This window comes from Geotrypetes seraphini, chromosome 1 (assembly GCF_902459505.1).
Source record: "Geotrypetes seraphini chromosome 1, aGeoSer1.1, whole genome shotgun sequence".
In the NCBI taxonomy this organism is placed as follows: domain Eukaryota; kingdom Metazoa; phylum Chordata; class Amphibia; order Gymnophiona; family Dermophiidae; genus Geotrypetes; species Geotrypetes seraphini.
Window position 1 is genome coordinate 308,547,477 of NC_047084.1, and position 283,914 is coordinate 308,831,390.

Sequence of the window (283,914 nt, forward strand, 5' to 3'; positions counted from 1 at the left end):
GAGTGTCGGGAGAAGCATGGACCATTCAGCGAGGCTCTCTGCGCTAAAATCAGCTAGCGCAGTTTGATGGAAGAGGCCCTAAGTTTATTATGACAATCACTAACCCCTATCCCTTTTAAAGCACCCTCCTTGGCTTTCCCACTGTTAAAGGGGAAATTTTTGTCGATCATTTTCTCTTTTATTTGTAAAAGTTTGGAATGACCTTCCTTCTATAATTAAAGTTCTCTCTCATCTACCCACTTTCGTAAATCTGGCCTTAAAGACCTTGTTTCTGTTCTAATTTTATTAATATTTTGTTAACTGAGTTGAGCCCTCCTGTTGGGATGAATCGATATGGAAAAACAAAGATTAGATTAGATTAGATCCCCTATGAAGCATCCTGCTAAAGGCTTCCCTCATAGGCCACCTCAGGTATACTTGAACAAATTCCTGGTGGTCCAGTGGAATAGGTAGGAGAAATGTCCAGTGGTTTGTACCCCTTGTGGCTCTGGGACCATACTTTCGAATAAAGACTGTATTTAGCTGAAAAGATGTCTCCCTTGCCTTTCTGTTGTACTGTCATTATGATATTTATATATATATTTTTTATATACATTTTATATTTTTACATGTTTTTTACTGTTGTTTTGTATGTCTATTTAGGGCTCCTTTTACGAAGGCGCGTTAGGGCCTTAATGCGTGGAATAACACGCGCTAAAATGCCCCACGCGCTAGCCGCTACCGCCTCCTCTTGATCAGGCAGTAGTTTTTCAGCTAGCCCGCACTGCAGTTCGTGCGCTAAAAATGCTAGCGCACCTTCGTAAAAGGAGTCCTTAGTGTCCCCTGAGAAAGGCGTTTACATGCCGAAACTAGGATCCTTGTTGGGACCATACTTTGGATAAAGACTGGGGTTTTTTGGCTGAAAAGACACATCCCTTGCCTTTCTGTTGTACTGTACTAACACTAGTGTCAGGCAGCTGTATAAGGGTGTATTAGAATCTATATGTGCACTTTGTAAATCTACCTCTGCTCTACCCAGATCCTTTCCCCAAACATGCCTACATCTTGATTGTATACAAATACCTACCTGTCGTAGCATGTACTGAACCTGAGGATAATTTTATAAGAGGTACTGTATGTTACATGACATTTTGGCATATATGCATGAAACATTCTTTACAAAATTGCCCTATAAATGTATAAATTAGGATATCATTTGTAACTTGGCCTTCAGGTAGCTATACTCCATTCATTTCTAATATGCATTTAAGTGTTCTTCCAAAACCTGTGACAGTCACATAAAATGCATGATTTATCATTTCATGGAGAATAAAATCAAATTATTTTAGTCTGGAGAACAAAGTTGTCAATCTAAATTTACAGCAGGATCTGTTTGTGGTGTGTAGTGTACTCGCTGCAAAACTTTGTAAACATTGCCATCTAAAGGCAACACAGACACATTGCAGGCACTTTTACTAAACATTTTCTCCCTTTGTAAGAGCAATTCTATAACTAGAATTTATGAGTGCATTACACATGTTAATGTTTTAAATGCTAATATTTAGGCACATATGTGCGCACTTATACCTAAAAATTCTAGCATGGTGCCTAAATGCTTATTCTGCAAATACCTGCTTAACTAACAAAGCAAGTATTTGCAAGAGATGGCATGCACGGGGCAAATCAGAAATACAACATAAGAATTGCCATACTGGGACAGACCAAAGGTCCATTCTAGAACAGAACCTAGGTACCTAAGTTCCATTATAGAATAGGTTCATACCATGCATCCTCTGGGTGCTTAACCAGAAACACCCAGCTATAGAATCACTCCATTTGTGTCTATGGGAAAAATGCTTAGGAAATAGAGCTTATTCAGGCTATAAAGCAATTGGCTTTTTTTTTTTTTTTTTTAATAAAACTACCCTTGAAGTTTTATATACCAGTTTCATTGGTCTCATCATTCAGTAAGGGATCTATGTAATACAGGGTCTCTCCATGTCAGGCATTTATTTTAAATATATATTCATGTAACAATTATTTAAAATATATTCAATATTTTTGTTTTTAGTGTAGGATTCTTTCCCTGCGCCTTGATGTATGTAAGAATCAGTTACATGTATAGAGCAGTGGTAAGCATTAAGAAAAATCTGTGTTAAGCTGTTTGAAAACAATGAATGACAATCATATGTTTCAAAACAGGTATTATAAAATGCTGCAGCATTACAGCTTCCTTCCTGTTGTACTTCTTGGAAACATCCTCTTAGGCAGTAAACGCTGCACCATGCTTAGCACCTGGTCTGGTTTGAATAGAGACCTCTATAACTGGACTTTTTGTTACATCTACTCCGGATTAGGGTTACCAGACGTCCGGGAAATCCTGGACATGTCCTCTTTATACAGGACTGTTCAGGTACCCGGAGGGATTTCCAAAACCCAGCAGTTTGTCTGAGTTTTGGAAGTTCCGGAGGACCTCTGGCATAAATGTAGACACCCACTTATAGAATTGCACTTCGCATGCCTAATGAATTTTCAACAGAATAATTACTCTTTTTTGAGCCTATCCAATAATAAATTTTTGTTGGAAAAGAAAGTATGAATTAACTGTATGTATTTTTGTTCTTTTTTTTCCCATTGTGTAAAGTGGGGGTGGATTTCTTGGACCCAGTATATAATTAGATACAATGAGTATTCTCTTCCCTATTTATGTATGCTTGTAGCTGGCATTTTTTGGCCCACACCCTTCATTTATTTAGATTTGCAATGATATTTATTGTTTTGTACCTATTTTTTATTTTATATATCTGGAATGTAAAATTTCAAAACTTCGATTTAGAAAAAGGGGATGAAAATGTCAAAATAAGTTTAAGGAATAGGATAGTTCAGATCTTGCTGCTTTTAATAAAGTTCATTGACACCCAAACATGGAAGTTCTAATGAGAGTTAGAGATCTCCTAAGAATGGTCATTGATTTCTAGTATCATAACCCCCCACCCCCTATCTCATAAAATGAAGAACAGTTCCAGTTCTTTTTCAGTGCATTTTTCCTCTTTATATTAGGGTATTTTATTTGATGCTGTTGCTGTTAACTTACTGTCCCATAGGGCCCTTACACTCCACAGTGGGATCAAGTCCCAGGTGTGGGTGCTTAAGGAGAGCCTGTAACGAGCTAGGAAATGTCCAGGGTGGCACTGTCAGTTCTATAAATTGATACCATAAAGTAGGTACCACAATAAAGTCATGCTTAGGGTGCCTAAGCCGTTGGAGGTGTAAGGTGGCATTGACACATCAAAAGCAAAAGAGAACTGTTGAAACAGGGATCTCAATAACCAGGTTTATTGCTCAAAATAAAAGTATTCGCATGTAAAGGTGATGCATAAACTTGATACATCCATCAGGTACACAGTAAATAGTATGTGGCATGGACCCGACACCCGACTCTGTGTTTCGATATTTGACAACCTTCTTCCGGGGTCCGTCTGGTTTAAGCCACAACAGGTAAAATTGCATCGGGGAGGGGCCTGAGGCTCGATTGGCCCAGGTTCTTTAAGGCCCCTCCTATGGGAAGGGGCTTATGCATCTGGGACAATCAGAACCTTAGGCCCCTCCCCAGATACACCTGGTTATTTAGATCCCTGTTTCCACAGTTCTCTTTTGCTTTTAGTAAGAGGCCATACAATGATGTTAAGAGGTGATAGGCTCAGAAGTAATCTAAGGAAATACTTTTTTACAGAAAAGGTGGTAGATGCGTGGAACAGTCTCCCGGAAGAGGTGGTGGAAAAAGAGACTGTGTCTGAATTCAAAAAGCATGGGATAGGTATGTGGGATCTCTTAGAGAGAGCAAGATAGAATAGTTACTGCAGATGAGCAGACTAGATGGGCCATTTGGCCTTTATCTGCCATGATGTTTCTATGTAACTGAATATAATTACGTCTCACAACAAATCCTATTAATTGATATAGAACTGGAGCCCAAATACCTTTTCAACAGAGTTAAAGATAGAGGCTATTAAATTATTGTATATATTTTTCATATATATTTTTGTAATTTTTGTATGGACCTTCAGAATGCTACCAGTTGCTACCATCTTCATCGGGCTAAGTTTTATTAATTTTTATTTCTTCATGTATTATTTTCACTTTTAATATAAAAGGTTGACACTTTTAATATAAAAGGTTGCAAGGCTGACATTAGCTCCCACAAATGTTTCCCCTCAACCCTGAAGAAAAGTTTCATTTGAAACATGCATGTTGGGAGAGGTGATGTAAATGACGAGTGATAGTCCACTATAAAGCTAAGTGGCACTCTTGACATCGAGCAGCGAGAGTTTGTCGGCCCCGCGGGGAAGAAAAGCAGGGAGGGAGAACTCAGCGCCGGCCTGTTCCCGATGGCGGCAGTGGCAGCCTTTCCCCAGCGGCGGTGGCAGCAGCATGTTTCCCAATGGCGGTTGCATGGGGGAGGGCAGGGAGAAAGAAAGAAAGGGGGCAGGGTGAAACAAAGAAAGAAAAAAATGGGGCACGGAGAGAGAGAGAAAGACAGACATACAGAAAGGGGGCATGGAGAGAGAAAGAAGGGGGCAGGGTGAAAGAAATGGGGCACAGAGAGAAAGACAGAGAAAGAAAGGGGGCATGGAGAAAGAAAGAAAGAAGGGGGCAGGGTGAAACAAAGAAAGAAAGAAAGAAATGGGGCACGGAGAGAGAGCGAGAGAGAGAAAGACAGACATAGAGAAGAAAGGGGGCATGGAGAGAGAAAGAAAGAAGGGGGCAGGGTAAAAGAAAGAAAAAAATGTGGCATGGAGAGAGAGAGAGAGAAAGACAGACATACAGAAAGAAAGGGGGCATGGAGAGAGAAAGAAAGAAAGGAGCATGGTGAAAGAAAGAAAGAAAGAAATGGGGCACGGAGAGAGAAAGAAAGAAGGGGGCATGGTGAAAGAAAGAAAGAAATGGGGCATGAAGAGAAAGAGAGAGAAAGACAGACAGACAGAAAGAAAGGGGGCATGGAGAGAGAAAGAAGGGGGCAGGATGAAACAAAGAAAAAGTTGGGGGAGGGAATGAGGTCTGGAGGAGAGGAAGCTACAGGAAGCTAAAAGAAGGGAAGAAATATTGGATGCACAGTCAGAAGAATAAAGTGCAACCAGAGACTGATGAAATTACCAAACAAACATAGGAAAAATGATTTTATTTTCAATTTAGTGATCAAAATGTGTCCATTTTGAGAATTTATATATGCTGTCTATATTTTGCACTATGGCCCCCTTTTACTAAACCGCAACAGTGGGTTTTTAGCGCAGGGAGCCTATGAGCGTCGAGAGCAGCATGGGGCATTCAGTGCAACTCCCTGCGCTAAAAAACGCTATCACGGTTTAGTAAAAAGGGAGGGGGTATATTTGTCTATTTTTGTATAGTTGTTACTGAGGTGACATTGCATAAAGTCATCTGCCTTGACCTCTTTGAAAACCCGCAGAATATAAATGATAATTAACATTTTCTCTGCGTACAGTGTGCTTTGTGTTTTTAAAATTTTATTCTTGGTAGATCATTTTGACTTGGCCACGAAGGTAAGGAGGAGGGAGGGAGGGGAGCTGCTGTAAGACATCTAGTAATCCTTGCAGGCTTGACTGTGCAGGGAATTATTTTTGTAAAATCATGTTTTGTTATGTGGCTGGCATTATTTAGACTTTAATTTCTATGAATGAATAGAATGAAAATTATATAAAATTACTTGCTTGTTTTTATGTGCATGCGCTGAAGGAAAGTGGAGAGAGAGTGGGCTGAGGACGCTGAAGGGAAATGGGGAAGAGTGAGTGGGGAGAAGACGCTGATTTATAAATTGACAATTGTACAGAATATTGTTTCTTTTTATACTTTAATATAATAAGTTCAATATAAAACAATTCAAGGCTTGTGTGGATGGAATCAGGTGGTTTGCGGGGATGGGGACCGAGCTTACGGGGCTTAATCCAATAAAATGGTATTTTCTTATTATTTGTTTTATTTTTATTTGTTAATTTGTAAAGTGGTGATTGTTATGTATCAGTTTTTTAAAATTTACATCTATTAGAGCAGTGATTCCCAACCCTATCCTGGAGGAACACCAGGCCAATCGGGTTTTCAGGCTAGCCCTAATGAATATGCATGAGAGAGATTTGCATATGATGGAAGTGATAGGCATGCAAATTTGCTTCATGCATATTCATTAGGGCTAGCCTGAAAACCCAATTGGCCTGGTGTTCCTCCAGGACAGGGTTGGGAACCACTGTATTAGAGGACATGTATTACTGTTTTTGTGATGTTAAATTGTATGCAGAGTCTGGTTTCTTGGTGGTTAAGTTTAACTTTTGTCTACATATTTCTATTTTTAGTTTGTGATTATTCCATATTGGGCGAGGGTGTATCTGTGTGTATGAAAGGGACATGGCTTTCTGATAGCATCGACTGTACAGGATCAATTGACTGTGCAGGATCTGGCTTGTTTAGTTTTACAATGTATGTGTTGGTATTCTAGTGCTCACTGCAGTGTTTAAGATGCTGCCTTTTCCTAGGTACACTCTTGTGCGATATGTGGATTGTTACTAAAAATCATATTTTTCATATAGATGGGGGGGTGTCAAAAAATGATGGGCCCCGGGTGTCACATTTGCTAGGTACGCCACTGGCATTGTTCAGCCTCCTGTCAATCCCGCCTGACCTGAGCACATATAAACCATGCCCACGTTTTAAAAGGGAAATGAGACACCCTTTACTTCAGAGCTAACCCTGGCTCTACTCGAAGTGAATCCTTTTACTGATGGTGCAGATTGCTTGAGGTTGTTAAGAACTAAAATTTTAAGAAAATCATATTGCCACTGCTGTATCCAAGGGCATTTCTAATGAAGGGGAGGGAGGTAGAGTGAGCTCAATTTCTCAAACTCAATTAAGTATACATTCTTACAGTACATGTGCAGCTAATCTGCTTTTAATTGAGCTCCCTTTATCTTCAGCATTCTGTAAACAGACGTGCAAAGATAGAAAACCTGCTGCCTGTTTGCAGCACAAACAATGAACAGCTTTCAGGAGCAGTTAAAGGGCCCTCATAGGCATTGCTCTGAAAGTTAGCAAGTGCTTAGAAAGATTTCTTAATGTATGCGTTCTGCGGATTCCCACCTTTTTGTTTTGTTTTATTAACTTTTCCCCACTGATTTCACGCACAGCTGTTTGTTCTGTACGATTGCAACAGCTGGCTGTAGGTGTGCTCACAGGCTTCTTGCCAAGCCTAGGCTCTCAAGGGCCAGAACTATTTTTCACACTAAATCTAAATGAAGTCCTTTTAGAGTGGGCTGCAAAGAGGCAGATTTATTAGTATTAGGGGAACTCCCTTAGTGCCCTATCAACATATGGCGTTACTCTTTCTCTGTTTTTCCCCTTGATATTAGAAAAAGGACAGTAATTCAGATTTTCTATAGTAACAAAGAAATAAAATTAAAAAAAAAAAAACCCACAAAAGATATGCTGGTTTTGATCAAATTAAGATTTTAAAATGTAACAAACGTAGTATTTGAGAGATACCAGTTAGTACCGTATGTATACCTAGTACCTTATACAGTAAATTAGTTTTGTTAACAAAGCTTACATGTTTTCAGATCTGCTGAGGGAAAAGATTCCCTTTGTGGTTTGTAGTATACTTTGGGCCCAATATTCAAAACATTTGAACCAAGCAGATGTTTCTCCTCGATTAAATTACACAGGCCAGCCCAACTACTAATATTCAATAGCATTGAACTAGATTGTGCCACTATCCATTTGGTTGTAAGATACAATAAACCGCACTCCAGTAAACTGGTATATATGTTAACCACATTGTTGAGTGAGAGTATTTTTCTGCTCCAGAGGATTTTAAGCCCTGAAGGAGTGGCAATACAGCTGCAAAACGATGGCCGCGGTCAAAGTTATTTCAAGTTTTACCGGCAGCTTATGCAGCATAACAATTCAAGCACACAACAAATATGAATACATGTGAGGCAATATAAACCATCTATAACTTCAGTATAAGCTCTTCTGTTAGGTCATCATATGTGCTTTCCGTGTTTTAATCGCTTTAAATCAATGGAAATATGTGCACAGCTTAGGTAACGATTTCACGAATTTAATCATTAATTAGCACTCCTCATTGACCCAATTTTATACGCTTTACTTATGTGTTTTATTCATGCGCTATGCTTATATGTTTTGTATATACGCTTTAATCATATGTTTTCTTATACATTTCATTTAAATACTCAATAGTATCAAAAGTTTCAATTTTTAAATATGCTTAAAAAGCACTTATCTGTGCACTCTGTGCTACTATGTTAGCTGGGGACTATGTTTCGCCCAATGGCTGTTTCAAGTTGTCCCCTGTAAAGTATACAACATATTGTTAAAACTCTTGCCATAGTACATATTATATAACTCCCTTAAAACCTTATCCTATTTCTCTTCTATTTTAATTACACCGCTTACTTATTTAAAACTATTAACCTGTGAACGCCGTTCAGTCCACTTCTCACCGCCTTCAATGCAATTCAAAATGGCCACAGCGGTTTTTTTTACAATAACTTTATAGGAAGAATAGCATAGACAGCCAATACAATTCCTGGCCAGATAACCAATAGCAGTCATGATTAAGTAGTCCCCTTGCTAAGTCTATTGAGAGAAGAGTTGCCCATTCTATCTCCAAATTTAACCCATTAAGAGTCACTGTGTTTAATTCAAATATCCAACGTAGTTCTTTATAATTTAGGGCTCCTTTTATGAAGGTGCGCTAGCGTTTTTAGTGCACCAGATTAGCGTGCGCTAGCTGAAAAACTACCGCCTGCTCAAGAGGAGGCAGTAACGGCTAGCGCGCGTGGCATTTTAGCGTGTACTATTCCACGCATTAAAGCCCTAATGCACCTTCGTAAAAGGAGCCCTTAGTAACTGATCCAGACTACCACCCTTCCACCCGATTATAGATTATAGATCGCTTGATCTATAATTCTCCATTTAATGTCATCAATAGAAGGCCCTTTCTTTTGTCAATAGGGGACCAGCGGTGCCTGCAAATTTCTTGCATTGATTTTAGATTTATGTTCATTCTGTCAAATATTAACAGGTCTACTATTGCGTCCCACATATACTAAATCACAAGGGGAATGTTATAGCATATATTACTTGTTTGCTCTTACATGTAGTATTAGTTCCTGATTTGATTATTCTGTCATTTTAGGAACTACCCAATTTTCTCCTTCTATTCTGTTCTTACACCACTGGCATGACTTACATTTTTAATGTTCAAATTTATCCTGTTCTTTAGGTTATATCTATATCTTGCTATATTTTTATTCCTAGTGAATATTATAGGTAATTCCCTAAACTCACTAGAAGTCAACTTATTACATGCCAGTGTTCTTTGACAGATTTAATCAACATTTACGATATACTGTATATGAGAATGGAAGGATGCATATCATCCTCTGTATCTCCTCCTTATCAGGTTTTTCTTTTATCAATAGTTCTCTTTGGGCATATTTTACTCTTATATATGCCTTATGTATGGATTTAGCCGGATAACCCTATTCTCGAAATTTACTTTTTAGCCCTTTGGCCTTCAACTGAAATACACAACATACCGGATCCCGAAAGGCTATACGCTGGAGGCGAAGACGGGAAACTGACAAGGTTGACGGTCAGTCTAGAAGAAGTATGCAGGCAGATTGATAGGCTTAAGAGTGACAAATCCCCAGGACCGGATGGCATCCATCCGAGGGTCATTAAGGGACTATAGCTGAACTGCTTCAACTAATAGCCAATCTGTCAATTAGATCGGGAAGGATTCCGGAAGACTGGAAGGTGGCAAATGTTACGCCGATCTTCAAAAAAGGTTCGAGGAGATCCGGGAAACTACAGACCAATGAGTCTGACTTCGGTACCGGGAAAGATGGTAGAGGCGCTGATAAAAGACCGCATCATTGATCACCTTGACAGACACAAACTGATGAGGACAAGTCAGCACGGCTTTAGCAAAGGATGATATTGCTTGACGAACTTGCTGCATTTCTTTGAGTGGGTAAACAAGCAGATAGACAAGGGTGACCTGGTCAACATTGTATATCTGTATTTTCAGAAGGCGTTCGACAAGGTCCGCACGAACAACTACTTCGAAAAATTGAGAGCCATGGAATAGAGGGTGAAATACTCACGTGGATTAAAAACTGGCTAGCAGATAGGAAATAGAGAGTGGGGCTAAATGGACAATACTCGGACTGGAAGAATGTCACCAGTGGGGTGCCGCAGGACTCGGTACTTGGACCTGTGCTCTTCAACATATTAATAAACGATCTGGAAATGGGTACGACGAGTGAGGTGATTAAATTTGCAGACGATACGAAGTTATACAGAGTAGTGAAGACGCAGGGGGATTGTGAAGATCTGCAACGTGACATAACCACGCTCGAGAAATGGGCAGCGACATGGCAAATGAGGTTCAACGTGGATAAGTGTAAGGTAATGCATGTTGGTATCAAAAATCCCACACACAAATACAAGATGTCCGGGGCAGTATTAGGAGAGACCCCCCAGGAAAGAGACCTGGGAGTACTGGTCGACAGGTCAATGAAGCCGTCTGCACAATGCGCAGCAGCAGCGAAAAGGGCAAACAGAATGCTGGGAATGATTAAGAAGGGGATCCCGAACAGATCGGAGAGGGTTATCATGCCGCTGTACCGGGCTATGGTACGCTCTCACCTGGAATACTGCGTCCAGCACTGGTCGCCATACATGAAGAAGGACATGGTACTACTCGAAAGGGTCCAGAGAAGAGCAACTGAAATGGTTAAGAGGTTGGAAGAGTTGCCGTACAGTGAGAGATTAGAGAAGCTGGGCCTGTTCTCCCTTGAAACGAGGAGGCTGAGAGGAGACATGATCGAAATATTCAAGATAATGAAGGGAATAGACTTAGTGGATAAAGACAGGTTGTTCACCTTCTCCAAGGTACAGAGAATGAGAGGGCACTCTCTGAAGCTAAAAGGGGATAGATTCCATACCAACGTAAGGAAGTTCTTCTTCACCCAGAGAGTGGTGGAGAACTGAAATGCTCTCCCGGAGTCTGTTATAAGGTAAAACACGCTCCAGGGATTCAAGACAAGGTTGCTGAACCAGAACAAACGCAGGTAAGGCTGGTCTCGGTTAGGGCACAGGTCTTCGACCTGGGGGCCACCGTGTGAGCGGACTGCTGGGCGCGATGGACCACTGGGCTGACCCAGCAGCGGCAATTCTTATGTTCTTATGTTAATTCCTCCATGGAACATATATGTCTTAATCTTAGAAACTGACTTATCAAGAGATTGAACTTTAAGCGATATGGATGAAAGCTGTGGAACTTTAGTAAAGAATTCTTTTCAATTGGTGTTCTATACAAAGTTGTAATTAGTATAGGACCTTGCTTCAATATAGTAACATCCAGGAATTCTATTATATCTCAGATTCTCATCCAGTATGTTCAGCCACTATCCAATACTGTCAATATTATTGAGTATTTAAATGAAATGCTTAAGAAAACGTATATACAGATAAGCATAGCGCATGAATAAAACGCATAAGTAAAGCGTATAAAATTGGGACAATGAGGAGTGCTACGAAACAATTAAAGTAAAAATTAAATTTGTGAAATCACTGCCTAAGCTGTGCACCTATTTCCATTGATTTAAAGCGATTAAAACACAGCAGTCAGTGTTTCGGTGGCAGGAGGGAGTCGTAGCCTTATCTGTTGACACTGCATCTAGAGCCGGAAAAATGTACCGCAGGTAATAGCACAAACAAGCACGAAACCCACAAAACCTCCTTCAAAACCCGACCAAAAATCGACCCTTCTACATTCTGGACCACAGTAGACCCATTAATCGTCTCCATAGACCACGATGTATTCATTCACCAGTGGCGCTCGCTGAGCGAAACAACCTTGAACGGTCTAGCCCCAGAAAAGACAAAACACAAACTCTGCAGATCTTCAGACAAATGGTTCGACACAGAACTTCTTCAACTAAAGAGACACTGCAGACAACTCGAAAGAGCATGGCAAAAAAAGAACCAAGAACCAACCAAAGTAGCTTGGAGAAACCTAATAAAACAATACAAGATCAAACTTAAGGAAAAACGAAGAGCTTATTACTCCAAACTAATAGGCACAGAATCCTTAGACACAAAGAAACTCTTCCAACTTGTGAAGAACCTCACCGACACTCAACCATTCCTAACCACTCAAGGAATCCACCCTCCAACGGCCACCCAACTAGCGGACCATTTCAAGAATAAGATCGCCAATATTAGAGCCTCCTTCAACAACTCACCGTCCCTCCTAGACGAGATCATAATAAACCCTACAACAGATGAAGCCACTGCAGCTGACAGGCACTGGTCCAACTTTACAAAGGTGCAATGGCTGGACATGAACAGACTCTACAGAAAATACAGTCGAGCGTCATGCGACCTGAACAACTGCCCGTCATATCTACTGACAAACGCATCCCCCAAATTTAGAGCTTGCCTCTTGCAATGGATCCAAACAACTCTTACGGAAGGCAAATTCCCACAAGACCTAGGGGAAATCATAATCACCCCAATAATGAAAGATCCCAAAGGACCAATAGACACCCCCTCCAACTACAGACCCATCGCCTCAATTCCATTATATGTTAAACTAATAGAAGGTCTGGTTGCCAAATACCTCACCAACTACCTTGAAGACCACAACCTACTCCACCCAACTCAATCGGGGTTCAGATCTAACCACAGCACCGAGACACTGCTAGCTTCCCTTCTAGATATAGCCAGACAGCACTTTAGCAAAGGAAGAAGGATGCTGATAATTCAACTCGACCTCTCTGCCGCATTCGACCTGGTCGACCACACCATACTTCTTCAGATATTAGAAGCAATAGGGATCTCAGGCGAAGTATACAACTGGTTTCAAGGATTCCTTAAAACAAGAACATACAGAGTAAAAACAAAGGATCTTATATCGGAGCCTTGGACCAACCCCTGCGGAGTACCCCAAGGTTCCCCACTGTCACCCATGCTCTTCAATCTTTACATTTCCTCCCTCGGTACCCTGTTAGACTAACTCAAAGTAACTTCATTCAGCTATGCAGACGATATCACCATACTCCTCCCCTTTGACACACAAGACCCCACCAAATCAGGCACCCTGGAAAAAACTCTAGAAGCAGTGGAAAAATGGATGACAGAACATAAACTGAAGCTCAACCCAGATAAAACTAAATTTCTACTGCTTGAAAAGGACAAAACCCCTTCTATAACTGAGCTAGAAATAAAAACCACCAAATATCCCCTACAACCCACTCTCAAACTCCTTGGAGTAACAGTAGACAGAGGTTGCACTCTTCAGGTGCAAATCAACAAAATCACACAAAAAGCTTTCTTCACCATGCGCAACCTTCGCAAAATCAGAAAATTCTTTGAAAAAGAACAATTCAGACTCATAGTTCAATACCTAGTCCTAAGTCTATTGGATTACTGCAATATCCTCTACCTTTCTTGTCCTACCTACCTAATAAAACAACTACAGACCGTGCAGAACACTGCCCTCAGAATGATCTATTCCCTTGGAAAATTTGACCACATCACCAACGCCTTCCTAGACTCACACTGGCTTCCAATACAAGCCCGCATCCAATTCAAACTATACTGTATGTTATTCAAAACCTTAAACGGAACGGCACCCACCCACCTAAACAACCGTCTAAACAGGAACCTCTCAACCAGACAGAGGAGAACCCAATCCCCTTTCTCCTTCTCCCCTTTTAAAGGAACAAAATGCAAAAAGATGTATGACAACTTACTTGCAACACATGCAGCTAAATTAGACCCCTCCATCACCAACCTACTGACAGCATCAACTGACCTCAAGGCTTTCCGCAAAGAAATCAAGACCCTACTATTCAAGAAATTCACCCAAACGTCCTAATCCCTTCCTTTTCCCCTCTCTCCCCCTCTTAGAATCTACTCATCAAAATTGCTTTAGACCTTACGCCTTAATTGTAATTTGTATTTCTCTTCCTGGAAATGTCCAGTTATCGTTCTGATGTAATCCGCTTAGAACTGAAAGGTACAGGCGGAATATAAGCCAGTAATGTAATGTAATGTAATAGGTATGGGTCAAAGGCATGATGGGTCACATGGGTCATGGGTAACATATGATGACCCACTGTCAGCTCTACTCAGAAGTCCCTGCTACGGACTTTGTAACAGAATGAACCAGCTAAAGCAAGGGTATTGAAAGAACAGTCACCTAATTTAAAAAGCTGATAGAATAACTTAGCTAAACTTGAGTCTAACTTGAAAAATTTTTTTAAAAATTACAGTTTTTCCTCAATTATAAAATATCAACACTTTTTTCCAGTGTTAATACAAGTACTGTAGTTATCAAGCACAAGCTAGTCTTGAAACTTGTACCCTTCAGGTTTGAAGGCAGCCACTTTCCAGGAAGAGCTATTCTTCCTCTTGAAAGTCTGTTGTAACCATTCCATTCCTTGTTGTGTCTTCTATTTCTGATCATTTTAGCTCCTGTCTCCCAATTGGCCCAGCAGGAACCATCTCAGGACAGGCTTTAAACACTTTTTCCTTGCTTCCGGGCTTGTTTTCTGTGTTTTAGTCCAGTTATGTCCTAAAACAAATTAAAAGAACAAAGTAATAAACTAAAATTTATAAAAACAAAATGAATCACCTACAAATGATGCAGGAAACCAAATGAAACATTTTTTTTTGCCAGCACATCTATATTGTAAAATGCCCAGTCCAAACTACATCCCCTTGAAATCTTTGTCCTGGCTATGCACACATATAAATCGATCTTTCTGAAATTCATCATTTCCACATGTAAATGTCACTATTTACATGTGTAAATACTTCTAAAATGATTGCCATCTGTTTTTAGAAACCTATTAAAAGTGAATCAGTTGAAAAAAAATCAAAGAAATCAAAATTGCAAAAGCACATGCAGAAAAAAATGGCTAAAGATGTATGTAAAGTGAAGTGATAAGACTGTTTTCAGTTATATTGGCAAGAGGAAGAAGGCCAGAAATAGGTTTACTAGAGTCAAAGATACTGAGCATAACATATGGAAAGGGATGAGGAAAATGTAGAAATGTCCAACTAAATACTTTTATTAGTATTCACAGAAGAAAAACCTAGAGAAGGTCCACAGATAATACATATGGAGATGATATAGACACCACACTATTCATAGATGAAATTGCTTATGAACAACTTGCAAACTGGAGAAAGCCATGAAACCCAAAGGGATGCATCACAGGATTCTGAAGGATCTCAGAGATATATGAGGAGAGACTGGAGAGACAGTGTTCACAGCAATCATTGTCAGCTTTCATTTTAGTTTTTTCAGTGTTCCTATTGATGATACATTGATATTTTGGATCGATACACCATTGGTTTTATCATTCAACACCAAGACTCCTGAGGCAGGCCCTCTTGGGCTGAAACACGATCATATCGAGTTTGTTTAAAAAATAGGATTGAGAACCATCTGGTCTCCTTCGTTGTTTGTAATATTTTTGTGAGTAATATTGTCAGAGAGTTAGAAGAAAAAATATTATCTATTTCAGATTCTTTAGTTAAGATAGTTATTTTTTTATATCATGGATATCAGTGTTTTGTCTGGAGCTTTTGAGGAAGTGGAATAGATTTTGTGATGAAAAATGAATATCAGCCTTAAAATTCAGAATTTTATTAAATTGAAATTTCAATAAATCTTCTGAAGACACATAAATACCTTCCAGCTGTTTGATATTTCTTTCCAACTATAACATGTCAGCTTTCCTTTGCTCATTAATGTTTGCCGAGTAAGCAATTATTTCACCATGAAGGTATGCTTTATATGCATCCAATAGATTTAACTTGAAAGGGCATATCTTCAGTCAGATTTTGCACAAATTAGTCTGTGGTACATTGTGAGATATCCAATTCCCAAATTCACTGACTTATCTATTATGCAGCATCTGATGGACCATTGGTCTGACCCAATAAGGCTATTCTTTTTTTTTAAATCTTTATTCATTTTCAAACTTACATTAAGTGTGACAATATATTCAAACAAATTAACAATAACTATATCACTTAATATAGGCTGTTCTTATGTTCACAGTAATTAGTTCATTATTAACTCCTAAGACCGGTACCACGTATGGACAGTAACTGTGATATTTAGTTTGAAGACTGTTAAAAAAAAAAAAAAAAAAAAGCCTTGTACGGATAGGACACGCTATGAAAAATAACACAGATCTGGATTGATTACAAAATGGAAGACATTGCGGTGTGCCAAAACAGGGAGCTGATGACAGAATCCAGTTTCCATTTCAAACAAACGAGATAGTGGAACAATCAGAAACCTGCCAAAGAAAATGAATTCAGCATGGATGGAATATCAACAAGAGTGCCGGTTTCTAGACAGACATCAAATAGGTCATACTGTCTTCAGGGAAAGATATAGGCATCCCCTCCTGCATCAGCTTAAAAAACACTCAAAAGGAGTCCAGTCCACACAGTATAAAATAACATGACATATTGCTTTTCATTGATTTAATTACCCTAGACATGTTCTTTACCATAGTAGGAGTTTGAGTAAGAGAAAGAAAAATTTCTAGGAGCAAAAACGAATGACCAACAGAGAACTAGTTACCTGCCTTGAAAGTAATAGCAGGCTTTCTGTAGTCTTATGGTCTCCCTTGTATTTTATTTAACTACCATCTGCAATTTTAGAAATACAGTATACTGTTAAACTTTGTTTGAACTCTTCTTCTGACATATTTGTGTCTGAATTGCATATTCTGTTTCCAGATATGTTAAATGATAAAGTTAAGCTTCTTAGCAGCATTTTGTGAGTGCCCAAATGTAAAGCAACTGAGCAGATCAATTGATAATGGGGCCGGTGCAGGAAAAGTCACGCTGCAAAATGGTTTTAACATGCACATCACAAATGATTTAATGTCGCAAAAGAGTTATGCATTTTAGCATGTGCGCAGTGAAACATAATCCTTACGAGGGGTAATTTTATTAAGCTTTATCTGAATGTAACACCTGTTTTTGAATATAGAAAAGTATTCTAAAATTGTTTGTGTGGGTTTATGCATGTGAAAAGTACATGCACTGAACGATCATGCATACTTTTACATGGAACATGCATAGGAAATGATTTCTAGAAACCATAGAAAAACACCCTTAGAGATCCAATATACTTGTCCCAAGCTTTCTTGAGTTCAAATTCCCTTTTTGTCTCCACAACCTCCACTGGGAAACTGTTCCATGCATTCACCACCCTTTCCATGAAAACGTATTTTCTGAGTTTACTGTATATACTTGAATATAAACTGATCTGAATGTAACCTTTTTTTTCCCCCAAAAAAGGAAAAAAGGTGGACTCGAATATAAATCGAGATTAGAAATTTGGGTATGCGAGTGTCATTTATCAGGGATCATGCCATAAATAATCACAAATTTTTCAGTTGGGACTGTTGCGAGTCAAAAAAGCTGAAGGACAGCTGACAAATATCTTCCTACTTGGGACCATGACACCAACCAAAGTTTCTGGATTTCTATCCCCACCAGAACACCTGGCCTCAGTCACACATGCAGAAAACAGAATAAACCCTTTTCAAATACAAACTAAAAGTATTATTGTATACAAACGAAACCCTAATATGCCAGACTCTGCACACAGTACAGCACAAGAGAAACAGAAAGAAATGCATTTGTTCCTGAACAGTCCAAAACATAAAAACAACGGGATGTAAATTTTCAAAACTGACATATTTCATTTACTAAACTGAAAATAAAAACATTTTTCCTACTTTTGTTATCTGGTGATTTTATTTTTCTCATCATTTTGTTCCATCTGTGCTCTTAAATGTTTCCAAGGTCTCCTAATGCTATTTCTTTCTTCTCCTTCATTTTTTGCACTATATCCATCTTTGGCACTGATTTTCATATTCAGTTTTCTTCCATTTTTCTGCTTCCATCTCAAATTTATATATCTTTCCAACTCTTCCACTTTCCTCCATCCATGTGCAACATCTTTTCCCTCTCTTCTCTCCCACTTCACTCCATCCATTTGCCACAATCTCATTTCCCTCCCCTCCGTCCATGTGTACCATCTCTTCCCTATCTTCCCCTTCCCTCCATCCATTTGCAACATCTCTTCTCTCCTCTCCCACTTCCCTCCATCTATGTTCACCATCTCTTCCCCTTCCCTCCATCCATGTGCATCATCTGTTCCCACTTCTTCCCCTTCCATCTATGTTTACCATTTCTTTCCCTTCCCTCCATCCATGTACATCATCTCTTCCTTCCCCTTCCCTCCATCCATGTGCAGCATCTCTTCCCCTTCATCCATGCGCCCCCGTTCCTTTCCTCTCTGCCCCTCCCATTCATCTATCCCTTCTTCCTCCCTTCCCACCTCCCATTCCACCAAATGTTCTCCCTACCCAGTTTTGAAGCCCCCCTCACCATGAAAACTACAAGGATGTCGCCAGCACAGCAGCGATTTTCTTGCACTGCCCACAGCCTCCTCTGCATGGTTCCTTTGCTGCAGTCCGCCCAAGAAGAAACAGGAAGTTACTTCAGATGGGGGTGGAATGCGGCAAAAGAACAGTAAAATTAATAGGGTGTAAGACTATATTGAATTAGAGATCCCCAAGTCCTAATGAATGACTTTAACCCATTGGACTTTTTAGCAGCGACTCTTTCAAATTTGGCAGTTATACAGACTGTGTTCCACCAGGTAATATACTCGACTGCAGAAGCATCTTTCCAGTGACTTAGGATAAGTTTAATAGCTAGATTTACAAGAATTCATAGGAGTTTGATATTGGCTTCTGTAATTTGGTATTGGAGACCATGAAGTCTCAATATGATCATATTAAAAGACAATGGTTTCAAAATACCAGAAGAGAAAACACACTCATACTTAGGATAGAAAGGTTAAGAAGCAAAAATAATAAAACAGTAAATAACTATCAAAAGTACAGTCAAACCTTGGTTTGCAAGCATAATTCATTCCAGAAGCATGCTTGTAATCCAAAGCACTCATATATCAAAGTGAATTTCCCCATAGGAAATAATGGAAACCCAGACAATTCGTTCCACAACCCAAAAACTTTAATACAAAATACTGTATCTACTCGTATTGCAAGACCTCGCTCATTTAGAACAGTCACTACACTCCTGCAGCGTCAGAGAGAGAAGAAGCATCAGCTCAGTTGTGATGATGTGACACATGTATACTGTATGTACTTGTATTGCAAGATAATGTTTGTATATCAAGTTAAAATGTAATAAAATGTTTTGCTTGTCTTGCAAAACACTTGCAAACCAAATTATAGTAAAACCTTGGATTGCAAGTAACTTGGTTTGCAAGTGTTTTGCTAGACAAGCAAAATATTTTATTACATTTTAACTTGATATACAAGCAATATCTTGCAATACAAGCACATTCAGAATACACACATCACAACTGAGCCGATGGTTCTCTCTCTGACACTGCAAGAGTGTAGTGACTGTTCTAAATGAGCGAGGTCTTGCAATATAAGTACATATAGTATTTTGCATTAAAGTTTTTGGGTTGTGGAACAAATCATCTGAGTTTCCATTATTTCTTATGGGGAAATTTGTTTTGATATACAAGCGCTTTGGATTACAAGCATGCTTCTGGAACAAATTATGCTCGCAAACCAAGGTTTGACTGTACATGCATTTCTGCCCTGTTTGGTATACATCAGTATATCTACCTTCACTGCATACTGCGCCCTTTGGATTTTGGTACTTTAGATACATTATTTAAAATTAACTCTTCCCTGCTAAGAACTTGACCAGTCCTCAGAGTCATATGTAGACTGGATTGCAAGCACCAAGAAGCTGGACTCTGCATACAATGCAACACCACAGAAACAGCAATGCATCTCCCCTAAAGCAAAAATAAATAAATAAATAAATAAATAGAATTTATTATCTACCTTGTCTTCTCTGATTTCTGCTTTCCTCATCTTCTTGTCACTCTCTTCCTTTCATCCACCGTCTACTCTCTCTCTGCCCCTTCTATATGGCATCTTCTCTCCTTCTATTCCCCTTTCAGAAACTTTATGCCTCCCACTTCCATCTCTCTCGATCTGTGCCCTTAGTGAATCTAGCCCTTTGTATTCAGCTCTTCCATTGCACTTATGATTCATAAAATAATAAATATTCTCTCATTTTACTTTGGTGTGTTCATTGGCTCATAGGTAAAGGGGTTGGAAGCACAGATACCCTCAGAAGTCCATCACTATAAAGGCCACACCCTAGAATGGAGCTACAAAAGTATTACCGTATTTTCACGCAAATAACGCGCACCCGTATAAAACGCGCACACGGGTATAGCGCGCAGAAATCACGATGATATGTACAAAAACTTTGGTATACCGCGCTCACGGGTATACCGCGCATGCTGCCCGACGCTCCTTTCGCCCGCCCTGACTTTCCGTGCGCTGTCCCGACTCTCCGTTCACCCCCCCTGACTTCCGTGCACTGTCCCCCCTTGAAGGTCTGTCCCCATCCTGAAAGCCTGATGCCCCCCCCCCCGACGTCCGATACATCCCTCCCCCCCGAAGGACCGCCGACTCCCCAACAATATCGGGCCAGGAGGGAGCCCAAATCCTCCTGGCCACGGCGACCCCCTAACCCCACCCCGCACTACATTACGGGCAGGAGGGATCCCAGGCCCTCCTGCCCTCGACGCAAACCCCCCTCCCCCCAATGACCGCCCCCCCCCAAGAACCTCCGACCGCCCCCCAGCCGACCCGCGATCCCCCTGGCGACCCCCACGACCCCCCACCCCCCTTCCCCGTACCTTTGGTAGTTGGGCCAGAAGGGAGCCCAAACCCTCCTGGCCACGGCGACCCCCTAACCCCACCCCGCACTACATTACGGGCAGGAGGGATCCCAGGCCCTCCTGCCCTCGACGCAAACCCCCCTCCCCCCCAACGACCGCCCCCCCCCAAGAACCTCCGACCGCCCCCCCAGCCGACCCGCGACCCCCCTGGCGACCCCCACGACCCCCCCACCCCCCTTCCCCGTACCTTTGGTAGTTGGCCGGACAGACGGGAGCCAAACCCGCCTGTCCGGCAGGCAGCCAACGAAGGAATGAGGCCGGATTGGCCCATCCATCCTAAAGCTCCGCCTACTGGTGGGGCCTAAGGCGCGTGGGCCAATCAGAATAGGCCCTGGAGCCTTAGGTCCCACCTGGGGGCGCGGCCTGAGGCACATGGTCGGGTTGGGCCCATGTGCCTCAGGCCGCGCCCCCAGGTGGGACCTAAGGCTCCAGGGCCTATTCTGATTGGCCCACGCGCCTTAGGCCCCACCAGTAGGCGGAGCTTTAGGATGGATGGGCCAATCCGGCCTCATTCCTTCGTTGGCTGCCTGCCGGACAGGCGGGTTTGGCTCCCGTCTGTCCGGCCAACTACCAAAGGTACAGGAAGGGGGGTGGGGGGGTCGTGGGGGTCGCCAGGGGGATCGCGGGTCGGCTGGGGGGCGGTCGGAGGTTCTTGGGGGGGGCGGTCGTTGGGGGGGAGGGGGGTTTGCGTCGAGGGCAGGAGGGATCCCTCCTGGGATCCCTCCTGCCCGTAATGTAGAGCGGGGTGGGGTTAGGGGGTCGCCGTGGCCAGGAGGGTTTGGGCTCCCTTCTGGCCCGATATTGTCGGGAAGTCGGCAGTCCTTCGGGGTGGGGGTGCGAGTGGTCCTGCCGGGGGGGGGGGGATGTATCGGACGTCGGGGAGTCGGCCGGGCAAGAGGGCTTGGGCTCCCTCTTGCTCCGATCGTGGATGCGGGTGCGGGTGGGAGCGCGTGCGAGCGGTCGTTCGGGATGGGGGTGCGAGCGGTCCTGCTGGGGGGGTGAATCGGGCATCGGGCGGGGTGGGAACTATGTTTTAAAACTTTTGTATACCGCGCTCACGCATATAACGCGCGAGGGGTATGCGCGGTAGGTAAAAACGCATATAACGCGCGCGTTATATGCGTGAAAATACGGTAATTAAGTTAAGCAGCCTGATCACTACAAAGCACAAAATAGTTACACCTAATTCTTTAAATAGCACTCAGGTGCTCAGACTGTGCTCACAATTTAATTGCTTAATGATACAATTTGCGCCAATAACGGGGCATTAACAATCAAATTATTGGTTCTAATTGGCAGCAATTAGAATTTATGCACACATCTTGCTAAGCACTATTCTATAAAGATGTGCACATAAATTCTTACGCCTGGATCCGAAAAGGAAACGTGACTATGGGAAAGATATGGGGGGGTGGGGTCATGGGCATTCCAAGAAGCTGTGCACACTGTTACAGAATACCCCTGATCTTTGCCTAATTTAGGTGAGAGGCTTTACATCAGGGTTCAGTTAGTATAAAACCCATCTGAAAGCTAGTCATGGATTCTGGCGCTAAACACTATTCTATAAATGGCATCCAATCAGAGCACCATTTATAAAATAGCAGTTAGCACTCATTTTTTGGCACCATTTATAGAATTTGATCTTTAATATGCAAATTAGCATGCACTCTTAGGCCCTGATTCTGAAAAGTGCTGTCCCGATTTTAGGCAGCTGTAGGCGTCCTACAGCTGTCTAATCAACCAATCGGGATGCACGTTTTTTTAAAAAATGCTCCCCAGACAGGCCGCCTATATTGAAGGCGCCTCAGAGAGCCTAGGGAGGCCCGCAAGACGCCTAAGCTCGCCTAAGGGACTTAGGCGAACCTAGGCGGCCCTACGCATCTCCCTCGTAGAGGAAGAGACGCTTAAAATGTAGGCCAGCAAAATGCTGGCCTACATTGTAAGTAGACGCGGCCGCTATACTTATCACGGCAATGGATCTCCCTGCCGCAATAAGTTTAGCAGCCGCGGCCGCCTGTCCGATCACCGGCAGGAGGGTGTCCAACCCCTCCTGCCGGAAGGCCACCCCCCCAAACTCCCAATCACCGGCAGGAGGGTGCCCAACCCCTCCTGCCGGAAAGCCAGACCCCCTCTGGACCCCCCATGCTAAAGACCTCCTCCCCCATGACCCCTAACCTCCCCCCAACTAACCTCCCTTCCCAACTAACTTTTAAATGTTGGCCGGCTGGACGGGTCTTCCTGCCGTCCAGCCGACAGGCCCGCTTCGTCGAAATGAGACGGGTCCGCCCCTTCCCGACCCATCCCCGCTAAGACTAAGGCCTGATTGGCCCAGGCTCTAGAAGCCTGGACTAATCAGGCCTTAGGCATAGCAGGTCTGCCTATCCCCACTAACCCTAAGGTGTGATTGGCCCAGGCTCGTAGGCACCTGGGCCAATCAGGCCTTAGGATTAGTGGGGATGGGCGGACATGCTATGCCTAAGGCCTGATTGGTCCAGGCTTCTAGAGCCTGGGCCAATCAGGTCTTAGACTTAGCGGGGATGGGGCGGGATGGGGCGGGAAGGGGCAGGCCCATCTTATTTCGACGAGGCGGGCCTGTCGGCTGGACAGCAGCAAGACCCATCCAGCCGACCAACATTTAAAGGTTAGTTGGGGGGAGGTTAGGGGAATCATGGGGGGGGGAGGTCGTTAGCATGGGGGGTCCAGAGGGGGTCCGGCTTTCCGGCAGGAGGGGTTGGGCACCCTCCTGCCAGCGATTGGGAGTTTGGGGGGGCGGCTTTCCAGCAGGAGGGGTTTGGCACCCTCCTGCCGGCGATCGGACAGGCGGCCGCTATATTTATCCCTTGCCACGATAAGTGTAGCGGCCGTGTCTAATCTAACCCGATTCTCTAACCGGCGTCTGTAACTTGGACACCGGTTACAGAATCGGGGTTAGTGTAGGCCCGATTCTGTATAGGACACCTCTCCCGGGCGTCCTATACAGAATCAGGGCCTTAGTGCACAAATGTTGTAATTGTAGCCATGCTGACATGATACATGCTAAGTCTGCATTAACTGCAAGGCATGTTAGGGGGCAGAAACTGGGTGGGTTATGAGTGAAGAATGGGCATGGACTGCATATTGCAGTTAGTGCAACATGTGCTGTCAGTGGTCAGTTGTGCGGTTAGCACAGGTGCACTTTCTGCATCCTCAAAAGGGTGTTAAGAATATCCACCCCAATTGTAAATAAATTTAATGCATTGTAAAGACGGTGTAACTGCAGGGAACATGCAGGGCAATTCCCCAGCTCTTACTGAATGTTCATTTTTCTGTTAAAGAACAATAAAGGACCCTTTTACTAAGCTGCATTAAACTTGATTTACTGCAGAATAGACGTTACTGAAAACCTGTGCTAAGAGCTACCATGCATGAAAACTAATCAGCACAGTAAAAATCCAAGCAGTGGCATACCTGGCTTGCTGGTTACCCAAGGCAAAGCACCCCCTTCTCCGAGTGGAGCACCCTCCCCTCCTCCAGACAATAGGGGGATGCGTGGAGCAGTTGTGGGGCCACTGTTTGCATGCTTGCAGCCTCCAGCTCTGCCGCTCCCTCACCCTGGAACAGGAAATTGATATCACAGGGGGCAGGGGCCAGCAGAGCACATACGTGGACCACAGCCTCGTGACCACTTCACATACCCTCCAATTCCCTGCACTGGAGGCGGCTCACCCATTCCCCACCACCGTGTCTTTGATATGCTAGAGAACCCAAGCTAGCTCCTTTCACAAGTATGACTTGGGTTGAGCAGAGGTCAGCTAGCACATGAATCAGTACTGCGTGCTAGATGTCATAACTGCTGATACCATAACAACACTTAATGACACCTCAAGAGGAGGCGTTAAGTGAAGTGGCACTATCAGCACTATGGTAGCAAAGCAACTGTCTTAAGAAGTGCAACAGCAGCACACTCCTTTCCCCCAATAACAGAGTTACCAGATTTTACATATGTAAAATCCAGACCCATAGACCCACCCCCCGGTCCCACCCATTCCCGCCCCATTATACCCACACCATGCCCCAGCCTCGCCCCTAGCCCTGCCCCCTTCAGCCTCCTCATCTCGGTCGGGAGGGCCTCCATACGTGCGCAGATGCCCCTCCCAACGTGATCCGCTTTTCAAAGCCCAGACAAAATGCCGGGATTTGAAAAGCCGTCTAGACACCCTAACACGCCACGGCAAAGTTTGCGATACACTGGTCTAGAGGGAGGGGCTTCGCTCAGAGGAGGGGGGGTGCTCTGCCTTGGAGTAGCCAGCAATCCAGGAATGCCACTGCTTGGGTTTTCACTAAGCAGATTAGTTTTCATGCATGGTAGCTCTTAGCACAGGTTTTCAGTTATGTCCATCCTGCAGTAAAACCGGTTTAATGCAGCTTAGTAAGTCCAAGTGAAGGAGTCTGGGACTGGTTTTCCTAAGTGTTGAACTAAGTTTTCTCTTTAATAAATTGCTGAATTATGTTTAGCTGCAGACCTAACTTATCTCATGTTCTAGCCTGCCTGTACTGGGTGTTAGCTTGGACATTCAAACTTCTTATGGCTATCTCAGCATAAACGACATGTAACAGAAAGACTGCAGGGCTTAGATAAGTGACCTGCTAATGACCTACTAGTGTGAGCTTAGCACCAATGATTGTTAAGAAAAGTAACACGTGAAAAGTTTTCTAGAATTCAGTTGTATAGCCAGAAGAATGTATAAATATCTCTGTAACTTCCTGTTTTCGGGACTTCTGAAGCCAGCTAGGAGCTCAGGAGTCGCATATGTATGCTAATAAACATCTGTGCTTTCTTCAAGTCTCTAAGTTTTGTGGCTGCCCAAAGTGACCTTTCACAAGTGGAAAAAGATAGGCCTGCTTTTTAAGCGAGTCTGTCTGACCACTGAACTTAGCTGGCCAACTGCTGAATATTGGTGGTGACTGCTTATGTCGCATGACATAGCTGGTGACCTGGATATTCAGCAGGAGATAGCCACCTATGTCCCTATGAATATTGACAGATAGTTGTGTGTGTGCTATTTTGCTGGTCAGGTGCCATTCCTGGCCAGCCAAATAGCGCTGAATATTGGCTGGTAGGAATTTACATATCAAACCCATGCATTTTTGTATTATTGATCTCATGAGGTGGAGCATATAAATGAAAAATGGGCAGTTGCAGGAAACAGAGTGAAAGACTGCAAAAACACAGGAATCCATGATTTATATGTTGAAAACTTAAGCTGTGCTTTGAAATCATTTCTGGAAATTATGATCAGGATGTTTTAAAGTATTTGTTTCATGAAAGCTGATCAGTGAAAAATCCACATTTTAGCTGTATACATGGATGTGAAAAAAAAAAAAGATGGAAAATGCCAGAATGTCTGGGATCAAAAACAGGATATCATAGCATGATCAATTTTCAGCATTTGTTTTTCATGAACATGATGAATACATTTGCTTCATATCAGTCTGTTCAAACAGTTGATACTCATTAATCTTTAGATGTCAATGACAAGAAATATGCTCTTTCTTAGTCCTGCCTACTATGAAGGAAAAAAAAAATCTGTGGAAAGTCAATGAAACACACAAAAAAATATAATTTTTAAAAACCCATTAGGATTGTTATTGAAGATCCGTGCTGGTGTCATCCATGTCAAAGAAGTTTGGTACAATTGAGTATTAGAGGAACTGTGGTTAGACCAATTGTCAGGATCCCATGTCAAAGGGCCTGACATCTGAGAATACAGCGGGCTCCATAGTTTAACCCATGGTGATGGTAATTCCATAAAATAGGATCAGCCAATAAAGTTAAGTTCAGTTGTCCCATATCTGAAGGCCCTTGATGCTAACATTTGTGCATCAGTTGTTAGTGTAAATGATTAGAATATTAGCACACACAGTTCCAAAAAATAACAGGACCCCTTACTTAGTTTCAAATAGGTTAGAACTGTGTAAACATTTAGAGCCAGATTCTGTATAGGACGCCCAGTCTCAGCAGCCGCCTAAGCGGCTTTTTGAGAATCGCACATGGGCGGGTGGCCTAAGGGATCTGATCAATCGGAATCTTAGGCTACTCCCAGTGCATCCCAGAATACACTGGGAGAAAGGCTGAAGATTCCGGTTGGCCCAGGAGCCTAAGACCCCTCCATGGTACATCTCACGATGCACTGGGAAGTGGAAGACCCACCATTCTGTGGAGGTGAGCCTGCCGGCCAGAGGGAATAAGCATCCCTCCAGCTAGCCAAAAAAAAATAGGAACTGGTGGAGTCCAGATGAGCCTGGAAGGATCAGGGTAGGGGCATGCCTTCAAGGGGGATTCCGGCAGGAGGGACTGGGCATCCCTTCTACTGATGATTTTAGGGGGGGTGGGAGGGTTCTGGCAGGAGGGATATTCGAGGGATGTCTTGGGGGGGTACCAGCAGGAGGGAGTGGGCATCCCTCCTGCAGGGGGATGTCTCGGGGGAGTGGCAGCAGGAGGGATTGGGCATCCCTCCTGCCGGGGGATATAGCAGGGTGGTGGTGGCAGGAGGGATTCGGCACTCCTCCTGCCATGAACTTTTTTTTTTTTGGGGGGGGAGGGGTGGCACTTCAGGGGTTCTGGCAGGAGGCATTCCTTCTGCCGGTCATCTTCACAGGAAGGGGGGGATGGACGAGTTCCCTGCCACAGTCACTAAACTGATCACGGCAGGGAGATTTCCTTGCTACGATTGGCTCAGCGGCCATGTCTATTTCAAATGTAGACCAGCATTTTGCTGGCCTACATTTCAAGTGCCTATCGCGGCACTAGGAAGACGCTTAGAGCCGCCTAAACTTGCCTAAGGCCATTTTCAGGTGAAACCACGTCCATGCCTAGCCTTGGAAAAGCTTAGGCAGCCCTACATGCCTCCCTAGGCTCACGAAAATGCCTACAGTGCAGGCTGCCTGCCTTAGGGTTTTTTTAAAAACATGTGTCTCAATTGGCTGGTTAGACAGTGGTAGGATGCCTACCACTGCTTACAATTGGGTCGCCGTTTATAGAATTTCCCCCTTAGGGCCCTTTTTACAAAGCAATTCCCGGTGTGGCAAATGTGACGAAGCCCATAGAAATTGAATGGGCTTCGTTTCATTTGCCACACCAGGATTCGCTACTGTGGCTTTATAAAAGGGGACCATAGTATGACCTTGGAAAACATGTTATTTATTGGGATTATTAACCACATTTATGAAAAGATTCATAATAGGTTTTTTTCTTAGTTAATTCATAAGGGAACGTTTGAAAGAAGCGATTTATTTCCCCATAAATACACTATACATACATTGTGCTACTCTGAATCTGCCCTCGATATTGGGCCTTAGGCTCCTCCCCGGTGCATCATGTGATGCACAGGGAGAGGCCTAAGGCCCTGATTGGCTCAGGCACCTCAGGCCCCTCCTAAGGGACGGGGCCTGAGGAGTCTGAGCAAATTAGGGCCTTCCAGATATCCACTTATGTAAAGGGTTCCCATAATCATCATCTAACACTAATCTAACACTTCATAACCCTCAAAAAGACAAAATAGTATTCACATAACTGCTTGACTCTCTTTACTAACTAATTAGCTGCTGTGGATTGTGCAATTGTCGGGGCACATTAGATGGGTCACCTCCCAATAAGTATTGCATTTGTCATGCATGCAATTGTCGAGGCGCATTTGTCCACCTCGACAATTGCATGCATGACTTACTGTTTTAGCTGATTTGCATAGCTTCAGCTGGTTCCTGCCACTCTGATATGCCTGTACTGATCTCCATAGCTTCAGGCTGTGGAAGAGATTCTGACTCTGGACAGAGAGGAAATTCACTTGCCTCCTGCATATCCCAGTCAGCAGGAAAATCTCTGGTAGGGCACTCACGCTGGACTTTAGCAGGGCTTCTGTATTGTCTCTGCCCAGACCAGTTCTCCTTGCCCTGATTCCAGCTGCCTTCCCGGTCTACAGCTTCCTGGTCTATGAGGCTCTGGTAGTTTTGCTCCCTGTGGTCCTGCCTTTCTCCTCTCTCTCTGTAATCTGAGCTGGCTTTTGGGAGCTCTAAACCACACCCCCTAAGCCAGAGTGGGAAATCAGACTCGGGCATTTCCCTGGTAGGTTTCTTTCCCTTGCTTCTAACTGCCCTCTGCTTTAAAGGGACAAGACTCCTATCAGGCGGACTCTGGCTCATCTCAGCCAGGTCCATGCTCTCCCAGATCCAGTCAGTATTACCTGGAGACCCAGCATTCACTTGGTCTACCCTTTTACAACGGGGCTTAGGCAAAACACTGTCTTTCCTTGGGGCAAACCTTGACTTGACCCTAGGTTTGTCACACTCTAAGGCAGGGGTGTCCAACCCGCGGCCCCGTGAAGTATTTTGTGTGCTCTGCTCAAGGACAATGCAGTGTTTTCCTCTGCCGCCCCCGGGTGTTTACCGTCTTGCCAGCTCTCTCCTCCATCTTGCTGCAGCATATACTCAAAGCCGCGGGCAGTGGATCCTATGTGCCTCTTGTGGGTGACCTGGAAGTGTTCCCTCTGACATCGCAACATCAGAGGGAACGCTTCCAGGTCAGCCGCAGGAGGGGCGTGGAAGCCGCTGCCCGCGGCTTTGAGCGAATGCTGCAGCAAGATGAAGGAGGGAGCAGGCAAGACGGTAAACAACCATGGCACAGAAGGGAGGGAGGGAGAAAGGTGTGTTGGGACTTGAGAGGGAGGCGCTGCCTGTGGCTTTCAGCAAAAATGACTAGAAGTGAGGAGGGAGTCGGCCTGAAGGTAAACACCCGGGGCACAGAAGGGAGGGAGGGAGAAGGGCATGTTGGGACTTGAGAGGGAGGTGCTGTCCGCGGCTTTCAGCAGTGAGGAGGGAGTCAGCCTGAAGGTAAACACCCGGGGCACAAAAGGAAGGGAGGGAGACTTGAGAGGACTTGAGAGGGAGGGAGCACAAACTTAGGAAAAATGATGGAAGGATGGAGGGAGGGGCATGAACTTAGGACACGGAATGAAAGGAAAGATAGAGGGGAGCATGAGCCATAAGATGGAAGAATGGAGGGAGTGAGGGAAAGAGATGCAGAGGTGAGGGAGATAATAGAAAGGGAGAATTGGGTGTCTGAGAGAGGGAAAGAGATGGTACAATTGGGGAGATAAAGAAAGAGAACTGTTGGGCAGAGAGAGGAGGGATGGAGACAGAGAGAGAATTATTGGACATGGTGGTGGGAGAGGAGTGAGACAGAGATGCATGGGTGCAGAGAGAAGGAGGGGAGAACATGCTGAGCCGAGGAAGCCTCCTGGACTTTTTTTGAGGGGGGAGGGTATTAAAAGAAGTGCCAGATTGGGCATGGGGGGGGGGGAGTTTTTGGGACCAGAAACAGAGGACAGAGAGATGGTGGGCAATGGTCTGAAGGAAGAAAAGTTGCACCTGGGGTGGTGTGGAGGAAGAGGGAAAGAGATACTTGAAGGAGAACTGTTGGGAAGAGAAATAAATAAATGGTGGACCTGGGGAAGGGAGGCAGGCAGGGGGAGAGATGGGATAGGGGCAGTTGGGAAGAGAAAGGGAGAGAAGTTGGATCTGGGGATGGAAGGGAGGGAGAAATGTTAGGCCTGTGGATGGAAGGCAGAGAGATGCAGCATCTCACTTTTTTCCCCCTCCATTTCATTGTTCAGCATCAAGGGGGGAGGGAAGAAGAAAAACAGAAAAGAGAGGGAGCAAAATGTTGGACCATGGAGATAGAGGAGAGATGGAACCATGGAAGGGCAGGAGGGTAGAGAGCTGGGATAAGATGATGCTAGGGGATGGAAAGAAAGGGACAGGGAGTTATAGCGTGACCAGTGTTGAGAGGGAGGGGGATTCTGAAAGTGGTGAGCCATGTGGATGAGGTCAAAAGGGAGATGACAAGATGAGTGAGAGAGCAGTGAGTACAGTGGTAGAAATGTGGTAATGGGGAGTAGATAGAAGGGAATAGGAGGCTGGGAAAGGAGTGAGATTGGAAATGGGAGAGCTAGAGACTGAGAGAAGATGGAGAATTCAGAGGTAGCTGAACATTTAAAAAGAAGAAGGGTGAGAAAGAAGGCAAGATTTGAGTGGACAGAGGCAGAAAAGAAAAAGTTAAGAAAGCTGAAAGGGAAAAATCAATACGCTGGAGACAGGCAAAAGAAGGAAATGGAACGAGAGAAGAGGAGAAAAAAAATGGACAGTAGACACTGGAAAGAGAATTAGTTGAAGATAGAGAAAAAGCAGAAAGAGAAACTGGGATCAAGATGATGGAAAAATAAAACATCCAGACAACAAGGTAGAAAAAATTGTTTTATTTTGAATTTATTAACTGGAATATGTTAGCTTTGGGATATGTGCATCACAATTATTTTTGTATTCAGTGGCGAAGTCATATACAGCTGATATGGGGGAGGGACTGGAGCCCAAAATTAGTGGATGGGCATCAAAGTTGCTCCCTGCCTGAGTGCAATTTATAAACACTTGAGCTAGTGAGGATTCCTAAGCCCTGTCAACTGAAGACATCTTCCTCCAGTCTGGCAACTCAAAATCACCAAGTTTTGCAGCCAGTGGCAATATCCTCAAGCTGCCCCTGCTTTCATGCATGCATGAAAGCTAAGGGGGGCAGGGAAGAGGGAAAGCAGCAGCTCTGCAATCTTGCTGCCAGCTGCAGAACTTGAAAAGTTGGAGGGGGAGGAGGTGGCTGTCAGTTGGTGAGGCTTGAAGATCCCTACTAGCTACAGCAGGGAAGATATTTATTTTGAGGGAGCCTAAGCTCAAAGTGGGAGGCCCAAAAAAAGCAGTAATATTTACCCTGATTAAACGATCTGCCATGTGTGCTGCTGACAGCTCATTCAGCATCCCCGCTCTGATGAAACTCACCTCTGAAGAGGCTCACCTTAGCTGTAATAGAAGTGAATAAGAGAACCAGGAGTGCGCATCCCTGCTCATCAGAATGGGGATGCGGAAGCCTGTGGCTGCTCCCACTGTCAGCGGTGTACGTGGAGGATCACTCAGTCAGGGTATTACTGCTTTTTTGGGTTCCTCTCCACAGTGTCCTTTTAATGAAGGTTTATTATTAGATATGTACATCTTCTATATTAGTGATTGCAAATTTGGGACCTGCTCAACCTTTTTTTTGCTCATCAGCTAGTGTTAGTGTTTGTGCGGCCCCAGAAAAAATTTTTTCGCCCAATGCAGCCCAGGGAAGCCAAAAGGTTGGACACCCCTGGTCTAAGGCAATATTCAGCCAGGACCCATATAAGTGTCTTATGTGGGTGCCTGGTTGAATATTGGCCGGAACTCATTTAATTACCAGCAGCTGCTTCCTGTCTGGTCAGCCCTAGATATTCAATGGCAGTGTCTATATACAGCCCTACACAGAATATCTGGGTCTAGCTTATATAGCAATGGAAAAGATTAAAATGCCCAGTCAATATTCAGCCAATGGCAGTGAATGTATCTTTTTAAAATTAGGCATGCAAAATACCTGATTATAATTCATATTAATAACACAGCTTACAGTTATCTGGCATCTGCTTTCCTCCCAGAGAGTATTAAGCTACTAATGTGCAGACTGGTGTTCTGAAGGAACCTCTTAAAGGGGCTGCTATCAGTAACATAAAATCCTCACCCTTCCAGTCTCCCACCAGCAAAAAACACAAACCCTCTCATTCACCCAAACCTATCCCTGGCAGATATCAGGGTGGGTTCCCTGGTGGCTAGTGGGCAGGCAAGATTGATTCCAATTCACTTCTACCTCATTAACCCCCCTCTTCTACGAAACTGCGCTAGCAGTCTCTAGCGAGGGAAGCCGCGCTGAATGGCATCAGGAGCAGTGCGGGTCATTCAGCGTAGCTCTCTGTGCTAAAAAATGCTAGCGTGGGTTCGTAGAAGAGGGGGTAAGTGCCTGGTTACAAAATGGCACAAATCAGCCCCACTGATGGTCTTATTATATTATCTCTAGAAATCAAGTTGACTAATACAGGTGTGCAAGTTACAAAAGGTGTACAAGCTACAAAAGTGTTTATTGAAGACTCAACTTTTCCTGCCGTAAAAGTCGAGTCTTCAATGAACACTTTTGTAGCTTGGAACAGTGGACACAAGAGTCTACCCGATGATTATGACCAAGACACTTGAGATACCAGTGATTTCCATGGCAAATATTTCAGTAAAATGTGTTAAATAAGAACATAAGCAATGCCTCTGCTGGGTCGGACGTGAGGTCCATCGTGCCCAGCAGTCCGCTCACGCAGCGGCCCAACAGGTCCAGGACCTGTGCAGTAATCCTCTATCTATACCCCTCTATCTCCTTTTCCAGCAGGAATTTGTCCAATCCTTTCTTCTGCCCTATTACGTTCTCTGGAAGCGCATTCCAGGTGTCCACCACATGTTGGGTAAAGAAGAACTTCCTAGCATTCGTTTTGAATCTGTCCCCTTTCAACTTTTCTGAATGCCCTCTTGTTCTTTTATTATTCGAAAGTTTGAAGAATCTGTCCCTCTCTACTCTCTCTATGCCCTTCATGATCTTGTAAGTCTCTATCATATCCCCTCCAAGTCTCCTCTTCTCCAGGGAAAAGAGACCCAGTTTCTCCAATCTCTCAGCGTATGAAAGGTTTTCCATCCCCTTTATCAGACACGTCGCTCTCCTCTGAACCCTCTCAAGTAACACCATGTCCTTCTTAAGGTACGGCGACCAATATTGGACGCAGTACTCCAGATGTGGACGCACCATCGCCCGATACAATGGCAGGATAACTTCTTTCATTCTGGTTGTAATACCCTTCTTGATTATGCCTAGCATTCTGTTTGCCTTCTTAGCGGCCGCTGTGCACTGTGCCGTCAGCTTCATTGTCATGTCCACCATTACCCCCAAGTCCCTTTCTTGGGTACTCTCATTTAATAACATCCCTTCCATCGTATAGTTGTACCTCGGGTTTCTGTTTCCCACATGTAATACTTGACATTTCTCGACGTTGAACTTCATCTGCCATCTCGTCGCCCATTCCCCTAGTTTGTTCAAGTCCCTTTGCAATTCTTCGCAGTCCTCTTTAGTCCAAGCTCCACTAAATAGTTTGGTGTCGTCTGCAGCTTTATAACTATGCCTGTTAGATGCCTTTGAACATTTTCTTTGCCATATTTGCATGTGGATAACATATGAACGAGAAATATAGAATGGGAATGTTAGATGGCGTGGGATATGCATAAAAGATCCTTAATAGCAATAACTATGGTCTATGGCTCTGCAAAAGGACACAAAGTAGATAAAAAGGGGCCCTACAGTTCTTAGCTGCCTCATTTTCTGTGGATAATATAGCTTGCTGTATTGCTAAGCTGTGTAGCTTCAAAGTAAACGAATGTAGAGAAAGAATTTATATAGAACTTCAGCTGTCTGCATATACACACGTGCGAACAAACTATTGAACAGTTCCAGACAGAAGGTTTATATAGAAGTTACAGTGGAAATTTATCAGGATGTTCCAAATGTGCCATCTGTTTCTGTTGGCTGGTCTTTTATTTAGATTATTTATGACAATAATTTTAGATTTATCAGGTTAACCTTTGGATAGCCTCCTAAAAAAACTATTGACTATTTAAATCCTTAGAGCAATATATTAAGAAGGAAGGATTAACATTACCATTTTCCTGAGAGTGCCTCAAGTCCTTTGTAAGCCCTTTGATGCAATATATCAGTAAAAGTTTAGAAATGTGAATCTGAAAATATATTTAAGGAATAATGTGAATGGAATGACAGGTTGTAGCAAGATAATTGCATCCTGATGTAATTCAAAAAGCCAAGAAAAAGTTAAAGCTTTTGTTGGAAATAAGACACGATCTTCAGTAGCCACTGAGGTGTAGATTCCATGGACAGTTTTGTACTCAGTAATCTAGTCAGCAATTTTCAATGGGTACTTACATAGGTACCCAGTGACATGAATTTTGCATTTCCTTTTTTTTCCGCGAGCAAAAGAGAGAAAAAGTACATCGGTAGCTTCAAAAATTCTATTCTGCATGTATACTGTACTCCATTCTAAACAATGCAGGTGGAACATCCATTTTACATTGATAGAGCTAAAATTTCAATGGGACCAACACAGGGTCACTTATTCTAGGCACAATTCAGCTCCAAAGAGATGAATAGATCCTCCAAAACGTCCTGACAGGGGGTCCCTGTTTCACAAAATGCTGCCTCAGGGAATCTGACATCACCTGGAGATGAGAAATGTTGTGAGGTCCCCTGAGGCAGAATTTTGCGAAACCTGAGCACCTCTCAGGATGTTATTTATTTATTTAATTTTCTATACTGTTCTCCTAGGGGAGCTCAGAACAGTATATTCAGGAACTCAAGCATTTTTCCCTGTCTGCCCCACTGGATTCACAATCTATCTAATGTACCTGGAACAATGGGGGGATTAAGTGACTTGACTAGGGTCACAAGAAGCAGAATGGGTTTCAACCCACAATCCCAGGATGCTGAGGCTGTAGCTTTAACCACTGCACCACACTCTGATTGAGCTAAATCATGCCTAGTATAAGGGAATGTTTTATAATATTTCAAATACCAGATAGTAAACTTATACATAACAAGATTCTATGCTACTTTCACTATTTATGCAGTGTAAGCACTGGGCTTCAGAAGGTGCTTGAATTTATCATAAAAAACTGAGGCCCCGATGATGATGTCAGTTATGATGATGGTTTTACTGGGTGGCAGACACTGGGGGAAGTGGGTAGGGGAATTATTTATGCATAGAAAGCCCTGGTGTCTTTCTACGAGTATATTGTTTATTTAAAAGGGGGAAGTAGTGTGTGAACTGCTAGTGGGTATGATTTATGGACACATTCCTGGATTACGAGGAAAGACTTAAGAGACTGGGGTTGTTCTCCCTTGAGAAAAGGAGACTACGAGGGGATATGATCGAGACATTCAAAATACTGAAAGGAATCGACAAAATAGAGCAGGAAAAAACGTTATTTACAATGTCCAATGTGGCACGGACAAGAGGACATGGGCTGAAGCTAAGGGGGAACAAGTTCAAGACAAATATCAGGAAGTTCTGCTTCACGCAACGAGTGGTGGACACCTGGAATGTTCTCTCAGAAGAGGTAATTGCGGAATCCACCATTCTAGGATTTAAGGGTAAGTTAGATGTACATCTCCTTATGAGTGGCATGAAGTGACATGGGTAGGGGTAGGCTAGATGCACTTCTCTTTACGAGAAGCTTGGAGCGATATGGGGACCAAAACTATGCCAGGGTACACTTGGTGGGGCCTCCGCGTGTGCGGATCGCCGGACTTAATGGACCTAAGGTCTGTTCCGGAGATGGCGCTTCTTATGTTCTTATTGCTTTGGCTGGTACCCTCTTACCCATTTCTAGCCTGCTCTCTTACCCTTGATGTGAAAATGGGCTTCTCTTAGGTAGAACTCTTTCCCAGAACAGATACCAGGCTTATTCAAGTTTCCTAACAGCATGAAAAAGAAATCTACTCAACAAATTGGCAAACAGAAGAGAAAATAAACTATCATGGCTCCGATACACAAAAGGTTTACCATGCCAGCAAGAACATAAGAATAGCCTTACTGGGTCAAACCAAAGGTCCATCAAGCCCATTAGCCCATTCTCATGGTGGCCATACCAGGTCACTAGTACCTGGCCAAAACCCAAAGAATAGCAACATTCCATGCTACTGATCCAGGGCAAGCAGTGGCTTGCCCCATGTCTTTCTCAATAACAGACTATGGACTTTTCTTCCAGGAAATTGTCCAAACCCTTCTTAAAACCAGCTACGCTATCTGATCTTACCACAACCTCTGGCAATGCATTCCACAGTTTAACTATTCTCTGAGTGAAAAAAATTTCCTCCTATGGGTTTAAAAGTATTTCTCTGTAACTTCATCAAGTGTCCCCCTAGTCTTTTGTAATTTTTGATGGGAGTGAAAAATCGATCCACTTGTATCTGTTCTACTCCACTCAGGATTTTGTAGGCTTCAATCATATCTCCCCTCAGCCGTCTCTTTTCCAAGCTGACTAACCTTTTTAGTCTTCCTCATACGAGAGGATTTCCATCCCCTTTATAATCTTGGTTGCTCTTCTTTGAACCTTTTCTAGTTACACTATATCTTTCTTGAGATAAGGAGACCAGAAATGAATGCAATACTCTAGGTGAGGTCGCACCATGGAGCGATACAGAGGCATTATACATTCTTAGTCTTGTTAACCATCCCTTTTAAAATAATTCCTAGCATCTTTTTTGCTTTTTTGGCCACTGCCACACATTAGGCACCTTCAAAAAGGTATAAAAAGGATGTAGTCGGTCCAGAGGAAGGCTACTAAAATGGTGCGTGGTCTTTGTCATAAGGCGTATGGGGACAGACTTAAAGATCTCAATCTGTATACTTTGGAGGAAAGCTGGGAGAGGGGAGATATGATAGTGGCATTTAAATTCCTACGTGGCATAAATGCACATGAGTCGAGTCTCTTTCATTTGAGAAAGGAAACTCTGCAATGAGAGGGCATAGGATGAAATTAAGAGGTGATAGGCTCCGGAATAATCTAAGGAAATCGTTTTTTACAGAAAGGGTGGTAGATGCATGGAACAGTCTCCCGGAAGAGGTGGTGGAGACAGAGACTGTGTCTGAATTCAAGAGAGCCTGGGATAGGCATGTGGGATCTCTCAGAGAGAGAAAGAGATAATGTTTACTGTGGATGGGCAGACTAGATGGCCCATTTGACCTTTATCTGCCATCATGTTTCTATGTTTCTATATAAAGTGCATTACCAAAATCTAGCATACTAATCACCAAACCTGAAAAAGAGTACAAAAGGCCTATGCATCAAAGAAAGGATTTAACTGCTTCATATATACTCATTGCATTGAAGCAGAAATATGGGGCACAAAATAAACTTCCTTAACAGGCTTTACCCCCAAAATACACAAAGAATCTTCAAACAGGATAATAACCCCTGACACTCTTGGTTTCACCACTAGGGGGTTTTAACTACCAAATTTTTAAGGGATAGGGTTATCTATGGCAAGAGTTCTTAACCTTTTATGGTTCCTGCATCTTATTAACTGATCAATTAACCTTTGCATCCCCTTCCTAAACCAATACTTGGGCACAATTCTATAAAGCATGCGTACTTTTTATAGAATCACGCTTAGTAACAATTTTTTGGCTACAGAATTTTGAGCACCATGTATTGAATTCCCATCTAAACCATCATGGATTGGGTATCACAGGGGCTGAAGCTGTGACCAGGCCTTGTGTCTTTTTTAGAAGCAATCCTTGCTAGTGCATAGGGAAATGCAGGACCAGAAGTAAAAATGGTATATAGACCTTTTTGTAAAAACATTCACGTTTGTTTTCACAATTTACATTATTAGCTGCTTTATCTCCATAGTTCATTAATGAATTTAAATAAACTTTCTCATATAGTCCACTATTCATGAACATATTTAATAAAATTGGCAGATTTTAACAAACGTTTTTCTCAAAAATGGCTTTACATGATAAAATATGCAAAACTGCCTAACTTTATATATTTTGTAAGTGTGAGGGTTTTTGTGCATCTTACTGCAACAAGCGCCTTTTGTATAAAGAAATTGTGTACATTAATACACCAGCTAGTGAAGAATACAGAAATTATTGATTTGTTGTCATTTCTTTTGGCACTGGAAGATGTCTGCAGAAGAGAAATGATAAAGTAGAGATCAGTCTTAGTTATAACTTTATTGCATTTTCTTTCTGTTTTCCAAGGAAAGACATGGACATGGCAGAGGCTTGTAATTAGCCAGAGTTTGGGATCTGGAAGCTTCATGGATCTGATGGTAGGAGGATAGTGATGATCAAAGGAAGAAACCAAAGCAGAAATTGAAGAACTGGCAGCAAAATTGGTGTCAAGAGAAGAAAAGACAATGGAGTGGTGTGCCAACTTTGAGTTGTAGTACTAAAACTAGAAGAAATAAATTAAAGAGTATGTTTCTTTAGAAAGAATGATTAATTTTAGAGGAGACACTACATAAATACTACAAAATTTGGTAATCTTATTGAATTAGTTGCAGAGATATCCAGAGTATTTAACAGCACTTGACTAATATTATTCCACACACTAGCAATATATTACCATAATCTGTCATAACATACAGTCATATGGCACACAGCTGCAAACTGTTCTTTACACAAAGCTCTATAATTTGTTGAAAGGAAAACTTATGAGGATTCATTGTATGTTGCAATTATCCTCAGTGGAAGAAATCCATAAGACTGGCATACAAGAGCAAAAGAAAAGAAAGAAAGTGAAAGAATAAAACAGAGATGAAATGAATAGAGCCAAGAAACAGAAAAGATACGCGTTATATTATTTGGCCTATAACTTATGATGATCAGCTATTAAACATTTTATTGCCTTTATCAATTTCAACATATATTGCTCTAAGAATACCCTAAGAATACCAGGAAATGCCCTAAGAATACCAGGAAATGTTTTTTTCCTCAGTCAGATTCAAGAGTATCCAAGGGTACATACATTTTAAAGTCAAAGTTGATTTAAATGAATTAGTAGCTTAGAGTTCACTTATTAAGAGGACATAAGAACATAAGAACATAAGCAGTGCCTCCGCCGGGTCAGACCATAGGTCCATCCTGCCCAGCAGTCCGCTCCCGCGGCGGCCCAAACAGGTCACGACCTGTCTGAATCACCAGAAGGGGCCCCCTTGCCACCTTGGTTTCCCATTGAGTCCTATCTTCCCATCGAAGTCCTAACCCTCTGGTCTTGCACATGCACTACCTGGTTGGGTTTCTATACTTATTACCTGGTTTGCTTTCTATACCTGTGTTACATCCCAGCACCTCTCTCAGTATCCCACGATCCCTTTATCCCTCAGGAATCCGTCCAATCCCTGTTTGAATCCCTGTACCGTACTCTGCCTGATCACTTCCTCCGGTAGCGCATTCCAGGTATCCACGACCCTTTGGGTGAAAAAAAAACTTCCTTGCATTTGTTTTGAACCTATCTCCCTCCAGTTTCTCCGAATGCCCCCTCGTACTTGTTGTCCCCTTCAGCCTGAAGAATCTGTCCCTATCCACCCTCTCTATGCCCCTCATGATCTTGAAGGTCTCTATCATATCTCCCCTGAGCCTCCTTTTTTCCAGAGAGAAGAGCCCCAGCCTATCCAACCTCTCGGCGTACGGGCAGTGTTCCAGCCCCCTTACCAGTTTCGTTGCTCTCCTTTGGACTCTCTCAAGTACCGCCATGTCCTTCTTGAGGTACGGCGACCAATATTGAACGCAGTATTCCAGATGTGGACGCACCATCGCTCGATACAATGGCATGATGACTTCCCGCGTCCTGGTTGTTATGCCCCTCTTTATGATGCCCAGCATCCTGTTGGCTTTTTTCGAGGCTGCTGATTTGACGTCCAAATCTGATTTTAGGCGTTTTGCAAAGAAACATCCAAAAATTCAGTGCCAACATGATCATCAAAGCAGAATAATGTCTTTTTTTTTGTTTGAAAATATCCTATTCTGGATGTTTTCGTGCTCATTGCATCTTTCTTTAAGGTTTATCTTTCTTTAAGGGCCATTTTCAAACAAAAAACATCCAAGGGAAAAACAGCACAGTTACTTACCTGTAGATGTTATCCAGGGACAGCAGGCAGATATACTCACAGATGGGTGACGTCATCTACGGAACCCCAGTACGGACAGTGCAAAAGTGTACTGTCACTTTAACTACTTTAGAAGTCTCGAGACTGCCCGTACCGCGCAGGCGCAAGTGCCTTCCTGTTTGACATCGGCTCACAGAACCATCAGTTCAGTAAAAAAGCTAAGAAGCCAACTAGGGGAGGTGGGAGTGCTGTGAGAATATCTGCCTGCTGTCCCTTCATAACACCTGTTACAATTAAGTAGTACTTGTGCTTTATCCTAGGACAAGCAGGCAACATATTCTCACAGATGGGACTATCTAATTACTATGAAAGGGATGGAGGGAAGTTGGTAACTCAACAAAGAATACATTTTGTAGATCTGCTTAGCCAAACTGACTATCCTATCTGGAATGAGTCTCCAGACAGTAATGGGATATGAAGGTGTTGAGGACCAGGTGGCTGCATTACAAATGTCTTCAATAGGAGTGGAATGGAGAAAAGCTATCGAAGTTGCCATTTTTCTAACTTTATTTGCTGTAACACGACCCTCCAGCGGCAGGCCAGCCCAAACATAGCAGAAGGAGATACAGTCTGCCAACCATTTAGAGATTTTTCTCCTGGTTAAAGGAGCTCCCAGTCTGTTAGGATCAAATGAGAGAAATAACTGAGCTGAAGTTCTATGAGGTTTAGTTTGATCCAGGTAAAAAGCTAAAGCACGTTTACAGTCCAATGTGCAGAGTGCAGTTTCACCAGGGTGGGAATGTGGTCTTAGGAAAAAGACCAGAAGAATTATAGATTGGTTGAGATGGAATTCTGAAACTATTTATGGTAGGAATTTGGGATGAGTACGCAGGACGACTCTATCGTGAAAGAATGTTGCATAAGGCAGATCTGCAAAAAATGCTTGGAGTTCACTGGCTCGATGTGCTGAAGTTATACAGATTAATACCACTTTCCGCGTTAGGCACTTGAGGGATGAAGACGCGAGAGGTTCAAATGGTGGCTTCATTAAAGTGGAAAGTACAATGTTAAGGTCTCAAGCAACTGGTGGAGGTCTTATCGGGGGTTTGGAGTATAGGAGACCTTTCATGAACCTAGAAACTAATGGGTATGTAGCCAGAGGTTTGTTGTTCAGAGGTACATGAAAAGCACTGAAGTGGTCTTTAGGCCAGAGTTGGAGAAATGTAAGAAACAATCCAGAACTGAAGACAGAGGACACTTATCTGGGGGTAAGGTTCATTGGTTACACCAGAGAGTAAACCGGATCAACTTGAAATGATAACAGTGTTGGTTGGACGGTTTTCTTGAAGTGTCTATTATAGCCATTACAGAAGAGATGGAATTGATCTATGCACTGGGAGAGAGGTACCAGGCTGTGAGAGCTAGAGAACTTAGATTGGGGTGGAGGAGGGACCCCTTGTTCTGAGTCAGAAGAGTTGGGAAAATATGCAGTGGAATGAGTTCCTTGACACTGAGTTGTAGTAGTAGCGGGAACCAGAGTTGTATCGGCCACCTTGGAGTTATAAGAATCATTGTGGCTGGCTCCTGTCAGAGTTTGAACAGAGTTTTCCCTATTAGAGGAATTGGAGGAAAGACGTACATAAATCTGTTTGTCCAATCGAGCAGGAATGCATTGGATTCTAGATGATGAGGCGAGTGCAGTCTCAAGCAGGTGTGTGGAAGTTTGTGATTAGTGGGAGACACAAAAAGCATCTGTTTGAGGGGTCCCCCATGCTGAGAAGATTTGACATGCAATCGTTGAGCTGAGTTACCACACGTGAGGTTGAAGAAATCTGCTTAGTCTGTCCACTAGCATGTTGTGCTTACCTGCTAGATAAACAGCTTTGAGAAAAATGTATTGTGGAACAGCCCAATTTCAGATCTTTGTTGCTTCTTTGCAAAGGCAGCAAGAGCCTATGCCTCCATGTTTGTTGATGTAATACATGGTGACTTGATTGTGCGGATTAGTACAATCTGGTTGAGGAAGCGATCTTGAAATTTGTGCAGCACTCTTCAAATCACTCATAGTTCTAGGAGATTGATGTGAAAAGATTTTTCTTGAACAGTCCAAATGCCTTGAGTGTGAAGACCATCTAGGTGAGCTCCCCATCCATATATGGATGCATCTGTGGTTAATACTTTTGATGTGGAGGTACACGGAACAGTAGGCACCTGGATAGGTTTGTAGGGATTGACGAAGGTGACCCTGAATTGATGGTATAGTGGATCTGTGGTCTAAGAGGCAAGAGTCCATCAAGTGCAAATGGGGTAACATGGACTGTTGAGGCCGTGCAACACAAGAGTCGCATCATTTGACGTGCTGTGATGGTTTGGAGAGTAGATACATGCTTGCAGTGGTGAATCAGAATGTCTAGTCTCTGCTGGGGAAGGTAAGCAAGAGACTGAGTCGTATCTAGCAGTGCCCCAACGAATTCCAGATTCCAAAATCTCTAGAAGACATATGGTTGAGTTCATTGCTGATTGAGCTGCTTGTGGTGAGGATAATTTTATCAACCAATCATCCAGATAAGGAAATACATGATATAACCTGTGGCCGAATTTGTCTAGGGTACAGCCTTCTCTTCCTGGTGGAGTGCTAGCGTAGGCCCTAGTGCTGGAGGACTTTTTAAGAGCTGATTCTACCAGTAGGGAGTGAGGCTGTAATTGAAGTTTGTCAAACCCTAGGCATGATTGGACTCTATAAAGGGAGTCTAATTTCCTGGGTGCCACAATGATGAGTAGAGGTGCTTTACAATTTTTAAACATGACTTCCTTCATTAAGTTGTAAAATAGAAATTTTAAACAATCCTTGGGAATTTGCTCAAAGTCTAGGGCATCAAATAGTTCAGCTCTCGGTTCAGATTCCAATTCCATTTTGACCAGCAGAGCTTGTCTCATCTGACGAATGAGTTTAGTAAAAGATAAGCTCTCAGGTGGTGACCTCCTTCTAGGTGGTGGAGGAGAGGGATCCAATGAAATTCCATAAGGCTCTGCAATAGAGAGCTCTGGGTCAGAATAGGACCAATGTGTAAGATCTGAATCAAATTCTTTGATGCCTGGAGATGGGGTATGTCTGGAGCAATGGTCTGTAGAAGCGTGATGTCGCTGAGAGGATCGTCAGTCAGATCAGTCAGGTTGAGTGATGAGAGAAGCTTCTATCCTTACCAAGATGCTGATCTTATGTAGATTTGGAAGAGTACTGGATCCACTAGTATGATGGCGATGAGCTAAGCATGACCTGGTACCTGAAGGTCTCAAAGCAATGCTCAGGCTGGGCTGGTACCAATGAGTCGAAGGAGGAACTTGGGCTACCTGTGACTGTAACATAACTGGCAACTCCCATTGAAGCAGCTCTTTTATTTGGTCCTAGATGCATTGATACCACAGGTATTGTTGGTACAATCGGTGCTGCAGGGCGTCAAGGCGTTGGGGACCTTGATGAAGAGGCACACCTCTGAAGGGACACCAACTGCAGAGATGGAGAGTAAGGCTACTTGTATCTGTGTTTGGCATGCATCAACTGACTCGATGCTTGAGAAGATATCAATGTATTTCTAGCAGGTGAAGCATGAGAATGCTTCATAGCCTTTTTAGGGGGGTGATGAAGTTGGTAGTACCACAGAAGCCAACACTGAGGATACCAACGCCAGTGTTGATGTCGTTGGGAAATGGTGTTTTTCAACTTCCAATGGGGTTGACATCGTTGATGCATCAGGTGCCCCGAATAACTTTTCCTGCCGTAAAAGTCGAGTCTTCAATGAACACTTTTGTAGCTTGGAACAGTGGACACAAGAGTCTACCCGATGATTATGACCAAGACACTGGAGACACCAGTTATGTGAATTGGTGACTGAGGTGGTCCTGTTGCCACTTGAAGGCTTGGACATCGATGGAAAAATAGCTGCAGAGAGTTTGAAGGACTCAATTGTACCAGATGTCAAGTGAGCAAGAGTCCGAAAAAGGCTTGATGCCACCAGCTTAGTGGTGGCCAAAGGCCAAAAAAATGTAAAATTAAAGGAAAAGACAACAGGGAAGAAAAACATGAAGAAAATAAGAAATTTAAATGACAGGAATGCAACAAAAAAAGACAAAGTACACACACTTGGAGAGAATCCCAAAATACAACTTCTTAGGCCAATGGAAAACTAAGAACTGATGGTCCCATGAGCCGATGTTGGGCGGGAAGGCACTTGCGCACGGGCGGTCTCAGGACTTCTAAAGAAGTTAAAGTGACAGTACATTTTTGCACTGTCTGTACCGGGGCTCCGTGGAAGACATTGCCTGTCTGTGAGAATATACTGCCTGCTTGTCCTGATAGAAACACAAATATAAGCCTTTCTTACTAGACTGGCCACAGAGACATTCCAGCAGAGCAGTGGGGCAGCCTAGGAGGCACTGCAGTGAACTTCACATAAAAGATCTCAGGTAACATCAAGGCCCCCTTATATCGTATGGTGATCCCTTCAGGAATAATAAGAAATGTACTATACACTACTAAAATAGGCCTTAAATCTGCAGGTGTCACCTATATGCGGATTCAGTAGGTATTTTGTGGGTTTTAGGGTGATTACGTTCCACCACAAGTGTACCTGGGTCCCTTTCTCTACAGTTCACTGCACCGACTACTAGGCTACTCCAGGAACCTGTTTGCTGCTCTAAGAGGAATGGCTATTATAGCTGCAGCTGTCATAGAGCCTGGTATGTACTGTCACTTTCATCTCTTAGGGGGGTGGGAGGGGTCAGAGACCACTGGGGGATTAAGGGAAGTCATGCCTTTAGCCCTCTAGTGGTCATTTCATCAGTTTGGGCACATATTTGACACTTAATTGTTTTTGAAATAGGTCTAGCTCAAAATGTCCTAATTTTGCCCTGGACTTTTGTACATTGTTCCATTATTGAAGAAAAAGTCCAGATCATAAGCTGCACCTAGTCCTGCCCAAAACATGACCCAACACGTCCTCTTGTGATTTAGATGAACTGTGGAGAAAAACATCTTAAAAATGTGTTTTGAAAACAGCGATTTGGACTTTTTTTGCAAAAAAAACCCACAAAAACAACTATCCACCTGCAATTTTGTGTTGTTTGGGATGTTTTTCTGTTTCAAAAGTGAGCCCCTAAGGGGGGGATTCATCAAATGGCGATAAGCCCCAACTGCAATATTGCATTCAAACCGCTAAAGATGGTCATTATATTCTATGTTTAAAAGTGCTAGCAAATGGCTTTTAACCGAGGAAATATTAGACAGTAGTTAGCAAATGCTAAAATCAAATTGACTGATGAATGTGCCATAATTCAAATGTTCTTTGTATTGATAACATATATGCCATTTTTGCCACTAGATGGCACCAACAATCTACAATTGGTGGCTGTCAATTTTCCTGGATGAATTGCCAAATTGTTAATGTGGACCAAATTACACATTTAGACCAGTGCTTTTAAACCTTTTTTTCAGACAAGAATCATTTAAGCATCAAATTTTCCAGACACCTTGCTATTTTGTTTTACAGCAGCAGCCCTTTCAATTCAAAGTAGCTTACTAATATTATTTATTTTATTTATTACAGGGGCTTAATTGTACGATGTGATTCCCACCAGCAAACCTTCTCAGGAGTATTATAGAAAAGAAGTGGAGGGGCATAATCAAAAGAAACGTCTAAGTCCCCTTTTGGCCTAAGTTCCTAGATGCAGAAAATAGGCAGCAGGAAAATGTCCATTCTCAAAAAAAAGTCCAAAATAAGTTTGGGGTTTTTTTTTTTTTTAGAATGGCCTACCTCTACGTTTAGTAGTTTAATCGCCCAGACCACCACTACGTCTATCCTTAAAACACATTCCCAACCAAAAAAATCGCTCAAGTCCTAAACACCCAAAACATGACCTTTTAGGTGAAGGAGGATTCTCTAACCAGCATCTGTCATAAACAATGCCAGTTACAGAATCCTGGAACTGTGTCCTCCTCCCCCCCCCCATCGCGGCAGGAGAGATGCCCAATCTCTCCTACTGCTACAAACCCCCTGAACCCCAAACCTCCATGATTACCTGCAGAAGGGTGCCCAAGCCGTCCTGCCAACACAAACCCCCTGAAGCCTGAACCCCCGCAATTACCTGCAGGAGGGTACCCAATTCCTCCTGCCGGGCAGAACACCCCTCCACCTCATTGGCAGGAGGGAGCCCAAGCCCTCATGCCAGACAACCACTCCCTCGAACCCCCTTCCCCCCGACCGAGCCCTCTCCCGGACCCCCGCTCCACACTCTGACGGACCTCTCCGCACTAACCTAATCGATGGCCGGCTGGCTAGGACCCCCCTCCGGCAGGCCCATCTTCCTCTGAATGGCAGGCCTGCCCCTTCCCGGTGCATTGTGGGATGCACCAGGAAGGGGCCTAGGGCCTGACCATGTGATGCCTGCCTGCTTCAGCATAGGAATTCAGCTGGAACAAATGGAGAAAAAATATGTCTCACAGATTCACTGGGCAACCTGGTCTTCAGGCTGTTAGTCGGACTGATGTAGGAGTGAGCCGGAAAAGCTCATCACAAGAGGGAGGGGGGAAGGACCACATAGCCGGCCCACTATAAATCCTGGCTGAGCCGAGAAGGAGTCCAACAGCCTGCGCTCAAGCTCCTGAATAAATCAGGGATGCCAGCAGTTATGCAGGGGAAGGCCCCTGAGCTTTAACAAATACAAAAGCAAGCTGGCTACCTAGGTGTCTCCAAGGACTAATCCTGCTAGCAGCAGACTTCAGCAGTGCAAATCTGTGTTTTCTCCCAGGCAGAGATCCCAACAAGTAGGAACCTTTGAACATTGAGCCTCCAATCGAACACTTAGAAAAACACCCCAAAATAATAAAACTGCAAAGCAGAAACACTTTTGAGCAACTTGCTTGCAGAAAACAAACTGAGGATGCAGGAGCAATGCCCTGGGAAGGAGGTGGAGTTGAAAAGATGATTGACAGTTTCCTGCAAGCAATTTACAGGTTCAGATGCAAAACCCTCTGATTCAAGACTACCAGACGCATTGCACTAGATGGCTCATTTTGGAGTTATTAGAATCCAAAGGAATATATGTTTTGCTATCCTGAACATTACCCAGGTTTGAGCAGCCATGTGGAAAAGACTATAGAGGATGATGCTCTGGCCAGGGCAGCACCCAGAACCGAGATCACTAACATGTGACATTTAAAGATTCTGCATGCAATCAAGCCCTGCAAACTCAAAAACAAATCACCTAGACCCCAGACTCCATGCTGTCCTCTAACCACCAACACAGTGATAATCACAATGTACTCTTATTTAGAATAATTATATAAGAGCATAAGAGTTGCCATACTGGGACAGACCAAGGGCCGATCAAGCTCAGTATCTTGTTTCCAACAGTGGCCAATTCAGGTCACAAGTACTTGGCAAGATCCTACAAGAATAAAACAGATTTTATGCTGCTTATCATAAAAATAAGCAGCCCATCTCTGTGTAAATATTGTTTCCCATGTTCAGAATCTCCCTTTTCTATGTCTCCTATATATCCCTTTCTAATATTTCCCCTTTGCCTATCTCCCTGCCTTCATCATTTTATCATTTTATGATCCCCTCCCCCTGCGTACAGTATCACTTCTCTATATCCCTATGCCCCCTGTCAAGCATCTTCCTTTTGCATTCTTATTCTCCCCCATATCTAGCCATCTTCTCTCTATGTCCAAATATCTTCCCATGTCTAGCATTGCCCCTGTGTACATATATCACTCCCATGCAACATTTCTCTTTGTCCCTGTTCTTATTCTCCCATCCATGCCCACCATTTCCCTCCCCTCTTTTTGTATATCTCCCTGTGTCCAGCTTCTCCCCTCTCTTACACCAATGTGTCTTTCACACTCTCTCTTTCCTCCCTCCCTCCGCTATGTTCAATATATCACCCACATATCGGTTCTTAGCATCTTTTAGTTTAGCAATTCCATTTTTCATCATCCTCCTTTCACTGATATATCTGAAAAAAATTTTGTCTCCCTTTTTTACATTGTTAGCCATTTGCTCTTCTGCCTGTGCTTTCGCCAGACTTATCTCCCTCTTGGCTTCTTTCAGTTTCACCCGGTAGTCCTTTCTGTATTCTTCTTCTTGGGGGTTTTTTATATTTCAGGAACACCAATTCTTTTGCCTTTATTTTCTCCGCCACTAGTTTGGAGAATGATGTAGGCCGCTGTCCAGGCCTACCTCGGTAATGAGACCTCGAACGCTATATACTGGTTTCAATAAGTATATATTTATTTATCCAATCAATAACAGCTTACAGGAATAAATCATTTAGTATATAACGTAACAGAAAGTGATACAGGTGATCTCTAGGCCCAGAGGTCCTCTGATGTCTGTTCTGACCTCTCCCTTCTAAAGGCCTGGTTTTTATACATTTCTTAGTGGCCAACACCACGTTGGTCTATATCACATGATACATCCTTATTGGCTATTTACTTATGCATTACTGCCTAACTACATTCATTTATTGGCTATTCTCATCTACGTCATGTTATATGTCCACTCTGTTTTTCCGTAAAACCTACCTTTTCCCCGAAATGCCTGTTTCCCCACCATATTAGTATTTCCGAGCACAAGCCCCCCTCCCAACTTTAAACATCTCTGATACTTTCTATTAGATGATTTTTCTTATGAATTCTTTCTTCTGAGAATTCTGTCTTCTGACCATGGTCTGTTTATCTCTTTATGATATCTGGCTGGGTGGGCCTTGGTGTAAAACCACAGCTAGCCCACAGCCTCAGGACCTGTTGCTTTTTCTCTATTTTTACTTCTACAGTAGCTAATTGAACTCATAAAACAGCGTATTTCTCCATCTTTGCATGCTCTTCAGTTAATGGTGAAATATCTTTCCATAGTTAATCTACTGTTTCTATCATCTGCAGAGATAGATAAGGTAGATGTCAGTTGCATAGGGTGAGGGCAGTTTTTTCTGTAAAGAGAAAAGTGATCTTTGTCCTTATCCCATCCCCCTTCACCTGGCTAATGTCAGGACTTTCCGGGATGTATCCCACTTCACCTGGCTAATGTCAGGACTTACAGGGATGTATCCATGCTTTATTCTCTCTCAAGAACCATGTCGGTTTCCTTTTTCTCTTATTTTTATTTATTTTCTTCACATAAAGTGCTCCTTTTACAAAGGTGTGCTAGCAGTTTTAGTGTGTGCTTAGCGCGCGCTAAAATGCCCCGTGCGCTAGCCACTACCGCCTCCTTTTAAGCAGGCGGTAATTTTTCAGCTAGCACACTTGGTATCTGCAAAGAGGCACACTTTTCTTTATAACCCTTCAGCAAAGTCACTCATAAACATATTGAACAGGATCACCCCAGCACCAAACCCTGAGGGACTCCACTACTCACCTTTCCTTCCTCCGAGCGACTTCCATTAACCACCACCCGCTGGCATCTGTCCGACAGCCAGTTTCTAATCCAGTTCACCACTTTGGGTCCTAACTTCAGTCCTTCAAGTTTGTTCAAGAGCCTCCTATGAGGAACCGTATCAAAGGCTTTGCTGAAATCTAAGTAAATTACATCTAGCATATGTCCTCGATCCAGCTCTCCGGTCATCCAATCAAAAAATTCAATCAGGTTCATTTGGCACGATTTACCTTTTGTAAAGCCATGTTGCCTCGGATCCCGTAACCCATTAGATTCAAGGAAGTACACTATCCTTTCAGCAACACTTCCATTATTTTTCCAACAACCGGCCTGTACTTTCCCGCTTCATCCCTGTGACCACTTTTGTGAATAGGGACCACATCCGCTCTCCCCCGATCCCTGGGAACCACTCCCATCTCCAGGGATTTGTTGAAAAAGTCTTTAATAGGACCCTCCAGAACCTCTCTGAGCTCCCTCAGTATCCTGGGATGGATCCCATCTGGTCCCATCGCTTTGTCCACCTTCAGTTTTTCAAGTTGCTCATAAACACTCTCCTCCGTGAACGGCGCAGAATCTACTCCATTTTCTCATGTAACTTTGCCAGACAATCTCGGTCCTTCTCCAAGATTTTCTTCTGTGAACACAGAACAAAAGTATTTGTTTAGCACATTTGTTTTTCCCTCATCACTCTCCACATATCAGTTCCCAGCATCTTTTAGTTTAGCAATTCCATTTTTCATCTTTCTCCTTTCACTAATATATCTGAAAAAAATTTTGTCTCCCTTTTTTACATTTTTAGCCATTTGTTCTTCCGCCTGTGCTCTTGCCAGACGTATCTCTCTCTTGACTTCTTTCAGTTTCACCCTGTAGTCCTTTCTGCAATCCTCTTCTTGGGTTTTTTTTATATTTCACGAAAGATTGCGTCCCATCCATGGGATTCACTGAACCACGTATCTGGGATAGCAACAATATCCAGCTCTCCATCTAACATAAAGGCTTGCAGATCATGAATGTTATTGCTTAGGCTGCGAGCATTTGTAATCATCGCTTTCCAGCTATTTTTCAGTGGTAATTTTTTTGTTTTATATTTTTTTTGTTTTGTTTCACTTCCCGTTGCAATGCTAAGAAGTAAGTTGCTAATATTGTTTGTGTTGCAATCTTTACTACCATCACATCTTGTCTTTTGCTGGGGTGGTCTCTATAATTGTCCAGCATATATACACCATCCCCACCTTCTAGTTTAAATGCCTAGAAACATGTTGTCTAAATTTCTCCACAAGGATTCTTTTTCCTGCTGTAGTAATATGTAGCCCGTCAGTACAATATAGCTTCTTGTCCTTCCATGTATTTCCCATCCTCCTATGTGTCTTCTTGATGACACCAGGCTTTGAGCCACCTATTGAAGTCCTCTGTGTTTTTAACTCTTTGCTCTCCCTTTCCATATGCTGGCAGTACTTCGTAAAAAGCTACAGTCTTTACAAAAGGTTTCAAGCCCTCACCAAGCTCCCGAAAGGCTTTCTGAGCTGCAAGTGTGGAGTTGTTGGCTAGGTCATTTGTTCCCAGATGGATAACAACATCAGCTTTAGACTTTTTAGTTTCTTCCTTGATTATAGACAGTATTTGTTGGGTACTCCTAGTAGCTGAGGATCACTATTTTAGGCTCCTTGTCTTGTGTTTCAATGTTAATACCTCTGATGATAGAATCCCCTAAAAGTAATAATTTATTGGCTCGGGGTTTCTTACTCTTCCTTTATGAGTGCTTTTCATCATAAGTTACCTTCACTGGTTCCACTTCAATTTCAGTTCTTTCTTGAGCACTGCAATGCAATGCTCTAATGGAGCAAAGGAATTCTGTAGGTGCAATTGTGATGGTGTATGTTTAAACTTAAGCTCAATCTGGATAAAACAAAGTTCTTCTTGGCTAGTACCAATGATAAAATTACTGATAAAATTCTGGTAAAAACTTTCCTCTTGCCACTTCCATTAAATTTTTAGGTGTAACATTAGACCATAGAAACATAGAAGATGATGGCAGAAAAGGGCTACAGCCCATCAAGTCTGCCCACTCTGCTTACCCACCCCCTGTCTATGCCCTAATGACCCAATTTCCTTATCTTGACCCTCGTAGGGATCCCACATGGGTATCCCATTTATTCTTAAAGTCTGGCACGCTGTCCGCCTCGATCACCTGCACTGGAAGCTTGTTTCAATGATCAACCACTCTCTCTGTGAAGAAATACTTTCTGGTGTCGCCATGAAATTTTCTGCCCCTGAGTTTGAGCGGGTGCCCTCTTGTGGCCGAGGGTCCCTTGAGAAAGAAAATATCATCTTCCACTTCGACACGTCCCGTGAGATACTTAAATATTTCGATCATGTCTCCCCTCTCCCTACATTCCTCAAGAGTGTAGAGCTGCAATTTGTTCAATATCTCTTCGTACGAGAGACCCTTGAGCCCCGAGATCATCCTGGTGGCCGTCCGTTGAACCGATTCAATTCTGCGCACATCTTTACTGTAATGTGGCCTCCAAAATTGCACACAGTACTCCAGATGAGGTCTCACCATGGCCCTGTACAACGGCATTATGACTTCAGGCTTTCGGCTGATGAAACTTCTATTGATACAACCCAATATCTGCCTTGTCTTAGATGAAGCCTTCTCCACTTGATTGGCAGTTTTCATGTCTGCACTGATGATTACTCCTAAATCTCGTTCTGCTGAAGTCCTAGTTAAAGTTTCTCCGTTCAAGAAGTACGTCCTGCATGGATTTCCGCTTCCGAGGTGCATGACCTTACATTTCTTAGCATTGAAGCCTAGCTGCCAGGTTGAGGACCAACTTTCCAATGTAAGCAGGTCCTGCGCCATATAATTCTGTAAACTGCATTCACTTACTATATTACATAGTTTGGCGTCATTGGTGAATAGTGTTATTTTACCTTGAAGCCCTTGAGTCAGATCCCCTATGAATATGTTGAAAAGGAGTGGACCCAGGACTGAGCCCTGCGGCACTCCACTGGTCACCTCTGATGTTTTAGAGAGGGTACCATTAACCACCACCCTCTGAAGTCTGCCACTCAGCCAATCATTGACCCATGCAGTTAGTGTCTCTCCTAACCCCATCGATTCCATCTTGCTTAGCAGCCTGCGGTGTGGGACACTGTCAAAAGCTTTACTGAAGTCCAGGTACACGACGTCCAAAGACTCTCCCAAGTCCAACTTTCTTGTTACCCAGTCAAAGAAGCTGATGAGATTGGATTGGCAGGACCTACCCTTGGTGAATCCATGCTGACTGGGATCCCGAAGATTCCCTTCATTCAAGATCGTGTCCAATTTGCTTTTAATTAGTGTTCCATGAGTTTGCAAACTATTGATGTGAGACTCACCGGTCTATAATTCGCAGCCTCTGCCCTGCAACCCTTTTTATGCAGAGGAACGACATTAGCTAATTTCCAGTTCAGGGGAACTTTCCCCTTACTTAGGGAGAGATTGAATAGCTCAGCCAACGGTTTTGCCAGGACATCGCTCAATTCTCTGAGCACTCTTGGGTGCAAATGGTCTGGTCCCATGGCTTTGTTCACCTTGAGTCTTACCAGTTCACTGTAAACTTCACCTGGTGTGAACTCAAAATTCTGAAACGGGTCTTCTGTGCTTTGTGTTGCCTTCAACTGCGGACCGTGTCCCGGTGCCTCACAGGTGAAGACTGAGCAGAAGTATTCATTCAGTAGTTCGGCTTTATCAGAATCTGCTTCCACGTAACTTCCGTCCGGTCTTCTAAGGCGTACTATCCCGCCTGTGTTCCTTTTTCTGTCACTAATATACCTGAAGAAGGATTTGTCCCCCTTTTTAATGTTTTTTGCCAGAATTTCTTCCACTCGAAGTTTTGCCTCCCTAACTGCCATTTTGACCGCTGTAGACCTGGTCCTATATTCTACTTTTGCCTCTCTTTTCTCCGTGCGCTTGTAGGAGAGAAACGCTTTTTTCTTCTCCTTAATGAGGTGCGAGATCTCCGCGATGAACCATTGGGGTTTATTGTTTCTTTGTCGTTTATTTACTGATTTTATGAAGCGGCTAGTTGCTTCATGTATGGTTGATTTCAGTGTTAACCACTTAGCTTCTACATCATCGGTCTCCACTTGGTCCTGCAGCGTCTGATGGACGAAATCTCCCATGCGTGCGAAGTCTGTGCCCCGGAAATTGAGTACCTTTGTTTTCGTGTTTGATCTAGGGAAGCCTTTCCTAAGGTTGAACCATACTATGTTGTGGTCGCTGGAGGCTAGCGTATCTCCTACTGAGACCTCTGAGACGCTTTCCCCGTTGGTGAGTACCAGGTCGAGGATCGCCTGGGCCCTAGTGGGCTCCGTTACCATTTGTTTGAGACGTGCTCCCTTTATGGAGGTTAAGAGCCTCCTGCTACCGCTGGTTGTCGCTGAAAATGAGTTCAAGTCTGCATCAGGTATACTGAAGTCCCCTAGCAGTACAGCTTCTCCTCGTAGAGTGATATTCTCTTCGTAGAAGACCATACTGATTTATTGATCAATCCTTTGGAAACTCCGAACAATCAAAAAATACTTTGATTTAACATCATTTAGATCAGTGGTTCCCAACCCTGTCCTGGAGGACCACCAGGCCAATCGGGTATTCAGGATAGCCATAATGAATATGCATGAAGCAGATTTGAATGCCTCTCACTTCCATTATAGGCAAATCTCTCTCATGAATATTCATTAGGGCAAGCCTGAAAACCCGATTGGCCTGGTGGTCCTCCAGGACAGGGTTGGGAACCACTGATTTAGATTATTAGTTCAGGCTTCCATTTTATCGATTCTTGATTACTGCAGTATAATATATTTAGAGCCTCATAAAAATATTTGCTACAGATTGCATTTAATACAAAATACGCTGGTCCGTTTGATTTTTGGGCTGAAAAAGTTTGACCATGTAAGTCCCTTTTATCAACGGCTGCACTGGCTGCCTTTTGAGGCAAGAATCTTGTTTAAATTTGGTTGTATTTGTTTTAAGGCATTGTTTGGCTTAGCCCCGGAATATCTTTCCTCACAGTTTAAACTATATAATTTCATTAGGAACACTCGAAAGAATAACATGTTCATGTACCCATCTGTAAAATTTGTTAGATACAAGAAATTTCTATGAAAGGACGTTTGCTTTCCAAGCAGGGAAAATGAATTCTTGGTTGAGTTCCCTTATTCCCCAAATTGAATCTTACTATGCTTTTAGAAAGGTGCTAAAGACTAGGGGCTCCTTTTATCAAGATGCGCTAGCGTTAGCGCGTCGGGCATTTCATCACGCGCCAAACCCCTGCGGCGAGCCAAAAAACTGATGTCTCGTCAATGGAGGCGTTAGTGACTAGCGAGGCAGGTGGTTTAACGCGTGGTATTCCGCGCGTTAAACCCCTACCGCAGCTTGATAAAAGGAGCCCTAAATTATTTGAAAAACTATGAAATCCTATGTATTTTTATTTTTATTGATTATATACTTCACTGAATATACAGTCTTCTTCATGGAAACCGCTCAGAACTTATAGCAAGGCAGTATATTAGTTTGATACACTGTAAACCGCTTAGGTCAGTAAAATGCAGGAGCGATATATCAAATCTTAAATAAACATAAACATATTAATAATAATAATAACAACTTTATTTTGTATACTGCCATACCCAGAGAGTTCTAGGCGGTTCACAACAATTAATAAGATTACAAACGAAGATAGCATTGGAATTAACAATTTTTGGAGTGTACAGGTCAATGAAGTTGACAGAATATACAATAGTGCACAATAGGAATATACAGGGAAAAAATACCAGTCAGTGAAGTTAATTGGTTTGGAGGGTACAGTAGGAGGGGAAGGTGGAGGTTCATGTGTATTGAAGAAGCGAGAGGGAGTGTTAGGGGTTCTGTCCGTGGAATAAGTGAGTCTTCTGTAAAGACTCATATTCAGTGAGGAAAAAAGCTTCATGATGAAGGCAAACTTGGGATGCTTGATCTAGCTTTGCTCCTGAGCGTCTGATCAGTAGCTTCTGCTCATGATCAGTAAAATCCTCAGATCTTTTCAATGCTGCCTTATTTGCAATTGAACAAGGAGGCAAAGTTATATCCTCTTCAAAGTCTGACATCTGTAACCTAAAAATCAAAGATTACAATCTGAATCAGATATCTTGGCACAGGTTCAACAATTTTAAAATACCTAAGGCCCCCTTTTACGAAGCCGTGTTAGGCTTTTTATTTATCGCCGTCCACAGCAGTATTAGCTTCGACGCTCATAGGAATTCTCGTAGCAACCAACTGATAAACCCAGCACTGCCTTCACTGGAGAATGAACAGCAAATAAAGCACAAAATATAGTGCCAATCACTAACCACCAATCCTTTTTACAAAAACAGAGCGTGTTTTTTTGCGCCAGTAGCGGCTCCGATGCTCACAGGAATACTATGAGCATCGGAGCTGTTATTGCCACGGCTGGCGCTAAAAACTGCGCTGTGGTTTTGTAAAAGGGGTATAAAACTCCCTCACCACCAGAAAAACACATATTACAACAATACTGTAGAACCTTGAGAAATCTTTGACAAGCATAAAACTGTTAGAAATACAGTGGTATTCAAATTATTGAACATAAATGCAAATATTGCATGTCACACTGCTAAGCATGTCTAACTCTGAGGTGAATTTGAACATTTATGAAAGTGGCATTGGAAAACCAAACTGCATATATCTTATAGAGTAAAATGTTCACTATCAAACGGTGTTGCTTTTAGGAAGATATAGGCCAGGGACAGCTCAATCTGCTGCCTGAGATGAGGGATGAGCTGGTGCCCTCCCCTCCCTGAGCATCCAAAATAGGGGTGGGGCAAGGGCTACCTCAACTATTAGGGAAGACTGGCCAGCTACCGATGACTGCAGCTTCTTAGAGGGTAGTAGCTTCAGTAACACAGTAAATGACAGCAGAGCCTCACGCACCACTTCTTTCAGACTCAGGTCACCCCTGTTTAAAGCAAAATAATAGATACTGCCAGACAAACTCAAAGACCATGTTTCTCACCACACATACTTTAAACTGCTTTTCTGCAAAAACACAAATGAGATATAGGATGCTCAAACAACAAGGAGCAAAAAGAGAAGCTCAGTTTAACACACCATAATAAAATTAGTTATATGGGAGCTGATATTCTACCTCCCCACAAAGTGCAGATCAAAACTAGAACATTTCTCCATGAAATCACCACTAATTAAAAAAAAAAAAAAATCCCGAGTTTCATGTTATCTGAGCAATAGCAACACAAAGCTCTCTACTACCAGGCACACTGTGAAATACAAAACCTGTAAAGGGGTTCCATATTTTGTACTGAATACTGAGTACAGTATAATTCATATTCCCCAAATTCCAAATAAAACACTTTATTCTACCTTTGTTTTCTAAATGGTTTCATGTTCTATTATGTTGATTCCAGTTACCTGTCTGCTTTTCAGTCTTTCTTCTGTTTCCAGTGGCAGTTTTAAAGTCTCCTCTCTCCTCCTGCCTTGTTCCCTCTATACCAGGGGTGTCAAAGTCCCTCCTCGAGGGCCGCAATCCAGTCAGGTTTTCAGGATTTCTCCAATGAATATGCATGAGATATATTATCATACAATGAAAGCAGTGCATGCAAATAGATCTCATGCATATTCATTGGGGAAATCCTGAAAACCCGACTAGATTGCGGCCCTCGAGGAGGGACTTTGACACCCCTGCTCTATAGAGTACCGGTATGTTTCTGACACTAATTTTTCCTTTTTAGCTCTTTCCATCCTTTTTTGTCCATATCCACTCAAATTTCACCCTACTCACTCCTTTCTACTTTTCAACTATCAACTTTCCATCTCCTTATCACCCCCTAGCTCTCTCATTTCCCATCTTGCCCCTTCCCCAGCCTCCTATTTCCATTTATCTTTCACCTATTTCCCATTACCACATTCTGTCCTCTGTACTAGTGCTGCCCGATTCAGGGCAAAAAATTTTGATTCGCTTTCAATGACACAGCTTTTTAAGTTTAAACATTTTATTTAACATTTTATTTAACCAAGGTAATATCCGAATGAAGAAAATAAGAAACATGGTTCATAGACAAAACTGCGGAAGACAAAGGCGCGCGCCGACAACTGAGCGCAAGATGGAGGCGCGTGCTGAAGAAAATGACAGTTTTTAGGGGCTCTGACAGGGGGTTTTGTTGGGGAGTCCCCCCACTTTACTTAATACAGATCGCAGCGGCGTTGTGGGTGGTTTGGGGGGTTGTAACCCCCCTCATTATACTGTAAACTTAACTTTTTCCCTGTTTTTAGGGAAAAAGTGAAGTTTTCAGTAAAATGTGGGGGATTACAACCCCCCAAACCCCCCACAACACCCCCACAACGCGGCGTGATCTGTATAAAGTAAAGTGGGGGGGTTCCCCCCACACACCCCCGTCGGAGCCCCTAAAAACAGTTATTTTCTTCGGCGCGCGCTTCCGCGCTGCACTCAGTTGTCGGTGCGCACCTTTGTCTTCCGCAGTTTTGACCTGACACCAAGAAACACAAGCACTAGCAAGTTAGATGCAAAGTATTCATAAAGGTAAGAAAGAATATGAAGAGAAACTTGCAAAAGAGGCAAAAACTCAATTTTTTTAGGTACATCAGAAGCAGAAAACCTGTGAGGGAATCTGTGGGACCATTGGATGATCGAGGAGCAAAAGGGGTGCTCAGGGAGGATAAGGCCATAGCGGAGAGACTGAATGAATTCTTTGCTTCGGTCTTTACGGAAGAAGATGTAATAGATCTACCTGAACCGGAAATGGTCTTCAAGGGTGATGATGCGGAGGAATTGAAAGAAATCTTGGTGAATCTGGAAGATGTACTAAGCCAACTCGACAAGTTAAAAAGTGATAAATCACCAAGACCAGATGATATACATCCCAGGGTACTAAAAGAACTCAAACATGAAATTGCTGACCTGCTATTAGTGATCTGTAACCTGTCGCTAAAATCGTCTGTAGTACCTGAAGATTGGAGGGTGGCCAATGTTACGTCGATTTTTTAAAAGGGTTCCAGGGGAGATCGGGAAATTACAGACCGGTAAGCCTCATTTCAGTGCCGGACAAAATGGTAGAAACAATTATAAAAAATAAAATTGTGGAACATATAGACAAATATGATTTAATGAGACAGAGTCAGCCGAGGGAGATCTTGCCTCACAAATTTGCTTGACTTCTTTGAAGGTGTGAATAAACATGCTGATAAAGGCGAGTTGGTTGATATAGTTTATCTAGATTTTCAGAAAGCTTTTGATAAAGTTCTTCATGATAGGCTCCTGAGAAAATTAAGGTGTCATGGGATAGATGGCAAGCAGAACTTCCCCCGCACTGGAGAACACTGGTGCAATGAAACCTGCAAAACCAGTGAAAAATACCAAAAATAATAAAGAAATATACAGAGCAGATCAGAAAGACACTGTCTGGCTCATGTACATTAGAAAAAAACTGAAGGGGGCAGCAGAACCTTCTGGAGGAGGAGTTGAAAACATAGAATGGATTCCTTTTGCATGGCTTGTCCAGAATGACACATCTATTGCACTAGAAAACACTTTAGTTAGGCACCTGCAGGCGTGATAACTTTCAACGACCTTTTAGAGAATCCAAGCCTATGGGAGTAATTCTACACTTACGGCCTCTTTTACAAAGCCGTGCTAGCGGCTGCCATGCGCTAACAGCCCCGAAGCCCATAAGCCCAAAGGGCTTCGGGGCTGTTGCCACGCAGCTTTATAAAAGAGGCAGTTAATGCCAAGATGTAGGCACCACAATGGGATGTGCTTAGCACCAATTCTATAACAGCATTTAAGTAATGGTATTATAGAATGCTAGTGCAAAACTGCATTGGCATGCCAAAATGTAGACATTCCCACTCAATGACAGGTGTACATTGCCATGCTTAAGTGTACTATGCAATACGTGCAACTGATAGTATTCTTTAAGTTGCATGTGTTGCTCGGAGACTCACCTACAGCCTGCCCATGCTCATGTTATATGTTCCCCCTTGTAGTTATGTGCTTACCCAAAATTACGCCCAACTTGGAGTGTCATTTATGTATGTCAAATAATATTTTATTGATGACAAATCCAGATCAAACCAACAAATCCATACTACACTGCAGAAATACATACAAAGATAACAAGCAAGGAATAGTATACAACAAAGAGTATACAACAATATCAGCAACTCATTTCTTAGTATTGCAATGGAAAGTGAAACGACACAAAAATCCATACGAAAAAGGAGATTATCGCTGAAAAATAGCTGGAAAGCGATGACCACAAATGCTCGCAGTCTAAGCAACAAAGTTCATGATCTGCAAGCCCTGATATTAGAGGCAGATCTAGATATTGTTGCTATCACAGAGACATGGTTCAGTGAATCACATGGATGGGATGCAAACATACCGGGATATAATCTTTTTAGGAAGGACAGAGATGGTCATAAAGGTGGAGGAGTAGCTCTCTATGTAAAGATCAATATCCAAGCGACCGAAATGCAAGGGACCTGGGGAGAGGAAGAAGCGATATGGATTGCTCTGAAAAGAGAAGATGGAACTTCTATCTACGTGGGTGTAGTCTACAGACCTCCGACTCAATCGCAGCAAATTAATAAGGATCTGATTGTGGATATCCAAAAGTTTGGAAGGAAAGAGGAGGTTCTGCTGTTGGGAGATTTCAACCTGCCGGATGCGGACTGGAATGTTCCGTCTGCGGAATCGGAAAGAAGTAGGGAGATTGTGGATGCCTTTCAAGAGGCTCTGCTCAGACAAATGGTGACGAAACCCACAAGGGAAAAAGCGATATTGGATCTGGTCCTCACAAATGGAGAGAGTATCTCTAATGTTCGAGTGGGTGCTCACCTGGGTAGTAGCGATCATCAAACGGTTTGGTTTGATATAACGGCTAAAGTGGAGAGCGGCCGCACGATACTTAAAGTCCTAGATTTCAAACTTACGGACTTTAATGCAATGGGAAAGTACCTGAAGAAAGAGCTGTTAGGATGGGAGGACATAAGAGAAGTGGAAAGACAGTGGTCTAAGCTGAAAGGAGCGATAAAAATGGCTACGGACCTTTATGTGAAGAAAATCAATAAAAACAAGAGAAAAAGGAAGCCGATATGGTTCTCCAACCTAGTGGCTGAGAAAATAAAGGCGAAAGAGTTGGCGTTCATGAAATATAAAAAAACCCAAGAAGAGGAGAGCAGAAAGGACTACAGGGTAAAACTGAAAGAAGCCAAGAGAGAGATACGTTTGGCGAAGGCACAGGCGGAAGAACAAATGGCTAAAAATGTAAAAAAGGGAGATAAAAATTTTTTCAGATATATTAGTGAAAGGAGGAAGATAAAAAATGGAATTGCTAGGCTAAAAGATGCTGGGAACAAATATGTGGAGAGTGATGAGGAGAAAGCAAATGTGCTAAACAAATACTTCTGTTCTGTGTTCACAGAAGAAAATCCTGGAGAAGGACCGAGATTGTCTGGCAAAGTTACACGAGAAAATGGAGTAGATTCTGCGCCGTTCACGGAGGAAGGTGTTTATGAGCAACTTGAAAAACTGAAGGTGGACAAAGCGATGGGACCAGACGGGATCCATCCCAGGATACTAAGGGAGCTCAGAGAGGTTCTGGCGAGTCCTATTAAAGACTTGTTCAACAAATCTCTGGAGACGGGAGTGATTCCTGGGGATTGGAGGAGAGCGGATGTGGTCCCTATTCATAAAAGTGGTCACAGGGATGAAGCAGGAAACTACAGGCCGGTGAGCCTCACTTCAGTTGTTGGAAAAATAATGGAAGTGTTGCTGAAAGAAAGGATAGTGTATTTCCTTGAATCTAATGGGTTACAGGATCCGAGGCAACATCGCTTTACAAAAGGTAAATCGTGCCAAACGAACCTGATTGAATTTTTTGATTGGGTGACCAGAGAGCTGGATCGAGGACATATGCTAGATGTAATTTACTTGGATTTCAGCAAAGCCTTTGATACAGTTCCTCATAGGAGGCTGTTGAACAAACTTGAAGGGCTGAAGTTAGGACCCAAAGTGGTGAACTGGGTCAGAAACTGGCTGTCGGACAGGCGCCAGAGGGTGGTGGTTAATGGAAGTCGCTCGAAGGAAGGAAAGGTGACTAGTGGAGTCCCTCAGGGTTCGGTGCTGGGGCCAATCCTGTTCAATATGTATGTAAGTGACATTGCTGAAGGGTTAGAAGGAAAAGTGTGCCTTTTTGTAGATGATACCAAGATTTGTAACAGAGTAGACACCGAAGAGGGAGTGGAGAATATGAAAAAGGATCTGCAAAAGTTAGAGGAATGGTCTAATGCCTGGCAATTAAAATTCAATGCAAAGAAATGCAGAGTATTGCATTTGGGGATTAATAATAGGAAGGAACCGTATATGCTGGGAGGAGAGAAGCTGATATGCACGGACGGGGAGAGGGACCTTGGGGTGATAGTGTCCGAAGATCTAAAGGCAAAAAAACAGTGTGACAAGGCAGTGGCTGCTGCCAGAAGGATTCTGGGCTGTATAAAGAGAGGCGTAGTCAGTAGAAGGAAGAAGGTGTTGATGCCCCTGTACAGGTCATTGGTGAGGCCCCACTTGGAGTATTGTGTTCAGTTTTGGAGACCGTATCTGGCGAAAGACGTAAGAAGACTTGAGGCGGTCCAGAGGAGGGCGACGAAAATGATAGGAGGCTTGCGCCAGAAGACGTATGAAGAGAAACTGGAAGCCCTGAATATGTATACCCTAGAGGAAAGGAGAGACAGGGGAGATATGATTCAGACGTTCAAATACTTGAAGGGTATTAACGTAGAACAAAATCTTTGCCAGAGAAAGGAAAATGGTAAAAACCAGAGGACATAATTTGAGGTTGAGGGGAGGTAGATTCAGGGGCAATGTTAGGAAATTCTACTTTACGGAGAGGGTGGTGGATGCCTGGAATGCGCTCCCGAGAGAGGTGGTGGAGAGTAAAACTGTGACTGAGTTCAAAGAAGCGTGGGATGAACACAGAAGATTTAGAATCAGAAAATAAAATTAAATATTGAACTAGGCCAGTTACTGGGCAGACTTGCACGGTCTGTGTCTGTGTATGGCCGTTTGGTGGAGGATGGGCAGGGGAGGGCTTCAATGGCTGGGAGGGTGTAGATGGGCTGGAGTAAGTCTTAACAGAGATTTTGGCAGTTGGAACCCAAGCACAGTACAGGGTAAAGCTTTGGATTCTTGCCCAGAAATAGCTAAGAAGAAAAAAAAAAAAAAAAATTTAAATTGAATCAGGTTGGGCAGACTGGATGGACCATTCGGATCTTTATCTGCCGTCATCTACTATGTTACTATGTTACTAGGTAGTCATCAAGAATTTTCATATGGTGAGTGCCCCCCTCCCCACACCCCCAAACAAAGAGACCCCTCTCCCACCAGCAAACACAAGGCGGTGGAACAGGCCTATAACAATGAGTGTCATTTATGTAATAGAATTCAGTGCACATTTTGGGGGATTCCCAAATTCATTATTTATTCATTCAATTTTCTATACCGCTCAGAACAGTTTACTTCGACATTATAGGGGAAAACACCCTCCAAGGATTCAAGACAAAGTTAGACAAGTTCCTGCTGAACCAGAACGTACACAGGTAAGGCTAGTCTCAGTTAGGGCACTGGTCTTTGACCTAAGGGCTGCCGCGTGAGTGGACTGCTGGGCACGATGGACCACTGGTCTGACCCAGCAGCAGCAATTCTTATGCTCTTATTTACTGAATCTAGTCCTGTGTGACTTTGGCTTATACTTTATAGAATAGAGGCTCAGTGTAAATTTTTTTTGCCACTATTTAGAACCCCCTCCCCCCCCCCCCCCCAGTAACTTTGGTGTGAACTTTATAGAACAGCAACTAGTACTTACATACATAAATGTCAATTATTAGCATCAAATTATAAAATAAAGGGGAATGTTTTATGAAATCATGCAGTTCACTAGCAGAGATGCCAAGTTACCCAGTTCGAGGATGCAGACTTTGAGCAGTCCTGGATTTCTGACCACCCCGTCCTTGTGCATTGTGGGTCTTGCAGCACTGCTTTGAATGGGCAAAATCAGGCACTACCGGGGACTGGCCAATGTTTCCAGCCTGGAACCGGGTAACTTGGCATTTATGCACTCGTCGATTTTAGAAACACTTACTTAGAACATGTAAAGCGCTGCTCTGCATTCTCCCTTATTAAAATTTGCCCTTAAACAGCAAAGACCCTCCTAGAGCTGTCCTAATTTCAAGGCCTCACCCAACACTTCCGCTTTCTTTCGGCTGCCAACCCCTTGCGACGCCAAAAGCGCAGGCAGCGGCCCCTAACCAAACGCACGTGACGTCACAGGCGCTCCTGTGCTGCCGGAGGGGAGGGGGAGGTAGCAGGAGCTAGTCGGCTGAGGGGACCCAGCGAGCGAGTCGCGAGGAAACCGAGTGGCGCGTGCTAGGTTTTGTTGCCGCCTCCAGCCTCAGCCGCTGTTAGCTAAACTAGAGCAGGGCGCGCGGCCGCAGGCTCGTGGGAAGGTAGCAGGAGGAGCGCGAGGTGTGGCGGTGATTAGCGGTACAGGATCCTGTTAACACCAAGAGCGCAGAGATGTGCTCCTCCACGGAAGAGCTGCTGAGGTACCGGAGGGCGTGGGAATCTAGCGGCGGGGAAAAAGAGAAGGACGACGATGACGATAAGGGGAAGTGGCAGCGACTTGAGCCTCTTGGAAACTACGGGAGTGATCCGGAGAGGGAGCAGGTTAGTAAGAAACTCGCGTCTGATTTATTTTAACCACCCCCTCCAATTTCATAAATGTAAAAGCATTCAGACATAAACTGACAATGTGTCTCTTTTAATTCCCTTTTTTTTTTTTTTTTTTTTTTTTAAATAGAGCTGTCACCCACATTGGCCTAATTGAGTTACAGTTATGACGGTGTCCTGTTTTAGTAGAGCAGTTAATAGATACATGTGCATGTTCTAATTACAGTACCTTCATATCGGTCTCTGTTATGGATCAAATGGAATGTTGATAAAGCTATCACTGACAAGAGAACTGTGCTGAAGTTAGCCTTTTTCAATTAATAGTTTACAAACTTTGCTTTTATTAAAATGCTAGCCATTTTCTAAGGCATGGACATTCTTGTTAGCCAATATTATATAGTTTGATAATTCTCTGTAGTCATAGTGCATGTCCTTGCTTTTGACTCGGGCAGCTACCAGTGCAGTCATCTGTCTCGTGAGAGTACTTTTAATTGAATAAACCACCTGCTTCTCTTCCTGAGCAGTTTTGCTGAGGAGCTTAGCTAAATCTTATGTTGAAGGATATCTTCCCACACAAAGTGTGTGAATGCTTCAGAATTCAGCCTGGAAAAATGTAACTGGCTAGTTTTGGGACAGCTTTTGTGTGTTTGGTATTGCCTGCAGCATGTTAGGTGATTACTACAAAAAAATAATATTGGCAGGCAGTCTTAAATCAGGCTCTTTTTTAGATTCGCTAAATTTTGTCACTTTGTAAATTTAGGTGTTAAATAACTAGTCAGAGTGACAACATCTTTTTAAAAGCCGAATTTTAACAGTGACTTTCACACAGTTAATGTATTTTTTGCACTATAAGACACACCTGACCATAAGACGCACCTAGGTTTAGAGGAGGAAAACAAGGAAAAAATATTGTGAGCCAAATGGTGTACTAATCCTCTATAATAAAACCCTAAGCGCACATGCACACTTAGGGTTTTCTGATCACTGCTGCCATGCTGTGAAGCTCCGTGCCGAATTCCATTTTGGAACACGGAGGCAGGGAACACGCCGGCGACTCTCTCCTCCTACCCTCACCAACTGCTGCCAACAGCGCTGCTCCTCTTCAAAGCAGCCTACTGAGGATCGCGGCCGGCTGTAGCGAGCCTCGTAGGCCACTGTGCACCTCGTCAGAGGGAACGTGCTACAGAGGTACAGAGCTGCCTGGGAGGTTCGCTCCAGCCAGCCGCGATCCTCAGTAAGCTACTTTAAAGAAGAAGAGGGCAGACACAAACGACAAGGAAGCCGCATGCTGGACAGGGGGAGCAGATAAGGGGTGCTGCTGGACAGGGGGAGCAGGGAAGAGGTGCTGCTGGACAGGGAGAGCAGGGAAGAAGTGCTGCTGGACAGGGGGAGCAGGGAAGAGGGACAGGGGGAGCAGGTAAGGAGTGCTGCTGGACAGGGGAGCAGGGAAGAGGTGCTGCTGGACAGGGGGAGCATGGAATAGGGACGGGGGAGCAGGGAAGAGGTGCTGCTGGTCAGGAGGAGCAGTGAAGGGGTGCTGCTGGACAGGGGAGACTTAAAACGAAGGGAGAAGGGGCTGCTGCTGGACAGGGGGAGCAGGGAACGGGTGCTGCTGGACATGGGGGAGGTAAAAGGAAGGGAGAAGGGCTACTGCTGGACAGAGGGAGCAGGCAAGGGGTGATGGTGGACAGCCGAGGAAAGAGAGAGACAGAAAGAAAGACAGAAAGCGGCCAAGGAGAAAAAGAGAGAGAGAGAAAGAAATAAAGAGAGATAGACACACACATCTATTCTAGCACCCGTTAATGTAATGGGCTTAAAGACTAGTATAGTTAATAAAATATACCAGGCTCTGTACCTAACCCCACACTCCTTGCCAGGCTCTGAACCCTGTCTCAACACCGTGCCCTGTACCCTGTAGGCCAGGACAGGAGGGATCCATCCTAGCCGACTAACAATTTTTTACACACACACCTGTACCTTTTTTAATTCCCCCCCCCCCCCCATGAAGTGGCTGGAGTGCGAAAAGCTCACTCCTACCTTATGCGCCACTGGCCCTGAGATAGAGGCAGCCATCCAGCGAGGGAGGGGCAGGAGCGCGGAAAGCTCTCTCCTGCCGATACACCGGTGGACCGCCAGGATTTAAGGGGGATTTAAAAAGGTAAGGGGGAGGGGTGTAAAAAATGTTATATTCGTTCCATAAGATGCACAGACATTTCCACCCACTTTTGGGGAAAGGAAAAAAGTGCATCTTATGGAGTGAAAAATACGGTAAATGCCTGGTTACTTACCGTAACAAGTGTTATTCGGGGACAGCGGGCAGATATTCTCACATCCCTCCCACCTTCCTTGGTTGGCTTCTTAGCTTGCTTATGAAACTGAGAGCCAACGTCGAGCAGGAAGGCGCGTGCGCAGTGTGGGTAGCTTCTTAAGAAGTTTAAAGTGATGGTATACTTTTAGCACTGTCCATACCGGGCTCTGTGGATGACGTCACCCACATGTGAGAATATCTGCCTGCTGTCCCCAGATAGCACCTGTTACGTTAAGTAACTGTGCTATATTGGCTGTCTGGTATGACAGCAATATGGAATCTCTCCATCCCCATCTCCACGAGTTCTGTCCCTATCCCTGCAAGCTCTGCCCTCATCTGCACAAGCCTTGAATGCTTGTGTAGATAAGGACAGAGCTAATAGGGATGGGGGAGGTAGGGACTAATTTGTCCTCGTGTTATTCTGTCCTCGTGTCATTCTGTAGAGCAGTGTATCTCAAACTCTGTGCCTCCTGAGATTCCAAGTGTGCCATAGCACACTGAGGAGGAAGAGAGGCCCCTGCCAGCTGACTTACCTACATGGTACAGCACCAGCGCTGTCCGATTCGCCGAAGGCCTGCATGTTGCCCCCTTCTATCTTGCGTCCTCCGGCTTCCCCTCCTGGCCTCCCGGTCTCACCTTTAAAGCTAATTACAGTAGCCTGCATAGGATCGCCGGTAGGTAAAATGATTTTATTTTCAATACAGTGATTGAAATGTGTCAGTTTTGAGCATTTTTATTTGCTATGTATATTGCTGGCACCCCCTACTGACATCTCAGGGCCCATCTGGAGGGCCTCCGCACATGCGCGGATGTTGACGTGATGATGTCATGCATATGCGTGGTGTCATCACGGCAACGTCCGTGCACTTCTGGGTGCCTCAAGCTTTGGCCGCTATCTTTAAGTGTTTCCTGGCTCAAGAAAGTTTGAGAGACACTGCTGTAGAGCATAGCCCTAGATCCTCTTTTGCTCTACACAAAAACTGCTAGTTCATCTCTGTGCAGTCGGTGCTTTTTATCACCATGTGGAAGTAAGCCCATCTATGTACAGTCTCTAGTTGATTGATTGTGGTGCAGTGGTTAGAGCTACAGCCTTGACACCCTGAGGTTGTGGGTTCAAATCCCGCAATGCTCCTTGTGACCCTGGGCAAGTCACTTAATCTCGGTTGCCCCAGGTATGTTAATGTGGGAAAAATTGAGTACATGAATAATTTGTAATCTGCATAGAACTGTAGGATATGCAGAATCTACTATAATAAAACGCTAAGCGCGCATGCGCACTCTTACCTGCATGTTCCCTGATCTGTATGTCTGTGGCAGGTAAGAGTACACATGCGCGCTTAGGGTTCTATTCTAACGACCGGCGGCAGGTAACACGCCGCGACTCCCCTACCCGGCACACCCGAAACCCCCGTAGACCCTCCCATCCGATCCTCCCACCACTAGACGGCCGACAAACCTCCCGGCTCCAGCAGCGTCCGAGGCACAGCAAACACGCTGCTTTGGGTCCTTCTACTGGCCTGATTTCCTCTGCTGCGTCCCTGATGACAGTGGTGTCGGAGTTTCATCTGAACCATTTAATCGTCCTGCCAACATTCTTCCCCAAACCACATGTCCATCCTGGTGAAAGTGCACGTCAAATTTTGGACTGCAAGCAAGCCCTAATCATCTATCTGGAGTGGACTAAAGCCCATCCAGTCTGCCCAGCTTTTTGTTTTTTGATCACAACAGGATGGGCATAGCCATCAGTAAACACACTTTGTCTAATTGGCTGGCAAACTTCATCTCTTTAGCTTATGTCCAAGCTGAGCTGACTGAACGATCATGTCATGGCTCACAATGTCAATCATGGCTGTATTGGTTTCCCATATGAGATCAGCCTCTATCCAAGAGGGATTTTTAAGGCTGTAACATGGTCTTCAGCCTTGAGAAAATTTCCCAATAGAACAGCTGGTTTGGTTAAACAGTACTACAGAATCTTTTTTGGTGTCTAGCATCAACTTCACCTTCCTAGACCTGTTATTTCCATTCCAGGCTGCACATTTAAACCACTTTTTGTTTTTAGGTTGATTGCTTGTTTAGGCCTTGCTGTTACAAGTCTCTGTTGTCCTAGCATTGTTGTTATCAGTGAAGCTGGTAGCTGGAGATTTCCACTTGTGAAAATGATTGGCCTGCTTGGCCTGGAGGAAGGCGAAGTTATCTGTAGCAGGTGTTATCTGAGGGCAGCAGGCCAATCATTCTCATAAAACCTGCCTCCTCCCCTTGGAATTGTCTTTCCAGCCAAGATATTAGACTGCTGATGAAATACTGTCAAAGGCTTCTTACAGAGCACTGGGCAGCATCTGCAGTGGGCTGCATCAGATGACATCACCCAGTTGTGAGAATGATTGACTTGCTGTCCTCGGAGAATATCTGCTACAGGTAAGTAGCTCCATTTTTCTGAAGCTTAGTGCACACTGAGAGGAAGATTATCAAAATTTCACGGTAAAATTTGACTGGCTGACGTAAATATAATGTTTTGCAAAAGACGAGTCATTCTCAAAAACCCACCCGTGCATGTAAATGAGGTTCACTACATTTGCATGTGACAAGTCACTAGTGATGGCAATCAGCACACGCACAAAATACACCTGTGCATTAAAACAAAAATACCCCAAATTAAAGCATGGCAAGAAGGATGCCTACTTCATCCTGCCGCTGGGTTCCCCATCCTCCTGACATCCCTGGCAGGAGGGATGCCCACTCCCTCCCGCCACCAGTGATAACTACCCCCGACAACCCCCCTGGCAGGAGGAATGGCCACTTCCTCCTGCCACCGGAGATGCTCATCCCCCTTCACATACCTCTTAGTCCAAGGCCGGCCAGAGGGATGCCTACTCCTTCCGGCCAGCAGGCCCGCCGCTTCAAAATGTCAGGCCTTCCCCTCCCTGGTGCATCCTGGGATGCGCCAGAGATGGGCCTAAGGCTCTGATTGGCCATAGGAGGGACCTTATATGCCTAGGTCAATCAATCTTGGACCCCTCCCTGGCTAATCCTAGGATACATCGAGGAGGGGAAGGCCTGCTATTTTGAAGAGGCAGGCCTGCTGGCTGGAGGGAGTAGGCATCCCTCCGGCTGGCCTTGGACTGAGAGGAACAGGGTTATCGGAGGGGGGATGGGCATCACTGGCGGCAGGGGGGATGGGACTAAGTTTTCTGGCAGGTCTGAGCTGTCAAAAGCCTTACTTTTCTGTCAATGCCTGTGCCAATTGGCACTCAGGCATTGACCAGAAAGTAAGGCTATGATTGCTCAGATCTGCTGGAAAATTTTTCCGCAAATGTAGGACAATAGTGAATAGCCTCGAATGATTGTTTAAATATTAATGACGTCGTTGTAATACATTTGCATGGCAGAGTCAGAGTCTGCTCAGAAAAAAACACGGTAGATGTGGCCTGTAGAATATAGTGGAACCTTGGTTTGCGAGCATAATTAGTTCCAGAAGCATGCTCGTAAACCAAAGTGCTCATATATCAAAGCGAGTTTCCCCATAGAAAGTAAGGGAAACTCGCATGATTCGTTCCACATCCCAAAACGATCACCCACCCCTGAGGCCACAGTGTGTGCTTCCACCCCTGGTGTACTGCCATGTTCGTTAGGTAGTCAGCACTTCACGGCACACAAATAGATACCCACACACACAAGATAAGGCTAATTATGCTGCTTTATTGGCTACATAAATTGCAGGGCAGTAAAATATCGAGCACAGCTGATATACAGTGGAACCTTGGTTTACGAGCATAATTTGTTCCAGAAGCATGCTCGTAAACCATTTTACTCGTATGTCAAAGCGAGTTTCCCCAAAGGAAGTAAGGGAAACTCGCTTGATTCGTTCCCCCCCTACCTGAGGCCACCGGCGCTGCTCCACCTTACCCCCCACCCCTGAGGCCACCGGTGCTGCTCCCCCCCAACGATCCGGCATCCCCCTGGCTCACGTCGCCCCCCCCCCCCCCTCCGTGATCTGGCATCCCCCACTCACCCACCCACACACAATATCTTACCCCTATCTGGCACCTAACGCACAGGACAGGCCGGTGCCCGAAGATCCTCCCTCTTGCTTGTGCTGGGCCTTGAGCATCTGCGCGCATGCTCAAGGCCTTCTAGTTCTCGCTCTCTCCGAAATTCTCGCAGATGCTCAAAGCCCAGCAGAATCAGCGGCAGGCTCTTTGGGCACGGGCACGTCCTGTGGGTTGGTGCTGCGTGCCGGTGCCCGATCGCGTTAAGGATTTGGGGGGGCGATGCCTTGCATTTCGAGTCAACGCTCAGTTTGCGAGGCAAGATTTGTGAGAATATTTTGCTCGTCTTGCAAACCACGGTTTGACTATACTTCCATGCTAAACTGGCTGGAACCGGTTTAGCAACCATCGTTATAGGTGCGGTGGGTTTTGAGAATCTTCCCCTAAATGTTGTGCATCCTATTTTGTAACTATGGGCCACTTAGCACACACTGTCTGTTAGCACTTGCTGTTTTAGTAAAAGAGCCCCTTAGAGTATAAAAGTGGTGGTTTTTTTTTTATTAAGCCCTTCTTAAACCAGATGTATACTGTATATTGAATATTCATTGTGGTTATACTTGAAACCAGAACTATTTTTGGCCATTGAAATCCAGAGGTCTGCAACCCCGATTGAGGTACCGGTATTTTTCTATTCATCAAATCAGTTGTCAGTTTTCAGTGTAATCAGGTGGTGTATCCGAGAAATAATAGTTATAATATTTTGGCAAGTTATTACAAAAATGATGTATATTCAGATGCATTTGACTGTCTAACACACTAAATCTTTTGGGTTTTTTCTCCAAACAGGTAACTCAAGAGCAAAGTAATGACATCACAGATCAAGTTATAGATGACTATAAAAAACTGGGAACTCTTTTTGGGGAAATAAACAAAATCATGATCAGCGCAGGCTTTGCAAGGATGTACTTTGGTGAACGGACTGTAGAACCTGTGCTTATTTTATTCTTTTGTGTTATGCTGTGGTTCCTTGGTGTGCAAGCTCTTGGACTAGTTGCTGTCTTATGCCTTGTCATTCTCCATATGCAACAATAAACCATGGCCTCGGAGATCAGTTAGTATGGGTCAAAGCCGTCATATATTAAGTAAATAAAAACAGCAGAGATTTTATTAAAAATGGCATTGTGTGACAAAGTGGTTTTGATATGACTTTAGTGTCTTATTTTTAAGTGCAATTACTTTTTTTAAGTAAGGAATTAAGCACATTAAAAAAAAAAGAGAAAAGTCCTAATCTTGTCTTGAGATAAATATTTTTGTAACTGCAAAGCCACAAGTTATTTCATTCATAAGTTTGACTTTGTAAAATGTTGCAAATGCTTCCAAAAACATCCCTTTTACATTGAAATTGACCTTAAAATGATTGTATGTGTACAAAAGAATATTTTTAAAGGTTTATATTTCCTGCATTGATTATGAAATGTTATGCCAAATATTGTAAACTTGTTCTGACTTGAATGATATATATACAATTTCATGTGTTTTATTTAAATAAATTTCCTGTGCCGTGCATTGGAATAAACTATATGGAAGAATTTGCCAAGTAATTAGGCTATTAACATGTTAATAAAAATTTAAATATAATCTGTTTGGGTTTTTCTGTAGTTTATAGCTTTGACATTTACTGAATTAATTGCACTAGAGCTGAGCATCCTGCAATTTTATCTGTGGCAGGAGCAGTGTGGCCCACCTGCCTCTAATGTGACTGCCTTATCTGGAATTCTGTTACATCTCCTCAGGAGTCCGTATGTTAAGTGTGCAAACCAAACCTGCAAATCTGGTCTTGCATTTGTGTGATTCTCGTAGCTTTCAGAACCTTCCTCATTGCCAATGGAGTATAGTGCCCCTTTCAGTTTTTTCCTTCTGCAAGTGAACCATGCAGAGGTGTTTCTGATCTGTTCTGCTTAATTTTTCTTTTTTTCATTGGGAAAGTTTGTTTGGGCTTTTTTCAATGGCTTCAGTGCCTGAGACCCATTACTTAAGTGTTCTCTGCCTGGGAAAGGATGCAGGTTCCACAAGGCTGGACTGCAGCTCTCGGGGCAGTCCTTCGGGTTGAGCCAGCCTGTTGTGTGCTACTTCAGGGCTTGCCTTGTGTGCTTGTCTTCTGAATTTTTCAGAGGCTTAATGCAGTATGCCCTGTGTAAGAACCCTTGGGGTATCAAAGTGCCGGCTGCATATTCCCTGCCCTCATAGTGAATTGAGGTTCTATGGGTGTGGAGGTCTCGGTCAGGGTCAGTCTGACTGGCAGCCCTAAGATTTCAAGATTGGAGTCGTTTGGAGACATTTCTGAGGCAGAAGTTCTTTCCATTCACTTCATCTGCAGGGGAAGCTGATAAGCAGGCACTGCACAGAACTGTAATTTTCCTATGGGAAAATTGAGGGGGTCTGAAAGTAAAAATTTTTTTTTTTTCCAAATTCTTTATTCATTTATTCATCTTACATCAAGTACACAATATAGCACAGTTACTTACCGTAACAGGTGTTATCCAGGGACAGCAGGCATATATTCTCACATGTGGGTGGGTGACGTCATCTACGGAGCCCCAGCGCGGACAGCTTTTCAAGCAAACTTGATTGAAGTTTCAAGTTTGCACTCTGCACCACGCATGTGCATGCCTTCTCGCCCACTAGAGGGCGCATCCCACCTCGTGGTCCTCAGTTCCATAACTAGCAAAGAAGCCATCCCCGGGGAGGCGGGCGGGTTGTGAGAATATATGCCTGCTGTCCCTGGATAACACCTGTTACGGTAAGTAACTGTGCTTTATCCCAGGACAAGCAGGCATGATATTCTCACATGTGGGTGACCTCCAAGCCAACCAAAAAAGGGCAGGTGGGAAGATGGCAATTTAGGAAAATAGATTACGCAATACCGACTGGCCAAACCGGCCGTCGCTTCTGGACAATGTGTCCAGACAGTAGTGGGAAGTGAATGTATGAACCGAAGACCAAGTGGCAGCCTTGCATATGTCCTCCACAGGTGTAGAACGGAGGAAAGCTACAGAGGCTGCCATCGCTCTGACCTTATGCCCCGTGACTCGACCCGGGGGCGGAAGACCAGCCTGAGCATAGCAAAAAGAAATACAAGCAGCCAACCAGTTAGACAGAGTGCGCTTGGAAACAGGATGCCCTAATCGATTAGGATCAAAGGACAAAAACAATTGAGGAACTTTCCTATGAGACCTGGTGCGTTGAAGGTAATATGCTAACGCCCTCTTACAGTCAAGCGTGTGAAGCGCCGTCTCGCCAGGATGGAAGTGGGGTTTCGGAAAGAACACAGGAAGGACAATGGACTGATTGAGGTGAAAATCAGACACCACCTTTGGTAAAAATTTCGGATGTGTGCGGAGAACCACCTTATCATGATGGAACACAGTAAAAGGAGGGTCCGCAACCAAAGCTTGCAACTCCCCAATCCGTCTAGCGGATGTGAGAGCAATCAGAAAAATCACCTTCCAAGTCAGAAATTTCAAAAGAGCCTTGTCGAGTGGCTCAAAAGGAGGTTTCATCAGTTGAGCCAAAACCACATTTAAATCCCACACGACGGGAGGAGGCTTAAGAGGGGGACAAACCCTGAGTAGCCCTTTCATGAAACGCGTCACCAAAGGATGGAGCGAAAGAGCACATCCATCCAGGTGCTGATGGAAAGCCGAAATGGCACTAAGATGAACACGCACAGATGTGGTTTTCAGACCAGAGTGCGACAGGTGCCATAAGTATTCCAGGACTGAGGACACCGGAACCGAAACAGGATCCAGGTGGAAAGAAGAACACCAGGTGGAAAATCTGGTCCATTTTTGTGAATAACAAAGCCTGGTCGAAATCCTGCGGGAGGCTTCCAACACCTCCCTCACAGATTGAGACACACAGGGCGAAGTTAAGGAGCAAGAAACCAAGCTGTCAGGTGTAATGACTGAAGATTGGGATGTAACATTGAACCTTGACTCTGAGACAGCAGAGAAGGAAACACAGGCAGAAGTAGAGGATCCCTGGTACTGAGCTGAAGCAGCAGGGAGAACCAGTGCTGACGCGGCCACCGAGGCGCAATGAGAATCATAGTGGCCGCGGACGATTTGAGACGCACTAACGTTCTCATGATCAGAGGAAAAGGAGGGAACGCATACAGGAACCTCCCTTCCCAATCGAGAAGGAAGGCATCTGCTTCCAGACGGTCCCGGGAGTACATCCGAGAACAATACAGGGGCAGTTTGCGGGTTTCCGGAGAGGCAAACAGATCCACCTGCGGCGTCCCCCAGCGATCGAAAACCTCGCGCAGGACTCCGGTGTTTAGAGACCACTCGTGCGGCTGCAGAAGCCGACTGAGTTTGTCCGCCAGACAGTTCTGTTCTCCCTGGATGTAGACCGCCCGAAGGAAGATGTTCCGGGAGACCGCCCACTCCCAAAGGCGAAGAGCCTCCGACCAGAGGGGCCAAGAACCCGTCCCACCTTGCTTGTTCACATAGTACATCGCCACTTGGTTGTCCGTACGAACGAGGACTACCTGATCTTGCAGTATGTGGTCGAACGCTCGAACCGCCAGAAAGATGGCACGAAGTTCCAGCACGTTGATGTGACAACGACGGTCCTCGGCAGACCATAGGCCCTGCGTCCGAAGACCGTCGAGGTGGGCTCCCCACGCGTACTCCGAGGAGTCTGTGGTCAGAACCTTGCGAAAGGGAGGGGTGAGAAACAGTAAACCCCCTGACAGATTGGAAGAGTTGGTCCACCAACGTAGCGATCTTCGCAAAGGAGGAGTCACCGTAATGAGACGAGACACCGGATCGCGATCCTGACGCCACTGAGAAGCTAGGGTCCACTGAGGAATCCTCAGGTGCAGCCTGGCGAAGGGAGTGACGTGGACCGTCGATGCCATGTGGCCCAGCAGCATCATCATGCGCTGGGCCGACACCACCGATAGTTGAGAGATCAGACGGCCCATCCGCACCAAGGCTTCCAACCGCGGAGGTGGGAGGTACGAGCGCAGGCGCACAGTGTCCAGCACTGCGCCTATAAATTGAAGAGACTGGGCCGGGGATAACTGTGACTTGGGAAAATTTATCTCGAACCCCAGTCTCTGCAGGAAGACGATAGACTGTCGGGTCGCTGAGATAACCCCCTCCCTGGTCGGGGCCTTGATGAGCCAATCGTCCAGGTACGGGAATACATGAAGCCCACGAGATCTCAGAGCTGCTGCGACCACAACCATGCACTTCGTGAAGACTCGAGGGGACGAGGCCAGACCGAAGGGCAGGACCCTGTACTGAAGATGCAGGTCTCCCACCTGGAACCGTAAAAACCTCCGGTAGGCGGGGTGCACCGGAACATGGGTGTACGCTTCCTTCAGATCGAGGTAGCACATCCAGTCCCCTTCCTCTAAAAGAGGATACAAGATCGGGAGAGACAGCATTCGAAACTTCTCCCGGACCAGGAATTTGTTGAGCTTCCTGAGATCCAGAATGGGGCGTAAGTCCCCAGTCTTCTTTGGGACCAAAAAGTAACGGGAGTAAACCCCCTTCCCCAGCTGATCTTTGGGGACCGGTTCCACCGCCCAAAGCTTCAACAGAGCCCTGGCTTCGGCCAGAAGGATGGGAAGTTGTGCTCGGTTGTAAGAGGCAGCCCCCGGGGGTTGATCCGGTGGTGCGGACACAAAGTTGAGCGAGTAGCCCTCGGAGACGGTCCGGAGCACCCAAGCGTCTGATGTGATCTCGGTCCAAGCCACATAGAAGGACCGAAGACGCCCCCCTATGGGAAGGGGTTCCTGTGAGATCGCGGAGGGGAACCCGCCCCTTCCGCTCAGCCCGTCAAAAGGAGGGCGCGGGTTTGGAAGGACCCTGCGCCGGGGCTTGGGATTGTCCCCCTCTGCCTCGCTGAGATGGACGTCTCGGCGGTGGCCTAGAAAAAGCCGGGGTAGACTTCTGAGGGTATCGGCGCGGCGGAGGACGGAAGGGTTTCTGCGGCGGGGGCCTAGGCTTGGGGCGGACCAGGGAGGCTAACGAGCGCTCCTGTTCCGACAACCGTTTGGTCGCCGCATCTAAGGACTCGTCAAATAACTCGGACCCCACACAAGGCAAGTCTGCAAGACGTTCCTGCAGGTTTGGGTCCATATCGAGGGTGCGAAGCCAGGCCAGACGGCGCATGGCCATTGCGAAGGCCGACACCCTCGAAACCAGCTCAAATGCATCGTACACCGCATGGAAGAGGTACAACCGCAATTGAGACAGGTTGGACATAAACTTGTCAAATCCTGCTCTCTGGGAGTCCGGTAGGGAGTCACGATATTGAGGAAGGTCCTTCACCATACCACGCAGATATGAGGAAAAGGTGAAGGCATAATTTAGTACCCTGGTGGCCATCAGGGAATTAGAATAGAGGCGACGGCCAAACTTGTCCAGGGTCCGCCCCTCCCTGCCGGGTGGAACCGCCGCAGAAACCCGAGAGGGGCAGATTTGGAACAACCAGGAGTCACTTGTGGCGGGGGGGAGGGACACCAGAACTAGGAAGGAGTTATGGATGCAGCTACCAAGGTGATGAAAAAAAAGTTAGATGGATTGTGGGGAGGAGGATGGCCAGACAGACAGATGTTGGAACCTGGAAGGAGGAGAGAGAGGGACAGACAGACATTGGAACCTGTGAGGGGGAAGAAAAGGAGATGGGGGAAGACCAGGGCTGGAGAGATACAGTGGTGCCTCACACAACGAACTTAATTGGTTCCAGGAGCAAGTTTGTTATGCGAAAAGTTCGTTATGTGAAACGCGTTTTCCCATAACAATACATGTTAAAAAAAATAATTCGTTCTGTAGCATAAAATATGCTAAGATGACATAAAAAAAGATAAATTTATCTTGTTAGAGCTGGTGTTAGACACAACTGGGGACTGCAAAGTCCAGGCAGAGGCTTACGGCTCTCTTTGACCAGGGGGGACAGTTGCCTTAGTTGCACTACCCTAACCCTATTCCTGCTATGTGTGACTGTGGTATTCTGTTAGCATGATATTTCTGTGTAGCATTCTATAATAATTTGGCTTATTCAATTTTCTTGATAGTAGAGGGGATATATGTTAAGGGGAGGGGAGACAGGGGTTTTGTTGATCCTTGCTGTGTATTATAATCACCCCCCACATACCCCCCTCGGTACCTTTTTTAATTCCTCCCATCTTTCCCAGCCAGTGGCGTACAGGCCAGAAGCGCAGAGATCAGGAGCAATTCCTCTGCACGCCTGTGTGGGCCCATGCCGATCTCCGAATGGCTGCAGTTAGTTCTTGTGAGTCCCGCGAGAGCTGACTGCAGCCATTCAGAGATCAGCGCAGGCCCAGGCAGTAGCACAGAAGGCTTGCTCTTGATCTCTGCGCTTCTGGCTGGGAAATTTGCTAGACCACCAGTTACGAGTGAGCGGGTGAGATTAAAGTTGCAGCAGTGGTGGCTTTTTTAAAAAAATATGTGGCGGCGGGGGGAGGTTTAAAAATATGCGGTGGCGGCAGAGGCTTAAAAATATGCAGCAGCGGCGGCAGGGGGGTTTAAAATATGGGAGCCAGGCGGAGAGAGGGCAGTTAAGCGCAGTGCCTGCGCGGAAGGATGCAGCTCGGGCGACTTCGTTGTGTGAAACGAAGTTCGTTGTGGGAAGCAAGACCTGAAGTTCGTTGTGCGCAGCGTTCGCTGTGCGAGGCGTCCGTTATGCAAGGCACCACTGTACAAGGAAAAGTTACAGAAGGGTGGTGAGGGAGGGAGAGAAATAGACAATGGAACCTGGGAGGAGAAAGAAAAGGGGACATGCTGAAACTGGGAATAGGGGGAGGGGGGAGGAGAAAGAGCAGTGCTGGACCCAGGGATAGAGAAATGCAAGAGGTGTTGCTCTGCTAGATCAGGAGGACAGACAGGAAGTGGTGCTGGATCTAGGAGTTGGAGGGAGATGGATAGATGCTGGATCAGAGGTGAGGTAGAAAGAAGGGAGAGAGACAGACTGGATAAGAGGAAGAGGGGGGTAAGACACTAGACCCAGGAGAGTGGGAAGAACACTGGTCCCAAGAAGAGGTACTAGACTTGGGGAGGGGAGGGGATAATGGCCCAGGGCAGGGGATGTGGGAGGAACAGGGAGACAGAGGGAGCTTAGGGACACAAAAGAGCAACACTGGACAGAGAAGTGACAGGGGCACAAAAAGACAGTGTTGGACAAGGGAGGGGTATGCTGATCACAGGGATATGGACTCAGGGTGAAAATGCAGGACAAGTCAAGAAAGGAACACAGCAGAAATTCTGAATATAGAGGATGATAAGGTCACTGAAGGCAGATGCAGAATGTGGAAGAAGTGAGGGAGGCATAGAGGCAGGGAGATATTTGACAGGACAGATAGGAACGCAGACAAAAGGATGGTGGACATAGGGCAGGGTTATCAGTCCCTCGAGGGCTGCAATCCAGTCGGGTTTTCAGGATTTCCCCAATGAATATGCATGAGACCTATTAGCATACAATGAAAGCAGTGCATGCAAATAGATCTCATGCATATTCATTGGGGAAATCCTGAAACCCCGACTGGATTGTGGCCCTCGAGGAGGGACTTTGACACCCCTGATATAGGGTGAGAAGAAATGCCAAATTGATAGGAAACCCAAGAAGAAGAAAAGCAGAAAATCACAGATAAAGGTTAAATAAATGATTTTATTTCTAGTTTAGTAATTGAAACGTCAAATCTGAGAATTTACATCAGCTTTCTATATTTTACACTACAGGAGAAAATGTGAGGGGGAATTTGATGTGATTAAGAATTGTAATTGATGTATAGCCCTAGTTTTTAGGAGAGTATTTCTTCTGCATTTTCATATTCAATTGCTGGGTTTTGGCTTCTTTTAAAAATAAAAAGGAGTCTATGCAACCTGTAGTGCTGACAGTGAGTAAAAACACACATCTCCACGTCCAAACAACACTGAGGGTGAGGGTGGACATTGGTACCTGATTTCCTGAGCTTTTGTGCATCTAAGGCAGTGGTCTTCAAAACTCGCAGCCCAGGGGCCACATGCGGCCCACCAGGTACTATTTTGAGGCCCTTGGTATGTTTATTATAATCACAAAAGTAAAATAAAAGTTTCTTGATCATATGTCTCTTTAGCTATAAAGTACAATATTATTATTAAGACTTAGCCAAAAGCAAAGATTTGTAAACTATAAAGAGTTTTACCTTATGCAAAATTGTCATTTCTTTAATAAGACATTAACTATTTTTTCTGAGGCCCTCCAAGTACCTACAAATCCAAAATGTGGCCCTGCAAAGAGTTTGAGACCACTGCTCTAAGGGGATTTAAACTGCTTTTGGGTGGGGCACTTATATTTCACAGCACAGGGGAAGGGTACTAATGTTCTTCCGCACTTCTTGTTTTGCCTGGTGCATGTGCACAGTTTTACAGTAAGCAAAGCTCTTGTGTGCATGTGGCAGTCAGGTTCCTCCCCCTTGTTTTACTAGCATACACATCTCATTTGCTTTGGATATTTGGTTTAGGGGAGCTAGTTCACAGTTTTTGCACCAGAATTTTGAGCATGGAGCCCTAGGAGTCCTTTTATGAGAAAGTGGGGGTCAATTTCAAGCCAAGGCTGCAGCTAGTTGTGGGGGAAAGAATTCAATGAGTCATGCTCTCCTACTTATTCTGAAATGACACCTTAGGTAAACTAATACTGAAACTCTTCCCCTCTGATGAGGATTCATCACATGCCAGTTTCTCCCAGCTTCTGCTGCACAACTTATATGCCGTGAAGAATCACCATATAGCACAGTTACTTACCGTAACAGTTGTTATCCAGGGACAGCAGGCAGATATTCCCACACATGGGTGATGTCACCGACGGAGCCCCGCAGCGGACAGCCTCGAAAGCAAACTTGCTTGAAGATCTCGATCTTTCGAGCACTGTACTGCACATGCGTGCGTGCCTTCCCGCCCGAACTAGGGGGCGCATCTCCTGAGAGGATCCTCAGTTCAGATACCTAGCCAAGAAGCCAACCAGGGGAGGTGGGAGGGTTGTGGGAATATCTGCCTGCAGTCCCTGGATAACAACTGTTACGGTAAGTAACTGTGCTTTATCCCAGGACAAGCAGGCAGCATATTCCCACACATGGGTGACCTCCAAGCTAAGTAAAAAGGGATGGAGGGAAGTTGGCAATTTACGAAAAAAGATTTTGCAAAACAGATTGGCCAAAGTGGCCATCCCTCCTGGATAAGGAATCCAGACAATAATGAGAGGTGAAAGTATGAACCGAGGACCAAGTGGCAGCTTTGCAGATTTCCTCAATGGGAGTTGATCGAAGGAAAGCTACAGATGCCGCCATAGCTCTAACTTTGTGGCCCGTCACTCGACCTTGCAGAGGAAGACCAGCCTGAGTGTAGCAGAAAGAAATACAAGCAGCCATCCAGTTGGAGATTGTGCGTTTTGATATAGGACGTCCCAACTTGTTTGGATCAAATGAGATGAAAAGTTGAGGAGATGTTCTGTGAAGTTGAGTGCGTTGGAGGTAGAAAGCCAAAGCACGTTTACAGTCCAAGGTATGAAGAGCGGCTTCTCCAGGATGAGAATGAGGCTTTGGAAAAAACACAGGTAGAACAATAGACTGATTGATGTGAAATTCTGAAACAACTTTAGGTAAGAATTTAGGATGAGTACGGAGGACCACTTTGTCATGGTGAAAAACTGTGAAGGGTGGATCTGCAACTAAAGCTTGTAGCTCACTGACTCTTCGAGCAGAAGTGAGAGCAATCAAAAACACAGCTTTCCAAGTGAGATACTTGAGGTGGGCTTTGTCAAGCGGTTCAAAAGGAGGTTTCATAAGTTGAGCTAAAACAACATTGAGATCCCAAACAACTGGAGGTGGTTTAAGCGGTGGATGGAGATTGAGAAGTCCTTTCATAAAGCGAGAAACGATAGGATGTGCAGAAAGGGGTTTTCCATCCAAAGGCTGATGAAAAGCAGCTATAGCACTAAGATGGACTCGAATAGATGTAGTTTGAAGTCCAGATTGTGATAAATGGAGTAAGTAGTCCAGAACGGATGTCAAGGAGGAAGATCTGGGTGGCAAGTGACGTGTAGAACATCAAGCAGAGAATCTAGTCCACTTCTGGCCATAACATTGTCTAGTTGATGGTTTTCTGGAAGCAAGTAAGATATCTTGAACAGACGGAGAGAATTGAGAAAAGTCTGTTATGCAGAAAGGTACCAAGCTGTTAAATGTAGAGACTGCAGATTGGGATGAAGCAAGGATCCTTGACTCTGCGTGAGTAGAGAGGGAAATACTGGTAGAAGTAGAGGCTCCCTGGTGCTGAGTTGAAGTAGAAGGGAGAACCAAGGTTGTCTGGGCCACCGAGGAGCTATCAGAATCATGGTGGCATGTTCTGACTTCAGTTTGACTAGAGTCTTGAGAATCAGAGGAAACGGAGGAAAAGCATAAAGGAACTGATTCCTCCAGTCCAGTAGAAACGCATCCGCTTCGAGACGTTGAGGGGCATAGATGCGGGAGCAAAATTGAGGCAGTTTGAAGTTGAGAGGTGACGCAAACAGATCTATCTGTGGAGTTCCCCAACGGGCAAAGATTTGGCGAAGAGTAGGAGAATTGAGTGTCCATTCGTGAGGCTGTAGAAGACGACTCAATTTGTCCGCCAAATAATTGTGTTGACCCTGAATATAAACAGCTCTGAGGAAGATGTTGTGAAGAATTGCCCAATGCCACAATTTCAGAGCTTCTTGACAGAGGGAGTGAGAGCCCATCCCTCCCTGTTTGTTGACATAATACATGGCTACCTGTTTGTCGGTACGTACAAGAATCACCATGTCGTGAAGGAGATGTTGAAAAGCTTTGAGAGCATAGAATATCGCTCTGAGTTCCAATAGATTGATATGACACCGACGGTCTGCTTGAGTCCAGAGACCCTGAGTGCGAAGACCGTCCACATGAGCTCCCCATGCGTACATTGATGAGTTGGTTGTGAGGACTTTCTGATGAGGAAGAGGGTGGAACAGCAAGCCTCTGGAAAGATTTAAAGAGAGCATCCACCAACGGAGAGACTTCCGCAATGAAGGAGTTATGGAAATCAGTCGAGTTGGTGGATCCACTGATTGCTGCCATTGGGATGCCAGTGTCCATTGAGGAATACGAAGGTGAAGTCTGGCAAAAGGAATCACATGAACTGTAGAAGCCATGTGACCGAGCAGAACCATCATCTTTCGTGCTGGAACAGTTGAAAGTTGGAAGAGTTGTTGAGAAATCTTAAGTAGGGCGGCCTGACGTGGTTGTGGAAGGTATGCTCTCAGATTGATAGTGTCCAGAGTTGCTCCTATGAATTGGAGAAACTGAGAAGGAGTCAACTGAGATTTGGGAAAGTTGATGTGAAATCCCAAACTTTGTAGAAAAAGAATAGTCTGTTGGGTCGCTGCAATAACCCCTGAAAAAGAGGGAGCCTTGATGAGCCAGTCGTCTAGGTATGGAAATACTTGGAGACCCTGGTTGCGAAGAGCTGCAGCCACGACCACGAGACATTTTGTGAAAACCCTGGGAGAAGAAGCCAATCTGAAGGGGAGAACTCGGTACTGCAGATGAAGGCTTCCTACTTGGAATCTGAGGTACTTGCGAAATGCTGGATGAATAGGGATATGAGTATACGCCTCTTTGAGATCGAGGGAACACATCCAATCCCCTTGGTCCATTAAGGAATATAAAGTTGGCAGTGTGAGCATTCAAAATTTCTCTTTGACTAGATATTTGTTGAGAGCTCTGAGATCCAGGATCGGTCGCAAATCCCCCGTCTTTTTGGGAACTAGAAAATAATGGGAGTAGAATCCCAAGTTCCTTTGGGAAAGAGGAACTTCCTCCACAGCTCTTAGGAGAAGCAGAGCTCGAGCTTCTTGGAGAAGAAGGGGAAGATGCGACTGATTGGAAGGACACTCTCTTGGATGGCGATCTGGAGGCACCTGAAGGAGCCGAAGAGAGTATCCCTCTCGTAGGATGGTAAGCACCCAGAGATCTGATGTAATGAGCTCCCACTGGTGATAAAATGTGGAAAGGCGACCCCCTATGGGGAGGGGAGAATTTGGAAACAGAGAAATTTGAATGCTCATGTCGAGATTGTCAAAAAGACTGAGCAGGCTTGGTGGCAGCAGGAGTCTGAGATTTTTGTTGTCGCTGTTGTTGAGGAGGACGACGAGGAGGAGGTCTTGAAAAAGCAGGAGTCGTTTTCTGAGGATAACGACGTGGAGTCTGTTTGAAACCTCTAGTTGGTGCAAGTTTAGGTTTTGGTCGAATGAGGGAAGCAAAAGAGCGTTCATGTTCTGAAAGACGCTTGGTAGCTGCCTCAATAGAGTCATCAAATAATTCATTTCCCTGACAAGGTAGATTTGCCAATCTATCTTGAAGGTTGGGATCCATGTCAACAATACGTAACCATGCTAAACGACGCATTGCTACAGCAAAGGCCGATACTCGAGACGAGAGTTCAAATGCATCATATGAGGCTTGTAATATGAAGAGTCGTAATTGAGAAAGAGTCTTAAGGATGAGTTTAAATTCTGAAAGACGAGTGGTAGAGATATCCGGGTAAAAAGATGGTAAAATCTTCAGAAAATGGTTTAAGTAGGACGTAAAGATGTAGCTGTAATTAAGAACTCTATTTGCCATCATAGAGTTTTGGTATAAACGGCGACCAAACTTATCCATGGTACGACCTTCTCTACCTGGAGGAACTGAAGCATTGATTTTGGAAGGATGTGCTTTCTTTAAAGAGGATTCTACTACCAGGGATTGATGAGATAGTTGAGACTTTTCATAACCTTTACATGGAACTGTTCGATAACGGGATTCCAATTTAGATGGAATGGCAGTGATGGAATAAGGAGTCTCCATATTACGAACAAAGGTTTGTTTCAGAACAGGACTCTTTCGGTGGATGAGGAAGCTCCATATCTGCTAAATATTCAGGAGTATATTTAGAATCTGAATGAAGATCCAGTTTGAGAGCTTGTCCCATATCAAAAACAAATTTGGCAAAAGAAATGGATTTGGAATCAGACGCTTCCTCAGGAGATACACTGCGAGATTTAGGAAGAGCTGAGTATGAGGGAGAAGCCTCTCTAGAATATGGTGAAAGTGGTTCTGAGTCTAGACGTAGAGTCACAGAAGAAGTTGCACTGTGAGGTGGAGTAAGAGAATGTTTTCTCTTCAGGCTCCTGGATGGAGAAGTACCAGGTGTACGTGGTACAGAATGAGTCGAGGTCTGTGGTGAACTGTCTCGACGGGGTGGCTTCGATGGTGGAGTCTTCGGTCGAGAAGGACTTCGAGTCGATGCGCGATGGTGTCGAGATCTGTGCTTCTTCTTCGAAGAATGAGGCAGAGAAGTCTCGGTATCCAATGCCGAAGACTCCCTCCGAAGCTTGGGAGCAATAGGTCTCGAATGCTTCGACCGGTGCTTCGGAGGAGGCGAGTCTGGAGAAGAATCAGACAAAGAAATTTTCTACGGTGTCCTGGATCGGCCTCGAGATACTGGAAGCTCTGGTTGTGTGACAGGCTGATCAGTCTGAGGCAAGGTAGAGGACGGGACCAATTGAGCCACTAAGGAGGAAATCTGAGTGGTGAGTATAGATTTCAGCATGTCCTCCAGCATCGGCACCGAGACAGAAGATTCTGACCTCGTAGGTGCAGCAGTACGCTCCGAAGAGGGCGACCTCGAAGGTGAGTATTCCCTTATCTTGGAGGTATGCTTGGAAGATGGACATGCAGAGGAGTCTGGTGGCTTCTTGGGTACGGTACCTGAAAGAGAACCCGGAGACTTACCCCCCATAGAAGACTTCGCAGATGGTACCGTCTTCGAGGGAACCGAAGCAGGTAAGGTCGAGGCCTTCGAGACCGAAGCTCCAGCCGGAGCCTGGGTCGAAGCCTTCGAGACCGTAGTCGTCGATGTCGTCGGAGTCGAAGCCTTCGAGACCGGGGCAGCCGCCGAGGTCGAAGCAGAATCCGAAGGTTGCTCCATGTCTCCGAAAAGTTGAAAAAATTGAGCGCACCGGTGTCGAAAAGCCCGTGGAGTAAGAGTGAAACAACGGTGACAATCTTCTGGGGAATGAGTGGGACCCAGGCACTGTAGACAGCGGCAGTGGGGATCGGTGACCGAAATCACACAATTACACTGGCGACAACGTTTGAACCCGGTAAGAGGCCGGGACATGGAAAAAATAAAGTCCGTGTCGAACGAAAGGCGGCTGGACACAAAATCAAAGAAACAATTGAAACTTTTTTATTTTATTTTATTTTTTTTTAAGAAAAGAAAACGAAAAAGAAATAGGAGAGCACAGCGACCAAACTTAACTGAAAGAAAAGAAACAGTCGCGGTGAAGAGAAGGCAATGCTGCAGAGATGTAGAAAAACGTGTCTTCTTGTCTCCGCGGAATTAAACGAACTGAGGATCCTCTCAGGAGATGCGCCCCCTAGTTCGGGCGGGAAGGCACGCGCGCATGCGCGGTACATTGCTCGAAAGATCGAGATCTTCAAGCAAGTTTGCTTTTGAGGCTGTCCGCTGCGGGGCTCCGTCGGTGACGTCACCCATGTGTGGGAATATGCTGCCTGCTTGTCCTGGGATAATCACATTATCCCTCACCCCAAGTCACTTCACTGGCTTCCCATCCAGTTCCAAATACAGTTCAATCTCCTCTTACTGACCTACAAGTTCACTCACTGCAGCCCCTCAATATCTCTCCACACATCTCACTCCTTAAGCTCCCACCTGTGAACTCCGTTCATCGGGCAATTCCCTCCTCCTCCACTACCTACTCCAGACTTGGTCCCATCTTGCTGCACTGTATGCATGAAACAAACTGCCTGAGGTGAAGATCCTCAAAACCTTACGTGCCTTTAATGGAGTTGCTAAACCGCTCCAGCCGGTTTAGCAAGGCAGTATTTTACCAGCTGATTATCAGAATGGCTTACCATGGTCTTTTTTGAGCTTCCTAGCTGTCTCCGACCCTGCTATGCAAATGAAGAACAAGATCATTAATATTAAAATGAGCACTCCAGGTGATTTCCTAACCTCATTGTAGCACATTTTTCCGCTAAACCCCCAGTAGTGGGAGGGATGCCCTCTCCCTCCCACTACTGCCATCACATAACTCCCTGACATTCCCCCTGGCAGTGGGAGGAATGCCCACTCCCTCACACTGTCAGGGGGGAGGGGGAGGTGACAGGAGATTGTGCAATGGCGGAGGTGGGAGGGAGTGGGCATCCCTCCTGCCAATCTTTGATTTGGGGTCCTTTTTTAATTTGTGGGTATATTCTGTGCACGTGATGATCGCTATCACCAGCTACTCATCCCATGCAAATTTAGCGACTCTCCGCAAACCTCATTTGCATGTATGTCTTTTAGAGAATGACTCATCTTTTTCAAATCGTTACATTTACAGCTGCGATAGCAGGCTGTTGAATTTTAACGGGTTAGACAATCTACTCCAGAGCCTTTATGTCAGGCCAGTGACATAGTGAGGGTGAGTGCCAGAGGAAGTCGGGTGCTAGTGCTCCCATCAAGGAGGCGGCTGGGACAGACCATCCCCCAGCACTAGGCCACTGTGTTAAGTGATGTCTCTAGCAGTATTCAAATCCAAGCTAAAAGGCAACTTTTTGATGTGGCTTTCAACCCCTAACATATTCTCCATAAAATTGCCTATATTCTTTCTATCATTCTCTGCAAAAAAACAAACCCCCCCACCCCACCCCACCCCACCCCAACCAATCATATGTCCATCCAAATTATATTGTAAGCTCTTCTGAGAAGGGACCATCTGTTTACATGTTGAACGTACAACGCTATAGAAATGATAAGTAATAGTAGAAGCTAACTGCCCAAAACCACAAGCACTGCACTGGTATCTCAGCAAATCGAGCGGCGTCGGCATCCCTCTCAGCCCAACCACGGTGGGCTGCCTACAACCGCCAGACCTGTCCCGCAGGAAGTGACGTTCTTTATGTCCGCGAGCCAGGAACCTGACATCACCAGCTCATAACACTTGCAGTCTGTGGACGTCGCTCTCCTCCTTCAATCCAATAACCTTAAACCACACCCCTAGCCTGCCTTCCACCTGGGACATTTGTGCGCAGGGCAGGGGGGTGCGGACTGAGCTGTCAGGCGCTAGGAAGCGGAAGGTGTACCTCGGCGCTCATTGGTGGAAAACAGCGGTAGCGGTGATGGAGGTGTACTCGGAGGCATGAGGGGAGAGAGTGCGGGAATAAAGACGGGAGGAGCAGAAGCGGTAGTGGCCTCTGGGCTCTCGCCTGTAGCCGTTGGTCGGGCAGCGCGTGCAGAGCGGCTCGTGACTGTGGCATATTCCCCGAGCGGAACGGGGCTGGCGGCGCTCAGCATGCAATGGGGCTGTGCTGGACTCGATGCTGCGGCCTCTTCGGCAGGCAAGCTGGACGCTTACAGCGCGGTGGAGGGTAAGAGGAAGAAGAGGGGCGTAGGTTAGAGACCATATATTGTGAGGGGGTGGAATCCTGGTTGAGGGGAAATCACGGAGGAGGAGGGGGGGGCGGGAAAGAAGTCCTGCTTTTGTTATTGTTTGCAGTGAAAGCAGTGTGATAGGTGCATGTGCTTCCTCCTTTTTGATGATGCAGCATCTGGTGAGCAGGTGACCTCGGCCTCTTTCTCCTCTGTCGCTTTGCACATGCCTTGGTCTTGCTACTGGTATGGTAGTTGACAACCATTTGAAATCTGTCTGAAATAATTAACATGCCTTCTCTCTACGTTTTCCAGCAAGCTGTCGTGCACAGCTTGGCCCGTATCGAGCAAAAACAGCTTTCGCTGCGCACACGCCTCTTTTGCTGCAGTGGCTGCCTGTGCGTGCGATTTCACTTGTAGGAGTTTGATGAGAAAACTATACTTATTTTTGCTTCTGTATTGTCATGTTGGCGCATCATTATAGTGAATGTGTTGCAGTTTTATCATTTTCCATTAAATAACTCTAATTTTCCTTATTGGCATCAGCAAAAAACCCCAAAACAAACAAACCCAAACAACTCAGAGAAAATGAAAAAAAATTTATATATATTGTGATATACAGAGCTTTGAAGCATCACGGATCCCTCACACAGAGGAAAAGGGGCTTACAAAGCCCTGAAAACTCATATCCGGGAAGGGGTAAAACATGGACCTCGCGGATCTAGAACTGCATGTCCTTAAAAATCTGAGGCCCGTGCACTGACAAGTCCGCCTTTTAGCTTATTCCACCGCTTTCCCTGCACGCTCAGCTCAGGCCCTGGTTATGCCTTCTCTAATGGCTAAGGAGGGAGGAGGCACATGTGGCTTTTGTTAATTAGCCTGATCGTCCCTTCATCCAGATCTCTCCTTCCGTGCTGATTCCGAGAGCCCCCGCGATATGACACTGGATGGCAAATAGCTGGGTTGGGGGGAGGTAAAAAATGTGTGCAAAGGTCTGCAGTGCATCTGACCTCACGGATCTGAGCTGCACATCCTTAAAAATTTGAGGTCTGCGCCACTTTTAGTCTCTGGCTCTGACAGACCTCTATGACATTTTAGCGCTGACGGATCCTAATGCTTTTCCCTCCCTATGCTGAGACTAAAAGTAGCACAGATCTCATGGCAAAAGTTTTGCTGCTAGTCTCAATATAAGGAGGGAAAAGCATTAGTATCCGTCACAGCTAAATTGTCATAGAGGTCTGTCGGAGCCAGAAATTACAAGTGGCATGGACATCAGATTTTTAAGGACATGCGGTTTTAGATTCGCGAGGTCCATGAGGTCCACATTTTACCCCTTCCCCTCATACCCAACAACTAAGCCGGATCATCATAAGAATTGCTGCTGCTGGGTCAGACCACTGGTCCATCAGTGAAAGTTTTTACATAAGTCTATGACCATCTTAGGTGTAAGGCTTGATTCTGGCCTAACAATGAAGTTGCAAGTAACCAAGACCGTACAAGTATGTTTCGCACAAATGCATTTGTTACACCGATTAAAATCAATGTTAGCGCCATAAAATTTTTGTACTGTAGTCCATGCAATGGTTTTGTCGAAACTCGATTACTGCAATGCCCTGTACCTTGGAATAACAAAAGCAAGATGTAGTGCATTGCAGGTTATACAAAGTGCAGCAGCAAGATTGACAATGACTAAATACGATCACATTTCGCCACATCTCAAAAAATTACATTGGTTACAAGTCACCTTCAGAGTACAGTATAAAGCAGTAATGATTTGTCATCAATTCTTGTATGGAAACATTCCAGAATTGTTAATATATTTAGCTATACACCAAAAAGATCATTGCGCTCTGAGAATCTAGCTTTACAGAAGACAACTGTGAATCCAAGGCTTGTTGAGACTGGTAAAATTATTTTTTGTTGTGCAGGAGTTAAGATATGGAACTCCTTGGTGGGTCAGATACGAAATTGCCGTGAAAATGGCATGTTTATAAAATTACTTAAGACGCAGTTATTTGTAGATGCCTTTTTCTAGCCAATAATTTTCCTCTCTGGCAGAGTTGGTGAATTATTCATGATCTTTACTATGCAAGCTATGGTATTTTGTAGATATGATTTCTGGGGATTGTTTGTATGTTTATTTTATCATGTTTTTGTTTTAAAATTATGTATGTAAATTATGTAAACTGTTTAGTTGTAAACGGTATAGAAATTTTTTAAATTTTTTTAAAAAATATTTTGTGGGAGTGTGTGGTGCAGTGGATAAAGCTACAGCCTCAGCACCCTGGGGTTGTGGGTTCAAGCCCACGCTGCTCCTTGTGACCCTGGGCAAATCATTTAATCCCCTCCATTTGCCCAGGTACTTTAGATAGATTGTGAGCCCTCTAGGACAGACAGGGAAAAATGCTTGAGTACCTGAATAAATGTAAACCGTTCTGAGCTTCCTTGGGAGAATGGTATAGAAAATTGAATAAATAAATAAATTGTTTGTGTAATAAGATACCATAGTCTGCAATATCTTGTATGTTATTTTTCAGAGAAAGAATAGCAATTTTGTGGTCATGGTTCCTGTGGCAAGAGAAAGTGAGAGCATAGGCAGCCAGGACCCCTCCTTCCTGCCAATGATTTTCCCTATATTTCATACTTTATAATGAAATTCTCAATGATACTGGGTATTGTTAAAGCTGTGGCCTGAATTTTGCCACACATCTAGCAAAGTAAACATAATATCTGGGCCAGCAGAATTAAAACATTGAAAGTAAATACAGTAACACCAGTCATTGTTATCTCTAGCTCTCTGGGGGCAGAATTCCTGTGGCATATTTAGCCTTGTGGTGTTCTGATGTAATCCAGCCTAATATGACATCTTCTGTCCAGTATGGGGCACTCCTGCTTCATTGGAAATCAGTTTGTAGTCCATAAATACCAAAATACCTAGGCAACGAACAAGGACAATAACCCCCCTCGTAATCACTCCCCAAATCTGTTCTTGTAAACTGATAACCCCAATCACTAACTTCCAACCTTGTGCAAACCGCAAGGTACTTCACGACCCTACAATACATAACTGTTGTTATTATCATTAATGCTGTTACTATCAGATGTACATTGCAATATTCTTTGCTGTAAACCGCCTAGAAGTCGCAAGATTGTTGGCGGTATATAAGAATAAAGTTATTATTATTATTATTAAAGTTCAACCTTCACTTGCCCTCAATTCAGGGTAATTCTGCAAACTTGCCCTGGCCTGAGCTATCCTACAACTAACTGCAGCCTTGACTTTATCATAACATGAACTTCTGGGGCTTTTTGTCCAATATAGGCAACAATGATATACACAAGTGTCTTCCGCCTTTTTACTTTAGTCCAGCATATTTGAGGTCTGCCTAATGGTGCATGATATGTGAGCCACCTAGCCTGCAAGCTCAGACTCTTGTTTACCTTCTTGCTTCTATAGCTTCAGGTGCATGCACTAATGAAAGGATGATGTTAGACCATGCTATGACTTTCTTTGAGGAAGAATGGGATAATGGAGAAATCACGTCTGGCAGCTTTCATAAGCTAGACATGGGACTAGTGGCCCAAGTCATTGTCATCCATCTAGGCAACAATCACACTGAAATGCTCCATCTTATCTCTAAATATTCTGAAGCATGGTATGAGTAGTGGCCATTTCTGTCCATCCAGTAGATTCAGACAGCCAAAGGGGAGAAGCCTAGATGGCTGCCATATGGTCTCACCTCTGCTCGCTTACTGACCTATGACACACATGCACATAAATGTCCAACAATGCACACCAGTCTTTCCCATGGTGCATGTCCTGCAGGAACAGAAAAAAATACAATATCGTTAAGAATTGTAAAGCAGAGTTGAGATGAAGCCTAAAGGTTGGTACAGTGGGCTGAGAACCTGAGGAGCTGGATTTTATTCCCAGTTCAATTCCTTGTGAATCCGAGCAAATCACTATTACTACTACTAATCATTTCTATACCACTACTAGAAATACAAAGCACTGTACATCACTGTACTATAGAGACAGTCCCTGCTCAAAAGAGCTTACAATCTAGACAAGACAGACAAACTGGACAAGAAGGTGCATCAATACACAGTGCTCAGATGAGCAAATTTCAGAGGGAATGATTAGACAGATATTGGTGCTTAGCAAGTGGGTTGGAGTTTGGAATTGAAAGCATCTTCAAAGAAGTGGGTTTGCCAGAGACAGAGCTTGACCTACCGAGTCAGGCATACAGTTTGTTCCAGGCATACAGTGCAGCAAAGTAGAAGGGACAGAGTCTGGAGTTGGCTGTAGAGGAGAAGGGTGCAGAGACTTTTCCGATGAGCGGCATGCCTTGGGGGGGGGGGCGGTAGTGTGGGGACAGATAAGAGAGGAGACATACCGAGGAGCTGCGGAGCCAATATACTGAGGAGTTTGAACTGTATGTGGAAACGAATAGGCAGCCAATGAAGTGACTTGAGAAAGGTAATGTGGGCATAGTGACATTGTCAGAATATGAGGCTTGCAGCAGAGTTCTGAACAGATTGAAAGGGAGAGAGATGGTTTAGCGGAAGGCCAGTAAGAAGCAGGTTGAAATAGTCTAGGCGAGAAGTGATGAGGGTATGATAGAGGGTCTTGGCAGTGCACTCAGGAAGAGTCTGATTTTAGAAATATTGTAAAGAAAGAAACAAAAGGTTTTGGCAGTCTGTTGGATATGCGAAGAGAAGGAGAGAGATGAGTCAAAGATTACCCCAAGGTTACGAGCCGATAAGACATGGAGGATGAAGATATTGCACACAGAAATAGAGAACGGGGAAGAGGAGAGACAGGTTTAGATGGAAAGATATGGAGCTCAGTCTTGACCATCTTTAATTTTAGATGGCAGCGAGACATCCAGGTAGTGATATCAGACAAGCAGGTTGAAACCTGGGACTGAATGTCGAGATTTCAGGTGTAGAGAGATAGATCTGCGAGTTGTTGGCATAGAACTGATACTGAAAGCCAGAGCACCAAGAGAAGAAATGTAGATGGTAAAAAGAAGTGACCCCAGAACAGAGCCCTAAGGTATACTGACCGACAACAGGGTTGTGCTGGAGGAGGTTCCACCACAGCTTACACTAAAGGTGCGATGGGAAAGATAGGAAGAAAGCTATGCAATAACGGAGCCCTGAAATCAAATTGGCAACAGCATATTGATGAGTAGGTGGTGTCAAAGGATAAAGATAGAGTATATGCTTTTGGATTTGGCCAGGAACAGGCAACTGGAGACTTCCATAAGGGCAGTTTCAGTAGAATAAAGAGGGCAAATACTCGATTGAAGCAGGTCAAGGATAGCTTGAGGTGAAAGAAAGTCAAGACAACGGAAGTGAACATGTTAAAGTAGCTTGGATAAGAAGGGGAGGAGAGAGACAGGATGATAGTTGGAAGGGCAGGTAGAGTCCATCAAGGGTTTTTTTTGAGGAGTGGTGTAACATGGCATGTTTGAAGGCATTGGGCGGTTGTGGTGGAGAGTGATAGGTTAAGGATAAAACAGATAGAGGGGATGACAATAGAGATAACGGGTAAGTAGATGAGATCAGAGGTTTGTGATGGTGAGTTTGGAGGAGGAAAGAAAATATGCAGTTTCCTCAGTAATTTCAGGAAAGGAAACAAGATGGCAAGGGACGATGGAGGTTGGTAGAGCGGGCTGAGGGAGGTGGTTCGATTAAGAATTCAGGGTTAATTTAACCCTCTATTGCCCTGGGTACAAAAAGGCTTAAGATTTTGAGCCCACTAGGGACAGTAACTACAGGGGTAAATGGAGGCACCTTCACTGAAAAAACAACCCCATGTAGATTCCAGGTCAAATTGATTTTTATAACATGAATCTTATATTGACTGCTAAGTGCTTCTTATGCTCATAGAATGCTAGTTCACAAGGCGCCAAGTGGTATAAAGAAAATATTTTCTAAGAGTGGTGCAAGTTGGTAATCTAATCATAGTGAAATACCGTATTTTTCATTCCATAAGACGCACCTTAGATTTAGAGGAGGAAAACAAGAAAAAAACCATTCTGAACCAAATTCTCCCTGCCAGGCTCTACACCTAATCCCAAACTCTTTGCCAAGCTCTGCACCCTGTCCCCCCTCTCTTCCAGGCTCTGTACTCTGTCCCCCCTCTGGTGGTGTAGTGGTAGGCCGGGACAGGGCAGGCAAGCCAAGTGGCTGACAGGCAGGTAGGGACAGGGCGGGTAGGTAGGTAGGTAGGCAGGCCTCTCCCCCCCCATCCCCCAAGCAGGCAGCACCAAAGCCCCAGCCTCTCCCTCCCTATTTTTAATTTAGCAGAGCAGGCAGGCAGGCCCCGGCCTCTCACTGCTCCATCCCTATTTTTAATTTGGCAGGGCCTCTCCCTCATCACCCCCCCTCCCCAACAGGCAGCAGGCAGGCCCCAGCCCTCTTCCTCCTCCCCCCCCCCCCCCCCGCGTACCTTTTTTTTTTTTAACTTCTAGCGCCTTCCCTCACTGAGAGCGGTGCACAAAGCTGGCTGGCTGCCTGGTCCCTGCCGCTTCTCCCGAGAACGGCAGATGTGACTCCCTCCTGTTCTCTCGCAACATAGCAGTGCACCAGGTTGCCTGCCTGGTCTCACACCACTTCCCGCGAGAACAGAAGAGGCATCCGCGGCAGCCATCAGTTCTCAGGGGACGCGGCGGGGACCAGACATTCTGCCAGCCTTGTGCACCACCCTCAGGGAGGAAGCCGCGTCCGGCAAGGGAGGTTGGCAGCATTAAAAAAAGGTAACGGGGGGGGGGGCACTTTGGGTATTCACTCCATAAGACACACCCTTATTTCCACCCACTTTTTTGGGGAAAAAAGTGCGCCTAATGGAGCAAAAAATACGGTACTTTTAAATAATTTCCACGCAAATACTAATAGCAAATAAAATTTAAAATAATTACAAGAACTTATAAGGTTCTTTGTAGTGAGGCGTCTGTCGCTATTGTCACCTTGTTGAGGCCCCACCCCCACCCTGAGAACCAGGGTCTTCTGGATGTGCTAACATACTGAGAGGTTCACCTAAGTGATGCTCAACATTATTTTTTCCAGTGGCAGCTCCCTTTTATGGATTTTTTGTTCTTCTTGTTGTTGTTGTTGTTGTTGTTTATAATTTTAACACTTGTTAACCAGTGTGAAGAGTATTTTGAAAATGACTCAAAATGTTTTTATCCTATCACAAGAAATAAGGCACAACCCACATGTAGAAACACAAAGCAAAAAGAGTGGGGAAGGGACACCACACATCAGCCACAGGAACAAATCAATTTATTACAAACATATAAATAAAAGCATATACAAATAAATGGCCAAAAAATAGAAATCATTCAGACTTTTGATCAAAACAGTAAGAGATGTATCATCAAAAATTTAAATCAATTGTAAAAGTGATTTTTGATTATTCATTTGAAAAAAGCAAGCATGTATGTATCGATCAATATTTATAGCCCCTAATGGAATCCTTGGCAAGGTTTAGTAATATATACAATATTAATAATATAGTAGCCTGTCCTAAAATGTTCTGGAAGGCAGTTGCTTGACTTCTGAAAAATAAATGGGTGGATACATGTAACATAGAATGATATCTTTATCTTTGAAACTGCATTGCTCAAACAAGTCAGATGTAGAGCTTGTGCAATAACTGACATGTGAATTGTGTATAATAAAATCATTTTAATTCAAATAGGATTTCAATATGCTTTATAAACAGCCACTGAAATTGTTCTAGCAAGCTTAAAAGAATAGCATTATTCGATGTTAGGTTGTGAAGAGATTTGTTGGGAGAGCTACATAAAAATAACGGCCATAGGTTATTTGGAAGATATTCATATTGCTCAAAAAAGAATATTTGGTATTCTCAGGAGGCAGAACCAGTATAAATGCTTATGAACATAGCCACAAAGGATTATGCACCCACATTCTAGAACTACTTTTAGTCTCCTTTGGAGCTATTCCACCCATATACAAGGGTAAATCAAAAAGTAAAGGCAAAATACATTTAATGGCTTTAATAGAAGTAACTGTGAGAAATTTGAACAGATCACTTTCCCTCATAGTCCCCATGCAAGATGACACATTTGTTGTATTGTTCAACTAGCTTCTGCATTCCTGCAGAGAAGTTTTTCGGCTGCTTCCAAAGCCAGGTGAGCACCGCTTCCTTTATCATGCTTTGTCTTTTGCTGTCCAGGTCGCAATGATGCACCCATGTCTCTGCGCCAGTGACAATTCTCTCCAGAATACTCAGATCTTGTTCATATCATCTCAGGAACTCAGTCACCTCCACACGCTGTTGCTTGTGCAGATCAGTAAGCTGTTTGGGAACCCATCGTACTCAGACTTTCCTGTATCTCAAGTCATTATGCATTATGGTAGATCCATAGTTGCTATCCAAATTTGTAGCCAATTGAGAAGTTATCCGTTAGTCTTCTCTAAAGGCATCCACCCTGTCAATGTGTTCTTGTATATGTAATGTTGAAGGGTGACTTGCTACTCTCAGTCCAACATGGTCTACGTTTCGCGGGATCAAATTACATCCCCGCTGCATCAGGGAAGTCTTTTTAGCAACGCTTATCTGGGCTATAAACAAACTCCTGCCCAGATAAGCGTTGCTAAAAAGACTCTTCCCTGACGCAGCAGGGATGTAATTTGATCCCGCAAAACGTAGACCACGTTGGACTGAGAATAGCAAGCAATGGTCCTGGTTCTTAAAGAGCATAAAAGCACGAGCTAAGTACTTTAAGTTCTAAGAGTTCCAAAAGTTTGAATGGAACCCAAAAAATTTACTGCACAAATGCATTTTTGATACAGCACTTTAAAGCACTAGTATACTTTTTTGCACTAGTGCATTTTCTGTCGGTTCTGAGTTTCTGAAATGAACTGTGAGGTCTAAATAGTTCTAAGTAATAATGAATTATAAAGTTTTTAAGAATTAAGTATTTAAAATCGAGTTTATTATAAAATAAATAGTAACCTAGTTAGGTACGTTTTAGTATAAATTAACTGAAGATTGAAGACTAAAAAGTAATTGAAGAAATAAAGATTAAGTCTAATGTTAGAATTAAGGTAGGGAGGATGGATTCAAGCCAGTGATGTTAATATGAGTAAGAGAAAAGAATTGTCTTTCTCTTTGAAAGAACCCTGAATGGGTGAAAACTCAATAATCTGAGGCTTGTTCCCATTTATATGGTAAAAGAGAAAAAAAGAAAAATAATCACCTTCAGTGTCATTTTGGCTTATATTGGTGGTTCTATATATTGCATTTAATTGATAGGTAACCATCAGGTTCTCTTTATTTTACTGTTGTGATAAAATTAAAAACCACACATGACACCATGTCAATTTTGTCTAAGCCTCAAACCTCTCAGTCATCTTCTTCTAGAATATACTCTGCTCCATTTAGATGTTCATACTAGTACAACATGAAATCTTGTTAATAGCCATCTTCATCATTCTCTAGGCCTGCTGGTCAGCATTCCCCTGCAAAACAACAAAAGATACAAGTCTCAACCTCATTCTCAGTCCAAGCAGCAATCATACTTTTGACACTTTTCTAGAAAGTATTGCCAGTGTTCCCTTCATTCTACCTTCCACTCTCCCTGTTGGAAGCAGATTGCTCTATTTTTGCAATGTTGGACTCTTATCACAACAGATCAGTAGGTATTTTGAGTTCTTACTCAGGTCTATACCCTATATCAAAAAGCCTCCAAACAACCCATCAAAGAGTCTCTTTTCAGCTCCCTCCAGAAGGCCCTCTTTTACCAGAAGCTCTCTGTCCTTCTCCAGCTAAATGCAATAGAACCTGTTTCTCCATAGGAAAGGGGTTGGGGTTCCCTACTCCAAGTATTTTTCTTGATATTAAGACTGGAGGCTTTTTACCCATTCTAGATCTCCAAGGCCTAAACAAATTTTTGCTGCAGAAGTTTCACATGGTCTCTCTGGGAACCCTTTTATCCCTTCTAGAAAAAGAAGATTGGCTTTGCTGTCTAGATCTCAAAGAATATTTAATTAATATACTAGTAGGGAGATAATTAATGTTACTCTGTGATTGTGATCTATAAACTTCCTAATTATCACAGCTCTTGATTATATTATATCTTACTGTGCAATAATAAACCATAAATAATTCTCCATGCATTGTTTTTTATAAAAAATTTTTGTTTTTATGTGAAATGCTCAGACCCTACACCCCGTGATTGGTGATAAACTCCAAACTGGGGTTCATAAGGGGACCATCATGGCAATCACCGTCCCCATACACCTACCGAACCATATAACATCAATTCAGAGTTAACTGCATGGCGTCAAACAAACATAATTATGAAGAATAAATCTTCAAGAACTTATCTGAATATGGAGGTGGTGTTGATTATTATGAGCCCCAGATCACTTTAAAACGATTACTTCATTCATTATCTTCTATAAAAATTGTGCTGATATCCCGTCCCCCCGACTCGAGTTTCACATCTTCATCAGGGAAGGACACTGCCAAATAAAACACAAGTGCCTAACTTGTTAACTGTGACTAATGTTAAAAACTTATTAAAACCTTAAATTGTAGGTGAAGGGTTCTGATATTGGAAATCATAAATGAACCTGCATGCCTACTGATATACACGACCTGAAAAAGGCCACAATACTTAAAGAAACTACTTAAATAATCTATTTCATACCTGAATTAGCTCTCCTAAACGAATGAGCATCTGGAACAAGACAAACTGGAGGATACCCGCTATTCAATTTATTAAGGCTCCCTCACCGGAACAAGCAGAAGCCGAACCGGAAGAGAACACCCGACTAGAGGAACAGAACTATCTATACTAGTAACCATTCGATTTCATGGTTCAGTCCCGAAGGACTCAAGGTGTCCCAATTATATATGAAACGCTGTTCATTGAGAGTTAAGATCTTAGAAAGATCCCCCTCGTAGTTTCTAATATGTGTTAATACTGTATATTTCAGGTCTTCGATGTCATGAGAATGTTCTATCCAATGAGCTGTCAGGGGGGCGGAAATTCTATTATTTCTTATACCACTAAGGTGTTCTGAAATTCTTGCCTTGTTCCAGATGCTCATTCGTTTAGGAGAGCTAATTCAGGTATGAAATAGATTATTTAAGTGGGCTTGATGGATAGCCAGTAAGGCTATTCTTATGTTCTTATGTACCAATAAAGCATTATTTATCTTATCTAAATACAATTTCAAGGCTGTATATGAATTTTATTTATTTATTTAAAATACTTATAGCCTACTTATAACCTGCACTATCTTACCATTCTAAGCAGTGAACAAATAAAGCATATACAATATAAATTACAAATAAAGTCATAAAAACAAGAATAAAACTAAAAGTCAACTGAACCTATTGCAAAAATAATCTAACTAAGATAATAAAGGGCAAATAAAAAGGGTTTCAGTTTCTTTCTGAAATGTATTATTGAACGGTATGTTCCTTGGTTCCAAAAGGTAACTTGTTCCACAAGCAATAGCAGAATGAAATACATCTACTGTAATATGTTTAAATGACTGCATTCAAGAAACCATGGGACAAGTACATAGGATCTCTAAGGAAGAAGAAAAAATAGTGTAAGGCATATGGGCAGAGTGGTCCTTATCAGCCTTCACTTTTCTCTTTCTGTTTCAATTTATCCATTGTCCCAGATAATATGGTTCCTGTATTGTAATATGATCTAAATCCAGACTGTGAATGTTGTATGGTAAAATTTATCCAAGTACTGAAACAAGTGTTTAGCTTTTTTTGCCTTTTCTCCCTCGAACAGAGGAGATTGAGATGGGACATGATCGAAACATTCAAGGTACTGAAGGGAATAGACTTAGTAGATAAGGACAGGTTGTTCACCCTCTCCAAGGTAGGGAGAATGAGAGAGTACCCTTTAAAATTAAAAGGGGATAGATTCCGTATAAATGTAAGGAAGTTCTTCTTCATCCAGAGTGGTAGAAAACTGGAACGCTCTTCTGGGGTCTGTCATAGGGAAAAACACCCTCCAGGGATTCAAGACAAAGTTAGACAAGTTCCTGCTGAATCAGAATGTACACAGGTAGGGCTAGTCTCAGTTAGGGCGCTGGTCTTTGACCAACGGCCGCCGCGTGAGCGGACTGCTGGGCACGATGGACCACTGGACTGACCCAACAGCGGCAATTCTTATGTTCTTATAACTTATAGCCAAAATATCACTACCCTGTAGACTGTCACTGCACACAAACTGGTGGGAAGTTCAGTAAAAAACTCAGACCAAGTCTGAGAAAAACCTAAACCCCACCCGACTGTAGAGCAATTTATATAATTGACAGTGTACAGTCACATGGCAGTGTGCCACAAAGTTAAACAAAAAATGCACACAAAACAAAAGAGTAAAAAACAATAAACTCAAGTACTTAGCTGGGAGAAAAAATAGCAGCAATAATGGTTCATCCAGGCCAATCCAGAAACTGTCTTGATTCCAGTTATACACATTGCGATCTCACAGTGGCTGACTTCACCCAGCAAGCCCACAAGGAGCTAGCCATGTTTTAACTCAGTCCCACACAGAGTTCCAATTTAGTCCAGCTTCATATGTTGTAGTACCTCGGTCCTAGAGGCAAACGATTCTTCAACCATAAACTTTGCCAATAAACTGATGTTTGCAACTGACCTATAATTCCTATATAATGTTAAATCTCCATTTTACTTCTTAAATTAATGACTTTATAATAAATTGCTTCAAAGCTGATGGTAATATGCTCTACTTACCATCCTATCTTGTGGATCATTTCAACTTTTCTTATAGAAAACCAACTTTGTGCAAATTCTATCCATTTTCTTTTCCAGCGGTAAAGGGCTGCATTTATAAACGTTTTTTAATAGAACGTTAGCCTTTCAAGCCGCTATTTGATGACTATAGATATTATTATGAACAAAACAATTCTTAAAGTAGTTACAAAAGTGAAAATTCTAGGAGTTGTGTTAGATCAAAAATTGAATTACCATGAACAAATTAGCACATTAGTAAAAGCCTGTTTCTATAGGCTAAGAATGATTAAATCACTATCGGCTTTTCTTGATGAATCTGCGCTAAATATTTTAATACATTCACTGGTAATATCAAAAATTGAGTACTGCAATGCTCTATATAAAGGAGCTTCTTTAAAAGAAATACTGTACGTAGAATCCAGATCATCCAAAATACCGCAATAAAAATAATTATGAAAAAGAAAAAATTTGATCACATGACACCACTTTTAAAGGAGAAACACTGGCTACCAGTAATTCATAGAATCACCTATAAGATAGCCTTACTTACTCATAAAATACTCATAAATAAAGCCCCGACATTTCTAGAAAGATATTTAATACTTTACTCCCCATTTAAATCTTTAAGATCAGAGGATAAAGCCCTATTAATAGTTCCTTCTTTAAAAGTGATCTACTCCCGAAGAGACATGATTTTTTTCTGTTTCAGCCCCCCAAATCTGGAACTTACTTCCAATTAACCTAAGAGAGGAAAAATTATTGAATAAATTTAAAAGTCTTCTAAAGAGCTGGCTTTTTAAAGATGCTTTTCAATAAACTGGTACTATTATACTTTAGGGTAGGACGTGGAGGTTCACTGAAATATGTGGGTACTTGTTTCCCATCCTTTGTGTATTAAACCTATGCCTGATTTTTTTGCAGTTTTAGTTTTTTAATATTGTATTTTATACTGCCCTTTTCCCTAATGTATTAATGTCTAATGTATTAATGTAACTATGTGATGTATGTGGATTTTATTATTTTATTTTATTTGTTATTTATTGTAAATTGCATTGAAATAAGATTTTGCGATCAAATCAAAGAATCTGTTAAACTTGAAACTTAAACTTGAAACTAAGCTTTGCTCATACCTAACCTTTAAAAGAATGCTGAAAACTCACTTATTTGCTAAATTTTATAGATAAGTATTTTGTAATTTAAGTTTGTAATTCGCTGTGCATGTACAGTATTAGCGTTTGTTAACTGCATAGAACTGAGAGGTTTTGCAGTGTATAAATGGCTTATGTTACTTAATGTTGTTTGGTACTTTTTTGCATGGCTCTGAGAGGACTTGGGGGGGGCTTGCTATTTTTTTTATTCATTCATTTTTATAGCCCGTCCTTCCCAAGGAACCCAGAACGGGTTACAAGGATACATACACAAAGTTTTCAGGAACAGAGATATGTACGTTACAGAGTCAATAACATGCTACAGGATCAAAACACAAAGCTATAGAATCAATAACTTACAACTTATAAAGAATGTGACTAAGAAAATAAATCATAGAGTTACAAATGGGTATTAACATATCTGCAGTGAATGGTAGAAGAACTGGTTAGCAGGTAAGGTCTGTCAAAGTTTGAGACCAGAATTGATCCAGTTCATGAAAAGAAGCGTCTTTACTGCTTTCCGGAAGGTCAGTAGGCTATCAATTGCCCTAATGGCAGGAGGGAGTTGATTCCATAATTTAGGTATGCTATATATGATGCTTTTGGGCTGTCTCCCGGTAGAGGTTGTTTGCTGGAGGGTTGGAAAGTCTGAGTTCCTGTTGCGAATGGAGGGACCGCTGAGAATGGTATATTGGGAGTTTCTTCGCTGCATAGTCAGGTGTCATGTCGTGGAAGCGTTTAAACACTAATACAGTACTAGTTGTTTGAAGATATTGTGTTGTTGTATTGGGAGCCAGTGGACCTGGATCAGTGCTGGGGAGATATGGTCAAAAGGGCCAAGGTTTTTAAGGAGTTACACTACAGCATTTTGAACTCTTTGTAGACAGTCTGCTTTTTGGCCGGTAGACCAGTGTAAAGACCATTGCAATAGTCCAGGCGTGATAGAACAAAGACATAACAATTGGGTGAAGTCAGAATTAGTGAAGTAACGGCGGATGGGCTTTAGTTGTCGTAAGTAGTAGAAGGAGGAGGATACTACCTTGGAGATTTGAAAGAGTCAGCAAGCATCCAGTGTAATGCCCAAGCTGGACACTTGGTCTTGAGATACCAGAGTGGTGTTATCCCAGGAGATACAAGGACAAGAGGCAGAGCACGAATCACAGCAAATCCATAAAAGTTCAGTCTTGGATGGGTTCAGTTGAAGTTTGTTGGTTGTCATCCATGCTTTAATCTCCACTAGGCAGGTTTGTAGGGTCTCTAGTTGTGAGGACCGCACCTTGCCCTGAGGGGTGTAGAGTTGTATATCATCAGTGAAGGAGTGTATGTTGATTCCATGTTTCTTTGCAATATCAAGGGCTGGTCTGATGAAGATGTTGAATAGAAGTGGGGATAAAATTCACCTTGGGGTACTCCGTATTTTGTGGTTCTCGGTTTAGAGAATACCGAGTTCGCTAGGATGTGTAGTTGTCTTTGGTCCAAGAAGGATGAGAACCAGGAAAGTGCTGTATTCTTGATCCCAATATCAAATAATCTAGATAGTAGGATCTCATGGTCAAGCATGTCAAAGGCTGCACTCAAGTCCAGTTGGATGAGAAGTACATCCTGACCTTTGTCCATGTAGCTCCAACAGTCATCTATTAAATCATTAAATCTAGGAGTACTGTTTCGGTGCTGTGATAGCTCCTGAATCTGATTTCCAGAATCCTATTTTTGGTGCTGTTTTACCCCTCTCCATGTGCCTTGGGATCTTCATGCCACTGTTAATGTTTTGAGGTGCTGTTGCCTCTGTGGTAGATGCCTACCAGCAAATTTCAACAAATATGGATGGCAAAGCCCACTGCTCTATTGATTTTAATGGACCCAAATTAAACTTACATATTACCTAAATCGAAATTGAAAGGTTCTGCAGGTGCTTATGAATTTTGTAGCTAGGGTGATTAGTGGGGTAACGAGGACAGCCCATATAGCCCCCACATTGGAAAGCCTGCACTGGCTGCCGATTGAAATACACTAAATCAAAAAATGGATAAAGTCCTTTCCTAAACAAGTAAATGCAAACAAGGACTTTGAAAATGTATCATCAAAATAGATGCGGGTCTCTTAAGCTCTCAGACGCCTGCGTTAGCTTTATCATTGTCTATAAGCCAACAAAGCAGACATGGTGGTATCTTTCATCGAGCTATAAAGAGTTTTAAGCGTACTTGTAAATATTTTACATTTTTTTAAGATTTTTAATATGCAAATAAAATTTCATGCATCGAATTAGAAATGCATTGAGAGGTCAAAACCGGCACTTAGCTTTTAAGTAGTATTCGCCGGTGTAATCCTCTATTAGTCACCCAACGGGCCCCGTTTCACCCAAAATAGGGCTTCATCAGGGGTCGGATTACTATTCGAGCTGTTAAGGCAAACGCCATTTTTTATAAGTTAAAATAACGAGCCTTAACAGCTCGAACAGTAATCCGACCCCTGATGAAGCCCTATTTTGGGTGAAACGGGGCCCGTTGGGTGACTAATAGAGGATTACACCGGCGAATACTACTTAAAAGCTAAGTGCCGGTTTTGACCTCTCAATGCATTTCTAATTCGATGCATGAAATTTTATTTGCATATTAAAAATCTTAAAAAAATGTAAAATATTTACAAGTACGCTTAAAACTCTTTATAGCTCGATGAAAGATACCACCATGTCTGCTTTGTTGGCTTATAGACAATGATAAAGCTAACGCAGGCGTCTGAGAGCTTAAGAGACCCGCATCTATTTTGATGATACATTTTCAAAGTCCTTGTTTGCATTTACTGGCTGCCGATTGAGCAAAAAAATCCAGTTTAAAGTGCTGTCCCTGGTACATTAAATAGTATATTGAACCATGCCACTCTGGTTTCAATCTCTATGGGAGATTTATAAACCTCCAAGGGCACTACGATCTGAGGAGAAAATGAAATTGGTAGCATTGACTGCAGATCACTACAGCTTCAAGAAGATGTTGAAAACCAAACTGTTTGTAGACGCATATTTCTGATCTGTCTTTCCTAAAGTTGTCTGCCATTTTTTATATTCTTTTAAATGTTGTTGAAAGATTTGTAAGTTTGATTTTCATGTGTGTTGATAATGTTTTGAAGAATGTGTTTTTTAAATTGGGTGGTTTTTTTTTTTTTTTTTTCTTGCTTTGTGTATGTTTAATTGGAAACTGCTGTAACTCCAGGCGGTATATTAAGTTTTTAAATTAAAAGCTGAAAACAAATTGCTAGGTTGATTTTGATTTGTACACAAACTAAACTGAATGTACTCAAGACTAATCACATTTCATTCTTTTTATTTTCAGATCAAAGTATTTTAGAACCTGTTCAACAGGAGAACATTTTACTATAGAGGTGAGCATTTGTGTTTGGTAATAGCTTTATAGATGGAAGACTATGATGTAGGAGGCATTATATTTTTGAAATATTGCAGGTTTATGATGATTATATGGAATACAATTTATTATACAAATCTCATTTAGAATTAAAATTCAAAGGAAGGCTCAGTGGCTAAGATATATGTGTAAATCTGTTTTATTCCAAGGTTGAGACTTCTGTTATCCAGGTCGTCAGAGCTGGGAATAGTGCAAATGGCAGGAGAGGGAGTTAAAGAAATTAAGGGCGGTAGAGATTTTTACCTCAGGCCGGCAAGGTAAATACTCTGATGCTCATAGGAATTCTATGAGCTTCAGGGCATTTACCTTACTGGCCCACAGTAGAAACATCTACCACTGTTTAGTAAAACCCAGCATAAGTAAAAATGACTCCTGACATCTGATTAGAGACTCTTGGCTGTTAGGCTGCATGCTATCCAGCTTAGGGTTGATAGTATAATAGCCCTCTGTCTATGTTGGAGGGAGGAGTGCATAAAAGAAAAAAAATCCATGGATAGTGCGAATGTAGGCTCATTGCACCAGGTCTCAGCCTGGCCATGGCTGAATTGGAAAAACTGGAACAGAAAATAATTACTAGGTCAAAACAAAAATCAAATATAATTCTTTGTGTGTTTCCAAAAATTAGGTAAGAATTTATCCAGTTAATCCAATGAAAGCTGTCATTTATATAATTCTTATTTTTATTTAACTGTTATTTTTTTCTGTGTTTAAGTGCACTGTCTTTTGTATTTCTATTGCTCATTTTTGAAGCAGTCAGTTCATATACTTGAAAAAAAACTTGGATGCTTTTAACACATATATATTACATTTTGCAAATTAACATAAAATAGACACACTAACCCCTTCATTCTGTAATAGATCGCCTAAATTTAAGCGCCATTTGAGCACTTAAATTTATAGAATACTGTCATTAATACAGGTAAGCATACACTTACAACACATAAATGGCAGCAGTGCTTCTGTTTTATTGGTGATTATGTATGTATTTTGTGAACCGCTTAGATTTAAGCGGGTTAGAAATTTTTTAAATAAAATTATTCTTATGTGCTAAAGTGGCTTAGCATGGAAGTGTTGAGCATTTATAGGGAAGGGTCATGGGCATGTTCTAGGCGAGGCCAAACAATATAAGTTATGTGTGTAAGTGCCAAATTTAAGTGCTTGCATTTATGCCAGCTATAAATCTGATGTAAGAGCACCAGTGTCGATTTATGCTGGTATTCTGTAAGAATACTTGCATACTTAATTCTTTTAGAATAAGCTCACTTACCACACAAGTATGGTGTCTAAATGTTGGCATCCAGCTACGTCTGATCTGGACTGCATTAGTTGTCATATGGATATTATGCCTATCCTGTCTCCTAACACTGTTTCTATTTTCGATCTTGCTGATACCCATGCTGGTACTGTTTTATATATTTAAAAAATTTATTACCTACCTGTACCTAGGCAGCTAACAAAAATCATAATATTAAAACATACATGCAATCACATAATAATAATTTCTTCCATAAAACAAATACATTCTCTTAGACATCTACATATAATAATGCCAGTATCGTCATGAATTTCCAGTAGTCATTCATTTAAATGCCTCCATAAATAAAGTAGTTTTTAGTTTTTTTAGTTATTTATAAGTTTTAAATTATATATTCAAGATAAACTTGTACAGAAAAAAGATTCAAGACAAAGAAAACAATATTATATACATCAGTCCTTCAAAGCAAATAAGAAATAATTAACTAACATAAATCTTCTCAAGTCCTCAAAAGGATCCAAAATGTGAATTAAGAGCGAGATAGAAAGAAATATTTCTTATAGAAATCAATTAGCTAACAAAGAGTTAGGGTATCTCATTTTTATTAAGCACTGTTCTTCTCAAGACGAGACAGGGACAGGAATGTCATCAATTGGAGAGGCTCGAAAAAGACAAATTTCTGAGTTTTATAGTGAATTACACACTTGCACGGGTGACAAAGAAAAAAGGTAATCCCTAAAGCCAAAACACCAGGTTTTAATAATAGAAATTATCTTCTAAGCCTTTGTGTATCCCTTGCTAGGTCTAGGAACATTTGTATCTTATAACCTAGGAATTATTTTTGCTTATTTTTATAAAACATTCTCAGAAGCCAATTTTTAACAGGAGTCAGAGCTACAGTCAGTAGTAAATTAGCTGAAACAGCCACGTCTCTGTCAGATGTTTACAATAAGGTTGATATATTCATAGATTCCTGATTTGTCCCTTGTTGGTTATTCTGCGTTTTACTTGGAAAATAATAAACTTGTGTAAATGGAGGTAATGAAGCCTCAGGAAGTTCCAAAATTTCCAAGAGGTAACGTTTCGACATTTCTCTAGGAGTTACCGTAGTAACCCTAGGGAAATTAATCAATCTAAGATTATTGTTCTTAAGTGATTCAAGTTTTCTTCTTAAGTTTTTGTATTATCCTTGATTAGCATCTCTTGTAGTTTCTTTGATATTTCTGTATCTTCTTGCAATTTATCTATTGAAGTTTTAAAGGCACCAATCTCTTGTTTTAATTTATTAATGTCATTGTCATACTTCTTTAATTTCCCTTCTATTTGTTGGGACTGAGAATTAGTATTCTTTCCCAGGTTAGTAATCAAATCCCAGAGGGCTTCTAAAGTAACTTCATGGGGTTTTTGAGGTAAAGAAAATTGTAAGTTCAAATCACTCTACTCACCCACTGGCGTTTCTCCCCGTCTCTGCTCATGCTGGGAAGGTCCTGTTCCCGTTGTTATCTGGTCCTCACTATCCATGTTCAGGCTCCCTTGAAGAGACTTGGAGCCAGAACTCCTGCTCTCCGATTCGATCTCTCTAGCCTCCAAGAGAGAGTGCTCTCTGCCTCCCGGAAGCACCCTCTCCCGCAGAGAACTGGTGATATGAGGCTGTGGGGGAGGTGTTCTCATGTTGGGACTCAAGGTTGTTTCCAGCCCCTGGGAGACCGCTTGCATCTCGCCTCTCTGCAGCATCTCCAGCGGGAAGTAGCTGCCGCTGCCGTCATGCCCTGCATACGTCTCAGGAGTTTGTCGATATTGCTGAGGACGACGGACCCAGAGCGCCGTGAGGCACTAGCAGCACTCCTGCCTCTTCTCTTTGGCATGTTTTCCAAGCAGATAATGTCCAGGTAATTTTTAAAGACAGACTCGCAAGGCGTTCCTCTCTGTTAGCCTATGCAGCAGCCATCTTGGATCCGCAATGTCTACATTCAGTAGTTTTAAGTACTGTACTAGTCAGCACAGTATCTCTGACTTTTAAAGTCGGTTTCTGTCCACCATTTTATTGCTGATGCCCTGAAAGAACTTAAATTGGATTCTCAACCTTCTATGTCTCAGTGTTCAGTCATAGACCATTCTAATGTGCTGTCTGCAGCTTATCAGTCTAGTGACAGAACAGTGGGAGACCCCAGAAAGCTCTTTCTGGCTCTCTAAAGCTTTGGCTAGGCTTTATCCACTGGCTCCTGATTTTCAGCAGCTTTTTGAGCAGCCCAAAGTTGATTCCACCAGGAGTACAGCTCTCCTTAACAATGTGGACATTATCTTGAAAAAACTTTTTGAGATGGCTTCTCCGGGTATCAAGGTTGCAGCAGCAGCCTCCTCCTTTGTGGCGCAAAATTGTGTCGGGTACCCTCTGCAGAAGAGAATGCCTGTCCCCAGCTAGTGATGGAAGGTGTGGATTATGTGGCAGGTGCCCTTTATGATCTCATCAGAGTTCTCAGTAAGGTCTTAGCTTAACGCTGTGTTGGCACACCGGCTCAGCACCATGCAACTTCAAATCAGCAAAATGGTTCAGAAGGCATTCGCAACCATGCGCAACTTAAGACAAGTCCAAAAATACTTCAACAACGAACAATTCAAACTCATAGTACAAGCGCTAATCCTAAGACTCCTGGACTACTGTAACATACTTTACCTGTCATGCCCCGCCAATATGCTAAAACAATTACAAACAGTCCAAAATACAGCCCTAAGACTAATATACTCGCTGAAAAAATACGACCACATTACCTCAGCTTTCCAAGACTCACACACTGTCTCCCAGTACAAGCACGTATACAACACAAATTCTACTGCACCCTATTCAAAGCCCTAAATGGAAATGGACCAAGCTCTCTGAACAACCGCCTAATCATGAAAAACACATCCAGACCAAGGAGAACTCAAGCACACTTCACCCATTCCCAATCAAAAGCATGCAAAGCAAAAAAATATATGATGGTCTACTAGCCACCAGAGCAGCAAAAATAGACCACCACCTCTTAAATCTGCTGAGCACGACACCCAACTACAAAACATTCAGGAAAGAATTGAAAACCATACTATTCAAGAAATTTGTCAAATGATGTAACCAAACCGTATCGATCATTCCCAGCTGTCAACCTTGTAATCTCCCTGGGAATGCCCAGGCTAATTTCTTGTTGTAAACCGCCTAGAACTGAAAGGTATTGGTGGGATAGAAGACATCAATGTAATGTAATATCTTGCTGATCATCACCCTTAGTTTCTCCCTGTGAACAAGTGTCGCCGGACTTCGGGAGGGGACCATAGTACTTTTCATCTCTCCCACAGGTTTCATCAGGGATCCTTGGGCTCTTCCACCCAGAGATATTTCCAGGAATACCGACCCTGTTATAGCAATTCCAATTCCAGACATCCTAAGGTGTCTGGGTCCTGTGCCACCTCTCCAGAAAAGCCCCAATGATACAAGAAGTCAGGCGGGGCTTCCTCATATTGTAGGCTGGCGCTCTCAGTTTTACCAGGAGTGGGCTTGAATATCCTTGGATCAATAGGCGTTGGACATCATTCGGGAGGGGCACAAGATAGACTTCTTTTGTCTCCCTCCGGATCTGTTTCTGTACTCTCCAGCAGGTCTGCCAGAGAAGGAGTAAAAAGTCCGAGGAGTAGAGCCCATTCCAGACATTGAATCGGGTTTAGGCAGATACTCTTTATACTTTATCTTGCCAAAGAAAGGCTTGGAGGACTGCAGACCCATTCTGGATCTTAAGTTGGTCAATCGCTATGTAAAAACGGTCAGCAAAAGTCGGAGAAACAAGAGACCCCAGTGGTTCAGTACTGAAATTTCGGACCTCGTTAAGGAGAAGAAAAAAGCATTTATCGCCTACAAACATTTAGGAAAGCAGGAGGCAAAAGAAGACTATCAGGACAGGTCTAAAGCTGTCAAGAAGGCAGTCAGAGAGGCCAAGCTCCGAATAGAGGAGAATCTAGCGCGGAACATTAAGAAAGGGGATAAATCCTTCTTTAGGTATATTAGTGACAGGAAAAGAAACAAAGATGGGATAGAACGACTCAGGAAATCGGACGGGAATTATGCAGAATCGGATTCCACTAAGGCCGAGCTACTAAATGAATACTTCTGCTCGGTTTTCACCTGTGAGGCACCGGGATCCGGTCCACTTTTACAGACAAGGGAAAGCCAGAAAGACCCGTTTCAAGACTTCAAGTTTACGCCAAGTAGCGTCTACTGCAAACTTTCAAGACTCAAAGTGAACAAAGCCATGGGACCAGACAACCTACACCCCAGGGTGCTCAGAGAGTTGAGTGAAGTCCTGGCGGAACCATTGTCTGTGCTCTTCAATCTCTCCCTAAGCACGGGAAGAGTCCCCTTGGACTGGAAAACAGCTAACGTTATTCCACTCCACAAAAAGGGCTGCAGGACAGAGACGGCAAATTACAGACCGGTAAGTCTCACATCCATAGTATGCAAGCTCATGGAAACACTGATCAAACAGAAACTTGATACAATACTGGATGAAGAAAATCTACGTGATCCCCATCAACATGGATTTACCAAGGGCAGGTCCTGCCAATCAAATCTGATTAGCTTCTTCGACTGGGTAACAAGACAACTGGATGCCGGGGAGTCCCTGGACGTAGTGTATTTGGACTTCAGCAAAGCTTTTGATAGCGTCCCACACCGCAGGTTATTGAACAAGTTGAAATCGCTGGGATTAGGGGAAACACTAGCTGCATGGGTTAAAGATTGGCTGAGCGGTAGAATTCAGAGGGTGATGGTAAATGGTACCCCATCCAAAACATCAGATGTGACCAGTGGAGTGCCACAAGGCTCGGTCTTAGGTCCAATCCTATTCAACATATTCATAAGTGATATGACCCAAGGGCTCAGAGGAAAAATATCATTGTTCGCCGATGACGCCAAACTGTGCAACATAGTAGGTAAAAGCACTATGCCTGACAGTATGACGCAGGACCTACTACTATTAGAACAATGTTCATCGACTTGGCAGCTCAACTTCAATGCTAAAAAATGCAAAGTGATGCACCTGGGTAAAAGAAATCTGTGCAGGACTTACACGTTAAATGGTGAGACCTTAGTTAGGACCACGGAAGAACGGGATTTAGGAGTAATCATTAGTGATGACATGAAAACTGCCAATCAAGTGGAAAAGGCTTCCTCCAAGGCAAGGCAAATGATGGGTTGTATCCGTAGAGGTTTTATCAGCAGGATGCCAGAGGTCATAATGCCACTGTACAGGTCCATGGTGAGACCTCATTTGGAATATTGTGTTCAATTCTGGAGACCACATTACCAGAAAGATGTGCTGAGAGTTGAGTCAGTTCAGCGGATGGCCACCAGGATGGTCTTGGGGCTCAAGGATCTTCCGTATGAAGTAAGGCTGAATAAATTGCAGCTGTACTCACTTGAAGAACGAAGAGAGAGAGGAGACATGATTGAGACATTTAAATATATCACGGGTCGTATCGAGGTGGAAGAGGATATCTTTTGTCTTATGGGACCTTCGTCCACCAGAGGGCATCCGCTGAAAATCAGGGGAGGGAAATTTCATGGGGACTCCAGAAAGTATTTCTTCACTGAGAGGGTGGTCGATCATTGGAATGAACTCCCACGGCAGGTGATTGAGGCCAACAGCGTGGCAGATTTCAAAAATAAATGGGATATTCATGTGGGATCTCTAATGAGGTAAGGGCAGGAGGTTGGTGAGCAAACTCATGGGGGAAGGGTCACTGGAGTGGGCAGACTTGATGGGCTTTGGCCCTTTTCTGCCGTCATTTTTCTATGTTTCTATGTTTCTATCGTTTCTTGCGGATTCTTCATTTCCACTTGGAAACCGTGTGCACAGTCATAGCTGCTATCTCTCTCAGGGAGTTTCTAGCATCCTTGGATCTCACGGAGGTGTACCTCCATATTTCGATCTACCCAGAACTTCACGGGCCTTGGTCCCTATTTCTTGCTCTGTGATCAGTACCGCCCCTATGTTTTCCACTCCCCCTATGCCTAGCATTTTCTCTGTTCCCCTTTCCCTCCCCTCTCTCTTCCCTTCTGCCCACATCCCCCACCCTGGAGCTAGTATCTCTCTCTTCCCTGCAGTCCAATGTCTCTTCCCTCTTTCCCACCTGATCCATTCTCTCTCTCTCCCCACTGCCCCTCTTGGTTAATTATCACCTCTCCCTCCCTCTTTCACTTCAGATCCAGCAGCACCTCTTACTCTCCTCTCCAGGTCCAGCAGCATTTTCCTTCTTACCTCCTTCCTGGTCCAGGAGCACCCTTCTCTTTCATCCCCCCCAGTCCATCAACATCCTCTTCCCTCATCCCCCCAGTCTATCAATATCCTCTTCTCTCACCCCTCCCAGGACCTATAGCACCCCTCTCCATGGTCCAGTGGCATTCCTCCTTCTCACCCTTACTTCAGTCCATCAGCACCCTTTCCTCCCCTGTCCCCACGTCCAGCAGCACCTCTCCTTCTTCTGTCCTCACATCCAGCAGCACCTCTCTTTCTCTTGTCCCCATATCCAGCGGTTTCCTTCTTTTTCACCCCTCCTATATCCAGCAGCGCACCTTTCTGTCCCCCAACCCTATGGTCTGTCTTCATCTGGATTGCTGCTGATAGCAGCAATCCAGTGATTCATACTGGCAGCCTTAGGGCCTTTGCTAGGCTCCATTCTGCCCCATCCCACCTCTGAGAAAACAGGAAGCTGCATTGAGGAGGTGGGGTACTACCTAGTAAAAGCCCCAAGGCTCCCAGTATGAATCACTGGGCTGCCACTAATGGATGCAATCCAGGTAAATGAGAATGGGGGAGGACAGAAAGTGAGAGGTGATGGCAGGAGGAAGCAGGGAGGGAGAGATTCAGCACTTGGATCTGATGTGCTGCTTGGCATCACGTATCATGTGTTGGGAATCTCTGCTATAAACCTTAACCACATAACATGTGAAAAAATAAAGCCATAAAGGGGACAGTTGTGGAGTGTATTAAATGGGGAGTATGTGGTGCAGTGGTTAGAGCTACAGCCTCAGCACCCTGAGGTTGTGGGTTCAAATCTCACACTGCTCCTTGTGACCCTGGGCAAGTCACTTAATCCTCCATTGCTCCAGGTACATTAGATAGAGTATGAGCCTGCCAGGACAGATAGGGAAAAATGCTAAAGTACCTGAATGTACACCACTTAGGCTATAAGTGGTATATAAATGCTAAAAATAAATAAATTATAGTGAAACAGGTTTTCTTTCATGATGTTTTGCCTTAACTTGATAGTAACAATCAATTTTTTTTTCAGTTTGAAAATCTAGTTGAAAGCGATGAGGTGAGTACTTGCCTTGTGTTCTTTTAATGCTGTTTTTATGATTGACTTATATTTTCTGGAATTGCCATGCTTGCTTATTCAGTCCTGAAGTGAGGAAGTGAGTTTTAGCCCGTAAAAGCTATCAAAAATGTATTAAATTAGACTAATAAAAAGGGTATCGCCTTATATTCTTTTTCAAAATTTCATTAACATTTCTGTGAAGATAAATTATATAAAACCCTTTAAAAAATCTTAAAATAAGGCCTGCTAAAACCATAGTCTAAATCAGGGGTGCCCACACTTTTTGGGCTTGCGAGCTACTTTTAAAATGATCTACCAACAATAAAATAAAATAAAAAAACACAAAGCACACTGTACACTGAGAAAATGTTAATTATCATTCCTATTCCGGGGTTTTTTCAAAGAAGTCAAGGCAGTAACAACCATACAAAAATAGACAAATATACCCCCCTCCCTTTTTACTAAACCACAATAGCAGTTTTTAGCTCAGGGAGCTGCACTGAATGCCTAGCGCTGCTCTCGACGCTCATAGGCTCCCTGCGCTAAAAACCGCTATTGCGGTTTAGTAAAAGGGGGCCATAGTGCAAAATATAGACAGCAGATATAAATTCAGACACATTTTGATCACTAAATTGAAAATAAAATCATTTTTCCTACCTTGTCTGGTGATTTTATGAGTCTCTGGTTGCACTTTCTTCTTCTGACTGTGCATCCAATCATTCTTCCCTTCTTTCAGCCTGTATGCTTCCTCTCCTCCAGACCTCATTCCCTCCCCCAACTTTTTCTTCCTCAATCCCTTCCCTTTCTTTCTCCCTGCCTCCCTTTCTTTTTTCTCTCTTCATGCCCCCTTTCTTTTTTTCTGTTTCCCTTCTTTGCTTCTGTTTCCCTGCCTGCCCCCTTTCTTTCTTTCTCCCTGCCCTCCCCCCAAACCACTGCCGCTAGGCAGTGACAGGGCACAGGGCAGGCAGGCAGGCCTAGTGACGGGCAGGCTGGCCCCATACCCCTCACATACCCTAAACCATCCCCATACCCCCCAGTACCTTAAATCATCCCCCTACGTATCCCCCAGTACCTTTTTAAATCATACCCCCTGTACTTTTTAAAATCCCTCCTTCCCTCCCTAGATGGCTATCCTGGTATTTTAAACATCCCCTCACCCACCAGTACCTTGATGCAATCCTGGCGGTCCAGCGCTGCATCGGCAGCCTTCCCTGCTGGACAGCCGCCCAAGTCCCCATCTGCTGCGGCAGTAATAGGCAGGTGTGAGCCCCGAGCGTGCCTGCCTGGTCTCGTGCCGCCCGAATTGTGTCAGCTCAGCAGGCCCCCCCATCTGCGCCGGAAGTGAAAGTCAAACGCGAGCCCAGAGCGCGCCTGCCTGGTCCCACGCCGCCGCTTGAATGGTGCCGTCAACTCTCGCGAGAGTTGAACAGCACCATTTGGGCGGCGGCACAGGACCAGGCAGGCACGAGCCCCAAGCACGGACTGGGGGAAAGGAAGGGCAGGAGGACCTGGACCTGGCCGGCTGCGCACCCCTCCAAGCCGTGCACCCAGGGCAGACCACCCCCCACTTGGTACGCCACCGACCTTCACCCCGCCCTGCCAGCACTCTGATTGGCTGGCGTTCTTCAAGAGGCGGGCAAGTCAGGAGGGGAAAAAAGAGAAGGGAAGAAGGGAACCCGCTTTGCGATCGACTGGGATCGCCTGAGTGAGCGACCTGTCGATCGCGATCGACGTATTGGGCACTCCTGGTCTAAATATTACTCCTCCTCCACTAAAAACATTTAAACCTACTTGATCTTGTCCCTGCAGCCTACAAAACAAATCCCTCCACTCAATCATGGAAAAACTATAGTGCCACAGTAGGAAATAATTTTTATAGACCCGTGAAAGAGAAGATAAAAATCAAATAATTTTAAATAACTCCTGCAATACATGTTCAGCAGTCCTACAATACAAAAATCTGCTGCCTACACTTTAAAGCCCATTGGTTATTTCAGCTTTATGAAAATAAATTATCAGTGTAAATTTTGAAGTCCTCCATAATTTTTTCTGAGTTGTCAAATACAAAATAGTCGTACTTCACTAGGTCAAGCTAAGAAAGGGGTTAACCCCCCCCCCCTTTTTGGTTGTACTTTTGGAAGCATGCCCACCTCTTTGAGAATGCATTTAACTCATAACCCCCTCACCCTGAGAAACTCCCTCAGTCCCTACTTGACCTGTTGTCTGTTAATTAGATTGTAAGCTCTACTGAACAGGGATCATCTCTTAAATGGGTTGATGTACAGCGCTGTGTATGTCTACCAGCGCTATAGCTATGTTAATTAGTAGTAGTAGCCCTATACCAGGATGGCTTTTCAAAGAGAACAGCCCAAATGTGTTGCTAAGAAAATAATCTCTGTTGACATCAGTTCTTTTGTTTTTTGGATGTTTTAAAATAATTTTTATTGATAAAGCAGCCAACACCAAAACAGGAAAACAGAATCTACATCGCAAAGAATAGTCAATAACAGAGCAAACATTCCAGGAAGGATAATAGAAAGAGACAACCACATGAGAGCAGAAATAAAATACCAGCAAATGCAGTGCTCACACAATACAGATGTGCATCATCAGAGCTGTTCACAAGCTTTGCAGAGCCCCCGGATAGGGGGACAGAATAGAAGCTCTACTGTTCTGCATAAATGTGTGTTTCTCCTTCCTATCAGCAAGTGGAGATAGAGGAAACTGAAGTCTGCCAGTAACTTTACCAGCATAAGCAAAGGTGCTCCCTGGAACAATCCATTATTATTCTCTACCTTCAGCAGATGGTAGTTAGGTCATGCTGACCCTTTCCCTGGCCTAGTTTCTCACTCTGCTGGCTGAGGCTGCACAATGTGGTCAAGCCTAATGGCCACTCCCAGGCCACAGTCTCAGGGCTGTATCTGATTGAGTGTGATGCTTGACTTAAGCAGCCTCACTTCTTATTGCCACTCTGTGAGACAGTCCCTATCCTTTCACCTGTGATAGTATCCTTGAGGTAGCCAGGGTTCTTGATTGTCTCTGACTTTGCTGATGAGGCAGAGGTCTTCCCGAAGGTGGATGCCTTGTTTACAGCAGTCACAAAGGCAACTGTTGTACCTTTCCAAGGGGGCTTGGCCCTTAGGGAGCTCCATGAAAAGAATGTGGACCAGCAGCTCTGCCTGACATTTTTGGTGTGGACCTCAGCATTCAGGGTGCTATTTGTGGTGGTTACATAGCTCCATTGATTCCAGCAATTGCTGGGGCTCCCAGAGATTTCTCACCTAGTGATATGGCAGCCTTTTTGGGCGGATGTCCTCGACGATCTGGACCGTCTGACTTCCCACTCGATGGCAGTGTCGGGGGTGACCTTCAATTGTGGCTTCGTCACTGGATGCGGATGCAGCTTCCACGAAGCTATTGAGTCAGATGCCCTTTAGTGGGTGTTTGCTCTTTGGTGTTGACTTGGAGAAGTTGTGAAGGATATGGGGGAGGCATGGCTGTTCATCTCCCTGAGCTTTGACAAGGATATGCAGCGATCTTTGGCCTCAAGGGTGTGGACCATTTCAAGTTCATTTGGTGCCCTTTGGCTCAGTTGGGAGGCAGAGAAAGTCTTTCAAGCAAGCTAGGCCCCCAGGTCCCTACAGTGGGACCGCAGCCGCTCAGCCTGCCCAGTGAGGGAGAACTGGGACGCTCATTGTTTCCAGTGAGATTTAGGCTGTCTGTCTTTTGCATCACCTCAGATCAGTGGGTTCTGTAGGTGGTCAAGAAGGGTTACCCCTTGGAGTTCACCTGTCTGGTTCCCTGCAGCTTGGCTCTAAAGGCAGTTTACCTGTCTGGTTCATGATCTTTCCCTACAGCTTGGCTCTAAAGCGCCAGGCTATGTCTCTTCTCCTTTAGCATCTCTGTGATTATAGGAGTGGTGGAACCTGTTCTTTCAGTGGAATACGACCTGGACAGGTGCTCCATCTATTTTATGGTTCCAAAAGGTGATACCTGCCACCCCATCCTGGACCTCAAGGGGGTGGATGCTTGTCTGTGAGTCCAGCACTTCCAGATGGAAACACTTCACTCAGTCATCGCCTCTGTGTGAACATAAGAACATAAGAAATGCCACTTCTGGGTCAGAGCAGTGGTCCATCGTGCCCAGCAATCCGCTCACGCGGCGGCCCTTAGGTCAAAGACCTGTGCCCTATTTGAATCTAGCCTTACATGTGTATGTTCTGGACTAGCAGGAACTTATCTAACCTTTTTTTGAATCCCTGAAGGGTGCTTTCCCCTATAACAGCCTCTGGAAGAGCGTTCCAGATTTCTCACTCTCTGGGTGAAGAAGAACTTCCTTACGTTTGTACGGAATCTATCCTCTTTTAACTTTAGAGAGTGCCATCTCGTTCTCTTCACCTTGGAGAGGGTGAACGATCTCTCTCTACTAAGTCAATTCCCTTCATATCTTGAATGTTTCGATCATGTCCCCTCTCAGTCTCCTCTTTTCAAGGGAGAAGAGGCTCAGTTTCTCTAGCCTCTCATTGTACGGCAACTCCTCTAGTTCCTTAACCATTTTAGTCGCTCTTCTCTGGATCCTTTCGAGTAGTACCATGTCCTTTTTCATGTACGATGACCAGTGTTGGACGCAGTATTCCAGGAGGCCCGGTACAGCGGCATGATAACCTTCTCGGATCTGTTTGTGATTCCCTTCTTAATCATTCCTAGCATTCTGTTTGCCCTTTTCACTGCCGCTGCACATTGCGCAAATGGTTTCATTGATTTGTGTTACAAGTACTCCTAAGTCTCTTTCCTGGGGGTTATCTCAGAGTATAGCACCAGATATCCTGTATTCGTGCATATGATTTTTGTTACCGACATGCATCGCCATTTCACGGCCCATTCCTGGGAGAATTCTTGATCTCATGGAGGTCTTCCTCCACTTCCCATTGTAGATCGTGGTACTTTCAGTTTCAGGCCTAGCCCTTTGATCTCACTATGGTGCCACATATGTTTTCCAAGGTGATGGGGGTAGTGACTGCACAGGTCTGGCATTAGGATATTCAGGTTCATCGCCGACTGGCTGATTTGGTTTCAGAGGCTAGTTTGGCTACCTTGCAGAAATCTCCTGGAATCTCTGTGCCAGGTAGTGAACCAGCCCAAAAATCATCTGACCCTGTCTCAGTCTCTGAAGTATCTCGGGGTCTGCTTCAACATGACCAGAGGGATAGTTTTCCTTCTGGAGGAACGGGAAGAAAAGTTCCAGGTGCAGTTGCATCATTAGTACAATATCTGAGCTCAAAGTTTAGAATTAATTGCAGCTGTTGGGCTCTATGGTTACTATGTTGGAGGTGATTCCTTGGGTGATACTAATTGAAAGGAAGCTCTGAGGGAACATAGGCTGAAGGTGAAAGGGGATAGACTAAGAAGTAATCTTAGAAAATACTTATTCACAGAAAGGGTAGTGAGTGCATGAAATGGTTTCATGGTAGAGATGAAAAATGTATCTGAATGTAAAGAAAACTTGGGATAAGTACATTGGAACTCAAAGGGATAGTAGTTGGCATGGATAGGCAGATTAGATAGGCCATGTGGTCTTTATCTACCTTCATTTTTCTATGATTTGTTCTTGCCATTTTCAGGACATAGACTGTAGAAGTCTGCCCAGCACTGGTTTCTCATTTACTAGCGTTGCTCATATGTGCCCTCTCCTGTGGGCTCTGTTGTCTTTATTAGCATTGTCCTTTGCCACTCTGAGTCCAATTCACATGCTGAGAGGTGTTCCTCTTGATCCTGCGCAGTGGGTTCTGGTCCTCAGTTGGAGAACTTACTGTCTGGGCTCAGAGCACCTGTTCAAGCCAGAAGGCATCTTGGTTCATAAATTGCTTGGAGTCTTGGGCAGTCTGCCTAGTTCTGAAGGCGTTTTGGCCACTTCTCGAGGGTAAAGTGGTCAGAGTGGTGTTGGACACTGCCACAGTGATGTGTACATAAACAATCAGGATGGTTCCAGGAGTCAGGTGGTGGCCCTGGAGGCAGTGTGGTAAGTTGGTAAGTGGAAACTCATCTGCAGGCCCTTTCAGTCATTCATATTGTAGTCAAGGACAAGATACAGGAGGATGTTTTCAGTCATTCCTTCCTGGATCTGGGAGGGTGGGAGCTGGGGCAGCAGGACTCTCAGCTCATTCTGGATCACTGGGGCCCTCCACAATTCAACTTGATGGCATCCAGAGGAAGCTGGCCTCCCAAAGGATAGATACCCTGGTTTAACTATGGCTGCCAGAGGAGACCATCTATATCTTTCTCTGTAGCCTCTGGTATGCTGTCTCTTGTGCAGGATTATGCGTCATCCTTATCTGGTCCTGTTCGTGCCACTGGACTTGCCTTATAGGCTGTGGTGTGCAGTTCTCTGGCACCTCCTTGTTGAGGATACTCTTCCATTGCCCAGGGGTCAGGGTCTGCTCCAGCAAGGACCGGTATACATGAACGATCCAGATTCTTTCTGGCTTACAGTTTGGCCATTAGAAGGAGATGTTTAAAGATGCATAGGTAGTTTCTATGCTGTTTCACTCCAGAAAGGCCCCTAGGTTCCTGGCTTACTTCAGGGTCTGATGAGCTCTTAAATCCTGGTGCAGGGAGCAGTCCCTGTATCCCTGGAGGGCTCAGATTCTCAATATTTTGGGGTTTCTGCAGCTAGGCCTGGATCAGGGGCTGGCTCTGAGCTCCCTGAGGGTCCAGTTGGTGACTCTAGCCAGTTTTCATGGGAAGATAAAGGTCATCTCTCTGGTTCTCCATAGAGAGGTGTCTTGATCCCTGAAGGGGATGACTCATCTGCACCCTCCATTGCGCCCTTCCTTCCTTCCCTTTGTGGGATCTCAATCTGGTGCTCTGGGTTCACTTGGTTTCCATCAAGGACCTTACTATCAGGGCAGTGTTTCTCATAGCTATCATCTCTGCTCAGGGAATCTCCGAGCTGCAAGCATTATTTAGCCAGGACCCGTATCTGTCTCTGTGTATGGTTCCCTCCTTTCTGCCAAAAGTGGTGTCTCCGTTCCAGATTAATCAGGAGGTATGCTTGCCCTTCTTTTTGGCAGAAAGTCCGTCTCCTGGGAATTGGAAGCTACATGAGCTACATGTTCAGAAGAGGGAGATGAATGAATTTCATCTCTGTCCACCTCTTTGTGTTTTGCATGGCCTTTAGAAAGGCCAGGCAGCCTCTAAGTCTCTATTGCAAAGTGTGTCAAGATAGCTATTGAGTCTGCCTACATCAGCAAGAAACATCCAGTGCCTCAAATGCTGATGGCCCACTCTATTAGTGTTCAGGCCAGATGCAGAGGCTCAGGTATTGTCCTCTGAGGACATTGGCAGGGCAGTGACTTTGGTGGTTGTTCTAGTCCTTTGCTAAGCACTACAGGTTGGACGTGTTGGCCAGAGTCCATTTGGACTTTGCAGAGCATCATTCAGGGTGCCTTGTCTTTTCCCACCCAATATACTTCTTTGGTACATTCCATTTGTGCAGAATGGTGGAGCTGATACTAAGAAAGGAGGAATTACAGTATGTCTTACTGAATAATTTTATTTTCTTTAGTTAGCGACAACAACCTTCAATCTTGCCCTTGGAAGACCTTGGCCTGGGTTTCAGTGCATTAAAAAAAAAAATTTGTGATTCACAGCCATATGGGGTTCTCGTGATATTGCTATATCTTGGTATAAGAAGGATAGAGCAGGGTAGTGGTGTTCAAGATTATTATTGCAACAGCAGTAGTTGATAGGTACATTACAAAAGGGATCTTCGGCTACTTGGGCAAATGTATACTGGATGTTCCAGGGAGTACCTCTGTTCATGCTGATAATATCACTATCAGAATTCAATTGTGCCAGTGTGTGGCCTAGTGGTTAGAGCTGCTGCATGATTGTGCGGAATATAAATCCTCTAAATAAATACATTTTTCTCTGCTTCCACCTGCTGGTAGGAAAGGGATAAGGTGCTGACTAAAGAAAATTATCCATTAAGGCATAATTTCTCCATCCTTTATATCACTAATTTGAGTATTTTGTAAAGAGATTATTGGAAATATTTTTTTATTAAAATCCATTGTGATATATAAGTCAAAATGTAGGTTGTGAGATACTTTTGTGACTTAATTTTTTAAATTTATATATTTCTAAAAGGGTGAAAGTCCAGAAAGCAGTCAGAGGTAAGATGTTTAAAATTTGTATCTTTGCTATGTTTGGTTTTTTGGTTTTTTTTTAAAATCTTGTCTCATATGTGGGTTTGTGCAGAAAGAATGAACTATTCCTTGATCTTCATTTGCTTCAACTGTCATTGAAATGCTGATGAAATTGTTAGCAGGAAAAAGACTTCATTTTTATACTATTTTAAAACTACTTTGCTAAGATATGGTTTCTGTAGTAAAATCAGTTGACCAAATGAAAACTTTTTTTTGTTGATACTATGAACTACATGACAACTACTATTATCTGTCCTACTAACCATAAATTGTTCCAACTCTTACTATATGACAATAAGATGCAGTATTTAAAGGAGGACATGGAAACTTCTAGTATGTTAGAGAATGCAAATGTCATTACTTGAAAAAAAAATGAAGGAAAAACTGAGCAACTTATAGAAAAATTTTTGATGACCTGGGATTTTGCTACTTCTCTAATTGTATTTGTCTCTATACTTTGTTGGCAATGTTTTTATTCTTGATTGTGCTGTTACATTGTCATCAATAAAAATTGTTTAAACATAAAATACTGATGGGCCACATGAATTTTATTTGCTGTCATGTTGCTTACCATTTTAAGCACCATAACAGGCTGACTTCAGAATGTGGCAGGTTGTATATTTATTGATAAGCAGTCAAAAATCATTTTTAGTGCATTGTGTCTAGTCGTCCTAAACGCTAGGGTCTTGTATCAGAAAAAAAGCTGGGGTCTTGTATCTGAACTAGCAAGTTGCTTGCAGAAAACTGTCAATTATGTTTTCAACTCCACCTCCTGCCCTGCAAGCTGCAGTTTGTTTTGTGTAAGCAAGTTACTCAGAAGTGTTTTTTGATCTGCTGTGCAGTTTTTATCTTTTTCAGATATTTATATTCTCAGCGTTCTCTGGAGGCTTGGTGCTTGGAGGTTCCCACTAAGTGGAACCTCTGCCTGGGAGAAGACGCAGACTTGCATGGTGGAAGTCTGCTGCTAGCAGGATCAGCACTTGAAGCCACCTAGCTAGCCATCCTGCTTTTATATGTTTTGAATTTAGGGGCCGTCCCCTGCGCAGCTGCTCACAACCCTGCTTTATTCAGAAACTTGAACGCAGGCTGTTTGGTACTTTCCCAGCTCGGCCGGGATTAATTGTGGACCAGCTGCGTGGTCTTCCCTCCGTTGTGGTGCGGTTTTCTGGGGGTTGAAGTTCATTTTGACTGGCAGTGAGCAGACCAGATTTGTTCAGACCTCACAGTACACCGGCTGTTCATGGCGTCTGCTTTCCAGCATTTTTCCACCTCATTTCAAGAGTTAAAACTGGAAGTCCCACCATCTTCCTCTTCTTTGTGCTCAGTTATGAGCAGTTCTGTGGTTCCAACTGTGTTTTTTCCCTTGCATCTGGACATCACTAAGCTGGTTACTGACCACTAGGTGTCACCAGAGGAATCCCTTCTAGTTGCTAAAACTATGGCTAAGCTGTATCCAATGGTGCCAGATTTATAGCAGCTGTTTGTTCAGCCGAAAGTGGATTCAATGGTGGCGCAGGTCAATAAATGAACCTCCCTGCCTAGTAAAGGAGGAGTTATGTTAAAGGATACTCGAGTTTTGACCCTAGGAATTAAGGTAGCAGTTGCCTCTTCCTTTATAACATGTGCTTGTCACATTCACCTGTCTCAATCCTCAGACCCGATAGACGGTGAAGTTCCTCAAATGCTCCTCTCTGGTGTGCACTATATTGTGGGTGCTCTGTATGATCTTATCAGAATTATGAGCAAGGTCTCGCCCTAAGCTATCTCCACCCAATGGATGCTCTGGATTAGACAGTAGGCAGGAGATGCTACCTCTAAAGCAGTGGTCTCAAACTCGTGGCCCGGGGGCCACATGCGGCCCGCCAGGTAATATTTTGAGGTCGTCGGTATGTTTATCATAATCACAAAAGTAAAATAAAACAGTTTCTTGATGATATGTCTCTTTAGCTATAAATGACAATATTATTATTAAGGCTTAGCCAAAAGGAAAGATTATAAACTATAAAGAGTTTTACTTCATGCAAAATTGTCATTTCTTTAATAAGACATTAACTATTTTTTCTGAGGCCCTCCAAGTACCTACAAATTCAAAATGTGGCCCTGCAAAGGGTTTGAGTTTGAGACCACTGCTCTAAAGCTATGTTAAGCAGGCTTCCCTTTCCAGGGGCAGATGCTATTTGGTAAGGACCTAGAAGACCTAATGGCCAGTGTGAAAAACCATCACCCCAAGTCCTAACCGGACAGCAGACCCTGGACGGCTTGGAGTTTGGGATGGGGCAATTTTCCAGGATCCCAAAGATTTTGTATGTATTTGGGAGGCCAAACAATGCAAAGACCCTTTCAGGGATCACTTCATAGATTCAGCGGAGGCAGGAAACAGCAAGCTTTGAGCTTTCACTCCTCATCTGCCACTAAGAAAGCACAATGACACCAGGCCAGTGGCCGAGCTTCCCCAGATAGAGAGCAGACTGTCAGCCTTTTGGTTGGTATGGTTTCTGATTGGTGCAGACCGCTGGGTTCTAGATGTAATCTGGGTGGGGTACAAAATAGAGTTCCGTACTGCTTCCCTCCCTTCCCCCCCCCCCCGGGCCGGATCGCTTTGTAACTTCTCCAGCCGGCCTCAAAGTTCGGCCTACAGTAAAAAGGCTACTGGCTCTTTGGGACATAGAGCTGGTCCCAGATGCAGACTTAGACTTCGGACAGACACTCCATATACTTCATCATGCCAAAGAAAGGCTCAGACCACTGCATACTGAATCTAGACCTCAAGTCATTCAGTGCATCTATGAAGGTACTGCACTTTTGCATACAGACCATTTGGTCGGTTATAGCATCAGTGCCACAAGGGGAATGTCTTGCCTCCCTCAGTCTAATAGTGGTCATAAGAATAGCCTTACTGGGTCAGATCAATGGTCCATCAAGCTCAGTAGCCTGTTCTCATGGTGGCCAGTCCAGGTCACTAGTACCTGGCCAAAACTCAGAGTAGCAACATTCCATGTTACCGATCCAGGGCAAGCAGAGGCTTCCCCTATTTTTTAATAACAGACTATGGACTTTTCCTCCAGGAATTTGTCCAAACCTTTCTTAAAATCAGCTACGCTATCCGCTTTTACCACACCCTCTGGCAATGTGTTCCAAATCTTAACTATTCTCTTGAGTGGAAAAATATTTTCTTCTATTGGTTTTAAAAGTATCTTTCTGCAGTTTCATTGATTGTCCCCTAGTCCGTTATTTTTGATGGAGTGAAAAATTGATCCACTTGTACCTGTTCTACTCCACTCAGGATTTTGTAGATTTCAATCATATCTCCCCTCAGCCTTCTCTTTTCCAAGCTGAAGAACCCTAACCTTTTTAGTCTTTCCTCATATGAGAGGAGTTCCATCCCCTTTATCATATTAGTCACTCTTCTTTGAACCTTTTCTAGCGCCATTATATCTTTCTTGAGATGAGGAGGCCAGAATTGAACGCAATACTCCAGGTGAGGTCGCACTATGGAGCGATACAGAGGCTGAATAATATCTTTAGTCTTGTTAACCATCCCTTTTTAAATAATTCCTAGCATCTTGTTTACTTTTTCGCCGCTGCCGCACATTAGGTGGAAGATTTCATCCTATTGTCTACAATGACACCTAGATCCCTTTCTTGGGTGCTAATCCCCAAGGTGGACCCTAGCATCTGGTAACTGTGATTTGGGTTATTCTTCCCAATATGCATCACTTTGCATATGTCCACATTAAATTTCATCTGTCACTTGGACGCCCAGTCTTCCAATTTCCTAAGGTCTGCCTGCAATGTTTCACAATCTGCATGCATTTTAACAACTTTGAACAGTTTAGTGTCATCTGCAAATTTAATCATCTCACTCGTTGTTCCAATTTCCAGATCATTTAAATATAAGTACAGACCCCTGTGGCACTCCACTGTTTACTCTCCTCCATTAAGAAAAATTCCCATTTAACCCTACCCTCTGTTTTCTATCCGATAACCAATTCCTAATCCACAACTGAACTTTGCTTCTTATCCCATGTTTTTTATTTTCTCAGGAGCCGCTTATGAGGACCTTTGTCAAAAGCTTTCTGAAAATCTAGATACATTATATCAACCGGCTCACCTTTATCCACATGTGTTTTCACACCTGCAAAGAAGTCAAGCAAATTGGTGAGGCAAAATCTCCCTCGGCTGAACCCATGCTGACTCTGTCTCATTAAATCGTTTCAAGTTTTATTAAAATTTGATATACCGCCAAATCAGAATACAAGGCGGTTTACAAAGATAAAATAGGGTAACTTATATTAACATATAATCAAAAAGACAAAAGACAAATAATAAAAGACAATAATAAATCACAAACAGGAGTGAAATGGTAGGAAAAGGGCAGAACTACAATATTTAAAGAGAAAGGAAGGAGCAGGAAGGACAAAGGGAAGGTAATACAAAAACAGCTGATAATAATGCGAGATTAAAATGCCTCTAAAAACCACATTTGAAAGAACACCCTTACAAGGACGATTATAATCCAAAGGCATCTTGCCAAAATGTTTTAAAATTAATCTTGAAGATCTCCCCTGGAACCCTTCACATTTCCATTTTCCCAGCCCACAGGAGGTACTTGAGATTTCATGTACTGGAGCAGCATTTCCAGTTCTCCATGCTCCCCTTCAGCCTGACCACGGCACCTCACATCTTTACCAAGGTGATGGTCGTAGTAGTAGCACACCTTGCAAAGCTGGGATTCAGGTGCATCCATATTTGGATGATTGGCTCATCCAAGGAGGAAGGCAAGTTGACGGTTTCGAGAGTAGTGCAACAGCTCCAGGACTTGGGCTGGATAGTGTGGTATGTAGCCTATGCCTGCTAGGTCTGTCCCCAGAGCAATGCACAGTTCAAGAGCAGACACTACACAAACAGCCCCATTTAAACCCCAAACTGACAGGTTGGATGACTTTCCTTCTTTGACCTATAGAGGGAGCGGGGGAGCAGAGTTGAAGATTGCCCATCCTCCACACAGCCCTAGGTTAGTTCCTAGGAAATCCTTTTCACCTGAGGGTTTGGGGCATGGCTGCAGACTTAACACAGAGAGCTGAGCTGTTAGAGAGACAGAAACAGAAGGAGAAGCAGCAGTTAGAGGACTGACAGCAGCGCTCAGGGTTGAGAGCTCTGAATGGCTGTGAGCATGTGGAAAGCATGGACCTGACTGAGGCTGGGGTGGAACTGCCTCTCTGCATGCCTGAAGATCCTCAGGACATGGAGCTGGAACTAGAGCCATATGCTGAGCTACAGAATGGAGCCCTGCCCATGGAAGTTTGCTGTTTTAGAGGCAAGTAGTTGAAACTACCTAAGTGAGTAACTGGAGCCTTGCTTATCTAAGTTACTTCAAGGTTTGCTTGTTGGTAACCCTGAAGGAGCTGGGGTGTTTGGAGGCACCCGAGGAGAACTGTGAAGGACTCATTTTGAATTTAGAGTTTTTTTCTGTTTCCCCTGGGTGGGGGAAGGGCTATCCAAGTCCCAGGCAATGGGGTTTGCCCCGCGTTTTCTGTGGTGGGATTGAGGGCCTATTATTGGCAGAGTTATTACTAAGCGGAGCACACTACCTGGAGAGCACGTCAGCTGCTGGGAGGGTCAGTGCCGTAGCACTGACTCAGACTGAAGATATCAGCACAAGAGACTGTTTTTGCTTTGAAGCTTTACAAGTTATTGGACTATTAATTGGCTAGAGAGCCAGCCACAGCTTTGGGAAAGATTTGCCTTATGTGTTTGGACTTGTATCTAACTAACGTTCACCCAGAGACTGTTTTTAACTGCATATTTTGAGGGTTTTTGGGACTATTCTTGATAATTGAACATCCTGACAAGTTTGTGTTTTTCTTTTGAAGCTGAGTACTGTGGAAGCAAGCAAAGCTAGCTTGAGTATTTTTCATTTGAAGAATAAACCCAGTTATTTCCTGAAGATTACTTACCTGGTGTGGTGGTGTTCCCTTCTGATGACATTTCTTTTTTTCTTCCTTGTGCTGCCCACAGCGGCTCACAAGAGTTTTCCCTTACCACCGGTGTCCTAGGACCCATTACCCTAAGGCTTCCGGTGACAATAGTCCTACAAGAAGAGTCAGTTGGAACTGATTCAGTGCCTGGATTACCTGGGAGTCATGTTCAACACAGTCTTGGGCCAAGTGTTTCTTCCAGAGCCATGTAGACTAAAGCTCTAGAAGCAGATTTCAGAGCTGCTCCAGAGATCGGCTCCCATGACATGACATTATCTATAGGTCCTGGGATTGATTGGTGGTAACTGTAGAGGTGGTTTCTTGGGCCAGAGAGCACATGAGACCTCTCTAAGACTCTCTCCTCTATCCCTGGACTCCTCAGTTAGACTCGCTATAACAACCACTCCCCTGGCTACCTACAGCGAAGAGCAGCATATGGTGGTGTCTGAGGTCAGCTGCACTTTCCAGGGGCATGCCTCTTCGTATCTCCTCCTGGAAGATACTAATGACCGATGCCAGCCTTTACAGTTGGGGGTCACTGCAACGGACACCCAGTCCAGGGTTGTTGGACTCCAGCTCAGCAGTGGTGGTCCATAAATTGCCTGGAACTCATAGCCATTCATCTAGTACTTCAGGCACTAATGAAGTCTCTGGAAGGCAAGGCAGTTAGTCTTCTCAAACAATGAGACAACAGTAGCATATGTCAACAAGCAAGGAGGCACCAGAAGTGCTCTGTTGCGCCTAGAAGCTCAACTCCTCTTCTGGTGGGCAGAGGTTCACTTGCAAGCTCTCTTGGCTGCGCACATAGCAGGAGTGGAAAACATGCAGGCCAACTTTCTCAGTTGGCAGAGTCTTGGCCAGGGGGAATAGTAACTGCCTCCTCAGGCATTCATCGCCATAGTTCAGTGGTGGGGGGCCTCCACAGATGGATCATGTGGCCTCGGCGGTGAACACCAAGATGACTCATTTTTACAGCCAAAGATCTGAGCTCAGAATCAAAGGGGTTGGACATGGTCCAACCGTGGCTAGAGAATGTTTCGCCCGAGGCCCATGCTCAATCGAGTCATTCCATCCCAGCTTGGTAGTCCCAGTGGCGCCCTGTTTGCCTCACAGACCATGGAATACAGACCTAGTCCGTCTCCAGAGGGACAAAGGCTTCTGTTTGCCAGTCCAAGTGGATCTTCTCATTTAGGAATCAGTTCCTGTCGAGAATCCAGAACACTTTGGATTTATGGCATGGCTCTTGAGCGGGCAGCTCTGACAAGCAAGGGTTATTTAGACGTGTTCATTATCACATTACTCGGAGCTAAGAAGTCGACCATGGTGGCAGCCTATGCTAAGGCCTGGAATTCCTTTCAGTGCTGGTGTGCTGTGAAGGATGTAGAGCTCTGGCAAGCTCTCATTTTGGTGGTCCTGGATTTCTTACAGGAGAGACTTCAGAAGGTGATCTCGATAGGTTCTCTGAAAGTTTCAATAGTAGGCCTTTCCTGTTTCCAAGCTCTGAAGGAAAGAGGTTTCTTGGCCTCTCATCCAGAAGTCGCCTGGTTCATCAAAGGGGCTCTTCAGTTACACCCTCTGGTGTGTTCCCCTTAACATCATGTTGCAAAGTCTCAATACTACTCCATAAGAGCCCTTACAAGAGGCCTCCATTTTGGATCCTACAGTCATCAAGACAGTGTTCCTAGTGGCGATTATGTCGACAAGACAAGTTTTTGAATTACAAGTTCTTTCCTGCAGAGAGGATCACAAAAGCAGGTTCCGTCCTTCTTACTAAAAGTAGTCTTGGCCTTCCATGTCAATCAGGAAGTCCTTTTGCCTGCTTTCCACCCTTTGGGGGTCTGAGAACAAGAATAGAGTGTTGCATTTGCTGGATGTCAAGTGACCAATGAGTTTCGGGTTTCGGATCACCTTTTTGTTCTGACCAGTCATGCCAAGAAAGAGAGGCTGGCATCTAGAGCCTCGATTTCCAAATGGATTAAAACAGCTATTTCTTCCGCATATGTGGGCTGTGGTAAACAGTCAGCAATCTCAGTGGAAGCACACTCCATTTGAGGGAATGCTGCCTCTTCAGTGGAGATTAAAATGCTGTCTCGCCTGATGAGATTTGTAGCGATTTGGTTTATCCTTCATACATTTACCAGGTTTCTATAGGGTGGATGTAGCAGCCAGGAAAGACACTGCTTTCGGGTCCTCCATTTAGAAGACTGGCTCAGCAGGTCTGCCCTAGACTCTGGGAACTGCTTTGGTGCGTCCCTAGTGTTCAGGACTACTAGACACATTGCATTAGAAAGAAAGATTAGGTTCTTATTTCGGAAAGCTTCTTTATTATAGAGATGTCTAGTAGTCCTGAAACCCCACCCGATGTATGGGCTTTGGCTTCCTTCTGCCTTAGGATCGGTCTGGATTTGAAGAATTTTTGGTCTCCCACAGAACTGAGAGGAAAAAAAGATACATAGGAAAATCCTCATAACTATACTGTCTGGCGCAAGTCTCTGCTTGATAGAAGATCATTCGGGCAGTTATGAGCTGTAGACATAATTAGTGCTGATTGCACAAGTTTGGAAGTTATAACTTTATTTACTATGTATGTTACAGAACAAAATTTATAGCGTCGGGGAATTTTCCCCGTTTTTCTTCCTTACAATTATGTCTTTTATTACAGCGCTACTTGATTGCTTTTGTACAAACTGAGGGGGCAGGAGCAGTTCCCTGGGAAGAAGGTGGAGTTGAAAACATGATTGACAGTTTTCTGCAAGCAACTTGCTAGTTCAGATGCAAGACCCTAGCGTTCAATACCACTAGACCACTAGACAAGAAAGATTATCCCAGGACAAGCAGGCAGCATATTCTCACGTGTGGGCAATGGCATAATAAAGGGGGGGGGGTGTTCCTCCTCAGGTGCCATGTTGGTAGGGGCACTAGCACCCCTCCTTCCCTCCACTCTCCTGACTCTTCCCACTCCTCCCCTTGCCATACGCGTGCTCCTCTTCCCTGTACCTCTAGTTGTTCACTGCCACGAGCAACAAGAACTTGATAAGAATAGCCAATGGTCCATCAAGCCCAGTATCCCATTCTCACAGTAGCCAATCCAGGCCACTAGTACTGGCCAAAACCCAAGGAGTAACAATATTCCATACTACCGATCCAGGGCAAGCAATAGCTTCCCCCATGTCTTTCTCAATAAAAGACTATGGACTTTTCCTCCATGAATTTGTCCAAACCTTCCTTAAAACCAGCTACGCTATCCACTCTTACCACAACCTCTGGCAATGCATTTCAGAGCTTAACTATTCTCTGAGTGAAAAAAAATTTCCTCCTATTGGTTTTAAAAGTATTTCCCTGTAACTTCATTGAGTGTCCCCTAGTGTTTGTAAATTTTGACAGAGTGAAAAATCGATCCACTTGTACCCGTTCTACTCCACTCAGGATTTTGTAGACTTCATTCATATCTCCCCTTAGCCGTCTCTTTTCCAAGCTGAAGAGCCGTAACTGTTTAAATCTTTCCTCATATGAGAGGAGTTCCATCCCCTTTATCATCTTGGTCGCTCTTCTTTGAACCTTTTCTAGCGCCACTATATCTTTCTTGAGATAAAGAGACCAGAATTGAATGCAATACTCCAGGTGAGGTCGCACCATGGAGCGATACAGAGGCGTTATAATATCTTTAGTCTTATTAACCATCCCTTTTAAAATAATTCCTAGCATCCTGTTTGATTTTTTTGGCCGCTGCCACACATTTGGTGGAAGGTTTCATCGTATTATCTACGATGACACCCAGATCCTTTTCTTGGGCACTAATCCCCAAGGTAGACCATAGTATCCGGTAACTATGATTCAGGTTATTCTTCCCAATGTGCATCACTTTGCATTTATCCATATTAAATTTCAGTTGCCATTTGGACGCCCAGTCTTCTAATTTCCTAAGTTCTGCCTGCAATTTTTCACAATCCGCATGCATTTTAACAACTTTGAACAGTTTAGTGTCATCTGCAAATTTAATCATCTCACTCGTCGTTCCAATTTCCAGATCATTTAAAAATAAATTAAATAGCACCGGTCCCAGTACAGACCCCTGTGGCACTCCACTGTTTACTCTCTTCCATTAAGAAAAATTCCCATTTAACCCTACCCTCTGTTTTCTATCTGATAACCAATTCCACCTATCCCATGACACTTTAATTTTCTCAAGATCTTCTCGTGAGGAACTTTATCAAAAGCTTTCTGAAAATCCCCACTGCGGACTCGGGTCTCTTTCCAACTATTCTGTAAGCACCTGAAAACCAGTCTTTTCACAAAAACGTAATGCTCTCCTCCCCCCCCCCCTATACTCAATCCACCAAACTCAATATGCTATTCTTTTCCTTTATTAAGCTCTTGTAAACCATGCCGAGCTCTATATTCATGGAGAGGATGCAGTATATAAACTTAAGGTTTAGTTTAGATACACTATATCAACCAGCTCACCTTTATCCACATATGTATTCACACCTTCAAAGAAATCAAACAAATTTGGAAGGCAAGATCTCCCTCAGCTGAACCCATGATGACTTCAGCATGCTCCTCAGGACTGCATCATCTCTCCCACTAACATCATTTCTGGGTGTCACGCATGGGAAGTGACATCGGAGGAAAAGCCGACAGCGTCACGAGGAGCACATTGAAGTTCTTGTTGCTTGCGGCAGTGAATAACTAGAGGTACAGGGGAAGGGAAGGGGGCAATAGTGATAAGGGGGATCAGGGATGGGGCGGGGGGCTGGAGATGAGGGTAGGGTAGGGACGACATCGTTCTGGTGCCTCTCGCCCTCTGTGTGTGGGTGATGTTATCCTGGCATGGAACCTGGCATGGGCCATCTAAAGTGAACTGTCACTTTAAGAAATTAAAAGACCGCCCATACCTCATTTGTGCGGTTGCCTTTCCACCTGCTGCTATTTTGCGGTACAATCAGTTCTTTGCTTTCCGTGGAGCAGAGAAGCCATAATTTAGGTTTCTTTTCACAAACTTTCCATTTAAGCGTGTATTGTATGTGTTTTTAACATACATATTTTACACATGTTTATTTTTTGCATGTATTATTTGCATATGTTCTGTGCCTTCTGGTATTTTATTTACCAACTAGTGTTTAAGCCCGTTAGATTAACGGGTGCTAGAATAGATGTGTGTGTCTATTTTTCTTTCTTTCTCTCTCTCCCCTTGACCGCTGTCTGTCTGTCTATGTTTATTTGTTTTTCTCTCCTTGGACACTGGCTGTCTCTCCTTGGACGCTGGCTGAATGTCTTCCTTTCTGTCTGTCTCACTGGCCCCCTGTGTGTCATTCTTTGTGTATGTGTCCTTGTATCATTGCCCCACCCCCCAGAGCAAAGTTGTCTGCCCCCAGCATACCCCTTCCCCTCCCCCTGACTGTCTCTCCATGGCCCCCTTCTGTCTTCCCCTTCTCCCCCCCCCCCCCCTACGAGCAAAGCTGTCTGGCCCCCAGCAAACCTCTCCAACAAAAGCATCCCCCTGTACCTGCAGCATCGGCACGACACCCTTCAGCCAATCGTGAGTGCTCAGAGCGCGAGAGGGAGCGGGGCCTGCAACTTCTTCAGCGTCGGTGAGGAAGGAGAGGTTGGCCCAACTCAGGGGCTTTGTGGACAGTCTTCTGCGGCTCGAAGCCCTCCTCCCAGCAGCCACTTCCAGCAGCACTCCGTACTGCCGCCCTCCGTACTTCCTCCCGCCGCCCAGAGTAGATGTCTGTATGTTTTTTTGGGTTTTTTTTATTTGTCTCTCTCTCCTTGGACGCTGTCTGTCTGTCATTCTTTGTGTGTCTCCCTGGTCCTCTGTCTGACCATCTTTCTTTCTGTCTGTCTCCCTGGCCCCCCCTGCTTGTCAAAACAGCCCCCTTTCCCTCTCCCCCTGTTCTGCAATGCCTACCTGCTCCGTGGCCCCCTTCTGTTCCTCCCCCACCTGATTGCTGTCTGCCCCCAGCACATCCTTCCCCCCAAAGCAGCCCCTTTCCCTCTCCCCCTATTCTGCAATGCTTACCTGCTCCATGGTCCCTTTCTGTTCCCCCCCCCCCATGATTGCTGTCTGCACTCATCACAACCCTCCCACCAAAACAGCCCCCTTTCCTGTCTGCTCCATGCCCTTCTTTTTCCTCTTCCCCTCCCTGCATTCATGGTTTCTTCCACCGCTGCCACTCCTATTTAAAGCGGCCTGCTGATGTTCGCGGCCGGCTGTAGCGAACCTCGCAGGCCGCTGTCTACCTCAGTAGCATGTTCCCTCTGACGCGATCGCGTCAGAGGGAACGTGCTACCATGTGGAGAGCGGCCTGAGAGGTTCGCTACAGCCGGCCGCGAACCTCAGCAGGCCGCTTTGAACATGAGCGGTAGCGGCTGTTGCGAGAGGATGGGGGGGAGAGTCGTTGACGTGCAGGCCGCTGTGAACAGGAGCGGCGGCAGGACCATGAGGCGGGAGTGAGTTGTTCGGCTTTCCCTATCTGGGGAAACCGCCGTGGTGAGGAGAGCCGGGAGTGAGTTTTTCGACTTCCCCTATTTGTGGAAACCGCCGTGCCGAACTGAGCTGCGCTTCGGGAGTGAGTTGTTAGACTTCCCCTATCTGGGGAAACCGCCGTGACGAACTGAGCTGCGCGTGGGGCCGTAGTAAGCGCGGGGCATGCTGCACTCTTGGCGGCCACGGACATACGGATCATGGAAGCACGCCGATAAGAATGCGCATGCACCGCCTACGGTTTTATTATATAGATATTATGGAAGAGAGTGCTGTTTCCCTTCAGGCCTTGGCCTACTAGTCTTCCCACTCCTTTCTGTGGAATCTCATGTCAGCAGTTTTTATCTTGGGATCATTGACCTCTTGATAAGTTTTAGATTTGTGGGTCGGTTTTGAAACTGCATCAATGATGGCCAATTCTGACGCTGAGGCTCCTCTCCACAGCCCTACACCCAGGGCCATCGACTTTAATGTCCAGCTCTACCTCATCTACTTTGGTGCTGCCGCCATCGGGAGAACTGTGTAAGAAAGCTAAGAAACACAAGCACTGTTCCCCTGCCAGTTCTGCTGCATCACAAGCATCTTCTCCATTGAAAAGATGACAGATGGATACCTCTGTACTTGTGCATTCTGTGCCATCTACTGTACAGGTGCACGTTCCAGTATCTGTGCAGCAATAAGTGCGACATCAAATATGTAATACAGCCAGATTTTAGCAACATGGCAAGTAAGAATAAATCTCCAGTCATCAAATATTTTGAACATTATTATATCCTGACTCACCACCTCCCTCCGCCCCCTTTCAGCCCCTACCCTATATTCTAGCCGAGGAAAGGTAGAAGTCATCTTCATGCCTCCAACAAACAAGTAATCCAGGGACCTGGGTTCATATAGTCCCCAAATCATATATAATATCTGTATGTGTTAAGTAGCAAGAAACTTTTTACCAACAATGCAAAAGCACAATGGTATACAATCAGTACATGAAACCACAAAAAAATTCCCATAACAACCCCCCCACCCCATCCCATGAACCCCCAACAAAACCAGGCACAGAACTCAAAACTGCAGTCAAAATTAAGAACATAAAAAGAAGTGGCCAAAAAAAAAAAATTGCAAATGTAAACTGCAGAAAATATTAGAGAGAGAAGCAAAGGGGAACCAAGCAGAACTCAGGGGATCCCCCCTCCATACAGAAAATTATCTGAAGAACTTATAAAGATCCCACACCACCCACTAACGGGATACCTCCCCCAACCTGTTCAAAACCTTTCTCCGGGATCTAGGTGAAAGTAACTGCAAATTGGGCTCCCAAATTAATTTTTTTTTTAAATTATTTTTATAAGTCATCCGAGTGTCTTGGGCCTCCCAAGTTATCAGTTGAAAAATGCTCACCTGCCAAGCCCAGTAAGAGGGCATATGTGAAATGGTCCAGACTTGTAGTGTAGTTTTTAAGCCCAATAAAGTAAGCTTTCTAACCCAAAGCATGGGCCCTCTCCCCTTAACCACCTGACCCAAACAAATCCAGTAATAACACCTCAGGGAAAAATGTCGCTACCAGGCCCAAGACCCGTCTCATATTTGCACTCTCTTCCAAAAGGAGCATACACTTGAACAAGTCCAGAAAGCATGAACAAAGGTGGCACTTTCCAAAGAGCATTTTAAACACAAAATATTGAACAAGTAGACTGTCAGACTTTAAATTTCTTAAAGTGACAGTTCCCTTTAGATGGTCCATGCCGGGTTCCGTGGATGACATCACCCACACATGAAAATATCTGCCTGCTGTCCTTGGATAACACCTGTTACAGGTAAGTAGCTGTGCTTTATACCGAGGTAAAAATCTAATCTTTCTATTGAATAGATCAACAAGTTAGATTGCACTAGCTTAAAATAACTTTTTTTTTCTGGAGACTGACTGCTGCATGCTAGCCTGCTTGTTTTGACTTTTTGAATAGCCAAAGAAATTGATTAAAGGAATTCAGAAATAAAGTTCTTCAAATAGCTCTCTTAAGCCACCTGTTTTCTACCTTTGAAGTTTTTAGATGTTACAGTATATGTAATCCGCTATGGAATCTACAGTATAAATGATACAAGAATTTCAATTGCATAATCCAGAAAGAAGCTCTGGCTGCTATGGTGTTTATAGTTTAGTTCCAATTTGATGTACTGCTATTAGATATGTCCAGCATCACAGCAGCATCAAATTGTAAGTAAAGAACATAAGAATTGCCGCTGCTGGGTCAGACCCGTGGTCTATCGTGCCCAGCAGTCCGCTCACGTGGCGGCCCTCTGGTCAAAGATCAGTGCCCTAACTGAGACTAGCTCTTCCTGCGTACATTCTGGTTCAGCAGTAACTTGTCTAACTTTTTCTTAAGTCCCTGGAGGGTGTTTTCCCCTATGATAGACTCCGGAAGAGTGTTCCAGTTTTCTACCACTCTCTGAGTGAAGAAGAATTTCCTTATCTTCGTACGGAATCTATTTTACCTTGGAGAGGGTGAACAATTTTCCCTTATCTACTAAGTCTATTCCTTCAGTACCTTGAATGTTTCGATCATGTCCCCTCTCAATCTCCTCTGTTCGAGGGAGAAGAGGCCCAGTTTCTCTAATCTTTCGCTGTACTGCAACTCCTCCAGCCCCTTAACCATCTTAGTCACTCTTCTCTGGACCCTTTCGAGTAGTACCGTGTCCTTCTTCATGTACGGTGACCAGTGCTAGACGCAGTACTCCAGGTGAGGGCACACCATGGCCCGGTACAGCGGCATGATAACCCTCTCCGATCTGTTCGTGATCCCTTTCTTTATCATTCCTAAACTGCAAATACCATAGACACCATAGCAACCAGAGTTTTTTTCTGGATTATGCAAGCAGCAGTAGTTTACATAAAATCTACAAAATAGATAAAGAAGGTGAAAGGTTCATTTTATTTATAGCAGAAATCAAAGTATAGAGCCAAGATTGTTCAAAATAAGCCAGTACCAATTGTCATTCTCCATCCATTTCACTAAACTAAACTAAACCTTAAGTTTATATACCGCATCATCTCCATGGATGTGGAGCTCGGCACGGTTTGCAAGAACTTAAAATAGAGGAAGAGAAGGAAAAAAAAGGTTTACATGAACTTATATATAGAAGAGAAGAGTAAGGGGGGATAGAATTACATTTTAGTGAAAAGCCAGGTTTAGGTTAAAGGCTACCTAATAATAGGTAGGTCTTCAATTTCGTTTTAAACATTGAATAACTTAATTTGGATCATAAATATTGGGGGAATATGGTTCCAAAGTGTAGGACCTACAACACTAAAAATAAAATCATGAATTGGTTGCAGATGTATATAACGAAAAGAAGGTAGAGTAAGTTCTGATATCAAAAGAATTGTCTTGATGTTTTCATACCCATGTACCGTATTTTCACGTAGATAACGCGCACCCGTGTAAAACACGCACACGGGTATAGCGCGCAAAAAAACACAAATTTATGTACAGAAATTTTTATATACCGCGCATACCCGTATACCGCGCATGCTGCCTGACTCTCCTTTCGCCCGCCCCGACTCTCCTCTGGCCACCCCGACTCTCCTCTGGCCACCCCGACTCTCCTTTCGCCCGCCCCGATTCTCCTCTCCCCCTTGAAGTCCTGTCCCCACCCTGAAAGCCTGATGCCCCCCCGACGTCCGATTCACACACCCCCCCCCCCCGCAGGACCGCTCACACCCCCACCCCGAAGGACCGCTCGCACGCACCCGCACCCCCACCCCGAAGGACCGCTCGCACGCACTACCACCCGCACCCCCACCCTGAAGGACCGCTGGAACCCCCACAGCCTCCCGACCCCTCCCATCATGTAGAAGCTCCTACCAGTGTCCTGCTGCTTCCTCTTGGCGGTCCCGACTCCCCGACACGATCGGGGCAAAAGGGAGTTCAAGCCCTCTTGCCCCAGCCAACCGCGGCACCCCCGACACGATCGGGGCAAGAAGGAGCTCAAGCCCTCTTGCCCCCCGACTCCCCGACATGATCGGGGCAAAAGGGAGGCCAAGCCCTCTTGCCCCGCCGACTCCCCGACAATATCGGGCCAGGAGGGAGCCCAAGTCCTCCTGGCCCTGGCAACCCCCCCCCCTCCCGCTAGTTGTTCGGGCCAGGAGGGAGCCCAAACCCTCCTGGCCACGGCGACCCCCTACCCTCACCCCGCACTACATTACGGGCAGGAGGGATCCCAGGCCCTCCTGCCCTTGATGCAACCCCCCCCCCCCCCAACGACCGCCCCCCCCCAAGAACCTCCGACCGCCCCCCCAGCCGACCCGCGACCCCCCTGGCCGACCCTCATGACACCCCCACCCCCCTTCCCCGTACCTTTGTTTAGTTGGCCGGACAGACGGGAGCTAAACCCGCCTGTCCGGCAGGCAGCCAACGATGGAATGAGGCCGGATTGGCCCATCCGTCCCAAAGCCCCGCCTACTGGTGGTGCCTAAGGCGCCTTGGCCAATCAGAATAGGCCCGGGAGCCTTAGGTCCCTCCTGGGGGCGGGGCCTTGGGCACATGGTCGGGATGGGCCTCAGGCCCCGCCCCCAGGTGGGACCTAAGGCTCCCGGGCCTATTCTGATTGGCCCAGGCGCCTTAGGCCCCACCAGTAGGCGGAGCTTTGTGACGGATGGGCCAATCCAGCCTCATTCCGTCGTTGGCTGCCTGCCGGACAGGCGAGTTTGACTCCCGTCTGTCCGGCCAACTACACAAAGGTACGGGGAAGGGGGGTGGGGGTGTCGTGGGGGTTGGCCAGGGGGGTCGCAGGTCGGCTGGGGGGGCGGTCGGAGATTCTTGGAGGGGGCGGTCGTTGCTTCGAGGGCAGGAGGGCCTGGGATCCCTCCTGCCCGTAATGTAGTGCGGGGTGGGGGTAGGGGGTCGCCGTGGCCAGAAGGGTTTGGGCTCCCTCCTGGCCCGAACAACTAGTGGGGGGGGGGTCGCCAGGGCCAGGAGGACTTGGGCTCCCTCCTGGCCCGATATTGTCGGGGAGCTGGGGAGTCGGCGGGGCAAGAGGGCTTGGGCTCCCTTTTGCCCCGATCGTGTCGGGGAGTCGGGGGGGCAAGAGGGCTTGAGCACCCTCTTGCCCCGATCGTGTCGGGGGTGCCGCGGTTGGCTGGGGCAAGAGGGCTTGAGCTCCCTCTTGCCCTGATCGTGTCGGGTGTCGGGACCGCCAAGAGGAAGCAGCAGGACACCGGTAGGAGCTTCTACATGATGGGGGGGTCGGGAGGCTGTGGGAGTGCGAGCAGTCCTTCAGGGTGCGGGTGGGAGTGCGTGCGTGCGGTCTTTCGGGGTGGGGGTGCGGGTGCGTGCGAGCGGTCCTTCGGGGTGGGGGTGCGAGCGGTCCTGCGGGGGGGGGGGGGTGAATCGGACGTCGGGAGGGGAACTATGTAAAAAAAATTTTGTACAACGCGCTCACGCATATAACGCGCAAGGGTATGCGCGGTACGTAAAAACCACGTATAATGCGCGCGTTATATGCGAGAAAATATGGTAATTCTTAGTGTTTTGTACCCCCATCCCTGAATTTCAAATTAACCAGATACAAGGAGTGGGAGTTTGGAGGCATGGGATACAGATTAACTGAATTTCAACACTTTCCAGCTAAACATTATCGTATATTATTCTGCTTATAGCATTCCTAATGTTATGTGGATAACTTCCACTGATTTTTCAGTGTCTGATTTAACCTAACTGCTGCTCAATAGTCAATTATGCAGATAACACTATGTAACTTTTTTTTTTTTGTTCCTGGGTAATAAGTGTTCTTAATTGCCTATGCTACAAAAGTATAGAAAATATCTATTATTCCCCTCAATCTTTGCTTTTTTGACCAGGACATTGAAATTTACCTTTTTTGCATAACATTTCAGATTGGTTTCAAACTTTACCTTTTATTAACATGTAAAAATCCGGCAGATGCATTTTGCTATGTATGCGGCCAATTTATCAAGACAAAAGGGGGAAGGTACTCCATAGAAGCATCTACTAAGATGTGGGATGCCTGCAGGCATATTTTGGCATACATGTGAGCACTGCCAAAAATCTCTGGAAGGTAAGACAATTTTTGATCTCTCACTAGGATGGTGGAATTTTCTGCTATAAAATATTTTAGAACGTTTAATTTTCTAAAATATTTAAATTTAAAAATTGTCAAATGTTATTTAAAAATATATATGAAATATGTTGCAAGAATCTCATACACATTAGTCATAGTCAATTTATTCTTTTTATTTCTGCAATTTCATTTTGTTCTTCTACAGGATGGTACAGAGGGGAAAAGAAAGCCATGAAGTTTGCTATCCCAAGAATTTGGCAGGAACCCCCTGACCATTTAAGCAACTACAATTCCCAGTGCCAAAAGCACGAGTCCTGAACCTGTGGGTAGTGCATCTTCATCTGTGAGGGATGCACAAGGTATCATCTTAATTTAAAACTCTACCTCCTTGCATCACTGGACAACGCCCTCACTCCTCAGTTTTTTCCTGCTGCAAACGAGGAGAAAGTGTCTTTTTATCTGCTCTGCTTAATATTTATTATTTTTGGAATTCATCAAAGTTTTTTCAAGGTTTTGGCTGCTTTAGAGCTCCCTAATAGTCCTAGGTTTGCTCTGCCTGGGAAAAGCTACAGACTTGGGGTTCTGAAGTCTCTCACTGGGCAGGCCACTCTTGCTGCAGGGCACCTTTCTGGCCAGCCTGCTCTAGCACTTGGCCCCTTGGCATCTTTTCACTTGGTTTTGTTCGAAGCACATGAGTGCAGGCTGTGTTCACCTCCACCCCACCCCCAACATACATATAGAAGAAGCGTGGGGAGACTAGAGGGGTAGAGTGTTTCAGGCTGGTTCAGCCTGTGTAAAAGGTAGCCTGAAGAGACAAGCCCCTGGATAAGCTGCTTGCTTGTCTGAGGCAGAAAAAGATTTTCTTTATTCCAGCTACAGCTCGGAGAGCGCGAAAGTCAGAAGGCCTTGAGCATGCGCAGATGCTGAAGGCCCAGGCAACAGGAAGGATCTTCGTGCATCAGCACATCCTGGGGCTGCGTGTCGGTGCCAGATGGGGTAAGGCTTCTGTTTTGGCTGGCAGGGGATGCTGGTGCGAGCGGGGGGGAGGGGGGGAGCAACACTGGTGGCCTCAGGGGGGGACGACGACGAATCAAGTGAGTTTCCCTTACTTCCTATGGGGAAACTCACTTTGATATACAAGCAATTTGGTTTACGAGCATGCTTCTGGAACAAATTATGCTCGTAAACCAAGGTTCCACTGTACTGTCATTTCAAGCAGCTTCTTGGAATACTGATTTTCATCAGTTATTCTTTACATCTACATCATATCAAAATTTTAGGAAACTATTAGACTTATTTATTTAGAAAATTTTTGAAAGATTGAAAATGTATTTTATTCTGTGTTGTAGCACTATTTTACTTTTGTTAAACCACACAGATCTGAAGGGTAATACAGTATACAAATGTTATGTTATACAGGTTTTCTCTTGACAAAGTCAGAGCCGAACAAGTGTTAGCTCTGGTTGTGCTCAGGTAGGTTGGTTGTTTTCGTTCTGCCTTCTTGAAGCTATGTTGCATTTGTTAATGAGCTGTGTTTTATTGCAGAGCATATCAAAAGTACCTGTTTTGAAAGTTTCCCTGTGCCCCTTCTTGTTTTTCTCCCCTTTCAGGGGTTATCTCTGCTTTGATACAAATGGAAGAGAGAGGGGCAATGCCCGGAGATGCAGGGAGGCGGAGTTGAAAATGTAAGATGATACCTTCTGCATCTCTTATGGATGAAGATGCACTACCCACAGGTTCAGGACTCAAGTGCTTTTCTACTGGAAAGAAGATTATCGCGGTAAGAGCCTAATCTTCCGTTCTGCATGGTGGACCCTTCAAAGGTCGAACTGGAAAGCATGCATCTTCAATCACATATTCTTCATCCATTGCCCTGGTGCACATTGCCTGATACCTGAGCTCCCCATACCCACTCCCCCAGAGAGAGAGGGCAGCAGTTTTCAGATGAGAGCAACAAGTCAGAAAGTGAGGGAGACATTGTAGACCAGTTTACAATATCAGTGGAGCAACTGATGAGTGAAATCCATACTATCCAAACCAAAAAGACCTCATTGACTTGATCGGAGATCAGTGCTGAGCTTTGGATACCTAGGCTCAAGCAGTGGAACTTGTTGGATGAAAGTAGTCAAATCACAAATCAGAGGAAACGTCACCAAGCTTTTTCCACTTTCACCCACCAAGATGGGCTCTGCTTCTGCCACAATGTGACCAGTCTGTTTGAGGCAATTAGATTCATCTGTAACTCAAAAACGTAGCATTTCTTCATTTACAGCTCATTCATGAGCATCAAAGCTATGTTGCTCCATAATGGGAACAAGTACCCGTCTCTTCCACTGGCTCACTCAGAGCACCTCAAAAAGGATTACAACAGCATCAAGATCTTACTTGGCACCTTGAATATGATTATGGCTGGGAGGTCATCAGAGACTTCGAAATAGTGACATTCATAATGAATTGCCAAGGAGGTTTTACAAAGTTTCCCTGCTATCTCTGCCTTTTGGGACAACAGGGACACAAAGGCATACTACCAAAGGCGGGATGACCATCAGACTGAGTTCTCTGTGGGGAGAAACAACGTCAAACAGGAACTAGAAGGTGTTGATGCCACCACTGCACAATAAATTGAGCCTAATGAAACAATTTGTCAGAGCTCAAGATAAGGAATCGTCAGCCTTCAAGTACTTTCAAGACATCTTCCCTAATCTGTCTGAGGCAAAGGTCAAAGCTGGTCTTCATCGGACCACAGATAAGAAAATCCCGGGGTGCATGAAATTTCCTAATAAGCTAACTAGGAAGGAGAAAGCAACTTGGAACAGCTTTGTTGCAGTGGTTCGGGTCCTCCTGGGCAATCACAAGGCCGAAAACTATGTGGAGTTGGTTGAGAATCTGGTGAAGAATTACAGTAAAATGGCCTGAAGGATGTCTCTCAAAGTCCATGTCATTGATGCTCTTCTTGAGACATTCAAGGAGAACATGGGAGCATACTCAGAAGAGAAAGGTGAGTGCTTCCACCAGAATATACTAGACTTCGGACACTGCTAACAAGAGCAATATAATGAGAACATAATAGGAGACTACATCTGGGAGCTGATTGATGAAAACGACTTACAATATAATCACAAATCTAAAAAAACTACTCGGCTCTAAATAGTCTGTGGTCATCTTTTGTATAACTTCAATATAAATACATGTTAATTGTGATTCATATGTTTCTTTTTATGACTTTTTAAGAATGAAATTATGAAAATTCAGCATTTTCATGTTTTAAATAAGTAAATTGCAAAATTTGACTATCTTGGTCACAAAAGCAAAGTTTTTTTTAATTTTTTTTTATTCATTGGTTACAAATTATATAACAAACTCAGAAATATCCAATTACAACCATCAACATAAACATTACAAAAAGGAAAAATAAAATCATTCAGCGATCTAGCCCACATTACTGACTACAATTATCTTTTCTTTAGCAGAATAAATGTTGTATAAGGAAAACACATTTTAACTGCTAAGCAGGCAGAATGTGGCATCTATACATTTCTTCAGTTATCTTCCCTAGTAGGAAAATAAACCCCCCCAGTTCTAGACAGTATCCTAGAATTAAAAATATTAATTCTAGGATACTGTCTGAACTGGTTTATTTTTTAGAAAACCTTCTAGCTGGACTGAATCTAAGAAGACATATTTATCACTTACATATGAGATAAGGCATTTACACGGAAATTTTAAGAAGAAGTTGTACCCACCGCTAAGGCCTTAGGGCCTGAGTGGCAGGAGCTCTTCATTTCAGTCTGCTTAGAGACATCAGGAAAAATAAGACTTGGTTGGCCACAAAACAGAGCTTGTTTTTTTGTAAAATATAATTTCAAAATAGTTTTTCTCTAGCTCCGTTTTGAAAACTACCAAACGTGTAGCACGTTTTGTAATTGTGTCTTTAGATGACTCAAGAAACTGAGAGAGATCTAAATTATCTGGGGAAAGTAATTTATCAATTTCCACCTCAACTCCCTCTTCTCTAGAAGCTCTCGGAACATAATAGAGGTTATCAGGTTGAAAAGTATCCACATCAGAGTATTGCAAAATCTCCCTCATATACATTCTTACTAGCTCCAAAGGGGATAGAAAGTGCATGATAGGAAAATTTAAGAAGCGAAGATTCCTAACTCAAATATAGTTCTCCATCCTTTCTATTTTAGCATGAAACAATACACTCTTTAATATTAGATAGAGCCGTACTCTGTAGGTTACCCACAGACTTATCCAATTTATCTAATTTATTTCCTAGCTCTATTATTTGATTTTCATGCTCATTCATTTTAACTGCAGTATCTGAGGCGAACTGACATAATTTCAAAACTGTGTTTTGCAAAGGAGACTCAATTCTATTAACAGGAAGAATATCAAGGGTTGACTCCGTAACCATCTGGACAGGAGTCAGTCCTTTAGTCTTCACCACATTTGTTTGCTCCAAAACATTAAGTCCAGTTGTATCACAAATTTGTGAGGAAGAGGCTACATCCTCAAAGTTGGAGGGTATCTCTCTACTCTTCCAACAGAAATTAACGGCTGGGGAGGTGGTGAAGGGCCTCCTGAGGAAAGGGAAGCTGACTGCATACTTAAGTTACCTGTTTTTCTGTCCTTGGTGAAGAAGAGCCCAAAAGATAGTGATCCAGCAAAGTTTTATGGAAATAGTATAAATATTTTTATACTTTCTAGGCATGAACACTAGGAAATTACATTTACTGCCCAGGAACAAAAATTATGTTTACATAGTGTAATTTTAGTGCTCAGTTGCCTGCTGAATATTGGTTCTGATATAGATATGTTAGTTTACTCAAAGTAGCCTCTACTTTCTCTTCAGTAACATCTGATCGATTGCATATTTTGGGACAGCAAATTCTGTTCTCTTCCCTCTCTGTCCAGACCTCTCAGTGAGGAAGAAATTGCAGCTCTGAATGCAAGACATTACAATTCTATTGCAGAAAAACAGAAAGCTTGTGATGTTAAACTTCAGACTGAGGTAAATGATATTTTCTCAGTTCATTTTATGTGGTTTTCATTGTATATTTTATGTTTATATTTTGAAATAATTTTAGAAATTCTGGGCTCCTTTTACGAAGATGCGCATGGTAGAGGTTTCTACCATGGCCCAGTGAGGTAAAGCTCCAATGATCATAGGAATTCTATGATCGTTGGAACATTTACTGCAGCTTTGTAAAATCCAGCAACTATTTTTAAAAATTCACAGCTGACTTAAACAATTTTTGCTAGCAGTCCTGTATAGTTTTATAATTTAACTCGGTGTTAGTTCAAGTTATCTAGTTTAGGTCTAAGGCAATGTTTTAGCAGAAAGATATATGCAGTTTTCTTAATTGGGTTAATTTAACATTTTACATTGAAATATGCAAGCTTAGATGCCCTTGCTTTGTAAAACCTCCCAACATATTTCCTTTTATTCAGATTTTTAAATCAGCCTCTGCTCTAAACTACTTTAGCAAAATGTCAAAAATGTATGTTCACGCTGCCTTATTTAAATATGTGCAAAGGCAATCTTGTGACCAGACTCCATTCCTTTTATCTTGCTGCACTGTATGCCTGGAATAAACTTCCCAAGTTCCGTTTCTGGCAAAATTCAAATCTAGGCTGAAGGTCAACCTTTTTGAGGCTCCTTTTAACTCTTATTCACTGAGGACTTTCTTAAGAGATCAGACTCCACAGATGACCTTTGAGGGGAGAAATGCTGGCCTAGTGCCTAACCCTCAGTAAGCCTGGTTCCAAGAGAGAAATTGTAGAGGCTCAGCATTAAAGATGGTTTTCACAGCAACCTGTCTGCCACTGCCCACCCACCCCTAGGCTCAAATTACTCTTATACTACTATTAAATTACCCTTCACATTTCTTCAACTGATCTTAACAAGGACAATCTGCACAAACCTGAAACACCTAACCCCCAAACCCTCTCACCAGATCTGGAAACTCACCCTTTTCCCCACACCTGAAGAGGTACTGAGAGAGGATCTGTTCTGCTAAGGAGAAAAAAAAATACATGCATTGGAATATCTTGCTTCTGATATACAAACTTGGGAAAGGTAAACTTGAGATTCAGTAGGTTATATCATTGTAGTTCTCCTTTTTAGCTAAGCAAAATCATTTAGGCAATAGTGTAGCCTCTAGAGTCTCTGTTAGGGATTAGTGTTAAGTTGCATAAGGACCGCATCTCTCCGCTCCCACGGCCTAAAAGTCTTCCCTTACCTGGATGACTGGTTGATCAAGGTTGTATCCTCTCAGGAAGTGGTCGAAGCAACATCTCAGACCATCTCTTTTCTTCAAGTACTAGGATTCGAAGTCAACTTTCCCAAGTCGCATCTCATTCCGACTGAATGTCTTCAATTCATTGGAGCTATCCTAGACACCACTCTCATGAGAGCGTTTCTCCCTCCAGATCGCCTTCAAGCTCTCATCCGTTTTTGTCAGCAACTGCTTCCTCTTCAATCCATCACTGCAAGACACATGATGGTTCTTCTGGGCCACATGGCTTCCATTGTACATGTGACGTCACTCCTAAGTGGACCCTTGCCTCTCAGTGGTCTCAGGCGATGGATCACCTCTTACAGTATATATCTGTAACATCATCTCTTCTACAGTCGCTTCAATGGTGGATGACATCCTCAAATCAATCCAGAGGTCTCCTACTTCATTTACCCCCTCATCACAAGGTCATCACGATGGATGCATCCCCTTATGCTTGGGGGGCACACATAGACAATCCTCAGACTCAGGGTCTTTGGTTTGCCAGGGAGCTGAAATTTCACATCAATTTCCTGGAACTCAGAGCAATGTATTATACCCTCAAAGCCTTTCATCATCTTTTCTGCCCCCCAAGTCCTCCTCCTTTGCATGGACAATCAAGTAGCAATATACTGCATAAACAAGCAAGGAGGTACGGGCTCTCTCTTGTTATGTCAGGAGGCCCAGAAAATCTGGACTTGGGCAACAGCTCGCAACCTGTTCTTGAAGGCTGTCTATATTCAAGGGGAGAAGAATTCCCCAGCAGACAACCTCAGCAGAATTCTTCAAACTCACGGATGGACTCTCAACTCTGCAGCTCTCCAGTCCATCTTTGCTCAATGGGGCATTCTACAAGTGGACTTGTTTGCGGCTCTATACGATCACCAGTTGCCCCAGTTTTCCTCCAGACTTTACTCTCCTCTCCGTCTGGAAGCCGATGCTTTTCTCCTGGATTGGACGGGCCTGTTTCTTTATGCATTCCCTCCAATTCCTCTCATGTTGAGGACTCTGTTCAAACTCATACAAGAACCGGCCACCATGATTCTCATTGCTCCTTGGTGGCCCAGGCAGCATTGGTTCTCCCTTCTACTTCAGTTCAGCTCCAGGGAGCCTATACCTGTTCCAGGTTTTCCTACTCTGCTTACTCAGCATCAGGAATCGCTTCTACATCTCAGCATCAGGAATCACTTCTACATCCCAATCTGCATCGTTTAATCTGACAGCTTGGTTTCTCTCAGGTTGAATCCATCTGACTTACATCTCTCCCAGCCTGTTCGACATATTCTTGATGCCTCCGGGAAACCCAACAATGTTATCAACAAAAGTGGACTAGGTTTTCTTCCTGGTGTTTTCTTCATCATCATGATCCCATTTCCTTGTCAGTGGAATTGGTCTTAGATTATCTACTCCATTTATCTGACTCTAGCCTCAAGTCTACATCTATCAGAGTCCATCTCGGTGCTATTACTGCTTTTCACATGCCAGATGAGGGAAAGCCTCTTACTGCTCATCCTTTGGTCTCCAGATTCATGAAAGGACTTTTCAATGTTAAACCACCTCTCAAGCCTCTGCCTGTCGTCTGGGACCTTAATGTGGTTCTTTCCAGTTTGATGAAGCCTCCATTTGAACCAATGGCCACAGCTCATCTCAAGTTTCTCACCTGGAAAGTGGTCTTTCTTATTGCTCTCACCTCTGCCAGGAGGATCAGTGAATTACAAGCCTTCATAGTTTTTCACCATGATAAAATGGTTCTAAACACGCATCTTAGGTTTCTACCGAAAGTTGTCGCAGAGTTTCATCTCAATCAGTTGATTGTTCTGCCAGTGGTTTTTTTCCTAAGCCTCATTCTCATGCTGGAGAAACCGCTTTGCACACTCTGGACTGTAAACGTGCTTTGGCCTATTACATCAACCGGACAAAGCCTCATAGAACATCTCCCCAACTGTTAATCTCATTTGATCCAAACAAGTTGGGGCATCCTGTTTCCAAGAGAACGATTTCCAACTGACTGGCTTGCCTGTATCTCGCTCTGTTATGCTCAGACTGGATTGGCACTGGAGAGTCGTGTCAACAGCCCACAAAATTAGAGCTATGGCAGCTTCTGTTGCTTTCCTCAGATCTACTCCCATTGAGGAAATCTGTAAAGCTGCCACCTGGTCCTCAGTTCATACATTTACTTCTCACTATTGTCTGGAGTCCTTCTCCAGATGGGATGGGCACTTCGGCCAATCTGTATTACAAAATTTATTTTCCTAAAAGCCAGCACTCCACCATCCCATTCTAGTTAGCTTGGAGATCACCCATCAGTGAAAATATGCTGCCTGCTTGTCCTGGGATAAAGCACAGAACTTTACTTACCGTTACAGGTGTTATCCAGGGACAGCAGGCAGATATTCTCACAACCCACCCACCTCCCTGAGTTGACTTCTTAGCTGGCTTATCTTAACTGAAGGGACCGTGCGCCTATGTTGGGCGGGAAGGCACTCGCATATGCGCAGTGTGGGCTATCGCAAACTTTCTAAAGACTTAAAGTGGTGATGCACTTTAAAGTGGTTCGTACTGGGGCTCCGTCGATGATGTCACCCATCAATAAGAATATCTGCCTGCTGTCCCTGGATAACACCTGTTACGGTAAGTAACTGCTTTTTCAAATTGTTCACCAACAGCATCAGTGCCAGGCTGTTCTACTACTTGAGACACCTGTTTCCAACTTGTCTACCACAGGATGCATTGACAGTAGAATGGATTAGGCCCCTCCTTTTATGACCTGAAAATTGAGCTTCCACAGACAATTCAAGACATTCTGGTGGCAGCAAGGAGACTTTCTACAAGAAAATTCTATGCTTTCAAGTGGGAAGAGGTTTTCAATCTGATGTTTTGCAAAAGAGTTAGATCTTTTTCCATGCCATTCAAGTGTTATCCTATAGTACCTGTACTATATCTATCTTCTGTCAGAATATACCTCAGCACTCTGTTGACCTATCATATCTTGATAGAGTTCTGGCTACCCATTGTCTAGTTGTTTCCCAATTTATGAAGTGTTCATGATGAACCTCTGCTTTGAAAAGCTATTTTCCTACGGGACTTAATACCTTTGTGCTTTCTTCTGTCATGAAAGTCTTTTTGAGTTGATGGATGTGCATCACTGAAACATAGAAACATGATTGCAGATAAAAGCCAAATGGCCCATCCAGTCTGCCCATCTGCAGCATCCACCATCTTCTCCTCTCCCTAAGAGATCCCAAGTGCCTGTCCCATGCTTTCTTGAATTCAGACACAGTCTGTCTTCACCACCTCTACTAGAATAGTATTCCAAGCATCTACCACCCTTTCTGTAAAAAAGGATTTTCTTAGATTACCCCTGATCCTATCACTCCTTAACTTTATCCTATGCCCTCTCATTCCAGAGCTTCCTCTCAAATGAAAGAGAATCGCTTCATGTGTGTTGATGCCACATAGATATTTAAATGTCTCTATCATATCTCCTCTCCAAAGTAAACATATTGAGATCTTTGTCTGTCCCCATACGCCTTATGATGAAGACCCACCGACCATTTTAGTAGCCTTCTTCTGGACCAATTCTATCCTGTTTATCTTTTGTAGGTGCAGTCTGTAGGGAATATACACAGTATTCTAAATGAGGTATCACCAGAGTTATACAAGGGCATCAATACTTCCTTTTTCCTACTGGCCATACTTCTCCGTATGCACCCTAGCATCCTTCTAGCTTTTGCTGTCACTTTGTAACATTTAATTTGGCCAGAAGGGTCAGTGAACTTCCAAGATCCCATCATGTTTAAGCTATACATGCAATATCATCACTATAGGGAGTTGTGCCTTTCTATATAGAGAGTGTTACCTTCTGCCTAAAGCCTCATAATCATGCACATGAGAGCTCTCAACTCCTACTTGAAAGTGTCCTTTTCAAATAGGAGCCCAATTACAGTCCATTGGGAAATCTACACAGTTATTCATTGCATTTAACTATAACAGATTTTGTACTCTAGTGGCAAAGTGTACCCTGACTAATTGGTTAACATCCTATATTCATTTATGTTACAATCAAGTTGGTATTTTCCTGCTCAGTGGAGTCAAATGTCACAAAACTGCCTGGTTTAATCCTTTGTCAAGGACAATGCTTTTGGTTTTTTTAGATTCTTAATGCACTACTTTTCTGTGGCACAACCAAAGTGATTTATGTATTGCATACAGGTGCTTTTATTTTCTCTGTCCCTAGTGGGCTCATAGTCTGTTTTGTACTTGGGGAAATGGAGGGATTGTAGTATTAAGTAATCTGTCCATATGAGCTTTTCCTCAATGGTAGGGCAATTCTTTCAGATATGGAGCAGTCATGAGCTTGGGAGTTAGTTCTGTGCCTGATTCAATCCTGCTCGTTGACAGAGAAAGCAGTGTTGCTTACCTGTAACACATGTTAATTGAATACAATAAAATTAATCAGACACAGTCTTCAACCACTTCCCTAGGAGTTGGTTGAGCTTTAAAGAAACTGAGGGACAGCTGCGCATGGGAATGGCCCAACATTCTCAGACTGTTGCTATGGTTCTTAGCTCTGGGGAAACTGTTCTGTCCCTGCATTGTTAGATGGCATCATCCATTTATGTGCCTGATTATTCCTGCTGTCTGTAGAGAATATGTGCTCTAGGTAAGCAGCTTTGCTTTTTCATGGTTGCTCAGTCTCCTAATACACTTTCTTTGCCTTAGCAGCAGCAGCAGCAGCAGCAGATATTTTCAACCTAGACCTTGGGACTCATCCAGATAATCTGGTTTTCATCTGAATCCTTTTTTTGGCAGGTCTGAACAGCCTGAGGTAGATTCCGCCTTGGCGCAAGTTTTCCAGCGTGCAGCCCTCACTAGTGATGGGAGAGTGAGATTTTAAGGCTGTCAGGATCGCAGGGTAGATGTCATGTTACAAACTTTTTTTTTTTTTTCTAGCATCCTCTGTAGCCGAGTGGCAGTGGCCACTTCCTTTATGGCATGTGTCTGTCATTCCGGCCTGTGCAAAGCATTCTTTGTGAAGGTGCATGCCTCTCTACTGCTGATGCTGGTTGGTGTGGCTGCGGTGCTATGCACCCTTTATCATCTCATTTGAGTTCTTAGTACATTCTCTGCTGGTGCAGTGTCTAAGCACCAAACTCCTTGGATCCGTCTTTGGATGAAGATGCTGTCTCGAGGATCACCTTCAGCAGCCGCCTTTTTGGCCAGATTCTTGTTGGTCTGGCTGACCTCTACTCAGGTGTTGCAAACGCCACCCTAGGTTGCTTCTTTTGATCAACCCGCAGGGGTCGTCAAGGATTCTCAGGTTTTTCCTCTTAGAAACATTCCCAAGGCTACACCCATGTTGTCACAGTTCCAGGTGTCCTCAGATTCCAGTGCAGTGGCTTCGCCTCACAAAAAAAGAGAAGAAAGCACCAGTGTTGCCGGTGATCAGGTGTGGCTTCCTCCCTCGCAGGCTGTCTTCTACTGTTTTGTCAGGAGTGGACTCGACTTTCATCGGACGCTTGTTAGTCCTCCTTTGCCTGCCTCCAGCTTGGTTTCTGGTCTGCAGTAAGTCGACTGCAACAGAGTCCAGGGTCTGCGATATTCTGCAATGTCTCTTAGTCTTTGGGATGCTGGAACTTGTTCCAGACCACAAATGGTAGCTTAGGCGGATACTCTTTATACTTCCTTATGCTAGAAAGGCTCAGAGGATTGGATACATATTCATGGTTGCCATGAGTTCCCGTCATAGTCTCAAAAGACTACAGGTACTCGCGGCAGCCATTTTGGATGAGTGATCTGCATAGGGCAGGAGCGTAGGAAGATCACTCCTGCCCCAAAAGACCGCTAGACCACCAGGTAAGGTCCGGGATGCTGGGGGGAAGGCGTGAGGGAGGCGGGGGTGGGTCAGAGTCAGCCCAAAAGTTATTCACAAATTTTCAATATTCACGGGCCAGCTGTGCCCCTAACCCTCACGAATATTGAGGGAGGAGTGTATAAACCTAATCTCCCACTATGTGACTGCAGTAGAACTTGAAGATTTCTCTTATCCTCAGGCAAGAGCAAATGCATTAGGCTCTAAAGGTCATTAAGGGCAAATTTGAGGCCTTTGTATTTACAGTCGTGAAAAAAATAGGACATCCCATGAACTATTCCGTTATTCCTTAAGAATGTCCACATATCAATGTCAAATCTTTTTTTTATAATTTATCTCTGGAAAAGAAAGTGATGTAATTGCAGATGGACAACAAAAATTTTCCTTGATTTACTCATGAAACAAAATATATCCACAAAAATATGTATCCTCCCTCTTAAAGGCGTACATGCAAAGCTCTGAGTGACAACAGAGCAACTGGCAACAGAACTAATGTGCCTCCACCATTGCTTTATTGTGGTAGTGACTTCAGTTGGGAAAGGAGGAAAGAAAGAGACAATAAACATCTGCTAGTATGAAAAAGTATTATCAAATTATATTATTCTTCAAGCCACATTGGCCCCTGAACCTAGTCATGACTTCTGATGTAACCTCCAAGCCAAAACATTTGTGTGCCACTGGTACAGATATTATAATCAAACTTGGCTATCTTGCAATTATACATCAGACATGATATCATGCTTCCCCAAAGATCTTACAAGAATTTTTTCAGATCTATAAACTGAGAAGAGAGCTTAGAGAAGTAAATGGAATTAAATTAAGTTTGGAGGAGAGAATGTCGACTATGCATGCTAGGATTGGAGCATCAGTGATATCTGTGGCTGGAGTAGAACTAATGAATGCCTTGCCTGGTATCCTGCAGTATGGTGAGGATGAATTTTAAGAAAATGCTGAAAACTCAATTGTTTGCTAATTCCGTCTTATGCTAAGATGTATTTCAGTTGTAAATCGCCTTCTAGAATTTTTCTGACATCGAAGTATGATTTAAAACAGGGGTGTCCAACCTGCGGCCCCATGAAGTATTTTGTGTGGCCCCGGTCGTTTTCCTCTGCTACCTCGGGTGTTTACCGTCTTGCCGGCTCCTTCCTCTGTCTTGCTGCAGCGTTTGCGCGGCCCCAGAAACTTTTTTTTGGCCGATGCAGCCCAGGGAAGCCTAAAGGTTGGACACCCCTGATTTAAAGCTTGTTTGTACTTCTGAACTGATCGAATTTGTGCTCTTTCCCTATTATAACAGGGATGATTAACGATGTCTTGATATGTGACAATCGGCGGTAAACAAGATTCTATGTATGTCATTTGGAAACCACATAGTTGTATGCGGTATATAAATTTTTAAATAAATAAATAGTCCCCAAGTCCTCCTCCTACCAATTTCATTCATTGTGGCCGCAGAAAGACCAAATTATCTCCCTTTGCCTCAAATACCCACCAACCTAGCCAGCAGATTAACCATTCCCCTTAACTGTATCCATGACATCCTGTTTGTTTAGATTGTAAGCTCCTTCGAGCAGGGACTATATTCTTCGCAATTCTGTAAAGCACTTCGTACATCTGGTAGTGCTATAGAAATAATAGTAGTAGTATTTAGATTGTGAGCACTTCAGAGCAGGGTTTTATTAAACCTGAATGTTATTTGTTCTAAGTCACCCTCAGTTTGGGTATCATAAAAATGTGCCATAAGAGATTCCAGAATTTTACTTTATTTTTTTTTTCATTTCCCTTCATAAAATACAGTAGAATAGGTGATATGTATATCGCATATGCAATAATCTGTCAATGTTATGAGCATCTGAGCCCAGATCCAAGATGGCGCGGTTCTGAGCAGAAGCACAAGCTGCTAGTTCCTGAGTCTTGGTTTGGAGTCTGTGGAAGGGGAAAATGAGGGTGAAAGTGCGGAAGCATCCCCTGGCTTCCTCTTCTACTCCTGTGACGAGACAGGCATTGCTCGATGGCTTTCGAACTGCAGCAGGACAGAATCCCTCTCCCTATAGTTGAGCCCGCAATGGCAGTTTCAGACGGCAGTGTAAACAGAGTGTCTTTAAGTCCCATTCAGCATGCGGCTCCCCCCAACCAAGAATCTGCCTGTCTGCCGCTGAGAGTGGACCAGAGGATATTTCCTTGTATGGAGGTCCCGGTGCACAAGGGGGACTGGCAGCGGAATCAATGAGCCTTACTCCAGAGGAAGATCTTACCACCCGAGAAGCCTCTAAAGTTTTGGGGCAAGAAACTGTGAGTAATTTGTTGAGAGCTAAAGGCCAACCAATTCTGGATTTCCAACAGAGGGAAATGGTAAAACCAGCCGTAGTGACATTGGAAACACTGTGGGAGGCCATTAATGATATGCATCACTCGTTATTAAATAACGTGAAACAAAATAGTGGAGATTTGAAAATTATGTCAGAAGGGGTTATTCTCCAGGCACAAGTTTCAGATCAATGTTCTTCTGATTTGGTGAATCTAAAAGAAAAGGTCCAGAAGTTTGAATCAGGATAGGAACTACACATCCAGACACCTGGAATACCTTGAAAATCAAATTAGGAGATATAACTTGAGAATTTTAAATTTGGTATCTGCTGTGGATATGTTCAAATAACAAATGATACTGTGGGGTTGGTCTAAATCACAAAGACGGTCCAACCCACCACAGGAATGGACCTTGGTTCCACAAAAGACCAGGTAACACAGAAGAGAAGAGATGTGGAGCTCCAGCAACCCAAAGCCACACAGCAGAAGGAAGGCAGCATACATCCTATGAAAGCCAGGAAGCAGCAGTTCTCACCATGGCATCAAACTAAGGACTAACTGTTTTTGATTCTTTGTTACTGCATCTCAAGGATCCCTGAGGAAGGCTATATAAAGCCAAAACACGGCCCGTGTAGGGTCTGGTCATCATTTTTGCAGTGTTATAATTATATTTGTCGGAAATAGTTTTTGTGATATTTGTTTTATTCACCAATAAACTTTGTGATTTTAACTCTTGGACATCCAGGGACTGGTTCTACATCTCTTCTCTTCTGTGGATATGTTCAAGAAATTTCTTATTGAAATTTTACAAATTCCTGCCAATTAATTACCCCCTGATAACTAAAGTGGTTTATTTGCAAGGTTTTAAAAGTCCATGTAAAGTTTCTGAGAGTCCTGAGGTGAACGGGTAATATGGACCTGACGATTTTTCTTGAATCTTCTTTGGAAGTGATAATGCAAAGAACAACATTAGTGGTTTCTTTTACCTTTGAGATGGACCAAACTTCGGTTTTGAAACTTTTCTTTAGACATTTGGAAGCAAACTTTTTGGTGGGATCAAAGATAAGGGTTTTTCCTTATCTTGCAAGAGACACTCAGATTAGGCGTAAGGCCTTCTTGGCGTTGCATCCTAGAGTTACAGACATTATTAGCAAATTTTCTGTTTCAATTTCCATGTGTTTGTTGTATTTTATATGAAGGAAAACAATTTCATTTCTGTGATCCTAATCAGCTCGAAAGTTTTCTTGATGCACGGGTAGATGTTAATGTTATAGTGTAATCTCACATGCGCACTGATAAACCAGCTTGGAGGAAGGACTCTGGGGCGGAAGGCTCTCATGTAATGGGTTGTAGTTTCTTTATTTAAAAAGCATTTTTTCCATAACATCATGTGATCTAATTTCTATTAAGTTTGTGGACAAATTCTTTTAGTTTTTCTTTTCCTAAATACTTTATTGTGCTGATGATTATTCCTTTAATTTTCTATTATTTCTAATTATCAACATGTAATATGCTGATATAAAAATTTAGAAATATGAAAATAAAAATAATAAAAAAGGATATAACCACCCAGCAAGCATCATTCTTTGATTTAATTGGTTTTTGAAAACTAGTGGCAAGTAATTTTATTTTTATTTTTTATACAGTAGTTATTCTTTTTTTTAATTCTTTATTTATATTTTCAACAAAATTTACAAGAAAAAAACTTCTTGTTATAGAAATATAGTAGAATAAAGTTAGTATAAGTCATCAAAAATTAACAAGAGGAATAATTATAAATCCTTCCTTAGACCACAATAATAAGGGAGTACAGCCTATATAATAGGTGAGATCTAAATCATAATGCATAAAAATTAAAAAGTAAGGCTTAACACTCTAACTCAAAGTTTGCTACCATTAACTCAATGCACCTGTGTATACGTCATCAAGCTATCTTTTTCAGCTCCAAAAAGGATTTTAACTGATCTGGAAGAAAGAACACATACTCGGGACTCCTTTTATGAAGGTGTGTTAGGGCCTTAATGCGTGGAATAGCATGCGCTAAAATGCCGCACGCGCTAGCCGCTACCACCGCCTCTTGAGCAGGCAATAGTTTTTCAGCTAGCACGTGCTAAAAACGCTAGCGCACCTTTGTAAAAGGAGCCCTTAATTTACAATACATTTACAAGGGTAGGCCAGAAGGAAAGATGCTCCCAAAGATATTACGTCTTGTCTTAAAGACAAAAACTGTTTTCTTCTTTCTAGAAGCGTGGGATGAACACAGAGGATTTAGAATCAGAAAATAATATTAAAAATTGAACTAAGGCCAGTACTGGGCAGACTTGCACAGTCTGTGTCTGTATATGGCCGTTTGGTGGAGGATGGGCTGGGGAGGGCTTCAATGGCTGTGAGGGTGTAGATGGGCTGGAGTAAGTCTTAACAGAGATTTCTGCAGTTGGAACCCAAGCACAGTACCGGGTAAAGCTTTGGATTCTTGCCCAGAAATAGCTAAGAAGAAAAAATTTAAATTGAATCAGGTTGGGCAGACTAGATGGACCGTTCCGGTCTTTATCTGCCGTCATCTACTATGTTACTATGAGTAACTTTTGTCACATCTAGATACACCCATATTCTTTTACCATAAAATAAATTTTTTGAAAATTTAAAGTACAGTGGTACCTTGGTTTAAGAGCATAATTCGTTCCAGAAGCATGCTCTTAAACCAAAACACTCGTATATCAAAGCAATTTTCCCCATAGAAGATAATGGAAACTTGAACAATTCGTTCCACATCCCCAAAAACTTAATTACCATTAGGAACGCCTCCACCGCTGCCTCTGCCACAGACCCATCCACACGGCTCCTTCAATTCTCCTCCTCTGCTGCTGTTGGCTGCCTCTCACTGCCGGGTGGTGCTGGCTAAGCAAACGCCGCCGCCGCCACAACAGAGCCCGACTGGACACTGTTGGCTCTGCCGCTCCCAGACGCTGCCCCCTCTCCCCCCGGATGCCACTACCCCCTCTGCTGGGACTCTCAAGTGCTGGCTCACTCCTGCCAGATGCACCCCGACTCCCATGCTCCACCTGAGGCCACCGGTGCTGCTATTGCCTCTTCCCCCCCCTCCCCGACTGGCCCTTACCCCTGCACCGCCGGTGATAAAAGTGCCTGCCGCCGGTAAGCTGCTGAGCCTTGAGCATCTGCGCATGCTCAAGGCCTTCTTGATCTCATCCTCACCGAGATTCTCATGAGAATCTCGGAGAGGGTGAGATCCAGAAGGCCTTGAGCATGCGCAGATGCTCAAGGCTCAGCAGCAGACCGGTAGCAGGCACTTTTATCACCGGCGGTGCAGGGGTAAGGACAGGGCCAGTCGGGGAGAGCAATACTGTTGGTTCCCATGGTCGGGTCGGGTGAGGGCTCGCAAATTGAGTCAATGCTCGGTTTACGAGTCAAAAGTTTGCTGAGTGTTTTGCTCATCTTGCAAAACACTCGCAAACCGGGTTACTCGTAAACCGAGGTTTGACTGTATAAACTTCATGAATGAAGTCCTGTTGGAAAACAAATAATATCAATAATGTTGCTCTCAACATTGACTCGGAGATAAATTCTTCAAGTATAGCAGATAAATTCTTTAAATCAACTTATACTAACTGGAATTTCATCGTATGATATGTTTAAAAAATATGTGATGGAAATGCTTGGTTACTCTTCAGAATTTATTCCCCCTTTAAACAAAATATATTATCTTCCATCATCTCTTAAAAAGTCTCAGGAGACTATGGAAGGGGGACACGCTCAACCTTCACAGGTTGCAGTAGTTATTCTAACTTAACTTAAGCAACAAAGCAATCAAGGTTTTGTTACTGTTTGGATCTTCTTATCTTTGCAAACTTGGATTTTCAGCTCTGACAGAAATTAAATTGAAAAAAAGAAAATGACTGCAGATGGTGAATGATGAAATGTGTGTTTGGTTGTTGACTATCAAGCTACGTTTTGAGTTAATTTGCACTCAAAAACAAGCACATCCATTGCATTGATTAGCAAGTCTGTTCTATTGACTTTAGTTTCACCGTTGTTACAATTATCCATACATAGTTTAAATAACTTTAAATAAATAACTCTCAAATTTTATTTTTTGTTGGTTTTGCAATTTTATAATTTCATTTATAATATGCCATGAAAACATTTGCTCTGTTTAGTGTGCCGGAGCAAAAAAAAAAAATTGAGACACTGCTCTAAATGAAGCCATTCTGCAATAGCATGTAAAACTGTTAGTTGTATTGCTTTTTGTAATCTGCATTGAGTATACATTTTGGAAAGGCAGATAAATTGTATAAATAAAATCCTGAAAACAACACAGTGATAGTCTGCTACATTAGTCTACAGCTCATTTATTTTGTAGGCATTGAAGTCTGAGTTTTGCTGAATTTGTTTTTTGTTTAGGGGGGAATTCATGAAAGGGTATTAAGTAAGTTAGTGCACACTAACTGCTAAAGACACCCATTATATTCCTGTAGCAGTTAGCGTGTGCTAACATGATTGCACACACTAATATGTAAGCACACGCTTAATGTTCTTTCATGAATTCCCCCCTTAATAGCATTTTTTAACTGTATTGTATATCTGTGTAAGCAAAATAATTTCAAAACCAGTTTTAGGCTGCATGTCTGTCAAATTCTATACCTTTATGTATGATTAACAAAATCAATGTATTATAGACCATCTGTACTATATGTATTTATTGTATAATACATAGGATTAGGTATGTGTGTGCTTATTTACTTGAGATTTTTTTTTATAATTTTTATGTATTTTTAGTTGCTTTCTTTTATAAACTCATATATTTTAATGCATAGAGGAGGTAGAGAGGTTCTGATTTTGTTAACCCTTATTATTTTTGTTCATATACAGTTAGCCTCACAAGAGGAGAAGTTAAGACTAGAAGAGGAGGCTTTATATGCTGCACAACGTGAAGCAGCCAGGGCAGCAAAGCAGAAAAAACTCTTGGAGGTGAGGGGATATGTACCCCAGTATATTTTAGTGGCTATTTGCTGATCTTTAATATGTGCCCATGAACGTCCTTTATTTCATTTGAGATTTTGTTACGTTGTTTTTGGAAGGTAATTAAGTTATATCTTTTGTTTACAATAAGGTCAGTACAATATAATCTGTATCCCTTATAAAACCTATTGCAAAATAGGTATTTATAGTGAAGAATAGTTTGCATTGTACCAACAGCATTTGTTACACTGTTGTTTATTCTGTGTCAGGTGGTGTTTGGGTAACATGTGAATACTGGCTGGAAAGCCGAGAAAACCTTCTTTTGTTTTCTCTTGAAATAAAGCAACAATTGAAGATACCTGCAAGAAAAAGTAGAGTGCATAAATTTTATGATACCAGTATGTCCACTGAAAAATAGTTGTACACAAAAGACCCAGGGGCTGATATTCAAAGCAATTTAAGTGGGCCAGAGAGGCTCTGGCCCTCTTAAATCACCTATTGCCATCCAAATGCCGATATTCAGTGATACTAAGCCGGGCAGTGCTGCATATCAGCTCTGACTGTCGCCCCCCAAAAAAGTGGGCTGATCAGGAGCAGGCCAGAGGCAGTGCTGTGGAGGAGCCAGTGCTTATGCATGCTCTAATGATACTCAGCTGGGGCTCACATAAGATAATCAGGTAAATTTAGGACAGTTCAAAAAACTGTCCTAAATTCACCTGATCATTTTTTTTGGGCCCCAACTGGGGCCCCAGCTGAATAAGAGGTTGGGGCCCGCATAATTTTATTTATTTATTTTTTAAGAAAAAAACAACAAAATTCCCTCTGACCCCTCTCCGAACATGCCCCTCCTCAGGCCATGGGAAGCCCCCTGAAGATGCCCCCCCACTGTCTAGGCAGGCCCCCCCAAGGCCTACCTATCCACCTGGGGGTCAGTGAGGGTAGACGTGCAGCCCCCTTGTTCCCTGCCCCTTGCCACAGCACTGATTATCACTGGATATTTTAGCCAGCAGTAATCAGTGTTTACAAACATGCTGACTGTCACCAGCAGAATATCAGGGGGCAGATTTTTACCAGTGGAATTCTGAGACTTTTAATTTATTTTTTATAGTTTTAATAACTTTTATTGAACCAAAACATAGCACATACAGTAATATCATGAACAAAGCAGAAGCATAAAGCGTTAAACAACCAACATTCCACAAAGGGTTCTGCCAATAATATACTGTCAACTTTCAGTATATGGCTATAAATCCCCTCTACTTTATAAAATTCTTATCTAAATTGTAAAGATCTTTCTCAAAGTGGAGCATAATGAGCATTTTAAAATCCACTTCAGCACTTGAAAGGATTATGTACTGCTTAAGTGTGCACGCTAGAATTCTATGGTTTGGCCCAAGGTGTTAATCTACACAGTTACTTTTTTTTTCTTCTTTAGATCACTGGATCTATGGCCATGATTCTTCTTTATTTATGAATACAAAAATGCATTTTTATTAGCTAGTTGATGTTCACCATTGTTGTATTTATATGTTTCTCTTGACTTGACATTAAAGAAAAAATGTTTGGGTCAATATTCAAAAGCACTTATTTGGATAAAAACCTACTATCCAGATAAATGCCATTGACCAGGATATTCAAAAGCACGTTGTGGTTGATGTCAAAGAAGTCTGTAAGAATATTCAGTAATACTATGGGGGCAGTTCTGTAACTGTACACCTATATTTAGACATGTGGAGGGACATAATCAAAAGTTGCATCTAAGTCCAATTCAGATGTATGGTGCTAGACGCCCAAAGTGTCACCGGCAGCCTCAGGGCGATGGGTCCTAGGGCACCGGTAGCAAGAGAAAACTCTTGTGCGCCGCTACAGGCAGCATAAGGAAAGAAAAAGGGGTAACAGAAAAGAACACCGCCACACCAGGTAGCGCCACACAAACAATTACTGGGTTTATTCTTCAAAACAAAGCATTCAACCCAGCTTGCTTGTTTCAAGTTCAATCAGTTTCATATCAAAAAGAAAACAATCTTGTCAGGATGTTTCAGATATCAAATATAGTCCCAAAACAAACAAAATGCACTGAAAAACAGTCTTTAGGTTAATGTCAGCCAATAAAGTTCAACAACACATCATTCAAGCTTTTCTAAAGCTGCTGCTGGCTCTCCAGCAGATTAATAGTCCAAACATTCAAAAAAAACAGTCTTTTGGGCTGATTTCCCTACTTCAGCCTGCACTAGTGCTACGGCACTAGGCCCCAGCAGTTCACTTGCTTGCCAGGGAGTGTGCTCTGCGTGGTCGCAATTTGCCAATCATAGGCCCTCAATGCCACCACAGAAAACGCGGAGTATTCCCCACTGCCTGGGACTGGTAACAGCCCTTCCCCCACCCAGAGGGAATAGAAAAAAACCACAAAATCCAAAACAGTTCTTAGAGGTGCCTCCAAGCACCACACCTTCTTCAGGGTTACAAAAAAACATTTAATCAGCTTAGTTAAGCAGTGTTAAAGTTAAGCATTTAGGCAATCTGAATTACTTGCCTCCAGTCCAACAAACCTCCATTGGCAGGACTCCATTCCGTGGCTCATCATATGGCTCCAGCTCCATGTCCTGGAAATCTTGAGGCATGAAGTTGGACGACTCCAACCAGCCTCAATCAGCTCCATACTTTCCAGCTGCTCTCTGCCATTCAGAGCTCTCAACCCTGAGTCTGTCTTCCTTTCTTGTTGCTTTTTCTTTCCCTTCTGTCCCTTTAGCTGTTCAGCTCTCTGGTGTAATAGCCTGCAGCCATGCCCCAAACCCTTAGATGAAAAGGTTTTCTGTCTGTTTCTACTACCGGCCTGCAGGTGACTGCTAGGAACTAACCTAGAGCTGTGTTGGGGTTGGGAAACCTGCAACTCTGTTCTCCCTCCCCCTCTAGGGGCCAAAGAAGGAAAGTCATCAAAATGTTCAGTTTGGGGTTTAAATTGAGCTGTTTGTGGAGTGTCTACTTTTGAGCTGTGTACTGCTCTGGGGACACACCTAGCAGGTATAGGCTGAATACCACAAAAGTCGACAGCAAGAAAATATCTGTACTCAAAAAATATGTCTCAAAAAATTTTTTTTTTTTTTTTGAGAACCGTCTATTTGGACGTCCAGGCTATTGTTCATCCAGGCCGCCAGGTTGTCTATCTTTATACCACTTTCTCAACCAAAATGTTGTCCAAGTCCCAAACGCCCAGAGCAAGACCTTTGGATGTGGAAGGGGCCAGCATTGTAATAGACTGGCTACCCAGACATGGCATCAGAGCAGTGGGGTACCTTACAGGGCACTGCTGTGCACTTCACAAAAAGGGTGCCACATAAAGATCTCACCAGAACTCCTTTATAGGTTATGGTGAGCCCCACATTTCTACAACCCCAGTAGCCCTTATGGCTGCAGTACAGTAAGGTTTTGGTGGGCGCACATGTTCCACCCACATGTAGTGGTTAGAGTGGTTTATAGTTCACTAGCAACCCCCTCCCCCCCCCCCTCACACACACACACACAAGCTATTTAAGAGACCTGTGTGCAGCTCTACTAGGCTTTCCTATACTAGGTGCTGATGTTCTAGATACAGGTATGTACATTTTTATTCCAATCTTTGTGGGGGTGTGAGGGGATCAATGAATATTGGAGGAGTGTGTGGGGGTCTTTACTTTCTCTGTAGTGGTTATCTGGTCACTTTGGATACCTTTTTGGCACTTAAACCTGTTTTTACATCGTCTAACTCACAACATATAAGTTCCATCCAGGAAGTCTAGTAAAACATTTGATTATCCCTGCAGGATGACTAAGGGCTCCTTTTACAAAGGTGCATTAGGAATAGCGCGCACTAAATTGCTGTGCACGCTAGCCGCTACCACCTTCTCTTGAGCAGGCGGTAGTTTTTTGAGTAGCGCACGCTAATCTGGTACGTGCGCTAAAAACGCTAGCGCACCTTTGTAAAAAGAGCCCTAAGTCTAGGTCAGCCCACATCCCACTCCAACAACTCCTCCAAATATGCCCCTTTTGGCTCTGGGCGCACAGCAGCATTCAGAGGCATAAAAAGGTTTGATTATCAGCACTTGGAGGTCGTCCAAGTGCCAACTTGGGCAGGTTTTTAGATGTGTTTTAAATTTTGATTATGACTCCAATATTCTATAAAGGAAAGTAAGAATATTTAACTCTGTAATCCGTTCTGAGCTCTTCTGGGAGGACGGGCTATAAAACCAAATAAATACTACTACAATGCATACTAATAACTCATTAATTACAACAGCACAAAATTTGGCTCAATCTTTCATAGATAAAATTTCAAATTATCACATTCAACTCCAAAATTTGAGTAATAATACATCCATCACTACTCAAAGGTCTAACTTAGCTTTTAGTAGTTTGCACTCTTTTAAAATTCCTTCAGCTCAAGAGTTACATAGTGTAATTGTGTCAATAAAAACTAATACATCACCATAAGATTCAATTCCAACATTCATATTTAAACGTGTTGTTTCACAACTTAATGTTTTCTTATTGTCCATGATTTCAGAAAGTTTAACACAAGGATGTGTTCCAACTTCATGGAAATCAGCTACCATTAGACCGAAGATCAAAGATCCTACTATCTCATCTGTGTTCAAATTATCGACCAATAGCAAATATATCATTTATTGCAAAAATCACTGAAAATATTGTTCATACCCAATTACAAGATTTCTTAGAGAAAACTAATGCCTTACATCCTAATCAAACAGGTTTTAGGAAACATCACAGCACTGAGGCCTAGGTTCTCAAAAAAACATGTTAAAAAACAATGGGCTGCTATCACAGCCGTTCTGGTGGCGATTCTAAAAATGCGAGTAATTCTCTAAAAAACACTCATGCAAATGAGGTTGATGGAGAGTAGCAAAGACTCACTAAATTTGTATGTGCCCATCACTGGTGATTAGCGATAGGCACATGCGCAGAATAAATACAAAAACAACAACAGCAGGAGAGATGTTCAATCTCTCCCGCTACCAACCTATACACACACACACCCAGCAGCAGGAGAGATGCCTACTCTCTCCTACTGCCAAGCAAAATACACACCCCCCTGCAGCGGGAGAGATGCCCACTCTCTCCCGCTGCCAAGTGACCTCACCCCCAGCAGTGGGAGAGATGCCGATTCTCTCCTGCTGCCACACAATCCCTCCCCCCTGCCTTCGATGCCTGGCACTAGAGAGTTGCGCGGGGACAGAAATCCCACCCGTCCCCGCCAAAATCCCACCCATCCCCACCCGTCCCCGTGAGGAATCCCTCCATCCCCACCCGTCCCCGTGAGGAATCCCTCCGTCCCCACCCGTCCCCACCCATCCCCGCGAGGAATCTCCTCTGTCCCCACCCGTCCCCGCGAGGAATCCCCTCCGTCACCATCCTTCCCTATAAACTTCAGAAATAGTTATTTTATTTAATTATGCTACTGAATTAAAGGCTCTGGTAGAGACCCATTTACAAATAAGCAAAGAGACTTTATTAATTTGGAAATATTAATTGGGAAGAATACATACTTTGTAAATGGGTTTCTACCAGAACCTCTAATGTAAATATAAAATATAAATACACAAACTGTCAGCTGAGGACTTCCTTTGCAGTTGGCCTGGGGTCCCTTTTGCCAAGCTTGGCAGGCAGCAGTAGCGTCCCTGAGTCACAGATGCTGGCACCTCAGTGGCTCATGGATGCTGCCAGCGACTGCTGCGCTTGGTGGAGGGGAGTTCTGACCATCTCTAGAGGAGGTCCTCTGCTGGCGGTGCTTGGGGATCCCCACCAGTCACAGAAAGGGCCAACAAGTACTTCAACACTAGAAATAAAACCAGAAATGCATTTCCTTTTCTTTTGAACACAAAACAAAGATATCTGCCATATACATTTCCCAAGGCAGATGACTCTATGCAATGTCACCTCGGTAACAAAATACAAAAATAGACAAATACACCCCCTCCCTTTTTACTAAACCACAATAGTAGGTTTTAGCACAGGGAGTTACGCTGAATGCCTCGCGCTGCTCTCAATGCTCATAGGCTCCCTGCGCTAAAAAATGATATTGCGGTTTAGTAAAAGGGAGCCATAGTGCAAAATATAGACAGCAGATATAAATTCTGAAAACAGACACATTTTGATCACTAAATTGAAAATAAAATCATTTTTCCTACCTTTGCTGTTTGGTGATTTCATGAGTCTCTGGTTGCACTTTCTTCTTCTGACTGTGCATCCAATCTTTCTTCCTTTCTTTCAGCCTCCTGTATGTTTCCTCTCCTCCAGACCTCATTCTCTCCCCCAACTTTTTCTTTCTGTCTCCCTGTTCCCCCTTCTTTCTGTCTCCGTGCCGTCCCCCAAGCCACTCGGTTTGCTGCCACCGCAATCGGGGAACAGCCCCCAAGCCACCGCCGTCCCAAGCTTTCCCTGCAGAAGTGTCGCGCTGACCAGCATTCCGCTCCCTGACGTCAATTCTGACGTAGGAGAGGAAGTTCCGGGCCAACAAGGCATTTCTCCTCATTCCATCCAGCCTGAGCCCCATCTCTCCTTGATCCAGCATTTCCCTTCTGTGTCTGTCAGAATTACCATTCCACCTATTTTCCAGCATCACCCTTCTTTGTGTCCATCTCACCTATATCCCTATCTCACCACTTTTTCAGAATCTTCATTTGTCTCTGTCCTTGTCTTTACCCCATGTTCACCATTTGCCCTTTCAATGTCTTTATCTCCCCCCCCCCCCCCACTTTTTCAGCATTACTTCTATGTCTCTATTTCACCTCCTCTTCATGTCCCCTCTGTATCTCTATCCTTATTCAGTAGATCCTGCTTACTCTTTCTCTTCTTTGTGTCACTATCTCCATTTTCAGCTTTCCCCCCTTTTCCTTTGTTACTACACCCGGTAGCCAGAATCTTTCCACCCTCCCTCCACTCCGGCCCAGCCCAGTATGAAATATTTCCTTTTGTTTCCCTCCCCTCTCTCTTTCTCTCTCTCTTCTCCTCCCTCACCCACAAGTCCTGCATCTGGCCCTCTCCCTTCTACCTGCACCTGGCAACACCCCCCTGCTCCGCGGCTCTCTTCAGCAACTCGTCAGCAGCGGTGATCAAGACAAGCTGCCGACATCGAGGCCTTCCCTCTACGAGTCCCACCTTTGTGGAAAAAGGAAGTTGAAACAAGCGGGACTCGCAGAGGGTAGGCCCCGACGTCAGAAGCTTGTGTCGATCGCTGCTGCTGAGTTGCTGAAGAGAGCCGCCGAGCAGGGGGTGTGGCCGGAAGCAGGTAGAAGGGAGATAGGAAGGCTGTAGAAGCTCCGGAGCATGACACCGACCCTGGCCAGGATGATTTCTTTTTCAGGCTGCTGCTGCTGCTGCCGCTGCCACCCCCCACCCGAAATGACAAAAACAGCCTAATGCCCGCGTCGGCGTCTTTGACGTCGGGGAGAGGAAGGCTGATAGGCCCGGTAGATCGGGACGGCAACACGAGTCTATCACGGAGCCCGGGATGGGCTCTGCGATCGACTCGTGTTGCCTTCCTGAACTACCGGTTGATCGTGATCGACGTGTTGGGCACCCCTGACTTAGAGCCATAGCGCACGAGAGAGACTCCCACGGGGATGAAAACAGCCTACCTAAATTCTGACTTGTAAGCTTGTAAGCTGCATGCCTGCATCGCCAGAATTTAGGTAGGCTGTTTTCATCTCCGTGGGAGTCCCGTGGGCTAGGGGGCATCCCCGTGGGAGTCCCGTGGGTCAGGGGGGCATCCCCGTGGGAGTCCCGTGGGCCAGGGGGCGTCCCCGTGGGCCAGGGGGGGAACCCGCAGGATCCCCGCGATCCCCATTCCCGTGCAGACCTCTACCTGGCACCCTCTCCCCCTTACTTGATTTAGATGGCTGACCCCTTCTCAGATGCATCAGCGAGGAGCCAAGGCTCTGATTGGCCCGGACGCTTAAGGCCCTTCCCATAGGAGGGGCCTTAAACAACCTGGGCCAATCAGAGCCTCAGGGATGCACCGGGAAGGAGAAGGCCCATTTTGAAGAATCGGGCCAGCTGTCAGCAGGGAATAGGCATCCCTCCAGTCAGCCATCTAAATCAAGGTAAGGGGGGAGAGGGTGCCAGGCATCAAAGACAAAGGGGTGGTTGTGTGGCAGTGGGAGAGAGTGGGCATCTCTCCTGCTGCGGCGGCAGGGGGGTCACTTGGCAGCAGGAGAGAGTTGGCATCTCTCCTGCTGCCGGGGTTTTAATCAGTGCTGTAAATGTACCGGCACCCCTGGACCAGTCGCTGATTTTATTTAAATTTTTTAATTTTTTTATAATTCTTTCCATACTTCAAAAATGCAATACATGAATATATAACACATAAAACATCAATTTAAGTACATCCACTTACAATTATATATATATAACCACTCATTTTCTCCCCCCCCTCAATGATTATACAGTAAAACATAGTGACATTTATTTGCCCAGTAACCTTACCCTCTTCATATTAATAATATATTCCCACCCGAAACTGGAGAAACTATGATCGTCTGAATTTCCCTTTCTGGTGGGCTAATCTGTGCTCCAGCTATGGCTATGAGAAAATTAATGCAGAAAGTCTGGGGCACAATATTCTTTTTAAATTGGTTTGAGGTTCGTTGGCATCATATGTTACTTCTCTATAGCAGGTCTCTGATTATAAGTCAGGTTTTGTTTACTTCCATACACATCCAAAATAGGGTTGGGGGGTATTTCTTTCTAGTCGCTGATTTTTGTTGCCAAAATCCAACACCGCTCTTGAAGAATGGCTTGGTGATTTTAAAGAATCCACCTGAGTGCTCATTTCAATGTTGAAGAGCCCATTTGTATGGCAGTGTTGGAGAGTGCTAGAAAGCTTGCTAAAAACAGAGCTAAACCGTTTTGATGATCCACCACTAAAATGTGTGCAGGCTAAATCGTCAAAAACCAGTTTAGCGACCGCGTTAAAAGTTTTGAGAATTTGGCCATGAGATTGCACTTTTGGGTATAATTATGTATATCCATTATCATTTAGCTCAAGGTAAATCTTTAGATTTATCAGCTACTTTTGATTTAGTAGACTATTCTATTCTATTTCATTTAGAAGATATAGGAATCAGTGCCTCAGCACTTAAATGGTTCTCATCATTTCTTAAAGATCATACTTATAATGTGCTTTTTGGCTCAAACACTTCCCAAAAATTTAATTTTCCTTCTGGGGTTCCACAGGAATCAATTATGTCACCTACTCTATTCAATATCTTTCTCCAAGTTTAAAGTTTATTAATGTTTTGATACACTACTCATTATAAGACTAAACGGTTTACAAATTCAAAAAGGGGGGGGGGTAAAAGGAAAAAATATATATAACCGTTACATAAACTTTAGGGGTTAACATAATAACAAAAACAAAGATACAGTAGGGTAAAAGGGTAGAGGTCCAAGAAAGAACTTCAATATCTTGATAGGAAAGAAAGTGAGGGAGAGTTACAAGAAGAGAGGGTAATTCAATTTAAGTCTGATCTTAAAAAACTTTTTTATTTAATAATGCCTATGAAATGACATATTAAGGCATATCATACTTAAACAAAAGTATGCTTATAAAATAAATCAAAGATATATTTATAAAATTCATTTAAGGAGGTTTCCTAACAGAGGTATGGTGGAAGAGCATTCCAAAGAATGGGAGCGGTGACAGAAAAAATGGTCTTACATGTAGTGTCGTAAGTTATATGCCTTGGAGATCACACAGACATTGGTCTGCAGCTGACAGGTCAATCCCTGGTGGTACCTGTCAGCCAGCCTGCATTTGCTTCACAGGAGCTCGGGGGCTGTCCCTATCTTTCTCCTGTTGAACAAAGATTTGAGCGCAGGCTGTTGGGCATCCATAGGAAACTCGGTAGGCTCTGGTAGGGTGTCGGCTGCGTTTTCTCACCTCCGCCCATCCCTGAGCGCGTCCATCGGTCTGCAGGGGTGGAGGTGCAGTCAGGCATAGGGTCTGACTGGCAGCCTAAAGATCAGCGTCGAAGAGGCAATCCCAGCATGAGGCAGTGATTCTCTGATTCCAGCTACTGTAAGAGAGCTCAGGCAGGTTGCAACACATTCCCAGCACAGGTCACAGCGAGTAAAGGCTGTCACAGTATGTGATGTGAATCGGGATAGGTTTGAAAATTGAAGGTTTCTGCATGTCCCCCTATGTTCCCCCACCTGAAAAATCCTAAAATTGCTGTTTTCGAACTTCGTTATGTATGAAAAAATATTGCGATTTTGGCGTGAATTTCTTAGTGGCAGCCATCTTGGATTTTTAGTGATCTTTATTTCAAAAGCTCCCTGCTTTTCCAAAACTGCAGTTTTTGCCTCAGAACTTGTTGGGATGGAGTCATCTGCAAATTTAATCACCTCACTTGTTCCAATTTCCAGATCATTTATAAATAAGTTAAAATAGCACCGGTACAAGTAGAGATCACTTCTGCACTCCACTATTTACCCTATTCCATTGAGAAAAATGGCTTTTTAACACTATCCTCCTGTTTTCTATCCAGTAACCAATTCCTAATCCACAACTGAACATTACCTCCTATCCCATGGCTCTCAGGAGCTTCTCATAAGGAGCTTTGTTAAAAACTTTCTGAAAATCTAGATGCACTACATCAGCCAGCTCACCTTTATCCATATGTTTATTCACACCTTCAAAGAAGTCAAGCAAATTGGTGAGGTAGGACCTTGGCTGAACCCATGCTGACTTTGTCCCATTAAATCATGTTTGTCTACATGTTCCACAATTTTATTTTTATAATTGTTTCCACTATTTTGCCTGGCACTGAAGTCAGGCTTACCAATCTGTAATTTCCCAGATCTCCTGGAAACCTTTTTAAAAAATCAGCTTAACATTGGCCAGTCTCCAATCTTCAGGTACTACAGATGATTTTAGTGACAAGTTGCAGATCACTAACAGCAGATCAGCAATTTCATGTTTTAGGTCTTTCCGTAGCCTTCCGGTCCAGGTACCTACTGTAAATTGAAATGTTACTGAGAAACAGAGGCCTTAGAACACACAAATATTTCCAATTGAATCAGATCAGTACCACATACAGTCCGTTCTTGTTATTCACACGTTCCTGATGTGTGATTAACATATCCACAGTTGCATCTATTGTGACCAAATACTCCCCATTTGCGCCACTGTGTTTGTGTATTTAGGGACCTACTCTAAACAAAATAGCTTCCTTTGCTTTCATTTGTACTTCTTGTCTGGCATTTACTTCCAGATATGGCCGCCAAGTGTCCAGAGAATGAATTACAAGCATCTACACTGCTCTCCTATGCAGGAATCTTACCCTATTTTCTCAATAGGATCTACTGTTCACTATCCACGATTTTGAGGTGCAATATGTACTGCTAGAACCTAACCTCTATTTTCCCATAGAAACGTTTCATGATTCACGATTTTGCGGTTCACAAACATTTTCAGGAAGTGTGCTACCACGAATAAAGAGAACAGACTGTGTTTATTCCACTGAAAAACTACAAAACACTCATAGAAAAATGGTTGCCCCAAGCCACTGTGTGCTCTTTCAAAGCTAGGACACTCTTACTGCATAGCTTTGTAAGTCTGGAGATGTCCAGGAATATTGAAATCCTTTGACTACTAAAATTAACCAAACGATACTGGAAATATTCTCTAAGAAATCTGATGCAGAACTTTTTAAGTTCATAATGCAATGATCTAGATCCACAGTTCATGGAAGTTTCAAAAATCACAACTTTCAAATGACATTAAATTTATTATAAAAAGTTGTTATAATAAAAAAAGTTTGTGAATTAAAAATTGTTTCTGTAGGGTTTTCAATCAATGTTCAGGGGGGTGCATTAGGACCCAGAGACACACAGCTAAATGTTCAAAACTTGTTGGAAAGCTCCATAGCTGAAGAGCTAAACAAATCCTTGGGCTATACGGCTCATTGTAATCTTATATTCTCCAATCATCACACTCCATAAGAAAATAGTATAAATTTTCCACATTAATTTAAATAAGCAAACATATTATACTGGCTGCTTATGCCTTAATGATCCATGTCAGAAACATTGCTGGCTAAAAATATTAACATGCAAGACACAAAACAATCACTGTAGACTTACTGTATTTTTCGCTCCAAAAGACGCACTTTTTTCCCCAAATAAAGTGGGTGGAAATAAGGGTGCGTCTTATGAAGCAAATAGCCAACACTACCCCCCCCCCCCCCCCCATCGGTATTACCTTATATAGTTCCTCTGGAGATCCTGCCCTTCCCTCCAGCTTACTCCCGAACTAGCTCCTTCCCCCTCTGACACAACCTCTGTCCCTCAGATGAGCCCCAACTTGCCAGAAAGAGGAAATTGCGTCAGAAGGTAGAACGCTGGAGAATAGAGAAGAAAAAAGTTGCATCATAGGAGGACGGGATGCCAGAGAAAGAAAGGTGCTGGGCTTGTGGCGTGCAATCTCAAAGACACGTTGGAGAAAAGAGAGCCGCACGAGAACGGGCTCTGCAGGATTCACTTGGGACAAGCAGGAGCCTCTCTGTGATCAGATCAACTATATATCCAGGGTCTGCCAAAACATCTAAGTACCACCTTCTTTCATAAATTCAAAGCAGCCGCTCTTACTTTATGCACTGGCGAATGCAGCTATGTTTTCACATCTACTGGTACATGAGCCACCAGCATCGAAGGACACCTGATCTATTGGTGCATACGTATGGTGATCTTCACTTGCAACTCATCAGTGCACGTGGAGGTCGCCACATCGTCGTGCCAGTAGGTGAGGCCAGGGAATGACCTCTGTTGTCTGATTGAAGCCAGGACTCCGAGGATTTGTTGCCTAGTGCTAGTGCACTGAGAGTTAAAAGATTGGCACTGATGCTGATGCATGTCTTTTTTTTTTTCCTCATTCACACTGGTTCTACAAACAATTTTTTGTATGCATAGACTTGGAGGCCAAGTTAGGGTAGACTGGGGCCGAACAAGCTGCAGCAGCATTAGAGCAGTGCAAAAGGCATGAGAACCGATGGCAGCCATTCATGCAGCGACGCGGGACAAGGCAGGCATGCGAAAAGCTCACGCCTGCCTTTAGCGCCACTCTGATGCTGCTGTAGCTTGTTTGGGAATAAGCCGGAGGGAAGGGCAGGACCACTAGAGGAACTAAAATAAGGTATGGGAGGTACAGGGGGGCCCTGCTTGCTTGCCTTGTGGTGGGGGGCCCTGCCTGCCTGCCACTAGGCCTGCCTGCCCTGTCCCGGCCCACCACTAGACCACCAAAGGGGGAACAGGGTACAGAGCCTGGCAAGGAGTGTGGGGTTGGGTGCAGAGTCTGGCATGGAGAATTTGGTTCAGAATGGGGTTTTTTTCTTGTTTTCTTCCTCTAAATCTAGGGTGCGTCTTATGGTCAGGTGCATCTTATGGAGTGAAAAATACGGTAACTAAAGAACAAGTAAGGGTAAATTTAGGAGCACACCTAGGTTGAACATCATTTTATAAGTTGACACAAAACGATTCAGAAAAATTTGTTAAAAATATTGTGTTAACTTTTGGTGCCACAGTGTGTCTGTTGAAATAAATTAAGATAACATGAGAAAATGCCATCTGCTTTCATACCATATCCATGTAGATTCTTAGGTGATTACTATTCTGGAAACTAAAACATTGAGCCATTTTTGCTCTATGTTAAGTGTACAGATTGCTAATGGACTACTTTTTATTTTTAAAGCATTATAGGTTACAGTGGATAAAGCAAAGAGCACAAGCTTCCAAGAGTGGAGACAACCAAAAAAGGTGAAAGTAAAAAAATTGTTTTTCTTTTTGCTTATCTCAGCATCTATGCACAAGCCTTTCTGCATCCAGATAAAATAATTCACTGGTCATGGTTAAGAAAACTCTAGAGCAGGGGTTGTGAACCGAATCCTTGGGGCACACTTAGCCAGTCAGGTTTTCAGGATTTGAATAAGATAGATTTGCATACAATGGAGGCAGTGCATGATGATTTCTCTCATGCATATTCATCGTGGATGTCCTGAAAACTTCACTGGTTATGTGTATCCTGAGGACTGGTTGACAGCTCCTGCTCTAGAGGGATCCTTCTAGTTCAAGTGCAATTCTTGAATGGTTTTGATTTCTAGAAGCTTCAGTATCCCTTATTTCCCTGATGTAAATTTATTTAGCAACTCAGTATACATACAAAACAGCTTTTAACTCTGTGCTTATCTAACTTCTTGTGGCTGTATCCCCTCTCGAGCACTGAGCCAATGACATCCCTGTAGAGTACGTTTATCCATCTGCCATCCCTGTCCTCCCCTTCCATTTCCCTTCACTCCCCAGGAGGTCTGGCATCTTTCCTTTTTTTCGTCTCCTTCCACAGATCCACCTTTTCTTAACTACCCTTTCATCCAGCATCTATCCCCCTTCCCCACCACCCCAGGGTTTATCATCTCTTCCTTTCTGTAACTTTCATCCCTAAATCCCATGGTCCATCATCTCTCTCCCTCTCCTCTATTTTCAGAACCATTATTTCTTCCCCCCCAAAAAAAATCTGGCATATGCACATCTCTTTGAACCCCCCTTTCCTCCCTCCATGTACTTCTACACCAGGGCCCCCCACCCCTGAAGGCCTGTCCCCCCCCCTTGAAGGCCTGCATCCCCCCGAAAGCCTGCCTGCCAATCCCCTCCCTTGATGGTCTGTCCCCCCCTGAAGACCTGCCCCCCCTTGAAGGCCTGCATCCTACCCCTGAAGGCCTGCCTGCATCCCACCCCAAAGGCCTGCCTGTCCCCCTTAAAGGCCTTTCTCCCCCCCCCCCCCCCCCGACATCAGAGGAAGGGTGGGACTGCGGCGGAGGAAACAGCTCCAAAGTCCGAAGCAGTGCAAAGATTGTGGGCATCGCGATCTTGCTGCAGGCTGCTTTGCTAAGATAAACGCCAGTGTGGGGAGGCCAGGGGGGAAGCGAGATGCCAGGGGGGTGGGTGGAGGGAAGCCGGACGCCAGGGGGGGAACTGGACAGCAGCGCTAACCGGCTAAGGCTCCCCCTCGCCTTCTAAAGCAGGTGCGGCAGCAGCCGGCCAGCAAGAGCAGCGCTGCCACTCCTGCTTTAGGGTGCGAGGGGGGAGGGTCAGCCAAATCGGGAAGCCGATATTTTTTTTGTTTTGAATTGATTCGAATCGATTCACCCAAAGTGAATCAGTGAACCGATTCGAATCGTGAATCGGGCAGCACTAGCTTGCAAGCCAGTATCCGTCCCACTAAATGTTTTTTTCCTGGGTCTTGGAAGCTTGGCAATTCTTGTGGTTCTTACAGTGGGATTCCTGCTTCCCCACCACAATTTAGATCTCTATAAGCTCGATCCACATGGTGCTGGAAGTTCAGATTGGTATTGTGGTTTCATGTCTTATCAGACTTGAAACTGCAAGACCCACCTGAACTCCTGGCATCACACAGATTAAGCTTGCAGAGAGCTGTGACTAGGGGGGTGGTACATGAGAGAGAGACTTTATGAAGGCTGAAGGGTATATGAGAGAGCACAAGAGAGTCTAGGTAAAGACTGTGGAGAGGGTACATTAAAGAGAGAGAGAGGGAGAAAGTACAAGAGTGGTTGAAGGCTGGGGAGGAGACAAAACACCATCATATTTTGCCACTATTTAACGAGATGTGCGGCAAAATATAATTGTGCATGTTTTGGCCCTTCAAATGTTACAAAATATAAAATGTGGCCCCCAAGAGAAAATGCTGGACCAAGCCTGCTATAGAGGGTCTACCCAGATCACAGCTCCAAACACAGGTTTTCTGACACCCTCCTTCCCCCCCTCCCCAAATTTGGGTTCATGGCCACTGGTTTGGGAAACCCTGATTTACCCCTTTGCTTTGTATTCTCGCCTTCAGCCAGTTAACACATATGTCTGAAAATCTGAAGTTCATCTCTAGTAAGGCTCATATGATATGGGAGCAATTTGGAATATCCCTTGTTGTTTTACAGGAGAGTACCAAGCACTTTTAGCTCATATCCATTGCAGCAGATTTTCAAAGATAAAACTATCAATAAAGTTTCTCTTCAAAAATTAGCAACTATAATTTATCTATAAGCCAGAAGGCACCAAGTAGATGGCCAGTTCTATTTGTATGGGTGACCAAGCAATATCAAAGTATTTATGTCAATTAATTATTCACTATGGAATCCTTTTACTAAGCTGTGGTAAAAAGTGGCCTTTTTCTATTTTTGTTGCCATTCGTGCATAGACATTAAAAAAAATTACCACAAACTGGATTGAGTATTAAAATTTTTCCATTCAGGGAACCCCGCCTGAATGGCCTGCTTCAATTGCAACCATCGAAAATATTGTGATTTATGAAGCCCAAATTTATGTTGCAATTGTGTAAATTCCAGCAGTTTACCATTAGAAATGACATCATTTAAATTTCTAATTCCTGCAATTATCCAATGTTTCCAGACGATCTTAAAACCGCCGATTGGGATCTTGGAGTTTAGCCATATGGATAGTAATTTGGTTAAAAAAAAACCTAAAAATGGTCTGAGGGATATTTGGAGCATTGAGATTAAACATCAGATTTCAGCATCTCAATGGCCACAAATTTGGTCTTGGAGAATGAGATGTACAATGTCAGCGTCTATGAGACAAACTTGGTTTTTTTTGTTACATAGAGCTTTTTGGACCCCAGTTAGATTACAAAAGTTAATAGTACTTTGTGCAATAGATGCTGGCATTGTAAGTCGGAGGTAGGGACTTTGGACCATCTTTTATTCTACTGCCCTCATATTTTAGCCTTTTGGAACTCAGTCTGGGATCAAATAAATTGTTTATTGGAAAACCATGTAGCGTTATCTTATGATACTGTGATATTTGGAATGTGTATGAGAAAAAAGAGTCAGATAACATCAAGTAATAATAAACTTTTAATGATCATGACTGGAGTTGCCATCCAACATATTACTAATAACTGGAAAGATCATACTAGGTTAAACTTTAATTTTTGGTGGAATTCATTATGCCACATATATAGAATGGAAAGATCAATAGCGACACAAAATGGAAATTATAATAATTTTATTAAAATATGGGAGCCATTAGCGTCTTTTTGTCATGATTAAATGTCATTTTCCTATTAGTCAGACATCATATAATAATAGGAGGGGGGAGGGATACAAAGATAGGTTTCGTTACATGAATGAAGGGTTTTGAGGGAGGGTGGGGAGAGGGTTACATTTATATGTTTAGATTATAATGTAAGATATGCAAGTGCCTTGTTTCATTGTGTTGATTATGAATATTGTACACTTGATGAAAGATTTTTAAAATGAATAAAGAATTAAAAAAAAAAAAATTACCACATGAGCGCTTACCAACACCTATTTTATAGTCAGTAAGGACTCGCACACTAATCCTATTCTAACTGATTAATGCAGGGATGCCCACTCTCTCTGCCCCCTGACATGCCCCCCAGCAAAAAAATATAAAAGTTTATTAGCATCCAGTTTAATACATGCCAATTGGGAACTTACTATAGAGCCTGAGCATATTGTGGTAAACCATTTTAAAGAGGTGGTAAGTGTGCACTAGTGGTTACTGCAGCTTAGTAAAAGCACCCCTGTGTCATCTTTTTTTTTCCCCCAATTCTTTATTATTTTCAATTACTTACAATAAGTGTAACAATAAATACAACATTTTAATATCACACTTAATATATCATTAATATCCATTTCAGAATTAGTCCCCCCTCCCTCCTAAACAATCATAATGCCCAACACATAAAATTTATATAATGAACCCCAATTCAATATGTTTAAATTCATTATCCTATCAGATTCCCACCCTCCCGGATGTGCATGTTTATAGGGGAAAACAATAATTAGACGTTACAATATTTTGCCAACGGCTCCCAAGTCTCCTGAAATTTCTTAAAATTCCCTTTCTGAATGGCTGTTCTTTCCATTTTATACATATGACATAATGAATTCCACCAAAAACTATAGTTAAGCCGCTTCCAATTCTTCCAATTGCTTGTAATTTGTTGTATGGCGACTCCTGTCATTATCAGTAAAATATCCTTTGAAGCTGAAATAAAACTGGGGAAATATGGTCTGCCAACCAGTTATATATTTTAGGGGTCATTTACTAATGATAGCACATGCAATCTGCCACAGGTCCATAAAATGGGCCTTGTGACAGTGCATGCTAACCTTTAATAAATGACCTCCTTTGTTTATAGTTTGGAATGATGACCCAGCCTAGGCTTTGTGAATGATACTGCAGGACTGGGTTCAATTTCCAGACATCATCTCACTTTGGACTTAGTCATAAAGAATACCTGCAAAGACAATTCTCACTTTATCTAACAGGGAGCCCTCCAGGCCATTGTTCTGCAGCTGTACTGATCAGTTTTTTTTTCTGGAATAAGGGTAAGCTAGATTCTGAAGAGGAACCCATGGTCCTTCTCACTCAGCAAAATGAAGATGACTAGTGTAACTCGATTTTTAGTGGTTGAATAGGCTCTTCTATAAAGAGTAGGTTGGATTACAAGTAATGAAAGTCATAGCACCTTAGCTTTTTGTTCAGCTTCCTTTTGGTAGTAAGTAGAATTGAAGTAAGTTGTGATTAAGCTTTAATCCTGAGGATACAGACCAAAAATGCTTTTCTTTTTAAAGTTCATCACTGTTGAAACAGAAGTTTACATGTTGGATAGCAATTTAACTCATATCCAGAGTATTGTGTTAGAGGAATTTCTGTACTTCAGAATAATTTAAATTGATGTTTTTAGCTTTGTAACCCAACACTACAGCAGCTGAAAAAGACCAGAGTTCATTTTTGAATTTGGAACATGAGCAATCACTTTCCAAAGCCAATTGGATCAAGACCTATTAGATGTTTAACAGAACTCAGCTAGCAGCAGCAGTAGGGGAGGGTAAGCTACATATTGCACTGACATCTTTGCTCTCATATGTTACCCAGATTCCAAATGAATGGGGATCTAGTGGATAGGGTAGAGATTCAGCATCTATTAAATGGTGCAAGAATCTACATTTTCCCTTTTTATGCTAACTTACTGCCTGTTCTTGAATGTGTTGTATACATAAAGTTGTACTCCAAGAGAGCAAATCATTTTATTAACTTTTTACAGTACTGTGGCAGAAGAAGACTTTGAATCTTATTTGCAGAATCTGAAGTCACAATATGAACTTTTTCGGAGCAGCAGTAAGTCTATTACAACATTCTTCATGGTTTGTGTATAATCTGTTTCTATATTGTTACTTTTTAAGACAACACTTTTTAGGCTATCATCTCACAGTTCATGATAGCTTTAGACAAAGTTTCATTACTGTCGCTACAAATGTATTATTGTAAGACATCAACACCTAGAAAACAATAGCAGAAAGAGACTTTGGGGGCTCATTTGCAAAAGAGAAAAATGTCCAAAAACTGAAAACTGTCACAATGGAGGGTTTGGATGGCCATGTTAGCATAAAACGTCCAAAGCATATAATCAAATATCTTCAAAAAATGCTTTCTGTAGCATTAGACATTTAGGTAAAGATGTCCCAAAAGTGGGCATTTCATAGGTAGAACGTAGGCGTGACTTGGGCATGTTAGCAAATGAACTTCTTCATGCCATAACATATAGCAAAATGATTTGTCTGGGCATTCTGAAACATGCCCTAAGTTATATCTTTTTTTAAAAGCAAATATGGTGAGCAACTATTTGTCTTTGGACCCGCTAGCGATTTGGTTGTGTTGAAGAGTGGAAAGCTAGAAGAAGCATTTGTCTGAATCACTGGGTAGTTGCTGTGTGCTGTCCTGCTTATTTGTCTGTGTTCTTGTCTCAGCCTTCACCTAACCTGCCTTGCTCCTCTCACTGACCTCTAACTTATCCACCCAGATATCTTTTTTTTTTTAACTTCTTTATTCATTTTTAAACTCTTACAACAAGTGATTTATACATAATAAAAAACAATCTTCAAATTTCACTTGTGATAACATTCAACAATTGTTGAATAATAAAATTTCTTCCCTCTATTCTTCAAAATTCTTCTCATTTTTTAATCACAACCCTTCCCACACCCAACCCCTCCCCCTTCCCTTAACTCTACCATGTGCTAAGATGTCTTAATCCCCCCACTCCTCCTACCTGCTACTTGCCTCCCACTGCCCCTTCCCATTGCTCTCCCACTCACTCACCTTACTTTGTGTCACTGCAGTAGCGTACCAAGGGGGGGGAGGGGCGGTCCGCCCCGGGTGCCAGCCCTAAGGGGGTGCTCTCGGCCTTGCCGTTCAGTCCCCCCCATCCCCGAAGGACCGCTCGCCCCACTGACCTTCCTGCACCACCTATGAAGCAGCCCGCAGCAGGATCGCGACGTCAGCGATCCCTGAGCTGCTTGGGCGCTGCTTCCTGTGCCGCGGTCCCGCCCCTCCTCTGATGTCAGAGGAGGGGCGGGACTGTGGTGCAGGAAGCAGCGCAGGGATCGCTGACGTCGCAATCCTGCTGCGGCTGCTTCATAGGTGGTGCGAGGAGGCCAGGGGGGCGAGCGGTCCTTTGGGGTGGGGCGGGGCATCAGGCCTTCAGGGTGGGGCGGGCGGGCAGGCAGGCAGGCAGACTTTCAAGGGGGAGTGGGGTGACAGGCAGGCAGGCAGGCCTTCAAGGGGGGGACAGGCAGGCCTTCAAGGTGGAGGCAGGCCTTCAAGGTGGAGGCAGGCCTTCAAGGGGGGGGGACAGGCCTTCGGGGGGGGTGCAGGCCTTCAAGGGGGAGGGACAGGCCTTCAAGGGGGGGGCAGGCAGGCCTTCAAGGGGGGGACAGGCCTTCAAGGGGGGGGCAGGCAGGCCTTCAAGGGGGGGACAGGCCTACAAGGGGGTGGGACAGGCCTACAAGGGGGTGGGACAGGCCTTCGGGGGGGTGTAGGCCTTCGGAGGGGGTGCAGACCTTCGGAGGGGGTGCAGACCTTCAAGGGGGTGCAGGCCTTCAAAGGGGTGGGACAGGCCTTCAAGGGGGGGTGCAGGCCTTCGGGGGGGTGCAGACCTTCAAGGGGTGCAGACCTTCAAGGGGGTGCAGGCCTTCGGGGGGGTTGCAGGCCTTCGGGGGGTGCAGGCCTTCAAGGGGGGGACAGGCAGGCAGGCCTTCAAGGGGGGGACAGGTCTACAAAGGGGGGGGGACAGGCCTACAAGGGGGTGGGACAGGCCTTCAAGGGGGGTGCAGGCCTTCAAGGGGGGACAGACCTTTGGGGGGGACCCTGGTTTAGAAGTACACGGAGGGAAGGGGGTGTTCAAAGAGACGTGCATATGCCAAACTTTGGGGGGGGAAGAAATAATGGGTCTGAAAATAGAGGAGAGGGAGAGAGATGATGGACCATGGGATTTAGGGAGGGAAGGAACAGAAAGGGAGAGAAATTGGACACAAGGGATGGTGTGGAGAAGGGATAGAGATACTGGATAGGAGGGTAATTGGGAAAAGAAAGGGAGATATGGTGGACTCTTGGGTGGTGGGGAAGGAGGGAGAGATGCCGGATGAAAGGGTAGTTAAGAAAAGGTGGATCTGTGGAGGGAGATGAAAAAAAGGAAAGATACCAGACTTCCTGGGGATGGAAGGGAAATGGAAAGGGAGGACAGAGTTGGCAGATGGATGGTTAGCATGCAGAAAGAAGGAGACCCTGGCAAGCAAGTTATCAGAAGAAAACCAGAGCCTTGGACCAACAAGATTTGAAATATAATCAGACAACAAAAGGTAGAAAAATTAATTTTATTTTCTGTTTTGTGATTATAATATGTCAGATTTGAAATGTGTATCCTGCCAGAGCTGGTGTTGGACTGCAAACGTGAGCTAGGATTTAACAGAGAGAGGAAAAGTCCTTTTTGTTTCTTTATTTTATTTACACCATAGCGCCAGTGTGGTTAGGAGAAGCCAAAGGGGGTGAAAAAGCTATAAAACCCACCAGGAGTTTTGAAAAAAATCACCCAACTGGGCAGGAAAATCGAATTGAGAAACCAATTCAATAGGCTGAATTGAATCAAAATTGTTTTTCCTGAATCTAGCAGCATTAGTTTGCGCTACTGTCTTAGACTTTAGGACCTGGGATTGGGGAGAGATGGCATCCTCAGTACTTTATAATGCAAGTGAAACGAGGATTTGGTCAGACTTTTGAAGGGTCTGCAGAAAAAAAATATTGTATAGGCCGGGGACATGAGACAGCAGGAAATGGGAACTTTTCTTCCTTCTATTTTTGTGAATGGAAAGGCTGAGGATGTCAGAGAGTTCAGTTAAAATATGTGCTTTAAAAGAAAATATAATAATGTGTTTTATAAAGTTTATAGCATAGCTGGCCTACCCAGTGAGGTGTTCCTAGTGGTGGTGGTGGCAGCGTGTCAATGTGTTGAGAGGAAGAGGTGGTCTGGGAAATTCTGCTGAGCAAACTCCGGGCCCATTTCCACCCCCTAGTTAGTCCAGTCCACTCAACTGGTTCACACACTGAGTGGGTCTTTGGGTGTTGTTTTGGAATCTCTTCCAGTGGTTTATCAGTATCTCCTTCTGGTCCAAGGAAGGAAACTTTGTTATCCTTAGCATTGACCTACAGAATATGTTTGTAACAGCACTGCTTGTGTGGCATTAGGCTATGTAGTGATCGAAAGAAAAAAACAGACCTTTGCACATTTTTGCACTATATGGTGGGTGTATGAGAAGATTCACATTTCCTGCACAGTTAAGTCCATGTGAAGTTACCTTGTGCTGTATTTGACATCTAGCAAGGTCTCTGTTTGAAAGGAAAGATCTAAACTTAAAAATGAAGTGGCCAGAAGTTATGGTAAAAGTGTAGCTGGTTTTAAGAAAGATTTGGACAAATTCCTGGAGGAAAAGTCCATAATCTGTTATTAAGACATGGGGGAAGTGTCTGCTTGCCCTGGATCGGTAGCATGAAATGTTGCTACTCTTTGGGTTTTGACCAGGTATTAGTGTCCTGGATTGGCTACCATGAGAATGGGCTACTGGGCATGATGGACCATTGGTCTGACCCAGTTAGGCTATTCTTATGTTATGTTCTCATCTGTAGGGGCCTTTGTTTTCACTTCTTATTTTAATGTATTTTTTTTCTGGGAACTTATCAGTGTTTTTTATAATGGGAACAAAAATGGAAGAGAATTAATGTTTGTGGGATGAGGGGGTAACTAATTTCTTCAGCTAAATAATTCAATCCACTTCAAACAGACATAGGAGAACTCACGCACCATTCACACACCCTCCAACCAAAAACGTCAAAAGAAAAAAACTGTTCGACAACCTCCTAGCCATTCGAGCTGCAACACTCGACCCCCAACTCTACAACCAATTGACATCGACCACAGACTGCAAAACCTTCAAAAAGAAATAAAAACCCTTCTATTCAAAAAACACATAAAACCGAACTAACACAATCAGAACTGTCCAAGCATCACTTGCAACTACTCCATATGTACTTCTAATGTCATGACAATTCAGACATAATTTATGTTATGTTATATTTGGAATATAAGAAAATTTTCACTGCCAGTTTCTATTCTGACCATTTATTCCGTTTCATGGTCATTACAAAAAATATTTTTTTACATGGGGGAGGGGCAAAAAATGATGGGCCCCGGGTGCCACATACCCTAGGTACGCTACTGTGTCACTGTGCTGTATCTGTCTGTCCTATGTGCCAGGAGCTGCAGAATGAGTGCTGATTATCTCATCTGTCTCTGTGAGCAACATCTGAGGGGAAGGTCTGCTGTTGCTTTATCAGGGATAGTAAGTGCACGGGGTCGTCTGTCTAGGGAGGGAAACACTACATTGGCTACACACAGTGGTGGTAGTTAGTGGATATAGTGGTCATGTTGCACCTCAATGCATTGTTCTTGTGCAACAGGACTGGTAGCCATCAGGTTAAAAACCCCCATTAGTATTGAGGGTTGTAGAGAGCCCACTGTTTGTTTTCATGCTCCACCTCCCATCAATCTGGGATGAACTCCACCCACTCAGAAATATAGAAACATGGCAGATAAAGGCCAAATGGCCCATCCAGTCTGCCCAGCCACAATAACCATTATCACTTCCTCTCTCTTAAGAGATCCCACATGCCTATCTCATGCTTTCTTGAATTCAGACAGTCTTTGTCTCCACCACCTCTTCTGAGAGACTGTTCCACGCATTACCACCCTTTCTGTAAAAAAAAGTATTTCCTTATGTTATTCCTGAGCCAGCTTCATCCTATGCCCTCTCATTCCAGAGCTTCCTTTCAAATGAAAGAAATTCAGCTCGTACACATTTACATCATGTAGGTATTTAAATGTCTCTTATCATATCTCCCCTCTTCTGCCTTTCCTCCAAAGTATACAGATTGAGATCTTTAAGTCTATCCCACTATGTACCATTTTAGTAGCCTTCCTCTAGACCGACTCCATCCTTTTTATATCTTTTTGAAGGTGCGGCCTCCAGAATTGTACATAATATTCTAAATGAGGTCTCACAAGAGTCTTATACAGGGGCATCAATACCTCCTTTTTCCTATTGGCCATACCTCTCCCTGTGCACCCTAGCATCCTTCTAGCTTTCGCCATCACCTTTTCAACCTCTTTGGCCACCTTAAGATCATCACATACAATCACACCCAAGTCCTGCTCTTCTGTCATGCACATAAGTTCTTCACCCCCTAAACTGTATCGTTCTCTTGGGTTTTTGCAGCCCAAATGCATAGCCTTGCATTTCTTAGCATTAAATTTTAGCTGCCAAATTTCAGACCATTTTTCAAGTTTCGCAAGGTCTTTCTTCATGTTATTTAAACCATCCTGGGTATCTACTCTATTGCAGATTTTGGTATCATCCGCAAAGAGGCAAATCTTACATGACTGCCTTGCGGCAATATCGTTTATAAAAATGTTAAAAAGAACAGGCCCAAGAACAGAACCTTGAAGCACACCATTGGTAGCATTCCTTTCTTCAGAGGGATCTCCATTGATCCACAACCATCTGTTGCCTTCCACTCAACCAGTTCTTGACTCAGCCCGTCACTTTGGGACCCATCCCAAGGGCACTCACTTTATTTATTAGACAACTGTGTGGAACACTCAAAGGCTTTGCTAAAATCTAAATACACCACATCTAGCGCACATCCTCTATCCAATTCTCTGGTCACCCAGTCAAAGAAATTAATCAGATTTGCATGAGAATACCTACCTCTAGTGAATCCATGTTACCTCCAGTTCTGGAGGATTCCAGAAACTTCACCATTCTCTGTTTTTAAAATGTTTCCATTAATTTGCTTACCACAGAAGTCAGACTTACCAGACTGTAATTCCCTATTCCGGTACCATTCCTGACTAGAGACTCATTGAAAAGGTCAGCGGAGCCGCTAGAATTTCCCTACGTTCCTTCCTCAAATGTACACCATCCGGCCCCATTGCTTTGTCTACTTTTTATTTTAGCTAGCTCCTCACGAACACACCCTCTGAAAATCGATCCGGGTCTACCACTCCTCCATCCCTATTCATGTATGTCTTCTGCGGTCACACTTCCGGTGCTTCAGCCCTGAACACAGAACATAAATATTTGTTATGTTAACATAATATTTGTTATGTATTTGTTATAAAGAAAAGGCTGAATTACTTATGTCTCTCCTTCACCTTTGAGTCTCACAATGCTACTTTTGCACTTCTGCCTATCACTAATATATCTAAAAAATGTCTTGTATTCACGTTTTACCGTGTCAGCTAATTTTTTCTTCCATTTGCATCTTTGCTTTCCTGACTACATGACCAGCCTCTTTTAGCTTTTCCAGATATTTTTGCCTGTCTTCCTTTTTCTGTAATTTATGAAAGCTAACCTCTTATTCCTTACCTTCTCAGTTACTAGTTTCGAGAACCAAAGCAGCCTTCTTTTCCTCTTTATTTTACTTACTTGCCTCACAAAAAAGGTTTGTCACTCTTACAATTACTTCTTTCAGTTTTGTGAGGAGTAAGGAACCTATCTATGCTGCTCAAGTTTAATTTTTTACTATTATTCATTTTTTTAATCATCCGGTTGGAAGCTTTCTGCGCTGCAGAGGATCCCGGTCTTCCCAAAGCATCTCTGGCTGCAAGAAGATACAGGGTTGAGGTCTATAGCCCACAGGAACATGCCTCACATGTCTCTATCAGTAGTTCTCAGAGCTCATGGGCCATACGCTTGGGAGAAATCATCCACAGTGGGCTTGAGTGACTCACTCCAGGTTCCGTCCACAGTGGCTTGAGTGCAGACTGAGTGGGTCCTGTTGTGGATTATCTAGCATCGAGACTGACTGCATTTCTCCCTCTGCGATGTGGTAGCTATGTTTAGAGGCAGAAGAGAACAGTCAAGGAGGGCCCCGCAGGAGATATCCCCACATCATGGTTTTCAGAACTTGTACCTGCTTCCTGGACCTCACTGACCCGGAGTGCATTGACAGATACCGCTTCGACAATACAACAATACATGATCTCTGTGATCAGCTCAAACCCCTCCTCCCAGGCCCACATATGCAGGAACAACCCCATACCCATCCACCTCAAGGTCACCATTTCCCTCACATTCCTGGCCACCCGCAGCTTCCAGTTAGTCCTAGCAGCCAATATAGGACCCACCAAGCCATCTCCAACTGCTTCATCCAGTTCCTACAAGCCTTCCTCACCCACACCCATCATCCCTAGGCCCTACAGAACACGATGGGTGAATTCCACGCTAGCACGCTATAGCCCGTTTTCCCTTAGCCACAGGCATCATTGACTGCACACATATTGTACTTAGACCCCTCTGGGGTCATGTGTGATGCCCAGGGGCAGATTGTGGACGTGTGTGCCAGGTACCCAGGATCCACACACGACATCTACATAGTACAGCACTCTGGCATTCACACCAGAATGACCTGAGAGGAATTTCCTGGCGGCTGGTTCTAGGTAAGCAGCACAAATATTCCAACCCTATACCCTCCTCCCTGCCAGCTTGGCCAAACCTTCCCCCACTCCAGCTTAACTGAAATTAACAAACACTCCTATCTCTCCCCCTGTCTCTGCTTCCCCCCATAGGTAACAGAGGCCATCCTCAACGAACCTGGCTTATGACCCCCATCATCCACCTACAAAATCCCGCAGAGGAAGACTACAGTAGCTGGCACAAAAGCACCGGAACCATCATTGAGCATACCTTTGGTGTGCTAAAAAACAGATTCTGCTTTCTAGATTGTTCTGGAGAGAGCTCCTCTACAGGCCACAAAAGGTGGTACAAATATTTATAGCATGCTGTAAGCTGCACAATATGGCCCAATGCCAAAGGTAGCCCTTGCCAGACCTTCCACAGGTCCAACAGCAGGAGCCACCAGATGCTCAGGGATGAAGAGCCCCCCAACCCCCCTTCACACATAGCTGACCAGGGTGTGTACCATCAGGGGGTTCTTTTACTAGTGCATGATGGCTGTCACAAATGGCAATCCTACCACCACAGTCTCACCATGACACACCCATAAATGCCACTCCCTCTTCCTCTCTCCCCCTCCCCCATACACATACCCTGCACCCTTATACACACCCACATGTGAGCCCCCTTGCCTATTTCCCCTGCCTTCACCTTGGCCCTTCCCTCTCCCACATTCTCTTGGGGATTTCCCTGATCCCCCTTAGTGGCCATAGAGGCTGAGAAAGCAGCCTATCCAGCCTCAGAGCAGCTTTAGTCTCCATCCTCTTCAGTTGAGGTGTTGCTTCTTTTGTGATGGCTACTTGTTGCTGCAGAGTGGCCTGCTTTTGTGAAACTGGGTCATTTGATGGGCTCAGCTGTTGTCTGCTGTGGCACCAGGCCCCAGGATTGGTGACCTTGCCACTCTAGACCTTTTAGCTGGTGCTCCTGCAACCCCTCCCTCATCTGCTCCAATGACTTCAGGAGTAGCTTCTGCTGCCGATAGTCAGCCAGGTTGATGTTCTAGCCCAAGAGCCTGTGTGCCACATGCAGGAGTTGGTACATTTGTCACTGAGCTCCAGTCCGGAAAGGGTAGGCATGTTCACTGCCCTCATCTGTATGCCTGCCACTATCAGTCAACTCCTGGAGTGGCGGGACAGTGCTCTTCTCTTCAAGCAGGGTATCCTCCCCCCATGATTTCTTCTGGTTCCATAGCTACAGCAGGTCCTGCTACCTGTCCTTCCTCTGTGACTAGGTTGGCTGCAATTGGTGGGGCAGGGTCTGTAAGTGGCTCCCCTGTTGCAGTTTGACTTTCTGCCCTGGCCACCGGCAGGCCACTTGTTCCTAGCTGTACCTCTTGCAAGCCAATTGTTCCTGGCTGGCATCATCTGCATAGAGAGAAAGGAGGAAATGTGGTCCTAGACCTCTTCTGTCACCTTCCACAGCTCACTGCCATTCCTGTCTTTGCCTTTCCAAGTGCCCTGAACAGTCCTTAGTTGAGAAGCAGTGCCAGTGTCATGCCCCAAGGAGGTCTGCCCCTACATGGCTACCTGCTATAGTCCCATGTGATGATGAACAATGTTCCTCAGATACCAAGGTGCTTGATAGCAACACAGCAAGGTAAGAAAAGACTGAAGGAAAGTGGTAGGGCTGCTGGAAACATAGAGGTGTGGGGTAAAGGTTTGCACAGTGGTTGTGAAGGGGAGAGGGAAGAGCCACAGCAGTAGCATTGGCACAGAACCTATCAGCTACCATAGCCTCCCACCCTATGTTGTACTCATGACAGAGCTCTTACACTGGCATTCAGAGATCCTGGCCCCTGCCCTCCTTCCCCACCCACCTCTAAACCCATGGGTGTCCTGAAAGCAACTCCCCGCCCCCTACCCAGACTCTGGGAGTGGTTGCACCAAACGGGACCCACACAACATAGCTTCCATTCCCCAAATGTACCCGAGTCCTATGTTGCGGATGAGGTATCTAACCTACCAACGCCAGGGGGAATGCTGAAGACCATCTGTTCCACTGTGGACAGAGATGATGTTTCTGCATCTGGAGGTCTCTTGGCTATCTCACACCTAACATCCCTCTTCAGCTGCCTTCATTTTCATTTGAGTCCTCAGTGTCTCTGTTGTGGTGGTCAGCATTCAGGCACTGAAAAATGGCAGCCCATTCTTTGTCCTTTGTTTGGGGGCAAACAGTTGTGTATGCTATGCCTAGATCTCCTTCACCAACATCTCTACCTCAGCATCTGAAAAATTGACTTTTCTACTACGAGGCTGGGGCTGTTTTTTGGAAGCCATCTTCAATGACAGCTGGAACAGTTTGAAAATCCCATTCAGGATGTTTATGTAGGCATTTCCGGTCGTTCCAGTAGCATCTTTTTGGATGTTTGGAAAATGAACGTCTTATTGCCCAATCAGGAAAATGTCTAGCAGAGTTACAGAATGGTGGGTTGTTTTTTTTAATATGGTCCCATCACGAAGATGTCTAACAGAGGCATTGGCCTTTAGTTGCTATTTTCGATTCTTCCATTGTTGAATGTCCATGCCCTGGGAGGGGTTATAAGGCTTGGGTATGTGCTACACCTGAAATATGAGCTGTTTGACTCTCCATTCTGGGGTAGATGCCTGATCCTAGTGATATACTGAGCATGTTGGACCCCCCTGCAGTTCCTGTCTTCAGGTAATCTACCACCTCTGATCAGATTAGTCCCCCCTAGTCTTGGCAGAGCAGCTGGTCCAGGTCCCTGCTAACATTTGCCTCCTTGCTGTTTTGTAGGACCTGGCTACTAGACAAGTCCTACAATACAGCAAGGAGGCAAATGTTAGCAGGGACCTGGACCAGCTGCTCTGCCAAGACTACAGCCACTGGGCATAAGGGAAAATGTGGACCTTGCTGTGGTGGGCCAACACACACATCTATAGTGTTTCCCGCCCTCTTCCTTCTGTTTTTCTAGCCCAGTAGTCTCAAACTCACGGCCCCGGGGGCTACATGCAGCCCGCCAGGTACTAATTTGAGGCCCTTGGTATGTTTATCATAATCACAAAAGTATAATAAAACAGTTTCTTGGTCATATGTCTCTTTAGCTATAAATTACAATATTATTACTAAGACTTAGCCAAAAGGAAAGATTTATAAACTATAAAGAGTTTTACCTCATGCAAAATTGTAATTTCTTTAATAAGATAGTAACTATGTTTTCTGAGGCCCTCCAAGTACTTACAAATCCAAAATGTGGCCCTGCAAAGGGTTTGAGTTTGAGACCGCTGCTCTAGCCCTTGTGTCTCCACCCCTCCCTTTCTGTTTTCCCCCTTCAGCTGCACATGTGTTTGCATACCCTGTTACCCATGAAATTGCATGTTCATATCTATCTTGGTTATTTGAAAGCAGTATCTGTTAGCATCATGCTTGACATGTGAAGTGATATCAGGTTATTCATCTGAATATATTTTTGGAAAACTGATCATTTCTTCTGACAATTGTCAACCTGATGTGTACCATCTCTCACAAATCTGTTTGTTTGTCACAGCATTACCTTGTCAAGTTTGCATTAATAAACATTGTAGACATTACTCTTCTGTCATGTCATTCATTATAACCTGTTTCTTTGTAGCAGGTGTTTATGCATTTCCTAAGGGGACAGCCACATAGATTGGCCCATAGATTGAATGGTAACACACATAGCAAAGCCTTGTATGTGTCCTACAGTTCCCAATGTGGAGGATTTGCTCCTCACAGGTTGGTTGTGTGAGACTACAGACCAGTTCATCCATCAGCCCTGCATCACAGGGTGTGCTGCCATTACTGACAAAGATGAGACACAAACACATTGTTATGGAAACAATATTTTCAGTCAATCCCTCCCATAACTTAATTTACAACAGTTTATGTTTTCCAAAACAGCTGCACTATGTCCCACTGGATGTGTCCATAAGACTTGCCATGTCCACTGTTGGTGATACGATACTGGGCTGATTAGAGTCTGTCTCAATCTGGCCACTTGAATTATGTGAGGCTATGGCCCTCATTGCAGGGACCAGCGTAGCACCAGCAGCCTCTGGATCAGGCCCACCAGCTGGTCCAGGACCTGAGTCTGGACATACATCTTATGCAGCAAGCCTCTATGCATTATCAAGACTTGCTGATGGAGGATGGAGACTTGCTGCAGGAGCTTCTGGCCTTGCTCATGGGTAATGATGAGCCTGACTATGTAGTAGGGGCATGGGGCTCTCTTATGTTCCTTTTCCTCTTCCCCTTCCCCCTCCAGGGCCAAGAGGATATCTGCCCAGATGTCCTGCCCGTGCTGCCTGTCCCTCGGGCTTTTCTAAAGTAGCCTGCTGCTCCAGGGGGAGGTGGTGGCCAACACCTGCTGGTGCTTCTCCTCTTCATCTCGCTGCTGCTGCTCCTCCACTTGTAGCATTTCTACCTCCTCTGTCTTCTTCCTGAGGTAGCTATCTCATCTGCTGTTGCTGCTGCTCCTGCTCAAGTAGGGCCTGTATGTGTGAGATGATGCATGATAAATGGACTGCATTGTGGTACAGTTGAGGGTGAAGAGTTAGGGATGGGTGCACTAGGGGAGATTTGTGGTGGGAGCAGGGAACAAGGTCAGGGGAATGGGCCAATGAGATGACATGGGAACCAGTCCTGAAGTGGGGAGGGTGAGTAGTGGTGTGAGGGTGGGAATGTTTGGTGTGGGCACATATCTATGTGGGGGTTTCATGCTAGGTGTTGGGAATTAGAGTTGTGTGGGAGCTGCACATGAGGCCCTAAGTGGTAGGGGTCAGGGGTGAGGCCACATCTATACATAGGTGGGAATTCCCAGGGTTGGATGGTGCTAAGATATAAGAGGGGTATTCATATGTCCTGTGGTCATTGAGTGGGCTTCTGGTGTGGCTGGTAGATAGGTCTCTCAGAACTGCAGACTAGTGGGTGAGGCAGCCAGTGATGTGGGTGTGGGGGGAGAATATTTTGGAAGGGCCTGAGATGCTATGAGGGCCCTCTGTGGTCTGTGTGCTCTCCTTCCCCATCCTCCTTCTTATTGGTCATGTGTATGGTGTTGGGGTTAAGACAGAGGTGCAGCTATGCAAGGGTGGGGGATCGGGACATACCACTGATTTTGGGAGGTGGCAAATGCTTTACATTTTTGCACCAGCTACTGAAAGTTTCTCTGTGTGAGAGTATGCCCCCCTTACCCTGAGATATCTTCTTTCTCAAAGGGCCCTCGGCCACAAAAGGGCATCCACTAAAACTTAGAGGTGGGAGATTTCATGGCGACACCAGGAAGTATTTCTTCACTGAAAGAGTGGTTGCTCATTGGAATGAGCTCCCGGTGCAGGTGATAGAGGCCAGCGACATTCCAGATTTTAAGAATAAATGGGATGCCCATGTGGGATTTCTAGGAGGGCAGAGTTAAGGGGAAGGGTCATTAGGGTGGGATCTCTAAGAACATAAGAACATAAGAACTGCCATCACCGGATCAGACCCATGGTCCATCGAGTCCGGCGATCCGCACACGCGGAGGCCCAGTCAGGTATACACCTGATGTAGTTTTACCACCCATATCCCTCTATGCCTCTCATAAGGAGATGTGCATCTAATTTGCCTTTGAATCCTAGCATAGTGGATTCCTTAATAACCTCCTGTGGAAGAGCATTCCAGGCGTTCACCACTCGCTGCGTAAAGCAGAACCTCCTGACATTTGTCCTGGACTTGTCCCCCCTTAGCTTTAAACCATGTCCTCTTGTCCGTGTCACGTTGGACAGTGTAAATAATTTGTTTTTCTGCTCTATTTTATCGATGTCTTTCAGTATTTTGAACGTCTCTATCATGTCCCCTCGCAGCCTCCTCTTCTCAAGGGAGAACAGTCCTAGTTTCTTGAGTCGTTCCTCATATTCCAAGTTCTCCATACCTCTTATTAGCTTCGTTGCTCGTCTCTGCACCCTCTCCAGCAGTTTTATATCCCTCTTTAGTTTGGGAGACCAATGTTGGACACAGTATTCCAAGTGTGGTCTGACCATTGCTCTATAAAGCGGCATTATGACTTTCTCCGATCTGCTCGTGATTCCTTTCTTTATCATTCCTAACATTCTGTTCGCTTTCTTTGCCGCTGCCGCACATTGTGCCGACGGCTTCAGGGTCCTATTTATCAGTACACCCAGGTCCCTTTCTTGTTCGCTCTTACCCAGAGTTGCTCCTGACATTCTATACTCGTGTTCCTTATTCTTACTGCCTAAATGCATTACTTTGCATTTCTCCACGTTGAACTTCATCTGCCATTTCTCTGCCCATTTCTCTAACTGATACAAGTCGCTCTGGAGTTCTTCTCTATCTTTCTGCGTTCTGATTGTCCGGCATAGCTTTGTGTCGTCTGCAAACTTAATGATCTCACTGGATATTCCGTCTTCAAGGTCATTGATATAAATGTTAAATAGGATCGGCCCAAGTACCGAGCCCTGGGGCACACCACTAGTCACTTTCTCCCAGTCTGAGAACTTCCCATTTATGCCCACTCTCTGCTTCCTGTTTTCCAGCCATTTGCCTATCCACCTGTGTATATCTCCCTCTATTCCATGGCATTGTAGTTTCCTGAGAAGTCTTTCATGCGGAACTTTGTCGAATGCCTTCTGGAAGTCCAAATATATTATGTCCACCGGCATTCCACTATCAATTTGCTTGTTCACGGTCTCAAAAAATTGAAGCAAATTCGTTAAACATGATTTCCCTTTCCTGAACCCATGTTGACTGGGTTTCAGCAATTCGTGTATATCTAAGTGCCGGACTATGCTATCCTTGATCAGTGCTTCAACCATCTTTCCAGGGACAGACGTAAGGCTCACAGGTCTGTAGTTGCCCGGTTCTCCTCTTGATCCCTTTTTGAAAATTGGCGTGACGTTCGCTATCTTCCAGTCATCTGGGAGGGTAGAATTAGGGGGTGGGTCAGTAGAGTGGGCAGACTTGGGCTTTGGCTCTTTTCTGCCATCATTTTCTATGTTTACCATGTGATCTCATTGGTTGGGGTTCAGGGATTTGCATGCACACTGGGAACAGGATGGTTGTTGTGGTCCTTTGGGGGATACTTATGTTCAGCTTAAAGCTAGTCATCCTTCTCAGCCTTCTTACTACTTGAAGGTAGACCTTTCAAATATGTCTGTGCCTCAGGAGCTCAAGGTGCTAGTGGATATCAAAATGCCTGCAAGTCACAAGTATTGGGAGAATGGGGTCAGGCGATGGGGCTTCTGCACATGCATGCTTGTTTTTGGGACATTGTAATGCTCCTCACAAGTGCTGTGACAGCTGGCAAGAGGCTGTTTGGGGGGTGGGTGGAATGTTCTCACAGCCCAGGTAGGTTGTGAAGTGGTGTGACCCTTTGGCTCTGTAGAAATGTGTCCACATCGATGCATGTGGGTTAGAGGTCCAGTGGGGTCAGCCTGGGGCCAGAGGGTGGTCTGGTGGTCTCTGCATGGAGCATTAGCACTGTTGGTCACCACAGACAGGAAGGTGGCTGATTGTAGTGTAGTGAGCTACCACCAAGATGGGTGCAGTCCAAGAGGAGGGGGGAGAAGCAAAGAGGTATTACATGGGTAAAGCCTCCCATGTTTGCAGATTGTAGTTGGGATGAGCCTTGATCTACATATGGCTTCTGATGTTGATAGTGCTTTGCCCAATGTTGTTTTTCCCTTAGTGGAAATATTGCAGCTGTACCCTGCCTGTGTGCAGTGGTTACACAAGAGTATTGTGGTGCTCCTGAGGGATTAGACAGTGGTATTCACCAGTGCAGGGTGCTGCATAAGTGTTTTCATGCCCGCATGGTGACAATGAGGAGGGGCAAGTGGTGATGCCTTCTCATTATGTGCCTCTTGTATCTGAGGCACAGGAGGATAAGTGCCTCACTCTCCTCTTGGGAGTAATTGGGCTCCCTATGTAGATATATCTCTCTCTCACTTCTCTCTCCCACTCTTTCTTCTCTCTTAATGCTCTATGTATCGTATTTTTCACTCTATAAGACGCACCTGATCATAAGACGCACCCTAGATTTAGAGGAGGAAAACAAGAATGATCCAAATTCTCCCTGCCAGGCTCTGCACCCCACCCCACACTCCTTGTCAGGCTCTGCACCCTGTCCCCCCTTCCTTGCCAGGCTCTGTACCGTGTCCCCCCTCTGGTGGTCTAGTGGTAGGCTGGGACAAGGCAGGCAGGGACAGGGCACAGATGTCAAGGCAGATGACTTTTAAAAATTTGCAATGTTACCTCAGTAACAACTATAGAAAAATAGACATAGTGCAAAATATAGACAGCAGATATAAATTCTCAAAACTGACAGATTTTGATCACTAAATTGAAAATAAAATCATTTTTTCTAACTTTGTCTGGTGATTTCTTTCTTTTTTTCCTTCCTCAGGCTCAATTATATATTGTTCAGAGGGTTCGGTTCAAAATAGTATTCAGTATTTCTATATATGGTTATGAGCAAACCAGCATATTTAGTGAGTTTGTTTTATCTACAAGTGCATAATCGCCCATTAAGGTCTTCCTGGAGGAAAGAGTATGCAGTTTCTTAATTATTTGCAGATTAAGTTAAGGACAAATCACATGGAACCATTCGGTGTTGTACTCCAGAGGTTTGGAATAGTTTTAACAATGAGGTTAAGGAGGACAGGAGCTATTTAAATTCTGTAAGTTAACTAAGGCTTGTCGTGTCAGAAGAGCATACAGAGGGGCATTTTCAATATAATGTCTAAATGACATTTAGAAGAGAACGCAGAAAAATCTAGTACCAAAATGACCATTTTCAAAACAGCCAAACATCTAAATTGATTTTTTGAAAATGGATATGTTTGTGCTTATCGTGCATCTATCTTTTTGAACCATTTTTTGAAAAAAAAAAAAATACAGCCAAAAGAAAAATGTGCAAAACAAGCCAGGGGGGGCCAGTATTTATAGTAAACTGGCCACACAGACATCCCAGCAGAGTAGTAGGGCACTGCAGTGAACTTCATATAAAATGGCCCAGGTATACATCTCACTATAGCCCCCTTATATTGTATGATGAGCCCTCCAAAACTCACTGTGCCTAACTGTATACCACAACAATAGCCTTTATGCTTGCAGATGACACCTATATGCCAGTACAGTGGTATTAGGATGGGGTTTGGAAGGCTCACATGTTCTTTTACAGGGGGGGGGGGTTAGAGAGGGGTATGGGCCTGAGTCCCCATCTCTGTGGTTCACTACACCACCTACCAGGCTACTCCAGGAACCTGCTTGTTGCTGTAATAGGACTGCCAATAACATCTGAAACTGTTCTACAGACAGGTATGTACTGTTTCATTCAAATCTTGATGGGGGGACGAGGTCATGCTTACATCCCTTCAGTAGTCATCTGGTCAGTTTGGATACCTTTCTGGCACTTATTTATTGTTAAAAAAGGTCAATGTTCAATTATAGCAGAAAAACATCCAAGTCATGATCCTATTTACAACATGCCTCAAACATGCCCCCATGAGAGTTACGATGAACTGCAGATGAACAACATAGAAATCTGTCCAGAAAATAGGTTTCAAAAAATAGCGAATTGGAAGAGTTTTGATGAGAAATACATCCCTATGCCATTTTGTGGACATCTTTCTTTTTTGAAAATGATCCTCATAGTGAGGTGTAAAGAGCATGTTGAAGGTTTTTTGAAGTCTCTCCCTTGCTGCTGGAAAGAAAAGAGTGGATAGTTTATAGAGCGGAGGATGTTTAGGAACCATTTTTTAGGTCTTGATTGACCCTGAGTGAGATATCAAGGGTAAATAACTAATGCTGACTTTCACAGCATAGAATTCCCACGAGCATTTACCTCACTGGCCTGCAGAAGAAACCTCTACCACGGCTTTTTAAATGAAGCCCTAAATAAATAGAGTATTTGAAAAACTAAGAGAATTAGTGAGTACTGTAAATTAACTATCTTTTTTTATATCAGCTTGTTTTATTTGTAGGAACCTTCATCATTTTAAACCAATCCTTATGATAACTTCACAGGGTTTTGCACAAATGAAAAGTAGTTTAGATTAAGATATGATCCAGGATGGTGGCTTTTATCATTTAGCATTTGAATCTAGTGGCAGAACTATATTCCAGTCTTATCATTTTTTTTTCAGCTATAAAATTGAATTAGATTTTATTTATATAAAAAAAGAAGTTGCCAAAATTACATAGGTGCCTCCTTATTCAGATTCATTTATAACTTTCCCATCTGCAGTGCTAGGTGGGGGTAGAGTAAAAATCAGTAATTAATTAAAATACACACACATTTTAAACAAACTTAGGGCTCCTTTTACTAAGTTGTGTTAGGGCATAAACACGCGGAATAACGTGTGCTGAATTGCCACATGCGCTAGACCTTAACGCCAGCATTGAGCTGGCGTTAGTTCTAGCCACTTAGCGCACGGTAATATCCGTGCGCTAAAAATGCTAGCACACCTTAGTAAAAGGAGCCCTTAGTAATTAATTAGTACTTTTACTAGTAATTAATTATTAATACTTTTACTAGTAATTAATTACTAACTTATTCATTTTAAACAAATCCGTAATTAATTAAATACACACACAAATTTAAACAAACTACAGTGAAAGTTCTGCCATCATTTAAGACTTACGTCCAGGTACAGCAAACATGTAATTTAATTCTGCATTAAACTTTTCTTCATATGAAATAAAATATTGTTTCTTAAATGTTTAATTTACAGTGCTGCATATATCTAGCATTGCTATAGAAATGATAAGTAGTAGTTAGCATTTAAGAAAATGTATATTCTCTCTTTTCTTTTCTAGATTTGTGTGTTACTCAATCTCAAACTTTAATTTTTTTTTTTGGGGGGGGGAAATATAAAAAAAACAATAGAAAATTAAAGCCACAAATATAGCATAATATACTCAGTGGTGATACCAACAAGAAATAGAGCACCAAGTTCTAGTTCTTAAATGGTGAAAATGAATACATAATAGCCAACAAATATATGGTTTTCTTTTTTTGATCCAGGACTTTCATCAGAAGCCACTGTCTTAACACCAAACACTGAAAGCAGTTGTGATTTAACAACCAAAACTAAATCAGTAAGTGGATATGATGACAGTGCATCACTAGATCTGGAATGGGAGGATGAAGAAGGTATGTTTTATGTATCTCCTTAATATAATATCAAAAGATATTTAAATCTGCATCTATGTGAAGATGATAAAGATGCTTTTCATCCTAACTATTCAGAAATGTTATTGGAAGTGTAAAATGCTATAATATTGCACTAAGCAGTCATGAGGAAAATATAAACACAGATTATCCCAGGACAAGCAGGCAGGTATTCTCACATATGGGTGACGTCATCCGATGCAGACGCCTCACAAGCAGACTTGCTTGAAGAAACAAGAAGTTTCGAGTCGCCCACACCACACATGCGCAAGTGCCTTCCCGCCCAGTACACAGGGCGCATCTCCTCAGTTCTTAGTTTTCCGCGGAGCCGAGAAGACCGTCTTTTTGGCTCTCTCCGGTAACTTCATCGTTCGTGCCTTCTCTCACCGCAGTTTGTGTTTTATTTTCTCACGAATCGCTTTGTTACTCGTTTTCTTTATATTAAAAAAAAAAAAATTTACTTCCATCCGTTCATCCGGTACAGGCTGCTCGGTCGTGGCCTGCAGGCTTCAACTTTGCATCAGCTGTATTTTCATCTATGCTCCAGCCTGTTACCGGTTTTAAACAGTGTAGCAAGTGCAAGCACACAGCATCGCTTACGGACCCTCACGGACACTGTCTCAAGTGCCTTGGGCCGAAACATCATCCTACCTCGTGCCTGCCTTGCCAAACACTTAAGCCTCGTGCTTTTGAGCATCGTTGTGTTCTGGTGGATCACCTCTTCGACATGGAGTCTTCTGCTCTCTCGGCATCGAAGGTGTCTTCGGCATCGGCCCCGGTCGATGCCTCTCCTTCTACTGCTTCCACCTCGAGCCTCATCAGACCTTCGTCTTTTGGAGCAGCTCTTGCTTTGACTTCCTCGGCTGCCATATCTTCTCATGTCTCCTCAGGTCAGATAGCTCAGCACTCGGTTCCGCCAGTGGTGATTAAAGTTTCGAAGCCTTCCAAGTCGAAACACTCACACCCCCCTGTGCGAGAACCTCCAGCCAAGGCAGGTGGGCTGGTTTCAGACACGATACCCTCCTTGCCGGCTACCCCCCAGACCTCTTTGGAGGAGCAGATTCTTAAGGTCCTCACTACCATGGGGCCTACACTGCTCACTCTGCTTCAGCCTGGGCATACAGAAGTCTCCTGCGAGGTTGAGCTGCCTGTGCCCCGGTCTGATCCTCCACACTTGATGCAGGGAGCAGAGTCTCTGCGAGTGTCTGGTCGGGCTTCCAAGCACAAAACGCATAGCGCAGAGTCTGTGCGAGTGCATCGACAGGATACCTCCCATACTACCAAAGGAGTCCAGTCTTCGAAGTTACTTCAGGGCTCCTCCACACCTATAGATCTTTGATCTACTGCATCCGAGGCCACCTCTGCTCGATCTTCGAGATCCAGCTCGAGACACACTTCTCGACACCATTCGAGGTCTTCTTCGAGGCATTCTTTGAGACATCATGCCTCCAAGCCTCGGTCTTCTCCAGCCTCGACCAGACCTTCAACTCCTCGTTCCAAGTCTCTGATGCCGGCTCTCGAGGATATCCCGATGTCCAGTGCCTCGTTCAAATCTCCAGGTTCCTTCGTCCCATGGTTTCCTGCCGAGGCCTCTTCTTCGACTCCAGCTGCCTCGACATCCTCGAGCCCTTCTCGAGGCCGTGCAACTGCAGACCAGTTATCCTTCTCTTTTTTTTGAGACAGATGGCTGGAGACTTGAGCGTTCCACTAGACACTGGCTCTAAGTACTCTAAGGAATACCTCAAGGTCATGCACCTTCCTCAACCTCCGGCTGAGTCTCAAGCTGCCACTACACAAGCTTCTTGATCAGACTTTTACTAGATGCATGGAGACTCCCTTTTCCATTCCAGCAGTTCCAGGAAAGTTGGATGCCAGATATAAAACGGTGCATCATAAAGGTTTTGACAATTCCCAATTGTCACATCAATCCTTGCTCGTGGAATCGTCTTTAAAGAGATCCCATCCCTCGAGAGTATATGCCACAGTTCCTCCTGGCCGGGAGGGAAAGACCATTGATAAATTTGGATGTCGCATTTACCAAAATGCTATGATGTCTTCGAGGGTCCTCAATTATAATTTTTATTTTATCACTTATTTTGAGTTTCTTTTGTCCCTTCTGCCAAAGTTTGTGGGTTACTTGGATGATAGCATACATTTCGAATTTCAAGAAGTCATTGCTTCTTTCTCTCAGCTGCATATCCATCTTTTACAGTCATCTTATGATGCCTTTGAGCTCTCTGCCCGAGCAGTGGCTTGCTCTGTGGCCATGCATCGTGTAGCCTGGCTTCGCACCATCGACATGGACTCTAATCTCCAGGACCGCCTGGCCAACATTCCTTGCGAAGGCAATGACCTTTTTCATGAGTCCATCAAGGCCGCCACCAAAAAGTTGTCTGACCATGCTAATTCTTTTGCCTCCATCGTCAGACCAAAGCCTAAGCCAGCTCCTTCTAGACCTGCATGTCCTCCTGTCATCTACCAGAGGCATTTTCTTCCAAAGCCGGCGCCTTACACTCGCCCTCCTTTAAAGAAACAACCACCTCAGAAGCAACAGAAGCCTCAACCTTCTCCACCTAAGGCTTCTCAGCCTTTTTGACTGTTTACTCCAGAGCATAACATCCATCGTTCTGTCTCTGACCCCTTTTCCACCTATAGGAGGTCGTCTCCATCTTTTTTACGACAGATGGACAGTCATAACATCCGACCTCTGGGTCCTTTCCATCATCAGAGAAGGATACTCTCTCCATTTCCATCAGGTTCCACCGGAGCTTCCTCCAAGAGAGTATCCTTCCAGTCCATCCCAGACCGCCCTTCTTCTACAGGAAGCTCTAGCTCTGCTTCGTCTCCACGCCATCGAACCAGTTCCCTTGGAACAGCAGGGCAGGGGGTTTTACTCCCGTTACTTCCTTGTTCCAAAGAAGACGGGCGATCTGCGGCCCATTCTGGTTCTCAGGGCTCTCAACAAATTTGTAGTCAAAGAAAAGTTTAAAATGTTGTCCCTGGCATCTCTCTATCCCCTTCTCGAACAGAACGATTGGTTATGCTCTCTGGATCTCAAGGAGGCCTATACTCACATCCCCATTCATCCTGCCTCCCGTCAGTATCTCAGATTTCGGGTGGGGAATCTGCATTATCAATACAGAGTACTATCCTTCGGCCTGACCTCGTCTCCCAGAGTGTTCACCAAGTGCCTGGTAGTGATAACAGCAGCTCTAAGGAATCATGGTCTTCAGGTATTTCCTACCTCGACGACTGGCTCATCAAAGATTCCACATCTCAAGGGGTTATTGTAGCAACCCAACGAACTACCTGGTTCCTACAAAGTTTGGGATTCAAAATCAACTTTCCCAAGTCTCAGCTTCAACCCTCTCAAAATCTACAATTCATTGGAGCTGTTCTGGACACTGCCCAACTCAGAGCATTTCTTCCACAACAACGTCTGGAAACTCTGCTTCACCTCATTCTGCTTCAGTGTCCTCTCGCTCTTCCATCTCTGCGAGACACATGATGATACTTCTGGGTCACATGGCCTCTACAGTACATGTGACTCCTTTTGCCAGACTTCACCTCAGAATTCCTCAGTGGACTCTGGCATCCCAATGGACTCAGGTTTGCGATCCTCTTTCTCACCACATCTCAGTCACTCCTTCATTGAAGCAGTCTCTCCATTGGTGGATGCTCTCTTCCAATCTCTCCAGAGGCTTGCTTTTTCACTTGCCCCCTCATCAGAAGGTCCTCACGACAGACTCGTCGACTTACGCTTTGGGCGCTCATCTCGATGGTCTCCGTACACAAGGCCTCTGGACCAGTATGGATCATCAGTGTCATATCAATCAGTTGGAACTCAGAGCGATCCTCAAAGCTCTTCATGCTTTTCAACATCTCCTTCATGACACAGTAGTCCTCGTCCGCACGGACAACCAAGTCGCCATGTATTATGTCAACAAACAGGGAGGGACAGGGTCTGCCTCCCTTTGTCAAGAAGCTCTGGAAGTTTGAGACTGGGCAATCCGTCACAACACCTTCCTCAAAGCTGTTTACATTCAAGGGGCTCAGAATTGCTTGGCGGACAACTTGAGTCATCTTCTGCAACCTCACGAATGGACTCTCCATTCCTCATCTCTTCATCACATTTTCTCACAGTGGGGAACACCTCAGATAGACCTCTTTGCAGCTCCTCACAACTACAAACTGCCTCAGTTCTGCTCCAGGATATACTCTCCTCACCGCCTCGAGGCAGATGCTTTTCTTCTAGAATGGACAAATCTTTTCCTCTACGCATTTCCTCCATTCCCTCTCATTCTCAAGACTCTAGTCAAACTGAAGAACGATCATGCCACCATGATTCTAATCGCTCCTCGGTGGCCGAGACAACCATGGTACTCCCTTCTACTTCAACTCAGCAGCAGGGAGCCATATCTTCTACTAGTTTTTCCTTCTCTGCTTACACAGAGTCAAGGATCTCTGCTTCATCCCAACCTGCAGTCTCTACACCTGACAGCCTGGTACCTCTCAACATAACCCCTCTTCAGTTTTCTCAATCTGTAAGAGATGTTTTAGAAGCTTCTAGAAAGCTTACCACTAGACAATGCTATCACCAAAAATGGACTAGATTGTCTACATGGTGTTTTGCTCATCATAAGGAGCCTCAGCATTCCTCCTTATCTTCTGTTTGGACTATCTTTTGCACTTATCCAATTCTGGCCTCAAGTCTACATCCATACGAGTCCATCTCAGTGCAATTGCGGCTTTTCATCAGCCTATTGAAGAGAAACCCCTCTCTGCTCATCCGGTGATTTCCAGATTCATGAAAGGACTTTTCAATGTCAAACCTCCTCTCAAACCGCCTCCTGTGGTTTGGGACCTCAATGTTGTCCTTTCTCAACTCATGAAGCCTCCATTTGAACCAATTGATAAGGCTCATTTGAAGTATCTCACTTGGAAAATGGTGTTTCTCATGGCCCTCACTTCTGCTCGACTAGTCAGTGAGCTACAAGCTTTGGTTACTGATCCACCATTCACTGTGTTCTATCATGACAAGGTGGTTCTTCGTACTCATCCGAAATTCCTGCCTAAAGTGGTCTCGGAATTTCATCTCAACCAATCTATCGTACTTCCAGTGTTTTTTCCAAAGCCTCATTCTCACCCTGGAGAATCAGCTCTTCATACTCTGGACTGTAAAAGTGCTTTGGCCTTCTACTTGGAACGCACCAAACCATACAGAACTGCTCCTCAACTTTTTGTCTCTTTTGATCCAAATAAGTTGGGACATCCAATTTCTAAATGCAGCATCTCTAATTGGATGGTGGCTTGTATCTCTTTCTGCTATGCCCAGGCTGGATTACCACTTCACAGTAAAGTCATAGCCCATAAAGTCAGAGCAATGGCAGCTTCTGTAGCTTTCCTCAGATCGACACCGATTGAGGAGATTTGCAAGGCTGCTACTTGGTCCTCGGTTCATACCTTTACTTCTCACTATTGTCTGGATGCTTTCTCCAGATGGGATGGACAGTTTGGCCAAACAATATTACAAAATTTATTCTCCTAAGTTGCCAACTCTCCCACCATCCCATTCTGGTTAGCTTGGAGGTTACCCATATGTGAGAATACCTGCCTGCTTGTCCTGGGATAAAGCACAGTTACCGTAACAGGTGTTATCCAGGGACAGCAGGCAGCTATTCTCACAACCCACCCACCTCCCCTGGTTGGCTTCTCTGCTAGCTATCTGAACTGAGGAGACGCACCTTTTGCACTAGGCGGGAAGGCACTCGCGCATGCGCGGTGTGGGCGACTCGAAACTTCTAGTTTCTTCAAGCAAGTCTGCTTGTGAGGTGTCTGCATCGAGGCTCCGTCGGATGACGTCACCCATATGTGAGAATAGCTGCCTGCTGTCCCTGGATAACCCCTGTTACGGTAAGTAACTGTGCTTTTTGGTTTACTGAGATTCTGCCACAAGAGCAACCTCTGCAGAATCACAAGAAATTATCTTATTGAAGAAGAAGAAGCCAGGTTAGGCAGGTGAGCACATTAGGGGGGGGAAAGGGCACATCTTTCCCTTCCTTCCTATCATCTCATTCTTTCCATGCTGACTGAATTTTCTTTTCTCCTTAATTACTAAGAAAAGGACTCCTGACCACACCATTCTCTATCATTTGCTGCTTTAAAATCTATCCATGAGCATGCCCCGTTATGTAAAGCAGTTAGTGATACAGGGAGGGACATGAGTATTCAGAACTGAAGACAGTAATAATGGGCCCTCATATCCACTGGATAGTATTAGGCAGGAAATAAGGTAGTATCTCCCTATAGTGTGGTGGGGGCAGACCATGGGATTAGAGTTGTTGAAAGACAGTTATTAGGGCTAAATGAATGGTATCAACAGCAGTTAAAAACTAGATAGGAATCGAGACATCAAGAGAAACAGTTGGGAAAAGAAAATCAGTCACAAGATCCAGTAGAGTACTTTTAAGATGTTATAGGATGCTAGAAAGTTCCTAAAGAAGATGGAGCTGAAAGAAATAAGATATAGTGGAATTAAAAAACTATACTTTGAATTTGGCAATAAAGCCAGTAAATTGTTGGCACATTAAATTAAAAGGATTACAGCAGCGAATTAATATTGTAAGCAATTGAAGGCACATTTGTTTGAAAGGGTTTTTGAATTTTGAGCACTAGGTGAAAGGATTATATGTAAAAGAGTGTTTAATGCTGTATGTTTGTTTTAGTACTAGCTAGCAGCCAATATTTTGATACTGATACTATTTCAAATAATGTTCCCAAAACAGTTTCATATAACCATTAGCCTAAATTCATTTTATACCATAGTGAGCTAGGTCTTCAGAAGTGCCAATAATAGCCAAGTGTTTTCAATGGCTAAAGTACTATTTTGGCACTGGCCTCCTCATTGGACCCACTTTTTATTTATTTTTATTACTTTTTGTATATTGTTTGCTTTATATATATATCTTCCAGTTTTTTTGTTTGTTGCTCATATCGGGAAAGGACCTGTCATTTCGACATGTTTCGCCGAGTAGGCTGTATCAAGAAAAGTCCTCCCTGTTCAGAAAAAGCTGTTTGATCGGTGCAGAATAAGACTAAAAGGTCCGGCTGGCCCGCTATCCTCAGAATGGCGGGCCTTCCCCTTCCTGGTGCATTGTGGGATGCACCAGGGAGTGGCCTGATTGGCCCAGGTGCCTAAGGCCTGCCCATAGGAAGGAGCCTTATGCAACTGGGCCAACCGGAAGGAGCAGGCCCGCCATTCCAAGGATGGCAGACCTGCCGGCCAGCAGGACCAGAGACCTGGCCAGCCGGCCAATTGACAGGTTAGTGGAGAAGGGTTCGGGGGGCCATCTTCAACAAGAGGTCTTGGGATCCTTCCTGCCAGTTCTGGGGGTGGGGGGGGGCGCCGGTAGGAGGGCTTGGAATCCCTCCTGCCGGTTTGCAGCAGTTTGGAGGGGGAATCGCGGCAGGAGAGATTAGGCATCTATCCTGCCGCAATTATTGCGGTGGGGCGGGCAGTTACAGGAGTTTGTAACCGGTGTTGTTTTTTGACAGAAGCTGATTACAGAATCCTGCTTTTAGGTAAAGGACTGGCCCCTCCTTCGCCTAAAAGGTCTGGGTTTGGGACTTGGGTGATTTTTTGGTTTGGAATATAGTGTAGGAATAGACAGAGGCAGTCTGGCCAAGTAGATTGCTAAACATACAGGTAGGCCATTCAAAAAAAAAAAAACCCAAACCTCATTTTGGATGGGTTTTTTTTTTTTGAGAATGGACATTTCCCTGCTGCCAACTTCAGCGTCTAGTGACTTAGGCCAAAAGGGGACTTAGACTTCTTTTTTTTTTTTTTAATTCCCCTCCACGCTTTCATGGGGCACAGAAACCTATCATCAGCTTATTGTACCAGAAAAAAAAACACTAGCAAAACACCTACTAAACAGTAGAAAAAAGCTATGTGCTCAAAAAAAAAAAAACTGGTATCAAAACAAGAATAATATCAAAATGTTACTCCTAAGACCAGTTCTTATTAAATTGGTGAGATAAAGTAACAAGGTCTCTGTATAATGACTGGTTCAAAATACAAACTGATTTGGATCTTGCAGTAACACCAGTCAAAAATAGTAAAATTATTTAAATAATAGTACATTTGTTTTGGGGTTATTTAATAAAATGATGGGGGGTGTCATTTTTTTCTGGACACTACAATACTAGCATAACCTGATATTAGTGAATCTTTCTTGTAGGCACCCACATTTACACCAGCCATAGACCTGGCCTAACTGTAACGGGATGCATATAACTTATAGTATTCTATAAGTTATGCATATAACCTAAAGGTCTGCACAAGCTCCCCATATGTATGTTCCCTTTGCATTTGGATGCTATAGCACTTAATGTGTGCCCTTATAGAATGGTGCTTAGAACACTTACAATGACACCAAGTATAGATCCTTTTCCTGGGTGGTGACTGCTAACGTGGAACCCTGCATCATATAGCTATAGTTTGGGTTCCTCTTCCCCACATGTATCACTTTGCACTTGCTCAGATTAAACATCATCTGCTATTTTGATGCTGTCTCACAAGTTCCTTTTGCAATTTTTCATAATCCTCTTGTAACTTAACAACTTTGTGTCATCAGCAAGTTTAATTATCTCACTAGTTATTCCCATCTCTAAATCATTGACAAATATGTTAAAAAGCAGTGGTTCCAGCACAGACCCTGGGAACACAACTATTTACTCTTCTCCGTTGAGAATATTGACCATTTAAACCTCCTCTGTTTTCTATCCCTTAACCACTTTTTAATCCATAATAGGACATTACTTTCTAATTTCCTCAGAAGTCTTTCATGAGGTACTTTGTCAAATGCCTTTTGAAAAGTCAAATACACAATATCAACGGACTCGCCTTCAAAGAAATGTAGTAGATTGATGAGGCAAGATTCCTCTTGACTAAAAATCGATGTTGGGTTTTGTCCCTCTCGTTCTTTTTTTATTTTTTTTTTTATGAAGAAAATTAAAGAAAAATATTAAAATGAAAAAACAGGAAAAAACTGAACAGCGTTCAGAAGAACAACTTCTTAGCTCTGCGGAAAACTAAGAACTGAGGTACCACGAGCCTATGGCGGGTGGTAAGGCATTCATGCATGTGCGGTGCAGGCAGTTCACGAACTTTCTCAAGTTCTTAAAGTGGCAATGCACTTTTAAAGCTGTCCATATCGGGGCTCCCTGGATGATGTCACCCACATGCAAGAATATGCTGCCTGCTTGTCCTGGGATAATATTTGATATACCACCATTCAGACAGTGTCAGTGTAGTGTAAAATATATAAAAATTCAAACAGTTCACTTGCTCCCGTTTAGATCATAGGCAAAACACCCCCTTCCTTCCTAATAATCAAAAATAGATAAATCACTTATTTTTATCTCTTTTTTTTCTATAAATTATTTACTTATTTTCTTTTACTAAAGTGTGGTGTTCACCAATTTCTTATAGATTCACATTGATATAAAAAAATCAGCAGAAAGTACTTATTATCAAACTGTCGATACCAATTCTTGCAGTCGATTTCCCAAAAAACTTATTTCAGGTAATCTCAGCAGATCATAAATATATCAACCAGCAATTTCTAAACTTTATGACAGTCAAATTACTTATCTGTCATAAGCTTATAAATCAGCTGTTTGTTGAAAGGAATGCACTATGCTGTAAAATGCTGCCGCTCTGTAACTGACGCTGTCAGCGTTTTGCGGGGTTGCAAATTCTCCTACTGCGTCAGGGTAATTTTTTTGGCAACTGCTTAAATTCAGTTGCATTCCTCTGTAGGTTCTCTTACTGCTGTTCCCGGTTTGTCAGTATTTAGTATTTCTAGACCACGTGGTCAGACAATTATTAGGATTTATCAGTGCAAAATATAGACAGCAGATGTAAGTTCTCAAAACTTATATATTTCAGTTACTAAACTGAAAATACATTTATTTTTCTTATCTTTGATTTAATTATCCCATTCAGGTTGTTCCCTGCCTCTGGTTCTGTCTACTCTGTTTCAGGGCATCCCTTCAACTCACTATTACTTTTCTTTCCTCCTCTCTTCTTCACATCTTTCACATTCCACTTTCTTTCCATTATTTCTTCCTCCTCATATCTATTTATTTCCTATCTGTTCCCTTCCCCTCCTCACCATAGGCACCATCTCCTTTCCTCCCCTTTATTAGGACCACCTCATCCCTTCCCTCCCCACCCTTTTATGGGGTCCATTCAACCTTTCTCCCCTCCCCAGTGGTATAGTAAAGGGGGTCCAGACAACCCTGCGCACCACCTTCTCAGGGGGTACCAGCGCCTCTCCACCCCTCCACATACCTCTTTTAAATGTTCATTGGGTATAAGTAGCATCTTCCACTTACTTCTCACACCGGCCTCTGCTCCCTTCTGACGTCACTTCCTGGTCACGGAACCAAGACGTGACCTCAGAAGAGTGTCAAGTCTGGTACGAGCAGCAGGTGGAAGATGCTATTCATGCTGGCAAATATTTCAAGAGGTATGCGGTGGGAGGGGTGCACAGCATGACAATGCTGGGCAGCACCCTCCCTCACTATGCCACTGTTCCACCCCTCCCCTTTCTGGGCACCATACTTTGGTATGAGTCTCCTTCCTAGTCCCCCTGAACAGCATACTTTTCCTGGTGCTGTGCCCACTTCCTAAACCAGCATATTTTTCTTTTTGGGTGCTCCTGCAGCTTCTCCCCCCCTCCCCCCCACAAACCACATTTTTGCTTATCTAAGCTTCAGCAGCCTTTTGTCTCCTGCTGCCTGTGTTCTCCAGTATCTCATCCCCTTCCTCCTGGTGGCCTTCTGATCTTGCCTGTATACAGGTCACTCCACTTCCAATCCTCCTACTCTAGTAGCCTACCAGCAGGAAACGGAAATATCGTCAGAAGAGGCAGGATGCTAGCAGTGTCTCACTTCCAGCTCACCACACAATTGTTTCCCACGTACTCACCTTTATAGGACCTCCAGGGACCCCTGAAGAAGACTTTTTGTCGAACCGCGAACCGTGTTGGATCCTGTATCCCTAGTGGACTAGGTCCTTTAAGGCTCTTATGTGGATGATTTATTTTTATGTGGATGATTTCAATGTACCTTTGGAACTTTGATACTTTCAAATAAAGTCCATTTAGGAACATCTTCATTCCACAGAGTTTTTTTGGTTTTCTCTGGATTTTCTTCTTTGTGGATATTTCCGTGTCAATTCCTTTTGTTTTTTGCACACTAATGGCATCATTGGAGTATGGCCATTAATACAAAAAAAAAAAAACCAACAACTTAGCGGCCCCATTTTACAACAGCAGCAAAAATAGCCTTAGCATATGAGAAAAACCCATGCATGAGTAGGCTAGAGTGAAACACTTTTTGCTGAAGCTATAAAAGGGCCGCTAAGTTTTGTACATGGGGCAATGGATGGCTAGATGACAAACTGAATTCATGGCTTGGAAAAATTATTCTAGAGGTCTCCTCTTACTTTGCTTTTAGAAAATTATTATTATCATTTTTTTAAATTCTTTATTCATTTTGAAAACTTACAGCAAACGTACAGGAATATATCATTAGTAACAACAATAATACTTGTAATTCTCATATAATTCTAAAAACATAAAAATTATATCCCATCCCACCCACCTTCTTTCAAATATTATAATCAATTATATCATAAATATAATATAAACATATAATTTAGTGAAATTTCCAGAAAAACTCCCCCCACCCCTCCTATGTGTACATATATTCATCCAAGGAAAATGATGTTTACTCATTACAATATTATTCCAATGGCCCCCAGATCTTTATAAAATTATTATAGTTCCCTTTCTGTATTGCAATTGCTCTTTCCATCTTAAAAATATGGCATACCAAATTCCACCAAAATGTATAATTAAGATTAGTATGGAATAGAGGGAGATATACAAAGGTGGATAGGCAAATGGCTGGAAAACAGGAAGCAGAGAGTGGGCATAAATGGGAAGTTCTCAGACTGGGAGAAAGTGACTAGTGGTGTGCCCCAGGGCTCGGTACTTGGGCCGATTCTATTTAATATATATATCAATGACCTGGAAGGCGGAATATCCAGTGAGATCATTAAGTTTGCAGACGACACAAAGCTATGCCGGGAAATCAGATCGCAGGAAGATAGCGAGGAACTCCAGAGCGACTTGTATCAGCTAGAGAAATGGGCAGAGCAATGGCAGATGAAGTTCAACGTGGAGAAATGCAAAGTAATGCATTTAGGTAGTAAGAATAAGGAACACGAGTATAGAATGTCAGGAGCAACTCTGGGTAAGAGCGAACAAGAAAAGGACCTGGGTGTACTGATAGATAGGACCCTGAAGCCGTCGGCACAATGTGCGGCAGCGGCAAAGAAAGCAAACAGAATGTTGGGCATGATAAAGAAAGGAATCACAAGTAGATCGGAGAAAGTCATAATGCCGCTTTATAGAGCAATGGTCAGACCACACTTGGAATACTGTGTACAACATTGGTCTCCCAACCTAAAGAAGGATATAAAACTGCTGGAGAGGGTGCAGAGACGAGCAACGAAACTAATAAGAGGTATGGAGAAATTGGAATATGAGGAACGACTCAAGAAACTAGGATTGTTCTCCCTTGAGAAGAGGAGGCTGCGAGGGGACATGATAGAGACGTTCAAAATACTGAAAGACATCGATAAAATAGAGCAGAAAAACAAATTATTTACATTGTCCAATGTGACACGGACAAGAGGACATGGTTTGAAGCTAAGGGGTGACAAGTCCAGGACAAATGTCAGGAAGTTCTGCTTTACGCAGCGAGTGGTGGACGCATGGAATGCTCTTCCACAGGAGGTTATTAAGGAATCCACTGTGCTAGGATTCAAAGGCAAATTAGATGCACATCTCCTTATGAGAGGCATAGAGGGATATGGGTGATTAGAACAATCAGGTGTATACCTGACTGGGCCTCCGCGTGTGCGGATCGCCGGACTCGATGGACCATGGGTCTGATCCGGAGATGGCAATTCTTATGTTCTTATGTTCTTATAATTTTTCCAGTTATTGGTGATATGCTGAATAGCAACCCCAGTCAAGATTAATAATAGTTTGTTATTATGTGCCAATACTTTTTTTCCTCATAGACATGCCAAACAGAATAGTATCATAGGATAATGCAACATGGTTTTCTAATAGACAATTTACTTGAGTCCAAATTGAATTCCAAAATAATCTTATACAGGGACAATGGTAAATTAAATGATCAAGAGTCCCTGCTTCCAGATTACAATGCCAGCATTTATTAGATTTAGAGCTATCTAACTTTTGTAAACGAACAGGGGTCCAAAACGCTCTATGCAACAAAAAGAACCAAGTTTGCCTCATAGATGCTGATACTGTACATCTCATTCTCCAAGACCAAATTTGTGGCCATTGAGATGCAGAAATTTGCTGCTTAATCTCAATGCTCCAAATGTCTCTAAGACCATTTTTTGGTTTTTTATTCATATATCCAGATATTAATTTATACCACAATGCGGCTTGATGTCCCAGGAAGTCCGCTTGAAAGTATAGGAACTCTAGACTATACTGATTATTCAATGTTTTCCATTCAGGGAACCCCACCTGAATAGCCTGCTTTAGCTGCAACCACTTAAAACTTTATGATTTATTAAGACCAAATCTATGCTGCAGCTGTGAAAATTCCAGCAGTTTACCATCTGAAATAACATCATTCAGAGTTCGAATACCTGCAATAATCCAGTTCTTCCATAAGATTTTAGATCCGCCAATTTGAATCTTGGAGTTTATCCATAAAGACTGATTCGTTGATTTACTAATTGGAATAGGTGTTAAGTTACTAATGTATCTCAATGTTTTCCATGTATCTGATAAAATTATGTTATCCTTATACTTTCTCGGCATTTTAATACTAGGAACATGAACTAGATTTAAAGGAAAAAAGAGACGCCACTCCAAATACAGCCAATCCGGGGCATTATCTATGAGTTCTGGGAGGATCCAATACATACCCTGATGTAAAATATAGGCTTGATAATACCTATAAAAATTTTGAAAATTTACCCCACCCTCCTCAATTGATTTTTGAAGAGATACTAAAGCAATTCTAGGCATTTTACCTAGCCAAAGAAATTTCGTGAGGATACCATTAAGCTTTTTATAAAAGGACCCATGAAAAAAAAATTGGTATCGTACTCATTTGATAGCACACCATAGGCAATATCATCATTTTAATAGTTTGAACTCTTCCCCACCAAGAGAGGTGTAAAGGATTCCATTGCTCGCATAACTCTGTAACTCTTTTTAATAAAAGTTTCTCATTTTCTTTTACTGTGTCATCCATATTGCTTTTAATCCGAATACCTAAATATTTTAATCCATCTTCCTTCCATATGAATGGAAAAGAATCAAATAATCCTTTAGAACACATTTAAAGGAAGAATCTCTGACTTACTCCAATTTATTTTGTATCCTGAAAATTTTCCAAATGTATCAATCAATTCCAATAAACATGGAATGGTAGTTTCTGGATTTCTCAAATAAAGCAGAATATCATCTGCATATGCTGAAACTTTATATTTTTCAATTTTTCAAGTACCTTTCTTATTTCTAATCTTAATGTATATTTTCTGTAAACCGCTTAGAACCTAACGGATGGAGCGGTATATAAGAAATAAATTACATTACATTACATTACATTATATTCCATATCTGAATACGGAATACCCTGTATCCCCTTTGCTTGTTGAATGGCTAACAATAGGGGTTCTAATACAACATCAAACAGCAAAGGAGATAAAGGACAGCCTTGTCTAACTCCCCTCTGCAAATTAAAATGCTCAGATAAATTATTACTAATATTCAATCTTGCAGAAGGGGAGCTATACAATGTTTTAATCATTTGTATAAATCCAGGAACTATACCAAACCAATCTAATGCTTGATATATAAAGCTCCATTCAACCCTATCAAAAGCTTTCTCTGCATCCAAAGATACAGAAAAGGCCGGATCATTCATACTTTTGGATAAATTTAACATATGAAATGCATATCAATAATATAAGGGAGAGCCTTAGCTAAGCACAAAGCCAATAACTTAGCCAAAAGTTTTCCATCCACATTTATTAATGAGATAGGCCTGTAGTTTGAAACCAAAGTGGGATCTCTATTTGGCTTAGGCAAAACAATTGTTAATGATTCCGCCATAGTACCTTTAATACAACCATTAGTAAGTTGTGACTGATATAAATTTAACAAATGAGGTAAAAGGAGAATTTGAAAAGATTTATAAAATTCTACTGTAAAACCATCACCACCTGGAGCGGATCCAACTCTAAGAGATTTCAACGCCAGTTCTAATTCTTTTAAAGATATCGGTTCTTCTAAACTCCTTTTTTTATGATCAGGAACCTTCGGTCCAATAATTAAATTTAAAAATTCCAAACCATCTTTTTTCCTGTCTTCATAAGGCTCAGAAGAATATAGGTCTTTATAAAAATTAAGAAATTGACTTAATATCTTTCCAATCTGATTATGTGATATTCCGTTATCATCCTTAATTGCAATAATATTATTCCTTCTTTTCTTTGCTTTTAAATAATTTGCCAATAATCTTCCCGCCTTATTAGAATTTCCATAATACAAAGCTTGTTTAGAGAACAAATCTTTCCTAATTAATTTTGAAGATAATTCATTATATTTACCTTTTGCTTTTAGAAGAGCCTGCAAAGTGTTATGTTCCCATTTATTAATCAGTTTAGATTCTAATACTTTAATTTATTTTCTAATATAAGCAGAATATGAGATAATAGAACCTCTCACGGTAGCCTTAAAGGCATCCCATAAATTTTCCTTGGAAATGTCTTCTGATAAATTAAAATGAAAAAATTCACTTATTTTTGATTTAAAATCCTCAAGGAATTTAGCCTCCACAAGCAGTGTATTATCAAATCTCCAAACAGGTCTACTATACTCTTGTTGATCTAATTTAAGTTCAATCCATATACCCACATGATCAGATAAAATAATTGGATCTATGGAAGCATTAATCACTTGTTGAACTATTAGAGTTGAAACAAAAATAAAATCTATCCTGGAAAAAGACTTATGAACAAAAGGAGAATTCCCGATCATTAAAATGAAGAATACGCCAAATATCTTTCAAATCACATGAATGAACCAAATTATCTAGCCCTAAAGATTTTATATTTTTACATGTTTTTTTATCAATTAATGGATCCATAACAGCGTTAAAATCTCTAGCTATTTTAGAAGCAGCCAGTGGGAGTAACAATCTCTGTGTATTTTTTAAAAATTCTTGTTGATTCGAATTAGGGGCTTATACATTGAACAAAGTCAGGGTATGATTTCCCATATTCATATCTACTTGCAACCACCTACCTAGAGGATCTGAATTTACTAACTGAAAATTGGCATTACATTTTTTATTAATAAGAATAGCAACCCCTGCTTTTTTACCTACTACAGGTGCAAAAAAACAATGTTTCACCCAACCCCTCTTCCAATTTCTTTGATTCTTCAAAGTTCAGATGGGTCTCTTGTATATAATAGACATTCGCATTTTGTTTTTTCAAAAAGGATAACACTTTTTTCCTTTTGATCTGGTGATTAAGGCCATTTACATTAAGTGAAAAAACTTTAAAAGCCGTCATGATATATAAAAACAAAATGATATTACAGGAACAAAATAATGGACAGAAGTTAGAATCCCTTAAGCAAACATCATTTTCTCAAATTGAAACCCTTGAGCCTGGACAGAATCTCATTGTAACCTACCCAACCCCTCCCCCTCCCCATCCCACCCAGAAACAACTACCCTCCCCTCCCCCCACATATATTTTGACTGCTTGGAAGTGTTTATATGAAGCTAAACCCAAAGCTCCCCTCTAAAAACCTATCTCACAATATACCCATACATTAATATTCTAATATTCAATTCATATTTACCAAATATAATCATTTAATACTTCAATATTATTAAATAACAAAATAATTTACTTCCAACTTTAATTCAAATTCCATGAAAGTAATTCAAATTAAATATTATCTTTAACCAATATTTATTAATTACTGAGACCATTTTACTATCACCTATTAAATGAACAATCTACTTTGTATCAATAATGTCTAAATGACATCTATTTATGAACTTTGTAATACTTTCTCCAACTTTAATTATGTTAACACTATGAAGAAATTAAATTGCTTTTTTTTATAAGAAAGTAAGTAGAGGATGTTTTAAACTGACAGTCAGTTAGCGATGGGACATATTCAAGCTCCTGGAGAAACCCCTCAGGAGTATCACAGGGTTCACCACTTTCACCCACACTGTTCAACATTTACATATCATCCCTAGGGCACTTACTACAAAAACTAAACTTGAACTATTACATATATGCAGACGACATTTCCATTTTAATCCCAGTGAACAGCATTACAAACGAAACCTCAAAATACATCTCTCATATTATGACTGAAATAGAACATTGGACAATCAACTTCAAACTGAAACTTAACACAGAAAAAAAAAAAATCTTCCTTGCAAGCCCAACGGATAAAATTACCAACACAACATTACACATAAAAGACCACGATTACCCGATTACTAATACAATAAAAATATTGGGAGTCACATTGGACACACCTGACAATGGTTGAACACACGAACATAGTGGTAAAAAAATGTTTCCTGATATTATGGAAATTAAAGACCATCAAAAAATATTTTGACCCATTATCGTTCAGATTACTAGTGCAATCACTAGTGCTTTCTACTCTGGACTATTGCAACATCGTTTACATGGGTATACCCAAAAAAACAGTAAGGAAACTTAGAATTATTTAGAACACAGTGGTCCATTTGATATTCGGTTTAAAAAAGAGCGACCATGTCACCCCCTACTACAAACTTCTACACTGATTGTCAGTCGAGGCACGAATAATTTTCAAGTTCTCCTGCATATGCTTCAAATTAGTTTGGGGACTAGCTCCTATGTACTTATTATCTCACTTCGTATTCTACAGCCCTATAAGACAAACCAGAAACTGCTATCTTTTTGCATACCCAAGCATTACCAATTGTAAATACAAAACCTTTCTGGATAGAACCTTCGCGTACCAAACAAACAAACAACAACATTGGCTAGACAACTACATTAATAAAGCTAGACTGACGTACAATGCTTTTAGAAAACTTATAAAAACTGCCTTATTCGATAGATATATCACCTAAACAAAAATCTTCCCCGAACACTTTTTTTCTTGTTTCGTTTTTTCCCAATAGGCCCCCTCTGAATTTCTAATCAAACTGTATTTTGTAATTCGGGACCTTTCATCTAATATGTCCCTTCTAAAAAATTCCTAACAAACTGTATATTGTAATTTTCGCTGTATTTTTTGTAATTCCGCAACCTTTTCCTAACAGGTCCTCTCTGAAAATTATTAACAAACTGTATATTGTAATTTTCGCTGTATGTTTGTAATTCGTGACCTTTTCCAAACAGGTCCTTCGGATATTTCATAGCAAACTGTATATTTTATCTTTTCGCTTTCTTAAAATTCCTGTACTCTGTATTTTCCTCTGACTATCTGCATATTGTAACTCGCTGAATGTCCAGCTCTCTTGAATGTAAACTGCCTAGAAGTCGCAAGATTATGGCGGTATAGAAGAATAAAGTTATTATTATTATTATTATTATTAATTTCTGAAATGAAATAGGAAAATATTGATGACCAAATGATTTCAAATCACATAACTCCAGTTTTAAACAAGTTTAAACTAAGTATTTGTATTATAAATTGTGATTTTTCAGAAACAGTATGAAAACATTATGCATAAGGCCATTGCATATAAACTCAACTTTCAGCCAGAAGCATAAGCTTACTACAGCACTTTCTTTTTTGTTCAATCCATGTTCCAATCTCACCCCAGTGGCATTTCTATCAACCACACAAAACAGGAAATCACAATGACTCAACAATCTTCCTTAAACCAAAGAAGGGAATCCTTTGCAAACTTCTGTAAAAAAAATGAAATTTGTATCCAACAATGAATGTAAACTGCATACATCTGACATAAGATGTTCCATATAGCCAGCTTTAGATATAAAACTTTTTGCAGCTGCAGAGAATCTTGATGGCTATTATTCCCATAACAAAATAACTTCCTCATGTTAAACTTTATATCTTCTGTGCCAGCATTTCATCATTCCTATACCGCCTTCTCTGTTATATCCGAAGAGTTCAGTCAGTGAATCATTGTACAGAGCACACCAGTTTCCTGATCTCGAAGAATAGACATCCTTAATCGATTACAAAGCACTCTATCAGCTTTAGTTTATATATCCAATTCTTCATATTAGTCTATTACTCCATTTAGATTTAAACTGCATTCTGCTGTTATTTAGATTTTCCCTCTTCCTCTTTCTTCTATTATTAATAATCATTTACAGTCCAATCAAATCCTATACCTCCTTCTCTGTTATGTCCAAAGAGTTCAGTCAGTGAATCATTGTACAGAGCACACCAGTTTCCTGATCTCGAAGAATAGACATCCTCAATCGATTACCAAGCACTCCACCAGCTTTAGTTTATATATCCAATTCTTCATATTATTCTATACTCCGTTTAGATTTAAACTGCATTATGATGTTGTTTAGATTTTTCTTCCTCCTTCTTCTATTATTAATAATCTTTTACAGTCCAATCCATCAGTTAATTGATTGTTTTAATTACTGAAATGACTTTTAATCAATTGTCCTTATGCCAAATAAATTCCTTTTCTTTAATCTTTCCTAAATCACATATTCATTGGTTCTTTTTGTTGTGAAAGGGACTATATAAGTTCTTCCGGATCTTCAAATTGACAGGTCTTATTATCTAAGGTAATCTTCATAATCGCAGGGTACATAAGACTGTATCTGGCTCCTATCTCCTTTAATTTAGGTCTTAGTTGGAGAAATTTTTTCCGTCTCTCAGCAGTTGCTTTAGCAAAATCAGGAACGAAAATCACTTTTTCCTCTTTATATATTATATCTTTATTAGCTTTAGACAAATTTAATATTTCTATTGCCTGCTGGTATCTCAGTACTCTGAATATTAACAGTTTTGAAATCCCTCTTGTATTTGATCTCACCGGGATTCTATGAGCCCTCTCAATCTCTAACGGAAATCTAGGGCTCAGTGACAATAGTTTAGGAATGTTTTCTAAAAACGAAATGGCATCTTTCCCCTCCAGTCCTTCTTTTAAATTTAAAATCCTCAAATTATTCCTTCTAGATTTATTCTCAATCTGTTCAATTCTATTTTCTAACTTACATTGTAATAAAATTTCTTCTGCTTTTTCCATTCTCTTTTCCATCTGGACAGCACAAGCATTAGCAATTTCTATTTTTTTAGCTAAGTTAGAAACTTCCTCCTTTACCTCCAGCATCAAATTTCGTAGCTCAACTATTATGCCTGCATTGTCATTCAGTTCATCCAAGGGAAGAGGCACTCTGGATGGAGTCGGGGGATCAGCTTTAATTCTTTTTGCATTTCCTCCCGAGAAAGACGCCTCATTCTTTGTCTGACGTGTTGAAGACATTTTCCCAAGGTAAAAAACAATCTCTTAGCAAGAAAATGTATATAATATTACCACATAGGCTTTCAGAGGCTCAGAGCACAACGATTAAGCTTCCACCATGTCAGGCTTCCAAGCCACACAATCTTTTTTTTTTTTAGAAAATTATTAAAAACACAACTTTTTGATAGGTTGGTATCTATTCTTATCTCCCCTCTTTTTTCAACCTTTCAAAGTCCTTTAGATCATTGTAGTCTTATTAGAATGTTTATTTTCTTATTTTTCTCATCTATTTTCTATTTTATTTCTTTATTACTCTACTAATTGTCATTTTTCCAGGTACTTTAGTTAGATTGTGAGCCTTCGGGACAGTAAGGGAATTTCTAAGTACCTATTTTACTTATAATTTTAATGCACCCTATTGTCTATTTTTCTTAGAATCCTAACTGAGTTTAGCGGTATATAAGAAATAAATTACATTACATTACAAATTAATGCATTGCTATTTTTTAACAAATCTATTTAGATCTATCTGATGTATTTTTATCTGTACTATATGTATCAACTTGTTGGTTAAGTTAGTTTTTAACTGCTTTCTTTCTTAAACTCTTAACTAGTTTAGACTCAGCTGACATTTTATTTGGATTACATGCATTACTTTCTTGCCTGTTAGAGGGTATTTTATCTGCACTCTTTTACTTCTAATGTATTTCACTGGCATTATATTGTAATATGCATTCTGATTATTGTTAAATTTTATTATTCTAATCTGTTGCATTTCATCTGTATTTTATGTACTTGCCCAGTTGTTGTGAACCGCCTAGAACTCTTTTGGTATGGCGGTATATAAGAATAAATTATTATTATTTCAATTTATTTCCTGATTGATACCATGATTGGTAAAAAAGGTTGATCAGAATGAACAGTTTTTATATATCCCCTCTATATAGTCTTTAGAAAGTACCTTTGTGCTCATTACAGTTTAAAGAATATATGTTAAATCAGAACATCTGTGAATAATCCACTTAATATACTCTGGGTGATATTTATCATAATTAAAATAAACAAATTGTTTATTCATTGTATTTTTACAAGTGATATAATAACTGTGTATGTCCTCCTGTACCACAGGAATGAACAGACTGATCCCAATGAGAGAACGCTCTAAAACAGAAGAAGACATACTACGGGCAGCCCTAAAATATAACAGCAAGAAAACTGGGAGCCATCCAACATCAACTTCAGATGATTCAAATGGACTAGAGTGGGAAAATGACTTTGTTAGTGCTGAAATGGATGACAATGGCAATTCAGAATATGCAGGATTTGTGAATCCCGTTTTAGAACCATCTGATGCAAAGAAATCGGATATGGATCAGCAAGATAGATAGATCCAGTTTTATGGACTTTGAATGATGACCAAACATTTAAAGTCAATTGAAATGTACAGATGTTTAGTCTGAGCCTTTTTAGAAATACAGAAGAAAGATTTAAACATCTCAGTTATGTGTTACCATGGAATGGGATTGATACTACATTATCTGAATTAATTCAGAAATAAGTGCAATTTCAACTTTTATCTTCTGCTGACTTTTTAAGAAATTTTGGGTAGCTCTATCAAGTATATTTCTGGGTTAGCTGGGTTGTGAAATTATCTGCACTAATTAAAAACTTGACATTTGTACATTTTGTTTTATCTTCTTTCCTGTTTTCCAAATTACATTTGTCTTAATTGTTTTTACATTTTAGTTTACATTGTTAAAATATTTTGAGGGCAACCATTTATTATATTTTTACATTTTATTTAGTTTTTGAAGTGCAAATTTATTGGATAGTGGGAAAGGAAGTTTCTCAGGTTCTTGACCCCGTACCTCTACTGCGTTTGTCTAGTTTGATCAAGGCCAGTAGTTTCCCAACCTACTCCATGAGGCTCACCAAGCCAGTGTGATTTTCAGCATGTATAAAGGAAATAACCAGTATATCAAATCTTATCCAGTAAGTAAATATTTGCTCTACAGTCTCAAAATGTTGAAGGTTTGTAATTTGGATAAAATGCTGAAATGCAAACATTGTTTTTTAATTTTATTTAACTTTGTTAAAATGAGATACATTTCAAAAGTTTGCTTGTCTTAAGATATTTTGAATAGCACCAGTTAAATACAGTCCATCAGTAAGCAAGTGCTTATGGAATGTTTGAGTATGCATACATCTTGCATATCATGTGCCTTGGAGATACCTTATAATTTTCTTACCTGCTCTGTTGAATGAATTTGCTCAAGTAGCATTCTCACCACTGTTGTATTAGTGCTATTTTTCATTCTCTATTTTCTTATCAATTAGGTGTTATCCTTTTTTTAAAGACCCCTCTCTTTTCCCTATTTTTCTCTGGAAGCCCGTCCAATACATGTCCAATACATGTCTTCCAATACTTGTCTTCCATGTGTCCAAAGACACCAGTCAAGATTCAAAAGGTTTCCTGCCTGTGCCAAGAAGATAGAAACATGGAAAAATAAAGGCCTATTCAGTCTGTCCATCATATCTACTGATCTTTTCCTCTCCTTTAGAGATCCAATGCAACTATCCCAGACTTTCCTACATTTCAGATAGTTTCAATCTTTACCATCTTCAATGGGAGGCCAGTTCACAAATTCACCATTTTCATGAAGAAGTATCTTCTCCGGTTACTTCTGAATTTGTCCCCTTTCATCTTCATCCTATGCCCCCTCATTTCAGAGCTTTTTTGTTTTCAATTAAAAGAGATTCACCTCCTATGTGTTTATTCCATTTAAATATTTTAATGTCTGTATTATATATCTCCTTTCCTGCCTTTCTTCTGAGATCTTTTAAGTTTGTTCCCATACTCTTTATGATGAAGACCACTGACCATTTTAATAGGTGCCATCTGGACTGACTTAATTCTGTTATAGATTTTTTTAAGATGCAGTCTCGTACACAATAAAAGGTTTCATTGGGTTCTTATAAAGACGCAACCTTCCTTTTTCCTATTTTTCATTCTTCTCCCTATGCATCCAAGCATTCTTCCAGCTTTTCTGTTTGGCCTCCTTAAGTTCATCACATTCAGTCACACCCAAATCTTGCTCCTTTTTTGGGCACAAAGGTTTTTTTTAAACACCCCCCCCAAAAAAAAAAAAACTGTACCATTCCCTCAGGTTTTTGCTGTCCAACTACATGAACTTTGCATTTTTTAACAGAAAATCCTAGCTGTCAAATTCCAGCCCATTTAGCAATTTAGCACAGTTACTTACTGTAACAGGTGTTATCCAGGGACAGCAGGCATATATTCTCACATGTGGGTGACGTCATCCATGGAGCCCTGGTAAGGAAGGTATTAAAAGTGTACTGTTACTTTAAGTTTTAAGAAACTTTGCGACTGCCCGCACCATGCATGTGCGACTGCCCTCCCACCCGACGTAGGCTCGTAGTATCTTAGTTCCATAAGTAAGCTAAGACGCCAACCAGGGGAGGTGGGTGGGTTGTGAGAATATCTGCCTGCTGACCCTGGATAACACCTGTTACGATAAATGTGCTTTATCCCAGGACAAGCAGGCATATTCTCACATGTGGGACTCCCTAGCTTACTACAATGGGATGGAGGGAGTATTGGCCATTAAGAGAATAAATTTTGAAATACTGCTTGGCGGAACTGAACATCCCGTCTGGTAAGGATTCCAGACAGTAGTGAGATGTGAACTGAGGACCAAGTAGCTGCTTTACAGATTTCATCTAAGGGAGTGGAATGCAAGAAAGCAACTAAAGCTGCTATAGCTGAGACCTTATGCTGTTACACGACCCCCGAGCTGCAGCCCAACCTGAGCACAGTATAACGCAACACAGGCTGCCAACCATGTGGAACAAATTCTCTTGGTTATAGGTCGACCCAAACTGTGAGGATCAAAGAAGAAGAACAGTTGGGATGTTGTATATGGCTTAGCCCATTGAAAATGATAAGCCACAGCTCGTTTACAGTGTAAGGAATGAAGGGCTGTTTCTCCAGGATGAAAATGATGCTTGGGAAGAAACTGGAAGCTCAAATGATTGATTCCCATGAAATGCTGTGACTACATTCAGTAGGAATTCAGGATGGGTGCAGAGAACTACTGTATTCTGGTAGAGAGCTTAAAAGGTGGATCCAACCCCAACACTTTGAAGCTTACTCACTTGACATGCATGAGTGATGGGGGTTAAGAAATATCACTGAAAAAGTGAGATAGGCAAGATGAGTAGAAGACATTGGCTGAAATGGAGGTTTCATCAGTCTGGTGAGAACAACAGTAAGACTCCAAACCAGTGGAAACAGTTTGAGAGGTGGTTAGATATTGAAAGTCCCTTCATAACCCTGGGAACACAAGAATGAGCAATCAGAGAATTTTCGTTGACTGGCATGTAGAAAGCACTGATGGCACTAAGGTGAAGTGTTTTTAAGACCTGAATTGGAGAATTGGAAAAGGAAATCCAACACTGAATATATGGAGAAGGATGAAGCATCTTGATGATGAAGAGTACACCACAATGAAAACCGTGTCCACTTCTGAGAGTAGCACTGCTATGTAGAGTTTTCTGGATGTATCCAACATGATTCTAACAGGATCTGAAGATCAGCAAATGTTGAGGCTATCCTAGGAGGTACCAAGCTGCCAAGTACAAAGACTGCAGACTGGGAAAAAAAACAGTAGAACGGCATTTACCTCTAGATCAGGGGTCCCCAAAGTCCCTCCCTGAGGGCTGAATCCAGTTGGATTTTCAGGATTTCCCCAATTAATATGTATTGAAAGCAGTGCATGCACATAGATCTCATGCATATTCATTGGGGAAATCCTGAAAACCCGACTGAATTCGGCCCTCAAGGAGGGACTTTGGGGACCCCTGCTCTAGATGATGAGGAGAGAATCATCTGGAACCGAAGTGAGGCAGTGTGTAATTGTGGGGGAACAGAAATAGGTTTATCTGAGGAGTTCTTCAGAAGAGAGAACACCTGACATCAGGTTGTGAAAATAAAGCGTCCATTGATGTGGGTGAAGAAATTTGCTGAACGTGTCAAGAGAATTCTGTGCTCCTTGGACATAGAGAGCTTTTGAAATATGTTTGGAGCAACTGCTCAGTTCCATTCTTTTCAGTCTTTTGCAAAGAAATCAGAGACCCTGTACTCTCTCCTTAATGTATACTAGGGGGATTTGAAGGGAAGATACTGTAGTGCAGAGTATTGAGCATTGCTTTGAGTTCCAAGGGGTGCAAGTGGAACTTCTGCAACCAAGTAGAGCCGTCACTTTGTGTGCGAAGATTGGCCAGGTGAACTTCACAAGTATATTTTGTGAATTTATGGTCAGAATTTTCAGATGTGAAGTAGAGAATGACACGGGGAAAAAATCTGTCCCCGTCCCCGGCCCACCATCCTCTGCACCGCCCCGTCACCGTCACTGCCATCCCTTTCACCGCCCCGTCACCGCCACTGCCATCCCATTCACCGCCCCGTCACCGTCCCCGCAGCATCCATATAAGCCTTAGTACTCTAATATTTAGCGTATTCCATTCTTATAAATCAAAGTTCCTGCTGCTGAACTAGAGAAAGAGATGTTCAGCTGGCAGGGCTTTGTTTATAAATTTTTATTAACACAACTAATATACCACCATAATGTTTCCGACAGAGGACAAGTATGCAATAAATGCATTTTGCTGTTTCAATGCCAGTGCTCAGCAGAACAACAGACAACAATATGGACATTCACCTTATGTAGTACTTTTTTAATATATAAAAATAGGCAAAATTAGTTGCTGTTTTATCATTATATTTTCTTGCCATTATAGTATTCTTCATTGATCATTTTTCTTTTTAAATTCAAAACAAATTCAACCTATCTTGTGTCCCAGCATGAATTCATGTTTCACTCAATTGGCTGTTTCAAGGGAATTAACCCTCCAACTTCCATTTGCAAAAATACCCAATGTTGTTCCTTCTATGAGCAATATTTAAATTATGAGGAACAACATTGGGTATTTTTGCTGAATTGTGTGACACCATTTGGGCTGAACATGAAGATTGAAAATGCCTGGTTAGCCCTGGACAGATGATTTGAACAGCCAGGAGCCTGTCCTGGCCATTTAAATCATTTTGAATATCTAGTCCAATGATAACAGAATTAGGGTGATTATAGAAACATAGAACTTTGTTGATCACTAAAAACAGTGGAGACTAAGGGTCTATCAAGCTCAGCATCCTGTCTTTGACACTGGCCAGTCTTGGTCTTTGGAACTGCCCATTGTGTCAGAAGCAATAGGGATTAAGTGACTTGCCCAGGGTCACAAGGAGTGTAGTGTAGCTCTAACCACTGGATTTAGAAGTTGGCTTCTTTTGGGATCTTTAACTCATCATCGCTAGGACTCGAATCTGAGTCCGTGGCACCTAACATAGAATGGAATTAGTATGGCAAAGTAATGAAGAATGGTCCAGCAGCCCCCACCCTCCCTCCACCTCACCTTATATTCGTTCCGAGTTTGCCGGCTTCCTTTTTCCCTAGCCGCACGCGTTCAAAAAGCCGTGCATTTAGCCAGCTCCCTCCCTCCACCTCACCTTAAATTTCGAGTTTTCCGGCTTCCTTTTTTCCGAGCCGCACGTGTTCAAAAATCCGTGCACGCGCGGCTGCGCGAGTCAATCAAACTTCTCCTCTCCTGCAACTTCCTGTTTCCGTTTGCGTCAGAGGAGAAGATTGATTGACTCGCGCAGCCGCGCGTGCACGGATTTTTGAACACGTGCGGCTCGGAAAAAAGGAAGCCGGAAAACTCGAAATTTAAGGTGAGGTGGAGGGAGGGAGCTGGCTAAATGCTACGGGCGGGCGGGCGGTGGCTGGCGGGGACCGCGCGATCCTTGATACCTCACTGCGGAGACAAGACCATTCACCGCCCCGCGGGCGGTGAATGGCCTTGTCCCCGTCGCCGCAGCGACTGCTAGTTTTCTTCCCCGTTTTCGGCGGGTGACCCGCGGCTAAAATGCGGTGGCCGCGGGTAAACCGCCACCGTGTCATTCTCTAATGTGAAGTCATTTGCAACAGCCGCCCTGTGGAAAAGTATGAAGAATGTAGCATCTACTTAAAAGTTGATAAGCTGGAGACTAGTGAAACACCAGGAACCACTAAGGTGTTCTACAAGACTTGTGAAGAGAAAAACATGGATTGTAGACGCCATGGTTAAAGTGGTACTTGAACCTGTGTCCCTTGATTCAATATAATCTCACTACACTTTTGACCTGGTTTACAGCACAGCACAACTACTCATGAAAGATCAGCAGAGTCCACAAACAGAAGTATTAAACATTCCACAGGCATAGAGTTCCATAACAAGGCAGGAAAACCCACAATTCGCACATCAGCAACGCTTCTTCTGTGAAAATTATTAAGAGGAGGAAAAAGCCTCAGATCCCACCCTCCACCAAACCGAGAAACTCAGGTTGAAAACAGGTGGAGTTTTACAGTGTGTAATAAAGTCACTGGCATAAAAAACCTCCTCAATAATATTTCAATAGAGAAAAGCCTTGTGCAATGCAAGTGGAATATACTCTGCCTTGTATCAGGACCCTTATGATCTGAAAATGATTTGAAAAGCCAAATTCTATTGAGTAGTTTCAAGTTTATTAGATGGCTTGATTAACCGCCTTAGACAAAGTTTCTAAGCGGTGAACATTTAAAAAGTTACATAGATTAGGTAACAAAACAGTCCATACAATTAATAAATAAACTTATTATACTAAAAATTAACATTGTTAAACACAAGGTAAGGAGGGATGAAATACAATTTGTAAAGTAAAGAGGAGACATCAAAGGGAAATACAAAAGGGTAATAAGACATTTGAGGGGAATAAAATAAGCAAAGCAATAAAATAAAAGATTAACTTGCAAATGCATCTCTAAAAAGGAAAGTTTTTAATTCGTTTTTAAATTTTACAAACTCTTTCTCCTCCCGTAAAAACATAGGGAGGGCGTTCCATGTTTGCGGTGCCGTACAAGAGAAGATAAATTGTCTCCTTGTATTGATAATTTTTAGAGAAGGAATAGATAAAAGATTTTGTTCGCTAGATCTCAAGGTTCTCTTTGCAGAATAAGGGATAAGTAATCTAAATAAAAATGCTGGGGTCTTATTATATAAAGTTTTAAAAATAATTGTACATAATTTATGAGTAATTCTGTGTATAACAGGAAGCCAGTGAGCCTTTTTAAGGAGTGGTGTTACATGATCAAACTTTTTGGATTTAGTTATTAATTTAATTGATGCATTCTGAATGATTTGTAGTCGTTTTATTTCTTGTAAAGCAATTCCTTTAAATAGGGAATTACAATAATCGATTTTAGATATCACCAGAGAATGAATAAGTATATTTAGTGCTTTAGGACAGAGAAATTTAGAAATTGAACGAATTTTCCGCAATCTGTAAAAGGTAGTTTTCACAATGCTACTGATATGATCGTGAAAGTTGAGTTTGTTATCAAAGATTACTCCTAAAATTTTTATATTTTTAACTAATTGTAGAGGAACATTTGAAATTGAAATAGGAGTAATAAGAGAAAAACTATCCTTCCAGGGAAAAAGCATGACATTAGTTTTTTTAATATTAAGAGCTAGTCTGTTTTTGTCCAGCCAATGATGCACTTGCTCTAGTTTTTCATTAATAGTCGAAATTTCATTTATGTTGTTATTAACTAATGGGTGCAGTAATTGTATATCATCGGCATAGGCAAAAACATGAAATCCAATGGATTGTCAGTAGTGGAGCCAAAAAAATATTAAAAAGCAAAGGTGAGAGAATAGATCCCTGAGGAACCCCATGTGTAATATGTGAGGGTGAGGATGAGGATTCATTGAAAATAACTGTGGATGTGCGATCCTTAAAGTATGATGTAAACCAAGCTAGAACTTCATCTGTAATCCCTACAGAATGAAGTCTATCAAGGAGTAATTGGTGATCAATCGTATCAAACGCTGCTGAAAGATCAAGCGAGGTTAATAGCACCGATTGATGATGATCTAAGAAGTATTGAATAGAAGTTGTCATACCGATAAGAGAGTGTTCCGTACTATGGTGCTGTCTAAAACCTGTTTGATTTGGATGTAACACATTGGTTTGTTCTATAAACTCTGAAATTTGGTTGAAGACAATTTTTTCAGTTAACTTTGCCAAAAATGGAATGTTTGAAATAGGTCTGAAATTAGTTAGATCAGTTGGACTAATATTTTTTGTTTTCATAATTGGTCGAATATATGATTTTTTCCAGTCTAATGGCACTATGTGTTGGTTTAAACTTTCTGTAACTAGTACGTGAATCTTAGGTCCAAAGATGTCAAAATATTGTTTAAGAATTAGTGGTGGTATTTGATCAGCTTTGGAACCCTTGATGTTCAGAGTTTTTAGAATAAGTTCAATCTCCTTTAGGCTTGGTATTTTAAATTTTGAACATTTTGAAGATAGTAAATCTTGATGACTTTGATCTAAATCAGTTGGAAGCAGTGAGTTTTTAAATGATTTCTTAATGTTGATAATTTTATCAATGAAATAATCAGCAATTTCTTGTGCTGTTGGAATTATAGTATTTGAGTCAAGATGTTTATTTCTGCTTGGAGTTATATTATTAAGGATTGAATAAAGAATAGAAGGGTTTTTAGCCTTAAATATTTTTTCGGAATAGTATTTCATTTTGGTTTGATTTATTTTTTTTTTATAAAGTTCAGAGTATTCCTTATATGTAACTAAATTTAAGTGAGTTTTATCCTTCCTCCATATACGTTCTCGAGATCTTAGTTGTTTTTTTAGAAGTAGAAGTTCTGTGGAAAACCATGGGTTACAGATTTTACGAGCAGAGATGATTTTATTTTGTATTGGAACTAATGTATTTAAAGTGGATTGAATGGCCTTATTCCACATATTAGATAAATCGTCTATTGTCTCAGTAGTTGATTCAGAAAAGTCTAAATCAAATGTAGTTTGTAACGATTCTCTAGAAAGTTCATTAAAATTCCTGACGGCAATTATTTTTTGTTTGACTTTATTTTCTATATTTGGATTTTCAAAGGTTAGCGAAATCAGATAATGATCCGACCATGGAACTGGAAGACAATGATTAATCGTGAAATTATTCTTTTCCGACAATGGAATTAAGACTGTATCAATAGTATGACCTGCTTGGTGAGTTGGCTGGGTTATTAAAGAACAAAGATCAAGTTGGTTAATGAAGGAAAAAATGGTTTTAGTAAAACTGTTATTTTGTTCATCAAAATGAATATTGAAATCTCCCAAGATCCATGGATTTGATGAAGAACTACCAAATTCAAAAAGTAAAAATTGAAGAATAGTAATATTATCTGAGTTTATTGGAGGAGGTAGGTAGACTAATAGAACATCTATTTTGGGTTTTGATTGAATGGTAATTTGCAAATATTCAATAGGTGAGAAACCTGTAGATTTGTCCACTTGAGTTATTAATAGATCTTTAAATATTACTGCCAGTCCTCCACCTTTTTTATTAAAACGATGGTTAAAACAAAAAGAAAATCCATTGGGGCAGGCAAATGAGAGATATGCTTCTTCTCCTTCAGATAACCACGTTTCGGTTAAAAATAAAATATCTAAGGAGTGGTATGAAATAAGATCCCTGATGAGATGATATTTTGTTTTAATAGAACGAGTATTAATTAATCCAATGTTTAAAGCTTTGGATTTATGTTTATGGAGGAAGTTTGAATTATTAGATGGATTTCTATCAGTAGTAAATATTTTTAAATTATTTTGAGAGGCATTATGTAAATTATTTTGTTTGGATTCGAGTTTAATGGGTCTGTGACCCCAGAAGACTGGAATTAATGATGATGTATTATCCATTTCTGCAGTTTTAGAATCTTGAATATGATAAGCGAAAAAGGCACAGAAAGAAAAAGCTATGAAACAACAAAAAAAAGATTTTTTGTAAAATGTTTGTATGAATAGTTTGGAATTAGAACTAATTATGGAAGTTCTCCGCCTTCCGTACTGCAGTATCGCACAAAGGAGCGCACTAAGGAGCAGAACCTGCTCCTTAAGCGCGCTCCTTTGGCGCGCGCCAAAGGCGTGCGCCGCAAAGTGACTGATTTTAAGTGCCATATACCGGAAGTTGAGTAGTGGGTCCTGGAACGCGCCGCCGCTGTGCGGCGGCAGAAAGATCACAAGGGATTAAGCTGAGAAAAATAAAATCACGGTAAGAGCCTTAAGACAGTTAAAAGACAACAAAACTTAAAAACCATAAAAACAAATACAATAATAGCTTAAGGTTAATTCTCAGATCATGCAATATCTATCAATGCACATCGACGGTGGCCAGTGTTTTACTAATTATAAACTGCCTCAGGATGTGAAGTAACAGTCAATCCTGCAAAACACAAAGTTATATATGATCAAATACTTAACGTTTGAAGGATAGCTGCTCAAACCTCTCAATGAAATGGACCGGACACTTTTCAACGTACTCTCAAATCAACTCCTCGATCAAACATGGTGGTTCCCCAAACACAGAGAGTGGATTATGCCCCGCCTATTTAAATCCCATTGGTTGTAGTCACATGGGACAGAGATAGAACAGGATTGGATAAAATCCTACATGTTGAAACCTCTCCCGAAAGTCCTAACCCATCCCACACACACACCACACTACCACTGCTGTCAATCATAATGCATGATGCCATTCAGTTCTAGAGTTTAACCCTTTAGGTTCCTCAGTTTCCAAAGCACAAATCCAAAAAAGTTCTCTTTGTAAAAGCAGAAGCTGGCGATTATGATGGTTTGTAGGAATATAATCTATTGCACAACACCGCAAGTCTTCAAAAACATGATTAAACTCCAGACAATGAGCAACGATTGGTGCCTGCAGTTTGCCAGTGTGGAAACAACTTTTATGTTCTGTCATACATGTTTTAAAGGGGTGTGTTGTTTGACCCACATAAATCATCTGACAGGGACAAATAATGAGATAAATTACATAGTCCGTGAGACAAGTGGTATGAAAACGAATAAAATGCATTTTACCCGATGCCGGGTGTTTAAAACCACCAGATAAAACCATCGTTATGGCACAGATTTGACACCTCTGACATTTAGAATGACTTCCTTCATGTTGGCTGTATTGAGGTTTTGAAACAAAACTATCTGAAGGACTCAAAAGTTCCTTAAGATTCTTTTGCCTAGAATAGGCCATACGGAGGTGGCAATCAAAAAATGCAGGATCCTGACTCAAAATGTCCCAATGTCGACATAAAGATTTAACCACACGTTTTATTGATGGTGAAAACTGTAATACACAAGTAATCGTTCAATGTTAACTGCACTAACTGCTAAGCCACTCTTAAGGCTCGATTGAGGTAATAGTAACATCCTTCTACTGGCTTATAAGGATGGAAGATAATAGCTTAATTTTTCCCTATCCTACATTTTTCCCTACCCTATTTGTTATAACCCCTACCCTTCTATCTCCATTTTCCTCTCTACAATGTAACTTTACCCACCCTTTCCCCTTTTGCCCTCACTATCCAGTTTGTTATGTTAAAGTCATTAATGTTCACCACATATTTTAATTTTTAATATTTTATAATTACCTGTACCTCTTTTTTTAGAAAATTTTTTTTAAATTTTATGTAAACCGGCTAGATATTTGCTTGATAGACGGTATATTAAAACTCTAATAAACTTGAAACTTAATAAACTTGAAACTTAATTGCAAAACAGAAGCAAATTAAGTTGTCATTGTTGCGTTAGGATCACCCCGAGGTGAGCCATGTCGAGCAGGGCCTCCATGAAGTTTAGAACTTAAGAGGGTTGAAGTTAGGATTTTGGAAAACCGACTTCGAACTATGTGTTGAATAAAATATTATTGGACTGTGGAACCCTTGGGCTTATAAAGCTTGGTGCCAAAACTATCAAGCACTTGGGAAACAGTCTAAGAGAAGATGCTAGATCAAAGGGCAGAACTTTGAAGTAAAAATGTTGAAGGACTAATCAAAACCACAGAAACAGTCCAGGCACAGAAATAATTGCTATGTGGTTATCTGTGATATCTAGAGAGCATAGCGAATCATTTTGATTTAAGAGTAGCTTTAAGATCCCAGAGATAAAAGTTGAATGTTTCTTGAAATAGAAATGATGCGCAGATCCAGTCATCTTTGGAATGAGAAATACCTGGAGTAGAACCCCTAATTTTTCTGAGGAAGTGGTACTACCTCCTGGACATATAATTGAAGCAGAGCCTCTATGTCCCAAAGGAGGGAAGTCCTGAGAGCTAAAAATGGACTCTCCTGGATAATTTGGCAGTATGTCGACAACATGATAAAACAGTAACCATCCTTGATGACTGAGAGAACTCACAGGTTGGTTGTTATCAAGGCCAATGCTGTGGTAAAAATGAAGATGACTTCCCATTGGTAAGGAAGTGGCTAAGAAGGAGAAAACAGCAGGTATGCTTGACCTAATACATAGAATTGAGGTCAGCTTTTTGAGTGTTATTTTTGCTTCTTGTGCGATGGCAGTCCAGAAGCATATTGCCACTAATGTGAATAAGAATGCTTCAAAGTATGAGATGTAGACCTTGGCCTTTTCAAAGTTCGCAGCAGCCAATCAGCCAGTGGCCTCAAACAGAGCAGGAGGTCAGGAAGATTGTTCCTGCTCTGTGCAACGACTAGCTACCAGGGACACAAAAGGTACATGGAGGAGATGTGGTTGTCAGTTTTGGCAGGCACAGGAGGCAGAAGGGAGTCTTCCTATCCCACCCACAAGGCTGCCGAGGAATAAGGGGTTACGGATTCAGCTGGGATAGGAGACGGGGATTCCTTCATATCCGGCTCTACTGCTGGACTACTGGTCCCACAGCAGGTTCAGTGGAGGCCAGCAAGGCATCGGGAGGGAGATGGTACAGGGCAGTGAGGGAGGATAGGGTGCAGAGCCTAGCAGGGAGTGAGGGGGGCTGGGTGCAGATCCTGGCAGGACAGGGCACTTGAATATTAAGACCCCATCTTATATTCGAGTCAACTATTTTTCCTCCTTTTTTGGGGGAAAAATGGGGGTCTCAACTTTATATTCGAGTATATACGGTATATCCACATTCTCTGTCCATAAAACAGTTTGTAAATTGCAAAAGTAGAATTTCATGACCAAATTTAAATCTTGCTCAAGTACAAAAGGTGCTAAGATAGTTTTTTGAGATGTTTCAGATATGGATTCATCCAAAATTGTAGAAAGATTATTATACTACTACTAATCACTTATATAGCGATGAAAGGCGTACGCAGTGCTGTACATTTTAACATTTATAGATGGCCCCTGCTTAGAAGGGCTTGAAATCTAACTTGAACAGACAGACATGACATATAGGGTTGAGGATGCAGAACCCAAGGTGCGGTAATTTGACCAACATTCCCCCCCCCCCAGACATTTTTTTAGGAAATAGGCAAACAAAATATTTTATTCTGTTGCAAGTTGTCCTTTAGTCGCGAACTTTGCAGAAGGATGTCACTCAAAACTCTCAGTTCCTCCCATTCAGCAGTGGAGAATAGCTCCCTCCTCAGTTTTTCCTTCTGCAAGTGAACTAAGAAAGTGTATTCTGATCTGCTCTGTTTTCATTTTATTTTGTTTGGGTATTTTTTATCCATTTGGTCCTTTTCTCCTGTATGACTTCGGTGCTTGGAGGATCCCTTCTTGGGCTTCACTGGGGAAAAGATGCAGACCCATGAGGGCTTCCAGGCCAATCTCTTCAGAGTACTTTTGGATCCAGCTAGCTTTGTGGTCCATCGAGAGCTCAGGGTCCATTCCTCTGGGAGCTTTCTCGCCTGCTGATTTATCAGAAGCTTGAGTGCAGGCTATGAGGGTATAACAACCCTCTGGTTATCAGGGAGCCGGCAGCAAATCTGCCCCCAACTTATCACATGGATTTTCAGGTCAGTGTCTGCCTGACCAGCAGCCAGAATTCCAGTGGTAGATTAGATCCCAGCAGTTTGACGCAATAATCCTAAACCCTGCAGGCACCAGAAGTCACCAAGATGACAGGCACCAGAAGTCACAGTGAGTACTCCCATTATTCCCTATGGGGAAAATCGTGGCAGGGGGATCTGAAAAAGATTGAGCCAAGGGTTTCTGGGATTAGAATTAGGTTCCCCCACTTCCAAAACCCTTTTTCGATGTTTTTTGTTTTTCAGGGAAGCTGCCACGGGCCGATTTTGGCACAATTTTACTGTCAGTGGCCATCTTGGATTTTATTGATCTTTTTTTAAAAGCTCAAAACCTGCTCGTTTGCCCAGGGATCATCTGCAATGTATTTTCCAGGCCAATCTGCACCTAGTTCATGCAGCTTTGCCAGCAGACAAGCAGCTGTGTTCACATGGCGCGGGAGGAAGGGACAGGAGCTTTGGGCTCAGCCTCCTTAGAGTCCTCCAAGGCAGGAGAAGCCCAAAAAGCCCAGCCTAAAGGGATGAGATCCCGTTCAGAGACTGCATACCAGGGTGTGAAACACTTTTTATAGACTTCGTCAGATTCGATCGGTATCAAAATTTTTATGTGCAAAATCATTGAATATCTTAATTCATTCCCTTGTAGTCTCTAAACTTGATTACTGCAATGCATTATTTATAGGCTTGCCACAGAAAGAGCTTAAGCGATTACAAATAATCCAGAACGCCGCTATTAAAATAATTTATAAAGCCAAAAAATTTGATCATGTTTCACCCCTACTTAAGAAAGCACACTGGCTTCCGGTAGCACATCGAATAATATTTAAACAATGTTTACTCATCTTTAAAGCTTTAGAACATAAAACTCCAGCCTTTATATTTAGACTTTTAATACCTTACACTACCTCTAGATCTCTTAGATCTCAAGACCAACACCTATTAGTAATTCCTTCACTAAAAGTTATTAACACAAGGCGTAACACAATCTTTTCTATAACAGCCCCTCAATCTTGGAACAACCTTCCACTGTACCTAAGACAGGAAAAAAACCTGGCAAAATTTAAGTCTGAACTTAAAAGTTTTCTATTTATAGATGCCTTTAATGATTAATTTTTTTTTTCTTCGCATTCTTAATTTAATAGGTCAATTGTCTTCGTCTCCCTTCCTATTGTTTTTCCCCTGAATTAAAGATTTTAATTAATGATTTTAATACTGAATGTAACCATTAAATAACTTTCCTTTTGTTTCACTATAATTGGAAGAAATACCCTCTAAATGTACTGTAATATGTGTATTTAAGATAATCGTTTGTTTTATTTAATAATTGTAAGTATGTTACCAAAATTTTTATTTATCTGTACATCGCCTTGAATTTTGAAAAGGCGATAAATCAAATTACTTAATAAACTTGGAAACTTGGAAGGTGGTGGAGACCCAACTATCACAGTCAGGGGTCCTTGGGGCCACCTGTCCAGGGGATTTCAGACTTTTGTCAGTGTCTTGTGGAAAGCCATTTAACTTGTTCTGGGAGCACTGTGCTGCCTGCGAATGTGCCAGCCTCGATATAGAGAGAGCATCCTTCCAAACGGGCTTCTCCATCTTGGAACAAGCCGGCTCCAAGCGTCAATGACCATTTGGAGCAGAACTAGGAGGACTGGAAGTTCCTTTCCATGCCTTTATTATCTCAGGAATAAGAACATAAGAATAGCCATACTGGGTCAGACCAATTGTCCATCTAACCCAGTATCCTATCTTCACGAAGGCCAATCCAAGTTGCAAGTACCTGGCAAAACCTAAACTAGTAGCAGCATTCCATGCCACTGATCCAGGGCAAGCAGTGGCTTCCCCCATGTCTGTCGCAACAGCAGACTATGGACTTTTCCTCTAGGAACTTGTCCCCCAAATTTTTTTTAAACCAAATACATTAACCGCTCTCACCACATCCTCTGGCAACGCATTCCAGAGCTTAACTATTTTCCAAGGGAAAAAATATTTTCTCCTATTGGTTTTAAAAGCATTACTCTGTAACTTTGAGTGTCCCCTAGTCTTTGTAAACCTTGATACAGTAAAAAAAAAAATATTGATCTACTTGTACCTGTTCTACACCACTCAGGATTTTGTAGATTTCAATCATATCTCCCCTCACCCATATCTTTTCCAAGCTGAAGAGTCCTAACTTCTTTAGTCTTTCCTCATATGAGAGTTCTATCCCCTTGCATCTGGTAACTATGATTTGGGTTATTCTTGCCATTGTGAATCACTTTGCATTTGTCCACATTAAATTTCATTTGCCATTTGGATGCCCAGTCTTCCAATTTCCTAAGGTCTGCCTGCAATTTGTCACAGTCTGCATGCATTTTAACAACTTTAAACAGTAACAGTTTAGTGTCATCTGCAAATTTAATCATCTCACTTGTGGTGCCATCTAGTTCAGGTGATTTGTCACTCTTTAACTTGTCGATTTGGCTTAGTATATCTTCTGGGTTCACTGAGATTTCTTTCAGTTTCTCTGCATCACCATTGAAAACTTTTTACATCTTCTTTCGTAAAGTCTATCTGCTACGGCCTTTCCTGAGCCCCCCTTTTGCTCCTTGATTATCCAATGGTCCCACAGCTTCCCTCAGAGGTTTTTTGCTTCTGATGTACCTAAAAAAATTGTTAATATGAGTTTTAGCTTTATCAATGCTTTGCATCTAAAAGCCTTTCCTTGAAGATCTTTGCCTTTCATTAAGGGCCAACTGTAAGCCAGAAGAGAACCCAGATTCTTAAATTTCCACTGGACCCTGCAGAGCAACCCATGACCCCTCAGTATGGGGACCAGGTTATCCACTAATAGATAAAACAGAGATGTGAATTATGGCCTCCAGGGCCAATTCAGAGTTGAGTCACTGTCGCATTGTCCACCATCACTCAATCCACTCTTCCTTGATCCAGGGGGAAAAACTACCAGACCTAATCACACTACCTGAGTTTGCAGGTGGTTGATGAACCAAGATACCAGGGAATCTACCACGACTGAGGTATTCTGCCTAAATTGTGAGCTCTCCAACCAAGCAGATTCACATTGATGGTAACAACCAATCAAGTTGATACAGAAGATCTCACTGAAGGAGGTGACTGAAACAATCCTATTACCTCAGACTGCAATGTACTCTGGAATGAAGTGGAATATGGTAGTTGGAATCTTAGAGACGCTGGACTGCCTGGAGAAGAAGCATATGAGCCTGATCCCAGGACACCACCACCAAGGTTACTGCTGTTAAGCCCAAAAACTGGAAACTGTGCATCTGGGCCTACAACTTGTTCATGTGCTCCTTCAGGAGAGAAGCCTTCACATAATCCTCTGCTGAATCAGCCCAGTTCAGCCAATTGTCTAGGTAAGAATGAATTTTAATGCCTTGGAGATGCCCCGCACAATGAGATGGTATGAGTGTGTGGTGGCCCGCTGAGGACCTGAAGAAAAAATTGTTAAATAATACGGAATGAAGTTTGGCAAATCGGTGAGATAACATCTTGCTGATGCTGACTGATATATGATAGTATTCTTCATTCATTCATATTGATTTCATTAGTGCCTTGGTTTACATTTTATGGCTAATTTAACAGCATTTTTAGAAACTACTCAAGTTCAAATATTTGAGCTTGCTATTCTCTTGGTCTCCTTTTCTTTAGAAGCAGATAGTTATGATTTTGAAGAACTATTTTAGGGGAAAAAAATATTTCCTGTTTTGTGGGTGGAAAACTTAGTATTTCCTGATGTTTCTAGAGCTATACGGGTAAGGCTTAAACTTTTCTTCGGTTTAAAACTCTAGGAGCTATGTTTTTCTTTAGATAGGCGTTGCTAGTTTTTATATTATCCTTGGTCCTAGGCATTTGCTACAGAGACTCCAAAAGAAGAGGATGTTAGGCATTTGATAATGCAGTTGAAATCATTTGTTGTGGAAAAATGCCCAGATATGCTGAATTATGAATAAGAAATAGACCAAGATTGGCTCTTTTTTTTCAGAAGGAATGAGAAAACAGTAAATGTAGTGATTTTATATATTGTATGTATGATTTTACTGTGTTTTGATTAAGCACAGCTACTTACCGTAAGAGGTGTTATCCAGGGACAGCAGGCAGATATTCTCACATGCTGGCGATGTCATCCATGAAGCCCGTATGGACAACATTGAAAGTGAACAGTCACTTAAGTTTTAAGAAACTGCCACTGCCCACACCACGCATGTTCGAGTGCCTCACCCCCGCCCGACATAGGCTCACGGTACCTCAGTTTGGTAAGCAAGTTATGCAGCCAACTAGGGGAGATGGGAGTGATGTGAGAATAACACCCATTAGTAACTGTGCTTTATCCTAGGACAAGCAGGCAGCATATTCTCACATGTGGGACTCCCTAGTTGAATATAATGGGATGGAGGGAGAATTGGCCATTAAGAAGAAAATAAATTATATATCGCTTGGCCAAAATGACCATCTCATCTGGAATAGGATTCTAGACAGTAGTGAGATGTGAAAGTATGAATTGAGGACCAAGTAGCTGCTTTGCAAATTTCATCAATGGGAGTGGAACATAAGAAAGCTACTGATGCTGCCATAGCTCGGACTGTGTGCTGTTACAGGTAGAGAATGACATGGGGAAAAATTATGTCCCCATCACTGCCCCGCCCCCAGACAACCATCCCCTTCACTTCCGTCTCTTTAACCGCCCCATCTCCACAGCATCCATACAAGCTTCAGTACTGCAATATTTAGCTTATTCCTTCCTTATAAATCAAAGTTCTGGCTGCTGGCAGGGCTTTGTTTATAAATTTTTATCAGCACAACTAATATACTACTTTATCCTAAAGCAAAAAAAATAAATACATTTATTTTCTACCTTTGTTGTCTGGTTTCTGCTTTCCTCATCTTCTCATTCAATTCCTTCCATCCACTGTCTGTCTTCTCTCAGTCTCACCTCAATAGTGAGCAAACTCATGGAAAGACTTATTAAACAAGAATTAGATACGATCCTGACCGAGGAGAATCTACAGGATCCCCAGCAGCATGGATTCACAAAGGGAAGGTCCTGTCAATCCAATCTGATCAGCTTCTTTGACTGGGTTACAAGGAAACTGGATATGGGGAAGTCTCTAGACGTCGTGTACTTGGACTTCAGCAAAGCTTTTGATAGCGTCCCGCACCGCAGATTGTTGAGCAAGATGACTTTGATGGGATTGGGAGTGATATTGACGACATGGGTCAATGACTGGTTAAGCGGTAGAATCCAGAGGGTGGTGGTTAATGGTACTCACTCCAATACATCGGAGGTGACCAGTGGAGTGCCACAGGGATCGGTCTTGGGACCGATCCTTTTCAAAATATACATAAGAGACCTGACTCAAGGGCTTCAAGGTAAAATAACACTATTCGCCGACGACGCCAAACTATGCAACATAGTAGATAACAGCACCTTACCCGACAGTATGGAGCAGGACCTGCTCTTATTGGAACATTGGTCCTCGACTTGGCAGCTGGGCTTTAATGCCCAAAAATGTAAGGTCATGCACCTTGGCAGCAAAAACCCATGCAGAACTTACACTCTGAATGGTGAGACCTTAGCTAGGACTAGGGAAGCACGTGATTTGGGAGTAATCATTAGTGCAGATATGAAAACTGCCAAGCAGGTGGAGAAAGCTGCATCCAAGGCTAGACAAATGGTGGGATGCATCCGTAGAGGTTTCGTCAGCCGGAGGCCCGAAGTCATAATGCCCCTGTACAGATCCATGGTGAGACCTCATCTTGAATATTGTGTTCAATTCTGGAGACCACATTATCAAAAAGATGTGCGGAGAATCGAGTCGGTTCAGCGAATTACCACCAGGATGGTCTCGGGACTCAAGAACCTCCCATATGAGGAAAGACTGAATAAACTGCAACTATACTCGCTCGAGGAACGTAGAGAGAGGGGGGACATGATTGAGACTTTTAAATATATCACGGGCCGCATCGAGGTGGAAGAAGATATCTTCTTTCTTAAAGGACCTTCAACCACAAGAGGTCATCCGCTGAAAATCAAAGGTGGGCAATTTCATGGCGACACCAGGAAGTATTTCTTCACTGAAAGGGTAGTCGATCATTGGAATGAACTTCCATTGCAGGTGATTAATGCCAGCAGCGTGCTCGATTTCAAAAAGAAATGGGATATGTATGTGGGATCTCTAGCCGGGTGAAGTCTGGGGGTGGGTCATTAGCGTGGGCAGACTTGATGGGCTACAGCCCTTTTCTGCCGTCATATTCTATGTTTCTATTTGCTCTGTTACTGTGCCTCTCCTTTCACCCCCCCCCCCCCATTGCTCTGGCACCCATCTTCTAACCTCCACTCCCCCAGATTCTGGCAGCTCTGTCTTCTGCACACTCTTGTCTTCGCCATTTCCCTTCCAGCGCCTTCTCCCCACCACCACCCTTCCCTCTCAACACCTCATCGCCCTTCAGCACCCTCTCGCGTGGCCCGAGAATCCCCCTCTCCCTTACCTTCGCGGTGTGTTAGTAAAGTAAGTTGCTCAAGCCAGCCGAGCCTGCATGCCTGCAGTTGCATGTGTGTGAGCGGAAGCTTCTCCTCTGACACAACCAAAAGTTGCGTCAGAAGCTTCCGCCCACACACAAACTGCAGGCAAGCAGGTTCGGCCGGCTTGAGCAACTTACTTTACTAACACGCCGTGAAGGTAAAGGGGAGGGAGATAGATTTGGTAGGAAGGGGACCATGCGCGTTCCCTCCCTTAACTGTGGGGACAAGGCTATTAACTGCTCCACAGGGTGGTGGATGGCCTTGTCCCCGTGCTCGCAATGAGCACTCCCCCCCCCACCACCAACTGTTTCAGCAGGTTACCAGTGGCTAGCCGTGGGTAACAGCCACCGTGTCATTCTCTAGTTACAGGTACCTCGAGCTGCAGCCCAGCCTGAGCAAAGTAGAAAGAAGAAATAAATGCAGTTAGCCATGTAGAAATAGCTCTTTTGATTACAGGCTTTCCCAATCTGTTAGGATCAAAGGAGATGAACAGCTGAAGTGATGTCCTGTGTGGCTTAGATCTTTGTAGTAAGCCAAGGCACATTTACAGTTCAATGTGTGAAGAGCTGCTTCTCCTGGATGAGAATGAGGCTTTGGAAAGAATATTGGTAGCAGAATAGATTTGAGATGAAATTCCGTGACCACTTTTGAAAGGAATTTAGGATGAGTGCAGAGGACCACCTTATCATGATGAAATACTGTGAACGGTGGGTCCACCAGCAAGTCTTGGACTTGGAGTGTACTCACTGTACGGGCAGACATGAAGGAGATTAAGACTACTTTTCAAGTGAGAAACTTGAGATGAGTGGAAACCATTGGTTCAAATGGTGGCTTCACCAAAGTTGTAGTTAAGATCCCAGACCACTGGAGGTAGCTTGAATGGAGGTTTGGCATTGAAAAGTCCTTTTATAAACCTGGAAACAAGAGGATGAAAGCCCAGAGATTTATTGTTGACAGGAAGGTAGAAAACACTAATAGCAGAGGTGAACTCTGAGCAAAGTAGTTTTAGTAAAGAAGATAATCCAGAATTGATGAAAGAGAGAAGATGGAGCTTCTTGCTGGTGGTGAACACACCACGTATTGAAACGTGTCCACTTTAGTTGATAGCATTGCTGAGTAGAAATTTTTCTGGAATTAGGAAATACCCGGATTTTTCTGAAAAGGAGGAACTACCTTTATGGCATTTAGTTGAAGCAAAGCTTTGATTTCCTGAAGAAGAAAAGTCTGTTGTGATGTGAAAAAGGACCCTTTTGGACGGCGATTTGGAGGCATTGTTTCGAAATGAAGTAACGCTACATGATCACTTTGAGGACATAAGTGTTCATTGTGATGAGAGCCCAATGCCGATGATAATACTGTAGCCGGCCTCAGATGAGTAAGGGAAGATGCTGAGTAGGTGGTAAAATGGCTATGCTCTCTAGAAGCATGTAAAAAAGACTGCTGGTTTCTGAGGAGCAGACTGAAATTTTTAAGGGCACTGCTGTTTTTGTCTCTTCTGGTCGTTTAAATGAAGAGGACGTCAAAGGATATCTCCTCTTATATTGATAGGCAGCTGGCCTTGGAGCTGACTTAAGATGGTTAAGGCATGTTTTAGACCTGTTCAATGACCTCCAATTTTGCTCATGCTAAGTGAGATTCTGGGTGAACGCCTCTATTCTATCCCCAAAAAGCTCTTCTCCAAGGCATGAGATGTTGACTAACCGATCCTGCAAATTAATGTCCATGTCTGAAACTCTTAACCAAGCCAGACACCTCATAGCCACAGATATGGCGGATAACCTAGATGACATTTCAAACACATCAAACACCATCCGGGCCATATACTTCCTAGTTTGAAGAAGGCTACGAGTCATCTGTTGTAATTCCTCTAGTTTTAGGAAACTATTAAAAACTAAGCTGTTTGTGGAAGCTTATTTATAGAACCACGTCAGCCTAAGTTAATCTCGTTCCTTTTGGAAAACAGTTTCATTTCTTTTTCTCTGTATAAGATTGTGGAACCCATAAGTAATTAGCTTTACTCTTTCATGTTGAATAATCTGTTAGCAGGAATTCCTAGGTTGTATATTTGTTGTCTATTGAGAGTGTGTGGAGTTACTACTCCAGTTTGATATGATTTCGTGTCAATTGCAAGATTTGTGTTTAAATTATATATGTTTATTGTATGGAAACCACTGAGATTCCAGACAGAATATAAATTCATAAAGTTCTGGAGGGAGATATTGTTCAAAATCAGCTTTTTAACCAGATGTTTAAGGTAAAAGGACATATAAAAATTATAATTTAATACATATTGGCCAGCGTTGAATTTTGATAGATGCATAAACTCTGGTACTGGATAATTTTTTGAGGGTGGACTCTATTAGCAGTGACTGGTGGTGAAGCTGTGGCTTATCAAATCCCAGACAGGAAATTAATCTATATAGAGAATCAATCTTTCTTGGAGATGCCGTAACTGAAAGATTGTCACAATTGAGAAAGAGGGTCTCCTTGAGCAAATTATGTAAAGGTCTAATCTAATCTAAACCTTAGGTTTGTATACCACATCATCTCTACATTCGTAAAGCTTGACACTGTTAACAAGAGTTAGGGTAGAAAGGAACTCCAGTGGAGGGAAGAGGCAAAATGAAGAGAAAATTTAGAGGACTAGAATAACCAGAGGGAGGAGGAGTTACATTTTTGAGAATAACCAGGTTTTCAGATGTTTACGGAAGAGTTGGAGGGAGCTCAGATTCCTAAGAGGGGAGATAAGGTTGTTCCAGAGCTGAGTGATTCTGAAAGGGAGGGAAGAACCTAGTTTTCCTACAAGTGAAACGCCTTTTAGAGAGGGAAAGGAAAGTTTCAGTTTTAGGGTGGATCTGGTAGAATTGGGGTTAGAGGAGTTCCAAGAAAGAGGAATGAAGGGAGGGAGGATACCGTGTAGGATCTTGAAAGTGAGGCAGGCACATTTGAAGTGGACTCTGGAGATAATCGGAAGCCAGTGGAGCTTGGATAAAAGCGGTGAGACGTGGTCGAATTTGCTTTTTGCGAAGATAAGCTTAGCAGCGGTATTCTGAATCCGCTGGAATCTTTGAAGGTTTTTCTTTGTTAGGCTAAGGTAGATAGAGTTGCAGTAGTCCAGTCTGGAAAGGATGGTGGATTGGACAAGGACGGCAAAGTGTTTTTGATGGAAACAGGATCTCACTTTTCTCAGCATGTGAAGGCTGAAGAAACATTTTTTTACTAGGGAGTTGAGGTGGTCGTTGAAGGAAAGTGTAGAGTCAATGATGACTCCCAGAACTTTACTAGAATATTCAAGATGCAGAGTGGGGCTAGAGGACAGTGGGATGGAGGTGGGCAGTTGGTCCAATTTTGGGCCGAGCCAGAGAAGTTTTGTTTTAGATTTGTTCAGTTTCATCTGCACAGTGTGGGCCCAGGATTGAAGGTTCGATATACATGAGGATATGTTCGCCGAGAGGTTGGTGAGGTTCCGGTCGGTCTCGAGGAGGACAAAGATGTCGTCTGCGTAAGTGTAGAGTGTTTCATGGGGGGAGACATGGAGGAGTTTAAGGGAGGACATATAAATGTTGAAGAGGATAGGAGAGAGAGGTGAGCCTTGCGGGACTCCATAGATCGGGTTCCAGGGGGAGGAAGAAGTGCCCTTCATGTTGACTATGTAGGAGCGGGAGCATAAGAACTTCGAGAACCAGTCAAGGACTGTGGAGTTTATGCCTATCTCGGTGAGTTGGTAAATTAGAATATCATGATGGACGACATCAAAAGCTGCAGATAGGTCGAATTGAAGAAGGACAGCGAACTTGTTGCGAGAATGGAGATATTGAACTTTTGAGATTAAGGAGGTCAGAAGGGATTCAGTGCTGAAATTGGGACGGAAGCCGTATTGGTAGGGTTGAAGAATGGTGAATTTCTCAAGGTAGGAAGATAGTTGAGTGGATATGATGGACTCTAGCATCTTGGTAAGAAGGAGAATGTTAGCTATTGGACGCTAGCTGGATGGTGTAGAGGGGTCAAGCTCATGTTTTTTCAGTAGTGGGGTTAAGGAAATATGGCCCATTTCTGGGGAGAAGAGACCCGAATGGAGGGCGGAGTTTATGAGAATGGTAAGAGATGAGATGGCCTGATGGGGAGTCTCGTAGAGGTAGGAGGGGAAAGGATTTAAGGTACAGTTACAGGATTTCAATTTGAGGCAGAGATTATAGACCAGGGATTCGGAAACAAGTTCGAAGGAAGACCAGGATCTGTCTGCTGGGATAGGGTAGGAGTCTGTTGGGATAGGGTTGGGGGTCAATTGGAATCAGAGATTTGTAGATTACAGGTGGGAAGGAGCGCCTCAAGGTGAAGACCTTATCGTTGAAGAACTTTGCTAGAGAATCAGCTGAGGGGGAGGATGGAAGGATGGAGTCATTTTTGGAGGTTAAGGAACGCCAGATGTTAAATAATATGCTACTCTGATTGTTGGATTTGGAGATTTTGTCACCGTAGAAGTTTTTCCTTGCTTTTTTTAGAACAGTATTATAGATTTTAATGTTGACCCTCCAGGAGAGTCTGTCTGTAGGGGATTTAGATTTTTTCCATTTTCGGTCCAGAGCACGGCATTTCTGTTTCAGTTCTCTGTGGTATGGGAGGTACCAAAGGGCCTTACGGGAGTAGGAAATGGTTTTAGTGGAGAGAGGGGCAAGGGAATGGAAGGTGGACACGGAGAGGGTGACCCAATTTTGCCAGTTAGATTCTGGTTCTGCAGGTTTAGAGATGGGGAAAATTTGTCAAGAAAATTGATCCAGAACAGATTGCTCGAGATTTTTTTACGGAAGGTAATAGAATTTGAGGTGTGGGATGGGGGCCCCGAGATGTGACATGAAAATGGGGAGACAGAAGGCCCCTAGGTAGTGGTCGGACCAGGGGACAATTTCCCAACGAATGTCGTCAGTTGAGGTTTTGTGAGTAGTAAGATCTAGAAAGCTGATGAGGTCTAGTGTGTGGCCTTTTTCATGGGTTGGGGAGAGTGTGGGTCGGAGAGGAAGCTATTAAATTCGGATGTATCCTTGTTGGTGACATCGTCAAGGTGGAGATTGATGTCTCCGATGATCAGTAATCTTTGAAATTTGAGGAAGGCGTTTGTTATGGTTTCAAAGACGAGTTCGGAGGAATTGTTCCAAGGGGCAGGTGGGCGGTATAGAAGCAGGATACCCAGAGGATGAGGGTGGAATTCGTCATTGACTGAGGCTAACATGTATTCTGAGGAGTGGCTGCCCTTTTCAAGGAGTTGGACATCGAAGAATGATTTGAAAAGGAGGGCCAAGCCACCTCCTCTTTGATTGGTTCTGGGAGAGAAGAGGCCTTGGTAGCCGTGGGAACAGAGTTCGTTTTGAGTAAATTGGTCATCTTTTGTGATCCAAGATTCTGTGATGAATAGGAATCCAGGGTCAGAATCCTCGAGTAGGTCCTTCAAGATTTGTATCTTATTGCAAGCGGATCTGGCATTGCAATAGAGTGTTGGGACTGGGGTGAGAGAATGTGAGGCAAGGTTGGGGGGAGTGGAAGCGAGGACAGGTTTTAGAGAGGCATGGTTGACTTTGCGAGGGTTTTTGTAGGATGGGTGGTGTTTGGGGCGAATGAGCGTGGGAATTCTGAGGCCAGGGCAGATATTGCGAGCATTTGTAGAGTCGAGGAGGTTGGGGGCAGGGGGTGTCAGGCAGGGGAAGAGTTTGAGAGAAGAGCAGAGTAGGAGAAGAAGGAGCCATGAAGGTGGCTTCATGACGAGAGATTAGAGATCTATGGGTTAGATGGCCTGTTTGAGGCATGTGAGAGTAGGTTAAGGATGGAGGAGCGACTAGGTAATAACGTACTAGGTATCAGCACAAACGATACTGGACAGATCTAGTAAAGCGTTTCTGAATTGGAGTTATTCTGAAAATGATCTCGTGGAAGGGGGATGAAGATAATCTGGCTATCAAATCGGTATTCAAATTAGCATAGATTTTTGGATACAATAGGCATTTAACAAATTAGTTAAGAATTGACAATTAATTGACAAAAATTAAGAAGACAGCAATCATTTAACAGATTATAAGGTTCAACAGGTATTTAAGATAATTTTTTGATTACTTTTGCTTTATGTATTTTTTTTGAGAGCTAGTAAATAAATTTTACAGTTGGATGGGTTCACGATTATGCTTAACGATGAAAGATTTCACAATTAGACTTAAACATGGGGACGCCCCTGTGGGCGGAGCGGTGCTCGAGACCCGCCGATGTGGCCGCTGTTTTCGGTTGGCGATAGCCCACTTGAAGGGAGAAAAGTTTCCCCTGCTTCCCTTTCGATCTCACCTCTGCTGGAAAGGGGGAGGAGTGGAGATGAAGCCAGGTGCCCTGCTGGAAAGGGCTCCCGAAACTGGCCGCTGGTGCCAAGCGCCATTAGCGCTGCTTCACTTTAGTTCTCACCCCTGCTGGAACGGGGGAGGGGTGGAGATGAGGCCAGGTGCCCTGCTGGAAAGGGCTCCCGAAACTGGCCGCAGGTGCCAAGTGCCGTTAGCGCTGCTTCTACATAGTAACATAGTAGATGACGGCAGATAAAGACCCGAATGGTCCATCCAGTCTGCCCAACCTGATTCAATTTAAAAATTTTTTATTTTTTTTTTTTTTTTTCTTCTTAGCTATTTCTGGGCGAGAATCCAAAGCTTTACCCGGTACTGTGCTTGGGTTCCAACTGCCGAAATCTCTGTTAAGACTTACTCTAGCCCATCTACACCCTCCCAGCCATTGAAGCCCTCCCCTGCCCATCCTCCTCCAAACGGCCATACACAGACACAGACCGTACAAGTCTGCCCAGTAACTGGCCTAGCTTCTCTTTAGTTCTCTCCCCTGCTGGAACGGGGGAAGGGTGGAGATGAGGCCAGGTGCCCTGCTGGAAAGGGCTCCCGAAACTGGCCGCTTGAAGGGAGAAAAGTTTGAAGGGAGAAAAGTTTCCCCTGCTTCCCTTTCGATCTCACTTCTGCTGGAACCTTTCTTTTGTTTTGCTTCTCGTTGTGCTATACAAAGGAAGATGCCTCTTTTTCTGTTGAGCTAAATAAGCCCACATCAGTACTATTTTAGGTACATGAGCCAGAGGGGCCTCTGATGAAAAGAGAATAAAGGGTTTCTACTATTTCTGGAAGTGAAGAGGAGGATTCAGATGAAGACTGCAGGAGCTGAAACAGAAGGCCAGAGATCTACAGTGAGAAAGGTAACTTCAGAAGCTCCTTACATGGCTCGTCATAATCTAAAGCAAGAATCTCAAAGTCCCTCGTTGAGGGCTGCAATCCAGTCGGGTTTTCAGGATTTCCCCAATGAATATGCATTGAAAGCAGTGCATGCACATAGATCTCATGCATATTCATTGGGGGAATCCTGAAAACCCGACTGGATTGCGGCCCTCAAGGAGGGACTTTGAGACCCCTGATCTAAAGCATCCAAAAGTTCCACCCTAGGCTCAGTGTCGATCTCCAGTTTGACAGGTAGACCCGTTCCCAGCTGTCTAATGCATTTAGTGAAAGACAGCTCTTCAGGAGATCTCCGTCTCTTTGGAGGAGGCGACTGATCTGATGGTATGCCATATGACTCTGGTGCAGATAGAATAGGCTCAGAATCAGAGTCCGCTGCTAGTATCCCAGGTGACTCTCTACGAGGAGAATGATGAGACGATGCTTCTTGACGTCTCCAGTACCGATCCAATGATGAAGAGGATCCATGGGAAGATCTCCTATCCTGAAAAACATGGGAATTATGCAATGCTGATTGACAGTGTCTAGATCCAGAGCGTCTAGTCAATGAAGAACGTCGATGCATCGAAGAAAAATGTTGGGGTCTCACTGCAGAATGATGGTACTTTGTTGGAGAGCATCGATGTGAAGCTGAAGATCAATGCTGTGATGGTGAGCATCATCTACTGGGAGGTCAATGAGAAGTAGGTTGATGCCTTGATGGAGGTCTCAATTCGGTACCCTGTGGCCTCGAGGTACTATAATTAGGCTGGGCTGGTAGCAAGGGAGTCGATGTTAATAGTGGTGCTGCATGCAACTTAAACATGTCACTGATCTCCCTCTGAAAGAACTCATTAAGTTGTTCTTTGAAGAGTTGCACCGGTATCCTTGACTCAAGAGCAAGTGCCATCAGTGCGGCAGGGTGTCTAGGGGTGGGTGACCTTCACAAGGATGCACACCCTGAAGGAGACAACACCTGCGGAGATGACGCGATGACGTCTTTCTTAGCCTTTACCGAGAGACTCGATGCTGACGAGGCTTGTGACGTTGACTGGGAAGAGGATGGCTTCTTAGCTGGCTTCCCCGATGCCGGGATGTCATCCGATGTCGATGCAGATTCTGCCGCTACTGTTGGCTCTGAACCTTTGCTGGTGTCCATCACCAAACCAAAGAGCTTTTCCTGCTGGATGCAACGAGCTTTTAGAGAACACTTCTGCAGAGTAGAACAGCAAAGGTAGGATTCTACACGATGTACAAGGCCTAAGCACCGAAAACACCAGCTATGTGTGCCAGTAAGGGATACAGGCCACTGGCACCAAGAGCACTTTATAAAACCTTTCAAGTTTCAATATGGACAGGAATATAGCGTCGGCAAGATTAAACAAAAGAAAAAAACCTGAAGGCTAAAAACCCCTCAGGAACACCTCTTGCATATATATATATATATATATATATATATATATATATATATATATATATATATATATATATATATGCAAGAGGTGTTCCTGAGGGGTTTTTAGCCTTCAGGTTTTTTTCTTTTGGTCAACATTGAGTTTAATCTTGCCGACGCTATATTCCTGTCCATATTGAAACTTGAAAGGTTTTATAAAGTGCTCTTGGTGCCAGTGGACTTTGTCCAGTGCGTGTGCCTTCAACCTGCTTTATTCCAACTTTCAGCCATTGTTTTTCCGATCTTTGTTTTCTCTATTTTTATATATATATATATATATATATATATATATATATATATATATATATATATATATATATATATATATATATATATAAATTTATATTTATATAAATATAAAAATAGAGAAAACAAAGATCGGAAAAACAATGGCTGAAAGTTGGAATAAAGCAGGTTGAAGGCATACGCACTGGACAAAGTCCAGAACACAACTTCGCTCCACGGAGAATGAGGAACTGAGGTACCATGAACCTACGTTGGGTGGGAAGGCACTCGCAAAGTTTCTTAAAACTTAGTGACAGTTCACTTTCAATGCTGTCCATACTGGGCTCCATGGATGACATCACCCACATGTGAGAACATGCTGCCTGGTTGTCCTAGGATAATGCACAATTTCATATGATAGATATTCTCCAATAAAAGCTGTACAAGAACGTAAAGTACATGTACATATCATATTGAGTAACTTCCTAACATTCTGATTCCTAATGCTGGGAGCAGGTACAAAGTTGAAACTTTTGAACATTAATATTTTCTCAGCATATAGAGGAAGGAAATGAAAAAAAGGAGGGAACATTTTAGGATTAATGCCAATTACATTATTCAAAGCTTACCACTGCTAGAACTGTTGTCTTAGCAATTTATTTTAATATTGTCAAAATGTATAAAAATATCTACAAGCATGTAATAAGAAATAGCCTAATACATAAAAAATGGTTCTATATAGATAATATATTTTTCTTGAAAATGTTAATGTATACATATGCACTGATGATACAACATACTACCAGTATGATTTGCACAACTTGCTTTCCATCAGCAATTAAATACCAATTTTTATATACATACTGTTAAGCAAAAGCTCAAGACTATTTAGTCAAGTAAAAACATACATATTAAAAATACAGTGGTGCCTCACACAACGAACTTAATTCGTTCCAGGAGCAAGTTTGTTATGCGAAAAGTTCGTTATGTGAAACGTGTTTTCCCATAACAATACATGTTAAAAAAAATAATTCGTTCTGCAGCATAAAATATGCTAAGATGACATAAAAAAAGATAAATTTGTCAAAATGGTGAAAATGGTGGTCTTGCTGAGGCCAAACTCTTTGACGAGGTCACACTGTTTTACCCCACATTCACTCCTTCTAATTATTTCCCCTTTCATTTCAACAGAAATCACCTTCCTGCTTTTTTTAGAAGCCATGATATATAAAAAATATTGAGTTTATCTTAAAAGGACGACTGTATACAGTGAGAGAGGGCAGTTAAGCGCAGTGACTAACGACTGCCTGCAGTGCCTGCGCGGAAGGATGCAATACATCGGCAGCTCGGGCGACTTCGTTGTATGAAACGAAGTTCGTTGTGTGAAACGAAGTTCGTTGTGTGAATCAAGACATGAAGTTCGTTGTGTGCAGCGTTCGTTGTGCGAGGCGTTCGTTATGCGAGGCACCACTGTAAATGGAAAATATAGACCAATATTTTTAAAAAGCAGTTAAGGGCAAAATACATATTTGGAAATAACCAAGTTTTTAGTAGTTTGCAAAAATGCATATAGCAATTAAACTGCTTTAAAATTAAGGAACTTCATATCACCAACATTCCACCTGCCCAAACAAGCATCCTCTAAATCAGCGTTTTTCAACCTTTTTACACCTATGGACCATCAGAAATAAAAAAATTATTCTGTGGACCGGCATCGGTCCGTGGACCAGCGGTTGAAGAACACTGGGCTAAGTCGTGGGCCAGACCGCACTCATCTCTACCCAATATCCACCCTAGACTCCACCCCCATAATAGTACTAATTGCACCTTGCACGTCCCTTGCCTCATCTGGAAGCCTTCCCTCTGACGTTGCAACGTCAGAGAGAAGGCTTCCGGTTCAGGCGCAGGATGCCCGTAGGAGCCACTGCCAGTGGCTTTGTGCACCGAATCAGTGAGGAAGAGGGAGCTGGCTCGAAGATAACACCACATTGATCACACCGTGGACCGGCGGTTGAAGAACACTGTTTTGGGCCTGATGCACGTGCTGGCCCTGTGGACCAGCACTGGTCCATGGACCGGTGGTTGAAGAACACTGCTCTAAATCACTCCAAAATGCACCAAACACAACAGATGGCATCTATGACAATATTGCAAAGGGACAACTGGATTTGACAATGCCATTTCCTAAAGCTGCTAAGACATGTCATATGGTGTAAGACAACTGAAACCTGAAATAGACAAGAGAATGCAGAAGAATCACTTTGGAGTAAAAACTCAAAGGAAAAAAAGGTTTTGGTCTTTTATGCTGGTTTCTGCCCATAATTACTTCACAGCTGCAGATTGGCAACAGCAAAATTTGAGGATGATGCTATATGCTGTCTATGAACTAGATACAGCTTAAGCAGTGAAGGGATTCAGCTCAGTACCTCACCAAAACCTTTGAGAGGGAAGCAAGAACATGGAGGGGCAATGGGACTTCTCTACAGCATCCCTGTAGGTCTCCTCTATGTACTTCTGTCTCCCTCAGCTCAAAGTCTGCTACTCTAGCCTCAAGAGATCGAACCCGTTCCCTGAGTGCTAGGAGCTCTTTGCACCAAGTACACACATATGTCCTCGCACCAACTGAGAAATAATAAACATGCAACACTTAGTGCTAAAGACTGGATGGGCCCCATCTCACTGCTCAACTGCTGCCTGCATCTTAATATTGCGATTTCTTTGTTACATTGCTAAGGGAGTGGGAATATGTACACTAAGATTGTTAGTGTATGTTAAGCTATTGTAATAAATTTTTATTATATTATTTTGTAATGTTATTGGTATGTTTCCCTCCAAGGATCTGGTAGACTATATTTCTAAGAGCTACCTGCTAATAGAGATGCCCTAATTACTTTTGTAGTCTTCTAATTGGTGCAAGAGCCTATAAATCAGAGGTCAGATCAGGCCAGGGATGGGCAAGGAAGGAATTAAAGTCAAAACTGAGTTTATGATTTTAAATGGTTGAAGTTAGCATCTTCTTCCTTTATGTCCACTTCTTCATTTTCATCCACTTCTATTGGAGTGAGAGTCTTAGATGACAAGGTTAGTGATATTTCAGACTGGCTGACTCCATTTTCAGGTATGGGCTGCAGCAATGGCACAAACAGCATTTCCTGCAACAGAGATCGTTGAGCCAGCTCAAAGCAGGTTTCAAAATAATCAAGCGACTCCCCATCTTCCCTCTCTACCAAGATCTGGAACTCCCCAAAGCGCAGTATACATTTGCGTGGCAGCTCAGTTTTATTGAGGTAGTCCAATTCCATGTTGTTCAAAAGAAGTTTGGTTCTTCTGCTCAAGTTCTTGATCTCGAAGCAGAGCTCAGAACTGTCAGGGTGTCTGAACAGTTGCAAGGCAAACTGGATCCGAGAAACTCGGGCATCCGACAGGACGTATCTACAGCTACCATTGTCACGGCCAAACTTAATCACTTCATCTGTCTTGAACCTGTCCTTTTTGAAAAGGGGAATGGCATGAAAGACTCGTTTTTCTGCTTGGAAAGGATGATAAACCTTCATAAGCAGGCAATTTACTGTCTCCTCAGTCTCAGTCTTTTCAAAACTGGACATAATGGCAAGAGACCCAGGTCCTGAAGGAAAAGGTAAAAAAAAAAATGCAGTTTATTAAAACAAACAAAAAAAAACAACCACCCCTCCCACATACACACAACAGAACCTGACTGACTAGTCAGATAGCAACAATCTTACTTTTCCTGATATCTAATGCACTCTCTGCAGATATGAACTGAGTACACAGTAAAAGCATGTTGATTTAACATTTACTGCAGTCATCTCTTCATTTAAATCTTTAATAGCATTTTAAACAAGTAAAACATAGTATTAAAACAATTTTACACATCTTCCTCTCTCTTTAGCAGCCACTTAAAACCTACTACCAGCCCACTACACTCACTGTCTCATTGAATGGAAGAAAACTGTTCCAAGCACTTAGCAAGAGACATGAGTGGGCCCACAGCCAAATTACGGCATAGAAAAACTGGGCATGTGTCTTGGGCCTAAAGGTTTAAGAGGACCTTGTCAGATGTACTCAGGATTCAGAAAACTAGGACTGACAACTGTCTGGATTTTTTATGGATTCTGAATATTTGTAAATTAGCTGTCTCAAAGCCAGAAGGACAGCTAAGTGTGTGAATATTTTTCAGAGCTTAATTCTCTAATATTGCACCTGTGATAAAATCCAGCCAATGGGAAAGAAAGACTAAGTTCTTACCTCGATAATCTTCTTTCCTGTAGACAGGTGCAGAGATCCTGAACACCTCGGTAGACACCCCTGAACTGCATGTTCCTTGCAGAAGGTATCATTTTCTCAGTTCCACCTCCTTCCACAGAGGGCATCTCACCTGGGCTTAGTTGCTGGTTCTAATGGCCCTAGTATGCAGATCTAGTGCATTTGAAGATAGGCAGGTCCCACAAGCTTCCCATTCATCCAATCTTGCTGGTACAGGGCCCAATCACTCTGGAAGATCCGGAACACTTTGGGCTTACAGCATGGCTCTTGAGCATGCACCACTAGCGCACAAAAGATAACCGGAGGTGGTTATAACTCTCCTCTAAGAAACCAGCAAAAGGCAGAGGCTTGGAAAATGTTTAGAGCAGGGTTGTGCAACGTCAGTCCTCAAGGGCAACAATCCAGTCAGGTATTCAGAAATTCCACAATTAATTTTCATGAGATCTATTTGCATGCAAATTAATCTCATGCATATTGTTTGGGAAATCCTGAAAACCTGACTAGGGGACACTATGAAATTACAGTGAAATACTTTTAAAACCAATAGGAGGAAATAACTTTTCACTCTAAGAATAGATAAGCTCTGGAAAAGCGGATAGCGTAGCTGGTTTTAAGAAAGGTTTGGACAAATTCCTGGAGGAAAAGTCCATAGTCTGTTATTAAGACATGGGGGAAGCCTCGGCTTGCCCTGGATCAGTAGCATGGAATGTTGCTACTCTTTGGGTTTTGGTCAGATACTAGTGACCTGGATTGGCCACTGTGAGAACAGGCTACTGGGCTTGATGGACCATTGGTCTGACCCAGTAAAGCTATTCTTATATACAATCTGGCTTGTACAAAAAAACTAGATTCCTGGAAAGCAGTCCTAAAATAAGAAGGGAAGGATTCAAGACTGTATAATGAACTCCCTACAAGCTGTCTGGCAACCATAGGAAAATAACCCACTACTTCAGGAATAGAATGTGATTGTACAAGAAGGCTACAGTTACCGAGAGATTATATCCAAAACTGGTCAAGGTGTGTCACCAGCTCGGGTACTGAAATTCTGCAAGCGCTTTGAAGAGTCTAGAAATCAAAAACAAGGCTGAAAGGGGCCAGAAAAATGTTACAACACATCAGACTGGTAGAAAGATAGAGAAAATAGCTCTACAGAATCGGAAATTAACTGCTACTGCCATCAATAAGTCACTGGCCGAAATAGGGGTGTTGATGTCAGTCTGGACAGTTTGTCGGAGACTAATGAAAGCAGGCCTGAGAGTAAGGATTCCCAGAAAAAAGCCCTTCCTCAACGCAGTTCAGCATCGTAAACGTTTGAATTGGGCTAAAGAGCATGCCAGGTAGACAACAGAACAATGAAAGGTGTTATGGAGATTTAGGTCTCATTGCTCCAGTCCTCTGTGCCTTTCTTGGACAAGATGAAGTATAAGGAGTTGACCGCCTGGGCTCGATTCATCATTGGGGACTGGTGCTACGGCATGAATGTCAAGTCACTGAAGCGTGGCTTGGACCTTAGTCTCCTATTCCGGACTCTAGAAACAGATCCAGAGGGATTAAAGTACTCTATCTTGTGCCCCTCTCATAATGTCCAGCCGCCCATAGGTCTGTGAAAATCTGTTCCCATGCCCTCCAAAACACTGTCAACCGTCCCTCAATATGTAGAGATTCAGCTCCTATGTTGGCATCATTGGGACTTTTTGGAGGAAGGGTTGATTCGAGACCCAGAGGTCTGCTGGCGTCTGGGATTGTCATAGCGCTATCTGCACTCTTGGAAAAATCTCTAGGTGGAGCAACTCGAGTTTATTTGGCAAGCCCAACGAGAGAGATGACAATTACTTCACCCCCTACCCCCAGAGGGGGCAGCAAGGTCTGCTGTCCAATAACGACTTAGGGCAGCGATCTGCTACTTTGGCTGGGGCTGCTACTTTGACCATGAGTTTGTCTAGGCCCCTGCCAAAAAAGCATCTATCCTTTGAAGGGTAGTTTGCTTCAGGTTGCTTTAAAAGCTGAATCTCTGGCCCACTGTCAGCATCCTGCAAACAAGAGAGACTGCATATGCCGAGATATAGCCCAGGACCCCGAGAGGGTCATAAAAGGCATCCACCACATAATCCACTCCTTCTAGCACTAGCTGGGGGCAGACATCCTCCTCGTCCCATCACAGTCTCATGGGACAACCCGTGCAGCAAACGACGGTGCCACTGCTGCTGTGATGTCCAAAGATAGTACCTCAAACTGTTTCTTCAAGCCCATGGCCACCCTGCGATTCTGTGCATCCATCCTCCTTCATTAGGGAGGGCTGTGCGCTTGGGGATTGGAGCCACCACAGAGTCCACCTTCAGCTGATCAAACAGCTTTTGAGTCTCCAGAGCCATAGGATAAAGCCTGGATCAGGCTTTCGCTATCTTTAAAGAGCCTTCTGGGGTCTCCCACTAACTGTACACTGAGAAGTGGAAGGTTGTACTTCTAGTTTCAATTCCTTGACCACATCCACAATAAAATGGTGGGCCAAAGCAGACTTAAATTGCTGGCTTATGGAGAGGTCATCACCCTGATCAAGGGCCACAAAGACATCCTATTTGACAGAACCAAAAATGGAACTGGAGTCAACCAGGACTGATCCAGAGCCCCGAGATAAAGGAGGCATGGAATCTGACTGCCTTCTCAGCCAGTCTGGGTCTTAGTGGTCTCTGGCACTGGGAACCAATCACTTGCCCCTGAAGTGAAGACACTGTGGCGTACTGTCTGCGCAGCACGGCCCGGGTTCGTTGAAACGCTCTCCACATGAGATGGACAAATTCCATGGAGAACCCTTGCAAAGAGGCAAAAACCAACCCTTAATGGACTTATGGCGTGGCGTTTGTGGGTTCCATGGACTCTATGTACTTGCGCTTTGCACATTTGCCAGTTTCGGGCACTGGGCAGAATTTTCTTTACATCTTCCAGACCCAGGATGGTTATTCAGCCCTGGAAGACATGGATGGGGGCTGAGCTCGAAGCTCCCGTTCTCTCCTCGCGTGCGCCACGGCACATGGTAGATGGATGCTCCACTGGCAATCCAGTGCAATGACACATGAATTCATGTTAGCACATACTAAGCAGGCTGTAGTTTTTCGGCTAGCGCATGATAAACAGTCACGCGCGTTAAAGCCGCTAATGCAGCTTCGTAAAAGGAGCCCTAAATATACCATCAAAATCTAACTCACATCAATTAACACCCTCCCTTATACCTAAGAATTGTTTTTAAGCAGAATAAATCATAAAATATTCCCTCCCCACCCTGGACATGTATGAACAAAGGGAGAAAATAATATTCATTCTGCACAATATTCTGTTAATGGCTTTGATGATGCGATGTGGGCCGGCCTACCAAAGGCCCCGAGGTTGGCTCATAAAATCACGGTTGAACTACTGCTTAAGGGCAGCTGTGTGCCAAAGTTAAAAGCACACAGAGCTGCCGCTGGCCTAAAGAGAGGAAACATTTGCTGGAGAGGGAAGGAGGGAAGGGAGAAGGAGTACTGCTAAACAGGGGAGGAGGAAAATAGGAAGGAAACAGCGGGCAGGGAGATTAGAGGAGGGGAAGGAGTCAGGATGGAATGGAGAGATCAGATGAGGGAAAGGGGAGAGAGAGGAATGAGAAAGTAGAGAGAGATTGATGCTGGGAAGGGAGTCAGATGAGAAATAAGGAGAGAGGGACAAAGATGCTAGATCTGATGTAGGAGAGATAAAAATGAAGAGAGGAGAATGAATCATGTAAAAAGGAGAGAGGGGTGCACAGGCTGGATGGAACGGGGCATAGAAAGAAGGCAGATACCATATGGAAGGGGGAGAGGGCAGACAGTAGATGGAAGGGGCAGTTGCTGTATGGAAGAGAGTGAAAAGATGATTAAAGCAGAAACCAGAGACGACAAAAAGGTAGAAAAAAATAATTTTATTTCTATCTTGTGATTGGAATATATCAGATTTGAAATATGTATCCTTCTAGAGCTGATGTTAGACTTAACTGGGGAGTGCAAAGCCCAGGCAGTGCTTCTTTAGCTTCTAGCTGGCTTAGAGCTCTCTCTGACCAGGGGGTAGTTGCCCTAGTTGTACTCCCCTAACACCATTCCTGCCATGTGTGACTGCGGTATTCTGTTAGCATGATATTTGTGTAGCATTGTGTAATAATTTGGCTTATTCAGTTTTCTTTATAGTAGAGAGGATATATGTGAAGGGGAGGGGAGACGGGTTTTTTTGTTGATCCTTGTCCTGTATTATTTGTATTTATAAAATGACAATTGTACAGAATATTGTTTCTTTTTATACTTTAATAAAATATGTTCAATATAAAATCATAACTATTTGAGGCTTATGCAGATGGGATCAGATGGTTTGCGGGACTGAGCTCGCGGGAACGGAGTGGCGATGGGGTTTTAAAAAATTTCAGTCTTAGTAGTTTGCCAGTCCACAAAATAATTATTTTATTTCCGCCGGTCCATAGGTATAAAAAGGTTGAAGAACACTGCTCTAGACAAGGAGTTGAGTCCTTGAGAATGGCTCGACCTGGACCTTCACACTCTAGACAAGGAGTCTAGTCCTTGAGAGTGCCTCGATCTCAATCCCTACACTCTATGCACGGACCTGAGTCTGGCAGAGTGATTCGAGACATCTCGTCACAAGGACCTGAATCCTTTTTGGTGTCTCGTCCTTGACCTCCAGTTGTTAGCCCTTCTTCCTCACATAAGGTGTTGCCCTTTTCGAGGCATAGGGCGAGGTCTCCTCGACATTCATCTTCCAGGTTTGACCTCCCTCGGTCATGAGACCATGATTCAAAGCACTGCTCTCTGCATTTACTGTCGAGGTACACATCATAGAAACATAGAAAGATGACGGCAGAAAAGGGCTACAGCCCATCAAGTCTGCCCACTCTTCTGACCCACCCCATCAAGTCTGAGTGCTAATGACCCAGTTCCTTAGCTCGACCCCTGTAGGGATCCCACGTGGATGTCCCATTTATTTTTAAAGTCGAGCACGCTTGTGGCCTTGACCACCTGCACCGGAAGTTTGTTCCAGTGATCTACTACCCTTTCTGTGAAGAAATACTTCCTGGTGTCACCATTAAATTTCCCTCCTCTGAGTTTGAGCGGGTGCCCATCGAGCCCCAGGTCCTCCTCTCGAGACAGGTCTCGATTCTCCAGGCATGGAGGCTCTTTGAGGCTTCCACCTTTTTTGTCGAGGGTATCTGTTGTGCCTGCGAGGCATTCAGTACATTCTTTTCCTGATTCAGATCTCAGGTATAAGTACTCCAAGGAGGCTTCCTTCTCGCTCTCAGTGAGGTACAACGGCTCGAAGTCACGAGCTCTGCCTTAATACCGGGCTCCTATTCTTCAGGATCTGGACATCTTGTTGCAGTCTGATTCCAAGCACTCCAAAGTGTATTCGGATGACTCTTCTATGTTTCCTTCTCTCGAGGAGTCTTTCATATTGTCCATTTCTGGTCTTCTTCCTCACACATTCCACGGGCATTTTGAACCACCATTGGTCCTGCCGGGGGGGGGGGATGTATCGGACGTCGGGGGGGGGGGGGGCATCAGGCTTTCAGGATGGGGACAGACCTTCAAGGGGGACAGGCAGACCTTCAAGGGGGAACAGGACTTCAAGGGGGACAGGCAGACCGAAGGGAGTGAAAAAGCTATAAAATAAACCCACTAGCGTGTCAATGTGTTGAGAGGAAGAGGTGGTCTGGGAAATTCTGCTGAGAAAACTCCGGGTCCATTTCCACCCCCCAGTTACCCTAGTCCACTCCACTCAACTGGTTCACATACTGAGTGGGTCTTTGGGTGTTGTTCCTGGGATCTCTTTCAGTGGTTTGTCAGTATCTCCTTGTGGTGAACGGAGAGTCGGGACAGCGCACGGAGAGTCGGGGCAGTGCACGGAAAGTCAGGGAGGGTGAACGGATAGTCGGGACAGCGCACGGAGAGGCGGGGCAATGCACAGAAAGTCAGGGAGGGTGAACGGAGAGTCGGGGTGGCCAGGAGGGTTGGGCCCATGTGCCTCAGGCCGCGCCCCCAGGTGGGACCTAAGGCTCCAGGGCCTATTCTGATTGGCCCACGCGCCTTAGGCCCCACCAGTAGGCGGAGCTTTGGGACGGATGGGCCAATCCGGCCTCATTCCGTCGTTGGCTGCCTGCCGGACAGGCGGGTTTGGCTCCCGTCTGTCCGGCCAACTACCAAAGGTACGGGGAAGGGGGGTGGGGTTGTCGTGGGGGTCGGCCAGGGGGGTCGCGGGTCAGCTGGGGGGGCGGTCGGAGGTTCTTGGGGGGGGGCGGTCGTTGGAGGGAGGGGGGTTTGCGTCGAGGGCAGGAGGGCCTGGGATCCCTCCTGCCCGTAATGTAGTGCGGGGTGGGGGTAGGGGGTCGCCGTAGCCAGGAGGGTTTGGGCTCCCTCCTGGCCCGATATTGTCGGGGAGTTGGGGAGTCGGCCGGGCAAGAGGGCTTGGGCTCCCTCTTGCTCCGATCGTGGATGCGGGTGCGGGTGGGAGCACGTGCGAGCGGTCATTCGGGGTGGGGTGAATCGGGCGTCGGGCGGGAACTATGTAAAAAAAATTTTGTATACCGCGCTCACGCGTATAACGCACGAGGGGTATGCGCGGTAGGTAAAAACACGTATAACGCGCACGTTATATGCGTGAAAATACGGTATTCTCTCCATTTCAATCAGGGTCACCAGTCCTTTCTTCAGGAGAGTATCTTTCCAATCTGTCGCATTGCCTCCGTCCATCAGGCATGTGCCTTTGGAATATAACAGCATAGCAATTTTTCCCTGTCCTTCTGTATTCCAAAGGAATCGGGGAATCTGTGATCTATTTTGGATCCAATTCTTCTTTCAGACCACTACTTCCGAATGCTGTCTCAGACATTCTTATATTTCCTTCTGATTCAGCATGCTTTGTTCTGCTTTCTGGATCTCACGAGGCTTATATTTCCCCAGCCTCTCACAGTTCCTCAGATTTGGGTGGGATCAGAGTGCTCCCTTCAGCCTGGCTTTATCTCTAGAGCATTCACCAGATGCCTAGTTGTAGTGGCTGCAACTCCGTGGAGCCATATTTTCAGGTGTTCCTTACCTGGATGACTGGCTCATCACAGTTTCATCACTCAGGGATTTTTTGTAGCAATCCAACGGATTTCTTGGTACTTACAATGCTGTGCTTCACAGCCCACTTTCCGAAGTCCCAATTATGCCCCTCTCGGACTCTACAGTTCATTGGAGCTGTCCTTGGCACTGTGCTACTCAGACCCTTCCCTCCTCATCAATGTCAGGGGGCTTTTCTTCAACTCTGCTGCAGTGTGTCTTTCCTCACTTCGATTTCAGCCAGTCACATGATGGTTTTTCCAGGTCACATGGCTTCTGCCGTTCATATGACTCTTTTTGCCAGATTTCACCTCAGAATTCCTCAGTGAGCCCTGGTGTCTCAGTGAGCTCAGGCTTTCGACCCACTCTCTCAATACATTACAGTGACTCTTTGTTGAATCAGTCTCTTTGCTAATGAATACTTTTTCCCACTTTCTCCAGAGGCTTACTGTGTCCACTGCCCCCTCATTGGCTAGTCTTCATGACAGACTTTTCAAACTCTGCTTGGGGGATTCATCTTGACGGTCTCCGTCCTCAAGGTTTTTGGTCCACAAGGCTCATCCGTGTTACATCAATTAGTTGACACTTAGAGTGCTCTTCAATGCTCTCCCTCTTTGCCAAGCAATTCTTCCGATTTGGAATTGGGCAGACCTTCACGACATCTTCCTGACAGCTGTCTACAGTGTGACAAACCCAGCACCAGCACTAGTCCGGTCCCTGATAGGATCGGATGCAGAAGAGCAGACCAGATCGATTCTGGCACTCACCTTGAGGCTGACCTCCCTTGCCCCCATAACCAAAGAGATAGTGAACTGGAACAGAGGCAGGCAGATTGGCAACATCAGCCTCCTGTCTCTAGAGCAGCTAGAGAAGCCACGAGGAAGGTAGCTGCAGTAGAAAAACCTAGGCAGAGAAAAACTGCTGTAGAGCCAAAACCCATCCCCCGCTACAGGCTGAAGGGGATTGGCTCTGATCTGTTTAAGAGCAGGTTGAGTCAAGGAGTGGGGGGAGGAGGGAGTGACCAGGGCGAGTCACTCCCACAGCTCAAGGCAGGTGAAGAGCTGTGGAACAGAGCAGGAGAGGAAAACGTGCTGGATTATCCCATGCAGGATTTGGAGGAAATCCTGCCTACTTCAAACTACCAGGTTCTAGATCGTGTGGAAGGCATGGAGATAGAACTGGCTGGCCCTATGTTAGAAAGCCAGACGGAAGGTATGGAAGTTGCATGAGAGAATGCAGCAACTGAGAAACCATTAGTGGTTTGTGTTTCTTTCTTTCTTTTGCTGATGTTTGGTTTGTTTCTGCTGTGCAAACTATGCCTGCAGAAGTTAAGATATGTTTGAACTTTATAAGTATTTTGAGAGTAAGAATAATACTTGCTTCAAACTGAGGAATGGATTTAAAAGCAAGTTTATGAACCTGAAGCTCAAACTGACATAGTTAAGTTTGGTTTTTGGAACTTTAGAAATCCTGCTGTGACTCCCGTTCTTGAAGCTAATTAGATTATCTGTCTCAGCTGTGTGATTTTGCCTGCATGTGGGAGCTGAGAGAAAAGCTGAACTGTTACCAGAGTTTGCTGTGGCTATGTTTGCCTAAGGAGTTTTGATTTATTTTGAATTTGCAGTAAAGCTTTATTTTTGCAAATCTACTATTTTTGTTGAATGACCTGCAAAAGTGATGTTTGTTTTCTGTTGCATACTTTTGACCTGTGGGTCAGAATAAACAACTTATTCTTTCCTAAAGAACTTGTGTTGGCTGGTAATATGGTGAAACCTTGTTACTTACCTTGCATCTCTTAGGCCCAGGCAATTGCCTAGGGCCACCTGAAAAAGTCCTGAAGGTACCCCTGGTTGTAGGGGACACGCCAGAATCCCTGTGTTTGTCACCTGGCAGCCCTACACTACGGAGGGTTGGTGACAACAGTCAAACAGTGCGAAATTGTCTGGCGTCTCCTTCACTCGCCTCTTCTTCATCTATTTTTTTCTCAGTGGGAGACTCTTCTGATGGATCTCATTGATTCTTCCCTCTACCACTGCCTCAGTTCTGCTATGAGATATACTCTCCTCACCAACTGTAGGCAGATACTTTCTTGTGGGAATGGACGCTTCAGTTCCCCTATGCGTTTTCTCCATTCCTTCTTATGACATTTGTTGCATTCAACCAGTAACGTGCCACTTTCATTCTAATAGCTCCTCTGTGGCCTAGGTACCTTTGGTTCTCCCTTCTTCAACTCAGTAGTAGGGAGCCTTTTCTTCTACCTGTTTTTCCCTCTCTGTTTTCAGTCAAGGGCCTCTCCTTCACTACTTGCAGTCTTTGCCCTTGAATATCCTACTGTCAGACATGCACTTGTTTTCTGTTTGATCTACCTCTCATCACAAGGAGCTTCACTTTTGGATTATTTTTTCCACTTCTCTGCCTCAGGCCTCAACTCTTTTATTCAAGTCCATCTCGGTGCAATTGCTGCCTTTCATCAGCCGATTGAAGGGAAACTCCTTTCTGCTCATCCTGTGGTTTCCAGATTTATGAAAGGCCTTTTCAATGTCAAACCACCTTTCAAACCTCCTCCACTGGTTTGGGATCTCAATGTTGTTCTTGCTCAATTGATGAAGCCTCCTTTTGAACCAATGGATTTAGCTCATCTTAAATATCTCACTTGGAAAGTGGTTTTCCTCATTGCACTTACATCTGCTCGCAGAGAGCTACAAGCTTTACTAGTGGACCCACCTTTCACAGTATTCCATCATGACAAGGTGGTCCTCCATACTCATCCTAAATTCTTACCTAAAGTGGTTTCAGAATTTCCTCTCAACCAATCGATGGTACTTCCAGTGTTTTTTCCAAAGCCTCATTCTCATCCTGGAGAACCAGCTCTGGACTGTAAGCGTGCTTTAGTTTTCTACTTGCAACACACTCAACCACATAGATCTGCTCCTCAACTTTTTGTCTCCTTAGATCCAAACCAGTTGGGATATCCAATTTCCAACCGCACCATCTCCCAACGGGTTAGCGGCTTGCATCTCTTTCCGCTATGCTCAGGCTGGACTGCATCTACAGAGTCAAGTCACAGCCCACAAAGTCAGAGCCCTGGCGGCATCAATAGCTTTCCTTAGATCTACTCCTATTGAGGAAATCTGTAAAGCTGCCACTTGGTCCTCGGTTCATACCTTCACCTCTCATTATTGTCTGGATGCTTTTTCCAGACGGATGGCCATTTCGGCCAGGTAGTGTTACAAAATTTATTCTCCTGAATTGCCAACACTCCCACCATCCCATTCTGGTTAGCTTGGAGGTCATCCACATGTTGATAATAGGCTGCCTGCTTGTCCTGGGATAAAGCACAGTTACTTACCGTAACAGGTGTTATCCAGGGACAGCAGACAGCTATTCTCACAACCCACCCACCTCCCTGGTTGGCTTCTCTTCTAGCTATCTGAACTGAGGAGACGCATGCCCTGCACTGGGCGGGAAGGCACTTGCACGGTGCGGCAGTCACAAACTTTTTCAAGTTCTTCAAGCAAGTCTGCTTGCGAGGCTGTCCGCATCGGGGCTCCGTGTATGTCACCCACATGTTGAGAATAGCTGCCTGATGTCCCTGGATAACACCTGTTATGGTAAGTAACTGTGCTATATTGTATACCACTCGGATCCTTTTTCAGGCTATGTGGTATAGAAAGTTTTTAATAAACATAAACAAACATTATCCTGATGTTTCCTAGATAAGAAACTTATCTATACAGTGTATTAACTTTTCTTCAGCTATTCCTTTAGTAAAATTAAAAACAGAAGAGCAGAAGGAAGGGGAGGGGAGAAAGAGGAGGGGAAGGGTGGAAGAGGGAAGAAGAAAGAAGGGCAGGGACAGATGCTGCTTATTTCTATACTGCTTATTTCTATAGTGCTGCCCAGTGGCATAGTAAGGGTGAGCGGTGCCCGGGGCAGTGTCACCCCTCCCTCTCCCTCCTTCCCTTTCCCTATACCTTTTAAACTGCTCCGGCATGAGCAGCATGTTGCCCACATCAGTGTCTGCTCCCTTTGATATCACTTCCTAGGTGCAGGTCCCAGAAGTGATGTCAGAGAGCCCCAAAAAGATATGGGGAAGGGGAAAGGCAAAGGGTGTGCACGGCAAGGAGAGGAGTGGGGAGTAAGCGGACAGGTGGACAAGCAATCAATCAGGGATGAGATGGAGTGGGTGGAGAGGAGGAGGGGTGCTGCCGTCCCCTTAGGAAGAACACGCCCAGGGTGGACTACACCCCTCCCTTACTATGCCACTGCTGCTACCAGACATACACAGCGCTGTATATTAAACATGTAAGAGACATTCTGCTATATCTCCTCTGGAGTCTATACATTAGATGTTCAGTTCAAACTTGCAAACTGGGTTATGCAGAAGTGTGATAACTCACAGATTTGAGCACCTCCCACATTGTCAATGGAGTATAGTGCCCCCTTCAATTTTTCCTTCTGTAAGTGAACAGTGCAGAGGCCATTTCTGATCTGCTGTGCTTGAGTTTTATTTTTTTAGCTGAAAGTTCATTTTTTTTTTTTTTTGTTCCTTGAGATCCCTTACTTGGTGTTCCTTGAGATCCCTTACTTGGGGAGTTCTCTGCCTGGGAAACGACACAGGTTTTACGAGGTTGGACTACAGCTCTGCAGGGCAAGTCTTTGGGTAGACCTGGGGAGCCAGCCTGCTGTAAGGCTTCAGGACTCGGGGTCCATTCCCCTGGGAGCTGGCTCGCCTTCTGAGTTTCTCAGTGGCTTGAGCGCAGGCTAAGGGCACCCTGTGTAAGAACCCTTGGGTTATCAGGGCGCTGGCTGCGTATTTCCGACCCCCGTCGTGCTCTGAGTTTCTATGGGGGTGGAGGTCTTAGGGTCAATTTGACTAGCAGCCTGAAGATTTCAAGGTTTTGAGTTTGAAGAAGTTTTCTGAGGCAGAAAGGCCTTTCCATCCACTTCAGCTGCAGGGAAAGCTGACAAGCAGGCACTGCACAGAACTGTAAATACAGTACAACCTCATTGTTTCCTATGGGAAAATTGGAGGGAGAGGTCTAAAAAATTTGTTTGGAGGGTTTATGAAGGTAGAGTTCAGGTCTCCCACCTCTAAAACCCCTATTTCTATGTTAAAAAATTTCATTAAAGTCTCCATGGGGTGTTTTTAGTGTGATTTTTCTAGTGGCAGCCATCTTGGATTTTAAACTTTCTTTTTTTTCTGCAGCCTCAATCTGCCTTAGAATACCTCAATTTTTACGCACGTTAAACCACTACCACGGCTTCGTAAAAGAAGCACTTAGTGATGTTAAAGGATAAAATGATTGTATCTTATGTTACACTTGTTGAAAGTATAAAGACTAAAAAAAAAAGAACTTTAAATAAAAACTCTCAAATTCAATTTTTTGTTGGTTTTGCAATTTTATAATTTCAATTATAATGTACCACAAAAAAGTTTGCTCTGTTTAATGTGCTGCAAAAAAAATTGCTCCATTTAATGTGCCAGAACTAAAAAAAAAGTTTGAGACACTACCTAGAACAGTGGTTCCCAACCCTGTCCTGGAGGAACACCAGGCCAATTGGGTTTTCAGGCTAGCCCTAATGAATATGCATGAAGCAAATTTGCATGCCTATCACTTCCATCATATGCAAATCTCTCTCATGCATATTCATTAGGGCTAGCCTGAAAACCCAATTGGCCTGGTGTTCCTCCAGGACAGGGTTGGGAATCACTGACCTAGAAGATGGCTTACAGTAATACTGTTAGTGTTTTCTTCAACTCACACAAATGTGTTTTGTCTAATTACTCTTTTTCCAAAAATGGTACACATTTTAGACAAATTCTGCCAGGAATATGTAAACTTATGAGCACAACGGATTGTTAAATAGGGGAAAATCACATTAGCTGGGGGTCAAAGGCCCATCCAGACTGATCAATTTAATTTCTTATATACAGTTATTTGTGAATTTGTCTTTTTTGCATCAAAGTATTTTCTATAACCTGCTGTTGTACCACAGTGTTACTTCTGCTAAAAGGTTTGAATCTTATTTATACTGTGGTATGCTTTATAAATCTAATAAAAAATAAACATGCCCTGTAGTGTTTCCTTTATCCAAATTAACGGCCTCTTTTACAAAGCCGTGCTAGCAGCTGCGCTATCAGCCCCGAAGCCCATAGAGATTTAAAGGGCTTCGGGGCTGTTGCCATGTGGCAGCCGCTAGCATGGCTTTGTAAAAGAGGCCGTAAATGTTCCTAGACAGTTAGGCCCATATTCTGTAAATGGTGCTCTACCGCCACCTAACTTAATTTGGTTTAACCAGCACACTAATTGGATGCATCAATTAAAAAGCAATTTTTTAAAAGGAGGCACCTCAGGGTGCCTCCAAAAAGACCACCATTATCCTGCCTACAGAGGCGCCTTATGCCACTGTAAGCATTTTTAACACTGTAAGTGGCGTTAGGCATTGTAAAACTCCTCCGTAAGCGTGATTCTCATGAAAGGTAGGCGCCAGAAATGTAGGCCAGAGTTTTAAAGTCTTACGTTTCTGGCGCACATTTCTGGCACCTACCTTTCATGTAGCCACAATTTTGGAGATGGTGACACTACATAATTGACACACGATCGCTGGCTGCTGCCAACGGCGTTGTTTACAGAATCCAGACCTTAAGTCTTGTTATGTAAAGTTTGTGAGATAATCATAGAACATGTCTACTACAAATAGCAGTTTTTTCTTCTAGGACAGTAACCCTAGTGTGGACAGTTAGTTGAAGAGTTGAACAGGGAAAGGGTGAAACAGTAGGTATAACAAGGGACTTGGGCCCAGATTCTCAAAACTTTAATACCATTGCTAAACTGTTTTCCGACGGTTTAGCCTGCACGCATTTTAGCAGCGGATTATCAAAACGGCTTTTCTCTGTTTTTCCTGGGAGGTCTCTCCAAGTACCGCCCCAGACATCCTGTATTCATGCATGAGATTTTTGTTACCGACATGCATCACTTTACACTTATCCACGTTGAACCTCATCTGCCATGTCGATGCCCATTCCTCGAGCTTGATTATGTCACGTTGCATATCTTCACTACTCTGAATAACTTCGTATCATCCGCAAATTTAATCACCTCATTCATCATACCTATGTCCAGATCGTTTATAAAGATGTTAAAGAGCCCAGGTCCAAGCACCAAGCCCTGTGGCACCTCACTGGTGATGCTCTTCCAGTCCGAGTATTGTCCATTTACCCCCACTCTCTATTTCCTATGCTCCAGCCAGTTTTTAATCTACGTGAGTATTTCACCCTCGATTCCATGACTCGCAATTTTCCGAAGTAGTCGTTCATGCAGAACCTTTTCTAACGCCTTCTGAAAATCCAGATATACAATGTCGACCGGATCGCCCTTGTCTATCTGTCTGTTTATTCCCTCAAAGATGTGCAACAAGTTCGTCAAACACGATCTGCCTTTGCTAAAACTGTGCTGACTGGTCCTCATCAGCCTGTGTCCTTCAAGTAATCTGCCTTGACATCTTTGAAAAAACCCCGAAACTTGTAAATGACAATTAACATTTTCTCTGCGTACAGTGTGCTTTGTGTTTTTTTATATATTTTATGTTTACCACTATGAATTAATAAGATATTGTGTGTACATGAAAATGAATGGAAGAAATTGTGGCGGGGGAGGGGCTTGTTTTGATGAAAAAAATAAATGGTCACATTAACTATTGCTGCCTTCCAGGAGGCCCAATATCACAGTTTATGTCTTTTTATGACCACAGTTCATGTCTTTTTATGACCACAGTTCCTCATTCCCAAACACTTCTCAAGGTATTCCAAGAAATTAATATGCATTTACACGTACTGAGGCATTTTGCCCTTCTGATTTGTACATCACTAAAAAAAACAAAAGCCCCACAATTCTCTCTCTCTCTCTCTCTCTTTGGCGGAAGAAGATTAAGACAGCCCGCCCCAACGATTACTAATCTAGGGAATTCCCTTCGGCTACCAAGAAAGTCTTGGATTGCATTTGTTTGCTTAGAAGCTACAGGATAAACTCCCGGATGCCCATGACCTTACTTAAAAGCATTTATTTTTCCATCTGGAAACAACTAACCCGGTTGCTCGAAGCTGTACCGCGGCCTTTCCCCTTCCCCTTCAGGGGGAGTCGAAAATTTAAGCACATCGAAGGTTTTTTGTTCTACTTTAGTCGTGTGTTTAAGATACAGAGTTATTTAGGGGAAAACACAACTATAAGAAGCGCTGCATGTACCATACTAACACAACTACCTATTTTAAACTTTCGGGTGGAAAGCGGGCTAGAAGAAGTAGGAAATCAGAAACTGCCTCCGTTATACGACTCGACCGTACCCACGAACCTGGCTTTTTGCTTCTCAAAATCCCACCCGCTGGCTCCTCCTAAGAAAGAGACAGAAAGCGCGTGACTACTTGCGTATATATATATATATGTGCGCGGGTTCTCACCTGACTGCAGAGATCCAGAACCGTCCTAGACGAAGAGGGAAAAGAACAAACGCTGCTATCACCAATCTCTGGCTGGCTGTGGATCCGCTCGCGACTTTTCAAGGGAAGGGAGGAGCCGTGTGTAATCGAGTCCCTCCTCACCCTCACGCCCTCTGGGGCTGGTAAAACCCACTAAGGGAGGAGGATTCTCAGTAAAAGAACGCTGATTTTTCTTTTCCTGCTTATGTTCAACAAGGCAATAAATAGAAACACGAGGCAAATTATCAAAATGATTAGGGTGCTAAAACCCAACAGAAATTATCCTACCTAGTTAAGGAATGTACCCACATAGCTCCTACTTGTCAAAAATATAGTACAATACAAAAGGTATCTTATTTTCACTTCTTTTTATTTCAATATACTGTATTACCTTTACAATGGTCAAACACGAAACCCATATGTCAGCATAGCTATTGCTAGCATTCTTAGTTGGCATTACTAATGTCATTACTATGGGAAATTATATGAATCTGACTCTGGATGCAGAATTCTGTGCTCCTGCACAGAATTCACATACATTAATCATTGTTAATTGATTGTTTATCAAGAAGATAGGCTGCTTGAATGGGACAAAGAAGCCAGAGACTAATCCCATCTACCATGGCTGCAAGTATCACACCCTCCTTATCAATTAAATTAACCATTGTTTCAAACAGTTTACAAATTCTAAACAGAAAGATACTGGGATATACAATAGTTTCTATACACAGAATAAGATTCCAAGCTATAAAAGCCTCCTTTCTGCAACACATCTGCAGCTCTCGCTCTCTTTCTCTGTCTATCCTTCTCTTTATCTATGGAACACGAAGCTTAGACCATCCTCTCTCTCTCTGCCTTTCCCTGGAACTTCACGCTTCCTTCTGGACTCTGTAAGGCAGGGAAATTGCTTTGCTCTCTACTTAATTGTAATGCTTCAGAATATTGCTTTTCTGTAAGACTATTTCTATAATATATTCTTTATGCAATCACCTCTGGCTGTGCCTCTTTGATTCTACTTCCTGGCGAATCATCTGTGAGGGAACTAAACCTGGGACCTGGCGTTTGTAAGGGCGCCTCTCAAGTGACCCCACCAACCATACATTGGAGGGGCCACTAACAAACCTTACACCATACTATTTTATTCAATGTTGCACAAGGTGTTTGATTATCTTGCTATGGCAATAGTGGCAGCATGAGGGTCTGGTGTCAAGGAACTGTTTATCCCATCCTCCCATATTGTGCCTGAGCCAAAATCAAATAAAAAGTGGGACTGTGCCCAGAACATGGCCAAGGTTGCCAACTGGATCCGATTTGCCTGATAGGGTTGATCCAGTCCTGGATTTAGCGCATTGCATGTGGGTAATTTAAATCTTGCTTTTCTTAAGGAATGTAATGGGGAAATCAGAACTACAAGTCTCTGCATGCAATGGGATAAATCCAGGAATAGATCAACTTTTTCAGGCACCATCTGGATCCAGTTGGCAATCTTAATCATGACAGATCCATGCTTGCTCTGTGGCCAAAAGACTGAAACATACTTTGGTTTTATTGGGCTAGGTCTGATATCATCATCCCAGGATAATTAGCCTGGGATTTATTAAGCTAGCTCTGACATGAATATTATTTCCCTGGGGTAATTGACTGGAATAAGCTTGGATTTTATTGTACTAAGTCTGATATTGTTAAGATTATTATCCAATAATAGCCCACCCCTTAGAATTTGCAGTAACCAGCATTCCAGCAATGCTCTCTTCCACCTTCCACCCCTTCACATGATAATCGGATCCTCTTCTTACTTTTACTCATGGTTCTGGTGTGAGTCAATGCGGGGCCTTGAGCATGCACTGATACTCAAAAGACTGAGCATACACAAGTGCTAAAGACCCTGTGCCAGCCAAGTGCCTTTACTGTGAGGAGAGGTAAAAAGAGAGATGATCGGGTGATCTGGGGGGGGAGTGGAGGAGAGCAATGCTGGTACCGCAGGGGAGTGAGATGGAGGAGAGAAATTTTGCCTCCATTAATGGCCCATCCTAGACTTCAGAAAATCCATTGTTAATAATTATAGCAGGGTGATCATAGAGAGAAAACGGTATATCAAATCCATGACCCATTACCCCTTCTTACAAAGACTTTCAAAGTTATTATTATTATTAAAGTGTGGTCTTGAGACAAATATTTATGGGCATATGAAGTAACACAAAATAAGTCAGCTTGTTTGGGGGGGGGAGGTTTAAGGAATGGCTGCCAATTGAAGCAAGGTTCATTTTCAAGTTTGCCTGCCTCTGCTTCAAAACCATAACAGGTTCATCCCCAATCTACCTGTCGCACCATTTTGAATTTCCAGGCACCACTTGCACACGTAATGAAGTTAGAGGAAAATACTTTTAAAACCAATTGGAGGATAGCGTAGCTGGTTTTAAGAAAGGTTTGGACAAGTTCATGGAGGAAAAGTCCATAGTCTGTTATTGAGAAAGACGTGGGGGAAGCCACTACCCTGTATCGGTACCATGGAATATTGCTACACCTTGGGTTTTGGCCAGGTACTGGTGACCTCGATTGACCACCGTGGGAATTGGCTACTGGGCTTGATGGACCATTGGTCTGACCCAGTGAGGCTATTCTTATGTTCTTATCTATGGCATTGTCAAAGAATACCCTAATTGCATTGCCTGCCTGGGTATTCTCCAGAGTCTGCAAAATCACTTCCTTGCACACCTATATCAAAATATTATTTTTTATATATTATTTTATGCCATGCCTCAGAGACCAAAGAATCAAACAACACTTGTCGAATCTTATATCGGTCGGAACTCTCAATCATTGGCAAAAAATGGCATTTTTTTAATTACTTAAACTTTTTATAGAAAAGATTTTATACTTTTAATAAATTAACTTATGACTTTTAAATATAGATGTCATAACATCTTTTTTTCGCCACAAATATCATGAGGGTAATAGCATAAGTGTCTCTATTTAAAACATAAACACTTATCTTTGTAAGATGTATGCACTGCTTTAATCCCTACGGGGCCACCGTTTCACCTGGCGTGGCTTCATCAGGGGAACGTGGACAGTGCCTGTAAAAGATGTTAAAAGTGCATTTTTAGCAAAACTCAGATATTTGTACAGAATTCGATTACAAACTTTAATTTTAGGTATTGTAAACTGCAGCAGACTTACGGAAACAAGAATTCCCTCAGCATACAAACTCATGAAAATGGCGCCGGTAACACCCGACGCTGAGCCCTTTAAATTACCGGCTGAGTGAATGCCGGTGCGACGTAAGAACGTCAAAGACGCCAAAAACGGCATGACGTTTAGTGAAATTCACCTGATCAAAAAGATCCAAAAAAAATTTTTTATCTTCAGCCTAAAAAGGCCAAAGTAACAAATACCAATTCACAAAATAAATGAAAAATCTGAAACCAAATTTTTCTTTTTTCACAAATTGACAGAATTTTACTTTTACTTTATCTTTTTCTTTTGCTCTATTCTTTTTTCGCCAGATCAATATCAGTAATATGGTGACCAATCTATCTTGTCATTTAAACCCGTAGGATGTAAAGATTGTAGGGTAAATATCCAAAATGTCTCTCTTCGTTTTAATGCTGCCCCTCTATCTCCTCCCCTATGATTCTTTTTGATGACATCAATGATTACTCCCTTCAAATTATTGAAAGAGTGAGAGGCGTCTATGCAATGTTGTACAAGTGGTTCCTTGATTTGTAGTCTTTTAATATTGGACTTATGTTCAGCTAGACGCATTTTAAATGGTCTTGTCGTCATGCCAACATAAATTTTCATACACGGGCATATGATGATATAAATGACATGATCTGTTTGACATGTACTAAAATGTTTAAATTTGTAACTTGTCTGGGTAACTGGATTGGTAAATTCTTTAGATGGAATAGAAAAGTCACAATATATGCAGTGACCACACTTGTAGTGGCCTATCGGTGTCAATAAAGAATCCTTTTCCTGAAACCCCGAATTGGTTAAAAATTCCTTCAAATTCTTCCCTCTTGAGTATGCGAAACGTAATCTGCTTTCACCAAAATTTGGAATCGATTGTACAATGTCCCAATGTTTCTTGATAATTTTTGTCAATTGGGAACTATTAGATGAATGTTTTAGAACACAAGTCATACAGGGATCTTCTGCCGAATCTACTTGTCTGTAGTCTTTTAATAACAAGTCTCTGTTGTTATATTTAGCCCTTCTATAGGCGTTTTTTATTATATTTGATGGATATCCTCTCATCTTCAGTTTGTTGCTCAAATTTTTGGCTTGAATTTTAAATTCAGACTGTAATGTGCAGTTACACCTCAGTCTAAGCATTTGTGAAAAGGGAAGACTGCCTTTAAGATGTTTGGGGTGACAACTTGAGTATTCTAAAAAGGTGTTTTTAGCTGCAGGTTTTTCATATGTACGTGTATTGAACCCTTGTTGTTCCATGGATATTTCAATATCGAGATAATGAATTCTTGTCCTGGAATATGAAAATGTAAATTGGATGTTATTATTACAAGTGTTAAGCCAAACCACAAATGCTTTAAGTTGACTGTCTGAACCCTTCCATATGAGAAATACATCGTCGATGTATCTCCACCAAATATATATCAGATGGTCAAAAGGAGATTGTGCAATCCAATCTTTCTCAAAAGCAATCATAAACAGATTCGCCACTGAGGGGGCAAACGTTGCCCCCATGGCTACTCCTTGTATTTGTTTGAACAGGGTTCCTTCGAAGTCAAAAAAATTTTCTTGCATGGCCAACGTCGCAATAGAAATTAGAAATTCGGTTGGAACTGGTTGAGGTTTGGGCTGAGAATCTAAAACATTTCTAATAACATCAATGGCATCATGCTGTGGAATAGAGGTGTAAAGAGATGAAACATCCAGAGTTGCCATTATAAAAGGACCTTCCCTAAAATCTACTGAATCTAATTTATTCAGAAAGTCCTTAGAATCTTTAATATACGATTTACATTTTGGAACCTCAAATTTTATAAATTGGTCAACATACCTCGACAATGGTTCTAGTACAGACCCTCTAGTGGAAGTTGTTGGTCTAAAAGGAGGGTTCAAAGGATCCTTATGTAACTTTGGTAGAAAATATATATTAGAAGTTACAGGATGTTTAGTGTTAAGAAATCGATAGTCACGATTTGTGATGTATCCAGCTTTTAGTCCTGCATCTGTGAGTTTTCTAATACGATTTTGGATCTTTTTTGTGGGATCTAGTTTGATCTGAATATATGCATTGGTATCATGAAGATGGGCTAAGGCTTTTGTTATGTAGATTTCTTTGTCTTGGATGACAATTGCACCACCTTTATCAGCTGACTTTATAATAATCTCGGTATTCTGTTGGAGATTCGCTAGTGCTTTATGTTGATCTCCAGTTAAGTTGGACTTGAACTTGTGTTCCTTGGGGTTTTGAAACAATCTTTGTGAATCCTGTCGTACTAAATCCTTGAAAACACTCAATCTTGGATCCAACGGTCCCCCTGGTTTCCAAGTAGATTTTGGTGCAATAACTGTTTTGTCCCCATGATCTATTTTCGTTGAAAAAAATAACTTTACTTCCAAAAGTCTACAGAATTTCTCAAAGTCTATGTTGAATTGGAATTCATTGCTCGGTACAGTTGGAACAAATGAAAGTCCATGATTCAATAATTCAATGTCCGATGGTTCTAAGTTTTGGTGTGATAAATTTATAGTTATTGTTGATGTCGTGCTTGTTGTTGTTGAGATCTTGTCCATGGTCTGCTTCTGTTTTGCATCCTGCCTCGCCTGTTTTTTCGGGTTTGATAACCCCCTCTTGACCCTAAAAAAGTTTTAGATGAGTTAGTACTACCTGAAGAACTGAGACTGCTGGAAGATTGGCTTAAATCACCACTAATATTGGGAACTGTTGCACTCAATGTCTCCTGGGTATTCATCCAGTGATATACCCTGTTGTTAGTATAGTCTTTCTCATCTCTATAAAACTTTTTAAGTTTAAATTTTTTGATATTTTCTTTAAACTTGTCAAGATTTTCGTTAGTTTTAATTAACTGATTTTGATAGGCTTCAATCGTGTGTGTGGATTTCAACATGGAAATAGTTTTTTCAAGATCATCTTTTAGACTATCAACCTGTTGTCTGCTTTTTTCGATTATCAGCAGCATTAGATCAAAGGAACACTTATTCAAAATCATATTCCATTTCTTTAGAAACTCTGCATCTTCTTTGAAATTTTGAGGTTCCTTGTTGATCCGCAAACCTCTTGGTATTCTTTCAAATTTGCAATATTCAACTAGTATTCCACTATTATGTTCATTCTTTATAATTTTTTTATTCTGATTGAAAAAAAGGGCCCAATCAGTAATGTTATTATCACTGCCAGCTGAACTAATGTCAAACTGGGAAGGTATGCTAAGTATGGATTCTGTTTGTTCAATATTGAATCCAAAAGTGGTGTTCCAACTGCTTGAAGTCATGTTAAGTAAAGTATGGTAAAACCACAAATCAGCCGGTATTTGATTTGTGGTTTATTCTCCAGAGTCTGCCAGACTAGATGAATGGCTCACAGCTTCAATCTGTTGATGGATCATGTCCTGTGAGAAGGCAATCATATACTGAACTAGATGATCCTCATAATGACCTCCCCAGCCTTAAAGACTGGCATCTGTCATCAGGGTCACCCAAGAAGATATTTGGAGAGGCAAACCTTTGGACATTGATTCCAACTGGAGCCACCAATGCAAACTCTCACATGCCTCTGCTGTCCAGACCAGAGGCATCCGGAGAGAACCTGTCTGTGGAGACCAGAGGGACAATAGTGCATTATGGAGAGGGAGTAGATGAGTTATCATTCATTGAACAACCTCTATGTGCTAGTTCTACAAGGACCCCTGTTGTGGCTCAGCAGTCAGAGTGCCTGCTCTATAGTCCCCAGGGTCCCAAGCTGGTGGCTCATCAATCATAGTGCCTGCTCTGTAGTCCCCAGGGTCCCAGGCTGGAGCCAGTTCAAACCCCAACTCCACCTATGCTATGCAATGCAATGTTTTCTTATTATGAAGAAAAAAAAATACCAAACGCTTCTGAGCCTAGTCAATGAAAAAGTCTGTTGGATTTTCCTATGCCTAAATTTAAAAACCCTAGGGAGATTTTTAATGATTTTCTAATTTCTACATTGCAAATATCAGAAGTGAACTTTCCCCCTTTACAGAAGATTTACTTCCTGAAGAGAACTTTAAAAGAAATGAATGTAACTACAGATGAAGAAATCTCAGCGATCTTGGAATCATCAGATATTGAGTTATCAGGACGGGCTACACTAATAGTTTCCTTGGTCTTCCATCAGATTAGACGTGCTTTCCACTTCCGCAATGATATTTCCTATAGTGAGTTTGAATATGTTTTTTTTCTTCTTCATTCTCCCTTCTAATCAATTTAATAAGCTACCACATCAATAGAACACATCAATATAAACATATTGCATGAAAAACATAGTACTTTTCTGCCCAAACAGTAATATGATTTACTCATTACACCACCTTTGGCTTTCCTGGTTAAAAAGAACCCCCTTTTTTCTCAACAAACAGTGCTGCAATCAGCTCTTTCTTGAGAGCAAAGAAAGAACACGAAAAACATATCATTATTGCACACATTACTTCATTTCTCAGCGCTTAAAAAGAGAAAAACCAGATACAGACCTTAACATGCATTTTCCCTCGTTGCAAAATGGAGCTCTTCAGCTTCACAAAGTTGACCTCATTGTGAGATCATAAAGCTGCACCTTCAAAGTAGTATGCCACAATTAAAAGATGCGGTGGATGTTGAGCTCACAACCTCTATATGACCAGCATAGGACTTTAACCCATAGTGCTACATCAGCTTCTATGTAGATGGATCTCACTGCCCTTTCATATCATAGTTGGCTGACCTGCCTATGTATCATCTGATTAGCTATCATATCACAATCACCACAAAGAAAGCATTTCTGGCTCACCAGGTTAATGCGCCTTGTCCATCTTCTCAAGAACCCTGGTTCAAATCCCACCTTCACTCATTTTAACAACTTCCTAAAAGCTTCCTATTAGCTGTCATAAGAGGGTCTAGAACTCTAGATCAGTGGTTCCCAACCCTGCCCTGGAGGACCACCAGGCCAGTCGGATTTTCAGGATAGCCCTAATGAATATGCATGGAGCAGGTTTGCATGCCTGGCACCTCCATTATATGCAGATCTCTCCCATGCATATTTATTAGGGCTATCCTGAAAACCCGACTGGCTTGATGGTCCTCCAGGACAGGGTTGGGAACCACTGCTCTAGATGGTGGACTTTGCCGTTTTTATCAGCATATTTCCCTTTCCAGGCAAACTTATTTTCTCCTTCTCATAGCTAGGACATCCTAAGCTGTCATAGAAGGATTCTCCTCTGACTGTAAGCTGCCATTTAGCTGCCATTTGTGGCTCACCAGGTTAATGCGCCTTGTTGTATCTTGTCCATCTTCTGAAGCTCCCCTGTTCAAATCTTGCTCTTCCCTTCACTCATTTTAACAGCATCCTAACAGCTCTCTTAAGTGGTGGACTTTGCTGTTTTTCATCAGCATTCTGCAGTTTGAAGGCACAGGTGCATCAGATACATTCATCTTCTCTCTGCTACAAGCCATTGTGGTAGGAATGGATTTCCTTCTATGCAATATCCGCACAGGGCAACAGGTATAACAGTTTACTTAAAACTTCAGAGGGCTTGGACAGGTATTGAAGGAAGGTACATGTTTTTGAGATGTATCCTAGAGACATTCCCTGTTGGTATATTCAGCTTGGCTGTTTGTGATTTCATGCTTGAGGAGTGTGTGTTGGGGTAGGGGAGGGGGGTTAGGATGAGAGAGAACAGGCTGCTTTAGACATCTGAGAATTGCTGCAAATCATTTTAAAGATCATCTCAAATATGTTTAAGCAAAGGAATGGCTAAAGAGTTTGAAAGTCATAGAAATATGAATATCAAATATTTGCTAACCGCACTCAAGACTTGAACCCCTGATGTATGGAAGATAAAAAGCAATGCCTTAAGGCATAGAGCTATAGAAGGAACTTAATTTAGAGTTTGGTAACAGAACCTCTACAGACTAAGCAGATGACAAAAGGCTTCTAGTAAAAGCTTTGAGAAGTGAAGGAATTGATTAAAAGTCAGTGCAGCTGTGTTTGCCCAGCCCAATCAGATTTGGAAAGTTTTCTGGTGGAAAGTCCAAATGGTGCCTATGACGTCAGACTTATACTTAGGCATGCTTAGTATAAGAAGATCCATCAGAGCTGTGTTTTCTCTTTTAGGACTCCTATTCTGTGTTAATGCTTATTTCTGAGACTTTACTTTTCTTGATTATCTTTTAACCTTTTCATTCCTATATCTGCCACAACTCTCCATTTCATAGGACTATTAGCAGCTATAGTAATTTGCAATTTTGATGTTGTCTAACCTTTTTCATCTTTCCAGGAAAAAATCTAGGTGAGAATGATTTATTGCTATCTACTTAGGTAGATAAAAGCTCAGGCAGAACTAATTTCTTCTTTTGGACTCCCATTCTGTGTTATTGCTTATGGTGATTTTCCATTAACTTTTTGTCCCCCTGATATCTGCCACAACTCTCCATTCCACAGGGTCATTAGCAGGTCTGAGAATTAGTGATGATAAAATTTGGTTCCAGGAGTCTTGGCTGAAAAATAACCCATGCTGTTTGAAACTTTGGTGCCAGCAAAATGGATATGCAAGTTACATGAATATGTGAAACCTATGATGTTGGGAAGATGGAAGCAGTGCTTTTCCTCATCGAGCTAAAGGTAAATCACTTTAGAGTCATAATTGATAGGCATCCTTATTATAAAAAAGGAACAGTGTTTTTTTGCTTCTGTTCATTCTAGCTGTTATTCTGAGACTGTGGTGTGACATATTCTCCAAAGTTTTACCGCGCGCTGAAGTGGCACCATTTAGGCGCCGTTAGCATGTGCTAAAGGTTAACACGTGCATGTGTGGATTTAGCACATCTTTGTAAAACACAGCCTAAAACTCACCAATCAACTCTTAATTTTTCTCAATCCATCTTCCTTTTTCTTCAGCCTGCCTTCTACCAGGAGCAGATTCTGGGACTTTAACTATTCTACCACAGTAACAACTTGGACTTAGGAGTGGCTTACTATGCATATCTGTCATCCATCTCATTTAACTGCTGTTGCCTGATATTACACTTGCATGCTGCTTTCTTGGACTGTGCAATAAAAATCTTATACCATTTTTCACCTTGTGCTTATTTATATTGAGTAGCAGCTGGGCATTAGTGTTTCCTTAATAAGCACCACTTCAGCTACTTAGTCACATTGACCTTTGTCTTATCTAAGGTTCCATGAGGCCCAGGCTGCAAAAGGGGGGGGGTGGGGGTGGCATACAGGGTAGCTGGCATGTCTCCTGCCTCACAGCCTGCAACCAGCATAATATTTGAGAACATATAAAAAAAAAGTATTCTAAGACTCCAGCTAATCCAGAATACTGCAGCCAAACTGATCTTCTCAAAACGCAAGTCTGACCATGCCTCCCCACTCCTTGCCAAACTTCATTGGCTCCCAATAATCTCCAGAATCCATTTCAAATGTTCCTGCCTGGCTTTCAAAATCATTCACGGAATCCTGCTTCCTCTTATCCCACTGTCTTTCAACTCCTCCAGTCCCGACTCCTCCAGAACTGCCCAAAGGCTTAAACTAGCCTTCCCCTCTCCAAGCGGCATCCACTATTCAGGCAAACTGGGAAAATCCCTTCTCTTCAAAATCACAGGTCTTTGGAACGACCTCACCACCCCGCTGCGGAACCTGAGCTCCCTTCAGTTATTCCGCAAACAACTGAAAACCTGGCTTTTCAGCAAATTGTAGCTCTATCCTTCCCCCCTTTCTCTCCCCCCCTTCTACACATAAGTTCATGTAATCCTTTTTCTTCTTCTCTACCCACTATTTTAAGTTCTTGTAAACTGTGTCGAGCTCCATTCTCATGGAGATGATGCGGTATATAAACTTAAGGTTTAGATTAGATTAGATTAGATAAGATTAGATGAGAGGTAGAGAGGATGAACCAGGTGCCTTAACTTGGTGGCTTCTTTCAGTCAGTTTCCTACTCTGACTGCTTGAGATATGCTGAACTACAGCTGATTTGGCATGCTTCGGGCGCTCTGTTACGGAGCCACAAGCATGCCGATGCTACTGCCCAAAGGACGCCTAAACAGAACAGTATAATCCAATTAGAATTTCTATGATTTTATGCCTGATTCTGTAGCACAGCGGTTAGAATGAAGGTTGGGGTGTGAGCTTGGTCTGGGTTTGACTCCCTCATGTCCTTCAGCTGACAAAATACTCATTTTAATAAAAATGACAAGCTACAGACCAATTACATCTAATTTTCATCTCAAACAGCACAATCTATTCCAAAAGTTGAGTTTGCATTTGATAAAAATAGCAGTATTTGAATCCATGTCACATTTATTGAACCCGACTTGAGATTCTGGCTTTTGGGACAATGAAAGCAGTGCTTTAAGCCATTGAGCTACCAATCTTTTGTCTCAACTAACTGTGAGATGATAGCTAAGCAGATTGTACTGTAGCAGATCACTAAGCTATGATATGACAGGGGAGTCAGAGAAACTGGAGTAGAAGGTGCTGTAGCTCAATGAGTAAAAGCACTGTACTGATCTTCCAGAGATTGTGAGTTCAACTCCTGGCCTGTCGTTTACTTGTGGCATTCTACTTTGCAGGTGCACTTTGATGAGGTCATCATTGTGCAGCTGCATACCTTCATTTGCAATGAACTAGAAGCCACATTCAGGACTGTTCTGTGTTTTATTCTGTTTTTAAGCTTGGCCAATTGAAGTTATGGGCTTTCTGTTTGCTTTGAAGAATGAGCTGATTGTAGCAATGTTTCATGACAAAGAGAGTGTTATTTAGAGCAAGGAATCGCTTCTAAAAACCTCTCTCAAATAACGTCTGTGGGATGCCCAGAGAAAGCTGATTGGATGACCTAAATAGCATGTATCGTGCTAAAGCCTTTCTGGAGCTTTCACCACGTCTATTTGAAGCCTATAGGAAGCTCAAAGTCCTATGCTTTACACTTCTTATAGGAGCTAATGATACCATTGCTGTACAAGTTTCTGTGTAGCACAGGAGTGAAGCTTTTCCCTCTTCCATGCTGATGTTTGCAGATCAATTCCCACTCCGTACCTCTCAGTCAAACAGTAATCTTTTACTTCTCCTTTTAAACATGGCATACTTTATGACTTTTTTTGTTTTTATATGCAATTTATATGCAATTTTGTATGCAATTCTGAAATAATTAAGAAAAAGGATATAACAGGAAAGTGAGAACTACCTTGTTCTGTCTCTTGGCAGAATTAACTGCCATTCACCGCCTATAAGGAGTAGTATAATCAAATCAGAATTGCTATTATTATATGGCTCATTGTCTAGCACAGCGGATTAGAGTGAAGGTTAGCATGTCACCTTTTTGCAATATGCACACTGATGTTCCCAGATCAACTCCCACTAAAACTAATATATTATAAATATCCTTTTAAACCTGGTATACTGTGTTTTTATTATCCTTTTAATGATGGTATACTTTAGGTTAATTATGTTAAAGCTTACAGTCCTGAAATAATGATAACAAATCAGAAAAAACTCACCTTTTTATATATAACATCATAGGGACGTCTATCTGGCGTCTATATGGGGTTGTTGGGAACGCGTGCCTACTACACGCCTAAGATACGTTTAGTGCATTAAAGATGTCTATACGATGCCTATGTAGCACCTATGTAGCACCTAAGTAACGCTGATTGCCAGTTGCGCCACAAGGACGCCTAAAGCACGCCTAAAGATAGGTGCAGTTTACAGAATAGGGGCCGTAGTGCCTATCTGTTTGCCTTTCCATCCTTGAAGGGCTGTATCTATAAGAGATTCCTTGATAGATCATTATCATTCTAAGCAGGCAAATGGAATAAATGTCTAACCACTTTCATCTCAAATGCACCCTCCTACCACACCTTCAGGAAATCAATTAAAACGTATCTCTTTGATAAATTTCTCTGACTCCTTTCCTGCCTTGCTGTATCTTTGAAATGCTTCTGGATAAATCTTGACTACTCTTGGCATGCTAATGTAATTTGAATGTCCTTTTCTGTACATCGCTGTCTGTATACAGTTTCTTCCTCTGTAAACCGCTCTGAACTTCTTGTGGTATTGTGGTAAACAAAAATAAAGTTATTATTAATGTACTGTACTATGGGAATCCCTCATAAATAGCTCTGGTCACAGAATGATTCAATATAGGTGAGGTAAAGTGAGAAAATCCCCCAGAAGAGTTTTGAATATAGTACCCAGGGGTGAGAAACCAGATCGTCACCATTCAGCCATCACTTTGTACCATTTGTTCTTTATATGAAGTTAAATTTTATTTTCTGCTTATTTAAAAATACCATTTACTGTGCTTGTTCAGTATTAAATTTAAATAGGTATTCAGATTGTTGTGTGAGCTCTTATTCTGGAAGTGCTGGTATAACTTTTTTGGGAAAATTAAACTCGTAATTCTGAAGCCAGCAATTAAAAAAGAAAGATTTCATGATTGGATTGGTGAAAGATTGAGTGGTAGACATATGGGGAGCTGATTACTATAATTTAAGGGAAGGTGATGAGAACGCAAAAAAAGGTTCAGCAGTTTGTTATGACAGGAGGGGCAGATTATGGAGAGATTATAAAGGAAGAACAAGCATTTTTTGGCTATGTTGTGAAAGTGTGCAGAGATGGAAAGGGAAAGAGAGTTAGAAAAAAAGAAGTTGAAAAAGACCACAAGATTGTGTTCCGAGGAAACTGGAAGGATAGTCATTATGACTGAGAAAGGGGAAATGGAATATTTAGTTTTGGTGGAGGAAATAAGTTCTAGTTTGGCCATGCTGAGTTTTAGTTACTAATGGAACAACCAGGCAAGCACATAGATTTACAAACTGAAGTCATGCTCAGAACTCTAGTGCTGAAAGGTAGATTTGGGAGTCATCTACATAAGTAGAGATGATACTGGAACCATGTATCAAAAATACAAAGGAAAAAAGCAACCCCACGGGCAAGCTATAGAAACAAAACAAGGAAGTGGGGAAGGGACACTGGTCAGACCACTGTGTGGACAAACACATTTATTCACAATATAGAATCTCAGTTAAAATTTGCACAAGTATACATATAAATAAACCAAAATGT

At 43.1% G+C, this 283,914-nt stretch overlaps 3 protein-coding genes and 1 long non-coding RNA gene across 4 annotated transcripts; 2 read left to right on the forward strand and 2 right to left on the reverse strand.

The window, feature by feature from the left end:
- Positions 1-55,574: 55,574 nt before the first annotated feature.
- On the reverse strand, positions 55,575-64,286 carry LOC117365300. Its single transcript, XR_004540399.1, has 2 exons — positions 64,151-64,286; positions 55,575-56,075 (listed from the first exon to the last, which is right to left on the reverse strand). It is a non-coding gene; the product is annotated as an uncharacterized LOC117365300 (long non-coding RNA).
- A 61-nt stretch (positions 64,287-64,347) lies between these two features.
- FAM241A (family with sequence similarity 241 member A) lies at positions 64,348-72,672 on the forward strand. The gene is made up of 2 exons (XM_033955557.1): positions 64,348-64,734; positions 71,881-72,672. The coding sequence occupies exons 1-2, from the start codon at positions 64,585-64,587 to the stop codon at positions 72,124-72,126; spliced, it is 396 nt and encodes a 131-aa protein (XP_033811448.1). The 5' UTR covers positions 64,348-64,584; the 3' UTR covers positions 72,127-72,672.
- Positions 72,673-88,064: 15,392 nt separating this feature from the next.
- AP1AR (adaptor related protein complex 1 associated regulatory protein) lies at positions 88,065-221,039 on the forward strand. The gene is made up of 10 exons (XM_033955577.1): positions 88,065-88,522; positions 105,770-105,818; positions 114,432-114,458; positions 122,607-122,632; positions 146,123-146,219; positions 160,550-160,648; positions 174,381-174,445; positions 179,793-179,866; positions 198,590-198,718; positions 220,487-221,039. Exons 1-10 carry the CDS (start codon positions 88,452-88,454, stop codon positions 220,744-220,746), a joined length of 897 nt encoding a protein of 298 aa, XP_033811468.1. The 5' UTR covers positions 88,065-88,451; the 3' UTR covers positions 220,747-221,039.
- Positions 221,040-252,679: 31,640 nt separating this feature from the next.
- On the reverse strand, positions 252,680-269,773 carry TIFA (TRAF interacting protein with forkhead associated domain). Its single transcript, XM_033955625.1, has 2 exons — positions 269,622-269,773; positions 252,680-253,398 (listed from the first exon to the last, which is right to left on the reverse strand). Exon 2 carries the CDS (start codon positions 253,376-253,378, stop codon positions 252,758-252,760), a length of 621 nt encoding a protein of 206 aa, XP_033811516.1. The 5' UTR covers positions 253,379-253,398; positions 269,622-269,773; the 3' UTR covers positions 252,680-252,757.
- Positions 269,774-283,914: the final 14,141 nt, after the last annotated feature.

Excerpts from the sequence above, each read along its gene's own strand:
- FAM241A (XM_033955557.1), top strand. The coding sequence starts at position 64,585 with ATGTGCTCCTCCACGGAAGAGCTGCTGAGGTACCGGAGGGCGTGGGAA. Across the intron at positions 64,735-71,880 it reads GTGATCCGGAGAGGGAGCAG|GTAACTCAAGAGCAAAGTAA; the intron begins GTTAGTAAGAAA and ends TTCTCCAAACAG.
- TIFA (XM_033955625.1), bottom strand. The coding sequence starts at position 253,378 with ATGTCCAGTTTTGAAAAGACTGAGACTGAGGAGACAGTAAATTGCCTG.
- AP1AR (XM_033955577.1), top strand. The coding sequence starts at position 88,452 with ATGGGGCTGTGCTGGACTCGATGCTGCGGCCTCTTCGGCAGGCAAGCT. Across the intron at positions 105,819-114,431 it reads GAGAACATTTTACTATAGAG|TTTGAAAATCTAGTTGAAAG; the intron begins GTGAGCATTTGT and ends TTTTTTTTTCAG. Across the intron at positions 174,446-179,792 it reads AGTGGAGACAACCAAAAAAG|TACTGTGGCAGAAGAAGACT; the intron begins GTGAAAGTAAAA and ends AACTTTTTACAG.